This window comes from Pistacia vera, unplaced genomic scaffold (assembly GCF_008641045.1).
Source record: "Pistacia vera cultivar Batoury unplaced genomic scaffold, PisVer_v2 Contig804, whole genome shotgun sequence".
NCBI lineage: Eukaryota > Viridiplantae > Streptophyta > Magnoliopsida > Sapindales > Anacardiaceae > Pistacia > Pistacia vera.
Genome location: NW_022196673.1, coordinates 1 through 205,000, shown reverse-complemented (window position 1 = coordinate 205,000; position 205,000 = coordinate 1). Strand labels below are relative to the sequence as shown.

The 205,000-nt window shown below is 34.3% G+C and overlaps 13 protein-coding genes, 3 long non-coding RNA genes, 1 other non-coding gene and 1 pseudogene across 27 annotated transcripts; 9 read left to right on the top strand and 9 right to left on the bottom strand.

The window, feature by feature from the left end:
* Window positions 1–2,583: 2,583 nt before the first annotated feature.
* LOC116117323 lies at window positions 2,584–10,831 on the top strand. Of its 6 annotated transcripts, none has more exons than XR_004125934.1 (9): window positions 2,584–2,716; window positions 3,258–3,396; window positions 4,993–5,119; window positions 5,212–5,324; window positions 5,793–6,920; window positions 8,707–8,744; window positions 8,830–9,004; window positions 10,029–10,134; window positions 10,551–10,830. XR_004125934.1 is itself a non-coding variant. In XM_031403362.1 (9 exons), exons 2-8 carry the CDS (start codon window positions 3,262–3,264, stop codon window positions 10,089–10,091), a joined length of 1,731 nt encoding a protein of 576 aa, XP_031259222.1. In that variant the 5' UTR covers window positions 2,584–2,716; window positions 3,258–3,261; the 3' UTR covers window positions 10,092–10,134; window positions 10,551–10,831. The 6 variants fall into 6 exon arrangements, 5 of the variants coding, with proteins under 5 accessions (XP_031259222.1, XP_031259221.1, XP_031259220.1 ...); XM_031403362.1 differs by having other exon boundaries at window positions 4,996–5,119; window positions 10,074–10,134; window positions 10,551–10,831; XM_031403361.1 differs by having other exon boundaries at window positions 3,262–3,396; window positions 10,074–10,134.
* A 4,601-nt stretch (window positions 10,832–15,432) lies between these two features.
* Window positions 15,433–20,698, top strand: LOC116117325 (serine/threonine-protein kinase-like protein ACR4). Its single transcript, XM_031403365.1, has 2 exons — window positions 15,433–16,643; window positions 18,485–20,698. The coding sequence occupies exons 1-2, from the start codon at window positions 15,875–15,877 to the stop codon at window positions 20,482–20,484; spliced, it is 2,769 nt and encodes a 922-aa protein (XP_031259225.1). The 5' UTR covers window positions 15,433–15,874; the 3' UTR covers window positions 20,485–20,698.
* A 208-nt stretch (window positions 20,699–20,906) lies between these two features.
* LOC116117322 (eIF-2-alpha kinase GCN2) lies at window positions 20,907–37,528 on the bottom strand. The gene is made up of 29 exons (XM_031403359.1): window positions 37,142–37,528; window positions 36,194–36,259; window positions 36,046–36,105; window positions 35,854–35,959; window positions 35,589–35,693; window positions 33,983–34,405; window positions 32,670–32,786; window positions 32,499–32,585; window positions 32,300–32,386; window positions 32,092–32,203; window positions 31,504–31,621; window positions 30,225–30,279; window positions 29,526–29,695; window positions 28,140–28,324; window positions 27,584–27,732; window positions 27,187–27,436; window positions 26,616–26,898; window positions 26,437–26,530; window positions 25,876–25,956; window positions 25,660–25,716; window positions 25,075–25,206; window positions 24,905–24,988; window positions 24,018–24,126; window positions 23,813–23,949; window positions 22,752–22,874; window positions 22,156–22,241; window positions 21,947–22,049; window positions 21,726–21,848; window positions 20,907–21,436 (listed from the first exon to the last, which is right to left on the bottom strand). Exons 1-29 carry the CDS (start codon window positions 37,267–37,269, stop codon window positions 21,326–21,328), a joined length of 3,741 nt encoding a protein of 1,246 aa, XP_031259219.1. The 5' UTR covers window positions 37,270–37,528; the 3' UTR covers window positions 20,907–21,325.
* A 4,515-nt stretch (window positions 37,529–42,043) lies between these two features.
* Window positions 42,044–43,999, bottom strand: LOC116117317. 2 transcript variants are annotated; one of them, XR_004125932.1, is made up of 4 exons: window positions 43,807–43,999; window positions 43,108–43,251; window positions 42,585–42,724; window positions 42,044–42,190 (listed from the first exon to the last, which is right to left on the bottom strand). It is a non-coding gene; the product is annotated as an uncharacterized LOC116117317 (long non-coding RNA). The 2 variants fall into 2 exon arrangements; XR_004125933.1 differs by lacking the exon at window positions 42,044–42,190 and adding an exon at window positions 42,217–42,436.
* A 12,816-nt stretch (window positions 44,000–56,815) lies between these two features.
* LOC116117306 (TMV resistance protein N-like) lies at window positions 56,816–85,714 on the bottom strand. The gene is made up of 8 exons (XM_031403343.1): window positions 85,526–85,714; window positions 85,297–85,384; window positions 84,808–84,849; window positions 84,063–84,577; window positions 82,852–83,857; window positions 58,163–58,492; window positions 57,351–58,061; window positions 56,816–57,224 (listed from the first exon to the last, which is right to left on the bottom strand). The coding sequence occupies exons 4-8, from the start codon at window positions 84,551–84,553 to the stop codon at window positions 57,123–57,125; spliced, it is 2,640 nt and encodes an 879-aa protein (XP_031259203.1). The 5' UTR covers window positions 84,554–84,577; window positions 84,808–84,849; window positions 85,297–85,384; window positions 85,526–85,714; the 3' UTR covers window positions 56,816–57,122.
* Window positions 72,777–80,445, bottom strand: LOC116117326 (nuclear polyadenylated RNA-binding protein 3-like). Of its 3 annotated transcripts, none has more exons than XM_031403369.1 (5): window positions 80,359–80,445; window positions 74,485–75,200; window positions 73,828–74,041; window positions 73,306–73,445; window positions 72,777–72,928 (listed from the first exon to the last, which is right to left on the bottom strand). In XM_031403369.1, the coding sequence occupies exons 2-3, from the start codon at window positions 74,871–74,873 to the stop codon at window positions 73,840–73,842; spliced, it is 591 nt and encodes a 196-aa protein (XP_031259229.1). In that variant the 5' UTR covers window positions 74,874–75,200; window positions 80,359–80,445; the 3' UTR covers window positions 72,777–72,928; window positions 73,306–73,445; window positions 73,828–73,839. The 3 variants fall into 3 exon arrangements, with proteins under 3 accessions (XP_031259229.1, XP_031259227.1, XP_031259228.1); XM_031403367.1 differs by having other exon boundaries at window positions 72,782–73,156; XM_031403368.1 differs by having other exon boundaries at window positions 72,782–73,117.
* A 10,107-nt stretch (window positions 85,715–95,821) lies between the features above and the next one.
* On the bottom strand, window positions 95,822–97,240 carry LOC116117327. Its single transcript, XR_004125935.1, has 3 exons — window positions 97,178–97,240; window positions 96,656–96,795; window positions 95,822–96,509 (listed from the first exon to the last, which is right to left on the bottom strand). It is a non-coding gene; the product is annotated as an uncharacterized LOC116117327 (long non-coding RNA).
* Window positions 97,241–98,959: 1,719 nt separating this feature from the next.
* On the bottom strand, window positions 98,960–104,165 carry LOC116117349 (disease resistance-like protein DSC1). The gene is made up of 4 exons (XM_031403396.1): window positions 104,036–104,165; window positions 102,966–103,946; window positions 102,617–102,842; window positions 98,960–99,327 (listed from the first exon to the last, which is right to left on the bottom strand). The coding sequence occupies exons 1-4, from the start codon at window positions 104,072–104,074 to the stop codon at window positions 99,290–99,292; spliced, it is 1,284 nt and encodes a 427-aa protein (XP_031259256.1). The 5' UTR covers window positions 104,075–104,165; the 3' UTR covers window positions 98,960–99,289.
* Window positions 104,166–105,827: 1,662 nt separating this feature from the next.
* On the bottom strand, window positions 105,828–107,172 carry LOC116117348. Its single transcript, XR_004125936.1, has 3 exons — window positions 107,042–107,172; window positions 106,162–106,669; window positions 105,828–106,028 (listed from the first exon to the last, which is right to left on the bottom strand). It is a non-coding gene; the product is annotated as an uncharacterized LOC116117348 (long non-coding RNA).
* An 8,475-nt stretch (window positions 107,173–115,647) lies between these two features.
* On the top strand, window positions 115,648–121,005 carry LOC116117346 (conserved oligomeric Golgi complex subunit 8-like). 2 transcript variants are annotated; one of them, XM_031403392.1, is made up of 13 exons: window positions 115,648–115,730; window positions 116,615–116,792; window positions 116,870–117,022; window positions 117,248–117,396; window positions 117,988–118,065; window positions 118,163–118,256; window positions 118,358–118,432; window positions 118,587–118,883; window positions 119,260–119,327; window positions 119,427–119,481; window positions 119,631–119,769; window positions 120,232–120,416; window positions 120,493–121,005. In XM_031403392.1, the coding sequence occupies exons 2-13, from the start codon at window positions 116,676–116,678 to the stop codon at window positions 120,784–120,786; spliced, it is 1,704 nt and encodes a 567-aa protein (XP_031259252.1). In that variant the 5' UTR covers window positions 115,648–115,730; window positions 116,615–116,675; the 3' UTR covers window positions 120,787–121,005. The 2 variants fall into 2 exon arrangements, with proteins under 2 accessions (XP_031259252.1, XP_031259253.1); XM_031403393.1 differs by lacking the exon at window positions 115,648–115,730 and adding an exon at window positions 115,760–116,384.
* A 2,173-nt stretch (window positions 121,006–123,178) lies between these two features.
* Window positions 123,179–125,815, top strand: LOC116117305 (conserved oligomeric Golgi complex subunit 8-like). Its single transcript, XM_031403342.1, has 7 exons — window positions 123,179–123,214; window positions 123,369–123,665; window positions 124,042–124,109; window positions 124,209–124,263; window positions 124,413–124,551; window positions 125,014–125,198; window positions 125,275–125,815. The coding sequence occupies exons 1-7, from the start codon at window positions 123,179–123,181 to the stop codon at window positions 125,566–125,568; spliced, it is 1,074 nt and encodes a 357-aa protein (XP_031259202.1). The 3' UTR covers window positions 125,569–125,815.
* A 698-nt stretch (window positions 125,816–126,513) lies between these two features.
* Window positions 126,514–128,985, top strand: LOC116117335. 2 transcript variants are annotated; one of them, XM_031403380.1, is made up of 4 exons: window positions 126,514–126,711; window positions 126,982–127,062; window positions 127,837–128,300; window positions 128,417–128,984. In XM_031403380.1, the coding sequence occupies exons 3-4, from the start codon at window positions 127,857–127,859 to the stop codon at window positions 128,567–128,569; spliced, it is 597 nt and encodes a 198-aa protein (XP_031259240.1). In that variant the 5' UTR covers window positions 126,514–126,711; window positions 126,982–127,062; window positions 127,837–127,856; the 3' UTR covers window positions 128,570–128,984. The 2 variants fall into 2 exon arrangements, with proteins under 2 accessions (XP_031259240.1, XP_031259241.1); XM_031403381.1 differs by lacking the exon at window positions 126,982–127,062 and having other exon boundaries at window positions 128,417–128,985.
* A 2,475-nt stretch (window positions 128,986–131,460) lies between these two features.
* On the top strand, window positions 131,461–132,331 carry LOC116117304 (tetrapyrrole-binding protein, chloroplastic; the record flags this gene model as incomplete). Its single annotated transcript, XM_031403341.1, is given in 2 exon segments — window positions 131,461–131,523; window positions 131,526–132,331. Coding segments are annotated over 2 exon segments (747 nt in total), but the record flags the coding sequence as incomplete, so codon positions are not given.
* Window positions 132,332–135,602: 3,271 nt separating this feature from the next.
* On the bottom strand, window positions 135,603–146,977 carry LOC116117337. Its single transcript, XM_031403383.1, has 11 exons — window positions 146,718–146,977; window positions 139,547–139,623; window positions 139,118–139,193; window positions 138,959–139,031; window positions 138,806–138,857; window positions 138,359–138,420; window positions 137,454–137,517; window positions 136,991–137,048; window positions 136,805–136,891; window positions 135,980–136,074; window positions 135,603–135,700 (listed from the first exon to the last, which is right to left on the bottom strand). The coding sequence occupies exons 1-11, from the start codon at window positions 146,798–146,800 to the stop codon at window positions 135,609–135,611; spliced, it is 819 nt and encodes a 272-aa protein (XP_031259243.1). The 5' UTR covers window positions 146,801–146,977; the 3' UTR covers window positions 135,603–135,608.
* A 608-nt stretch (window positions 146,978–147,585) lies between these two features.
* LOC116117351 lies at window positions 147,586–148,316 on the top strand. The gene has a single exon (XM_031403399.1). It carries the CDS (start codon window positions 147,742–147,744, stop codon window positions 148,144–148,146), a length of 405 nt encoding a protein of 134 aa, XP_031259259.1. The 5' UTR covers window positions 147,586–147,741; the 3' UTR covers window positions 148,147–148,316.
* A 17,926-nt stretch (window positions 148,317–166,242) lies between these two features.
* Window positions 166,243–168,066, top strand: LOC116117341 (iridoid synthase CYC2-like). Its single transcript, XM_031403387.1, has 2 exons — window positions 166,243–167,038; window positions 167,562–168,066. Exons 1-2 carry the CDS (start codon window positions 166,366–166,368, stop codon window positions 168,026–168,028), a joined length of 1,140 nt encoding a protein of 379 aa, XP_031259247.1. The 5' UTR covers window positions 166,243–166,365; the 3' UTR covers window positions 168,029–168,066.
* An 11,318-nt stretch (window positions 168,067–179,384) lies between these two features.
* Window positions 179,385–179,490, bottom strand: LOC116117355. The gene has a single exon (XR_004125938.1). It is a non-coding gene; the product is annotated as a small nucleolar RNA R71 (small nucleolar RNA).
* An 18,038-nt stretch (window positions 179,491–197,528) lies between these two features.
* On the top strand, window positions 197,529–198,787 carry LOC116117344 (annotated as a pseudogene).
* Window positions 198,788–205,000: the final 6,213 nt, after the last annotated feature.

Here is a 205,000-nt window from a genome sequence, read left to right as displayed (position 1 = left end):
GCTAATTACTAAAATCAAGCTTTGTTTAATTCAAGCCATGGATCAAGCTTTGCTTGATTATTGCTAACTCCACCCCTCAAGCTCAAGGTGGTAACTTAGATTCTAGTTTGAGATTGGAAACTAACTCCGTGAATCATCTTACGTGATGAGCTGATGTAATCGGTTGAAATGAGACAAAATAGTTGATCCTGAAACAGAGTCAATGTTGACAAGAAAATCAAACGATGATATGGCAAGTCAATGATGACGTGGCACCAATGACATGACATAATTCAACAATGATATGGCAAGTCAACAATGATGTGGCATCAATAACGTGGCATCGATAATGTGACAAAAGCCAACAATGACTTGGCGAGTCAACGATGACATGACAAAAGCCAACAATGGTGTGATGAGTCAATGATGGCATGACATTGATGACATCACAAAGGCCAACAATGTCCTTGCGAGTCAAAGATAACGTGGCAAAAGCCAACAATGACCTGACGAGTCAACGATTGTATGACATTGATGACATGGCACAAGCCAATAATGACCTAGCAAGTCAACGATGACGTGGCAAAAACCAATAATGGTCTAGTGAGTCAACAATGACATGACATCGATGGCGTGGCAAAAGCCAACGATAAAATTCTAGAGAAAATTTTCCTAAACATGCATATAACTATAGAAATAGCAACTCATTGTCCTAACCTAGGCTCTGATACCATGCTAGAATTCTAGAGAGAAAGGCAAATAATTCAAGAGAGAAATGTAAAAAATAAAATTGTATTTCAAGTTTGTATATTTTCCAATGTACAAGAGCTCTATTTATATTTACAATACATGCTAGAATCATGCTAATGATTTATGCTGATGGCTAAAATCAAGTTTTGCTTGATTGAAGCCATGGATCAAATTTTGCTTGATTGTGGCTAACAGGGTTGATTAATAACCTCCATTGTATTTTGAAACTATTCGTTAGCTTAATCATCTTGATTGTTTTTGGTAAGAAAAATATCACGCTTATTTTTTTCGCTTTCTAATGAATTTCATCATATCAAGCTTGCAAAAGCACTTAGGGAATCACACTATATCTAGGTAAGATCATTCATCTGAACTGAAAATCCTTATATCCTTACATTTTTTTTTTTTTTTTAGTTAGTAAAAAATGTTTAATGTGGTCTTGTAATTATAATTGTGTTGATTGATAGTTTATGACAATATTGTTGTAAGATGTTTGTGTGAATTTATACCATAAAGTTTGTTATGTTGTTACAATAAAAGAGATAATGTGCTACACATCTCGTGATCAAGAAGGAAATTCACACAGTTAGTGTGAATTTCCCAATTAATGTGGTATATCACGTAAATTGGATCGTCATATGCACATGAACTAGTTCGTGTGATCCTCATGAGGGTTGTGAAAAACGTACATCTGCAACCGGTAGCCACAACCAAAACACATAAACTTTCACAAATATATATAAAACACATTAACTTGCATTTTGATAAAGCTCTAAAACCCATAAAACCTAATCCAAACCCCTAAGGCCCTAACTTTAATCCTAAACCGTAAGATATTATACTAAATCGGATAAACAAGTATTTGCCATATTAAAAACTAACATTCTTACTCAACTCTCTAACAGTTTCCGATTGATTCAAGCAAAAAATTCATTCATCAGTTAAGTGTCACTATTAAAAACCGTCTCGCCACCAATGATTCAATAAAGATTAACTCACAACCTAATCTTACAAACTTTCTTTTATAATCTCGATGTGGTAACTAGCAATTGGTCGGTTCGTAATTGGATAGACATAACCTATTGTTGGGTCGACGGGACCCATTACAAACTGTCATGTCGGAGTTTGTGAAAGAAAGCTTGTAAGATTAGGTTGTAAGTGTAGTATTACCCCCAATAATTTGGCCAAAAACCTCAATATTTCAATAATCTAGTTATTTAAATCAACAATCTATAATCGTGATCTAGGTTGAAAACAAGATTGGATTTTCAAAAATAAAAAGTGGCTCCAAAAGTTGTTTTTTTTTTTCTCCCCCAAAACTAGAGAAAAGTGAATAAAGATTGATTTTTATATGAGGGTTAAATTGGAAAATCGCCATTTGGTGGTTATATTTGTATAGGATTGAGAGAGTTGATCAATTATTATAGCCCTATGACTAATTTAATTAATTACCCTTTATTTTATTATATAAAATTTATATGATGATTTACATCAATTCGTAAACCCTAATAATTTCTCAAATTTGAACTAATAGTCAACTTTGAACTTCTGGTCACATCTCGTTAAGTGTGATTATGTGAAATCAAAGATAGTATTTTCAAAATATACTCATTATAATATTTAAAACTATAATTATAAAGAGATTACTTTGAAAGATTTTTTTTTTTTTTAAAAGTCAATACAAAAAATAATTTAAAAAAATTTCAATGATAAAAAAAATTGACTTTGAAAGACTGATAATTTCTTGTTATCTGCAAAAATACCCCCAACAGATACGTTTATTTACCAAATTGCCACTTCATTCGACGTTTCTAGCTCCAAATCTCCGCGACAATCGGATAAAACAACAAAACTAAAAAACAAAAACAGATTTGAAGCTTTGGAGCTCTTTCCCGTTTGCGTGCGCTAGCCGACTGCTTTTGACTACAAATTTTCCTGCATTTTCTTTCACTTTCTCGTCAACTTTCTGGGAAAACCTTCCGATCAGGTAACGAATACTCACACTTCGCTTCTACTTCGTACTTTTCTCTCTTACTCTCTGTCGATACAAAACTTAAAAAAAAAAAAAAAGAAAAAAAAAAAAACAAATCAAAGGTCTCTGCCTTAAGACGCGTTTTGTAAAGAAAATTTTCCTTCGGTTTCCGAGCAACCAAACGGACAAAATGTGTCTCGCTTGGTTTATTTATTTATTTATTTTAAATCTCAACTTTGTTTACTAATATTCTCTTTTTGATTCGTGAATAGAGCTAATGTTATTGTTTTTGTGTGCATAGTTTGATTCTTTGAGATCATATTTAGGTTACCGGATGCAACATCCCGGAAACGTTAGGGGAGGTCTTGGTAACTTTGGACATCAGAGCTTTAACTTGCAATGTGACAATTTTTAACCTAAAACAAAGTCTTAAGTTGTAGCATAATATTTGATTCCTCATTGATGTGTGAAACTTAACGATTGGTTGATGTAATTGGCTTATCTAAATTTGCTATTTTCGAGCTTAATGTAAGATTTGTTGATTGTTGTGGTTTAGATAGATGAAGAATAAAGGAGATGAGAAGTTGCGTGCTAGACTCTCAAGGAAGGAGCTTCAATCTTTGTGTAAGAACTTTGGTTTGCCTGCTAATAGGTCGAGTTCAGAAATGGCTAAATCTTTGGCTTCTTTCTTTGAGGTACTTGATCAATTCTTTTAGTTTGTGTAGGTGAAACCATCAATTCGGTGCATTGTCATTGACACTGGATGCTTTATTCATTCTGTAGTGTTTTTATTTGCAATGGACTTCATGTTCATTTACAGTAAAGAGTTTTTTTTTTTTTTTAAATATTTACCAGCACACGATGGACCTTTATGTTTTTTATGCTAGGAAGTATTATTAATATTGTTTATTTAGAAAATTTACATTATGCATCGACACTAGGTGGCTCTACAAATATAGTGGTTAATTGAGTTTTTGGATGGTTTGAGTAACCTGCTATATGTGTGGATCAAGGTCAATTTCCAAGATTATGGCAAGTGGACTGTTCTATGGTTAAACTTGCGTCTGAACCTTATTATACTTGAAGTTGACTGCTTATTTGGAGCAAATTTTTCCACTTACATGAGATCACATTATCATTGATGAATTGATGACAAGGACATGGTGTTTGTTTTGGTGTAATTGGGGCTTTGGAGTTTAGAGGGTTTTGTTGATTTCAGCCTAGGTGAAGTATATTGGGTCAAATAGTTAGACAAGTTTTATTAAGATGTTTTCCCTCCATGATGAAGCCTTCTCAGAAGGAAAGTCTTGTAACATGATGAAGATGCCATTTAAGGTTTCCACATTAATTCCCAACATCTGGATGCATATCTGTAATCTTTGTTGGTAACATGAAAGAGTATGCTTCCAGATACTCATTACATTGGAGGGATGTGTAGTCTCACAATACATGTCATCTATTAATTGTCCAATGAGAATCCTCAGGGCATGCTTTTGACAGCATAGATTCTTTCACAAGTTCTAAGAATTGTGGTTAGAATGCATCAAGAGAACTACATCCAGGAGCAACTTATTTGGCTGGAGTAATCCTGTTGCCTTACAAGTTCTGTGAGACTTTTCCCCCATTGAGAACAAGCCATGTTTCTTGTTTTCAATAATATATGTCAATCTCTCTTGTTTTCAATAATATATGTCAATCTCTCTTGTTTTATGCCTTTTGCAAGTATGAAATTATTTCTTAGCACTTAGTAAAAAAAAAAAAAAATTATTTCTTAGCATTTTTCGACTGGTAGTTTGTATTCTGAAGCAACTATAATATCATTTTGTTCATAGACAATAACTTTTTAAACCACCTATTTTAATTGAGATTCAATCAAATAACAGTTTAATAGTGAGTGGGTGAACTTCATGATTTATATAAGCTAGTGCTGGTTTTGGTATAATCAGCCTGGAGGTCTGGCTTGACTTTTTTCTTTTATCTTTCTTTACATGGCTTCTAAGTTCTTACTTACATGTGCTAATGTTGATGTAACATTGGTTCGCCATCTTGTAAATCTATATTTCTTTAAATATTAAACTCACTTCGTACTTATTCTTAGTACATAGGTGCTCATTGTTTGTCCACTGTTTTGTTGTTTACTTATCATGAACTTTTCTATAACTAATTTCCTTCTGTTGACATGCTTTTTATTTCAGTTTTTAAATTAATTTATTTTCCCTTAACATGTGAAATTTAAACTTCCTTTTTCCAAGCCAATATATACACCATCTTGATGTCTGACAAATTTGCAGAAGAATACGAGTTCAATACTCTCTGGAGAAAGATTAGGTGAGATTAGAGAGGTCTCATTTCCTGCATATTGCATACCAGGACTGCTGTCTGGAGCACCGTTTAATTCTTTGGAGTATCCCAGAGAAGGTGTGTACCACTTAGCAGTTGGTTAATGAAACTGGACTTCAATTTCTTAATTTTTTTTAAAGTGCTTGAATAATGATTTGGTGCTTCTGCAGATAGCCATGAACTGCACTCCTGCTTAATAGAGGGAGGGAATAAAAGGAATTTTTCTCCAACTTTTAGAAGTAATGAATTGGGTCATTGCTCGGGGGATAAAACTTATGATGGGGTATGATACTCTTCATGGATTTATATGTTCCTGTGCATCAATTTTGTTAGCAAAAAGTCTGTTGACTCAAGATAGAACCATATAGATATCTGTTTTCTTTTTCTTCTTTTAACTTACTAGAGAGATCGCCGGAGAGGTCCATCCGTCCGTGTTTTGGCTGACTTTAATTCATGTAATGTGCTGCATTTGTTCCCCCCTCCCCCTTTTAATTTTAAAAACAAGTAGTTCTTTTCCCGGATCATACATGGTGGAGGATTTCTTGACTGCTACTTTTCACATTAAGTGAAGGCAAGATAAGAATTACTTTAAAACACAATTTTTTTTTCCTTGTAAGAAATACGGAAAGTCATCTGTACTTCTAGTGCTTTGGTTCTCATAAATTTGAAGAATGAAAATGTTATCTATATGTATCTGTTATAGCACTGGAATCTATTGTTCACCAAAAATTTTATGTGTGCGTGAATACAGGAAGGCCGTGGTTGCTCCATGTTTTGTTTCCAGGAATCATCAAACTCTCAGTTTGTTTCTCGATGGGCTAGGAATGATTTCAACAGTCAGGTGTCTCCCACAACAAATTTGTGCCAGGATTCTTCAGGTATTGCAAGAGATAACTGGGTGGAGGATATGTGCCCAATTCAACATACAAATGTAACAGATGTAAACTCTGATTCATGCCCTAAGGCAGACATTTTCCCTTCTTCTACAAACACTTTTAAAGCAGCTTCTTCATCTTCTTTTGAGTTTTATGTCCGTAATGAAGAGGGGATTAACCTTTGTGTTGACCTGAGTTCTAACCCATCAGACTGGATTCAAAAGTTGAAAAGTGAAGTTAATATTTGTGAGAACATGTGCCAGAACAAGTCTTCTAGTTTTCATCAGGAGCTTGGGCGATTTGGAGAGAGTAACAAACAGCTAAAAAATTCCTTTCTACAAAATATAGATGCTCAACAAGTCAAGGATGGCAATGTGCCATCTGTATCTTCCCCAAGTAAATTTATGAAAGAAAGTAAAAATGCAATGCTCAATATTCCTGATGGAGGTGATGGATCTTTAACATCTATTGCAATAAAACCAAACAGCAATGCTGTGGTTGTGTCCGAGCATTTACAGGAAGATAAAGGACTTGTCTCTTCTGAACCCAATTCTGATGCACGTGATGGTACTCGTTCTTGTACTGATGAAAATGGATGCTCAACAACTGTCGATTCAGATGTTAATACTCCTGGGAAAAAAATATCTAGAAATTCTTTGGTAAGTATATTAGATTGTCCAAAAAGTCGTGCCACATTGGAGCATCAGAATTCAAAGCCCAGCAGTGAAATCTGCGAGTACTCAACGGTGGAGAACAGTTGCAGCCTTGCAAATTCTCAGGTGGTAATTGCTGGTAGCTCAACTGGTGTTTCTTTGGAGATGCCGCTGTTAAAGGCTGAGATTCAGCGGAAAGATGCATCATCCATGCCTTGTAAAAATGGTGAATTCATAGATTTGGTTGATTCAATGGACAATACAGAAACAGAACAAAGTGCATTAGCCAATTCAAGTGAGCCTGATATTGACATTGGCAGGAATCATATGCCTACATCTGTTGAAGATTGGGTATGACCCTATTCTCTTCTAATCTGCAACAGTGCTTCTACCATAAGTGCATTAATTATCAGCATATTATTGCACATTGATTCAGTGAATTAAAGGACAGTAATTTAGAATTGATCATATCGCTAGATACTGCTCACAATGTTTGCATGCCTGTACTGTGGTTTCTTGTCACACACATTTCTTGCACTGATTTTATGGACATTGTGGAGAAGTTATGGGCTTGAGAACAATATTGTGGAGAAATGTGTTTTGTTATGATGTCTCATAATCTATATATCTAAGATGAGTTGAAGATTTCATGGTATTCAAGCAATAGAAAAAAAAAAAAAAAAAAAAAAAAAAAAAAAACTTGAAAGATAAGTGAAAGCTAAATATGATTTTTTGATTTACATTTGCACTGTTTTGATTGCAGAAACCACATTTGGCGACTTTTTGGGTTATTTGAAGTGAAAGGAATTGAAGAATGTTTTAAGATGCTTATGATGAGGGGTTTGATTTTTGGTTGACATCTTTGTGGGCTTCAATTTCTATGCAATCTTAGGATGCTTCTTTGTTATTTTTTATTTTTACTCATTGGAATGCTGTTTGGGTTCAATTTTGTATTCTCCTTTGTTGAACTTTATTAGAGATGTAAAATTTTGCTTTGTTGGGTTGACTTGGGGAACCTTCATTGTAACATTATTCATATTTCTTAATAAAGTTCTTTCTCTTTCTTATAGAAAATAATTAAATGAAATAATGAATGAGGAAAAAGGAAAAAAATTGGAAATCACACATTTCTGGTTGTGGTGTACTTGTTTGGAAATTTAATTTTTCAGACATATATGAGTGGTTTATTGTGTGATTTTAGTTGGACATTCTTATGATTTCCTATTATGAAAAATATTGTATGAGCTGGTTTCATAATCACCATTATTCACTCATATTGTCATATTATCATTATAATCTTAATCATCTATTAATTTTTTTATTCTGGAGTTGATGATTCATTTGTTTTCACGGAATGAAAGTGACACATTTTATGATTATATACTACCTAAGATTTATCACTCTGGGTCATTATAGAAATTCTATTTATTTCTTGAAGGAACTACATAATCCATCTTCCCAAATTTGTAAGTTTGTATGCACAACTGTGTAAGGGTTATGGTAATGTATTTTTGCTATCCACATCTACTGCTTCGTCATTTAGTTCTTTTTTGGGCAATAATTGAGTTGTTTATATGTTGATGGCTCCCAATAACTGAGTGGTTGTAGTGATGTAATTGCTTTTGTGATTCATTTTTGTTGTTTTCAGTTTCTTCTTGATTTATGTTTATTTGTGAGGCAGAACTTCATAGTATGAAATTCCCATGTTTCACAATTCTCTTATTTTGTGTGGACTTACTGATTCACAAGAATAGTATGATATATACTGCATAAGACTTATACATGGCAAACACCAGGAGACTGCTTAGGCAATTTGACTACCTTCAATGGATGCTTACTTCTTCACTAGGTTAATTTTATGAGTGGGAAATCTTTTTACTTTGAAAGCATTTTATTTTGATTATTCTCATCTCTTCATATTACGGCCTTTGCTTCTACTGGCTTGCCCAAGAAACAGGAAGCAAAAATAATTAGTGAGTCAGCTATTTTTCTGGCACAGTTTTAGGTGAATAATTAAAGATTGAAATGAGTAGTTTGTGTTATCTGTTCCCAAAATTTTGCTGCTAGGATATGTATTATGTTTATGCTTGGTATAATGCATGCACTACAAATTATGGCTATACTCTATTGTTTGCAGGAAGGGAATAAACCTGTTGATGGAGGGGAGAGCTCAGAGTAATTTTCTCTTCTCAAGGGAATTACATGTTCTTAATTTTATTTTTGTCATTCATCTTAGCATATATGTATATGCCTATTTCAGATGCTCACAAATGGATGATTCACTTGGCAAGATTTGTTTAAGGGTTCATAACTCGGGATCTAATGAAGAACATCAAAAAAAGAGGCCTCATATGGACAGTACGAGGATTTTAAGAAGTGCAAAGCGTTTTGCTGGGAAGGTCCTCCCGAGAAGGTCCACACGGCTGGTTCCTAAGGTTCTTCCTTGATACTTCCTTCTAGTCATGCAATTGCATAACATGACATCATTATGTTGATCTGCATATCCTTTTTATGAGGATCTTAAAGGTGCAAGAAACATAATCATCAAATCATGCATTAATCTTATTTAATTTCTATCCTCTATGGTCATTTGATTTTATTCATTTTCCCTGGATTGCTTTTCATTATACCCAAATTGAACAGGATGATCGCTCATTTATTTTTTCAGTGAATAAAACTGGATGCGAAGATATAAATGAGAACTAGAAAATGGGTATCTAGAGTGATTGATGTCTCTTGTTTTATCTATACGTGGAAAATTCTTGACTACTCTAAGGTGCATTAATGTTGTCTTTCTGACTGTGAAATTGTTTGAGAGCTGATGGTTTTGTTTGCAAATACAAGGACCTGGATTTTAGTGTGGTATTCTGTGTGTGACCCTTACACAATGCGCTGGTTCAACTGTTTAATTAGGCAATTTGTGCCTTGTTCTTTTCTGTGTTATTCCATTAAATTCAGGTCCATTGAATTTATAGGAGTTTGACTGGCAATGTAAACACCAATCTCCTCTAATTCCACCTCTCCCTCCTCACACCTTCAGTCTAGGGTTCTAGTGATGTTTGTTTCTTTCCTAATACCCACTGATTTTGCTTGTATCTGATGTGAAATTATGATGATATCGAACTGACCAACAAACCAAGCCACAAGATTTCACAATGGGGGAAAAGCTCAAATTAACTAGATCTACATTTTGTAGGCCTTTTATGTTTGAAATAGACCGTGAGTGGAATTTCTTTCTCCCATCTTTTCTTCAATCATTAAGTTACAGTATATCTAGTATCCTGCATGCACGTGAAACATTTGAGCCATGACCGTTTACTTGTAATTGCAATCTCACACTTCTATATTTGAAGTTTTCAATTATGTTATAGAAGAAATTAGACTGTGGTCTCGGAAACTATTTTTCTGAATAACTATATTTTCTCCAAAAACATCTTGAATTTTAATTTTTTTTCTCAGTAACTATCTTTGGCACCCTCCAGTAAGCCGATGACTATCATGCAGCGGACCACTTGTGAGTGACAACAATACATTTCATTATTTCGAAGCCTGAGTACAGATCATAGTAAGTATGAGGCTTTTCTTGATCTCACTTTCTGTAAAACATTGGTATTGTTTGATGTGAACGAAACTAATGTTTTGCGTGGTTTTTTGCATAGCATTTTAAGTGAATTTTCTGTTGTATTTAGTATTCAAATCAGTTGGTATCTCTAAAATATGGAAAATCTTTATTAACTGAATGACTTAACAATCTCAGGTCGATATATTTCAGGAATTAGATTTACGAGTCCAAGTTTTATACAACTTGTTTCTGAATGATTCCAAAGTCTTATAAATGATTAAATATCTTGGAGCTTGTCTTGTCTTCATAGTTTTGTTGCAGATATAAACTTATTCTTTGGTATCAACAAAAACATTTTTATGCTCATAAATAGAAATCCTAGTTTGTGATTCTCTTTTTAATGGTGTCAATGGCTGCAGGTTGCTACATTTTTTGAAGAACAATTAGACGTAATAAAATCTTCAGGTACTTAACACCTTAGAATTGGAATCCTCTCTCGCTACAGTCGCAAACGGCTGTAATCTGATGCAAGTAAATACATTAAATGTAAGATTTCTGTCAATATGTATGGAATTTTATGAATTGAACTTTGTAATTCTGTATATTCACCTGGATTTCATTGTTTTTCTTTCATCCGCACCTTGTTTTTGATCCTGTGAGTGTTGAGCATCAGGCTATGACCCATCAAATTTATTCATAGAAATTATTACTTAAATTCAGGCTGGATGACATTTTGACCCCAATATATTGTAGAAGGATAATTTTCCTCCCTTGGTTTCAGAAACACCCAATCTTTTCCCATTTTTCGAATTAATATACATTAAACTTATCCGTGGAAGGGCAATCTTGTCAATTCACCTCACGTATATAACATTATGCAGACAGAGAATCTATCCTAACTCACGGCGAATTGACAAGATTGTCCATTTATGGTTAAGTTTAACATCGTAATTTGAAAAATGGGGGTAAGATTGGGTATTTCCGAAACCAAGTGGGAAAATTGATAGTTTGCGGTAGATGGGGGGACAAAATGCCATTCAGCCTTTAAATTCATGTTTTCTTGTCGCGAAAGAGAGGGCAAAACAGTAATTAGAGTAACAAAGAAAATCATCTATGTAAAGGCAAATTTTTAATTGATTGATTCATTTATTATTAAAATATATGACGTAAACTGATTTGATTTTGATTTGTTAGAGGTACGAAATTTCATTAGTAAGTCATTGTAGGTTGAAATATTTGTGGACTTTAATCAAGTGGGCCTAGGGATTATGACACTACCCAGAAAAGCCTAGATCACCTATGGTTATAATTTACAAAAGCAATAATTAAATTAGGGAGCCATAATTTACAAAATCCATAGTTAAATTAGGGTTAGGTTAAGAAGTTCCTGTTTTTATTTATAATTTATAAAAATAATAATTAACTAGGGTAAAAATCAAGATCCCCCTTTTTTTTTTTTTTTTTTTTTTTTTGACACAATCTTTTAGAAGTTAAATTAATTCATTTGAGTGATTGATTATGTATATAGTTTTGACACTTCTTTTTTTTTTAGTTGTGAATTAATTCATTTGACATGTTTAAGTTAACTATTAATACTAATTTATATATATTATTTGTCTTTCAAATTAAAGAGATGCAAAAAGTTTTATGAATGTTAAAACATATTTAATATACGTCGTAAATCTTAGGTTTAATACTAATTTAAATACAATTATTTGTTTTAAAAATGAGAGAAACAATAAAGTTTATGAAATGTGTCATAACATTTTAAGTCAAGGTTAATACTAATTTTAATATATATCGTTTTTGAAAATAAAAGATACAAAAAACTTATGAAAATATGTTTTGATTAAATGTTTAAAAATAATTTTGAAAGCTGATTTACTTTTTAGCTACGAAATCAGTTTTATGAATAAATATGAAGCACATTTTCATTATTAAAAACATATAACTTATTTTGAACAATATTTGTGTTTTTTTTTATTATAATATGTTTTGATCTTTCTTTTTGTTGTTGAATAAGTTTCTATTCAATAATGATTGACGTTTTAAAAAAAATATTCCTAACAATATTATATAATAATTTTATTTTCTATATTATTGTCTTATATTTTTTCAATGAGAAATAATTAAAAAAGACAAAGATATAAAATTGAGACAGTTGTACCTCCTTAATTTCATGCCAATACTAAACTTAACAAGCAATATCACAAACTATTTGAAGATTTTCAGGATTGTGTTTTACATAACCTACCAATCAATATAAACATATTTCCAACTTGTTGGCTTATTTTTTAATTAATTATACACAATAAATAAATAAATAAAGACAAATTTTAGAGTACACAAAAAGCTAAAACTCTTGCCAATTTAATATTCTTGTTAAATATTTGACCAATAAAACCTTTTTTGTGTGTGTGTGTGTGTGTGTCGTTTAGCAATCTAATAATAAATCAACAATTTTTTTATTGCTTATAAAATTCTTTAAATTTATTTGAAAAAAAAAAAATCATGAAACAAATGATCATCTTACTCATCTTACCAACAAAAATGTAAAGTTAATATAATAATAGTTTGACTAGAAGTATTGGATAATATATTTTATTACATAATTTCCAATTAAATTAAAGTTGTTTAATAATCTTATTCTTGTGGGGCTCAAAGCCTTTGTTGGTCGGCAATATATTTATATTCTCACCTTCTCCTTGGAGTACAAGTAGTTGAATGTATGATGTGACGCATTCCTCCCAAAATGTCCTTCACATAGTTTTCTTTTTGGGGGATTGGGGTTGTTGGTCTTTAAGTCATTTTAATTTTAAGTGCCAGATTTGAGGTAAATATGCATTTTAATTTTAAAGAGCCAGATTTGAGATAAATATGAAGTCTTAGATCATGCTCGAATCTCGGCCACTCATAATCTAATTTGGTTCAATCAATCATCATCACCATTTGATTTACTAGATTGCATTTTATAAAACTCTTATTATCCTAATTTTCAGTAACTCGTCAAATACTGACTGGAAATTGAAGTACTTTTAGGTATTAACAGAATATAAATTTTGAGTGAAAATAATATTTTGAAACTTTTTAGTTAAAAGTATCATTAGGCAAACCTTAGGTGGGAAGAAGTCCTTTTCTCTATATGAAGAGATGGTTAGGACGGATCCACTTAGTGCGAGTGGGCAGGTACCCTATACGTGAATTTCAAAATGAGAAAGATGGTCCACAAGGGTAAGTTATACGGATCCTACTCTTTCATTCCTTTTTAGTCTTGCAATTTAATAATATAGATTATGATTGGCACATAGTAATGTCTAAGTAATCTTTGTCTACCCTAATTACTAATAATAGAACTTTAGCTTACAAAATATAATTAAACTACCAAACTTTGATCACACTATCAAACCTAATTAATTAATACCAAATTGCCCATGTGAATTATCTTTTTAAAAATATTTTCTCTCTTCAATTTCTCCTAGGGTCAAACCCATTTAAAAACTAATTCTATATTAATTTTAAATGTTAAAAAAAAATAATAGACAATCCATTAAACTAGTTTATTGCATAGAGCTTAATTAATTAATAACAATATCATTGTTATGAAGTATAGACCTCACTCAAATCTATGTAAATTTAATTAAAAATAAATAATAAATAAAACAAGATATGAATAATAATAGTACTCTTTATTATAAAACAAATGGTGTGGTCCCTTCTTTAGATCATGAAACCTTACTATATTAATCTCAAAAGATCAAATTTATTTATGTCAAATTAATATTAATTAATTATTTTAGTATTTTCATCTAATTGTTGTTATTGATCCAATACTGTCAAATTATTTTCATTTAAGATAAATAATAGAATTAGTAAATTATTCTTATCTTTTAAAATAAAAATAAAATAAATGTACGTAGTAAAGGCCCCCCATCAAAGACAATTACTAATAATAGAACTAAATTTATGGGATTTGTCTAAAAATTAGGTTAGTCAAATTATTATATTGTACAGTTCATACCAAATTATAACCAAAAAGGACATTTTCAGCTGAATTAAATTAATGAATTCTTTCTTTTTTTAAAAAGAAAAAAAGTGGCAATGTTAGGAAAGGGTTTGTTGAAAAAATAAATGCCACTTTCAAAACTCTTACAAATTATCCAAAACTAAATTACAGACTAAAGTACCCTATCAACACTTAGAGATATTATTTTCAAACACATTTGATAAGTTTATAGATAGAGATTTTGACAATGAGTTTTTCCCTTTTTTTTTTTTTTTTTTTTTTGTTTTAATTTCATGTTTATTCAATTCATTATTTAGTAATTTTACTAATTCAAGCATTATTGAAAATAAAATAAAAATCTAAAATCAAATGAGGCTATTTTATATTTAAACAAAAAAACCTATAATATATATATTTATTCTAGATGAGGATTTCTATAATTTTTTCTAAATTCAAACTTTTGTTACTTGACATTACTAAATATTAAAGAAATTTTTTTACAATTTTCGATAAAAAGATTTTCCGAATATTTATCTTTTCATTTTAGATGATACAAAAGCCATTTATTATATCATCTAACAAGTTTTATAATTTAAACAATTATTTATTGTCATAAATATTAGAAGATAAAATTCCAGATTGAATTATTATTGAGATAATGAAATTATCACTGAGAAAGAGTCTTTATAATATGCATGCAAAGTCGAAATAGAAGAAACAAACAAACAAATTTAATGAAAAAAGAAAAAACTTTGAACTCATGCATGGAATGAGAGAGTATGGCTAAATTTTTTCGAAAAAGGTTTGCAGTAATTGAGGCATGAAAAAGATCATCTATGCATTAACTTCGCATTTAATGTCTTCACCTGCATCTCTCCATTTTGAGATGCTCTTGTTTTATGCCTTCTTTATTGCCCCTCTTTCTTCCCTCTTCATTCCCTCCCTGCACCCCTGCAACCACCATTTTCAACCACCCTTCTTTCCCTTTTCACCTTCTCTTCTCTTCTTTTTGTTTGTTCATCTTCTTCACCTTCACCTTCACCTTCACTTTCTTTTTCTTTTTGGTTTTTGTTTCTGAGTTAACATGCATGCATGGGAAGAGGGATGAGTGAGGTTCAAGTTTAGTCTTAAGTTGAAGTGGAGTGTCAGCTTGGAGAAGAAGTCAATGAATGAAGTTCATGTTTCTTGATCCAATGTTGGAGAAAAAATAAACAAGAATGTGTTTTTAGACGAGTTTTTGAGAAAAATAGAAACTTTTGTTGGTTTTTTTTTTCTCTCTCTCTAAAAGTGTTGTTTTTATTAGACTCTGGTGACTTGAGCTTCTTTTCTGACTAAAGAAGAGGTTTTTTCGTCTGGGATTTTGGTAAGTTGCTGTGTCATTAGCTTCTGTTATGTGGTTTTTTTAATCACATGCTCTCTTCCATTGATGTTTATTAACATATAAGTTTCTGTATATAGTGTCTTCTCTCATTGTTCTCCTTTGAACTTTGAAGCTTGGGGTGCAAAATAAAAGAAAATGGAGTTTCATTCTAGTAGGTGGTTTCTCTGTAAACAAGTTTTTCTTCCGAATCTAAGCACTCAAAGACAGTAGATTTTGTTATCTGAATCCAAAACAAAGTTATGCAACTCTGGAGCTGTGTTTTCTTAATCTATTTACATTCTTGGAGGCCAATTATTTAAGTACTATAGAGTGTGGCGGGGGGATTCTTTCATATTTGAACAATTGAATTGGTTTGTGTGATGGAAATTTTAAGCTTTTTGGCAACAGATTTCCCCATCTGGGTATTCAAAAGCAGCACTTGGAGAGCTGGATTTCTTGTGCTTGTTTTGGTTTTATCAAATTTATTGTGCTTAGTTTGTGGTCTAGGCTCAATGTCTTCAATTGCCATTTCTTATGGTGAAAATGGTCCAGTTTTCTGTGGCTTGAAGGCAGATGGGTCTCATATTGTGACTTGTTATGGATCCAATTCTGCAATTATCTATGGCACTCCTTCTCATTTCCCATTTATAGGTCTAACTGCTGGTGATGGCTTTGTTTGTGGACTATTAATGGTTTCAAACCAGCCATATTGTTGGGGAAGTAGTGGCTATATCCAAATGGGAGTTCCTCAGCCTATAATCAAAGGAGCTGAATATGTAGAAATAAGTGCTGGTGATTACCATTTATGTGGTTTGAGAAAGCCCTTAACAGGAAAGTGGAGAAACCACTCATTTGTGGATTGTTGGGGCTACAACATGACTAAAAACTATGTGTTTGATGGGCAGATCCAATCAATTTCAGCTGGTTCAGAGTTCAATTGTGGCTTGTTTTCACAGAACAGGACTGTTTTCTGTTGGGGTGATGAGACTAGTAGCAGAGTGATTAGCCTAATTCCCAAAGAAATGAAGTTTCAAAAGATTGCAGCTGGTGGTTATCATGTTTGTGGGATTTTAGAAGGGGTGAATTCAAGAGCCTTTTGTTGGGGAAGAAGTTTAGACCTTGAAGAAGAAATCTCCGTGGCGTATTCAGGTCAGGGGAACGTTGACTTACCTCCAAGTGATCCAATGTTTTCCATTGTAGGAGGAAAGTTTCATGCTTGTGGAATTAAGCGCAATGATTATGGAATTATTTGTTGGGGGTTTATTATCAAACCAAGCACGCCGCCTCCAAGTGGTGTTAAGGTCTATGAGATTGCAGGTGGAAACTACTTCACTTGTGGAGTTCTTGAGGACAAGTCTTTGCTTCCAGTTTGTTGGGGAGTTGGATTTCCAGCCTCTCTCCCTTTAGCAGTCTCTCCTGGACTTTGCAAAACAACGCCTTGTGTGCCCGGTTCATATGAAGTTAGTAATGAACATGCACCTTGCAAGTCTCCCAATTCCCATGTTTGTTTGCCCTGCAGCAACAATTGCCCCGCTGAAATGTATCAGAAGGCTGAATGCACTTTGAAATTGGATAGAGTTTGCGAATACAATTGTTCGAGTTGTTCCTCAGCTGAATGCTTCTCAAATTGTTCTTCATTGCTCTACAATGGTGTTGTGGGGAAGAAGAATGAGCGGTTTTGGTCAATGCAATTGCCAGTCATTGTTGCAGAGGTCGTCTTTGCTGTGTTTCTAGTAACTGTTGTTTCTTTAACTGCTGTTTTATATGTTAGGTACAAGTTAAGGAACTGTAATTGCTCAGCAAAAGTGTCATCAAAGTCACGCAAAGTCAATGGTGTTAATGCTTCCTACCAGAAGGATAATAGCAAAATCCGACCTGACTTGGATGAGCTCAAGATAAGGAGGGCTCAGATGTTCAGTTATGAGGAACTTGAGAGAGCCACTGGAGGATTTAAGGAAGAATCTCAAGTGGGGAGGGGCAGTTTTTCTTGTGTTTATAAAGGGATACTCAAAGATGGGACAGTTGTCGCGGTTAAAAAGGCAATAATGTCTTCTGATAAACAAAAGAATTCAAAAGAATTCCACACAGAGTTAGATCTATTGTCGAGATTAAACCACGCTCATTTGCTCAATCTGCTAGGCTATTGTGAAGAGGGTGGTGAAAGGCTTTTGGTGTATGAGTTTATGGCACATGGCTCTTTGCACCAACATCTTCATGGGAAGAACAAGGCCTTAAAGGAGCAATTGGATTGGATTAGAAGGGTGACAATTGCAGTCCAAGCAGCACGAGGAATTGAATACTTGCACGGATATGCCTGCCCGCCTGTTATTCATCGCGACATCAAGTCATCGAACATCCTTATCGATGAAGAACACAATGCTCGAGTTGCTGATTTTGGTCTCTCTTTGTTGGGACCTGCAGATAGTAGTTCCCCTTTAGCTGAGCTTCCAGCTGGGACTCTTGGATATCTTGATCCTGAGTACTACAGGCTCCATTATCTTACAACCAAGTCTGATGTTTAAAGTTTTGGAGTGTTGCTTTTGGAGATCCTTAGCGGGCGAAAAGCTATCGATATGCAATATGATGAAGGCAATATAGTTGAATGGGCAGTTCCTTTGATCAAAACAGGAGATTTATCAGCAATTCTTGATCCTGTCTTGAAGCCTCCAACTGATCTTGATGCCTTGAAAAGGATTGCAAATGTGGCTTGCAAATGTGTGAGGATGANTATGTGTTTGATGGGCAGATCCAATCAATTTCAGCTGGTTCAGAGTTCAATTGTGGCTTGTTTTCACAGAACAGGACTGTTTTCTGTTGGGGTGATGAGACTAGTAGCAGAGTGATTAGCCTAATTCCCAAAGAAATGAAGTTTCAAAAGATTGCAGCTGGTGGTTATCATGTTTGTGGGATTTTAGAAGGGGTGAATTCAAGAGCCTTTTGTTGGGGAAGAAGTTTAGACCTTGAAGAAGAAATCTCCGTGGCGTATTCAGGTCAGGGGAACGTTGACTTACCTCCAAGTGATCCAATGTTTTCCATTGTAGGAGGAAAGTTTCATGCTTGTGGAATTAAGCGCAATGATTATGGAATTATTTGTTGGGGGTTTATTATCAAACCAAGCACGCCGCCTCCAAGTGGTGTTAAGGTCTATGAGATTGCAGGTGGAAACTACTTCACTTGTGGAGTTCTTGAGGACAAGTCTTTGCTTCCAGTTTGTTGGGGAGTTGGATTTCCAGCCTCTCTCCCTTTAGCAGTCTCTCCTGGACTTTGCAAAACAACGCCTTGTGTGCCCGGTTCATATGAAGTTAGTAATGAACATGCACCTTGCAAGTCTCCCAATTCCCATGTTTGTTTGCCCTGCAGCGACAATTGCCCTGCTGAAATGTATCAGAAGGCTGAATGCACTTTGAAATCGGATAGAGTTTGCGAATACAATTGTTCGAGTTGTTCCTCAGCTGAATGCTTCTCAAATTGTTCTTCATTGCTCTACAATGGTGTTGTGGGGAAGAAGAATGAGCGGTTTTGGTCAATGCAATTGCCAGTCATTGTTGCAGAGGTCGTCTTTGCTGTGTTTCTAGTAACTGTTGTTTCTTTAACTGCTGTTTTATATGTTAGGTACAAGTTAAGGAACTGTAATTGCTCAGCAAAAGTGTCATCAAAGTCACGCAAAGTCAATGGTGTTAATGCTTCCTACCAGAAGGATAATAGCAAAATCCGACCTGACTTGGATGAGCTCAAGATAAGGAGGGCTCAGATGTTCAGTTATGAGGAACTTGAGAGAGCCACTGGAGGATTTAAGGAAGAATCTCAAGTGGGGAGGGGCAGTTTTTCTTGTGTTTATAAAGGGATACTCAAAGATGGGACAGTTGTCGCGGTTAAAAAGGCAATAATGTCTTCTGATAAACAAAAGAATTCAAAAGAATTCCACACAGAGTTAGATCTATTGTCGAGATTAAACCACGCTCATTTGCTCAATCTGCTAGGCTATTGTGAAGAGGGTGGTGAAAGGCTTTTGGTGTATGAGTTCATGGCACATGGCTCTTTGCACCAACATCTTCATGGGAAGAACAAGGCCTTAAAGGAGCAATTGGATTGGATTAGAAGGGTGACAATTGCAGTCCAAGCAGCACGAGGAATTGAATACTTGCACGGATATGCCTGCCCGCCTGTTATTCATCGTGACATCAAGTCATCAAACATCCTTATTGATGAAGAACACAATGCTCGAGTTGCTGATTTTGGTCTCTCTTTGTTGGGACCTGCAGATAGTAGTTCCCCTTTAGCTGAGCTTCCAGCTGGGACTCTTGGATATCTTGATCCTGAGTACTACAGGCTCCATTATCTTACTACCAAGTCTGATGTTTACAGTTTTGGAGTGTTGCTTTTGGAGATCCTTAGCGGGCGAAAAGCTATCGATATGCAATATGATGAAGGCAATATAGTTGAATGGGCAGTTCCTTTGATCAAAACCGGAGATTTATCAGCAATTCTTGATCCTGTCTTGAAGCCTCCAACTGATCTTGATGCCTTGAAAAGGATTGCAAATGTGGCTTGCAAATGTGTGAGGATGAGAGGGAAGGAGAGGCCATCAATGGATAAGGTAACGACAGCCCTGGAACGTGCGCTCGCCCAACTGATGGGTAGCCCCTGCATTGAGCAACCAATTTTGCCAACTGAGGTGATTTTGGGGAGTAATAGATTGCACAAAAAATCATCTCAGAGGTCTTCGAATCAATCAGCCTCCGAAACTGATGCAGCCGAAGCTGAAGATCAAAGATACGAGTTTAGAGCTCCTTCATGGATAACCTTTCCAAGTGTTACATCTTCCCAGAGGCGAAAGTCATCGGTTTCAGAAGCAGATGTGGATGGGAAGAACTTGGAAGCAAGAAATATGGGCAACATGGGAAGTGTTGGAGATGGGTTGAGGAGTTTGGAGGAAGAGATTGGACCTGCTTCTCCTCAAGAGAACTTATTCTTGCAGCACAATTTCTAAAGAACTTAATTGATTTCTTGATTCATGGTGGTGGCGGCTTTGCTTCAGTTTCTGGTGGTTGATTTGGTTGGAATGTGATAAGAGAAAAAGAGTGAAAGGATGTAATTTTATGGATAACCAGTGCTACAATTGCTATTACTTCAAAGTCTTCAATACTAGCACATCTTTTTTATGTGTTAGAGCTATTCACTGCAATATCGATTTGGTAATATAATCGGACTAGAATTAACCAATAGATTGAAGTTATATGTATTTGTTTTGAAGATACCTTCAATCCGATAATATTACCAGATTGATATTATAGTATATAACCCTAGAAGCCAAGTTCCTGATATTGAATTTATTCTGCAATTGCTATATGATTAATGCAAAGAATGAAAAAAGGATTCAACTGCCAGATGAGAGTTTCACAAAGAAACAAATAAAGCAAAAATAGTTTTTTGTTTCTTTATTATGTCACAATGAATCCAACTTACAACAGTAAAAATTTATCACAAAATGCTAGAGAAACCATTCATTTACACAATTTGAAAACCCAAAACCCCAAAAGATTACAGTGCCTCCAATTCACTCATTATGGTAATTCTCTATAGACATTTACAAAATTTACAATATGTACCAGATCAGTTGATAAAAAACACCAATAACTGTAGCTGCAAAATTTTTAGGATGGAGATCTCCTTCTAAAAAATGAAATAAGCGATACTTTTGATTTCTGTGAGCCAGAGGGGCGGCATATTAACAGATTATGTGAAGCAAAACTCTGTAATCCTAGTAAAAGCAACTTCATTCTTTCTTAAGTATAGCACGGGAATGAACTGAAACTTCAATAAAAAGGGGTCTAATTCCAAAGTGAGGGATCTCTAAATTGAGTCACGATTGCCCCCGATAGAAACTTGACAACTTCTTCCCTCTTAACCACCTTCTCCTTCTTAACTTCAAGATGACGAACCTGGAAATGAATTTCAGTTACATCTAAATATGATCAGAATGGTAGATATCTTATAGATATATGTCGTCAAGGTTGATAATCAAGTAAGGGGAAACATGGGGTACAGAATTGCAAATCAAGCCATGTTAATCCGGCAAACCACTTTCTTGACTGTAGTGTTGGAGAATTGTCTTAGCTATAATATGGTACTCATAAATTTACGATGACATCTTTTCCATGGAACTACCAGGAAACTTAAGAGAATACAACATTAATAAAATTAAGAAATGGGCTCTTAGTTCAGCAATACCTTAACAAAATCTGTCTGAGATACACCTGTGTCTGTTATGATGACAAGACATTTTATATCATGCTCACTTGCATATTCATACTGCTCTGTAAGACTTGGATCTGGTACAGGGACAAACTGAGCCTGATGGAGATAATTCATCAGTAAGCAACAGGCAATTTAGGCACTTCCAAGTGACATAAATATTGCAGCTTACATTATCAGATAACTCAATTACCAACCTTGATATTCTCCTCCCATAGTTCAGCAACTAGTTCCATGCGCTCAACCAATAAACCACCTCCGCCTCTTGAACAAACAAGAAAACTGGTGCTGGTTTCAAATCTGTAACAGAAGACAGAAAGAGGATATCCAAGGCCTTAAATAACAAACTCAAACTCTAAATGGGAGGTGGAAGTAAAAAGGGATGGGAAGTCCAAGCAAACTGCACCTGAAAGGCTTAAAATCAACTTGAGAAAGCTGAATTATTGTCTCCAGTGCAACGCTGGTGCCAACAGCACCTGGAGGATTTGTTCTCTGTGCAAAATAATACATTAGCAGTGAATTAAAGGACAAAGTTGATACACTTTCCTGGATAAGAATATAAATATCAGCTTGGTCCGGTGACTTATAATTTATTTTCATTCAAGTCTGGAACTGAAAGCATGTTCTACCTTCACTAATAAAGTTGATCCACATTGGTAAGAAAATAGTCATTAGAAGAATAAGTGGCTTTATGGAAAAAATTTGATCAAATCTGTCCTCTCAAGATATACAAACAATTCATTTTAGACCTCACTAGGAGACTGCTGAATAACCACTTCACGACTTACACTTAGCGTTCAGTTTTTACCTTTCCTTGTACCAATCAGCAACAATGTCCAACGTACTTTAATTTGCCCTAATATATTACAATTTACAGTGCACTGAGCACATCAAATGTTCAAAGGCATTTCCTTAGTGCATTGGCATTCTTGTTGTGCACAGACTGCTTATACATTTATTATTATTTGTCTAAATAAATGAAAAGTAGGCAAAAGAACTCACATGTGCATAACCTATATATTCACGATCCCACATCTGATGAAGCAAATAGTCATAGCGGCCACCAACGGCAAGCAATGTACCTTCAACAAGTGATCCATGATTGTTGTCCTTCATCAGGAAAACCTGGGCAGAGAAAAGGTGCCACTGGGTTATAGAAATATATCAGCAGTATGGAATTCTTTTCTATCAATGCTTATTAGATAGGTCTACCAATCTGATTTAAGCACAAATCAGATCACTAAGAAAAACATAACAGAAACAAACATATTGCTGCCCTAATCAATCTATAACATGTCGATTAAAACAAATATTCCATGATATGAAAGCATATCAGACAATGCACAAATTCATATTCGTATGATGACTAAGAACGTATTACTGAAATTACTCAGCAACCCACTTTTACTATGAAAAGGAAATGACTAGACATGAATACCAATTTTGATCTCTGTGATTGACCTATTCAAAAGAAACTTCTTATTAAGCCAAATAGAATATTCAAAAATAAGTAACAGTTTCCAGTTTCACCATGGTTTACAAAAAGTAGACTGTCTATGAGATAATCAGAATTTATGTAGGTGTTAAGATACAATATTAATCACTTGTTTAATGTTTTTACCAAACAATTTTTGTAAGCAAATTATGAAATAAATTATTATTCCACAATCTACAACAATATAAACGAGTCCTACGCAAAATGCCAAGCAGCCCCAAGGCAGCAGCCTTATCCCAGCAATTCAGCATTCTCCAATTTTTCCCCTTTGTTTTTCTGCAGAATATATGCATTCCAGTAAAACCATAATAGTGTCTATTCACTGTCACCTGAGCTTGTGGAGTGGGAAAAAGAACAAAGCGAAAACAAGAGAACTTGCACACATGTTAAGGAGAAGATGGACCTCAACAACATAAAAATTTATGAAGGATTGTAGATGCAAGATCAAAAAAGACATTTTGCAATTTCGTTTTATGATGCAATGGTTTATTATTTTAGGAATTTATATCAAGAATTAAGAACGAATCATTACTAATTTTATCAGGTTATTGACAGTAACTTATTTTACCTGAAAGAACAAATCTCTATGATAATTCTCGGTGGGTGGCATTAGAGCATCTATATAAGCATGCTTTTCAATTCTCCACACTCTCAAGTAGCTAAAGAGGTCAGACAGCTCATCAAGCGCCTTGCGCGTAGGTTTATCTGCAGTGATATCAAAATGAATGGTATGTACAAATTTCCTCAAATAATTTGAGTAACAGAAGGACTACCAGCTGGTAAAGCACCCCTCAATCGAGGAAGAGCCTGATCTGCAGCTCCACAGAACCGTAGAGCAACAGTCTGCAACCTATTTACAACAGCTTCTGCTAAATTAAGTTCCTGAAATGAGTAAAATTTAGGAGAGATTAATTACATTTGAATTAAAATATATTAAAAACAAATGAATCTCATTCCATCTCCTTCAAAATTGAATAAAAAATCTAAATTGTGCTAGTTAATTAACCATACATGAATGCACTGACAATGAAACAAAATTTGAGTCCATTAAGAGCATAATTCATTTGCGCATATTAACGTAACTACAGGAATATGGTATCAGATGCTCATGCTGACCAAATTTTACCTCGAACTCTGGTTAGATGCTCATTTAAAAATTAAATAAAATAGATGTTCAAGTTTTCCCTCAAGTGTCATTCAAGGCATAGACAAACAATAACTTTTATAATGCTGCAGATATTGCCAAGTTTATTCAGCTCTACAAAAATTACATGGAACCAGGAAAATCAGCTGTAATGAAAGTAGTGTTAAACTAACAAACTCAAATAAATAATAGCAGTTTATCACTTGCTCCTAAAATAATTTATCAAGGTTTCAAAAGGATTTCTCAAGGCTTGTAAAAGTATGAGTAATCTGCATCATTTAATAGTAAAAGCTTTTACAAGTTTTATGCTCACCTACTTGGATCTATTAGATGAATCGGTTTTTTCCAGTTATATCTATTTGGATTCAAAATTTAGTACTTCACTTATCCCTTTCATGTCTTAGTACTATATGATTTAGCATCACCTAAGAACTACAACTGGGTCCTCCGGTGTTAGTATATTAATGAGAAATGTTACAGTATACTAAATGCAAAAGATTACACTCTTCCTCGAACCTGCAAAAGCTGGCGTCTAATTACTTTCCACTTTAACTTCCGATCAGATGATTGGGGACTCACGGAAACCATCAAGGAAAGCAGCTTCATTTGGAAACAAAGAAGAATCGGTCAGCACATACTTAACATACTCAATGACGCAATTCTTATATGTACATTAACATATATACCTCAGCTACTTTCTGTCTATGCTCAGCCTTGATTCCAGCCCACGACCAAATTGCATCCAGTAGGTCACCGTGATTGAGATGAATATCACATGACTCTGAATGAAAGAACCGAGTTACAATGTCCATTGTCACCTGCAAAATAAGTCCAAAATTAAAAAGAAAATGATGAACTTTGTTTAAGACCTTCTGACAGATATGAAACTGAAAGTTAATCATTGAAAGGTTATAGACAAACTACATCACTGCTAGCTGGTTACTTATCAATGTTTAGACAGTGTAATATCTCACTCATCAATGGAAACCACTGATGCTGGTGTGGATGGAGTATGAAAAGAATTAATTGACTATAGGTTGTTTTCTATTATTAATACAAATAAGCAATTTACATAGAGTTGCGAACAGAACTTGTACAAATCCACGGAAGAGTTGTGTCAAATCAGTCATAGAGAGAGAAATACATAATCAATCAAATATAAAAGGTTCTTGGAAACTCCTGATGCTTATTTTGAGAGTTAAAGTAAATATTAGAAAGTGAATGCAATTGACACATAAAGAACAGTATAAATGAGACAAAGAGGGCAGCACCTTGAGAATCTCTGCCTCTGTCAAAGCTGCTGCACCTCCAATAATGTCAAAATCACCCTATGGACAATTAATAATGTTATAAAGAGGGATTCAGAAAACATCAATTTTGACAAGCAAATAAACCCAAAGGCATGAAATCAATTTTAACAATTATACTCCATTTGACCCAGACAAAATTGAAGAAGAATGCCTGAAATGGAATGATCAAAGTTATACCTGAAGATAGCGATTTGGTGGTGAATGACCAATTGCTCTCCTATAAACAGATGATATTTCATACCTTTTAAATGAAGACTTCTGCAACAAGAAATTTGAAGAAAATGACATAGTTATTGATGTAGGAGAAATAGGATGGATTTTAAGATCGGTATTTTCAGAGTTTTATTACATTCATGAGTTGCTTTAGTATTTTATTTCATTGTTTCTTCATTCTCCCTAGGTTTATCTCTCAATTTTCTGTAGCTTATCTTTGTTCATCTTCTAGTTCTCTATTTTCTATCTATTATCTATCTTATTTCTTCTCCTCCTCTATCAGTTATTCATGATAAAACTTTTAATGGGTGCCTGGTCTGCAATTAACAAAAAAATGAATGTGAATGGAACACAGTAAAGTCTTTTTTAATAGAAACAGAGAATTTCATTAACAAAAGAGATCAAAAGATATACATATAGGTGAACTAGCTGTGCAGATGAGGATCCAAAGAGAAAACCAGTAACTTAATGAGTATCCAGGTGCAAAATGTGCCATTAATATAAGTGAAGTTAGATATAAAATACCTGGTTTGCAATAGCCCAACAAACGAAAGGTAGACGTAGCTCATGACAAAGTTCAAGCATATCTCCTCCATGGGTCAAAAGTTTGACAGTGTTCCTTCTCATAAAATAAATAAATAGATAAATAAAAGTAATTAGCTAGCTCTACTACTCAAGAAAACTAGTTTCACTAAGAGGGAAACCTTTTATACTGTGGACTCTCATCCAACAAATACATAGGCATTATCTCCAAACGCTTTGCACAATATTGTCTGAACACTTCCCTAGTGACCTCAACAACATAATCACGAAGTTCAGTGTCTACATCTGTGTACTGGATAGAGGAAGCATTATCTCTTGTGATCTTTAAGGTATCAGCATGTTGATGATGGTTTTTAGTGCCCAGTGTCTCTTCATCGAATATTGAACTCACAACTTTGTCATATATACTTCTGTCCTCAGAAGATTGCATCATCCGCAGAATATCTGAAGATACAAGGAAAGAATCAAGGAGGATACAAGTATATATATACTTTAAACATCCATACATTATCCATTGCAGCTAAAAATATCGGAAATCAGTTTGTTCACATAAAATGAAAGTTGATCAATGACTCAAAACTCCTTTCTCACCTTTTCTTTTAATCATTAAATTTAATAAGCCACTATAACACCTTTTTTTTTTCCCAGTTAAATTCATCGCACAGAAAATTTCAAAAACGGAAAAGTACAAGCGTGAATATTTTTGTACTATATGAGGGTCCAATAACTTACTATCTAACAACTCATATTCCATGCGTGGAGGAAATGCATTTTGTAAGAGTTCTGTGGCAGATGGACGATCAGATGGACTTGGAGACATTAAGCGCCGCAACAAGGATGCCTGTTCTGGAAATTCAGCAATCCATGCAGGAGGAAGGTCTCCTTTTAGTTTCAAATCAGATAAAACAATGTGTCTCTCCATTGCTGTTACAAAAGGATGCCAAAGCTCAAAGAACACAACTCCTAAGCTGTACATGTCAGCCTGAGACAAAGGAAGACTCCACAACAGTTATCTTATGTAGTAATCTTTTGCAAAATGAATAATATGACTAAATTGCTAGAGCACAAAAATTAAAAGGTATACCAGCTGGAAATTAGCAGAAGCAAAAGAGATCTAAACAACATTTACCTTCTCGTCAATCTTTGGCCATCCTTGCTCAATTTCAGGAGCAGTGTAAAAGTAAGTACCAACTTGGCCAGTGCCATCCATTGAAACTCCGGTAGCATCTGTTGGAAAAAACGCATCCTGATCCACCTGCTCCAGCTTCAAGAATTTGGCTGAAACATGAAAAACAAACATGAATTTACTATCCCATAGATTTATGTAAAGTATTGATGTTTCCAGTTGCTTCATTTAATATTTCAACAATGAATATAAATTGTTAAACTAGTGCATGCTGCTTTTCTTATTTTTGGCAGTCTGACTTACTTACCAGACCATTTTAATGCATTTAAAAAGCAGGTACTCATAGATATTTATAATAGTGTCATTTAGAAGCATTACTTCCATGCATAACAACACAAACAGCATTATTAGTCCACCAAATGTGAATTATTATTTCCGTTATTGATATTTTTTGGGAACCTAACGTGTATCAGTGTGGATATTGAAGGTTATCAGTAGAAAGATCAGCACTTTGAAACTTAAAAAGCTAAAAGGAAACAGAAGAATGTCATTATCTTACCGAGACCAAAATCCCCAATTTTAATATCATTCCGAGCATCAAAAAAGATATTATTGGGAGTTAGATCTCTATGAATGATTCCTTGTCCATGTATGTGCGCCAAGCCTTCTACAATTTGGCGAAACAAATGCCATGCTAATTCTTTGTCAAGATGATTATATGATTCAAACACCTGGCGAAGAGTCCTTCAAACCAATAGGAAGGACACACAGAGAGAGCACAACATGATCAACAAAACATATTGCACGAAAAAAGAAAAAAGAACAACCTATAAACTCCCTATAGCTTCATGGAGTTAAGGTGAATGGCAATGGAATAAGTATATTTACTCACAATTTCAAAGTTAAAAAGAAAAAAGCATGTGCATTTGCATGTGTTTGCATTCAAGAACTTAAAAGGTTTACGTATACTATGAAGCAAAAGATATCTTCTATAGGGAAAAAGGAAATGGAAGATATGGACAAAAGATCATATTGCATGATATATGCCCTTCACTTTGCAATGCATTAAAGGCAATTCTATTATAAAAGATACTTCTACTAGGTTCTTGATAATCATCTTTTTCATGACAAAACAATTTTCAAGTATCAAGTATTATTTAATATGAATAAAGATTCCATGCATGAAGTTTTCCAATAATCATGGCTAACGATGTGCAGCATAGTAGCATCATCAGGTAGGAAAGACTGATACCAAATACTATCAAATGCAGAGACAAGAATTTCTTAACTACACTAATATTTAGCCCAAATAAACCTAAAAACTTAATCTTATAGGATAGAATCCAACAATGTAACTTAAACTCTAACAACTCCATTCCTGTGAGAAGTTGAATTTTAATAAAATAGATGTCACATGCATTCGAGCACTAACAAAAAAAACACATGGAACCAAACACACACAAAAAAGTAACTGGATCAAAACAGGGGCCTATTTAATATGCCTCACAATTTAATTAATACAAGGGGGAGGGAGAGCATAAATTTTTTTGTTCAATTTATCGATCTATACCTTGTTAAGAACATTAATCCTAAAGCTTAAACTAATAGGAAAGAGCCCAACATCGGTAGGGTTACTTTAGATTGGCCTACTTTCATTATAGAAAATCTTTGGTTGTCTTGTTTAATTTTCTTCTGTATTGCTTAACGACACCTTCTTGTAAATTTTAAATTTTCCATTTCCTTAAAAAAAAAAAAAAAAAAAAAAAAAAAAAAAAAAAAAAAATGTGAAAGGAGAGAGTCCAACGATACATTTAAACTTCAATAAACTTACATAGATTCATTCATATTTAATTCAAACCAAGGGGAAAAATAACTTACAACAAAGTTGAGAAAGAAGAATATATAGCTCAAGCCTGGAGAAAATCAAGGGGAGTTAATGTTTTACCTGGGGCAATACTCCATTTGAATATATAAATATGTTGATTCAAGTTTATTCTCTAAGCCAGGGACATCAGCAGAGCTTCCTGCTCTGTGGCTGAATGTAGAGCTCGCTGCAGTCCCTGAACCCCAATTGCTGTCCACATCAGAACCAGCAACTCCTGTTTCATACCATGCCTGGGAGTTTTTACAAACATTACAACCATGAAAGAGGTACAAATATTAATCAACCTATCTTATCGGTAGCGATAACTATACAGTTAGGATCAATGCCACTCTCCCCTATTCTCTACACAAATTATGACATAAGTCACACAACTAGTGAACGATTCAATTTTGACCTCAAATGTTTAAAGATTACATTTCATGTGTGTCATTCTCAGGTTATCATGCATGTTACACGTAATTTCAACCATTGAAGTTGCATCAATCTAATAATTCAAAAATTGTACCACAATCAGTGCTGAAAATGAGATGTCATAATGCATACACACAGACAAGCATTATGCAAGCAAACTAGAATATAGCCACTAAAAGACAAAGCATGCACACAGACAAGCATTATGCAAGCAAACTAGAATATAGCCACTAAAAGACAAAGCATGCACACAGACAAGCATTATGCAAGCAAAGTAGAATATAGCCACTAAAAGACAGAGACATGGTAATCAAAAACATGCAGATAGTGACAAAGAAAAGGTCTCACCTGATAGTAACGGACAACATGTTGATGCTGCAAACGGGAAAGTGTGGCCACTTCCCTAAGTACCTCGCCAAGTTGACACAAACAGATTTTAAAATGATGTCCAAGAAGAAAGAGTTGCAAATCAACAAAAGGAGGGGGGGAAGAAGTAAGAGTAATTCCCCTATATAACCATCTCACTAATTTTAATTCCCAAAATGTCAAGGTTTTGTTTAAAAGATAGAAGTAGCCATAAAATCATGTGGGTTAACCTAATTGCCCTCAATGAAATATAACGAGGACAAAAATAACCAAAATGCATTAGACTACTAAGTCTAGCATAGTTTAGCATTCTTTAATCAGATTGTTAAGGTTAAAGAACAAAGTCTTTGTTGTTTCATTAAGGGTATAAATGATAAGGGACATGGTTTTATGGTTATATATGCCCTTTAAATAAAAGCTTGACATTTTGGGAATTAGAATTAGTGAGATGATACTTGTCCAAACCCCAAGAAAGAAAGGAAAAGCCAAAATATTAAGCACCAATTAGGTATAACTTATCCACGGATTTTTTTTTTGTTAATGTTAGGAGCTCCATTGAATTTTTTTGTCATTCAATTGAAATTTAACGAGCTCAAAGACATGAAAAAAGTTGTCTGATGCCCATCAAAAGAAGCTCAAATTTTGGACTTTTCAAATTACCTCTCTCTTAAATTTCCCATGACACTTAGTCAGGTGGACCATGGGTTGAGCTTTCTGTCTACTACTTTCTTTGTCTTAGCAATAAATTTATACAATCTCTCCACAGAAGAGAAGAAAAAGATAAATATATATTAAACCCCAATGACTTTCCATTAGGTAAATATCATGGAAACAGGCTTAATCTATGTTACACCAAATATTGAACATGTTGCGATCCCTCAACCATCTTCAAGTAAAAATGCTAGGATTGGAGAAATCAGATCTAGACATGTAACAGCTCCAACATTCTATCTTGGAACAATCTTACATAAATCATAATGAGCTTACTCAGCACCAAAGCATGTATGAGGTAACAGTGAATATCATTAACCCATAAAATACTATGAATATCCCAAACCAAAATATTGAAGAAATGATTAGAAATCAGATAACAAATAATTATACGACCTCCTACAATGTAATAATGAGTAACAAATAAATAGAATTACCATTAAAACACTATGTCGTATGTAAATCAAGTTATGTTACAATTACTGAAACATAGTATTAGAGTTTCAGGTGAATGAAATCCAGATTTCTTTCTAAAAGAAAGTAAATTTACCTCAATATCCGGTCATTAACTTGCAAACTTTTATCCTTGAGGCGAATTTTTTTCACAGCATACTGCCTTCCATCTAGTTTATTTTTGCATAATACAACATGGCCAAAACCACCATGACCTGTTACCATTATAAAGGAAAACTCTTAAGAAGGCATAAACACAAGAAAACATCTAGCTTTCCCCCAAAAAGGTTCTAGGCTTAAGCAAGCTGGAAAAAATAAAATATATCCTCCAATCCAGGCAATGAATTTTATATAAACCCATTTAGACTCCATAACATGATTGAGAGAGAGAAGTAGTATTCAACACTTTAACGATTAAATTTATACATGAAACAGCCTTTAATTCAGAAAACTTGTTTAACTAAAAATTTCCATAAAATGTAATAGTACTATACTGCCATCTTTACTTGCAGTTTTACATCTGAACTTTTGAGAAATTTTATTATTCAAGAGAAAATACAAGTGCCAGCAGTCAGTTTATCAATAACTTCATCATCCCGGATAGTGAAATTGGATGAATTTAATCATATTAATCTATCTAATTCTTACTATTCAAAATAAATCAAAATTTGAGATGAGGCAGTACCAAGAGGTTCTAACTCCTCAAAGTCACTGAGATAGCGAGAGCTTGGGAGAGAAGTACTTTGTCCTCCAAAATCCAAAGTAGGTTTCCAAAATTGAGATACTCTGGACGAAACCTAGAAAATATTAATAAAATAAACAAAGTGAAACAATTTTTTAAATCAGTCAAGTGGCAAGAAAGAGGGTAAAAGTAAAGAAAATGAGTGACAAACCATTTGTTGATGGAAAACATGATCAAACGTTTTTTTAAAGAGTGAAGATGGTTTAGAAGCTAAATCCCGCACCCATTCTGAAAAGATCTGAACCAAACCATCAGAGAGCATAGCAGTTTAATAAAAACAAGAACAAGAATTTTTCAAATTAAACAAAAGGACCTTTATTCCCTAGAAAAGAATAGGTTAAAATACATACACCTAGATTGCACAGCTCAGTGGCTATTTGTGGCAATGCATCAGTCAATGGTCCTTTAGAAGCACAAGCAAGACGAAGAAGATGAACCTGATGAAAAATAAACCTGATAATCAGCCTATACTTTGGACTTTCTGCATGTAATAAGACAGTAACAGATCATACGAAAATTACCATTAATAGTTCTTTTTCAAGATTTTGAGACGGTTGATCTTGACCTAAGGATGCAGAAGAGAATGAGTCTGAAGTCTCACTTTCAAAACCACCACCAACTTCATCAGTTCTATTCTCCTGAATAAAAACATGCAATATTTATACAGTAGGTCAAATATTATCAACACATAAGCACTTCCAAGACATATCCATAAAACTTTGATCTATTCTCTTGGCCGGTTTACCTATTAAATTTTGTTTTTGCTAGGTTTTATGATGTACTAATCATTAAATGACAATACAGATTATTCTCTATTCACCTAATTCTTTCTCTTAACAAATTTCCTTCTCATCCAATAAAAAGATGGAGCTAATGAAACAAATCACGATCTAAAATCGGAAAATTCAAGAGTACTTAAATGGGGAAAGGATAAGTTCAAAATGCATGAGTTTATCCAAAATACGTAAAAGATATTAACTTCTTTGACAATTTTTCAAGTCTTCAGTGAATTTTGAACCTGTATGTGCCCTATACTTTTTTTCTATAGGAAACGTAGAAATGTATATTATGAAAAAACTTAGAAAGTGGATCAGAAATCCACTCCTTCAAAAGTAGCCCATCAAAAAAGGGGCTAAAGCTTTAGCTTTACAAGTAGTATCATGAGCCTTTGTGCAAAAAGAAATCCCCCACAAAAAAAAGAGACAGTATGGCATGGACAAGTCCTATAAACCAGAATTATCTTACTACACCCAAACAATTAAGATGGATAAAGAAAAAAGTGGTGTCGTCAAAGTCTTTTAATACAGAGGCCCAAAGAGATGCCAACACTTTTTTTTCCTTTTTCCCTATCTTTTTAGCAACAAAAAAGGGTATGACCTAAGACTATATATGCATTATTTATTTAAAGTGAAAAATATTGACCAAAGTGTCCTTTATAAGTGTATAAAAACAATGTATATAATTAAAATAGATCAACAATGATGCCTGCAAAATCAAACATATCCATCACAGCAATGGCAGCTAGAGCAACTATTGATTAACGAGAGAAGTTACAAAAACATGGAATATAACAATATTAAGAGTAATGCAGCAACACTTTCTTCTTCACTTTCTTTCTGGCTCTCAGTCTTCTCTTGACACATGACTAGAGACAAAGACAGTGGTCAGTTGGTAATATAATTAAAAAAGAAGTTGGGTAAGAAAATAGCATGAAACAATAGTTAAATCAGTTGTACACATGTTAGGAGCAGAGTCAGAGAATGAGAAAGTGGTTGTTCCTGGCATTTCCCTACTTATAAGTACATGTGCTCGAAGACATCCAAACATAGCTCACCTCACTCTCGCTTTCTTTATCATTGTCTATCAATTCCTCAATTCCTGATCCAGATGAATCAGTAGATGATCTGCTCTTATTGAATTCTTCATGCTCTTCTTTAACAGATTCTAGTTTGGGAGCTGGCAAAGGTAATGGACCTTGCTTTGTATCTTGCACTGTCAATGGCTTAACATTCTTATCAACTTTTTTCCCTGAAACCTCATGTCCAAGTTTCAAACCATCAGACATGTGGGCGTTTACAGAAGAAACTATCCCCTTGTTGTCATCCATTCCAAGACCCCAATGCCATGACTCTCCAGAGCCACTGAAGAGATCTATGAAGCCATAAACAAAAGGTCCCCTCATAGAGCAACTCTTGGTAGCTGAGACTACAATATCCTTAAACAACTGACCGCTGCTATCTGTTGTTGAGCTTAAGACCTGCCAAAAGAGAAGTGTAAATAAAAAACATGCAGCAGAAAGATAAAAAATGTAGTTAAAAAAGGAAAAAGACACTGACAAGCAAAAAGAACCCACAAGTAAAATTCTGAATGCTATGCCTATAATCCAATTTTAGAATAAGTACCAAGTTACATGTTTAATGCATCAACAAATTTACCAGAGTGGTATGTGGTATCATGATAGTACAGTTGTCAAGTTAGCTATAAGAATATTTGAAATTACTCATACAGGCAAATTTTCCAACTATTCTTATACTATAAGTACCCCACAACTGGGAAGTATAGAGCATACCAAGCATCCTTTTTCAAAAATTACTTCCATCTTCAGATCTCTGCAGAATCAAGGAAATCATTTGTAGAATCTCGATTCTAAGCTTAGGTCAAGAGTGAATGTATCATAGAAAATTTTCAAAGTTGGTTTCAGTGTGTTGACCACATGAAGCAGCGGTAGGACAGCGATTGAGTGGCTTAAGATTCTGGCCTATCACATGAAAATATCACATTCTTAATGCTAATTTTTTTCACCTCCCTTAGTAAGGACAAACCCTTTGATTTTAAAGATAGGCAGGGACTTCCCTATAAATTAGGAATTTTAGCAGAGGTTTATGACAATTTCTAAACCTCTGGAAAGATTTCTGTCTATTTCTCAAACCAAAAAAAATGCAGTTTCATTTCGATGAAATCTTAAGGGAAATCAATGAAATTTCCCCTATCCTTTACTATCAAATGTAAGACAACATATAACGAAGACCTTAGCAGAAAAAAGAACAGTATTCTAATTCCTATTTATGGAACAGATGAGTGGGTAAATTCTTAGGGCCAAACATCAGCTTCTGCATGAGATTTTCAGTGGACAAAGACAAGGGACAAGGGACCAATATCACCTAAGTACAAATTGTTTAATACCAGTTCATTTCCTTTTTAAACCCTGCAATCCATCCATATCTTTGTGCTCCCAAATTGTTTAAAAATTTGTTTTTCCTCATTTCAAGTATCTCCAATATCATTATTCACATACCAAGATTAATCTACTCAAAGAAACACCCCTTTCTCTCTTTGGTTCTAAAAAAAAAAAAGATTACATATAAAAAAATAAAGTAAAAGTTAAACAAAGTTATTCCATGATGAATTAAATGGAAATATGAATAAATGGCAAAGCTTACAGATTCATTAGACTGGCCAACTGGAACTATTTCAGACAGGAATTCTTGAGCAGCCTCCACCAGATTGAAAATCATAACCCGTCCTTCTCGCGCATTAGAATTTGCCTATAACAAAAGAGCAATTACAAAATAGGAAAGCTGTGTTAGCGTAAATATATTAGGTAAACTCAAGTACAAGTAAGTAAAAAAAGTCAAAATAAGAGAAATTCACGCTATTCAACAACAAAGTTTATGAAAAATAATTAAAAACCAAATCATAAAACACCTGATCATGAAGGAGACAAAGAAGATTATCAGCATCCTTTTCTGTCAAACCTTTCTCAGGAGTAATGTGCAACTTTGGACACTTGTAAGGATACCCTGGTAAGCACCTGAAAAAAATATAAACAGAAAAGAAGTAGAACAAAGTTATGCCTTGACATTAAAACAAAAAAACATTGAATGCCACCTCAGCTACCTTACTGCAAGAGAGGCAGAAACATCTAGATCTTCATAACCCATATCATTTGAGTAGGGCCTGCTCAAATTTGAAATAAAACAAAACTTAGTCAAGGAGAAATTCATAATTCATGAACTTGTTTGAGCTTACATGAAAACAAAATAACCTGAGTTTAATAATGATTTGAGGAGGCGATCCTGAAATGACACAATCTTCTTGAAATATTGCACACCTGAAACCACAAGATTAAAATTTTTATAACACGTTGAGATCATAGTAAAATACTTTTACAAGATCTCAAGAATATCTGCAAAGGTCACCTAAGCAGGACCTTTTGAGTCCATATATAAACATTAGGTAGAGTAATGTATGTATCATAGGTTATTAGCAAATCTAAATTCCTAAAGTAAAAACACTATCACAGATTTATATGGGAAACTAGCGAAAGAATAACAAATGTTCATATTGAACCAGGTAATTCAGAGTATGTTCCTAAACTTTTTTCTTGTTTGTGACTACATTGCTGTGTTCTGTGTAAAAAAGCAATGGAAAACATTTATCATCTTTAAATTCACTGTCCTACAATTACTTTCAGGGTGTGATTTTATGCATTCAGGAAAGCAAAAATTATCGTAGGCAGAACCTTCTCCTAGTACCTCTTTGACGTTGGAGAAAATTTTTAAGCTTTCATTGGCAGGTAAAAGTTGTAAGTCTTACGGACATGTCTAGTATTGGCTGGAAAGAGCTGACATGATTGTTGATAACTATGGGGAGACTGACAACAGTTTCATGGCATACAGTTCGCTTTTTCGCTTCGCTATGTGCATTAATCACAATTGAATTTAAAGATATTTTTTTTCTTCCTATATTCTTCTTAGAATCTGAGAAAGCTTAATATAGTTAGCTTAAGTTATCAAAAAAAAAATCAGTTCCTCATAACCCTTATTTCCAATATTCTACAAAAATCTCACCAAAGCAAAATAATATAACCAAACAGAATAGCATTATCTTCAAACACAACCAAAACTTCAATAAAAAATGACCCATTTACCAACAATTCATCAATCAAAACATTGAATTTAAATTCAAATGCAATGCGAAAAAATGAACTTACAAGGCAGTGATCTCCTCAGAAAGAAGCTCATTTTCACCACCATTATGAGAACACTGATCTTTCAATTGAGCTCTTCCTTTACTTCTCCTCCCACTCCCTCCTCCTCCTTTCTTCTTCTTCTTTGCCATTGATACCAGGATTTATGATAAACCCCAGAACCCTTTTTGCACAGTGAATTAATTTTGATAAATCCAAGAACCCTTTTGTTATTTACAAAACGTCACCAAATTAAAACACTGGCAACACTGAATACAAAAATCCGGCAACAAAATAAATAGCAATAAAAAAAATTCGAACCCGGTTCAGCTTTAGTATCAAATAAACGAACTGTTAAAATATGCAGAAACAGATGAATTAGATAAACCCAGTTACCCAAGAAGCCTTTCTTTTTTTGTGTGTGTGTTTTGAAAATAATTATTATTATAGTTATAATAAAGAATTAAGAAGGCAAATGCGATTGGAATAAGACAGGTTGCGTCAAAGAATTTGCCCGGAGACCGAGAAGCTGGTGGCGCACTGGCGCGTACTTATTTTTATTTATTTAAGGCGACTGCTACTATAGCTACATCATTGGGACACAAGATCTTTAGGTTCTTGTAATTAAATTGAATTTCTAATTAATTTGACTTATTTTGTGAGAAATAACCAAAAAACAATTATAATAATTTGGAGATTTTTTAGGAAAAAAATAACCATCTCAACTATTTAATTTTATAATTTTACAATTTTTAATACGTTGGAAAAATTTGTTTTTTGAGTCTAACGGTTTATTTTTATTTTTTTTTCCCTTATAAGATATTTTAGAATTAACCCATCCATATCGTGTATCGAAAAAATAAAAAAAATCCTAATAATTATAAAAAAAATTAAAATATTAAATAATCTCTTACAAAATTATGAAAGTATTTAATATTTTTTAAACGAAACTGATAAATTAATACTGAGGGAAGGAGAGGAGGTGAAATAAACCCTTCAAGTTAATAGATTACTTTGGAACAAATTTATCTTTTAAGTTAATGGTTTAATTTTATTATCTCTAAGATATTGGATAAACAATGAATAATAAAAGAAGATAGAAGCAAAGACATTTAGGTGGTGTCTGTTTTTGTATTTAAAAATTCAATAGAACTGAATTAATTTATAAAATGAATAGATCTTAATAGTTGAATCTCAGCTATATATATATTTTTTTTTTTTCGTTTTAAATTTTATTAATTTAAAAAATGCAAGAGTTAATAAGCTGACAAGGCTTGTTTTATAATTTATAGTCAAAGGTCTAACATGGTGTTTATAATTGCTGAATCTCGATATCTCTTCTATTCTCAATTACGTTTCTATTGTATTTTATTTTATTTTTATTTTTTTTTGTTTCTATATGGTGTCAGTTTTGTCTGCTTCTGCTGACTTAACAGGTATACTCTTTTCTACTTCTCAATTCATGAAGCAAATGCAAAGCCAAGTTATAACACTGGTAATATATTTCAGCTGTTCTGTTACTATAACCCAAGTTATAAAAATGGTGGTCATTTTCAAACTTCGATTACTCTGCACACTCCACCAAACTCACCATGATGAATGACAACCACAAAGCTCCAGAAACATTGTCCCATATATATGCACTTCTTCTACAAGTTTGAGAACCTTTTGTTCCAAGTGCAAATTTTTTAAAAACTTTGGTAGATTAGCCATACAATTTTCCTTCTATAATGGTCATGAAAAAAATAATAGATCAATTGCAGAAAAGAAACTAACTTTGGAACCCATTCATTGCAGCAAACACAAGTGGAGTCTAGACCATTCACAATCAACAAACAGAAAGAAACATGGTTAGAAGCGAGGGCACAGAGGTTTTCGGTGGTGGAGCTATGTCCCTCTCTTTATTTAAATGTATACTCTTCAATTGTTAATGATCAGATCACACACAAATGTATGCTTATATGATATTTGCTTTGAAACCGTCGCTAGGTGATCCAACGATCAACTAGGACTCTTGGGTGTATTACTCAAGAGGTCCTCAATTCGATCAACTTATGTTGCTAAGATGGGTGACTACTAAAGGGATTTATCCGACTGTCAACTTCAAGCCCCAAGGGATTAGTTGCGGTAAACGCAAACTAGTCCAAACACCCCCGATTATCCTTTGGGAACTGCAGGTTTGATTCTGCAAGTGGGTGGTAGACAAATTATGCACATTTGTAGGTACATACTAACCTAGGGACAAAAAAGCTATGGACACCAAAAAATTTGCACTGAAAATGTGTACCGGCCTACGTGTACGCGTGACTCGAATTTTTTATGAATATTTTTCTAGTGAACGACTGTCCATAAAATATGGACGACCATTCACTCACATGGACTCCCGTCCATTTTATATGGACGGGGGTCCATTTGCTACGAACGGGCGTCCTCATTTAAAGGACGTTCGTCCATAAATAAAATACAATAAAATTTTTTTATAAACATTAGGGATGGTCGTCCACCAATTGTGGACAGCCGTCCAAAATGATCGTGGACAGCTGTCCTTTCATTTTGGATGGGCGTCCGTAAATAAGGGACGTTCGTCCTTAACCAAAATATGAAAATAAAAAAAAATAAAAAACTTTGGGGACGGCCGTCCATAAATTTTGGACGGCCGTCCCTTACGTTTGGACGGGCGTCCATTAGTCCATACTTTAAAAAAAAAAAAAAAAAAAAAAATCTAAACTACCTCTTCTTCGCACTTCTTCTTCATCTTCATTCCCCATCTCCTCTCTTCTTCTTGTCCGGTGTTATTCTAAGAATAATGCAGATAGTAACTGTTACGAAGCTCGCTCCCTATAAGAGTGTCTGTCAACTTTGGAAAAATATTATTGAAAGTTCTGCATTCTTGGAAGTTTGCTCCAAGTACTAGGAATCCAGAATAACAATTTCCGGTATAAGGTATGTTTAGGAATACTGTTGCAGCATTACTGAACATGCAAGAGATGAGAAGTGGAAGCTCTACTTGCAGTCATTACTCTCTGCCTCCTCTAAGCTTGCCAGACACTGATATTATTCAGTCATTCCAACTGAACTCACCCATACCCATTCTCTAATAAAATTCAAAATTAAAATAAGTAACCTCAAATTTCTTTTCCCAGTTGCTCGGTATTTATTATGATGCATTTGCAAATTCCTGAATATGTTTTATATGCATTCTCTTGTATGTGTTGCTGGGATCCATCTTATGATCACTCCTTGTCTAGTACTGATATCAACAATCTTATTTCAGTTTTACCGTTTTTACAATCTTCTGATGAAGTTTTCTGTTTCCAAAATCCAATATATAGGACTCTTGGAAGACGACCCTTCTGTTGCGGGTGAAGGAAAAGCTGAAGGCCAAAGAATTGGAGGAGGATGACCTCACCTAAATTTTATACATACATTCATGTACTTTGGTCTTTGTTTACCCCTGGATTATTGTACTTATCGTATTATGTGTTTGTGTCGTCAAGTTACACACAGTCTACGATATCTGCTTTACGTAAATCTACTTGGTTTGGGTTGTAATGGGAGTGGGTACACTTGCAATTATGAACATGTGAGTTTGTTTGTGAATGGATTGCTGTTTACTGATCCTGGGATTTCATACTGAAATAAGGAACTACTTCACAGTATATATAAAGCTGAATGAATTTGATTTAATGAAAAGGATGAAGAATTCATGATGATGAGTTATGTTATATATATGTATCAGGTTTTCAACTTCTGAAGAAGCTGCTTCAGCATTCAATCTAGGATTATGGTTGGTGGGATGGATTTTTATTCTTTTGACTTTTAGTTTCAAATATAGAGCTTCCACTTCTCATCTCTTGCATGTTCAGTAATGCTGCAACAGTATTCCTAAATGAGTAATGCTATGTTTACTTACGAACTTACTAACTGTCTTACTATCCTTTGTTAAAATTATATATGGTACCCGTACTATGCTTATAGTACACATACTATGTTTTATATTTACAAAGGATAGTAAGATGGTTAGTAAGATCGTGAGTAAGCATAACATTATTGTTCCTAAATATACCTTATATCGGAAATTGTTATTCTGGATTCCCAGTACTTGGAGCGAGCTTCCAAGAATACAGAACTTTCAATAATATTTTTTCAAAGTTGACAGACACTCTTATAGGACGCGAGCTTCGTAACGGTTACTATTTGCATTACTCTTAGAATAACACTGGACAAGAAGAAGAGAGGAGATGGGGAATGAAGACGACGAAGAAGAAGAGCGGCGAAGAAGAGGTAGTTTAGAATTTTTTTTTTTTTTTTTTTTTTTAAAGTATGGACGGGTTTTAAAAGTATGGACGGGAGACCATTCCTAATGGCCGCCCGTCCAAATGTAAGGGATGGGCGTCAATTCCTAATGGACGCCCATCCAAACTTAAGGGACGACCGTCCAAAATTTATGGACGACCGTCCCCTAAGTTTTTTTTTTTTTTTTATTTTCATATTTTTGTTTTCCCTTATTTGCGGACGCCCGTCCAAAATGAAGGGACGACTGTTCACAAATTATGAACGACCGTCCCTAATGTTTATAAAATTTTTTTATTGTATTTTATTTATGGACGGACGTCCTTTAAATAGGGACGCCCGTCTATAACAAATGGACCCCCGTCTATATAAAATGGACAGGAATCCATATGAGTGAACGGCCGTCCATATAAAATGGACGGGAGTCCATGTGAGTGAACGGCCATCCATATTTGATGGACGACCGTTCACTAAAAAAATATTAATAAAAAATTCGAGTCACGCGTACACGTAGGCCGATACACATTTTTGGTGTAAATTTTTTGGTGTCCGTAACTTTTTTGACCTAGTAATATTAGCATTGCAATGAGTCTACACATTTCTCCGACTATATATACATATATTCTCATCCCCTTCCGTTACATCAAAGAAATGCCAACTTGTAATTGATAGGCAGTTTTAAAAAGGGGTCATGCCTTGTATCCTTGATTCTTTTCATTGATTTTAGCTTTTCTTCTCATTCTTATTTTGTACAAGACGGCATGGTAGAAGCTTCTCCCCCTGTTCAAATAAAAAATTTCCAATGGGAAAGGGCATCAATGTCACTAACACAATCTGAGACTTGAAAATTGCAGTTTTAATTATAAACTGAAAGTCTGAATTGCTTCTACATTGAATTCTTCAACAAAAACCAAGCTAAACAAGACTTAAGGGCTTGGTGAGCTTGTCATTCTCCTTTGAGCTAAACGAAACAAAAGGCTTGAACTGAACAATAACCAATGGTTTTATAATCAAATCTGCAATCTGCTGTGAATTTAGATGATATATAGTGAGAGAGTGTGTTAATCTCAAAATGTTTTACTGTCAATAATTTGTTATAATAGGAAAAATTCTTAAAAAAAAAAAATGAAAAATTAAATAGAATTATGGTAGGGATTGAATTGAGCAAACATACCATATAGTCAAAAGGGCGAAAGACTTGATTTGCAATTCAAGAGAGCTTGAGTTTCTTAAATCTTTCATGCAGTGGTTCCTCATCATCATGGGAGTAATGGCTTCGCTTAGCTGTTTCAACATGCTTCTTTGGTACAAGCACTGTGTTTTAGAGAAATCAATTAGTTTTGGTTAACGTCCCTGTTTGCTGCAATTGACTAGAGAATGGGGCTCTTTGACAAAACACCAATTAATGTGATAATTTTTATAATTAATTAAACTATATTAGACTAGAATTTTTTCATGAAACAATTACAGCTTCTTCCTATTATATAGCAATGTTTACCAACATTTGGGAACTTTTGCCCTTGCGAGTGAATCTTATTTTATTGATACGTATTATTCTTCTCTCTAAATATCATCGCTTCTACATAATATTTTATGGTACATCTTGATTGTAGTCAATCTAAGACTAAATATACAAGAAATTGAGAGCAAATTAATTAGATAGAAATAGATTAGAAATGAGATTTGAACTTCCTCACCCTTTAAAAGAATTAGAATTCTTTAAGTCTTTTAGGTTGCGGTTCATCATCATCATCTATAGGGAACTCATTCAATCAAAAAGAGCAAGCCAGTGGGTTGACTTGTACTTGGATTCAACTCTTCCACTTCTTTTATCCTCATACCTTTCGACATCACAATTATTGATACAACAAAACCATCAACAGTATGATCAAATATTAATATATGAAATAAATCAATGCAATTCAAGAAATAAATTTGATTCTATTTTAAAATAAGCAATTAACAAAAGTTACATGCTATAAGTTAGTGAAAATTATTTGAATTTAACTTTAAGTTAGTGCAAAACATAATGATCATAATCAGCTCTACTATTCCAGATGGGTGCATTTTATATATTTGAATTGAACTTCATAATATTTTAAGTCATAGTAACGGTTAGTAATAGTTCTAATTTTTGTCCAAAAAGCATTTAGTTTAATACTTTACTCTTCCAAGTTTTCTAGAAGTTTCCTAGGCACTTACTCTTAAATCATCTTGTGTGTATTCATGTGCCCAATGAATTTAACACCAATATATATTTCTTTATATCAAACTTTTGCACCCGAAAAAAGTGAAAACCCATATTTCTATTCCATTAGGTGAACAAGGTTTTCAGAAAAATGAATTAGGAAAATAAAACAATCATATAATTAAAATTAGTGTGTAAGAAAGCTTACTTATTTTTATAGTTGCATAGTTTCAATCTCTCGGAGTGTGATTCAGTTATATCGATCACTGTTGATCCAACCATTTCATTCAAATCAGAGAAGTAGCAGAACTCCTGATTGCCAATCACGTGCAGCGGAAAGGCCAAAGGATGGTGGTTCATCATTAAACGATCATTTCCATTGAGTTTTAGCCTCTCTTTTAAAGATGAAAGATCTATGGATTCTTCCATTTGTTTCTCAAATCTTGAGGTACAATAAACGAACTCCACACTTTTTCACCTTACAACCTTTATGGATATTTCATCATAAGTGGTAACATTGAAATTGATGATGGCCTTATCACAGAATGTTTTCGATCCGGACCTAAACAAAATCTCCACTAGTACTACACACAATCATATCCCAAGAACACATGATGTATTTTGATGTAGAGAGTTCTATCTCCTTCAAACTACCTTGTATAGACCCAATCAAAAGACTTTTAGACACCATCATTTTCTTCGAAATGCAACTCACATTTAACGAAGAAGGTTGGCCCAAATCTAACAAATTTGGGAATTCTACAACGCTGCAGATAGCCAAACCCAAATTCATATGAAGGAGCCCGGTGGTAGTTTAGCATTTTGAAAGCTAAACCACTCTAGAATTTCACTTCTTGGGAAACTTATACAACCTTTTGGATTCACACATTCATCTGCAATAAAAAATATAACTTGTTAATTTAACATCAAATTTTTTATTCAACAAAATAAAAAAAAAATTGACTTTCTTGATATAGGAAGACCTCTTCATTTTGTGAGCGTAAAATTGTATTTTGTGGAGAATTTAGTAGAGCATTTTTCACATTTATCTGAGTGCATTCCTTTTCAATTTCCAATACCGTGCTTCTAGACACTTTAGATCACATGGACAATTTGACATAAACGAGGCTTGTTAACAACATTTTACATGAAATTTGATATAAATTTGATTTGTTAAGTGACTTCAGAATGTCTATAAAATTATGTACCACATGAGATGAGAAGATTTAGTACTACTTAAGATACTATAATTACTTTTTATTAGACAAAATAAATTAAAAGAATCGAAAAACATTATGGAGCTGAAATAACTCTTTATTTTTACCTTAAGTTGCATATACCATCAAACGGATTTGAAATTTGGAATTTATTAGATTGCAGTTCATCTTTCTCTTTCTCATGCCCTTTCTTTTTAGCACTGTCAACACTTCTTCTGAATGTTTCCAATGGTTCTTCATAATCTTCAACATATAAAATGAATCCCACACTTTTTCACCTCTGCCCCTTTAGCATAAAATTTGATGAGCACTTTACAATTTGATGACATCATCTTATGACGAATTCTATCATGTTGCCAATAATATTGACACTCTCTAAACACCAATTCCGTTATAGAATGAAAACCAAATAATACATGATCTGACTAGATATGCGCAAACATAGGAAATCTAGTTCTAGTTCTAATTCTATAAATCTGCTCCATACCATTTTCACTTTTGACCAAGCAATAACAGGTAACAATGTAAGAAGGAACCAGATTGTCCTTATTTGGAGAAACACAATAGATGCAAGAAAACCTAGAAAGTTTTTATTATGCCAATCTAGTGACTATCGAGAGTTATATAAGGTCCCGTATTTTGAAAGGTAAACCACTTAAGAATTTCATCTCCAGGGAAACAGATACTAGCACAAAATCCTCGACAAGATTCCTGTACCAATGAAAAGAAAATCATCACATAACAAGTTTTAGTTCTATATATATATATATATATATATATATATAAATAATATTATTATATTATTCTATATATTATATATATTATAATAATTAATATTGTTATTGTACTTTTAAAAAACAACTAACATTATAAAAAGGGAGAAAGGATAAAGAGATACCTTATGAGATTTTTACTAAATCCAATTTAAACAATTGGCAAAAGTTGTTTCCCGTCGTCTCCAATGAGGTAACAATAGAAATGATGGATCTGATATTGATTGCAAGGATGAGCAGTCAAATGCTATCACATCGTACACCCATTGGAAACTCTGGCAAAAGTTGAAGTCTCCGACAATTACTTATGTCTAGCAATCTCATTTAGAAAGCCTTTTGATGTTTTCTGGTATGCTCTCAAAATTATTTTCACATAGAAATAAGTTTTCTAGAAAGAAATTGTCCAAGATTGTCAGGTAATTTGGTCATTTGACAGTTTGACAAATTAAGAGATACCAGAGTTTGAACCTGACAAAGAATTCAATACCCAATTCAAGGGTGCCGGTTCATCTCGACATAGTTGTAATCTACGAAGTTTTGGCAAGTGTAAAATGGATAGAGTACTTCTTTTATGATTGTTTCTCCAGTATTGAGCTCCTCCAAAGCTTCTAAATCTCCAAAGTCATCGTTAATCTCTCCAATTTGATGCAGCCGAAAAGATTAAGCTGTTTGAGATATTTCAACTTACAGATGTTGCTTGAGAGACTCTCAAGCGACGAACAAATATTAAAATCAAATACTGAAGATTTGAGGTCTTGAGAGATTTGGAATCTCTGTCATGTGCTCGAGAAACTGAGATCACCTATTTCAAATTTACAAGATTCTGTAGAAAACAACAAATGACCAACTCATATTAGTACCTTGTATTTTTATAATTTTCAACAAAAGACAACAGTATAAATACCAAAATATACTTACCTGAAAACCGTTCCAATGTTTAACTTTGTTGTTTTGCATAACAAGTTTAACAAGACTCTCTGAAGGAAAACTTAATGGCAACGATTTAAATGGTAATTATTCCAACCAAGAATGTAATGTCATCGGAAAGGATTCAAGTTCTTCAAAACCATCCAACTTAGCTTCAGAATTATCTTGGTCTTGCCAGTCTTCATAGCCATCTTCGTATTTTGAGTTGTATACTCTGAAGAATCTTAAGTTATCCATCTTTGACAAAACATGACAATTTAAGCCTGCATTGCTTATTTTAGATATGTCCAAGTTTATGCTTCGTACTGCTTCATTTTCCCTAACAGTCAACAAAGATGATCGTTAGCATACAAGAAGATACTCCCATTAAATCCAACTAATTAATTAACGTTTGCTAACCATCAATGTTAACCTAATCAAATTAATTTAAGCTTCATACGTAAGTTAAGATAAAAATTTATTTTTTATAAAAATAAATTATGAATCAATTACAACAAATACTCTAGTGAATAGAAACATTGAGTTGACTAAACAAATAAAGATAACGAATTTCAGTAGTAGAGATTAAAATAAATAGGATAACAATAACAATAACTATTCGATAATAGTCTTCAAAGTAAGGCATATTATTTTAATTTTTTTTTTTTATGTATTTAAGCTTTCTTTGAATTGAAGAAAGGAAATAATTTTAAATTAATTGTATGACAATAAACAATTTACAAAAGGAAAAAAAATGTAATATGAAGTTTGACTTATAAGTAAAATAAAAAACATTAATCGATAATAAAAAAACATTTTTCTTTTTTGGCAAGCGTCTGGTACGTGGAAGACTTATTAGATAATAATAATAATAAAAAATACCCATGATCTCTTATTAGATATCCTTAAACCAGACGTTAATTTAAAATTTGTGTAAAAATGTAAGCTCGCTCTCAAAGTATCTGTCTATCTATATATATTGTACAACTAGCCTTTACCTTTCTTTTTTAAATGCTTGAAGATATCCATATGATGACATAGTCGAATGTGTTTGCAACTATCATCCCGAGCAATTTCCCTACCCATTTCTTGAACGCAAATCATGCATTGTTATTTTATGTAGTATGTCACAACACGAGACACTTGTCAATAAGAACTTGTATTCCATTCTTTGCAGAAATGTCACAAGCATTTAGGATTTCTATCACTGAATCTATATGATCCCCTTTGAAGAAACATGCAATATCTAAAAATAAATCCTTCTCTTTCTCAAGTCCATCATAACTAACTCTTAATACCTTATGATATCCAAAGGAAGACCTTTTTCTAGTTCTTTTATTGCACTTTCCCAAAATTCTTTTCCCTTGGAAAACAAATAGAGCCCAACACTTTCAGAGCCAAAGGAGACATTTGGTATATGAAATTGCTTTGTTCGATAGCTCCATATAATCTTCAATAGGAGAGTCTTGTTTAAAGGCATACCGATTAAAAAGTTGATGAGCTTCCTCCTCCCTTAGTCCCTGAACCTCATATATATAAGCATCATCTACTCACAATTTCTCAACACTTGTTTATCCTTGTTGTTATGATATTTGACTTTTTGAACTCAACCAATTAAGATTTCCAATCAAATTTTCTATTTGCTGTAAAGATGTCACATCTCAAACACAATGAGAACCTTTTTATCTTTAAGTCTTTTTTCTTGTGAAGGTAAGTCCTATTTGGGATCTCTATCCTCTAATATTGTGGAAAGAAGTTCTTTTTTCAAGTGAGTTAATCCACTACTTTCCTCCGACTCTTCCCTAACATTTTCAACAAAATAGGATCCTTCAAAATGACTAAAATTTTGTTGAATACAACACGGGCAATAGTTGTCTTGCCAACACCACCTATGCCCAAAATTCCTATTTTGGAAACACCACTTGATCCATTGTGCAACAAAGACTCTATTCTTTTTATGGCAAATTCTATTCCAATCAGGTCCGTATAATCACTTGGAGAATTTATTTAGTCTCATCAAAATATCGTCCAAAGTTTCATCTATAAGTTTAGATTCAGACCTAAATATAAACAACAAAAAAACTTTAATTATTTAGAAATTATGTTTTTAGGTTTCATTCAATTCAAGCGTTAGGAAATTGTTAAGACATAAAAGAATTACAAAAAGCGAAATATTATGGAATTAAAACTTACTTTTGATCATTAATAGTCCAGCCAGCTAGACTACCTCTTCATTCAAAGCAGTCTTCCATCTCTGCAGCATCTCAATTTCTGCTTAGTATGTTTTTCAAGCTCAGCAAATCCATCTCCAAAACTCAGTTTGATTCCTTACATCTGATGGATCTACGTGATAGAAAACTGGTATAACAATCTGCTCATCTATTTTCTTGCAATGAAGGATTTGTTCGAGTTCTTGGAGGCACCATCTAGAAGTTGCATAATTTTTTGAGAAAATGATAACTGAAATCTTTGACGCTTTAATGGTATTACAAGAAATGATGAAATTTTTTCTCTCCTCTACACAATTTGGTCATCAATGAAGTACTAATCTTTTACACCACAAAGCCAAATAGAGATGGCTAGTGAAACCATTGCGGGTGTCCTCGCCTCTGAAACTAAGAAAACTGTCATGCTCCTCTTGAGATTGTTGGTGGAAGACAAAACCAGCCATCGACATCAACTGATGAATGCTTTTCAGTTCTGTTTAAGTAGACAAAATATTAATGACATTCTTCGTCAATCAAAAAAGGCTTGATAGAAAATAATTAAGTAATTGAGAATAAAAAATTATGATTCAATATATAATTATTAATAATTCATTAATATTCCTAGTAATTCTAAAAATATATTTAAAATGATATATAAACAATTAATAACAATTACAATTACAATTACCATATAGAGGCACTACTTACCTTTTAGTTAGCCTTGGAAGTTCAAATCTGACACTCCAGCCACTGGAACAACTTTGAAAGAGTATAACAGTAAATCTTCAACTAGATTGGCTACATTCAGCTTATTTAAAAGATAGATGCTACTTGTTCATAAAATTTAAAATTAAAATAATATCAAAGAAAAATAGAATATATAAAATCCAAGCATATATGTTACCGAACTAACAAATGGATCCAGATCTTAATGTTTTGCAGTGAGACTGTAATTGCTCCAGAGAAAGTATCCGAAGCCAGATATGAATTGTAAAATTATTCGTCAAAGTAAAATTAATTTTATATTTTTGAAAATACTGATAAATTATATACAATAATATTTGAAAAGAGTATGATCTACAGTAAGTTGCATTTAGGACACATGACAAATACTTTATAGGAGAGAGAAAACAAAAAATTAAAATTAAAATTAGCACAGATCCAGGAACAATGGAGGCACGAACCTTTTAATTAGCCTTGGAAGTTTAGATCTAACACTTGAGCTATAGAAACTGAGATGGACAGCTTGGAGACTATAAATATTGAGAATCTTCACAAAATTTGATGCTAATTTTTACTATATATTCAACTTATTTGAAACATAGATGCATCAATTCTTTCATAAAATTATATAAAATAAAAATAAATCTGAGAAAATAATAGATATAAAAAGTCATAGTATCTTACCCAAATAACAATGGAGACAGATCTGAATTGCTCTGGAGAAGTATGCAAAGATCATGAAGGTGTTGAAGCGATGGAAAACCATAAAACTTTCTTGCTATGAATATTTCTCCTATTTTTATCTCTTCTTCACTCACTCTTTAAGAAAATTGCGAGAAAGTACCAGAAATTTGGTGGAAATTTCATTACATTATAAACTGATTTCTTGTTTTAGTCTCTCCATTTTTTTCTACTTATATCAAAGTTGTCTGCCCTTTTTCTTTATTGACTTTGACAACCTGTGTTACACAGTGAGAATCTTAGGGACGTTTTTTTTTCTTACTTTTAAATATTGCTATTAAGTTCTAAATAAAATAACTAAAGACCACTAATTTTTTATTTATAATAGTTTATATATTGATACACTAATAATAAAATTGTGAAACATGGATTGAACTCTTTCAGATCTTGCTCTTATATTCGAGGGCTCCACACCTCTTCACCTCCAATCCACTGTCCTCACAAATGAAAACTTAATATAATAATATAAATAAATAAATACCTCAACTTATTATTAAAAATTAGTTGTTCCAAGTGTATAGCAGATTTTTAAAATATCCCAGTCTAAGCTTGACAAATGGAAGCATAAGTTCTCTGCATATGATTTTTTTTATTCAAATTATTTTATTCAATTATATATTTTCTATTGGTCCACTAAATATAGCCATGCATGCTTACAAACACTTGTTGTCAAAGGGAAAGGATTAAAAGCTTCAGTTTTGAGCTTTAAGGTGGACAGTCCAGATTCAGTCTAGAATCAATGGTTATCCCTAGTAGTTTGGGCGACATTACTTGAAGAGTGGAAGAGAAAATTATTGGAATTTGTGAGGCATGTTGAACCAGAACTTGAGGTCTGGTCTTATGGAAAGTGAAAATGCGGGAAAAATTGCCATTTTGAAGCTTGTCAGTGGTTACAGCATAATCTTTTTGCCATGTAGGATCTAATGGGTCTGGTGGATTTTCTTGATGGAAGAGGTTGCATATGATTGAGAAATAATATCAGTTGAAGGAATAGAATTATGAGAGGAAAAGAAATATTACCTAAAGAAGAAGAAAAATATGGTGAACTGTGTACGGTTCAAATGAAGGATAGGATTTTGATTGTGCACAAATTGAGGCATGAATCCAATGATATGAGTCAAAAGTCTCTACACTAGGAAATTGTTATTATTCTTTAATTAAATCTACTTTAAATCTAATCAGTCAAACACAAAGATCAAACCAAGCACCACAAAGAAATCAGACACACAATATACCGTGGTTCGCCTATTCAAGAATGAATAGGCTACGTCCATGTTGAGCTCCACACTGATGGGGCCCTCTGCACTAATTGATTCCACAGATCCAATTACAAACACAATCAAGATTCACTCACTCCTCACTTCCTTCAAACTCCCTTAGTAAATCTAAAGAACTGCAATCTTCACCCTAGGGAAACTCTATCTTGGTATCCCTAGCCCGAGAGTAAACAGACCCCTACTGAGTGATTTACAAGAAATCCTACACTGATCACAACAGATTTTACAAAGAAATATAACAAAGAACCTTAGCTCTAACAATGGCAAAAGTCGTATACAGGAGAGAGAAAAGTGTTTTATGATTTGTCCTCTAAACCCAATTTTTAGACTGTTTTATATGGCTGGATGTGAGGCTTAATAATATGCGTTGGATCAGCTTTAGAATTAATGGCTTAGATCTTGGATGGTTGAACAATGCGGCACCGTTTGGATAAGTGCATTAGTTGAAGCATAAGACGTCACCGTTTCTAGCTTCACCATCAACAATCTCCACCTTGAAGTCAGAACTCGCTAAGGAATATTGTCCAGGTGTGCAGAGAACCTTTCATCAGTATGCTTCTCAGCTCTACAAGGCTCCTTATGCTATATTCAACAAATCCAAGCAATGCTTGAATTTTGTGGCTGTCACTACTTTGGTGCCCATATCAACAAGGTTGTTGGAATCTTCTTGAGTTCAATCACTCCTTTTGTGATCAAGTCCCTCACAAAATGGAATCTGACATCCACATGTTTTGTTCTCTCATGGTAGACAGGGTTCTTGCTCAAATGGATGGCACTTTGGCTATCTGAATACACAATTGCCATGATGTCTACTAACTTGGCTTCCTTCAAGATTCCTTGGAGCCATAGCACCTCTTTGAAGACATCAATCACTGCCACATATTCAGCTTCGGTTGTGGACAGTGCTACAAGTGGCTGCAATTGAGACTTCCAACTAACACAATTTCCTCCAAGGGTAAAATAGTATGATGTTGTAGACTTCCTTGTGTCCCTGTCACCTACAAAATCAGAGTCTACAAATCCCACCAGATTAAGTGAATTATTTCCTTTTGAATAGTTTAAGCTAACATGTAGTGAACCATTTATATATCTCAACAACCATTTCAAAGTAGCCCAATGTTCACTACCAGGATTAGACATAAATTGACTAAGTAAAGAGATTGCAAATGATAAATCAGGTCTAGTGCTAATTATGACATACATTACAGACCCTATAATATTAAAATATGGTACATTTTCCATCCTAATTATCTCAATATCAATCTTAGGGCATTGTAATTTGCTTGAGATGAAATGGTTTGCTAAAGGCATGCTCACAGGTTTAGCATCAGCCATTTCATACTTCATGACCAGGTTTTTCAGGTATGACAATTGGTGAATACTTAATTCATGGCTACTTCTATTTCTATCTATTGTAATTCCTAGAATTTTCTTAGCACTCCCTAGATCTTTCATATCAAATTCAGAATTCAGCTTTAATTTCAATTCTCTAATCTTGGATTTAGACTTACTAATTAGGAGCATGTCATCAACATATAAAAGCAAGTAAATAGGCATATCATCAGTGGAAGCAAGGTAAAAAACAGCTATCATATTTACTCCTAGAGAAACCAATGCTCAATATAAAAGGTGTCAAACCTTTTATACCATTGCCTAGGTAATTGTTTAAGGCCATATAGTGATTTATGCAACATACAAACATGATTGGGCAAGTTATTATCAATGAATCCCATAGGTTGAGTCATATAAATTTTCTCCTCTAACTCACTATGTAAGAATGTCGTTTCGACATCTAATTGCCCCACTTCTAAGTCATGGTGAGCTGCTATAAGAAGCATTAGCCTAATCATTTTAAATTTAACAACCGGTGAAAAAATCTCATTAAAGTCTATACCTGCCCTCTGTGTATAACCTTTAGCCACTAAATGGGTCTTATACCTAGGGGGATCAGTAGGAGACATACCTTCTTTGAGTTTAAATAGCCATTTGCGTTCCACAAGTTTATGGTCTTTGGGTTTAGGGACCAAGGACCATGTGCCATTTACCTTTAGGGACTACATCTCCTCCTCCATTGCTGATTTCCATTTCTCTTTCTCTTTGGATCTTATGGCCTCATCATATGTTCCTGGTTCAAATCTCTGGACTTCTGTACCGCAAGCAAAGCTGTGTAGATTAAGTCTACATATGAAAACCTAGTAGGGGGTTCTAATTTCCCTTCTAGATATGTCCCTTGCCAGTTGGTAGTGGGATAGATCTTCTTATTGGGGCTCTTTTACATCTTCAGCTTGTATAGGGTCATGTGGAGTGATTTCTGCTTCTGGTTCGGGTTCTAAACCATGGTGAGATGATTCAGTTTGCTATGGTGTTGGCTCCACCTCAATTGGAATAACATCTGGTTGGTTTTGACTATGGGCATTGTCATTTGGATCAGTTCCAGCCCTATTAGTAGACTTACATGGAAAAACATTCTCATTAAACACTACATCTCTACTAATAATGACATTAACCCCTAGTGTATCTCTATCCCACAGTCTATAACCCTTGGTCCCTTCTTGGTATCCTAGGAATACACACCTTATAGACCTAGGTTCTAACTTCCCATCACTAGTGTGTGCATAAGCTGCACACCCGAATACCCTTAGATGACTTAGGCTTAGTTCTTTCCCTGACCACTTTGATTCTGGGCATTTAAACTCTATAGTAGTTGAAGGGCTTATGTTTATTAGGTATGTTGCAGTTGTTAGGGCTTTTCCCCAGAAGGATTTAGGCAGTCCAGATGTAAACATGAGACATCTCACCTTTTCCAAGAGGGTTCCATTCATTCTATCAGCAACTCCATTTTGCTGAGGGGTTCTCCTTATAGTCCTATGTCTTAGGATTCCCTGGTCATTACAGAACTTATCAAATTCTACATTACAGAATTCCAACCCATTGTCTGTTCTAAGAGCCTTCACCTTCCTATCAATTTGGTTTTCTACTAACAATTTCCAGCTTTTGAATTTAGTGAGGGCCTCATCTTTTGATTTTAGAAGGTATACCCAGACTTTTTTACTAAAATCATCCACTATGGAGAGAAAGTAGCTATTCCTTCCATGGGACCTAACCTGTTCAGGTCCCCATAAGTCAGCATGAAGGTAATATAGGCAGTTTGTAGCTAGGTGAACTCCTTTTGTGAAACTGCCCCTATGTTGCTTACCTAGCACACATGTTTCACAAAAGTCCAAAGGTGTTATATTGTCTCTACCAAACAGTCCCTTTTGACCTAAGATGTTTAGGCCTTTTCTACTCATGTGTCCTAACCTCATATGCCATTTTTGTGTCACACTTAATTTTGATGAAATCGGTGCACTATTGTTCTTATCACAGTAATAATTTACATACAAAATGTACAAGCCATTTCTTTTTAAACCTCTCAGCACTATGTTGTTATTCCTGTATACATTGATGCAACCATTTTCTGCCTTATAACAATAGCCAACTTCATCTAAAGTTCCTACGGATATTAGGTTTCTTTTTAGTTCAAGAATGAACCTAACCTTAGACAGCATTATCAGTTTACCATCTTCCAGTTTTAAGGTTATGTTACCTATTCCTCTAACCTTACAAGCATTATTGTTCCCCATAAAGACAGTCTCATGTTCATCATCTCTAAACTCTTGAAACCACTCCTTATTTGGGCTCATATGGAAGGAACAACCTGAATCTAGGACCCACTCTTGGATCTGGTCCGACTTAGACATTGTGAGGACATCTGAGACAACAATGCTATCACTAGTGGAGGCTACATTACTCTAAATGTTTCCTTGTTTTTGCTTCTTAATCTACTCGAAACAATTTTTCTTTAAATGTTCAATCTTATTGCAGTGAAAACGATTTCTGGTCTCCCCTCTTGTTTTACCATAACCCTTCCCCTTTTTCTTATTCTTTGGGCCATTACTACGATGCATTCCATTTACAGATTGACCTAAGTCTGATCTACCCTTCACAAACAAATTATTTCCATTTCTCTTTTCGACCTTTAATTCTAACTCCCTAGCCTTTAATCCATCAATTATCAGGTCAAGACTAGGCACAATACCAGTATATTGAAGTGCATTTTTGAAAACTTGGTACTCATCAGTTAAGGAATTAAGCAGGATCATAGCTAAGCTAGTGTCCCCTAATTCTTGGTCTGTTCCTTTTAAAATTAAAGTCATCTTCAAAAATTTGTCCAGATTATCTTCTAAAGACTTAGAGTTATCTATTTTGTAAGAAAACAATGCACCCTTTAAGAAAACTAGGTTTGGAGCAAACTGGAATGGATAAAGTGTTTTGCGTTTACCCCATAAGGTGAGAGGTGTATTTATGTCGTCTACCTTTCTCAGCACGTTGTCAGACAGGTTCATCACGATAAGGTTGTGCACTTCCTCATCAACTTTAGCCTTTTTCTTCAATTTTTCCTTTGGCCACTTGGTAACATCCTTTTCTAGAGCAATCGCAACTTTGTTATGGGACAACAGTGCTTTCATCTTCTTTTTCCAACTACTGAAATCGATTTTCCCATCATATTGGGAAATCTCCATTTGTATGATACTCATGGTGTAGTGTTTGGGAATTGATGCGGTATTTGAATGAAATATAGACCCTAGATTATCTAGGAATAGACAGATTAAAGAATCCCCAAAAACAGATTTCGACGAAACCCTAGATTTTCAATAGAACCACTAAATTGAAGAAATCTTGACTTAAATTTAAGATCTAATAATCCTTAAGTACTAAGGAACACAAAGATCAAGAAACCCCCAATTTTCTACGAACCCTAAATTCCAAGAAAATCAATTTGATCGACACAAAACCTTAGAAATTAAGGCTCTAATACCATCGTTATTATTCTTTAATAAGAAATCTGCTTTAAATCTAATCAGTTAGACACAAAGATCAAACCAAGCAACCACAAAGAAATCAGACACACAATATACCATGGTTCACCTATTCAAGAATGAATAGGCTACGTCCACGTTGAGCTCTATAACTGATAGGGCTCTCTGCACTAATTGATTCCACAGATCCAATTACAAACACAATCAAGATTCACTCACTCCTCACTCCTCAATTCGCTCAAACTCCCTCAGTAAATCTAAACAGAACTGCAATCTTTACCCTAGAAACTCTATCTTGGTATCCCTAGCTCGAGAGTAAACAGACCCTCTATGAGTGATTTACAAAGAAATCCTCACTTGATCACAACAGATTTTACAAAGAAATATAACAAAGAACCTTAGCTCTAACAATGGCAAAAGTCATATACAGGAGAGAGAAAAGTGTTTTGTGATCTATCCTCTAAACCCAATTTTTAGACTGTTTTATATGGTTGGATGTGAGGCTTANATTTGATGAGCACTTTACAATTTGATGACATCATCTTATGACGAATTCTATCATGTTGCCAATAATATTGACACTCTTTAAACACCAATTTCGTTATAGAATGAAAACCGAATAATACATGATCTGACTAGATATGCGCAAACATAGGAAATCTAGTTCTAGTTCTAATTCTATAAATCTGCTCCTTACCATTTTCACTTTTCACCAAGCAATAACAGGTAACAATGTAAGAAGGAACCAGATTGTCCTTATTTGGAGAAACAACAATAGATGCAAGAAAACCTAGAAAGTTTTTATTATGCCAATCTAGTGACTAATCGAGAGTTATATAAGGTCCCGTATTTTGAAAGGTAAACCACTTAAGAATTTCATCTCCAGGGAAACAGATACTAGCACAAAATTCTCGACAAGATTCCTGTACCAATGAAAATGAAAATCATCACATCATAACATAGTTTTAGCTTTATATATATATACATATATTGTTACTTTTAAAAAACAACTAACATTATAAAAAGGGAGAAAGGATAAAAAGAGATACCTTATGAAGAGTTTTACATAAATCCAATTTAAAACAATTGGCAAAAGTTGTTTCCCGTCGTCTCAAATGAGGTAACAATAGAAATGATGGATCTGATATTGATTGCAAGGATGAGCAGTCAAATGCTATCACATCTACACCCATTGGAAACTCTGGCAAAAGTTGAAGTCTCCGACAATTACTTATGTCTAGCAATCTCAATTTAGAAAGCCTTTTGATGTTTTCTGGTATGCTCTCAAAATTATTTTCACGTAGAAATAAGTTTTCTAGAAAGAATAATTGTCCAAGATTGTCAGGTAATTTGGTCATTTGACAGTTTGACAAATTAAGAGATACCAAAGAGTTTGAACCTGACAAAGAATTCAATACCCAATTCAAGGGTGCCGGTTCATCTCGACATAGTTGTAATCTACGAAGTTTTGGCAAGTGTAAAATGGATGAAGGTACTTCTTTTATGATTGTTTCTCCAGTATTGAGATCCTCCAAAGCTTCTAAGTCTCCAAAGTCATCGGGTAATCTCTCCAATTTGATGCAGCCGAAAAGATTAAGCTGTTTGAGATATTTCAACTTACAGATGTTGCTTGAGAGACTCTCAAGCGACGAACAAAATATTAAAATCAAATACTGAAGATTTGAGGCTCTTGAGAGATTTGGAATCTCTGTCATGTGCTCGGAGAAACTGAGATCAACATATTTCAAATTTACAAGATTCTGTAAGAAAACAAACAAAATGACCAACTCATATTAGTACCTTGTATTTTTATAATTTTCAACAGAAAGACAACAGTATAAATACCAAAATATATACTTACCTGAAAACCGTTCCAATGTTTAACTTTGTTGTTTTGCATAACAAGTTTAACAAGACTCTCTGAAGGAAAACTTAATGGCAACGATTTAAATGGGTAATTATTCCAACCAAAGAATGTAATGTCATCGGGAAAGGATTCAAGTTCTTCAAAACCATCCAACTTAGCTTCAGAATTATCTTGGTCTTGCCAGTCTTCATAGCCATCTTCGTATTTTGAGTTGTATACTCTGAAGAATCTTAAGTTATCCATCTTTGACAAAACATGACAATTTAAGCCTGCATTGCTTATTTTAGATATGTCCAAGTTTATGCTTCGTACTGCTTCAGTTCCCTAACAGCCAGTTCCATCAAGATATCGGTAGAGCAATAAAGCAAGAGAATACTCCCATTAATCAAACTAATTAATAAGTAATCGTTGTAACCTACATGTTTAACCTAATCAAATTAATTTGAAGCTTCATCCGTAAGTTAAGATATAATTTATTTTTTTGTTAAAAATAAATTGTAATCAATTACAACAAATCTCTAGTGAATAGAAACATGAGTTGACTAAAAACAAATAAAGATCCGAATTTCGTATAGTAGAGATTGAATAATAGGATCACATACCCAATAATTACGAATAGTCTAATCAAAGTAAGGCTATTATTTAATATATTTTTTTTATAGGTTTTAAGCTTTCCCTTTGAATTGAAGAAAGGAAATAATTAATAATTATTGTATGCAATAACAATTTACCACAAGAAAAAATGTAATATATGAATTTTGACTTATAAGTAAAATACAACATAACTGATAATAAAAAACATGTTTCTTTTTTGGCAAGTCTGGTAGCGTGGAAACTTGATTAAGAAAATAAAATAAAAAAAGATACCATGATCTCATTATTATATCCGTTAAACCAGACGTTATTTAAATGTGGTTTAAAGTAAGCTCAGCTTCAAAGTTCTCTGTCCTACTATGATATAGTACAACTACCCTTACCTTCTTTTTTTAAATGCTTTGAAGATACCGATGATGACATAGTCGAACTGTGTTTGCAACTATCATCCCGACAATTTCCCCACCCTATTCTTGAAGCAAATCATAGCTTGTTTTTTATTGTAGTATTCACAAACACTAGACAACTGTCATACGAACGTGAGTATTCCAATCTTTGCACGAAATGTCACAAGCATTTAGGATTTCTATCACTGAATCTATATGATCCCCCTTTGAAAGAACAGGCAAAGTTCAAAATAAATCCTCTCTTCTCAGTACCATCATACTAACCTTATCCCTTATGACTACCAAGGAAGACCTTTTCCTAGTTTCTTATTATGCCTATTCTCCAAAATTCTTTCCCTGGAAAACAAATAGCGCCCAACACTTTACAAGCGCAACAGGAGACATTTGGTATATAGTGAAATTGCTTTGTTCGTAGGCTCCATATATCTCTATGAGCAAGTAAAAATGTTTAAAGGCATCCGTTACAAAAGTTGATGAGCTCCCTACCAGCCTCCTGGGTAGTCCTGACCTCATGATATATAGCATCATCTACTACCCAAACAATTTCTCAACAACTTGTTTCCTTTTGGTGTTAGTAGAATTTGACTTTTTGAACTCCGCCAATGTACGATTTCCAATCAAATTTTTCTATTTGCTGTAAAGTTGTCCATCATCAAACACAATGAAAACCTTTTAAATCTTTAGAGTCTATTTTCATTGTAAGTTAAGTCCTATATGGTTGGGGATCTCCTACCTCGTAATATTGTGGAAAGAGAGTATGCCTTTTTTCAAGTGAGTAACCGCTTACTATTCCTCCGACTCTCCCTAACTTGTTCACAAATAGATCACCTTCAAAATGACTAAAAGTTTGTTTGAATGACACTACGGGCAATAGTCTGTCTTGCCACACACCGCGTATGCCACAAATTCTATTTGGACAAACGCCACTTATCCTTGTGCAACAAGCCACTCATTCTTTTCTTCTGGCAAATTCTATCCAACAGTCCGTATAACTCTTGGAGTTATAATTAGTTTAGTCCTCATCAAACTATATCGTCCACAAGTATTCATCTAAGGTATTAGATTCAGACCCTAAATAAAACAACACAAAACAAACTTTTGTAGTTAAAATTATGTTGATTTTAGGTTTCAGATTCATTCAAGCGTTAGGAAATGATTTAAGACATAAAAGAATTTACAAAAAGCTAATATTATGAATTAAAACTTACTTTGGAATCATATAATATCCAGCCCAGCACTAGACGACATCCTGGTCATTCCAACAGTCCTTCCATCTCTTCAGCATACTCTACCCTGACCGGCTAGTAATGTTTTGCACTCAGCAAATCGCTCCCACAACATCCCAGTTGTATTCCTCCTAGCTTGGAGACTGTCCGTATGACAACGGTATAACAAAAATACTGCTCAATGCTATTTTCTTGCAATGGAGGGGATTTGTTCGAGTTTCTTGGGGGCACCATCTAGAAGTTGCATAAGTTTTGAAGAAAAAAATATAACGAAATCTTTGACGCTTTAATGGTATCAAAAGAAGATATGAATTAATCTCTTCTCTGCACAATTTGTCGGAGTCATGAAGGTACTAAATCTTTTACGACACAAGCCCAAATAGAGATGGCGTATGACCATTGCGGTGTGCCTCGCCTCTGAAACTAAGAAAACTGTCAGCTCCATACTTGAGAATGATTGTTGTAGGAAGACAAAGACACCATAGCCAGCACAGTACTGAAAAGATGCTTTTCAGTTCTGTTAGTAGACAGATATAAGTGACATATCTTACGTGCAATCAAAAAGGCTTGTATTTAGAAATAATTACTAGTAATTGAGAACTAAAGATAAGTCGATGTATTAATGAATAATTAACTACAATAGTTCATTAATTTCAAACAAGTAATATCTAAACATATATTTGGAAAATGATATATAAACTAATTACAATACAAATTACAATTACAATTACAATTAGCAATAGCACGGACTTCTACCTTTTACGTTAGCCGTTGGAGTTCAAATCTGGACCTCGCAGCCAGCTGAGGAAACACGTTTGAAAGAGTACAAATATCATAATTCTTCAACTAGATTGTGGCTACATGCCCAGCTATAGAGATCTACTTGTAAAGATAGTCAATTTACTAATATCAAAGAATATAAATTAAGAATATAAAATCCAAGAAAGAGTAAAAAAAACACCTATATGTAGACGCGAACTAACAATGATCCAGATCTTATTTTTTGCAGTGAGACGTAATTGCTCCAGAAGAAGTATCCGAATCCCCATTGATTGAATTGTAAAATATATCCGTCAAAGTAAATAAATATTGAATTTTTTCGAAAATACTGATAAATATATATACCAAAATATTTGAAACACAAGAGTATGATCTACAGTAATTCATTTTAGACACATGAACAAATACTTTATAGAGAGCAAACAAAAAATTAAAATACATTACACAGATCCCAAGTAACAATGTAGTGCACGCACCCTGGGAGTTTAATTAGCCTTGGAGAGTTTAGACTCAACACTTGGCATAGTAAGGGGGAAACGAAATGGACAGCTTTAGGAGACTAAATATTGAAATCTCAACACCAATTTGATGCTAACTTTTTCGTAATATTCCCTTATTTGAAACTGATGCATCAATTCTTTCTAAATTATATAAAAATATAAAATAAAATCTGAAAAAAGTACTAGTATAAAAAGTCTAGTATCTTACGCCCAAACAATGAGTACAAGCTCTGAAGGTTGTCTGGAGAAGAGTATGCAAAGATCAATAAGGTGTTGAAGCGATGGGCAAACACATAAAGCGCTTCAATTGCTATAAACCATGATTCTCCTATTTGGATCTCTTCCTTCACTCACTCTTGGGTGAAAAAATTTGCGAAAAAGTACAACAGAACAATGTTGTGGCATTGTCTATTACAATTATTAACTGATTTCTTTGTATTTAGTCGTTCCATGTTTTTCTACTTATCAAAGTTGTCTAGCCCTTTATTCTATGTATGACTTTGACAACCATGTGTTCACACAGGAATCTTAAGAGAAACGTGTTTTTTTCTTACTTTTAATATTTGCTATTAGGTTCGTGAATGACAAATAACTAAGACCAACTAAATAGATTTTTATTATATATTATAATTTTGGAATTGATATCCATAAATAATAAAAATTGTGACACTGTGAAACTCTTTTAGATCTTCTCTTATATTCGGGGCCTCCACAACACCTCGTTCACCTCATCCACTGTCCTCACAACACATGAAAGACTTAATACTAATAATAATAAAACTATCCCATCCCTTCATTCATTATACCAACACATTATTGATTCCATGTATAGCATATTTTTTTAAAATATCCACCAGCTAGAGCTTAGACAAATGGGGGGGAGCATGATAGTTCTCCTGCATATATTTGTTTATTCAAATTACTTTATAAATTCAATTAAATGATTTATCATAATTGGTCGCTACTAAGTATAACGCGACAGCATGCTACAAACCTTGTTGTCAAGGGAAAGGATTAAAAGCCGCCTTCAAGGTTTGAGCTTTAAAGGTTGGCAGTCCAGATGTCAGTCTAGATCATAGTTATCCACTAGTATTTTGGAGGCGACATTTAGCTTGAAAGTGGAATAAATTAAGTTGAAATTTGTGCGGCATGTTGAAACCAAGGACGTCTAGGCTGTCTTATGGAAAGGTTAGAACATGCGGACAACGGGAAAATTTGACCATTTTGGAAGCTTGTCAGATGGGATTACAGCATACTCTTTCTTGGGCCTGTAGAGGTCTAAAAAATGGGTCGTGGAGTTCTTGTGGAAGAGGTTGCATATGAGTTGAGAAAGTATATCAGTTGAAGGATATATTAGGAGAGGAAAACGAGAATCTTACCTAAAGAGAAATCATTTAATGTGTCCTCGGTTCAAGGGGGGCGGATGGCGTACGAGAATAGTTTTGATATTCTATTGTGCCCAAATGTGAGGCATCATGAACATATGACGTATGTATATGATCGTGCCTACACGAGGAAATTGTTTATGATCTTTAATAGATTACTCTTAACTCTAATCTCAAACGCACAGATCAACCAAGCACCCGCAAAGCTATCAACACACATATACCGTGGTTCGCCTATCCTTAACTAAGTGTAGGCTACGTCCTGTTTTGAGGGCTTCGCGGCACAGCTGATGGGGCTCTCTGCACGATTGATGGGAGGGTTCCCACAGATCGTCAAACACTCGAAGATCACTCACGGATCCTCACTTCGCTAATACTCCTAGTAAATCTAAACAGAAACCCGCAATCGTCACCTAGGAAGACAACCTATCTTTATCCCACTCGAGAGTAACAGACCCTCTATGAGTGTTTACAAAGAAAGCCTCACTTGATCACAACAATTTTACAAAGAAATTAACAAGAACCTTTAGCGCAACGGCAAAAGTCGTATACAGGAGGATGAGAAAGTGTTTTGTAAATGGATGTCCTCTAAACCACATGTTTATGACTGTTTTAATATGCTCAGTGTAGCTTAATAATATGCGTTGATCACTTTAGAATTAATGAGCTCTACAGTCTGGATGTTTTCACAATGCGCAACCGTTTGGATCAGTCATTAGTTGAAGCATAAAAGACGTACCGGGAGGTTCTAGCTTCACTCATCACAATCTCCACCTTGAGTCAGAACTCGCTAAGGATAATTGTCCGGAGTGTGCGCAGAAGACTTCATCATATGCGTCTCACTCTACAAAGGCTCCACAATTAATGCATATTCAACAAATCGACAGAGCAATGCTTGATTGTGGCTGATCACCTACTTACTGGTGCCCATTCAACAAGTGGGGGTTTTGTTGGAATCGTCTTGAGTAATTCAATCACTCCCTTTTTTGTGACACAGTACCCTCCCAAATGGAATCTGACGATCCACATGTTTTGTTCTCCTTGGACGGAGGATCTTGCTCAAATGATGGACCCTTGTGGCTATCTATACACATTGACCATGAGGTCCTAGGGTACTGGCTTTCCTGTCAAGATTCTTGGAGCATGGATCTCTTTGAAGACATCATAGTCTCCAATTCAGACTAATCTTGTGGAACAACTAAAGACTACCATGTTGGAACAATAGGGGCAATTGAGACGTTCACGACTACACAATTTCCAGTCCAAGGTAAAATTTATGATGTGGTAGACTTCCTTGGTCCCTTGTCACCTACAAATCAGATTCTACAATCCCACCAGATTAAGTGATATTTTCCTTTTGAAACGTAATATTAAGGGCTAACAGGTGTAGAACCATTTAATATATCTCAACAACCATATTCAAAGTACCCTTTCACTCGACGATTACTAACATTTAGCTACAAGTAAAGAGATGCAGTGAATAAAGCGGTCGAGTGCTAATAATATGACATACCTTACAGACCCTTAATAATTAAATAATTGACATTTTGCAGGACATTCTCTAATTAGCTCGAATATCATCTTAGGCGATTGTAATTTGCTGAAATGAAATGTTTGCTAAAGGATGCTCACGGGGTTAGCATCACCTAGTTCATTACTTCAGACCAGGTTTTGTTCATGACATACCTTGCTGGAATTCTTTTCATAGGCTACTTCTAACTTCTATCTGATTGTCATTCCAGAATTTTTCTTAGCACATGCTCCTATATCTGTCATGTACAATTCAGGGATGTCAGCTTAATTTCAGTTCTCTAATCTTGGATTAGACTTACTAGACTATATAGGGCATTCTCATACAAAAGCGTAACACGGCATATCATCATGGAACACAAGGTAAAACACTATCTATTATACTCGCTAGAACCAATGCTCATAATCAAAGTGTCAACCTTTTATACCAGTGGTGGTCCTAGTAAAGTTGTTTAAGGCCATATCAGTGTATTTATGCAACCAACACAACTATTGGGCAAGTTATTATCAATGGAATCCCATAGGTTGATCCATAAATTTCTCCTACTACTGCGCGGATGATCGTGTAAGACTATGGGCGTTTTCGACATCTAATTGCCCCACTTCTAAGTCAGTGGGGAGAAGCTGCTATAAAACGAAAGCATTAGCCCTATCACTTTTAAATTTAACAACGGGGCGTATGACAAAATCTCATTAAATCTAATACAACATACCCGGTCGTGTGTATACTTTGGCCACTCAATGGGTCTTACTACCTAGGGTTTCAGTAGTGGAACTACCTTCTTGAGTTTTAAATATGCCATTGCGTTCCCCACAAAAGGTTTTTATGGTCTTTTGGGTTTAGGGACAAGGACGCATGTGCCATTTACCTTAGGGCTACACTCCTCCTCCATTGCTGATTTTCCATTCTCCTTTCTCTTGGATCTGTATTGCCATCATCAATTGTTCCTGTTCAAATCTCTGGCCTATTCTGTAACCCGCAAAGCAAAGCTGTGTAATTCAATCCTACTCTGAAACCTAGTAGGGGGTTCTATTTCCCTTCTAGATATGTCCCTTGCCATTGGTAGTGGGATAGCTCTTCTTATTGGGGCTCTTTTACTCTTCGCTTGTATGGAGGGTACATATGGAGTGACTTTCTTCTGCTTCTGGTTCGGGTTTCTAAAAACCTCATGGTGAATGATATCATTCTGCTACTGGTGTTGGCTCCAACCTCAATTGAATAACTCTGTGGAAAATTTATGCTATGGGCATTGCATCTTGGCATCAAGTTCCAGCCTATGATAGACTTACTTAACAACTGTCTCATTACACACATACAATCTACTAATAATGCATTAACCCCTAGTGTCATCGCTACCACAGTCGTCATACCCTTGGATCCCATTCTTTGGTATCCTAGGAATACACCCCTTTAGGAGGGGGGGGGCGCGGGAAAAAAAACTAGTAAATCTAACTTCCCATCCTAGTGTGTTCTAAGCGCACACCCCAAAAAAAAAAAAAAAAAAAGAATACCTTAGATGACTTATAGCTAGTTCTTCTCCCTGACCACTTATTGATTCTGGGTGGCATTTAAACTCTATAGTAAGTTGCACAGGCTTATGTTTATAAGTTTGTTTGCAGTTGTTTTAGGGCTTTTCCCCAGAAGATTTAGCAGTCCAGATGTAAACTGAGACAAAGGGGGGGGTCTACACCCTTTTCAAGAGGGTATTCCATGTCACTTTTTTTTTTTTTTTCTATCGAACTCCAATGTGCTGAGGGGTTCTGCTTATAGTCCTATGTCTTAGGATCCCTGGTCATTACAGAACTTATCCAAATTCCTATCATTACAGAATTCCAACCCATTGTCTGTCTAAGAGCCTTCACCTTCCTATCAATCGTGGTTTTCATCTAACAAATTTCGGCAGCTTTTGAATTTAGTGAGGGCCTCATCTTTTGATTTTAGAAGGGTTAAAAACCCAGACTTTGTACTAAATCATCCCATGGAAGAAGTAGCTATTCCTTCCATGGTGGACCTAACCGTGTTCAGGTCCCCATAATCGCATCAAGGGTATTAGGCCTTTTTTGTAGCTAGTGAACTCCTTTTGTGACACTGGGCGGTCCACTATGTTGTCTTAAACCAGCACCACACTTTTCACAAACAAGGATCCAAAGTGTTAGATTTGTCTCTACCAAACATCCCTATTGGAACCTAAGATGTTTTAGGCCTGTTTCTACTCATAAGGTGTCCTAACCTCAATATCACTTTTTGTGCACCCTTTTTGATGAATCGTGCACTTTGTTCTTATCACGTAATAATTTACATACAAATGTACAAGCCATTTCTTTTTAAACCTCTTCATGCACTATGTTTTTCCTGTATACATTCGATGTCAACCATTTTCTGTCTTATAACAATAGCCACCTTCATCTAAAGTTTCCCCCTACGGATATGTTTCTTTTTAGTTCCACAGATGAACTAACCTTACCAGCATTATCAGTTTCCACTTCAGTTTTAAGGTTCAGGTTACCTATTCCTCTAACCTTACACTTAATTTTTCCCCATAAAGACAGTCTCATTGTTCATGCACTGCTACTCAGACTCTTGAAACCCTCCTTATTTGTGGCTCTACATAGGAAGGACAACCTGAACTAGACCCACCGTCTGTGATCTATGTCCGACTCTAGACATGTGAAGACTGCGCGAATCATTGAGACAACAATAGCTATCACTAGTGGAGGCTACATTACTCTATAATGGTTTCCTTGTTTGTTTGCTTCTTACTACTACGAACAATTTTTTCGTTTAAATGTCATCGTTCTATGGCATTGACAAACGTTTCTGGTCTCCCCGCTTGTTTTACCATAGACCCTTCCCCTGTTTCTATTAAGCTTTGGGCCAATATCACTAACGTGCTTCCGCTATAGTTGACCTAAGTCTGATCTACCCTTCACAACAATAGATGTTACCCATTTCCTCCTTTTTCGACCTTTAAAGACGTCTAACTCCTAGCCTTTAATTCAGATGCCTGGTATCAGGTCAGACTAGCACAACTACCAGTAATTGAAGTGCATTTTTTGAAACTTGGTACTCATCTTAAGGAATTAAGTCAGGATCTGCTAAGCTAGTGTCCCCTATTCTTGGCTAGGTCCTTTTAAAAATTAACAGTCATCCTTCAAAAATTTGTCCAGATTAATCTTCTAAAGTACTGTGGTATCTATTTGTAAGAAAACCTGCACCCTTTACGAAAACTAGGTTTGGAGTCCAACGGAATGGAAGTGTTTTTGCCGTTTTACCCCATAAGGTGGAGAGGTGTATTTTATGTTCGTCTACCTTTCTCATGCACGTTGTCAGACAGGTTCATCACGATAGGTTGTGCACTTCGCATCACGTTAGCCTTTTTTCTACATTTTTCCTTTGGCCACTTGTACACCTTTTCTAGGCAAATCGCAAAACTTTGTTATGGACAACAGGTGCTTTCATCTCTCTTTTTCCAACTACTAGAAATCGTTTATCACCAATCATTTGGGAAATCTCCATTGTGTATTAATACTCATGGTTGTTAGTTTGGGAATTGATGGCGGTATTTGGGGAAATGAAATATAGACCCTAGATTATCTAGGAATAGAACAGATTAAGAATCCCCAAAACAGATTTCGCAAACCCTAGAAAAAAAAATTTTCAAGAGAACCACTAATTGAAGAATCTTGACTTCAATTAAATCTATATCCTTAAGTACGTAAGGAACACAAAGATCAAGAACCCCAATGTTTCTACTCGACACCCTAAATTGCCAACAAAATCACTTTGATCGCCACAAAACACCTTAGAATAAGGCCTCTAATACCTCGTTATTATTCTTTATAAAAATCTACTGCTTTAAAATCTAATCAGTAGACACAAAGATCACACCAAGCACCACAAGAAATCAGACACACACATATACCCATGGTTCACTATTCAAATGCATAGGCTAAAACTTCCACGTTGAGCTCTATAACACTATAGGCTCTCTGCACTAATGATCCACATATCCATTCAGAACACAATCAGATTCACTCACATCCTCACAATCCTCAATTCGCTCAAACTCCCGTCAGTAAATCGTAAACAGACTGCAATCTTACCCTAAACTCTATCTGGGTATCCCTAGCTCGAGAGTAAAACAGAACCCCTCTAGGAGTGATTACAAGAAATCCTCACTTGATCACAACATATTTTACACAAATAAATATACCAAAGAACCTTAGCCTAAATGTCCAAGTCATATACAGGAGAGAGAAAAGTGTTTTGTGATCTATCCTCTAAACCCAATTTTTAGACTGTTTTATATGGTTGGATGTGAGGCTTAATAATAGGCGTTGGATCAGCTTTAGAATATATGGCTTAGATCTTGGATGGTTGAACAATGCGGCACCGTTTGGATAAGTGCATTAGTTGAAGCACAAGACGTCACCGTTTCTGGCTTCACCATCAGCATAAATAAAGTTGTATACTCTGTATATAGTTTGGCATCAGAATATGGAAAAATGTGTTCAAAAAATTCAACATCTCTGCTAACAAAAAAATTATTTTTAGTAATATCAAACAATTTAGAGTGATGCTATGGGTACTAACGGATGGGTACTAATCTGTGTACTAACTAAAGCATAGTACCCATACTATGCGTATAGTACCCGTACTATACTTTAGTTAGTACACAGATTAGTACCCATTCATTAGTACTCAAAGTATTATTCAACAATTTATATCCCTTTTGAAAAGTAGGATACCCCAAAAAAATGCAATGTAAAACTCTTGGACTAAACTTATCTGATTTAGGCAAAATGGTAGCATAACAAAGGCATCCAAACACTCTCATTTTTGTCAAATTTGGTGTTTTATGAAAAAGCATTTCATATTTATTTTGAAGAAGAGATGTTGGAACCCTATTAAGGATATATGTGGCAGTTAAAATTAAAGTCGGCGGTGAGCCGTGTCGTGCCTAAAAATTCAAGGCTTATGTCTTGCTAAGGTCTGTAAAAATTCGTGCCTTGTCGTGTCGGCCGACAGTCTGAAGGCCCACGGCATGGCCCGCTATACAACATGTCATGTCGCGGGCTATGCCATGGACCTACCACGTGGGTCGGCCTACAATTTTTTTTAATATTTATAAATTATGGTAATTTTGATTTATTATTAATAATAATTATAAAGAGAGTAATACTAGCCTTACAAAGAGCCATACAAAGAGGTATACAAAGAGACAAATTCATCCCTTGAAAGAAGGAAAAAAAGAGAGAGAGAGAGAGAGAGAGAGAGAGAGAGAGGCAATCATGAATTTCAAGGATTTGATTTGTCTTTTTGTATGCCTCTTTGTAAGGCTAGTATTACTCTTATAAAAATATATTATATGTTATATTTGGTGACATTTTGTATCGTATTAATAAAAAAAATATAATTACTGTGAAATATAATAAAATAATGAGAGAAGTGAAATATTAATTAAATTTCAACATTTTTTATTAATTATAAATTATAAATACAAACTTAGAAATTAGGATTAAGAATTAACGTTAACAATTACATCTCCGTTATAAATACAAGAATACAAATAATACAACTATCTCAACTTTGATTCTGGTTTACAAATATTTAAAGTAAATGGTTGATAAAAAAAATATCATACATCTTTATTTTCATTAATTTCTTTGTTGTTTACAAATATTCTAGTTTACTCATTTCATTTGTTGTTTTTGTTTTATTTACGGTTTCTTCCAAGGTTTCATCTATTTATCCAATAAAAACAGGTTGGGATATAAGAGCGGGGAATTGGAGATTCATGATCCCATTCAACCTCATCATCCGATTTTTTTTTACAATTACCATGTAACCCCTGATATTTAGGGATGGCTTTTGTGATATTTATAAAACCACATGGCACATCTAAAATTATTTCAAATGTTGAGGGTTTAGATTAGTTATCCTTATTTTTTTGTGAAAAGAAAGTTAGAATTTTTATTAAGGATTGGGTTTTCTGAAATAGCTTATTATTCACGCCAATTAAGATTAAAATTTAATATTTATAATTCTCTTCTTTTGTCTCTATACTCTTAAGTCTTATACTGTTTTTCAGTGTTCAAATTTGAAACTTGTGAATTGTACTTGCCTTTTATGTCAAGTTCTTCTGGAGTTTGCACTTCTTGATAAATTTTGGAATCATTGGACACTTTGGTATTTTTAGTTGTGTAGTTTTTCATTTAACATACATTAATTTTCTAGGTTTGGTATAGATTTTTTGACAAGCTAATTTAATTGATATGTTAGATATTGTTGTGTGTGATCCATCAAGCTCAGGCCTTTGCGAGGATATAACCTGACCCAGAACTAGCTCGACAACGATGATTGATCGACCCAGCATAAGCTTGTCAAGCTATAGCTCAACCCAGTATAAGCTAATCGCGAGCAATCAGAACAATCATTCAATCAATCTCCAGATTACTTTAGATCCCAGATATTGTAGGAATGACTAGATCAACAGCGATCACTGCGTAATCACAACGCCTAATCGTGAGAATATCAAAATTGCGATTCAGATCAATTGTAATCTGCTTAATTTCGCTCTTTCCTTTGTACAAATCTTGTATATAAACCCCCTCAAATGATGAGGAAGTGATTACGAATTTCACATAGGAACTACATTGTAAGGTCTCACAGTAAATACTAAAACAGTGGATGTAGGCTTCAGAGTTAACCTCGCCGAACCACTTTAAAACTCTCATTGTCTTTACTTTATTGCATTTTTACATACATTGTTGATTATATTTAATCACGCACATATCAGTTTCGATCCCGACAAGATCGATCAGATCTCTCTGGTTGGTGCAAATTTCTATATCAACCGATATTGAAATTAATATTGTCTTGATTTCTTAACAATTTTTTAATTTGATCTGTGTCCAAAGAGTTGTCAATTGGTCTATTTACCTTTATTATTATTATTATTGTTGTTATTAATGTTATTTTGTAATTGGAAAATCGTGTAACTTTCTTTACTACTGCAGGTTGTAGGTAGAGTACTGTTGGTAAGGAATGAATTTGATGCTTCAAATTTCACATGTCGTGATTTATCTACCCTTGGCTTGGTTGGAAATGTTTGGGTTTTTTTCTTTCTTAGAATAATATTATTCTACTACCCAAACCATGTTCTTTCGTTTCTGAAGTATAAGATTCTGTTATCATTTTCTCAATGCAGTAAAGGTTTTTTTTTAATGATTAACATGCGAGAGGACAACCAGATTTTTAGATGCAAATATGTTTTCATTGCATGAGATCATATGGATTTTTTTATTTTTTTTGAACGCTGAATAAAATCTTTTGCTATTTCATGTTGTGAGGTCACAGCTAGACCTGATGGAGGATGGATGGTTTCTTATTTAATTTTCTTTTTTGCATGATTGACATGAAAGAGGCGAACCAGAGTTTATAAATGTAAGTACGTTTTCAATGCATGAGGTCATGTGGAATTCATCTTTGCTTTAACCTCGCATTTATCCTCTTGGGACATGTTTGCATGGGCTCTTTTAGGCTTAAAAGGCGTTAGCTTCGTCTTACCTCCTTTTGCTTGCTCGAGTCTGCATTGAACACCAATTCATACCAGTCTAAAGGATTGCCCGATGTTTCTGCCAACGTTACTGTTGTAATTGGGTAATGATGATCATTTTTATACATTCAGACTACTTTTCCTCTTGTTTTGGGCGATACTACTAATTTTTCTTGGCTCATACAGGAGACGAGGATATGAAAATATAATTGGACTCCAAACGATGGATCTTGTAATGAAAAAGTTAAAAACCCACCTGCTAGGGACAATTTATTATTTTTCCTGTGAATTAACTTGATGCAATACAGGTTTGCTGCTACTGAAGAAGTGATCGAAATTGATGGTAAACAAGTTAAGTTTGAAATGCCCTACATCGGAAGAATAAAAACTAAGGGGAGATAAGGATCAAACAGGCAGATCAGGAATCAGTGTATGGTTTAGAATGGAGACAATAGGATAGTAAGTTATATACTGAACTTTCTTTCTTTACACATTTATTTTGAGACAAGGTCTATCTGAAAGCGAACCATGGAAGTTAATGGAAAGAATTCCTGTCAAACTTTACATTTCACCCTAAGAGATAGCAAAAATGGATAAACGCTATATGTTAAAACAACCGATGCAAGGTGATACGTATCAAGATAGGTAGAGCTTGAGAGAAAGGGAGGACTCAAAGAATAGAAAGGGGTCATGCCTTGTATCCTTCATTCATTTCATTGATTTTAGCTTTTCTTCTCATTCTTATTTTGTACAAAACGGCATGGGAGAAGCTTCTCCCCCTGTTCAAATAAAAAATTTCCAATGGAAAAGGACATCAATGTCACTAACACAATCTGGAAAAGAGCATAAACTGAAAGTCTGAATTGATTCTACATTGAATTCTTCAACAAAAACCAAGCTAAACAAGACTTAAGGGCTTGATGAGCTTGTCATTCTCCTTTGAGCTAAACGAAGACAAAAGGCTTGAACTGAACAATAACCAATGGTTTTATAATCAAATCTGCAACCTACTGTGAATTTAGATGATATATAGTGAGAGAGTGTCTGTTAATCTCAATATGTTTTACTGTCAATAATTTGATATAATAGGAAAAATTCTAAAAAGGAAAAATTAAATAGAATATATTATGGCAGGGATTGAATTGAGCAAACATACCATATAGTCAAAGGGCGAAAGACTTGATTTGCAAGTCAAGAGAGCTTGAGTTTCTTAAATCTTTCATGTAGTGGTTCCTCATCATCATGGGAGTCATGGCTTCGCTTAGCTGTTTCAACATGCATCTTTGGATACAAGCACTGTGTTTTAGAGAAATCAATTAGTTTTGATTAACTCCCTGTTTACTGCAATTGATCTAGAGAATGGGGCTCTTTGATAAACCACCAATTAATGTGATAATTTTTATAATTAATTAAACTATATTAGACTATAATTTTTTCATGAAATAATTACAGCTTCCTATTAATATAGCAATGTTTACGAACATTTGGGAATTTCTGCCCTTGCGAGTGAATCTTATTATTATATTGATATGTATTATTCTTCTCTCTAAAATATCATTCAGCTTCTACATAATTATTTTATGGTGCATCTTGATTGTAGTCAATCTAAAAGACTAAAATAGACAAGAAATTGAGAGCAAAATTAATTAGATAGAAATAGAGATTTGAACTTCCTTACCCTTTAAAAGAATTAGAATTCTTTAAGTCTTTTAGGTTGCGGTTCATCATCATCATCATCATCATCATCATCATCATCGTCGTCGTTGTCATCACCGTCGTCATCATCATCCTCATCATCATCGATAGCGAACTCATTCAAGTCTAAAAGAGCAAAGCCAGTGGGTTGACTTGTACTTGGATTCAACTCTTCCACTTCTTTTTCATCCTCATACCTTTTGACATCACAATTATTGATACAACAAAACCAGATCAAACATCGTGATCAAATAATTAATATATGAAATAAATCAATGCAATTCAAAGAAATCAATTTGATTCTATATTTTAAAATAAGCAATTAAAAAACAGTTACATGCATATTAAAGTTAGTGAAAATTATTTGAATTGAACTTTAAGTTACTGCAAAAGATATATTTTTAGAAGTTTTCTAGAAGTTTCCGTGCCCACTTTACTCTTAAATCATCTTGTGATGTGTTCATGTGCCCAATGAATTTAACAACAATATATATTTCTTTATATTAAACTTTTGCATCTGAAAAGAAAGTGAAAACTTTTATATTTCTAGTCCATTAGCTAACAAGAGTTTCCAGAAAAATGAATTAGGAAAATAAAAACTAATCATATAATTAAAATTAGGTGTAGAAGGAAAACTTACTTGTTTTTGTAGTCGTATATTTTCAATCTCTTAGGGTGTGATTCAGTTGTATCAATCACGGTTAATCCAACCATTTCATTCAAGTCCAGAGAAGTAGCAGAACTCCTAGATTGCCAATCATGTGCAACAGAAAGGCCAAAGGATGGTGGTTCATCATTAAAACGATCATTTCCATTGAGTTTTAGCCTTCTCTTTAAAGATGAAAGATCTATTGGATTCTTCCATTTGTTCTCAAAATCTTGAGGGTACAATAAACGAACTCTACACTTTTTCACCTTACAACCTTCTATGGATATTTCATCATAAGTGGTAACATTGAAATTGATGATGGCCTTATCACTAGAATGTTTTCGATCCGGACCTAAAACAAAATCTCCACCAGTATACATAACACAATCATATCCCAAGAACACATGATCTGATTTGATGTAGAGAGTTCTATCTCCTTCAAACTAACCTTGTATAGACCCAATTACAAAAGACTTGTAGACACCATCATTTTCTTCGAAATGCAACTCACAGTTAACGAAGAAAGGTTGGCCCAAATCTAACAAATTTGGGAATTCTACAACGCTGCAGATAGCCAAACCGGCAAATTCATAATAGAATGAGCCCGGTGGTAGTTTTATATAATAATTAGCATTTTGAAAGCTAAACCACTCTAGAATTTCACTTCCTGGGAAACTCATACAACCTTTTGGATTCACACAGTTCATCTGCAATAAGAAAATATAACATTGTTAATTTAACATCAAATTTTTTATTCAACAAAAAATAAAAAATAAAAATTGACTTTCTATGATAAGAGAGAGAGACCTCTTCAATTTGTGAGCGTAAAATTGTATTTTGTGGAGAATTTAGTAGAGCATTTTTCACAATTTATCTGAGTGCATTCCTTTTCAATTTCCAATACCGTGCTTCTAGACACTTTAGATCACATGGACAATTTGACATGAAACGAGGCTTGTTAACAACATTTTACATGAAATTTGATATAAAATTTGATTTGTTAAGTGACTTCAGAATGTCATATAAAATTATGTACCACATGAGATGAGAAGATTTAGTACTACTTAAGATACATATAATTACTTTTTATTAGACAAAATAAATTAAAAGAATCGAAAAACATTATGGANAAAATAATAGATCAATTGCAGAAAAGAAACTAACTTTGGAACCCATTCATTGCAGCAAACACAAGTGGAGTCTAGACCATTCACAATCAACAAACGGAAAGAAACATAGAACTTAGAAGCGAGGGTACAGAGGTTTTTGGTGGTGGAGCTATCTCCCTCTCTTCATTTATATGTATACTCTTCAATAGTTAATGATCAGATCACACACAAGTGTATGTTTATATGATATTTGCTTTGGAATTGCCACTAGGTGATCCAACGATCAACTAGAACTCTTGGGTGTATTACTCAAGAGGTCCTTAATTCGATCAACTTGTGTTGCTAATATGGGTAACTACTAAAGGGATTTACCCAACTGTCAACTTCAAGCCCCAAGAGATTAGTTGAGGTAAATGCAAACTAGTCCAAACACCCCCGATTATCCTTTGGGAACTACAGGTTTGATTCTGCAAGTGGGTGGTAGACAAATTATGCACATTTGTAGGTACATACTAACCTAGTAACAAAAAAGCTACGAACACCGAAAAATTTGCACCGAAAATGTGTACCGGCCTACGTGTACGCGTGACTCAAATTTTTTATGAATATTTTTCTAGTGAACGACTGTCCATCAAATATGGACGACCGTTCACTCACATGGACTCCCGTCCATTTTATATGGACGGGGGTCCATTTGCTACGGACGGGCGTCCCCAATTAATGGACGCCTGTCCATAAATAAAATACAATAAAAAAATTATATAAACATTAGGGACGGCTGTCCACCAATTGTGGACGACCGTCCCTTCATTTTAGACAGGCGTCCGCAAATAAGGGACGTCCGTCCTTAACCAAAATATAAAAATAAAAAAAAAATAAAACTTTGGGGATAGCCGTCCATAAATTTTGGACTGTCATCCCTTACGTTTGGACGGGCGTCCATTAGTCCGTACTTTAAAAAAAAAAAAAAAAAAAAAAATCTAAACTACCTCTTCTTCTTTGCTTTTCTTCTTCATCTTCATTCCTCATCTCCTCTCTTTTTCTTCGTCTTCATTCCCCATCTCCTCTCTTTTTTCTTGTCCAATGTTATTTTAAGAGTAATGCAGATAGTAACCGTTACGAAGCTCGCTTCCTATAAGAGTGTCTGTCAACTTTGGAAAAATATTATTGAAAGTTCTGCATTCTTGGAAGCTCGCTCCAAGTACTAGGAATCCAGAATAACAATTTCCGGTATAAGGTATGTTTAGGAATACTGTTGCAGCATTACTGAACATGCAAGAGATGAGAAGTGGAAGCTCTACTTACAGTCATTACTCTCTGCCTCCTCTAAGCTTGCCAGACACTNTTTTTTTTTTTTTTTTTTTTTAAAGTATGGACGGACGTCCATTCCTAATGGACTAATGGACGCCCGTCCAAACGTAAGGGACGGGCGTCCCCAAAGTTTTTTTTTTATTTTTTTTATTTTCATATTTTGGTTAAGGACATGCGTCCCTTATTTGCGGACACTCGTCCAAAATGAAGGGACGGCCGTCCACAAATTGTTGTTTATAAAATTTTTTTATTGTATTTTATTTATGGACGAACGTCTTTTAAATGAGGACGCCCGTCCGTAGCAAATGGACCCCCGTCCATATAAAATGGACGGGAGTCCATGTAAGTGAACGACTGTCCATATTTGATGGACCGCCGTTCATTAGAAAAATATTCATAAAAAATTCGAGTCACGCGTACACATAGGCCGGTACACATTTTCGGTGCTAATTTTTTGGAGCTTTGTTGACCTAGTAAATATTAGCATTGCAATGAGTCTACACATTTCTCCGAGAATATATATATATATATATATCCCCTTCCGTTACATCAAAGAAATGCCAACTTGTAATTGATAGGCAGTTTTAAAAAGGGGTCATGCCTTGTATCCTTGATTTTTTTCATTGATTTTAGCTTTTCTGCTCATTCTTATTTTGTACAAGACGGCATGGTAGAAGCTTCTCCCCCTGTTCAAATAAAAAATTTCCAATGGAAAAGGGCATCAATGTCACTAACACAATCTGAGACTTGAAAATTGCAGTTTTAATTATAAACTGAAAGTCTGAACTGCTTCTACATTGAATTCTTCAACAAAAACCAAGCTAAACAAGACTTAAGGGCTTGGTGAGCTTGTCATTGTCCTTTGAGCTAAACGAAGACAAAAGGCTTGAACTAAACAATAACCAATGGTTTTATAATCAAATCTGCAATCTGCTGTGAGTTTAGATGATATATAGTAAGAGAGTGTGTTAATCTCAAAATGTTTTACTGTCAATAATTTGATATAATAGGAAAAATTCTTAAAAAAAAATAAAATGAAAAATTAAATAGAATTATGGTAGGGATTGAATTGAGGAAACATACCATATAGTCAAAAGGGCGAAAGACTTGATTTGCAATTCAAGAGAGCTTGAGTTTCTTAAATCTTTCATGCAGTGGTTCCTCATCATCATGGGAGTAATGGCTTCGCTTAGCTGTTTCAACATGCATCTTTGGATACAAGCACTGTGTTTAGAGAAATCAATTAGTTTTGGTTAACTCCCTGTTTGCTGCAATTGACCTAGAGAATGGGGCTCTTTGACAAAACACCAATTAATGTGATATTTTATAATTAATTAAACTATATTAGACTAGAATTTTTTCATACAATTACAGGTTCTTCCTATTATATAGCAATGTTTACCAACATTTGGGAACTTTGCCCTTGCGAGTGAATCTTATTATTATATGATACGTATATTCTTCTCTCTAAAATATCATTCAGCTTCTACTAATATTTTATGGTACATCTTGATTGTAGTCAATCTAAAAGACTAAAATAGACAAGAAATTGAGAGCAAAAATGATTAGATAGAAATAGATTAGAAATAGAGATTTGAACTTCCTTACCCTTAAAAGAATTAGAATTCTTAAGTCTTTTAGGTTGCGGTTCATCATCATCATCTATAGGGAACTCATTCAAATCAAAAAGAGCAAAGCCAGTGGGTTGACTTGTACTTGGATTCAACTCTTCCACTTCTTTTCATCCTCATACCTTCGACATCCAATTATTGATACACAAAACCAGATCAAACAGCATGATCAAATAATTAATATATGAAATAAATCAATGCAATTCAAAGAAATAAATTGATTATATTTAAAATAAGCATTACAAAAAGTTACATGCATATTAAAGTTAGTGAAAATTATTTGAATTTAACTTTAAGTTAGTGCAAAACATAATGATCATAATCAGCTCTACTATTCCTAGATGAGTGCATTTTATATATTGAATTGAACTTCATAATATTTTAAGCATAGTAACGGTTAGTAATAGTTCTAATTTTTGTCCAAAAAGCATTTAGTTAATACTTTACTTTCCCAGTTTTCTAGAAGTTTCCTGGCCACTTAACTCTAAATCATCTGGTGATGTATTCATGTGCCCATGAATTAACAACAATTATATTTCTTTATATCAAACTTTTGCACCCGAAAAGAAAGTGAAAACCCTATATTTCTATTCCATTAGGTGAACAAGAGTTTCAGAAAAATGATTAGGAAAATAAAAACAAATCATATAATTAAAAATAGGTGTAGAAAAGAAAGCTACTTATTTTTTAGTTGCATAGTTTCAATCTCTCGAGTGTGATTCAGTATATCGATCACGTTGATCCAACCATTTCATTCAAATCAGAGAAAGTAGCAGAAATCCTAGATTGCCAATCACGTGCAGCGGAAAGGCCAAAGGATGGTGGGTCATCATAAAACGATCATTCCATTGAGTTTTGCCTTCTCTTTAAAGATGAAAGATCTATTGGATTCTCCATTTGTTCTCAAAATCTTGAGGGTACAATAAACGAACTCTACACTTTTCACCTTACAACCTTCTATGGATATTTCATCATAAGTGGTACATTGAAATTGATGATGGCCTTATCACGAGAATGTTTTCGATCGGACCTAAAACAAAATCTCCACCAGTATACAAACACAATCATATCCCAAGAAAACATGATCTGATTTGATGTAGAGAGTTCTATCTCCTTCAAACTAACCTTGTATAGACCCAATTACAAAAGACTTGTAGACACCATCATTTTCTTCGAAATGCAACTCACAGTTAACGAAGGAAGGTTGGCCCAAATCTAACAAATTGGGAATTCTACAACGTGCAGTAGCCAAACCGGCAAATTATAATAGAATAGGCCGGTGGTAGTTTTATTAATAATTAGCATTTTGAAAGCTAAACCACTCTAGAATTTCACATTCCTGGGAAACTATACAACCTTTGGATTCACACAGTTCATCTGCAATAAGAAAATATAACATTGTTAATTTAACATCAAATTTTTATTCAACAAAAAATAAAAAATAAAAATTGACTTTCTGTGATAATAGAGAGAGGCTCTTCATTTGTGAGCGTAAAATTGTATTTTGTGGAGAATTTAGTAGAGCATTTTTCCACATTTATCGAGTGCATTCCTTTTCAATTTCCAATACCGTGCTTCTAGACACTTTAGATCACATGGACAATTTGACATGAAACGGGGCTTGTTAACAACATTTACATGAAATTTGATATAAAATTTGATTTGTTAAGGATCAGAATGTCATTAAAAATTATGTACCACATGAGATGAGAGATTTAGTACTACTTAAGATACATATAATTACTTTTATTAGACAAAATAAATTAAAAGAATCGAAAAACATTATGAGCTGAAAATAACTCTTTATTATTTACCTTAAGTTGCATATACCATCAAACGGATTTGAAATTTGGAATTTATAGATTGCAGTTCATCTTTCTCTTTCTCATGCCTTTCTTTTTAGCACTGTCACACTTCTTCTGAATGTTTCCAATGGTTTCCATAATCTTCAACATATAAGAAATGAATCCCCCACTTTTTCACCTCTGCCCTTTAGCATAAATTTGATGAGCACTTTACAATTTGATGACATCATTTATGACGAATTCTATCATGTTGCCAATAATATTGACACTCTTTAAACACCAATTTCGTATAGATGAAACCGAATAATCATGATCTGACTAGATATGCGCAAACATAGGAAATCTAGTTCTAGTTCTAATTCTTAAATTGCTCCTTACCATTTTCACTTTTCACCAAGCAATAACAGGTAACAATGTAAGAAGGAACCAGATTGTCCTTATTTGGAGAAACAACAAAGATGCAAGAAAACCTAGAAAGTTTTTATTATGCCAATCTAGTGACTAATCGAGAGTTTATAAGGTCCCGTATTTTGAAAGGTAAACCACTTAAGAATTTCATCTCCAGGGAAACAGATACTAGCACCAAATTCTCGACAAGATTCCTGTACCAATGAAATGAAAATATACACTACATCTAATATTATAACATAGTTTAGCTTTATATATATATACATAATATTGACTTTTAAAAACAAATAACATATAAAAAGGGAGAAAGGATAAAAAGAGATACCTTATGAAGAGTTTTACATAAATCCAATTTAAAACAATTGGCAAAAGTTTCCCGTCGTCTCAATGAGGTAACAATAGAAATGATGGATCTGATATTGATTCAAGGATGAGCGTCAAATGCTATCACATTACACCCATTGGAAACTCTGGCAAAAGTGAAGTCTCCGACATACTTATGTCTAGCAATCTCAATTTAGAAAGCCTTTTGATGTTCTGGTATGCTCTCAAAATTATTTTCACGTAGAAATAAGTTTTCTAGAAAGAATAATGTCCAAGATTGTCAGGTAATTTGGTCATTTGACAGTTTGACAAATTAAGAGATACCAAGAGTTTGAACTGACAAAGAATTCAACACCAATTCAAGGGTGCCGGTTCATCTCGACATAGTTGTAATCTACGAAGTTTTGGCAAGTGTAAATGGATGAGGTACTTCTTTATGATTGTTTCTCCAGTATTGAGATCTCCAAAGCTTCTAATCTCCAAAGTCACGGTAATTCTCCAATTTGATGCAGCCGAAAAGATAAGTGTTTGAGATATTTTACATTACAGATGTTGCTTGAGGGACTCTCAAGCGACGAACAAAATATTAAAATCAAATACTGAAGATTGAGGCTCTTGAGAGTTTGGAATCTCTGTCATGTGCTCGGAGAAACTGAGATCACATATTTCAAATTTACAAGATTCGTAAGAAAACAAACAAAATGACCAAATCATTTAGTACCTTGTATTTTTATAATTTTCAACAGAAAGACAACAGTATAAATACCAAAATATATACACCTGAAAACCGTTCCAATGTTTAACTTTGTTGTTTTGCATAACAAGTTTAACAAGACTCTCTGAAGGAAAACTTAATGGCAACGATTTAAATGGGTAATTATTCCAACCAAAGAATGTAATGTCATCGGGAAAGGATTCAAGTTCTTCAAAACCACCAACTTAGCTTCAGATTATCTTGGTCTTGCCAGTCTTCATAGCCATCTTCGTATTTTGAGTTGTATACTCTGAAGAATCTTAAGTTATCCATCTTTGACAAAACATGACAATTTAAGCCTGCATTGCTTATTTAGAATGTCCAAGTTTATGCTTCGTAGCTTCAGTTCCCTAACAGTCAACAAAGATGAGCGTTAGATACAAGAGAAGATACTCCATTAAATCAAAAATAATTAATTAAGTTAACGTTTGTAACCATCAATGTTAACCTAATCAAATTAATTTAAGCTTCATACGTAAGTTAAGATATAAAATTTATTTTTTTATTAAAATAAATTATGATCAATTACAACAAATACTCTAGTGAATAGAAACATTGAGTTGACTAAACAAATAAAGAAACGAATTTCAGTAGTAGAGATTAAAATAAATAGGATAACAATAACAATAACAATTACGATAATGTACTTCAAAAGTAAGGCATATTATTTTAATATTTTTTTATGTATTTAAGCTTTCTTTGAATTGAAGAAAGGAAATAATTTAAATTAATTGTATGACAATAACAATTTACAAAAGGAAAAAAAATGTAAATATAGAAGTTTGACTTATAGTAAAATAAAAACATTAATCTGATAATAAAAAAACATTTTTCTTTTTTGGCAAGCGTCTGGTACGTGGAAGACTTATTAGAATGAAAATAATAATAATAAAAAAGATACCATGATCTCTTATTAGATATCCTTAAACCAGACGTTAATTTAAAATTTGTTTAAAAATGTAAGCTCGCTCTCAAAGTTATCTGTCTATCTATATATATGTACAACTAGCCTTTACCTTTCTTTTTTTAAATGCTTTGAAGATATCCATATGATGACATAGTCGAATGTGTTTGCAACTATCATCCCGAGCAATTTCCCTACCCATTTCTTGAAGCAAATCATGCATTGTTATTTTATTGTAGTATGTCACAAACACGAGACACTTGTCAATAAGAACTTGTATTCCATTCTTTGCAGAAATGTCACAAGCATTTAGGATTTCTATCACTGAATCTATATGATCCCCTTTGAAGAAACATGCAATATCTAAAAATAAATCCTTCTCTTTCTCAAGTCCATCATAACTAACTCTTAATACCTTATGAATATCCAAAGGAAGACCTTTTTCTAGTTCTTTTATTGCACTTTCCCAAAATTCTTTTCCCTTGGAAAACAAATAGGAGCCCAACACTTTCAGAGCCAAAGGGAGACATTTGGTATATGAAATTGCTTTGTTCGATAGCTCCATATAATCTTCAATAGGAGAGTCTTGTTTAAAGGCATACCGATTAAAAAGTTGATGAGCTTCCTCCTCCCTTAGTCCCTGAACCTCATATATATAAGCATCATCTACTCCACAATTTCTCAACACTTGTTTATCCTTTGTTGTTATGATAATTTGACTTTTTGAACTCAACCAATTAAGATTTCCAATCAAATTTTCTATTTGCTGTAAAGATGTCACATCATCAAACACAATGAGAACCTTTTTATCTTTAAGTCTTTTTCTTGTGAAGGTAAGTCCTATATTGGGATCTCTATCCTCTAATATTGTGGAAAGAAGTTCTTTTTTCAAGTGAGTTAACCCATTACTTTCCTCCGACTCTTCCCTAACATTTTCAACAAAATAGGATCCTTCAAAATGACTAAAAATTTTGTTGAATACAACACGGGCAATAGTTGTCTTGCCAACACCACCTATGCCCCAAATTCCTATTTTGGAAACACCACTTGATCCATTGTGCAACAAAGACTCTATTCTTTTTATGGCAAATTCTATTCCAATCAGGTCCGTATAATCACTTGGAGATTATTTATTTAGTCTCATCAAAATATCGTCCAAAGTTTCATCTATAAGTTTAGATTCAGACCTAAATATAAACAACAAAACAAACTTTAATTAGTTAGAAATTATGTTGATTTAGGTTTCATTCAATTCAAGCGTTAGGAAATGTTTAAGACATAAAAGAATTACAAAAAGCGAAATATTATGGAATTAAAACTTACTTTTGATCATTAATAGTCCAGCCAGCTAGACTACCTACTTCATTCAAAGCAGTCTTCCATCTCTGCAGCATCTCTAACTTTTGCTTAGTATGTTTTTCAAGCTCAGCAAATCCATCTCCAAAACTCCCAGTTTGATTCCTTACATCTGATGGATCTACGTGATAGAAAACTGGTATAACAATCTGCTCATCTATTTTCTTGCAATGAAGGATTTGTTCGAGTTCTTGGAGGCACCATCTAGAAGTTGCATAATTTTTTGAGAAAATGATAACTGAAATCTTTGACGCTTTAATGGTATTCAAAAGAAATGATGAAATTTTATCTCCTCTAACAATTTGGTCATCAATGAAAGTACTAATCTTTTTACGACACAAAGCCAAATAGAGATGGCTAGTGAAACCATTGCGGGTGTCCTCGCCTCTGAAACTAAGAAAAACGTCATGCTCCTCTTGAGGATTGTTGGTGGAAGACAAAGAACCAGCCATCGACATCAACTGATGAAATGCTTTTCAGTTCTGTTTAAGTAGACAAAATATTAATGACATTCTTCGTCAATCAAAAAAGGCTTGATTAGAAAATAAATTAAAGTAATTGAGAAATAAAAAATTATGATTCAATATATAATTATTAAATAATTCATTAATATTCCTAGTAATTCTAAAAATATATTTAAAATGATATATAAACAATTAATAACAATTACAATTACAATTACAATTACAATTACAATAGAGGCACTACTTACCTTTTAGTTAGCCTTGGAAGTTCAAATCTGACACTCCAGCCACTGGAAACAACTTTAAAAGAGTATAAATATCAGTAAATCTTCAACTAGATTTGGCTACATGCTCAGCTTATTTAAAAGATAGATGCTACTTGTTCATAAAATTATAAAATTAAAATAATATCAAAGAAAAATAGAATATATAAAATCCAAGCATATATGTTACCGAACTAACAAATGGATCCAGATCTTAATGTTTTGCAGTGAGACGTAATTGCTCCAGAGAAAGTATCCGAAGCCAGATATGAATTGTAAAATTATTCGTCAAAGTAAAATTAAATTTATATTTTTCGAAAAATACTGATAAATATATATACCAATAATATTTGAAAAGAGTATGATCTACAGTAAGTTGCATTTAGGACACATGAACAAATACTTTATAGGAGAGAGAAAACAAAAAATTAAAATTAAAATTAGCACAGATCCAAGAACAATGGAGGCACGAACCTTTTAATTAGCCTTGGAAGTTTAGATCTAACACTTGAGCTATAGAAACTGAAGATGGACAGCTTTGGAGACTATAAATATTGAGAATCTTCAACAAAATTTGATGCTAATTTTTACTATATATTCAACTTATTTGAAACATAGATGCATCAATTCTTTCATAAAATTATATAAAAATAAAAATAAAATCTGAGAAAAATAATAGATATAAAAAGTCATAGTATCTTACCCAAATAACAAATGGAGACAAATCTGAATTGCTCTGGAGAAGGTATGCAAAGATCAATGAAGGTGTTGAAGCGATGGAAAACCATAAAACTTTCTTGCTATGAATGATTTCTCCTATTTTTATCTCTTCTTCACTCACTCTTTAAAGAAAATTGCGAAGAAAGTACCAGAAATTTGGTGGAAATTTCATTACAATTATAAACTGATTTCTTTGTCTTAGTCTCTCCATTTTTTTCTACTTTATCAAAAGTTGTCTGCCCTTTTTCTTTATTGACTTTGACAACCGTGTGTTACACAGTGAGAATCTTAGGGACGTGTTTTTTCTTACTTTTAATATATTGCTATTAAGTTCATAAATAAAAATAACTAAAGACCAACTAAAAAGATTTTTATTTATAATAGTTTATATATTGATACACTAATAATAAAAATTGTGAAACATGGATTGAACTCTTTCAGATCTTGCTCTTATATTCGAGGGCTCCACACCTCTTCACCTCCAATCCACTGTCCTCACAAAATGAAAACTTAATAATAATAATAATAAATAAATAAATATCCCATCAACTTATTATTAAAAAATTAGTTGTTCCAAGTGTATAGCAATGATTTTTTTAAAATATCCCAGTCTAAGCTTGGACAAATGGAAGCATAAGTTCTACTGCATATGATTTTTTTTATTCAAATTAATTTTATTCAATTATATATTTTCTATTGGTCCACTAAATATAGCCATGCATGCTTACAAACACTTGTTGTCAAAGGGAAAGGATTAAAAGCTTCAGATTTTGAGCTTTAAGGTGGACAGTCCAGATTCAGTCTAGAATCAATAGTTATCCCTAGTAAGTTTGGGCGACATTACTTGAAGAGTGGAAGAGAAAATTAATTGAGAATTTGTGAGGCATGTTGAACCAGAACTTGAGGTCTGGTCTTATGGAAAGGTAGAAAATGCGGGAAAAATTGCCATTTTGAAGCTTGTCAGTGATTACAGCATAATCTTTTTGCCATGTAGGACGTCTAATGGGTCTGGTGGATTTTCTTGATGGAAGAGGTTGCATAGATTGAGAAATAATATCAGTTGAAGGAATAGAATTATGAGAGGAAAAAGAAATATTACCTAAAGAAGAAGAAAAATATGGTGAACTATGTACTGGTTCAAATGAAGGATAGGATTTTGTATTGTGCACAAATTGAGGCATGAATCCAATAGGATATGAGTCAAATATGATCTCTACACTAGGAAATTGTTATTATTCTTTAATTAGAAATCTACTTTAAATCTAATCAGTCAAACACAAAGATCAAACCAAGCAACCACAAAGAAATCAGACACACAATATACCGTGGTTCGCCTATTCAAGAATGAATAGGCTACGTCCATGTTGAGCTCCACAACTGATGGGGCCCTCTGCACTAATTGATTCCACAGATCCAATTACAAACAGAATCAAGATTCACTCACTCCTCACTTCGCTCAAACTCCCTTAGTAAATCTAAACAGAACTGCAATCTTCACCCTAGGAGAAACTCTATCTTGGTATCCCTAGCCCGAGAGTAAACAGACCCTCTACGATGATTTACAAAGAAATCCTCACTTGATCACAACAGATTTTACAGAGAAATATAACAAAGGACCTTAGCTCTAACAATGGCAAAAGTCGTATACAGGAGAGAGAAAAGTGTTTTATGATCTATCGTCTAAATCCAATTTTTAGACTGTTTTATATGGCTGGATGTGAGGCTTAATAATAGGCGTTGGATCAGCTTTAGAATTATGGCTTAGATCTTGGATGGTTGAACAATGCGGCACCATTTGGATAAGTGCATTAGTTAAAGCACAAGACGTCACCGTTTCTAGCTTCACCATCAACAATCTCCACCCTGAAGTCAGAACTTGCTAAGGAATATCGTCCACGTGTGCAGAGAACCTTTCATCAGTATGCTTCTCAGCTCTACAAGGCTCCTTATGCTATATTCAACAAAGCCAAGCAATGCTTGAATTTTGTGGCTGTCACTACTTTGGTGCCCATATCAGCAAGGTTGTTGGAATCTTCTTAAGTTCAATCACTCCTTTTGTGATCAGGTCCCTCACAAAATGGAATCTGACATCCACAAGTTTTGTTCTCTCATGGTAGACAGGGTTCTTGCTCAAATGGATGGCACTCTGGCTATCTGAATACACAATTGCCATGCTGTCTACTAACTTGGCTTCCTTCAAGATTCCTTGGAACCATAGCACCTCTTTGAAGACATCAATCACTGCCACATATTCAGCTTTTGTTGTGGACAGTGCTACAAGTGGCTACAATTGAGACTCCCAACTAACACAATTTCCTCCAAGGGTAAAATAGTATGATGTTGTAGACTTCCTTGTGTCCCTATCACCTGCAAAATCAGAGTCTACAAATCCCACCAGATCAAGTGAATTATTTCCTTTTGAATAGTTTAAACTAACATGTAGTGAACCATTTATATGTCTCAACAACCATTTCAAAGTAGCCCAATATTCACTACCAGGATTAGACATAAATTGACTAAGTAAAGAGATTGCAAATGATAAATCAGGTCTAGTTTTAATCATGGCATACATTACAGACTCTATAATATTAAAATAGGGTACATTTTCCATCCTAATTATCTCAATATAAATCTTAGGGCATTGTAATTTGCTTAAGATGAAATGGTTTGCTAAAGGCATGCTCACGAGTTTAGCATCAGCCATTTCATACTTCATGACCAGGTTTTTCAGGTATGACAATTGGTGAATTCTTAATTCATGGCTACTTCTATTTCTATCTATTGTCATTCCTAGAATTTTCTTAGCACTCCCTAGATCTTTCATGTCAAATTCAGAATTCAGCTTTAATTTCAGTTCTCTAATCTTGGATTTAGACTTACTAATTAGGAGCATGTCATCAACATATAAAAGCAAGTAAATAGGCATATCATCAGCGGAAGCAAGGTAAAAAACAGCTATCATATTTACTCCTAGAGAAACCAATGCTCAATATAAAAGGTGTCAAACCTTTTATACCATTGCCTAGGTGATTGTTTAAGGCCATATAGTGATTTATGCAACATACAAACATGATTGGGCAGGTTATTATCAATGAATCCCATAGGTTGAGTCATATAAATTTTCTCCTCTAACTCACTATGTAAGAATGCCGTTTTGACATCTAATTGCCCTACTTCTAAGTCATGGTGAGCTACTATAGAAAGCATTAGCCTAATCATTTAAAATTTAACAACCGGTGAAAAAATCTCATTAAAGTCTATACCTGCCCTCTGTGTATAGCCTTTAGCCACCAAATGGGCTTTATACCTAGGGGGATCAGTATGAGACATACCTTCTTTGAGTTTAAATAGCCATTTGCATTCCACAAGTTTATGGTCTTTGGGTTTAGGGACCATGTGCCATTTACCTTTAGGGACTACATCTCCTCCTCTATTGCTGATTTCCATTTCTCTTTCTCTTTGGATCTTATGGCCTCATCATATGTTCCTGGTTCAGATCTCTGGACTTCTGTACCACAAGCAAAGCTGTGTAGATTAAGTCTGCATATGAAAACCTAGCAGGGGGTTCTAATTTCCCTTCTAGATATGTCCCTTGCCAGTTGGTAATGGGATAGATCTTCTTGTTAGGGCTCTTTTATATCTTCAGCTTGTATAGGGTCATGTGGAGTGAATCTGCTTCTGGTTCAGGTTCTAAACCCTGGTGAGATGGTTCAGTTTGCTATGGTGTTGGCTCCACCTCAATTGGAGTAACATCTGGTTGATTTTGACCATGGGCATTGTCATTTGGATCAATTCCAGCCCTATTAGTAGACTTACATGGAAAAACATTCTCGTTAAACACTACATCTCTACTAATAATGACCTTAACCCCTAGTGTATCTCTATCCCACAGCCTATAATCCTTGGTCCCTTCTTGGTATCCTAGGAATACATACCTTATAGACCTAGGTTCTAACTTCCCATCACTAGTGTGTGCATAAGCTGCACATCCGAATACCCTTAGATGACTTAGGCTTAGTTCTTTCCCTGACCACTTTGATTCTGGGCATTTAAACTCTATAGTAGTTAAAGGGCTTATGTTTATTAGGTATGTTGCAGTTGTTAGGGCTTCTCCCCAGAAGGATTTAGGTAGTCCAGATGTAAACAGGAGACATCTCACCTTTTCCAAGAGGGTTCCATTCATTCTATCAACGACTCCATTTTGCTGAGGGGTTCTCCTTATAGTCCTATGTCTTAGGATTCCCTGGTCATTACAGAACTTATCAAATTCTACATTACAGAATTCCAACCCATTGCCTGTTCTAAGAGCCTTCACCTTCCTATCAATTTGGTTTTCCACTAACAATTTCCAACTTTTGAATTTAGTAAGGGCCTCATCTTTTGATTTTGGAAGGTATACCCAGACTTTTTTACTAAAATCATCCACTATGCAGAGAAAGTAGCTATTCCTTCCATGGGACCTAACCTGTTCAGGTCCCCATAAGTCAGCATGAAGGTAATATAGGCAGTTTATAGCTAGGTGAACTCCTTTTGTGAAACTGCCCCTATGTTGCTTACCTAGCACACATGTTTCACAAAATTCCAAAGGTGTTATATTGTCTCTATCAAACAGTCCCTGTTGACCTAAGATGTTTAGGGCTTTTTGACTCATGTGTCCTAACCTCATATGCCATTTTTGTGTCACACTTAATTCTGATGAAATCAGTGCACTATTGTTCCTATCACATTAATAGTTTCCACACAAAATATACAAGCCATTTCGTTTTAGACCTCTCAGCACTATGTTGTTATTCCTGTATATATTGATGCAACCATTTTCTGCCTTATAACAATAGCCAACTTCATCTAAAGTTCCTAGGGATATTAGGTTTCTTTTTAGTTCAGGAATGAACCTAACCTTAGACAGCATTATCAGTTTACCATCTTCCAGTTTTAAGGTTATGTTACCTATTCCTCTAACCTTACAAGCATTATTATTCCCCATAAAGACAGTCTCATGTTCGTCATCTCTAAACTCTTGAAACCACTCCTTATTTGGGCTCATATAGAAGGAACAACCTGAATCTAGGACCCACTCTTGGATCTGGTCTAACTTAGACATTGTGAGGACAAACATTATTGTTCCCCATAAAGACAGTTTCATGTTCGTCATCTCTAAACTCTTGAAACTACTCCTTATTTGGGCTCATATGGAAGGAACAACCTGAATCTAGGACCCACTCTTGGATATGGTCTGACTTAGACATTGTGAGGACATCTGAGACAACAATGCTATCACTAGTGGAGGCTACATTACTCTCAATGTTTCCTTGTTTTTGCTTCTTAATCCACTCGAAACAATTTTTCTTTAAATATCTAATCTTATTGCAGTGAAAACAATTTCTGGTCTCCCCTCTTGTTTTACCATAACCCTTCCCCTTTTTCTTATTCTTTGGGCCATTACTACGATGCATTCCATTTACAGATTGACCTAAGTCTGATCTACCCTTCACAAACAAATTATTTCCATTTCTCTTTTGGACCTTTAATTCTAACTCCCTAGCCTTTAATCCATCAATTATCAGGTCAAGACTAGGCACAGTACCAGTATATTGAAGTGCATTTTTGACAACTTGGTACTCATCAGTTAAGGAATTAAGCAGGATCATAGCTAAGCTAGTATCCCCTAATTCTTGGTCTGTTCCTTTTAAAATCAAAGTCATCTTCAAAAATTTGTCCAAATTATCTTCTAAAGACTTAGAGTTATCTATTTTGTAAGAAAACAATGCACCCTTTAAGAAAACTAGGTTTGGAGCAAACTATAATGAATAAAGTGTTTTAGGTTTACCCCATAAGGTGAGAGGTGTATCCATGCCATCTACCTTCCTCAGCACGTTGTCAGACAGGTTCATCACGATAAGGTTGTGCGCTTCCTCATCAACTTCAGCCTTTTTCTTCAATTTTTCCTTTGGCCACTTGGTAACATCCTTTTCTAGAGGAATCGCAACTTTGTTATGAGACAACAGTGCTTTCATCTTCTTTTTCCAACTACTGAAATCGATTTTCCCATCATATTGGGAAATCTCCATTTGTGTGGTACTCATGGTGTAGTGTTTAGGAATTGATGCGGTATTTGAATGAAATACGAACTTAGATTATCTAGGAATAGACAGATTAAAGAATCCCCAAAAACAGATTTTGACGAAACCCTAGATTTTCAATAGAACCACTAAATCGGAGAAATCTTGACTTAAATTTAAGATCTAATAATCCTTAAGTACTAAGCAACACAAAGATCAAGAAACCCCCAATTTTCTACGAACCCTAAATTCCAAGAAAATCAATTTGATCGACACAAAACCTTAGAAATTAAGGCTCTAATACCATTGTTATTATTCTTTAATCAGAAATCTGCTTTAAATCTAATCAGTCAAACACAAAGATCAAACAAGCAACCACAAAGAAATCAGACACACAATATACCATGGTTCACCTATTCAAGAATGAATAGGCTACGTTCACGTTGAGCTCCACAACTGATAGGGCTCTCTGCACTAATTGATTCCATAGATCCAATTACAAACACAATCAAGATTCACTTACTCCTCACTCCTCACTTCGCTCAAACTCTTTTAGTAAATCTAAACAGAACTGCAATCTTCACCCTAGGAGAAACTCTATCTTGGTATCCCTAGCCCAAGAGTAAACAGACCCTCTATGAGTGATTTACAAAGAAATCCTCACTTGATCACAACAGATTTTACAAAGAAATATAACAAAGAACCTTAGCTCTGACAATGGCAAAAGTCGTATACAAAAGAGAGAAAAGTGTTTTGTGATCTGTCCTCTAAACCCAATTTTTAGACTGTTTTATATGGCTGGATGTGAGGGTTAATAATAGGCGTTGGATCAGCTTTAGAATTAATGGCTTAGATCTTGGATGGTTGAACAATGTGGCACCGTTTGGATAAGTGCATTAGCTGAAGCACAAGATGTCACCGTTTCTGGCTTCACCATCAACATAAATAAAGTTGTATACTCTGTATATAGTTTGGCATCAGAATATGGAAAAATGTGTTCAAAAAATTCAACATCTCTGCTAACAAAAAATTTATTGTTAGTAATATCAAACAATTTATATCCCTTTTGAAAAGTAGGATACCCCAAAAAAATGCAATGTAAAACTCTTGGACTAAACTTATCTAATTTAGGCAAAATGGTAGCATAACAAAGGCATCCAAACACTCTCATTTTTGTCAAATTTGGTGTTTTATGAAAAAGCATTTCATATTTATTTTGAAGAAGAGATGTTGGAACCCTATTAAGGATATATGTGGTAGTTAAAATCAGAGTCGGCGGTGGGCCGTGTCGTGCCTAAAAATTCAAGGCTTATGTCTTGCTAAGGTCTGTAGAAATTAGTGTCTTGTCGTGTCGTGTCGGCCGACCAATCTGAAGGCCCACGGCATGGGCCGCTATACAACATGTCATGTCGCGGGCTATGCCATGGACCTACCACGTGGGCCGACCTACAATTTTTTTAATATTTATAAATTATGTTAATTTTGATTTATTATTAATAATAATTATAAAAAGAGTAATACTAGCCTTACAAAGAGCCATACAAAGAGACAAATTCATCCCTTGAAAGAAGGAAAAAAGACAGAGAGAGAGAGAGAGAGAGAGAGGCAATCATGAATTTTAAGGGCTGGATTTGTCTCTTTGTATGGCTGTTTGTAAGGTTAGTATTACTCTTATAAAAATATATTATATGTTATATTTGGTGACATTTTGTATCTTATTAATAAAAAAATATAATTACTGTGAAATAAAATAAAACAATGAGAGAAGTGAAATATTAATTAAATTTCAACATTTTTTATTATTTATAAATTATAAATACAAACTTAGAAATTAAGATTAAGAATTAACGTTAACAAGTACATCTCCGTTATAAATACAAGTATACAAATAATACAACTATCTCAACTTTGATTCTGGTTTACAAATATTTAAAATAAATGATTGATCAAAAAAATATCATGCATCTTCATTTTTATTAATTTCTTTGTTGTTTACAAATATTCTAGTTTACTCATTTCATTTGTTGTTTTTGTTTTATTTACGGTTTCTTCCAAGGTTTCATCTATTTATCCAATAAAAAGAGGTTGGGATATAAGAGCGGGGAATTGGAGATTCATGATCCCATTCAACCTCATCATCCGATTTTTTTTTACAATTACCATGTAACCCCTGATATTTAGGGATGGGTTTTGTGATATTTATAAAACCACATGGCACATTTAAAAGTATTTCAAATGTTGAGGGTTTAGATTAGTTATCCACTTATCCTTATTTTTTTGTGAAAAGAAAGTTAGAATTTTTATTAAGGATTGGGTTTTTTGAAATAGCTTATTATTCACGCCAATTAAGATTAAAATTTAATATTTATAATTCTCTTCTTTTGTCTCTATACTCTTAAGTCTTATACTGTTTTTCAGTGTTCAAATTTGAAACTTGTGAATTGTACTTGCCTTTTATGTCAAGTTCTTCTGGAATTTGCACTTCTTGATAAATTTTGGAATCATTGGACACTTTGGTATTTTTAGTTGTGTAGTTTTTCATTTAACATACATTAATTTTCTAGGTTTGGTATAGATTTTTTGACAAGCTAATTTAATTGATATGTTAGATATTGTTGTGTGTGATCCATCAAGCTCAGGCCTTTGCGAGGATATAGCCTGATCCAAAACTAGCTCGACAACGATGATTGATCGACCCAGCATAAGTCATCGAGCTATAGCTCAACCCAGTATAAGCTAATCGCGAACAATCAGAACAATCATTCAATCAATCTCCAGATTACTTTAGATCCCAGATATTGCAGGAATGACTAGATCAACAACGATCACTGCGTAATCACAGCGCTTAATCGTGAGAATATCAAAATTGCGATTCAGATCAATTGTAATCCGCTTAATTTCGCTCTTTCCTTTGTACAAATCTTGTATATAAACCCCCTCAAATGATGAGGAAATGATTATGAATTTCACATAGGAACTACATTGTAAGCTCTCACAGTAAATACTAAAACAGTGGATGTAGACTTCAGAGTTAACCTCGCCGAACCACTTTAAAACTCTCATTGTCTTTACTTTATTGCATTTTTACATACATTGCTGATTATTTTTAATCACGTACACGTCAGTTTCGATCCCGACAAGATCGATCAGATCTCTCTGGTTGGTGCAAATTTCTATATCAACAGATATTGAAATTAATATTGTCTTGATTTCTTAACAATTTTTTAATTTGATCCGTGTCCAAAGAGTTGTCAATTGGTCTATTTACCTTTATTATTATTATTATTATTATTGTTATTAATGTTATTTTGTAATTGGAAAATCGTGTAACGTTCTTTACTACTGCAGGTTGTAGGGAGAGTACTGTTGGTAAGGAATGAATTTGATGCTTCAAATTTCACATGTCGTGATTTATCTACCCTTGGCTTGGTTGGAAATGTTCGGGTTTTTTTCTTTCGTAGAATAATATTATGCTACCACCCAAACAATGTTCTTTCGTTTCTGAAGTATAAGATTCTGTTATCATTTTCTCAATGCACTAAAGGTTTTTTTTTAATGATTAACATGCGAGAGGACAACCGGATTTTTAGATGCAAGTATGTTTTCATTGCATGAGATCATTTGGAATTTTTTTTTTTTTTTTTTTTTTTGTTGAACGCTGAATAAAATCTTTCGCTATTTCATGTTGTGATGTCACAGCTAGACCTGATGGAGGATGGATGGTTTCTTATTTAATTTTCTTTTTTGCATGATTGATATGAAAGACGCGAACCAGAGTTTATAAATGTAAGTATGTTTTCAATGCATGAGGTCATGTGGATTCATCTTTGCTTTAACCTCGCATTTATCCTCTGGGGACATGTTTGCATGGGCTCTTTTAGGCTTAAAAGGCGTTAGCTTCGTCTTACCTCCTTTTGCTTGCTCGAGTCTGCATTGAACACCAATTCATACCAGTCTAAAGGATTGCCCGATGTTTCTGCCAACGTTACTGTTGTAATTGGGTAATGATGATCATTTTTATACATTCAGACTACTTTTCCTCTTGTTTTGGGCGATACTACTAATTTTTCTTGGCTCATACAGGAGACGAGGATATGAAAATATAATTGGACTCCAAACGATGGATCTTGTAATGAAAAAGTTAAAAACCCACCTGCTAGGGATAATTTATTATTTTTCCTGTGAATTAACTTGATGCAATACAGGGTTGCTGCTACTGAAGAAGTGATCGAAATTGATGGTAAACAAAATTAAGTTTGAAATGCCCTACATCGGAAGAATAAAAACTAAGGGGAGATAAGGGTCACACAGGCAGATCAGGAATCGGTGTATGGTTTAGAATGGAGACAATAGGATAGTAAGTTATGTACTGAACTTTCTTTCTTTACACATTTATTTTGAGACAAGGTCTATCTGAAAGCGAACCATGGAAGTTAATGGAAAGAATTCCTGTCAAACTTTACATTTCACCCTAATAGATAGCAAAAATGGATAAACGCTAAATGTTAAAACAACCGATACTAGGTGATACGTATCAAGATAGGTAGAGCTTGAGAGAAAGGGAGGACTCAAAGAATAGAAAGGGGTCATGCCTTGTATCCTTCATTCATTTCATTGATTTTAGCTTTTCTTCTCATTCTTATTTTGTACAAAACGGCATGGGAGAAGCTTCTCCCCCTGTTCAAATAAAAAATTTCCAATGGAAAAGGACATCGATGTCACTAACACAATCTGGAAAAGAGCACAAACTGAAAGTCTGAATTGATTCTACATTGAATTCTTCAACAAAAACCAAGCTAAACAAGACTTAAGGGCTTGATGAGCTTGTCATTCTCCTTTGAGCTAAAAAAAGACAAAAGGCTTGAACTGAACAATAACCAATGGTTTTATAATCAAATCTGCAACCTGCTGTGAATTTAGATGATATATAGTGAGAGAGTGTCTGTTAATCTCAATATGTTTTACTGTCAATAATTTGATATAATAGGAAAAATTCTAAAAAGGAAAAATTAAATAAAATATATTATGGCAGGGATTGAATTCAGCAAACATACCATATAGTCAAAGGGCGAAAGACTTGATTTGCAAGTCAAGAGAGCTTGAGTTTCTTAAATCTTTCATGTAGTGGTTCCTCATCATCATGGGAGTCATGGCTTCGCTTAGCTGTTTCAACATGCATCTTTGGATACAAGCACTGTGTTTTAGAGAAATCAATTAGTTTTGATTAACTCCCTGTTTACTGCAATTGATCTAGAGAATGGGCCTCTTTGATAAACCACCAATTAATGTGATAATTTTTATAATTAATTAAACTATATTAGACTATAATTTTTTCATGAAATAATTACAGCTTCCTATTAATATAGCAATGTTTACGAACATTTGGGAATTTCTGCCCTTGCGAGTGAATCTTATTATTATATTGATATGTATTATTCTTCTCTCTAAAATATCATTCAGCTTCTACATAGTTATTTTATGGTGCATCTTGATTGTAGTCAATCTAAAAGACTAAAATAGACAAGAAATTGAGAGCAAAATTAATTAGATAGAAATAGAGATTTGAACTTCCTTACCCTTTAAAAGAATTATAATTCTTTAAGTCTTTTAGGTTGCGGTTCATCATCATCGTCATCATCTCAATCATCATCATCGTCGTCGTTGTCATCACCCGTCGTCGTCATCATCCTCATCATCATCGATAGGGACTCATTCAAGTCTAAAAAGCAAAGCCAGTGGGTTACTTGTACTTGGATTCAACTCTTCCACTTCTTTTCATCCTCATACCTTTTGACATCACAATTATTGTACAACAAAACCAGATCAAACATCGTGATCAAATAATTAATATAAAAAAATCAATGCATTAAAGAAATCAATTTGATTCTATATTTAAAATAAGCAATTAAAAAACAGTTACATGCTATTAAGTTAGTGAAAATTATTTGAATTGAACTTTAAGTTACTGCAAAAGATATATTTTAGAAGTTTTCTAGAAGTTTCCGTGCCCACTTTACTCTTAATTCATCTTGTGATGTGTTCATGTGCCCATGAATTTAACAACAATATATATTCTTTATATTAACTTTTGCATCTGAAAAGAGTGAAAACTTTATATTTCTAGTCCATTAGCTAACAAGAGTTTCCAGAAAAATGAATTAGGAAAATAAAAAACTATCATATATTAAAATTAGGTGTAGAAGGAAACTTACTTGTTTTTGTAGTCGTATATTTTCAATCTCTTAGGTTGTGTCAGTTGTATCAATCACGGTAATCCAACCATTTCTTCAAGTCCAGAGAAGTAGCAGACTCCTAGATTGCCAATCATGTGCAACAGAAAGGCCAAAGGATGGTGGTTCATCGTTACAACGGTCATTTCATTGAGTTTTAGCCTTCTCTTTAAAGATGAAAGATCTATTGGATTCTTCCATTTGTTCTCAAAATCTTGAGGGTACAATAAACGAACTCCCCATTTTTCACCTTACAACCTTCTATGGATACTTCATCTAGGTGGTAACTTTGAAATTGATGATGGCAGCACCAAAAACATATGTGCACGTAAATCAAATCTCTACGAGTAACATAACACAATCATATCCCAAGAATACATGATCTGATTTGATGTATGTATTTCTATCTCCTTCAAACTGACCTTGTAGACCCAATTGCAAAAGAACTACATGAACCATCATTTTTTTCGATGCAACTCAAGGTTAACAAAGAAAGGTGGCCAAAATCTAACAAATCTGGATCTACAACGTTGCAGAAGGCCAAAGCCGCAAAGTCATAACGGAATGTGCCCGTGGTAGTTCTATATCATTACTAACATTTTGAAAGTCAAACCACTCTGGTTCACTTCCAGGAAAACTCATACAACCTTTTGGATTCAAACAATTCATCTGTAATAGAAAATCGAACATTGTTAATTAACTTCAAAATTTTTTTCACAAAATAAATATAAAAATAAGAATTGACTTGTATGATAAGAGAGAGACCTCTTCAACTTGTGAGCATAAAATTGTATCTTGTTGAGAATTTAGTAAGAGCATTTTCACAATTTCTCTAGTGGCATTCCTTTTGAATTTCCAATACTGCGCTTCTAGAAATTTTAGATTATGTGGACATCTGACATGAATGAGGCCTGTTAAGGACAGATAAGTTAAGCAATAACATTTTACATGAATGATATAAAATTTGATCTGTTAAGTGACTTCAGAATGTCATATAAAATTAGTACCACGTGAAATAAAAAATTTAGTACTACTTGAGATATTATAATTGCTTTTTGTTAGACAAATAAATTAAAGAATTCAAAGACATTATTTAGCTGAAAATAATCTTTATTATTTACCTAATTTGCATTACCATCAAAGGGATTTGAAATTTGCAATTTTTGGTTTGTAGATCATCTTTGGCCTTCTCTTTCCTTTCTTTTAGCATTGTCAACACTTCTTCTGGATATTTCCAATGGTTCTCCTAATCTTCAACGTACAAGAATTTAATCCCACACTTTTTCACCTCTCTTCGTAAGCATTAAATTTGATGAGCACTTTACAATTTGATGGCATCTCATCTCATAACAAATTCTATCATGATATATTTGTGCTCTTTAAACACAAATTCCGTTATAGAATGAACTAAATAATACATGATCCGACAGGTTCGCCCAGTAGACGATTTGTTGACACCTATAGTTCATGTTCAGTTATATAAATTTGCTCCTCACCATCTTCACTTTTGACCGAGCAAAACAGTAACACGTAAAAATGAATACCACAGTAAAACCTGGAGAACAACAATAGATGCAAGAAACCTAGAAGTTTTATTATGCCATCTAGTGACTGATCAAGATTTATATAAGATCCCGTATTTTGAAAGGTAAACCACTTTGGAATTTCATCTCCAGGGAAACAGATATTACGCACAATTCTCGACAAGATTCCTGACCAATGAAGGAAAATCATCACATCATAACATAATTTAGCTTAGAATTTTTTTTTTTCTATTACTTTTAAAAACACCTACCATCATAAAAGGACAAAGGATAAAAGAGATACCTCATGAAGAATTTTAGATAAATCCAATTTAAAACAAATAAAACTTGTTTTTCGTCGTCTCCAATGAGGTAACATAGAAATAATGGATCCGATATTGATTGCAAGGATAGTGCAGCATCTTGCCATCACACCTACACCCATTGGAAGCTCTGGCAAAAGTTGAAGTCTCCGACAGTTACTTATGTCTAAGAATTTCAATTTAGAAACCCTTTGATGTTTTCTGGCATGCTCTCAAATTATTTCCAGATGATATAAGTCTTCTAGAAAGGATAATTGTCCAAGATGGTCAGGTAATTTGGTCATTTGAAAGTTTGAAAATCAATCCATTCGATAGAGTTTGAACCTGACGAAGAATTCAATACCCAATTCAAGGGTGTCGGTTCATCATCAACTCGACATAGTTCTAATTTACAAAGTTTTGGCAAGTGTAAGATGGATGTGGTACTTCTTCTATGATTGTTCTTTAGAATCGAGAAACTCGAGAGCTTCTAAATCTCCAAAGTCATGGGGTAATCTTTTGAATTTGGAGCGTCTGAAAAGCTTAAGCACTTCGAGATATTTCAACTTACAGATGCTGCTTGAGAGACTCTCAAGCGATGAACAGTGTGAAAGATCCAACTGAACTAGTCTAGTGGATTTTCGACGAAGAGTGATTCTTTATTGCAGTACCACTTAAATATAGATTTTCCACCTTACATGAGATCTTTGGCTATCTCCAGAGTATACGCAACGGTAGAGATTAATAGATTTGATTGAATGCCATCCGTTAGACTAATAACCTTATGCAATTCCTTAGATCCAGCTCAACAAGCTTATTGAGATTTTGAATAGAAGAGGAGGGATCTCCAACAAACTTGAACACCCCTTTAAAATCAAATACTGAAGATTTGAGGCCCTTGAGAGATTTGGAATCTCTGTCATGTGTTTGGAAAACTGAGATCAACATAATTCAATTTACAAGATTCTGTAAGAAAACAAACTCATATTAGTGCCTTGTATTTTTATAATTTTTCACACAGAAAGAAAACCGTATAAATACCAAAATAATACCTACCTGAACACATTCCAATGTTTACCTTTGTTGTCTTGCATAACAAGTTTAACAAGATTCTCTGAAGGAAATTTAATGGCAATGATTCAAATGGGCATTTATTCCAACTGAAGTATGTAATGTCATTGGGAAAGGATTCAGGTTTCTTCAAACCATCCAACTTAGTTTCAGAATTATCTTGGTCTTGCCAGTATTTTGAGTGTATACTCTACGAATCTTAAGTTATCCATCTTGAGAAAAGATGACAATTTAAGCCTGCATCGCTTATTTTAGATATGTCCAAGCTAATGCTTCGTACTGCTTCAATTCCCTAACATCAACAGAGATCAGTTGCATACAAGAGAGAAGATACTCCCATTAATCAAACTAATTAATTAAGTTAACGTTTGCTAACCATCAATGTTAACCTAATCAAATTAATTTAAGCTTCATACGTAAGTTAAGATACAAAATTTATTTTTTTATTAAAAATAAATTATGAATCAATTACAAACAAATACTCTAGTGAATAGAAACATTGAGCTAACTGAAACAAATAAAGATCACGAATTTCAGAAGTAGAGATTAAAATAAGTAGGATAACAATAACGATAACGATAATAGTGCTTCAAAAGTAAGACATATTGTTTTAATATTTCTTTTTTATGTACTTTAGCTTTCTTTGAATTGAAGAAAGGAAATAATTTTAATTAATTGTAAGACACTAAACAATTTACAAAAAGCAAAAATGTAAATATAGAAGCTTGACTTATAAGTAAAATAAAAACATTAATCTGATAATAAAAAACATTTTTTTTTTTTGGGCTAGCCTCTAGTACGAGGAAGACTTTATTAGAATGAAAATAATAATAATAATAATAATAAAGCTACCATGATCTCTCATTAGATATCCTCAAACCAGACGTTAATTTAAAATTTGTGTAAAAATATAAGCTCACTCTAAAAGCTATTTGTCTATCTATATATATGTACAACTAGCCTTTACCTTTCTTCTTTTAAATGCTTTGAAGATATCCATATGATGCCATAGACGAATCTCTTTGCAACTATCTTCTCGAGCAATTTCCCTACCCATTTCTTGAAGCAAATCATGCATTGTTATGATATTGTTGAATGTCCGAAACACGAGACATTTGTCAATAAGAACTTCTATTCCATTCTTGGCAGAAATGTCACAAGCATTTAAGATTTCTATGACTGAAGCTATATGTTCCCCTTTGAAGAAACATGCAATATCTAAAAATAAATCTTTTTCTTTCTCAAGTCCATCATAACTAACTCTTAGTACCTTTTGAATTTCCGAAGGAGGACCTTTGGCTAGTTCTTTTATTGCACTTTCCCAAAATTCTTTTCCCTTGGAACACAAATAAGAACCCAACACTTTAAGAGCCAAAGGGAGACATTTGGTATATGAAATTGCTTTGTTCGATAGCTCCATATAATCTTCAATAGGCAAGTCTCGTTTAAAGGCATACCGATTAAAAAGTTGATGAGCTTCCTCCTCCCTTAGTCCCTGAACCTCGTATATATAAGCATCATCTACTCCACAATTTCTCAACACGTGCTTATTCCTTGTTGTTATGATAATTTGACTTTTTGAGCTCAACCAATTAAGATTTCCAATCAAATTTTCTATTTGCTGTAAAGATGTCACATCGTCAAAAACAATGAGAACCTTCTTATCTTTAAGTCTTTTTCTTGCAAATGTGAGTCCTATATTAGGATCTCTATCCTCTAATATTTTGGAGAGAAGTTCTTTTTGCAAGTGAGTTAATCTACTACTTTTCTCTGACTCTTCTCTAACATTTTCAGCAAAATAGGATCCTTCAAAATGACTAAAAATTTTGTCGAATACTACATGGGCAATAGTTGTCTTGCCAACACCACCTATNAAATTTGCTCCTCACCATCTTCACTTTTGACCGAGCAATAACAGGTAACAACGTAAAAATGAATACCACAGTAAAAACCTGGAGAAACAACAATAGATGCAAGAAAACCTAGAAAGTTTTTATTATGCCAATCTAGTGACTGATCAAGAGTTATATAAGATCCCGTATTTTGAAAGGTAAACCACTTTGGAATTTCATCTCCAGGGAAACAGATATTAGCACAAAATTCTCGACAAGATTCCTGTACCAATGAAAGTGAAAATCATCACATCATAACATAATTTTAGCTTTAGAATTTTTTTTTTTCTATTACTTTTAAAAAACAACTAACATCATAAAAAGGACAAAGGATAAAAAGAGATACCTCATGAAGAATTTTAGATAAATCCAATTTAAAACAATGAATAAAACTTGTTTTTCGTCGTCTCCAATGAGGTAACAATAGAAATAATGGATCCGATATTGATTGCAAGGATGAGCTGTCATTTGCCATCACACCTACACCCATTGGAAGCTCTGGCAAAAGTTGAAGTCTCCGAGAGTTACTTATGTCTAGAAATTTCAATTTAGAAAGCCCTTTGATGTTTTCTGGCATGCTCTTAAAATTATTTCCAGATAGATATAAGTCTTCTAGAAAGGATAATTGTCCAAGATTGTCAGGTAATTTGGTCATTTGAAAGTTTGAAAAATCAATCCATTCGATAGAGTTTGAACCTGACGAAGAATTCAATACCCAATTCAAGGGTGTCGGTTCATCATCAACTCGACATAGTTCTAATTTACAAAGTTTTGGCAAGTGTAAGATGGATGATGGTACTTCTTCTATGATTGTTGCTTTAGAATCGAGAAACTCCGAAGCTTCTAAATCTCCAAAGTCATGGGGTAATCTTTTCAATTTGGAGCGTCTGAAAAGCTTAAGCACTTCGAGATATTTCAACTTACAAATGCTGCTTGAGAGACTCTCAAGCGATGAACAGTGTGAAAGATCCAATTGAACTAGTCTAGATGGATGTTCGACGAAGAGTGATTCTTTTATTGCAGTACCACTTAAATATAGATTTTCCACCTTACATGAGATCTTTGGAGCTATCTCCAGAGTATAGCAACGGTAGAGATTAATAGATTTTGATTGAATGCCATCCGGTAGACTAATAAGCCTTATGCAATTCCTTAGATCCAGCTCAACAAGCTTATTGAGATTTTGAATAGAAGAGGGAGTGATCTCCAACAAACTTGAACAACCATTTAAAATCAAATACTGAAGATTTGAGGCCCTTGAGAGATTTGGAATCTCTGTCATGTGTTTGGAGAAACTGAGATCAACATAATTCAAATTTACAAGATTCTGTAAGAAAACAAACTCATATTAGTGCCTTGTATTTTTATAATTTTCAACAGAAAGAAAACCGTATAAATACCAAAATATATACCTACCTGAACACCATTCCAATGTTTAACTTTGTTGTCTTGCATAACAAGTTTAACAAGATTCTCTGAAGGAAAATTTAATGGCAATGATTCAAACGGGGCAATTATTCCAACTTAAGATGTAATGTCATGGGAAAGGATTACATTCCAAAACATCTAACTTAGTTTCAGAATTATCTTGGTCTTGCCAGTATTTTGAGTTGTATACTCTCAAGAATCTAAGTTATCCATCTTCGAGAAAGATGACAATTTAAGCCTGCATCGCTTATTTAGATATGTCCAAGCTAATGCTTCGTACTGCTTCAATTCCCTAACAGTCAACAGAGATGAACAGTTAGCATACAAGAGGAAGTACTCCCATTAAATCAAACTAATTAATTAAGTTAACGTTTGCTACCATCAATGTTAAATAATCAAATTAATTTAAGCTTCATACGTAAGTTAAGATACAAAATTATTTTTTTATTAAAATAAATTATGAATCAATTACAACAAATACTCTAGTGAATAGAAACATTGAGCTAAGCAACAAATAAAGATACGAATTTCAGAAGTAGAGATTAAATAAGTAGGATAACAATAACGATAACGATAATAGTGCTCTAAAAGTAGACATATTGTTTTAATATTTCTTTTTTATGTACTTAGCTTTCTTTGAATTGAAGAAAGGAAATAATTTTAATTAATGTAAGACACTAAACAATTTACAAAAGCAAAATGTAAATATAGAAGTTGATATAAGTAAAATAAAACACTTAATCTGATAATAAAAAACATTTTTTTTTTGGCTAGCCTCTAGTACGAGAAGACTTATTAGAATGAAAATAATAATAATAAAGCTACCATGATCTCTCATTAGATATCCTCAAACCAGACGTTAATTAAAATTTGTGTAAAAATTAAGCTCACTCTAAAAGCTATTTTGTATCTATATATATGTACAACTAGCCTTTACCTTTCTTCTTTTAAATGCTTTGAAGATATCCTATGATGCCTAGACGAATCTCTTTGCAACTATCTTCTCGAGCAATTTCCCTACCCATTTCTTGAAGCAAATCATGCATTGTTAGATATTGTTGATGTCCGAAACACGAGACATTTGTCAATAAGAACTTCTATTCCATTCTTGGCAGAAATGTCACAAGCATTTAAGATTTCTATGACTGAAGCTATATGTTCCCCTTTGAAGAAACATGCAATATCTAAAAATAATTTTTCTTTCTCAAGTCCATCAACTAACTCTAGTACCTTTTGAATTCCGAAGGAGGACCTTTGGCTAGTTCTTTTATTGCACTTTCCAAAATTCTTTTCCCTTGGAACACAAATAAGAACCCAACACTTTAAGAGCCAAAGGGAGACATTTGGTATATGAAATTGCTTTGTTCGATAGCTCCATATAATCTTCAATAGGCGAGTCCGTTTAAAGGCATACCGATTAAAAAGTTGATGAGCTTCCTCCTCCCTTAGTCCCTGAACCTCGTATATATAAGCATCATCTACTCCACAATTTCTCAACACGTGCTTATTCCTTGTTGTATGATAATTTGACTTTTTGAGCTCAACCAATTAAGATTTCCAATCAAATTTTCTATTTGCTGTAAAGAGTCACATCGTCAAAAACAATGAGAACCTTCTTATCTTTAAGTCTTTTCTTGCAAGTGAGTCCTATATTAGGATCTCTATCCTAATATTTTGGAGAGAAGTTCTTTTTGCAAGTGAGTTATCTACTACTTTTCTCTGACTCTTCTCTAACATTTTCAGCAAAATAGGATCTTCAAAATGACTAAAAATTTTGTCGAATACTACATGGGCAATAGTTGTCTTGCAACACCACCTATCCCAAATTCCTATTTTGAAACACCATTGAATCCCTTGTGCAACAAAGACTCTATTCTTTTTGGAAATTCTATTCCAACCGGCCCGAATAATCACTTGGAGACAATTATTCAGTCTCATGGAAATATCGTCCAAAATTTCATCTATAAGTTTAGATTCAGGCCTAAAAAATACAAACAAAACAACTTTAATTAGTTAGAAAATGTTGATTTAGGTTTCATTCAATTAAAGCGGTAGGAAATATTTATGACACTAAAAGAATTACAAAAAGAGAATATTATGGAATTAAAACTTACTTCTGATTATTATAGTCCAGCCAACTAGACTAGCTGCTTCATTCAAAGCAGTCTTCCATCTTTGCAGCATCTCTAACTTCTCCTTAGTACATTTTTCAAGCTCAGCAATCCGTTTCCAAAACTCCCAGTTTGATTCCTTACATCTGATGGGTCTACGTGGTAGAAAACTGGTATAACAATCTGCTCTCTATTTCTTGTAGTGAAGGATTTGTTCGAGTTCTTGGAGGCACCATCCAGAAGATGCATAACTTTTTGAGAAAATGATGACTGAAATTTTTGATGCTTTAATGGTATTCAAAGAAATGATGAAATTTCATCTCCTCTAACATTTGGTCATCAATGAAAGTATTAATCTTTTTACGACACAAAGCCGCATAGAGATGGCTCGTGAAACTGTTGCGGGTGTCCTCGCCTCTGAAACTAAGAAAAACATCATGCTTCTTGAAGGATTGTTGGTGGGAGACGAAGAACCAGCCATCAACATCAATTGATGAAATGCTTTTCAATTCTGTTATGTAACAAAATATTAATGATATTCTTCGTCAATCAAAAACATTCATTAGAAAATAAATTGAAGTAAATGAGAAATCAAAAATTATGATTCAATATAATTATTAAATAATTCATTATATTCCTAGTAATTCTAAAAAAATAATTAAATGATACGTAAACAATTAATAACAATAACAATAAAATAGAGATTACCTTTAATTAGCCTTAGAAGTTCAGATCTAAATCAAGAATCTTTAAACAAAATTTGATGCTAATTTTACTATGTATTCAGCTTGTTTGAAACATAAACGCATCACTACTTTCATAAATGATACAAAATTAAAAAAATCTGAGTAAAATAATAGATATAAAAAGTCATAGTATATACCTAAATAACAAATGGAGGCAGATCTGAATTGCTCGAGAGAAAGTATGTAAGATCAATGAAGATCGATGAGGATATTGAAGCGATGGAAAACCGTAAAACTTTCGGTATGAATGATTTCTCCTATTTTTATCTCTTCTTACTCAACTCTTGAAAGAAAATTGCAAGGTAAATAGCAGAGAAAGTACCAGAAATTTCCTGAAATTTCATTACAATTATAACTGGTTTCTTTTTCTTAGTCTCTCTCCGTTATTATTTCTACTTTATCAAAAGTTGTTTGCCATTTCTCTTTATTGACTTTGACAATCACGTGTTACGCAATGAGAATCTTCGGGACGCGTTTTTTCTTTACTTTTAATTTATTGCTTTTAAGTTCATAAATAAAAATAAGTAAAAACCAATTAACAGGATTTTTATTCAAATTAATTTTATTAAATTATATATTTTCTATTGGACCAATAAAAATAATTGATCTATACAAAACATCAAGTAGTTTTGGAATTAGTTTTTTTTTCTTCTAGAGAATGGGCGCTTTGGCAAACCACTAATTGGTCCAGATCTGGTCATTAGTAACGACGAAAGAAATAGTCGTTGTTGACCGACAACGACGATCATATCTTTAACTGTCACTTCTTTAGTCTTTTCCAATCGTGACGGTCACATATGGCTGTAGATCTGGCATTTTTCGGCTAAATCCATAATAGATTTGGCCGAAAAAGGCCATAGCGAGGCCATATGGGTCAGATTCGACTGGCATGTGTCGTTACACAATTTTTCGGCCAAATTCCGACGGTAGTAGCCAGAATCTGGCACTGCGGATGTTACGGGTCTTTTTGTCATTTTACAATATTTTTATATATTGGGGTATTCATTAAATTAGCAAACTTATGGGGTTTTTTTATAAATTTTTAAATTTTATCTCATAATTACTCCTATATTCAATTATCCAATAATATCCTCAAAATCATATCCAAAATAATAAACCAAACGCACCCTTCAATATTCAAAGTTAAAGTTTTATAATTAATTAAACTATATTACTGGAAGGTAAAATAGCCTCCAAAATTTCCTCTAATACTTTTATTTTGTGTTAAAATAAATCAGCAATTAATTATTATTTTCAGCAACCATGACATAAAAAATTCAGTACAAGTCGGAATAGTGTTTTGATTTCAGATGGGTAGCTCAATAAGGTTTCATTTGATTTCTGATGGGTATGCTTAATTGCTTAATATTTTGTTGTGTGGTAAAAATCTCCAACCCGGACTAAGTAGAGGAGCCCGAGGCACGTCCTTGCAGGGAACAGCAAGCTCGGGACTTGAATAGAGATGGCAATGGGCCCGACATTTTCGGGTACCCGGCCCGGCCCGGCCCGAAAGGGGCGGGCTTTACCCGAGGTTGACGGGCTTGGGCTTGGGCCTGGGCTTGATTTTAAGGCCCGACCTCGGGTACGGGCCGGGCATGGGTACATCTTTAGGCCCGGCCCGGCCCGGCCCGGCCCGGCCCGAAAATTTTAGTATTAATTTTACTAATTTACCCTTATACTATATATTTAATTACAATATTATCCTATATATATATATATATATATATATCTATTTTTCCCAAACTCTAACCTCAATTTTTATTCCATATTGAAGGTTTAACATGTTAAAATTGTCTTTAAATGAGTTAGATGGGTTTGGTTCAACTTATAAAAGTGGATTTCACCATAACATATTATGCACAGCTGAAAAGTTAGTATAATCAAATATTATGGAGTTTTAATTGCTCAATTATTGCTTAAATTATTTGCAGAAATAGCTTCAATTAATATTTAAAAACTATTTCTAAAATTAAAAATAAAAAAAATTGAAATTTATTAATATTTAAAAATAAACATTATTAAAAAAGGCGGGCTTGGGCCGGGCCTATGGTTATAAAAAACCCGTCGGGCCGGGCTTGGGCTTTGCCTATCATACCCGTAGCGGGCTCGGGCCGGGCTTAGGCCTGTGTCATGAGGTCGGGCTTGGGCCTGGGCCAAGGGGTACCCGGTCCCGGCCCGGCCCATTGCCATCACTATGACTTGAAGAGCTTGGCAACAGGCGCGCAAGCAATCGGCCCGCATGCATGAACGTAAGGTGTGATGAGATCAAAAAAGGGGACCCACCATAAGAAACTATCTACTCACTTGGACATATCAACTCACCACTTATAGGTCACATACCCTGATAGAACAACACATGGCCATGCAAGCTCCATGTGCTCTCCATGCGGCCTAGCATACCTGTAGAGGCACCTGCTGTCAAAGGGAACATCCATCATTAGCTACAACATAGGGGTACGTCAGCTTTTGGCCACCGGTGACATCAGACAACCTGGCTGATGCACTCACCATCATGATCATCTGAAACTCTCTCTCTCCATATAAGAATGGCAGCAGCCCAAGGAGAGAGGGAGAGGGAAGAAAAGAAACAAAGGGGGACGAAAAACAAAAAGTTCACAAAAGCAACTTTCTCTAACCCCAGACCTTCGACTAAAAAAGCAAGCTGGAAACCTTTTTCCGACCACCAGAAAAACCCATCTGTTGTATCCCAATCTTATGCAAATAAATAAGATATCAATGGACATAGGCCTTATCCTCTTTCCAGACGAACCAATTTAAAAATGTCTAATTGTCTCATCATTTCTCGAGATCAGGCACATTACCACCTTGATCACCGCCACATGCGACATGGGTCCCTCATGCTGATTCCCCGGAATCACACACCCATCTTAGTAGGTTCTCTCCAGAGTCAACTGAGTACCTCTAGTTGACTTGTGTCTTCGTTTCAACGCTTTAGCTACTGTGAAAATTTGCATCAACATCCTGGCGCTAGGGGTGAGCACAGGTAGCAAATAGAACCGAAACTGGAATCGAAACCTACCTGGAATCGGTACTGTGTGGGTAGGTTTCAGTTCCAATTTTTTGGAATCGATATTGTGCGGTTCCGGTTCCGATTCTTGTGTGTGGAGGAACCGGAACCTGTAAAAAGGGTATCCTGTTTGGAACTGTAGGGGGTACCCGGTTTGGAACCTGAACTACAATGAAATGTTTGTGAAATGTGAATAATGGAGGGTTTCTATTATTTTACATATAAAAAAATTCTAAATAGAAAAAGTTAAATTTTTAAAATAACCTAACTAAATAAATATACGAATACAATTATATTTATTATATATAAATTACACCATATTAAAAGCTTTAATATATTTATAATACATTAATATTAAAATCTTGATTAATTAAGTGAATAATTGAAATTATGATCCAATTAAAAGTGTTTTACATTTTTAATGTTATTAAAATAATTATTTTTTAATAAAATAGTATATTTGAGTGAGTAATAATATATTTAGTTATTTACTTCAATTATTAAGTTATAAGTATATCTATAATAAATTAGTAATTAATTAATTATATATGATAAATTGATAAACATTAGTAAATTTAATTACTAGTTAAATATCATACTTAATAAGTTATAAAATTACATTATAATTAAATGATTACTTAATTAATTATAATTTTATAACATTACTTAATTGATTTATAGTATAATTAATTATAACATTACATTAATTGATTACTACTTAATTAATTGACTTATAAGTTATAACATTTAGTATATTACTTAATTAAATAATTAGAAATTTAATTAATTATAGCATTACATTATAGATTTATAATATAATTATTTAGTCAATTATAACATTTTATTATAAACATTAGTATAAACTTAATTAAATGATTAAAAATTTAATTAATTATAATATTACATTAAAAATTTATAGTATGATTACTTAATAGTTAATTCACTATAACATTACATTATAGTATGATTATATAATTAATTATAACATTACATAATTAAATGATTACTTAATTGATTATGACATTATATTATAAATATTAGTAATTACTAATTTACTACATAAACATTAGCATAATACTTAATTAAATGATTAGAAATTTAATTAATTACAACATTACATTATAAATTTATAGTACGATTATGTAATTAATTGTAACATTACATTATAATTAAATGATTACTTAATTAATTATAATATTTTATTGTAAACAAATTAATTATAATATTATATTAAAGACTTATAGTATGATTACTTAATTCATTGTAACATTTCACTATTTTATTATAGTATGATTAGTTGATTATATAATTAATTATAACGTTACATAATTAGATGATTATTTAATTGATTATGACATTATATTATAAACATTAATTATAACATTACATAATTAGATGATTATTTAATTGATTATGACATCATATTATAAATATTAATTATAACATTACATTATAAACAAATGATTACTTAATTAAATGATTAAAAATTTAATTAATTAAATATTATATTATAGTTAAATAATTACTTAATTAAATTATAACATTATTACATTACATTATATTATGATTGCTTAATTAATTATAGTATTACATAGTTAAATTATTACTTAATTAGTTATAAATTTATAACATCACATTATAAATATTAGTTACACAAATGAATGAATTGTGATGAATTGATTGAATTCAAGTGTTGCTTACAGATTACAAGTTATGAGTTACATTGGACACAAATGAATGAATAATCAAAATTTGTTAGGGGTGTATTTGTAAACTTTTAAGGTATTTTTGTTATTTTTTAAACTAATAGGGGGTAATTGATTTTTTATAGGGTACCCCGGAAAGGAACCGGAACCTGCATTTTAGGTTACGGTTCCTTGAATTGAAGAACATGTATTGTACGGTTCTGATTCCGGTTCTCCTGGAAAATGAAGGGCACCCAGAACTACTCACCCCTACCTGGCGCTAGAAGAAAGGCCTTCGCCCTTGAATGTCTTAATATAAGCCTGATTTAGTGCTGATCACCACCGCTATCGACGCTTTGTCCTTTTAGCAACAGTAATCGCCTCGATATCGCAGTGCATAGCAACCCAATCCAATCAGAGTCACTCTCGACCCACACAAGCACAATAATGAGCCTCCTACTGACCCAGTTGAGAAACTATGCGAGATCCCCATGGATCCCCGTTGAAGCGATGGAAAACCATAAAACTTTCTTGCTATAAATGATTTCTCCTATTTTTATCTCTTCTTTACTCACTCTTGAAAGAAAATTGCGAAGTAAATTGCAGAGAAAATACCAGAAATTTGGTGGAAATTTCATTGCAATTATCAACTGATTTCTTTTTCTTAGTCTCTCCATTGTTTCTACTTTATCAAAAGTCGTCTGCCCTTTTTCTTTCTTGACTTTGGCAATCATGTGTTTACACAGTGAGAATCTTAGGGGCGGCTTTTTTCACAGACCAATTACAAAGGGGTATTTATCTTGCAAAGTTATGATGAATTTGGTCAGTTATGGGCCTTGTAGAACTTATTGAAGAGAAATGATTTTTAGCTGTAGCTATTTTCTTGTTTAACCATCTTCAATTTTAAGTGAGGATATAATTGTAATAAAAAAAATTCTTCTTTCTCCATTTTTTTGCTTCAAAGCTGGATATTTACACCGCTCTCAAAAAAAAAAATTTAAATTAAATTAATCAAAATCAAAATCAATAATAAAGCATGAGACAAATCAATCAATATCGTTATCACATAAATATAGATTAATTTGTTTACAAAATCATAATTTCAATGCTCACAAGAGAAAAACCGAGTTTCATACCCATTAAAACAAAACCCTAGGTATCATAAATTCATTTATTGTACAAATATGAAATATGGATTAATTTGTTTTGAAATCACAACCTCAATAAGAATTCTAATTAAAACTCATCAATAAGAATCAAGCCCACAATGCCACAATTCTAAAGTTGTTTTTGGCGTTAGAGGCACAAACTAGTTTTGCCCTCACCAGAAAGTTCTAATTAAAGTACTACCAGTTAGGGGTGTGCAAAAATTTAGGGTAGAACGGGAACCGATAGGTACTTGGGGTTTTGGTTTTTGGTAAGAACTGAAACCGGCCCTCACAGGTAGGTTTCGGTTCTAAAAAATAACAACCGAGACTCCCTAGGTCTGATTCCTGCAGTACAGGAACCAAGAACCGGACTGAGTCTGGGTACCCTTTTAGGAATCAGTGTGGAACCGGGATTGGAAAATATCATTAAAACATAGGGGGTGTTATGTAATTTTACATATAAAAAAAAATCAAAAATCAAATGACAAATATGATTTATATTTTAGGGTTTGTAGTACGATTTGGGGAAGAATGAAAAAATCCATATCTTCTGTTCATCTACTATAATCTGCCGCTCGTCGCTTGTATTGTAGGTATTTATATGTAATTTTTAGTATAAAAATTCAAATAAAAAATATGAAAAAACACTTGGGCACTGCCTTCGAGAATGCCATTGTTGGAGAGAATAGAGAGGAAAACAAAGGCTTCGTTTGGTTCACATATTGGGAAAAATATTATAGTTTTCCCAAAAAAATTAACTTGATTTCACCAATTTTGAAAATAGTTTTCTAAATTATTCAATTTCCTTTAATCCCCTTAAATTTGTTAATTTAACTAAGCAACCCCCCAAAAAAATTTTAAAAACTGACAAAAACACCCCAATAACCCAAATTTACCAGATTCTGACCACCACTGCCGGAAGCTGGCCGGAATCTGATGTAATGACCCACTATCGACTGAATTTGGCTGGTAGTGTACTGATCTAGCCTTATCCGGCCAGATCTACATTGGATTTGGCAGAAAAAGATACGACTGTCTACGGCCAAAGATCTGGTCGTCAATGGCCAGATCTAGCCTGGCTAGATATGACATTTTCCGATCAGATCCATCGAAAAAGGCCATATCGACGTACGGCCGGCAAGATCGAGCTCGTCATACGCCTATAAGGCAACTCCAGCCACCCTCCGGCGGTGGTGGTCGACTGTCCGTATTTATGAGTGGATTGGGAGTATTTTTGTTAACTTTGAATATTTTATTATGGGGGTGTTTAGTAAATAAATAAATATAGGGGTATTTATGTTAATTTTTAAAATTCTATATCGTAATACCCACCAAATTTAATCTTTTTTAAAAGATTATTCTAAAAACTATTCAATAACAAACTAAACGCAGCCAAAAAGTTCGTTTTTGTGACGAAAAAGAAAATAAGAGATGGCTAAAGAGTGGAGAGAAAGCACGAGGAAAGAGAGGAGAGGTTGGGAAGATTTATACAAAGAGAAAGGAAAGCGGAGTTTCGGTCAAAATGAGTTGTACAAGAAAGCGAGAATATTTAATAAATATTTTATTTATTTTTTTTTTTTAGGGAGGAAAAATGCATAAAACAAAATAAAAGAAAGGAAAAGTAACAGAGTAAGAAACATGATTGTGTTTGTCATGAGTTGGTTTTCTTAGTGTTTGAACCATTGGATCTAACTTTTGTGGTTATGAAGGAGCATCGAAGGGTGATAAATTGAAGTAGAGGCAAGAATTAAAAAACAAAAATCAAGAGTCATAGACTCGTACACTCGTAGAAATGACAAGTGTAATAAGAGCTAGAGGTTCATCTTTTTACGGGTTTATTTTAATTTCTCCTATAAGATGATTTAGAATTAATTCATTCGCTTCATATTTTAAAACTATCAAAAATCCCTTAATAATAATTAAAAAATAAAAATATCATATAATCCCTTATAAAATTATTAAAAACCTGTTAATAGAAAATATTTAATACTTTTTAGACGATACAGATAAATTAATACTAAGGGATCTTAAAAGGGAGAAATTGAAATAAAACTTTCAAGTTAATAGATTAATTTAAAACAAATTTGTCTTCTAAGTTAATAGTTTAATTTTATTATCTCTAAGATATTGGACTATCAGTAGGTAATAAAAGAAGATAGAAGCAAGAATATTTAGGGGACGTTTGTTTTTGTATTTAAAAACTCAATAAAATTGAATTGGTTTATAAACTTAATACATCTTAATAGTTGATTAATAAAGCTCAACAATAATAAAATTATAGACTTTGAAGATTAGAAAATTATAAACTTTGAAGTTAAAAAATATATTGATGTGCAAGAAAAAAAAAAGTTATGTAAATAGATAGAGATGTAATTACAAATAATATATTCATACAATTCTTTGATAGTTTTGTAAAAATCTCTTCACATTTTTATAAAAACACCCTCATCAAATCTTAAACAATGATATTTAGCGGTTTCGATAATCCTCAAAAATCTGGATATTCTAATAATTTTGATGTTTCTCCAAGTATTTGACATCATTCATGTTACTCCACGTGTTTGAAATCACAGTAAGGGTAACTTTGTCCGTTTACTTTGAAAGTGTCATTTTTTAAAAATAAAACTCTACAAGTGGCTATTTTTCTAAAAATTTACGTTACTCAACCACATGAGTAAGGATAAATTTGTCCGCTCACTTGGAAACTGGTCATTTTTCAAAAATAAAACTCTACCGGTGTGACTATTTTTCTATACATATACCATTTACGTTACTCTTCAGTCTTCTCCACCATCAGTCAGCACAATCACGATGAGTAAGGGTAACTTTGTTCCTTCATTAAAAAAATGGTCATTTTTAGAAAATAAAACTCTTCAGATGTGGTTATTATTCTAAAAATTTACATTACTCGTCTTCTCCAACTTCGATTCAGCTCACAAAAATTCTCCATCAACAGAAGCTCGATGTAATTCCGTTAACTATTCACATTTCCTCTGCAACCAAATCGAACTGTGTTGAATTTGATTCTAGTAATTCTTATCGATCTTTTGTTAATATCTGCAACTTTCATTTCTGCTTAATTTCGTATTATTCAACTCACTCATTCTTGTTTCTAGATTCTTCAATTGTTTGGTCTTGAATGTACTAGATGTACTGACTATTGATAGTGTTACAGATTTTATATTTTGATTTGGTTCAATTTTGATTTTTTTTTTTTTATGCTGGATTTGATTATATATCAGTCAGGGAATTGATTAAAAGTCTATACATGCCACCAAATTTTGGTTGTTATTTTTTATTTTTTTATTTATAATATTGTTTGGTTTTAACTGAATCCAATAGAATAATGTTTCAATTTGTGATCTAAATGATTTTTTGCAGTGACTTTTTCACTATTGTTATAGTATTTTATCTGATTTATGGACTTTTTGTTTGGATTCAGTTTTTATTGTTTTATTTTTTATTTGATTAACGACAATAGATCAGTTGATAATTTTGAAGATATGTCGAGGGAATTTGTGCTTGTTGTAGGAAAAAAAAAAAAATTGTTTCTTCCATTTCTGCTTGATTTTGCAACAATAAACTCAGTATGCTTTCAAATTCTTGTCCATAGATTCAAGTAAGTGAAGCTGTTCTGTTTCGTCTTGTTCTTCACCATCTTTATGTGTTTGTTGTACATGAATTCCATATCAATTATCATGAGTTTGTCGGCAATTCAGTGGGAATAAATGTTTCAATTTTTTTTTGTTTTTTTCGCAGTGATTCTTTCTAGTGATAAAATGATGTTTTTTGGATTTTTGTTTATTATTTTGTCTAAATTCTTTTTATGTTGATTTGCTGATGTATCAGAAAGAGAGTTGATTAAAATCTATACAGCTCAGGACTTGAGATCCAAAACCCTTAATTCAAAATGGAAAAAGAAAATGGGGAGGAGGCTTCATTGTCGACTTTCCTGCCTCTTGCCTCCGCCTCTCAACAGCCTTATGTCTCTGAGCTCCTCTCATTCACTCTTGATCGCCTCCACAAGGTATGGAGCTGCTCAATTGGGTCTTAGTGGTTTGATTTCTTCTTGTTCATGTAATAAATTTAAGTTTTAATTGAAAGGAACCCGAGCTTCTTCGGGTTGATGCGGAGCGGATTCAGAGGCAAATGCAAGAGGTGGCTGTGGGAAACTACCGAGCATTTATAGCTGCAGCAGATGCGTTGCTTGCAATTCAAGAGGAAGTGTCTTCTATTGATAGGCATCTCGAGTCTCTGGTAATTTAAATTGTTGTTCACTTATGTAATGTAGGTGCATTTATGACTTTGATTCAGTGAATCTGATGAGTATATGAAGAACAGAAATATCCCATACTTATTTATCTTTATAAGTTGTAGTTTCATTCTATGAAAGATATCACCACAGATGGTCTGATTAGTCTTGCAGTTGTTTCCATGACTGAAGAATATAAATCTTTTATTTTTTATTTTTTGCATTTGCAGATAACTGAGATCCCGAAACTGACATCTGGTTGTACAGAATTCATTGAATCTGCTGAACAGATTTTGGAGAAAAGAAAGATGAACCAAACACTGCTAGCAAATCACAGTACTTTGCTTGACTTGCTTGAAATTCCTCAGCTTATGGACACGTATGTGTTTGAAAAAATTATGATGATTAGTGATTACTTCTTAAAATTGAACCAATAGCCAACATGCTCAAGGTTTCATATGGTGCATGCCATAAACACATCATAGATTTAATTTTCAAAACCATTCTTTCATTTTATACTATAACTTTTGGGTTTCATAAAGTTAATTTCCTTGTTTTTAATTGCTTAAAAGGAAGTTATCCAACTGGTACTGGTACATATGCTATAAGTTTATGATTTTCATGAGGATGGAACTTGCTTCGGTTGTTTATGGTTTGCTTGATTAACTTAAATGAAGCTTTCCTTGCTTTCTGACCAGTTCTTCATCTTCTTGATTTTTTTATATGGATCTTTTGTTAACAGCAAAAAGGGAATTTAAAATATCATGTAGGATCCTTATCGAGCTTATTTAGTTTATTGGAGTCTCTTGGCCCTACAGCTGACTTTTATTTAGAAAAGTAAATTCTGGTTTGTAATATCTGAAGGCATTGCTGTTGGGATCCCATTATAAGCAATACTAGGACTGTCTAAATTGTAGATACTTATGTGCTAAATCAAGGTTTAGCTTCATTTCTTTCCTTCCTTTTGCAGATGTGTAAGGAATGGAAATTATGACGAAGCTCTTGACTTAGAAGCATATGTTTGCAAACTTTCAACCATGCACCCCAAGTGAGTTTCTCTGTTACCCCCATATCAACTTATACCATTTTGGCTGTAAACTTAAAGCGATGTGCTTACTAAAATTTGGGTGTTCCCGTCCTGAAAGATTACCTATCATTCTAGCACTAGCTTCTGAAGTTAGGCAGACAACCCAATCTCTTCTTTCCCAGCTTCTCCAGAAACTCCGCTCTAATATTCAGGTATTATGTTGTTAAACAACGTGGAAATTATGAAACTTGACATAACTAGGTACATGGGTTGGAAATTTATATGTTTTTGTTGATGTATCTATGGATTGCAGTTACCAGAGTGTCTTCGAATTATTGGATATTTACGTCGAATTGGGGTGTTCAGTGAGTATGAAATGCGTTTGCAGGTAGATTTTCGAATAATGTTTCTTGCCAGTTGCTTCTCTCTGTTGCTAGGTGGTGTTAACTGCTCAGTGTGTGTGTTGTTGAATTTGGTCAAATGTTTCTCATAGGTAGACACATTTTATATATCTTTATCTGACCAGGAAGCTTTATTTTCAGTTTCTAAGATGTCGAGAGGCTTGGCTTACTGGAATTCTTGAGGATCTGGACCAGAAAAATGCTTATGAGTACTTGAAAGGGATGATAAACTGTCACAGAATGCATCTTTTTGATGTTGTTAACCAATATAGAGCAATATTCGCTGACGATACATCAGGAAGTGAAGAAAATTATGATGGAGGCCTTCTTTTTAGTTGGGCTATGCATCAAATTACTTCACACCTTAAAACTCTTAAAATTATGCTCCCAAAGATAACTGAGGGTGGATCTCTGTCAAATATTCTGGATCAGTGCATGGTGAGAACGTTACGCCGAATTTCTTAGCTCTGCATGTTTTCGATGTGTATGTACACACAATAAAAAATAATAATTTGCTAAAATTTTCTTTTTACTTAAAAAAGTATCTTTTTTTGTCTAAATGTACCAAAGCTGTTGATCCAAACCTTTCCAGCCTACTTGAGCATGTTTCCCAGATTATAAGCTAATTTTAGAGAACTTGACTATTGTAAGTCTTCCTACTTTGTGTTTTTTGCTTTAAAATTGAAAAATAAAAAATCCTTTTTGCGGCATGGTAATCTTTCTTGGTATGAAGTAAGACTTCATTTAGCTGTATTAGATCAGAAGTTTGACACCCTGAATTTATAGTGATTTTGTTCTTATGTGTTGTTGGCAGTATTGTGCTATGGGGCTTGGTTGGGTTGGGCTGGATTTTCGAGGCTTGCTTCCGCCACTATTTGAAGAGTAAAGCACAGCATCTTATTTAATTTTCGATGTCATGACATCTCTATTGACTTTTATCTTGTTTGTTCTATTGTAAAATTGGACTTGGGTGCTCTCCAGGGCAGTTCTCAACTTATTCTCGAAGAATATGAGTACAGCAGTAGAAAATTTTCAGGTATATGTGCAATTGGTAGATTTTAAATTTTTATAGTGCCCTAAAATTCTGTAGTTTACCCTTAATTAAAATGCAGTTATGAGAACAATAGGCTCTTGGCTTTCGTTGATTCAAGAAGTGTAGTAACATTTTGTCTTACTTGACTCCAGTTAGTTTTGGATTCACATCGATGGGTTCCACTACCAGCAGTTGGCTTTCCAGCCTCTAGTGTAGGTGAAGAAACTCAGGAAGATATGACTCCACCATCTTATCTAATGGAGCATCCACCTCTGGCAGTGTTTGTTAACGGTAAATTTGTCCTATTTTTTTCTGACTTTTTCCTTGCTACTAACAGTGCTAAATCTCCTTTTCTCAACTAAAATGCTCCCTTGTGAATTGGGATGCTAGTAATCTGCATATTTTTTAAAACATAGCATGGTAATTGAATTGTTTGGGTTAAAAATTTGAAGTTCGGAAATGGTATCAGTCTAAGTTTGGTATCTAGGCAAAATTACAGTGATCCAATGCTTTTTACACTGTTTGCTGCTTAAGATTTTTGTATAGACATAAACATTTTTTACTTCCATTGAAAATGGTCCAGCATCAAACACATAGCGAAAGGGAAATAAGTCAGATTTCTGAATCAGGAAAGTAGCATTACTTGGATTCGTTGTTGCTTTTGATTATAACGCGTAAAACCTTATTTAACTTGTTCTGTTTCGGAGGACTGCTAATCTCTTGCTGTTGCTTTCTCTCTCTGGGGTGATTTAGGTGTTGCCGCTGCAATGAATGAGTTACGCCCATGTGCCCCATTGAATTTAAAGAATGTGCTTGCTCAAGAATTGATTAAGGGGTTGCAGGCTGTATCCGACTCTCTATTGAGGTACAGTACAACTCGGATGCTTAGACAAAATGAATCTGGGCTTTTCCTCTCGCTCTGCCGCGCATTTATAGAGGTGCTATTTTTTACAAGATTATTAATCTTGGGTTTGTTTCTATAAGCCTTCTCGTTCTTATGAACTTGTTTCGCAGGTTGCTTACCCACATTGTGCCACATGCTTTGGGCGTTGTTACCCCGGTGGGGCTGTGCTTATCATGGATGCAAAGAATTTATATGATGGAGTTGGCCGCCTATTGACGCTCTCTCCAGCAAAAGAACTCCCCAAACCAGTGAGTGGTGGAGAGGGAAAGAGCATACCGGAAAACGGTAAACTTTCTGCAGAGGAAAATGGAGTTATGTCTGGTGTCGAAGAAGCACAAGGTAGCTGTGAGGACCAGGAGGAGCACAAGAGTCCTGTGAAGACCGAGGAAACCAAGGAAGAGTGAAAAGCATTTGTCTCTGAGCAATTAATTCTGTGAGAGTTATAATGTTTAGCTTTAGTAGGAATTGTGGCAGCACAAAATTTTGATAATTTGGTATTGTAAAATATCTAATTGATAATCTACTATACCTTAATTGAACTTATATAGTTACTATGAGGCAATTTGTAATAGAAATGTATGGGGTATGACATACCCCAAAATATCGATATTCATTGTAATAAAATACGCTTACAATTCTACTCAACTAAGTATGAAACCCGACCAGGACAGTATAAGGCTAACATAAAAGAAAGTATCTCCAAATTAAGGGGTCAAGAAAAATATTTCAAAGTTTTATGACCTCACCTAGTTTTTATTATGAAATTTGTAGTAATTGTAACTTCACTATAGCCACCGTTGAGTGATCGGGTGAGGTGATAGGGATTTTTTGGTGTATTGTTCAAGGGATCTTAAGTTTGATTTCTCTCGATTGTTAACAGGGATGGTCATTAAAGGTTTATCTGGTCTTTAACTTTAGGGTCTTTTATGTTTGCGCAAACTGGTTCGAACACCCCTACTCATAAAAAAAAATTTGTAACTTTACTATCATATTTAACTTCTTTTATCATGATATTCACTAAATTTTTTTATTAAGATATTGGGAAATAAAACAATTGACTATAGTTTTAAATTTAATTTAACTAACAAGTTTTAAATATAATCATTAAATATTAGTTATTTTAGAAAGCAGGTGAATGGAAATATAAACTTTTTTTATTATTTTTAATACCGTTGATTTAATTCATTGTAATTTGTGGAATAATATAATGCTAATTTATGTGTTTTTAAAAATAAATTTTCTTATGTTAAATGAAATTAGGAATTAATTAATTTACATGTTTAATTAATTACTAAAAATTATATTAAAAAAAAAAAAATGCTGTTTTGGGTCCACCGAAGCGGCCCAGTTCGACTCCTTGAGTGAAATTGAACAAAAACAAATGCTCTCGAATCTCAATCTACAAAACCCTTCGTCTTTCGACGATTCTTGAATTCTAATGAACAATCAGAATCCTTTCGGTTCTCAATCTTTGAAATCCTTAGTCTCTGCTTGATACCGGCAACCTGTTGTGACGTTTGTCGCCTCCACGAGTTGGTTTAACCAGGTATTCTTTTGTTTTTGTTTTTGTTTTTAATAATAAAATTTGTAATAATGTATGTTGTCAACTGGTAGAATTGCGATGATGTCGAGTATGATTTCATAATTTTGATGAATAATGATATTCATTTTTTCTTTCTAGAATCTTTTAGAGTTATAGCAAACAGAAAAGTAATCGAGTCCAAGTTTAGAGAAAATCGAGTTTAGGATCAATACAATCTGACATTATTTTGATGGTTTGCCTCTTCATGTGAAAGTTTTGTAATTCAATTTCATTAAACAGTGAAGCAGGGTAAAGGAACGAGGCCAAGTGAGCAATTGAATCCCTTGTTGCCTAAATTTATCATCGAACGCTGCTGAATTGGTAAGTCATTGGAGTTTCTCTGTTTCTGTGGTTTTTTGTGTGTATTTGTTTTGCTGATTTTGATAGTAAATCACTATGAAGGTGGAGACTAACTTTTGTAATCAAGCCGCCGTGGAGTACTTTAGGAAAATGCTAATAGTTGTTGGGATTCATGTGCCGATAAGAATGTATATTGTGTGTAGGTGGAGGAGAATGGACTGCTGGTTAGATTAGTGTTGTGAGTGAAGCTGTTAGAATTGCAGAGTGGAAGAGAGACTTGAATGCGTAGATATTTTATGTTGGATATTGGATTTTTCTTATGGCTATGTAGATGGTTTTGCTATTATTCTTCCCAACACAAAATTAATAAATAAATAAGTTGCTATTAGAAAATATGTCCAAGCAAATATGTGCATCAGAATGATAGATGTTGAGTGTTAGAACAGTGTTCAAGTTTGTAATGCAGTTTCAGTCTGATTTCTAAAGTAGATTGAAGCCTTTAGACATCTGTTAGGGAATCTTTATGGTTTTACTGATTGTGTTTTTAGAAATACTCCAGGAGATCTGACATAAGATACTTTTAAAGCTGTTCTAACAAGTACATAGTTAGATTTTTGTAAAGGTGTATATTTATGATAAGCTTGGTTTGGAGTTTATAGTAATTGGTTTTGTGTTAAGCTAGCATTCTGGCCCTTTGTATGTGTATAATTTAATAAGGATTTGAATTTTTGTTATACCCTAAAAGTAATTTTAGGGTACTAGTTGACTTATCTAGCTGGTGGCTTATATAGCAACTGTGCTTTGTTTTGTATTTGGAAATGTACCCAAACCTCTTTTTTGGATTGAAATTGTAAAATGTTTAATTTTAAAATTCTATATCTTGGATATTGTCAGATTTGTATTCTTTGTCGTACATGGAGGTGTTCAGTGAGTATGAAATGCGTTTGCAGGTAGATTTTCGAATAATGTTTCTTGCCAGTTGCTTCTCTCTGTTGCTAGGTGGTGTTAACTGCTCAGTGTGTGTGTTGTTGAATTTGGTCAAATGTTTCTCATAGGTAGACACATTTTATATATCTTTATCTGACCAGGAAGCTTTATTTTCAGTTTCTAAGATGTCGAGAGGCTTGGCTTACTGGAATTCTTGAGGATCTGGACCAGAAAAATGCTTATGAGTACTTGAAAGGGATGATAAACTGTCACAGAATGCATCTTTTTGATGTTGTTAACCAATATAGAGCAATATTCGCTGACGATACATCAGGAAGTGAAGAAAATTATGATGGAGGCCTTCTTTTTAGTTGGGCTATGCATCAAATTACTTCACACCTTAAAACTCTTAAAATTATGCTCCCAAAGATAACTGAGGGTGGATCTCTGTCAAATATTCTGGATCAGTGCATGGTGAGAACGTTACGCCGAATTTCTTAGCTCTGCATGTTTTCGATGTGTATGTACACACAATAAAAAATAATAATTTGCTAAAATTTTCTTTTTACTTAAAAAAGTATCTTTTTTTGTCTAAATGTACCAAAGCTGTTGATCCAAACCTTTCCAGCCTACTTGAGCATGTTTCCCAGATTATAAGCTAATTTTAGAGAACTTGACTATTGTAAGTCTTCCTACTTTGTGTTTTTTGCTTTAAAATTGAAAAATAAAAAATCCTTTTTGCGGCATGGTAATCTTTCTTGGTATGAAGTAAGACTTCATTTAGCTGTATTAGATCAGAAGTTTGACACCCTGAATTTATAGTGATTTTGTTCTTATGTGTTGTTGGCAGTATTGTGCTATGGGGCTTGGTTGGGTTGGGCTGGATTTTCGAGGCTTGCTTCCGCCACTATTTGAAGAGTAAAGCACAGCATCTTATTTAATTTTCGATGTCATGACATCTCTATTGACTTTTATCTTGTTTGTTCTATTGTAAAATTGGACTTGGGTGCTCTCCAGGGCAGTTCTCAACTTATTCTCGAAGAATATGAGTACAGCAGTAGAAAATTTTCAGGTATATGTGCAATTGGTAGATTTTAAATTTTTATAGTGCCCTAAAATTCTGTAGTTTACCCTTAATTAAAATGCAGTTATGAGAACAATAGGCTCTTGGCTTTCGTTGATTCAAGAAGTGTAGTAACATTTTGTCTTACTTGACTCCAGTTAGTTTTGGATTCACATCGATGGGTTCCACTACCAGCAGTTGGCTTTCCAGCCTCTAGTGTAGGTGAAGAAACTCAGGAAGATATGACTCCACCATCTTATCTAATGGAGCATCCACCTCTGGCAGTGTTTGTTAACGGTAAATTTGTCCTATTTTTTTCTGACTTTTTCCTTGCTACTAACAGTGCTAAATCTCCTTTTCTCAACTAAAATGCTCCCTTGTGAATTGGGATGCTAGTAATCTGCATATTTTTTAAAACATAGCATGGTAATTGAATTGTTTGGGTTAAAAATTTGAAGTTCGGAAATGGTATCAGTCTAAGTTTGGTATCTAGGCAAAATTACAGTGATCCAATGCTTTTTACACTGTTTGCTGCTTAAGATTTTTGTATAGACATAAACATTTTTTACTTCCATTGAAAATGGTCCAGCATCAAACACATAGCGAAAGGGAAATAAGTCAGATTTCTGAATCAGGAAAGTAGCATTACTTGGATTCGTTGTTGCTTTTGATTATAACGCGTAAAACCTTATTTAACTTGTTCTGTTTCGGAGGACTGCTAATCTCTTGCTGTTGCTTTCTCTCTCTGGGGTGATTTAGGTGTTGCCGCTGCAATGAATGAGTTACGCCCATGTGCCCCATTGAATTTAAAGAATGTGCTTGCTCAAGAATTGATTAAGGGGTTGCAGGCTGTATCCGACTCTCTATTGAGGTACAGTACAACTCGGATGCTTAGACAAAATGAATCTGGGCTTTTCCTCTCGCTCTGCCGCGCATTTATAGAGGTGCTATTTTTTACAAGATTATTAATCTTGGGTTTGTTTCTATAAGCCTTCTCGTTCTTATGAACTTGTTTCGCAGGTTGCTTACCCACATTGTGCCACATGCTTTGGGCGTTGTTACCCCGGTGGGGCTGTGCTTATCATGGATGCAAAGAATTTATATGATGGAGTTGGCCGCCTATTGACGCTCTCTCCAGCAAAAGAACTCCCCAAACCAGTGAGTGGTGGAGAGGGAAAGAGCATACCGGAAAACGGTAAACTTTCTGCAGAGGAAAATGGAGTTATGTCTGGTGTCGAAGAAGCACAAGGTAGCTGTGAGGACCAGGAGGAGCACAAGAGTCCTGTGAAGACCGAGGAAACCAAGGAAGAGTGAAAAGCATTTGTCTCTGAGCAATTAATTCTGTGAGAGTTATAATGTTTAGCTTTAGTAGGAATTGTGGCAGCACAAAATTTTGATAATTTGGTATTGTAAAATATCTAATTGATAATCTACTATACCTTAATTGAACTTATATAGCTACTATGAGGCAATTTGTAATAGAAATGTATGGGGTATGACATACCTCAAAATATCGATATTCATTGTAATAAAATACGCTTACAATTCTACTCAACTAAGTATGAAACACGACCAGGACAGTATAAGGCTAACATAAAAGAAAGTATCTCCAAATTAAGGGGTCATGAAAAATATTTCAGAGTTTCATGACCTCACCTAGTTTTTATTATGAAATTTGTAGTAATTGTAAATTCACTATAGCCACCATTGAGTGGTCGGGTGAGGCGGTAGGGATTCTTGGGTGTATCGATCAATGGATCTTAAGTTTGATTCTTCTCGATTGCTGATAGGGATGATCATTAGAGGTTTATCTAGTCTTTAACTTTAGGGTCTCTCATGTTTGCGCAAGCTGGTTCGAACACTCCTACTTATAAAAAAAAAAATTGTAACTTTACTATCATATTTAACTTCTTTTATCATGATATTCACTAAATTTTTTTATTAAGATATTGGGAAATAAAACAATTGACTATAGTTTTAAATTTAATTTAACTAAAAAGTTTTAAATATAATCATTAAATATTAGTTATTTTAGAAAGCAGGTGAATGGAAATGTAAACTTTTTTTATTATTTTTAATACCGTTGATTTAATTCATTGTAATTTGTGGAATAATATAATGCTAATTTATGTGTTTTTAAAAATAATTTTTCTTATGTTAAATGAAATTAGGAATTAATTAATTTACATGTTTAATTAATTACTAAAAATTATATTAAAAAAAAAAAAAAGCTGTTTTGTGTCCACCGAAGCGGCCCAGTTCGACTCCTTGAGTGAAATTGAACAAAAACAAATGCTCTCGAATCTCAATCTACAAAACCCTTCGTCTTTCGACGATTCTTGAATTCTAATGAACAATCAGAATCCTTTCGGTTCTGAATCTTTGAAATCCTTAGTCTCTGCTTGATACCGGCAACCTGTTGTGACGTTTGTCGCCTCCACGAGTTGGTTTAACCAGGTATTCTTTTGTTTTTGTTTTTAATAATAAAATTTGTAATAATGTATGTTGTCAACTGGTAGAATTGCGATGATGTCGAGTATGATTTCATAATTTTGATGAATGATGATATTCATTTTTTCTTTCTAGAATCTTTTAGAGTTATAGCAAACAGAAAAGTAATCGAGTCCAAGTTTAAAGAAAAACGAGTTTAGGATCAATACAATCTGACATTATTTTGATGGTTTGCCTCTTCATGTGAAAGTTTTGTTATTCAATTTCATTAAACAGTGAAGCAGGGTAAAGGAAGGAGGCCAAGTGAGCAATTGAACCCCTTGTTGCCCAAATTTATCATCGAACGCTGTTGAATTGGTAAGTCATTGGAGTTGCTATTTTGTAATCAAGCCGCCATGGAGTACTTTAGGAAAATGCTAATAGTTGTTGGGATTCATGTGCCGACAAGAATGCATATTGTGTGTAGGTGGAGGAGAATGGACTGCTGGTTAGATTAGTGTTGTGAGTGAAGCTGTTAGAATTGCAGAGTGGAAGAGAGACTTGAATTCAGAGATATTTTCTGTTGGATATTGGTTTTTCTTATGGCTATGTAGATGGTTTTGCTATTTTTCTTCCCAACACAAAATTAATTAATAAATAAATTGCTATTAGAAAACATGTCCAAGTAAATATGTGCATCAGAATGATAGATGTTGAATGTTAGAACAGTGTTCAAGTTTGTAATGCAGTTTCAGTCTGATTCCTGAAGTAGATTGAAGCCTTTAGACATCTGTTAGGGAATCTTTATGGTTTTACTGATTGTGTTTTTAGAAATACTCGAGGAGATCTGAGATAATATACTTTTAAAGCTGTTCTAACAAGTACATAGTTAGATTTTTGTAAAGGTGTATATTTATGATAAGCTTGGTTTGGAGTTTATAGTAATTGGTTTTGTGTTAAGCTAGTATTTTGGCCCCTTGTATGTGTATAATTTAATGAGGATTTGAATTTTTGTTATACCCTAAAATTACTTTTAGGGTACTATATAGCAACTGTGCTTTGTTTTGTATTCGGAAATGTATCCAAGCCTCTTTTTTGGATTGAAATAGTAAAATGTTTAATTTTAAAATTCTATATCTTGGATATTGTCAGATTTGTATTCTTTGTCCTACATGGAGTCTACAACCCAAACTGACTATGCTGCATTTGAAGAGAAGGTGAGACGGACAGTTTACCTTGACAACCTGTCACCACAAGTTACTGAATCAGTCTTGAAAACTGCCCTCAATCAGTTTGGGTCCGTACAGAATGTTCAATTTATTCCAAATTACTTAGAATCAAGGACTGCACAATGTGCTTTGGTGGAGATGAAGAACTTGAAGGAAGCCAAAGCTGTTATCTCAACTATGGGCGAATTCCCTTTCATGATATCTGGAATGCCTAGGCCTGTGAGGGCACGTGCTGCTAAAATGGAGATGTTTGATGATCGTCCAATTAGGCCAGGTAGAAGGATAAGTTGCCGATGGTTAGACCCTATTGATCCTGATTATGATGTAGCACAAAAGTTGAAGAGACTTGTCAGACAACATGATGCTCAATCGTCATTCCTGCTCAAGGTAAGTCTTGTTTCAGTACAATATTGACTGCATTTTCTTTTAGTTGTTTATTATGAACCTAACTTCAAATTTGTGGACCCGTTTCATTGCTCTAAATGGTTGCTGTCTCTTTGTAGCTACAACTGGCCCAGGAAGAGAAGCTCTCGAAGAACCAAGAAGCAGCTCTTAAGGCAAACAACAAGAAGTATGAGATGGTAGAAGCTGTCTTAGCTGATGGAACTGCTCAGCGTTTGGCACGTATATATGACGTACGAATTTCAGATGACTGATAGATTCTTCTCTTTTCTCAAGCCGGTTTCACTTACAAGCCATGGTTTGTACAGAATCTAAGATATGGCTTTCGAATCCTGCCTTCTGATTTTCATCACCATTTGGGCTATTTGTGTATCATGGTACACTTCACATTTTTGCCTAGGCCTTCCCAACAACTAATACAAATGCTTTCAGTAAAAGATATCTGATATGACAAAACTTGAAAGTAGAATCGAATTGTTGTTATATCTCATGCATCTTTCATTAGTTTCACACTATAGCGTTATAATTTCAACTGTGTTATCTCGTGAATGTGAATGTTTTACATATGATATGAATTCTAACTATTGATCCAGTAGACTAGGAGAAGTATGCTTCTCTTTTGAATACTTACATGATAAATTCATTTTCTTTTAGGCAGAGTTGTGGGTGTTCTTGAATATAATTGTTATAACTCATATTGTTACAAATTTACGAGATGTGATTATGGCAATTTATAAGGATATCTTGGCAGATGCTGATGTGTTGTTGGCATTCAAGAAGCCTGGTAATTGAACAAAGGGTACATTCATGAAGAAACATGTCTCTCTTTGTTGGCCCAAAGAGGGGCCTAAAATAGAGTATTTAAAATATGACTAGATCTATAGGCAACCCATTTTTCCATTTTTAAATAAATTTTATAATAACAAATTTATCTTATATAAAATTATTAAAAATAATTTTAATTTTTTATTGTGTACAAATACATTTGACATTCCCTTATAATCTCATAAACCCTCATTTTTTCTATGTTATTTAAATTATTCTTAGCGCAAAAAGGATGGTTTAACGAAGAAAAATGATTTGTAATGTGATATATCTAGTTATAAGAAATATAAAATTGTAAGTTTTTAACTGCTTTACTATAAATTTATTTTATTTTCAAAGTATTGGTAGCTATTATTATCTATGTATTTTGTGTTGTTTAATTGTATTATATTCTTGGGATTATATGTAAGCATTTTTTTTTTTTTTTAGTTTTAATTTTTTTCCCAACTTTCAATTTAGTTATCTAAAATTTTATTTTAAGAGTAACCGTAGTGGGGGTATAGCATAAGTGAATAAGTGGAGGGAATGAAATATTGACTTTAAAAAAAAAAAAAATTATATATATATATATAAAGGAATGAAGTGTATTAATGGAATTTATGGGGCGGTCATAAGAAATAATCTTAATTTTAAAACTTTAAAATGGGGTGTTTTGAGAAATGAGATTTCTTTAGTCCATTAGTAGGACACCAATAACTCCACTATTAAAATATAAATGTGTTATCATCGAAATTTTCACAATGAGGAGCAAATTGGAGATCGTTTTACATTGAATTTTTTTTTTTTTACTTGAAAATTATATTTAGTGACAGAAGATTGAAAGATTTAATAATTATGATTAAAATTAGCCATATATATATTTAACTATTAATTATTGGTGGAGTAGAAAAAATGGCAACATTAGTCTTGTGTAACAAATATATGTATTTTTAATGTAAATTCCAATTTTTTTTTTTTTTTAATGTACAATCACATACAACTTCGAGTTGGATGAGATTATCTTTACACAATTTTTTTGCACAAATGTGTGTCCAATGATTCAACGCGAATCAATGGACTTGACACATAAATTAAGGTAATTATTTTTAATGCTAACTCATAAATTATATCTCCTAACAACCCCTTAGTAGTCAAGTGGTTGAATAAGGATTTTTGGGTATATTACTTAAGAAATCCTAAGTTTGATTTCCTTCAGTTACTGATAGAGATAATTATTAGAAAATTACTTAATCGTTAATTTGTTGAAGTGTGCATAAACTGATCCAAACATCCTCAGTTAAAAAAAAAAAAAAAAAATTATCTCCACACTTGTAAAATAAAGGTTAACGGTAGGTATGATAGATTTATGTAAAAATTCAATAATTATCTATTTTACTCTATTTGTATTATATATATAATTAATTGCCATATTTTCTATTTATTTATAATTGAATCTTAAATAAATATCACATTACTTGGTATATACCCCGGGCATATACTTTAAATTTTACACTTATGTCACAATTTTTTTTTTTTTTTCAAATATTACCTCAAAATTGACTTCTCATATAAACCCAAAATTAAAAAATATTACAAAGAGACTTATTGGCTTTTCATTTTCATTCATATATTTGTCTTTAGGACATTTACACATTCATCATTGAGGTTTGACGTATATCCATCTCCCCCGTTATTATGGGATACGAACACTTTAGTCCTATTAGATGACTAACGTCAAAGTTGTTAGTCCACTTTTATAACATCGTAACCGTAAATCTAACATATTGACAAAATATACACTACAAATAGTCCTTACGCTGTTAAGAAAGTAGACCAACAACACTAATGTCAATCGTATGAGGAATTGTAATGTTTTTGTATCTCATAGTACTGGGCCAAAGTGCAACAAACCTCAAACCTTGGGATGAAAGGAAATATCCCTTTGTTTTTGTCTCGTTTAGTAAAAGGGTTCGTAAAAGAAAGAAAGAGAGAGAGAGAGAGAGGATCCAGCCTCACCCATTTCCAACCAATCAAAACTCTTCCCTGTATTTCTCTTGATGACTTACTTGATCTCTCCTTTCATATCCACTCTTTACATATACTCTCCCCCATATATTCTCACCTTCCAATCTCTTCATTTTTCTCCCTCTACTAATGCACTAAATCTACCCTTTAGGCCCTCATCTTCCCCATTCTTCTTACTTTCCCCCCTTCAAACTCCTCCATTCTTGTCGCTCTACCGCTTCAACCTCTCCATTCTTTCACTTCCACCCCCAAATGGCCACTAATTCCCTCCACTCTCTCCTCCTGAACCGCCACCATAACCACCTTACCCACCAAATTCCTGACTCCACCACCACCTCCACCGCCACCATCTTCCTCAAACCCACCTCCACCACCTCCCTTTCCTCCTCCTCCACCACCCCACCAAGAACCACAACTTTCTCTCTTTCCGCTACAACTTCTTCTTCCTCTTACACTTCTCCCACCTCCACCTTTCAACCCATCTCCTTCGACCTCCTCGAGCAACACCTCTCTGCCCAAAATTTCCGCCAAGCCGACGAGGAAACCCGCCGCCTCCTTATCGTCCTCGCCGGAGAATCCGCCCAGAAGCGAGGCTACGTCTTCTTCTCCGAAGTCCAGTTTATTGCAGCGGCCGACCTCAAAGCCATTGACGACCTCTGGAGACGCTACAGCGACAACAAGTTTGGCTACTCCGTTCAGAAAAAGATATGGCAAAAGGTCAAGAAAGACTTCTCGAGATTCTTCCTCAAAGCGGGATGGATGAAGAAGCTCGACACTGAAGTTGAGCAGTACAACTACAGGGCGTTTCCGAATGAGTTCACGTGGGAGCTGACGAAGGAGACCCCTGAAGGGCATTTGCCATTGACAAATGCATTGAGAGGGACGCAGTTGCTGAACAGTATTCTGAGCCATCCGGCGTTTGAAGGAGTTGAAGAAGAAGAAGCAGAACAAGCAGAAGGAGAAGGAGATAATGGTAAATTTGGTGAAAAGAATAAAAATGGGGTGGTCAAAGATGGGTCAAAGGTTAGTGTTAAGACTGTTTTTAAACCAAATTATGGCTTTTGAGACTGAGAGTTAAAGATAACTTGATTGTGAATTTTAGAATTAATATTTCTTTAAACAAAGAGATAATGGAGTTGTGAAAGTGGTCTACATAATGGAGATGTCATTTACACTTTCCTGTTGTTTTTTTTTTTAATTTTTAAGTTTTCTTTTTATGAGCGGGATAATGACTGGGTGATCAGACCCATTTATGCGCACCTCAATTAATTCATAAGATTCATTGGATAATCTATAAATTTAATGTTTCAAAGTAAGCCATAAATATAATAGGTGATTATAATCCTCAAGACTCATTAAACACTCTACAAACTTAATATTTTAGGATAAGTCACAAATGTAATAGATGAATATAAGTTAAATCAAACCCAAAAATCAATTAAAAGAGCAAAACCTTCTTGGCCGAACCTTTGGAGCTACTTTCCTCTTATTGTTGGCCCTAGCGGAGGGTACCAAAAAACACACACAAAAGTGTGCCCCACAACCAAATATGGTGCTTAAATTATGGTGAGAAGCAAGACAAGTCTTGTTTGTTTTTATTGCTTACTTTCTTGTGGCTAGTAATACATTCCCTTTTGGAACATGTTATATTTACCAATAAATCTCAACCAAATCATCCTAATTATACTTGTACCCTTTCAAAATAAGACATACATTAGCACTAGGGTAACGTTACACCGACCGAACGACCAGATTTTAATAACGTTACCCTAATTTGTCATTTTTTGTTTGGGTTAAGTGGAGGAATCAAAGTAATTTGGAAGTGACAGAACACATATGCTTTTCTTTTGTCGTTTGCTTTGGGAATACATACAAATGAAATTGCCTCTCCAAGCTTACATTTTATATAGAAGGGCCAAAAACACCAAATGGAGACATCAAATTTAATCAAAAGAAGAAAACAAAGTGTACAATAGAACTATAACATCAAAATTTACCACTCAGTAATATTATCTAGTCAATAATTATTATGAGATTAAATTTTTAATAATACATAATATTTGAATTCGATATTGTTACTATATATATATTGATGACTTGGGATATTCGGACCAGCTTATGTACACTTCAACTAATTTTTCGAGACTCGAAAATTTCTGCTCGGATAAGAGCTTTAATAGCTACCTCTATGAATACCCAATGAGAGACTCGAACTCAATACTTTTTGAATAATATACCTAAGAGCCCCATCGAACCACTCGACCACCTAGATATAGTTTTCATGTATAGTATTGCTAAACACCTTACATTTTTTTTCTTCAAAATAACAAATTATATTGGATATTACCACTTTAAAAAACCAATAAGTAGTTACCATTTTTAACAATTTTAAATCATTACAGTCTCCCGGGACTCTAATACAATAAAAAAAGGGAATAATTGAAAGTAATTTTCTTGTATTTAATAGCATTCTTTTGTTGTTCAATGCGTAAAAATGGGTGCATTTAGAAAAACAAAGTTCTAATTTAACAAACTCATTATGATTCATAGGAATTATTAGATACAACTCACTAGTTTCTTTAAGTAAATCCACATTGTTAATGATAATACGTTTAATCATCCACTAATTCTAAAGTTAAATAATAATACTGTAATACCTTTAACCATCCACTTATTCTAAAGTTAAAGTAACATAATAAAGAATTGTTAAACTAATCAATATTAAATTACTTTCAATCAATGCACTCCTCACGGGTTAATTAGTTTGAGTCTACTGACAATTCAGGACACCTTTATTTTCAACTGACAAGATAAATCCTAACATGCCCTTTACCTGTTAGTGTTACCCTCACGTCTGTCAAGTTCGAGGACGATTTTGTTAGTAAAAAAATAATTGTGTTCTTGACTTGATAGACCAAAACCAAAAGGACTAAAAATAGTAATTTGATATTTTAACATATTATTCCATTCAATCCAACAAAAAACACTCCACACAATAAGGATTCCATTTCTTTTCACTATTAGATTGATATGAATGAACGATATATTACTAAATGGACTAATTCTATAATTATTTTCAAAAAATAATAAATGCAATTTAATTTTAAACCCCACGTAATATTGCCGGCGTCAACTTAGCTAATTCTAATATCAAAGGCCTGTCAAATGCAAAAACTGGGTAAAATCACAAAAACCTCAGTGGTTTAAAATAATAAATGGAAGAACAGACTTGACATTTGACAAACCATTAATTAATTAAATCAAGAAAGAGATACCAAGCCAGCATGTACACCAATCGCTTCAAAATTGGTGAAACGTACATGCATTCGCTGCACTTTTGTATGTATATACGACCAATCAAGAGACTTTAGATCAACATATATGTAATCTACACGCTCTGTGATTGGCCCAAATACACATGCATTTGTTGCAACCAAAGTTTAGTTTCTCTCATCTACGGGAGGCAAAAAACTTTTGCTCAACAGATGCATATACAACCAATCAATAATGAAGCTTGTGTACAACACATGCGCTAACATAACATACAGTCATTAATTATGAGTACATCCGTTGCACAAAAGTCTTTTTTTGAGGAGAGATTTGAGTTATACTTTGCGAAACTTTTCACCCTATTACTACCCCTAATCTTAGGGAGGTTCAAGTATCTGCCCATTATGTTTAACAATAAAGTTTTAAACATATGGTAAATACATTTCTCTTCTCTAGCCCTTCTTGGAGTCCCAAATAACGTACGAGTAAATTTCATCTACATTGCACAAAATATTTTACAGCAATATTACAAAAATGATAGCCTAAATAATGATTACAAATATTACAGCAATATCTTGGATTAATTTTTCATCTAGAAACAAAGCATTGTAATAGTAACTGTTTGCAATAATTGACCATATATTATACAAACTTCACCAACATGCCTCATATCTAGAACCCTGAAAGATTTTTCAATGCACATATATCAGGGATAATGAATGATACTAAACATACTAAATAAATTCTTGAAAATTGATCTTTCTAAAACAGTTTAAGGAACTTTTTTAAGAGTAATTTAAGCTTGACCGATCAGAAAATATAAAGAAATCTTGTTTTGTTATGTGTTTGAAAAATAAGATATATGAAACACACTTTATTTTCTGAAGGCTAATGTTAAACTCAAAAATATTTTACCCTATATGTGAAAAATGTGATTTAGAAAATACGACGCTCTTTTTACTTGAGAATATAAAATTCAACAGCTTGTTATCGTATTACAAGACAGTTTTAGTTCCTAGAATGAGGAAGAGATGCATGAACTTTATAATCTTTAGTCAAGACCCACTGCTATAGGTACACAAATCTACATGAAACTTTAATGCTGATACAGTAGGAGACTATTTTGATAAGCACAAAAAGAATCTAAAATCCAATACATGTATTCAGGGAGCCAATAGCTTACCAAGTAATGCACTATGCGCAGGGGCAAAGTCTCCTTGTATGTCGATGTGAACCATCACAAGAAAGCATTGCTTGTGTTCGAGTGTACAAGCATGCTGTGGGATTCTGAAAGAGAAGGGAAAAAATGCAACACTCAAATTTAAACCTATTTTTGCTACTTAAACTTTTATAGGATGTTTCCATGCATAAGCAAAATAATAAAAACTAGAAACTAGTGTAATAACTCTGTAGTAATCATAATCCTTCTCCACCATGATGATTGTTCAGTGCACATCTTTCACGATCAAACGAATAATTCTCATTAATTCTCCTTTAAAATACAATTCCAGACCAAAAAAAAAAAAAAAAAAAAAAAAAGCCCAATGCAAATGAGGAATTATACCAAAGGGCTGGGGGATCATCAAAATCTACTTCAGCAGGTTGATCTGCTCCCATGCTTGCCAAACATCCTCCTTTGCAACTGAAATACTTTTGGATACTGTTTGGTCAAAAGAAAAAAAGTAAAAGAATAAAGAGATGAGGAACCTGATCCAAATATAAATTATAAAATAATCTGAAAAGTAGAAGCAAGAAATTTCTGAAAAATTTCAACAAGCCACAATTTCATTGTATTCCAACCTCTGGTATCTTTCTTAATAATGCTTAATTAACAATTTATCAACTAAGGAAGATCAGTCATGCATCATTCAATATGGTACAGCATTTGAAGGAAAGAAAAAACAGAGACGTCAACACAATTTTTAATAGGTTAAACCATGTTATGCTTCAAATCTAATATCAAGCTCACGTGATGATTTAAATCCCTTCAAAATGCAACATTACAGTTAGCATATGTTATGTACTGCAAATAAAATGTTATCAAATCCATAGGAACAACCAACTAACCCCTTTAAAACAATTAACCTTCACACAAAAGAGAATGCTATTAAGAAAAGAAAAAAAAAGCTTTTGCCTATTTACCTAGAAAAAGGGAAAAGGAAAGAAAATAGGTATATTTTATAATTAAGAAAAAAAAATGTAAGAGAATCAATCACGATGAAATTGTAGAGATTAATCAATTCAAATAACATAGACCATAAAGTCCAATAATTCCTATATTTCAATTACTGAAAGTAAACAGTACCAGAGATGTTTCTGCTACAAAATTAGAAGTTAATACAATAAATGTATTTTAGAGAAAAGGAAATAAGTAACAGAGCAGAACTTACATATCACATTGATTAAGTAACAGAAGCTTATTTACCACACAAGACTGTCCTTTTGATTTGCATACTGAATCACAAGAATCACCTTGCCTAACAACCAGATAAAGAGAGTTGAAGCGAATCAGTTATATATACATATTAAGTGTAAATGAAGGAAAAAAAATAAAATAATATGAAAACTCCACTCACCTTCCGATAAAAACATTAATTCCATTCAGCCTGGTTTCTAGCTGGGTTACACCAGGCCCTGCACAATGAAAATTTACTTACACCATTTAGTTCTTCTAAAAGGTTATCATTTTTATTTAAATAGAATAAATATATAGCACCAAGAAAATATTAAGAAAATTGTTGCACAAGCAGTAGAATAATTGTATTTATTTATATATTTACATAGAATTATATCAACTTAGAAACTTTATTATCATTTATATTTCATTTGTATGGATCAAACTTAGTCCTTATAAATAGTTAAAGGCCCTCTCCCCCAAATATCATTAACAAACACCCAATAACAAAATAAAACCATCGATTACATAGTGGTTGTATATTATATGCATCAATAGTCAATGAAAACTTGGCTTTAAATTGATTTGAGTTTTTAGCAGGATACTGAACATATTTTGCAACAAAAATTCATATCTAGACTGACCTGAAGAATTTGACTGCAGTGAAAAGCAATGATGAAAATCACTAAGATAAGCATTTTCATGAACCTGAAATATTCAAACTCATTTAGATATTAGAATCATAGATCATAAAACAGACCATAAACTACAAATTGTTGTGTTCACATTTTTGTAGAAGGTGAAACATGAGTTAACCAACAGCTAGTGAGACAATTTGAACTCATATCTCTACCACAAAGCCAGGATGCTAGTGCCACAATATATATATATATATTAAATCACAAAAATAAAGTAAAGACAATAAAAAGGTCACATTATACCATGATCCTCAGATGCTAAAATCAAAGATCTAAAACATATCAAACCCATATTTATAACATCAACAGATTGCTTAAAATTGCTAATTAGGTAATTATAGGATGCTTTTAATAGTTACTCTCACTTCACTCCAACCTCCAAGAAATGTTCAGAGAGACAGTAAAAGAATACAACTAGCTAATTGCTGTTATGAATCAAGAGCTGCACTGTCAAATTATGTACAATAATCAGCTTGTGAAAATTTTTCTGAGTTCTTACTAAGCAGATATCCTCAATTTACATATTTTAAAGATGGACCAACAAACTTTAATCATTTTATATATGATATTCACCTCATTTCTGAACACAAAAATAATCATTTCAAGTTTAGCATTCATGAAAAAAAAGAATGGTTCCATGCATGTTCATAGTAGTTGCAATCCAATAGATGGTCACCAAGTACTCTAGCAGGAAGTAACTACATAATTCAGTTCACCAAGGACCAGATTCATGTTTTTTGTTCTATCTTTCTCAGGAGCACTATCCCTGCTCCACTTCTGGCTAAACATAACATCGTATATTGTCTGATTAATTATTGAAGCATTCACTAGATTGAAGTAATAACACTTACCACACTCTCAGAGTTATGACGACACCTCCCAGCACAAAAATCAAAAACACTTTGAAAATTTCCTGCCAGAAGAGAAAAAAGAACAAAAAATGAGATAACTCTTATCCTTGCAGATATTCCAATTAAAAAGGTGGTTTGTAAAGAAATCTAAGCTCCACTTATTCCTTATCATGTCAGCGCATGCAGAAAAACAACTACTTCAGAATTAAGATTCCAGAAATTGCCAAAAACCAATCTGAAATATATATATATATGTTACGGTTCAATTTTTCTGTTTAATGCCACATCACTTACATGCAACCATCAGCTTCAACAGAAAATTAAGACTGAAATTTCTCTAAGATGATATCTAACAAGTAGCCACTATAGTGCCTGAAGGGAAACCCCAGAAGCTAATGCTTTCTGAAGAAAATAAAAATTGTTGTCTACCACAATCTAAGAATTTACCAGCAGTTGCAGGCTTAGCTATCTTCATCTTCAGCACTTGCTCTTTTTGTGTCTGCAAGTTACAATCCAGCAATAAATTCCATTTAAATATTATATGATTTAACATCAAGAAGAACAAAAACAATAAAACCAATTGAGTAGTCAGAACAATACTCGTGCAGGATTAACACAGCATGAAACACAAAATTCATAAGAGTTGCAACACTGTGAAAGAAGATTGCATCCCCTGCAAACAACGGTAAATCATTTCAATATCATCAGGTACTCATGGTCAAGTTCAGCATCTCAGAGGCCAGCTTAGGAAAAACTCACTGACAAGAGAATTTCTCTCCTTTCACAGGACAGCAGCGAGACTGCGGATCCACTGATAGAGCATCACATACATATCCTACAATGTAAATAATGATTAAGTAACAAAGAGAATCAAAGAAAACATACAATGCTGCAGGCTAGTAAGAAGCAATCTCAAAATGAATCTATAGCTAAAATTAGAACTGTTACAGACCATTGGACACGGTACTGTTACAGCATTTTGAGCATGTCTCAAAAAGCTGAATTTATATACAAATTAAACTGTAAATTGATTGACAACTTAAAAACCACAATACTTAGACGTCAATTCAAGTAGCATGATAAAGATTACTTCAAAAACAAAGTGTTTAGCCATAATAATGGAGGAATCGCAAGCATTTTTCCAATATTCGCAACGAAAATACAAAGCAAGAAATTGAAATCACTCACCGTTATCATCAGACAATAAATATCTTCCTTGAACAGTGGTTCTACACAAGGTTTTCTCTCGAAAGCCAATATTATCCCTGTAATTCACAAAAGAGAAGTGAAAAAGAAATGCAAACTTAAAATTTTCTTTTCCATTTTCTCGAGAAACAAACAAAAAGAGAAACACGAAATTTGAAATTGAGAGAAGATTCTTTGCGTATGGAGAGAGNGATAGGCAATTGTAAGTTAAATCAAACCAAAAAATCAATGAAAGGAACAAAACCTTGGCCGAACCTTTGGAGCTACTTTCCTCTTATTGTTGGCCCTAGAGGAGGGTACCAAAAACATACACAAAATTGTGGCCCACAACCAAATGCGGTAATTAAATTATGGTGACGAAGCAAGACAAGTCTTGTTTGTTTTTATTGCTTACTTTCTTGTGGCTAGTAATACATTCCCTTTTGGAACATGTTATATTTACCAATAAATCTCAACCAAATCATCCTAATTATACTTGTACCCTTTCAAAATAAGACATACATTAGCACTAGGGTAACGTTACACCGACCGAACGACCAGATTTTAATAACGTTACCCTATTTTGTCATTTTTTGTTTGGGTTAAGTGGAGGAATCAAAGTAATTTGGAAGTGACAGAACACATATGCTTTTCTTTTGTCGTTTGCTTTGGGAATACATACAAATGAAATTGCCTCTCCAAGCTTACATTTTATATAGAAGGGCCAAAAACACCAAATGGAGACATCAAATTTAATCAAAAGAAGAAAACAAAGTGTACAATAGAACTATAACATCAAAATTTACCACTCAGTAATATTATCTAGTCAATAATTATTATAAGATTAAATTTTTAATAATACATAATATTTGAATTCGATATTGTTACTATATATATATTGATGACTTGGGATATTCGGACCAGCTTATGTACACTTCAACTAATTTTTCGAGACTCGAAAATTTCTGCTCGGATAAGAGCTTTAATAGCTACCTCTATGAATACCCAATGAGAGACTCGAACTCAATACTTTTTGAATAATATACCTAAGAGCCCCATCGAACCACTCGACCACCTAGATATAGTTTTCATGTATAGTATTGCTAAACACCTTACATTTTTTTTCTTCAAAATAACAAATTATATTGGATATTACCACTTTAAAAAACCAATAAGTAGTTACCATTTTTAACAATTTTAAATCATTACAGTCTCCCGGGACTCTAATACAATAAAAAAAGGGAATAATTGAAAGTAATTTTCTTGTATTTAATAGCATTCTTTTGTTGTTCAATGCGTAAAAATGGGTGCATTTAGAAAAACAAAGTTCTAATTTAACAAACTCATTATGATTCATAGGAATTATTAGATACAACTCACTAGTTTCTTTAAGTAAATCCACATTGTTAATGATAATACGTTTAATCATCCACTAATTCTAAAGTTAAATAATAATACTGTAGTACCTTTAATCATCCACTTATTATAAAGTTAAAGTAACACAATAAACAATTGTTAAACTAATCAATATTAAATTACTTTCAATCAATGCACTCTCACTGAGTTAATTAGTTTTGAGCCCCCTGACAATTCAGGACACCTTTATTTTCAACTGAAAGATAAACCTAACAGCACCTTTACTGGTAGTGTTACCCTCACGTCTGTCAAGTTCGAGGACGATTTGTTAGAAAAATAATTGTTCTTGACTTATAGACCAAAACCAAAAGGACTAAAAAAGTCTTTGGATTTTTAACTATTATTCCATTCAATCCAACAAAAAACACTACAGAAAAGGATTCCGTTCTTTTCACTATTAGATGATAGAATGAACATCTAAAATGGACTAATTTATATTATTTAAAAATAATAATCAATTTAATTTAAACCCCACGTAATATTGCCGGCGTCAACTTAGCTAATTCTAATATCAAAGGCCTGTAAAGCAAAAAACTGGGTAAATCACAAAAACCCAGTGGTTTAAAAATAAATGGAAGAACAGACTTGACATTTGACAAACCATTAATAATTAAATCAGAAAGAGATACCAAGCCGCATGTACACCAATCGCTTCAAAATTGGTGAAACGTACATGCATTCGCTGCACTTTTGTATGTATATACGACCAATAAGAGACTTTAGATCAACTATGTAATCTACACGCTCTGTGATGGCCCATACACATGCATTTGTGCAACCAAAGTTTAGTTTCTCTCATCTACGGAGGCAAAACTTTTGCTCAACAGAGCATATACAACCAATCAATAATGAAGCTTGTGTACAACACTGCGCTAACATAACATACAGTCATTAATTATGAGTACATCCGTTGCACAAAAGCTTTTTTGAGGAGAGATTGTGTTATACTTTGCGAAAACTTTTCACCCTATTACTACCCCTAATCTTAGGGAGGTTCAAGTATCTGCCCATTTGTTTAACATAAAGTTTAAACATATGGTAAATACATTTCTCTTCTCTAGCCCTTCTTGGAGTCCCAAAAACGTACGAGTAAATATCTACATTGCAAAAATATTTTACAGCAATATTACAAAAATGATAGCCAATAATGATTACAAATATTACAGCATATCTTGGATAATTTTTCATCTAGAAACAAAGCATTTAATAGTAACTGTTTGCAATAATTGACCATATATTATACAAACTTCACAACAAGCCTCATATCTAAACCCTGAAAGATTTTTCAATGCACATATATCAGGGATAATGAATGATACTAAACATACTAAATAAATTCTTGAAAATTGATCTTTCTAAAACTTAAGTTTTTTAAGAGTAATTTAAGCTTGACCGACAGAAAATATAAGAAATCTTGTTGTTGTGTTTGAAAATAAGATATATGAACACACTATTTTCTAAGGCTAATGTTAAACTCAAAAATATTTTACCCTATATGTGAAAAATGTGATTTAGAAATACGACGGCTCTTTTACTTGAGAATATAAAATTCAACAGCTTGTTATCGTATTACAAGACAGTTTTAGTTCCTAGAATGAGGAAGAATGCATGAACTTTTAATCTTTAGTCAAGACCCACGTATAGTACAAAAATCTACATGAAACTTTAATGCTGATACAGTAGGAGACTATTTTGATAAGCACAAAAAGAATCTAAAATCCAATACATGTATTCAGGGAGCCAAAGCTTACCAAGTAATGCACTGCGCAGGGGCACAAGTCTCCTTGTATGTCGATGTGAACCATCACAAGAAAGCATTGCTGTGTTCGAGTGTACAAGCATGCGTGGGATTCTGAAAGAGAAGGGAAAAAATGCAACAACTCAATTTAAACCTATTTTGCTACTTAACTTTTATAGGATGTTTCCATGCATAAGCACAATAATAAAAACTAGAAACTAGTGTAAAACTCTGTAGTAATCATAATCCTTCTCCCCATGAGATTTGTCATGCACATCTTTCACTCAATCAAACGAATAATTCTATAATTGTCCTTAAAATACAATTCCAGCCCAACAAAAAAAAAAACAAAAAAAAGCCCTATGCAAATGAGGAATATACCAATGGCTGGGGGCTCATCAACACTTCAGCAGGTTGATCTGCTCCCATGCTTGCCAAACATCCTCCTTTGCAACTGAATACTTTGGATACTGTTTGGTCAAAAGAAAAAAGTAAAAGAATAAGAGATAGGAACCTGATCCAAATAAATTATAAAATAATCTGAAAAGTAGAAGCAAGAAATTTCTGAAAAATTTCAACAAGCCACAATTCATTGTATTCCAACTCTTGGATCTTTCTTAATAATGTAATTAACAATTATTCAACTAAGGAAGATCAGTCATGCATCATTCAATATGGTACAGCATTTGAAGGAAAAAAAAAAACAGAGACGTCAACACACATTTTTAATAGGTTAAACATGTTATGCTTCAAATCTAATATCAAGCTCACGGATGATTTTAATCCCTTCAAAATGCAACATTACAGTAGCATATGTTATGTACTGCAAAAAAATGTTATCAAATCCATAGGAACAACCAACTAACCCCTTTAAAACAATTAACCTTCACACAAAAAGAATGCTATTAAGAAGAAAAAAAAAGCTTTTGCCTATTACCTAGAAAAAGGGAAAAGGAAAGAAATAGGTATTTTATAATTAAGAAAAAAAAATGAAGAGAATCAATCACGATGAAATTGTAGAGATAATCAATTCAAATAACATAGACCAAGTCCAATATTCCTAATTTTCAATACTGAAAGTAAACGTACCAGAGATGTTTCTGCACAAAATTAGAAGTTAATACAATAAATGTATTTTAGAGAAAAGGAAATAAGTAACAGAGCAGAACTACATATCACATTGATAAGAACAGAAGCTTATTTACCCACAAGACTGTCCTTTTGATTTGATACTGAATCACAAGAATCACCTTGCCTAACAACCAGATAAAGAGAGTTGAAGCGACGCAGTATATAACATATTAAGTGTAAATGAAGGAAAAAATAAAATAATATGAAAACTCCACTCACCTTCCGATAAAAACATTAATCCATTCAGTGGTTTCTAGCTGGGTTACACCAGGCCCTGCACAATGAAATTACTTACACATTTAGTTCTTCTAAAAGGTTATCATTTTATTTAAATAGAATAATATATAGCACCAAGAAATATATTAAGAAAATTGTTGCACAAGCAGTAGATAATTGTATTTATTTATATATTACATAGTTATATCAACTTAGAAACTTTATATCATTTATATTTCATTGTATGGATCAAACTTAGTCCTTATAAATAGTAAAGGCCTCTCCCCCAAATATCATTAACAAACACCAATAACAAAATGAAACCATGTACATAGTGGTTGTATATTATATGCATCAAAGTCAATGAAAACTTGGTTTAAAATGATTTGAGTTTTTAGCAGGATACTGAACATATTTTGCAACAAAATTCATATCTAGACTGACCTGAAGAATGACTGCAGTGAAAAGCAATGATGAAAATCACTAGATAGCATTTTCATGAACCTGAAATATTCAAACTCATTTAGTATTAGAATCATAGATATAAAAAAGACCATAAACTACAAATTGTTGTGTTCACATTGTGAAGGTGAAACATGAGTTAACAACAGCTAGTGAGACAATTTGAACTCATATCTCTACCACAAAGCAGGATGCTAGTGCCACAACAATATATATATATATATTAAATCACAAAAATAAAGTAAAGACAATAAAAAGGTCACAATACCATGATCTCAGATGCTAAAATCAAAAATCTAAAACATTTCAAACCATATTTATAACATCAACAGATTGCTTAAAATTGCTAATAGTATTATAGGATGCTTTAATAGTTACTCTCACTTCACTCCAACCTCCAAGAAATGTTCAGAGAGACAGTAAAAGAATACACACTAGCTAATTGCTGTTTGAATCAGCGATGCACTAATTATGTACAATAATCAGTTGTGAAATTTTTCTGAGTCTTACAAGCAGATATCCTCAATTTACATATTTTAAAGAGGACCAACAAACTTAATCATTTTAATATGATTTCTCATTTCTGAACACAAAATAATCATTTCAAGTTAGCATTCATAAAAAAAGAATGGTTCCATGCATTTCATGTAGTTGCAATCCAATAGATGGTCACAAGTACTCTAGCAGGAAGTAACTACATAATTCAGTTCACCAAGGACCAGATTCATGTTTTGTTCTATCTTTCTCAGGAGCACTATCCCTGCTCCATCTGGCTAAACATAACATCGTATATTGTCTGATTAATTATTGAAGCATTCACTAGATTGAAGTAATCACACTACCACACTCTCAGAGTTATGACGCACCTCCAGCACAAAAATCAAAAACACTTTGAAAATTTCCTGCCAGAAGAGAAAAAAGAACAAAAAATGAGATAACTCTTATCCTTGCAGATATTCCAATAAAAAGGTGGTTTGTAAAGAAATCTAAGCTCCACTATTCCTTATCATGTCAGCGCATGCAGAAAAACAACTACTTCAGAATTAAGATTCCAGAAATTGCCAAAAACCAATCTGAAATATTATAATTATGTTACGGTTCAATTTTTCTGTTTATGCCACATACTTACATGCAACCATGCTTCAAAGAAAAATAAGACTGAAATTTCTCTAAGATGTATCTAACAAGTAGCCACTATAGTGCCTGAAGGGAAACCCCAGAAGCTAATGCTTTCTGAAGAAAATAAAAATTTTGTCTACCACAATCTAAGAATTTACCGCATTGCAGGCGTACTATCTCATCTTCAGCACTTGCTCTTTTTGTGTCTGCAAGTTACAATCCAGCAATAAATTCCATTTAAAAATATATGATTTAACATCAAGAAGAACAAAAAAAAAAAACCAATTGAGTAGCAGAACAATACCGTGCAGGATTAACACAGCATGAAACACAAAATTCAGAGAGTTGCAACACTGTGAAAGAAGATTGCATCCTGCAAACAACGGTAAATCATTTCAATACATCAGGTACTCATGGTCAAGTTCAGCATCTCAGAGGCCAGCTTAGGAAAAACTCACTGACAGAGATTTCTCTCCTTCACAGGACAGCAGCGAGACTGCGGATCCACTGATGAGCATCACATACCTATCCTACCATGTAAATAATGATTAAGGAAACAAGAGAATCAAAAAAACATACAATGCGCAGGCAGTAAGAAGCAATCTCAAAATGAATCTATAGCTAAAATTAGAAATGTTACAGACCATTGGACACGGTACTGTTAAGCATTTTGAGCATGTCTCAAAAAGCTGAATTTATATACAATTAAACTGTAAATTGATTGACAACTTAAAAACCACAATACTTGACGTCAATCAAGTAGCATGATAAAGATTACTTCAAAACAAGTGTTTAGCCATAATAATGGAGGAATCGCAAGTATTTTCCAATATTCGCAACGAAAATACAAAGCAAGAAATTGAAATCACTCACCGTTATCATCAGACAATAAATATCTTCCTTGAACAGTGGTTTACACAAGGTTTTCTCTCGAAAGCAATATTATCCCTGTAATTCACAAAGAGAAGGCAAAAAGAAATGCAAACTTAAATTTTCTTTTCCATTTTCTCGAGAAACAAACAAAAAGAGAACACGAAATTTGAAATTGAGAGAAGATTCTTTGCGTTGGAGAGAGAGAGAGAGAGAGAGTACCTGATCGCTGAAACTGTTGATGAAAATTGGAGGACAAGAAATTGAAGAAATAGAAACGATAAATTTAACTGAGATTTAAACATTCTGTTTAGATTTTGATTTGAAAATTTTGGGTTCTTTTAGCTCGCTTTTCTGCTCTATCGATCCATTGATATTTTGTTCACTACGTCTGAAATTTTCTGATCGCGAATCCTGTGGGGAATGAAATTTGTGCCGGTCCGAGCCTCATCAGCCCAGAGGCTCGTAATTATTTCTAAGGCTAATTACAATAATTATCCAAGACCTCCCTCTATAGTCTATAGCTCTTTATTAACAGAAAGGGCTATTATTCCACACCTCGCCTGAGGTTTCAGCTTTAGTTGTTGACACCCCAAAGGCATGAAAAATTAGCGCTAACCTCTGTCTCCACATTTGGAGAAATATCCAATACCTCCCCCTTATTGGCCTTAATTGATAAATTTCTTACATCTGGTTTATTTTATTGAATCCTATGACATTGATTAATATTAAACCTATCCATTTTATTCCAAAATTATTAAAAACACCCCTACCTTAAAAGATGTCTTAGGGTTTCATTCAATTTTAAAATTAAAAGTCTATTTTATCCATTCTCATCACTTACCAACTTATAAAATATTTTTAATTTCTCCTACGTTATTGTTTCTATTAAAAATTAAACTGGTAGAATAGCTTCCATACAATTTATTATATATTTATGATTTTTAATTTAATTATTTTTTACGGAAAAAGCTTAATTTTATCAAAATTCTTTTTTTAATTCAACTGCTTTTTTGTTTCAATTAAATTTTTATTTAAATGTGTTTATATTTGTGTTACCATCCCTAGGAAGATATAATTAAAAGTTAAAGGATGATTTTGTGGATGAGGGAGGAGAGGGATAATAACCCTTTTTAATTATGCATCTAATGAAATGAAAATTCTATTTGTAATTTTTGCTCCAAATTCAACACTTCACGTCTCAAAACTCCCGCAAAACGAAGCACAAAATTCCTTCGATTCTTAAATGTCGACCGTCCCCGCCGTCCATAACCACCGCCACATCCTCCGTCTGATCCTCTCATGCCGCAAAATCACGGCGCAAGTGTCCAACACATCCACCTCCTCGATCGTCGCCATGGCCTCGTCGTCCCAACACGACTTCCTCAAGCGTTACCACTCCAAACTCAACCGCTTTCCAGGCTCCCACCGCTTCTGGGACACCAGCACCGCCTCGCGCGTGGGCCACAAAGTCGCCTTTCAGCTTAAAGAAATCGGAATCGAATCTGTTGCTATTGATCTCCGTGAAGAGCTCTCGAGGCCGCCGCATCAGAAGATCATGGTCTTGCCGCTGTTTGATTCGGTGCGTCGCGCTGGTGTCGTCGTTGATGGAGTTGAGAAGTTAAGCGAAATCGGGCCGGTCTTTGATTAGGATGGGCTAGGATATTAAGAACAATTTTTTAAGCCGGGGGGTAATTGTAGGATTTGAGAATGGTAGTCGTATTCGGATATTTGATTATCTGTTTTGGACTTGTAACTTTTTCGAAGTTTTATATTTTTATATACATTTTTCTTAATATTAATAATTTAATGGCAATTTGGTTGATGATGATTGGATATCTAATATATTGAATTATTGATATAGTATTTGGCATGGCATTTAGTTAAAGAAAATTAAAATTTTAATTGAATTGAATTGAATCAAATTAAATTTTTTATAGATCAATTCAGATTAAGATTGATGACATTCGATAGACTTATTGCCTTCAATCCATCCAATAATACATTTCTACTGTAGGGTTGGCAATTTTCGGGCCTCGCCTCGTTCGGAATCCTAACGACACCGTCCGATCGAATCTTGAATCATTGCCTTCCCTTTTTTTTTTTTAAAAAAAAATTATAATTATTTAAGTTTTTCTGCGGTCTATAATTTCTAGAAGAGGATATGAATTTTATTAAATGGATTAGTTTATTCATGAGAAGTTAACAATAATATTATGTATATAAAGTCAGAATCCTAGTTTTGGATCGAAATTTATGATGTTGCTCATGTATTAATATTACATTAATTATAAAAAAATAAAATATATATTACACCATTTTACAGTTAATGTGATATTGTTACAAGCTAACCACATTAACTGAAATTTGAAACACCATTTTCAATTATATTCGTATAGTATTATTCCAAAATTGATTGAACGAGAGAAAGATTGAACATAAAGTATAGTCTATTTATGCTACATTTGATTTATAATTTCAATTTCAGTATCAGCTATTAAATTGATAATTTAATGAAAATTATTGAGTTACCATCCACTTAACCTTACAAAATCAAATGTCAACCAATCGTTGTGATAAAAAAAAAAAAAATTATTTATATATATATATATATTAATATTTCTGGATATTAATATAATAATTAACAGAATTCGATTATATTATTGAATTAATACTATAGTAAATTTTAATTTTATTTTTTATTATAAACTCTTTGAATACTAATTTACACATTAAATGTTATTAAAAAATAATTATACATTAACAAAATATATAGTTATTTATTAAGACCCTAAACAAATTAGGCGAAGTAAAACTTTGAAATTTGATCCATTTGACTTCATTTTATATACATTAAACTTAGAATTTAATATTTTCAAGAACAAATAATAATTAAATTGATCTTGAAAACAAATTCTCACACCATGTCCTATAAAAACCCTAACATTGTGCCATCCTTTAAAGTTTAAACACATAAAAACCATACAAAATTCTTACCATTATTTCTCAAATTAATTGTAATGGCTCCTATTACTTATTTCTTCTTATCAATTTTGCTCATTGATTGTAATTTGGAAACAATTTTGGCAACCAAAAAGCTGCCACAATTGTCTAAGGGCTCATTGTCTATATTATCCGCGGTGTTGCCCTTTACGGTGGAGGCAAAGCTGCCATCTCTGAGTTCATTGCCTCCGCTCTCTAGCATTTTAGGTGCCATGGCACCTTCACCAATGGGTGCAACCTTACCATCTTCAATATTCAAGGGCTCATTTTCCCCACTTTCAGCAAAGGACTCACTGTGCAACTTTTCGGAACATTGCGTCGGCCTTGCCACTGGCAGCTTCATTCGACTGGCCGACAATCTGTCCCCGCAGTTCCAAAGAAACTTCCCTCTCTCCTTGTGCTTTCACCACCATTTGTGCGTAATAGAACTTGACAAGTCTACATAATTTATATATATTCTAGCTCCATGTAACAATAATATTATCAAAGGACACTTTGGTAACATAGAATTAATCGCATGCTTTATATCTTGTTGATGCTAGATTTTGACACCAATGATTCGCACGTGCAAAGTGCTAAGTTGGCTTAGAAGTTATATGTGAATGGAAAATGCAATGAAATAAATAGAAGATGATTTTTAAAGTAGTTCGGATGCTTAAAGTGAATCCTACGTCCACTGTTCTTTTATATATATGAGGTTATAGGAGGTCGTGTATGATGAACAATGAGCAGAGGTACAAATGATTGATTATTTTGAGAGAATATCAAGTCAGTCTCTTTCTTGTAGGTTATCTGTGGTTTGAGAATTAAAGGTTACACTCAGAATGAGAGTTTTTTATCAGAATCCCAAAATGAGAGGGGGGCCCCTCTATTTATAGTAGAAGGTTTCAGGGTAATGATTATAAGTCTACAAGTGGGTAGGTGTAGTACAATTCCTATCGCACTTCCCATTGGCTGATTACATAGGAGATATCCTCAAATTGCGCAGGGCTTGGATAGGTGGGCGACTCCTATCCACTCGTAGATAAATTATGAGTCTACCAAGTTAATGACAACTATACTCTTTCTATCTTTGGACGACGTGGCAGCTCTTGGATGACACAAAGCCTACTTGAACTCTGATTGGTGTTGGCTAATGTAACCTTGTGCCAGCCCTTATTTCTTAAGCATAACAGAAGCTCCCCAGTTCTTAGGGTTCAAAAATTGAATTTTGAAAACTTCATAATTATGCCATGACCTGACATGTCTCAAAAGGCATCTGCTCGAACTATCAATTGAGAATAGCCTGAATGATACAATGTTGATGAATTCACTCGACCAGAAAACTGTATAGAGGTCGCAACACAGATCTTCTGGAGTTACACAAGCGACCTGTGTCGGATTGTACCCAATATTATACCGATGTGTTTCAAACTCTATTTGTTATCCGCGACCTGAAAGTACTTAGAGTATTTTGCTATCAAAAGCTGGAAATCACTTTGCTCCGAGTTTGATATATGAGGAAGAGTGTTTTATTCGAACGACCTCTTCAAATGTTTATCTATTGCGCTTAACAATTGTCCTGGTCAATAAAATAAGCTTTATCTAACAGACGTGTCTTTGCACAATAAGTGTTAGCCATGAGTATTAAATACAAGCCAAGCTGAAACGACATTCTCTTTTAAGCATAAAATGCGGATGAGGGTGCATTTAATGTGGAGGAGATAACCACGCCGATGTTTGGCAACTCTAATGGAAGGAAACGTAGATTGATTTCCACGAGGCGTGAAGATTACTCTTCACAAGGATTGGCGACACATGGTCGCATCTAATAGCTAGAAACGCATCCCGCCCAAATGTCACTTACAAGGGAAGCCAAACGTCGCCTTCTTCTCTATAAAACCCTAAGCCTATTCCATATTTTTCATAGAACCTGCATTTCCAGAGAGAAAATAGAGTTTCCATACTCAAGAAATTAGTTCATCCTCTTCCTGGTTGATGCGCACTCGTTGCTACGACAGAATGTTCGCTCCTAGTAATCCGGAGGTAAAGAAAAATTCTTCTCTTTCTCTTTTTCATTTATGTTAAAAAACTCAATTTTCACAGTAATGGTGAGATTAGATGCCTGCTAGGATTACATGATGCACATTCTCAGGTGGTGTTTGAAATGGAACACTTTTAAGAGTTAAAATCTAGGGCACAAATCTTTGGGAAATCATCCTCAAGAATTTTTCAGGGTTTATAGGGTTATGGGAGAGAAACTAGGGTTTCTTTTATTCTTTTAAGTCATTGTACAAGACAATGTGTACGGAGACTGAGTCATCTCTGCATGTCACATATTTTCAGACCTTAAGAGGAATGGATGGTCTTGATACAAGAGCAACCAAAGGGACAAGCTCGCAGCCACTAGGCACTTTGGTGGGTCCCAGACAGGCGGTACTATTAGCAGCCACCGCAGACAAAATACAAAAGGCGATAGATTAGTTTGCAATCAATGTAAATGTCTACCAACATAGGTCGCACACTGCTTAGAACCCTCTAGAGGGAATGGCTGTGATCTCAGAAGTAATTTTCAAATGCTGGGTAACGATACCCTTTCACCCCTTTATCAAGACGATCCTCGACCACTTTAGGGTTGCACTGTTCCAGTTAACACTCAATGCGTATATGATAGCGATCGCTATGTATCACATGTGGCGGACATAAACTCGGTGAGCTGACAGTTGTGGAGCTCGACTGCGCCTACTATTTGAAGAGGAGTAAAGATAAGGATTCATACTACCTCTCAAAATGATCAACGATTGAGGGAGGGATATTTGGTTACCCCAGCAACATCAGGGCTTATGAAACCAAATATTTCTTCTTCCAGTATGATGGTGTTTGTAAATTTAGAGAGCCGAGTAGGTTTTCCCTTTAATTTCCAAACTGTTTATCCCTTCCTTAATAAGTAAGGCTAACACACACTTTGCTTTCTTGTAGAAAACAAGATGACCAGGTTATCGGTTCTAGTAGATTTTAGCCATATCGAGGCATTCGGTCTACTGCCTGACCAAAGTCGTGACGCGAAGCTGCTCTTGACCACTGCCAATTTACAAAAGTATGGTTTCTTTAGCCCCGAGGCGTCCTTGGAAGCTCTAACTCATAAGTATCTTCCCATGCAGGAGAACTGTCTTTATGAACAAAAGACTTTCCTTGTTGACACACTTTCATGTCACGAAGCAACCATGCCACCAAGGGTCTCAAGACATCGAGGAGAGCTGGGGGATTCACATTCCCCAGAATCAACCTGACTGAACCAACTGGAGTGACCTTTAACGATGTTCCCATGGGAGGGATACAAATTGATGCTGAAAGGCAACAAACCATGGAGCGACGCGAAGAAGCTCCCTAGCCTGTGGCTGCTCACGGTTCGAAGAAGAAGACTGTGGGCTAGAAGACCAGGAAGAGAAAGCAACTACCCACTGACGAGGAGTCAGAGTCTGAACTAGAGGGCCTCGGGGTGTTTCCAAAAAGATCTTAGCCCTACCACGTCTTTTGCTCAAGGATTCCCTTGATGGACGCCCTCGACACTCCAACTGCCCCCGAGAATTCATGTAGGGGAGAGGGAACAACCATAGCTACCCAGAGGAGAGTAGGCAAACAACGAGCCGAGGAGGTGCCTACCTCTTTGAGGCTAAACCTGTTTGTGTTGGATTCATTAAGGCAACTGTTAGAACACTTGTAGTCGGTGGTATACACCCTGTTAGAATGCCAACTCACTGCGGTCTTTGATGGGTTCATTGCTTCTTGACCCATTGATCTGGTGGCCCCTATGATCCAGTTACAAAGTCAGGTAAAGCAGCATGTTCTTTTCGAGAACTTCTCAATACCAACTGATCTCTTAGATTTTTAAGATCTTAAAAAAAAAAAAAAAAACTAACTTTTGTCTCTTTTCCTGTGCAGTCCTTCCTCGCACTAACTGTGGCCCAATAGAAGAGTGACATAGACTCTGCCGGTAGACTCCATGAACTGAAGGAGGAGAATGCCAAGCTGAAGCAAGATTTCTCAATCGTAGATGCAAAGGAAAAAACAGCTTGCATCCAGGCGGATCAGTACTTAACTGAAAGAGATCTTGCTTTTCGAGTAGCAAACTTTCATAAAGGGGAGCTTGAGAAGAAAGATGATGACAATAAAGGGCTTCAATGAACTGTGTCAAGGCTCACCAAAGAGTTGAGCGAGAGAGAAAAAGAGTTGCAGGCAAGCATTGATCACGTAAAAGTGGCGGAGGAGAATTGAGCTTGACTGTGGGAAAACACAAAAAAGCAGAAGAGGGCACTGTAGACGAACCTAGAGCTACTTCAGGGGCGAGTCGCTTCATTGACTGAGCAAATGAAGTAGCAAAATCTCGAGCTTGAGAGGTAGGCTGCCCACTGGGCAATCCAAGCTATTTATAGCTTGCGGGCAAGGAATCCTAAAATGGATATCTCTGAGCTCCCTGATGATTACCAAGCCACTATTGTTTCTATGCTCGAAGCCAAAGAGGCCAAACAACAAGAGGAACAAGAACCTCCCTTGGAAGATGATCAGTTGGACACAGGCATTCTTGTAGATCAAACAAATGATTCGGAGGTTGGCGACCAGCCAGAGGATCAAGGGGTGCAGCTAGGGGTCCCGAGAGCGAAGACCAGTGATTCCTCCTTTTTTTGCTTTAAGTCTTTCTTGCTTACCATTTTTGTAATTCTTGGTCGCTCTTCTGTACACATTCATCGAATATATATAAATGCACTTTTTGACCACTTGTGATAGTACTTTAATACTTAAGCATTTCACAATACAAATATAACATGTCTGATAATCAAACTTGCAGAAAGTTACAAATAACAAGATTATTAAAAACATGAGATTACAGCACAAGTGTTTCTTTGAAGGAAACTGGAATGATCTTATTCATGAAATTTACAACAGCAAGAACTTTACCAGTAAAATGATCAAAACTATGAGCAAGTTCAGAATTATTGATAATAAGGGCGAAGATGTTCAGCATTCCAAGCTCATGGCACTTCGGAACCATTATGCCTTTTGAGGTGATACGCTCTAGGTTGTACTATGTTAGCGATGCGATATGGACCTTCCCACTTAGGTCCTAATAGCCCCACACTTAGTTCCCTTGTGCTGAGAATGACTTTTTTCAAAACCAAGTCACCAACCCGGAAATCTCTTCTCTTGACTTTAGAGTTGAAGAATCTTTTTGTCCGCTATTGGTAAGAAGTTATCCTTAACCGAGCCTTGTCCCGGTGTTCTTCAACTAAGTCCAAACTTGCACGTAAAGGTGCCTCGTTGTCTATTTCATTGAAAAATTTCCTTTGAAGTGAATCAGTTCCTACTTCCATTGGAACCATCGCCTAGTAGCCATATGCTAGCAAGATAAGTGTTTCTGAAGTAGAGGTTCTCAGAGTTGTTCTATATGCCCATAGAACTTCTGGGAGATCATCGGCCCAATTGCCTTTGGCTATGCCAAGCTTGGCCTTCAATATGTGCTTAATAGTCTTGTTGATAGCTTCAACCTTACTATTGGCTTGTGGTCTTGTTATTGAGTCGAATTTCTTATGAATCCCTAACTCGTTGCAAAACTGCTTGAATTCCTCGTTGTCGAACTGCTTCCCATTATCAGAGATGAATGTATGAGGAATCGCATAGCGGCACACTATATTCTTGAAGAATAAGTTTTTAAGCTTTTTTGTAGTGATCACGGCAAAAGGCTCTGCTTCGACCCATTTAGTGAAACAATCCACTACGTACTTGACGCCCCCCTTTACCATTTGGCATAGGCCCGATGAGATCAATTCCCCACATAAAGAATGGCCAAGGACTGGTCATTATCGTTAGATGGTGGGAAGGAGCTTGCGGGATGTTCACAAACCTCTGACACTTATCACACTTCTTCATAAAGTTGAAGGTATTCTCGTGAAGTAGGGGCCAATAATATCCCTGACGGATAATCTTATTGGCAAGAGATCATGCAACAATGTGATTACCACAAATCCCTTCATGTACCTCTCTCATGATGCAGCCTGCTTCATCACCGGTTACACATCGGAGGAGGGGAGTGCTAAACCCTCACTTATACAGTTGATCCCTAATAAGTGTGTAAAGAGCAGCTCTAGTTTGTAGGAGTCTTGCCTTAGTTTTATTGGTGGGCAGAGTCCCGTCTCGGGATACTGAATGATCGAAGTCATCTAGGAAGAAGACTTTGTTGTAGCTACGATTTGCTCAGGTGAGTTGATGCTGGGAACCTTGATGTACCAAACTGGAATACTGTCCGAAGCATCGGAATCCAGAAATGAGGCTATTTTTTCCAAAGCATCCATGACAGAGTTAATGTTTCTCGGGATTTGCTTGAACGTATAATGCTTGAAAGGCTCGAGTGCGGCCTTGGCTTTCTTCAGATAGCTGATCATGTTTTCTTCTCTGGCTTGATATTCTCCTAAAATATGATTGACAACTAGCTGGGAGTCGCTATTGATGTCGATTGCATTTGACCCCATTTCTTTTGCTAGTCGCAGACTAGCAAGTAGTGCTTTATATTTAGCCTTATTATTCGTAGCTTTGAACCCAAACCTAAGGATTCCATGAATGCGGGTCTCTTCGAGACTAAAGAGCAGAAGACCAACTCCAAATTTTCTTCTGTTCGAAGACCTATCAACATAGAGGCTTTAGGTTGATAAGTTCCGAACAGTTTCTTGGACAACTCAACTGGCTGACTGTTTGGGTTCTCGATCTGGCTGGTAAGAGAACTCCAAAATAAAATCAGTAATAACCTGCCTTTGATTGCTATCTTTGGTCTGTAATGCAAATCGAACTAACTTAGTTCTATAGCCCACTTGAGCAACTTACTCGAAGCCTCCGACTTTTGAAGAACTTGTCTGAGTGGATAGTTGGTCAAAACTGTTAGTGTATGCCCTAGGAACCAATCATGTCATCGGTTCTAAGGCATTATGTTTTGTATATATATGTTAGTATATGCATTTTTATCTTATCAATAGAAGAAAGTGTTCTTATTTCACATGTGGTTTCTTGCTTCATTTATATGTATGTATTACATGTGAAATGTCTGGATGATACAAATATTTAGAAGATCAAAATCATCAAAGTATTCCCTATATAGGTAATATTAATTGGGCAATAATATTACATAGTAGGCATCCTGAATGCCTTCGTAGAATATCATGTAATGTTATTAGTGTGGGTGATTATAAAAGTTATATCACTTAGACATTAGCATGGATAAGCGGTTAGTGAACTGTTTATCGAATATGACCATTTATGATGAATCATATGGACATTTAAAATGTATTTACTGATTCATCATAAGATCGTACTAGTGTATTATTAGTCCTTAGACCTAAGATAACACGGTTGGATTCTATATAAACGTATATGGTTCATATGGTGTATAAACACGAGGCTAATTATGTCATGTGTTAATAAGCCGATTTGACCATGTGTTGTTTATGTGTGAGGACAAGTGATAGTCAAGATGAGATCCGTTGACTTAGTATAGATTGATATCAAGTTCCCAGACAAATGTCAAGATACATTAAAAAACGGAAATCTCTGGCCAAGGTATATAAAATGTTATCTGAAAGGTTGTTTTATGGTGACACGTTCCATATGTATTGATTGTCAATTTGATATAAAATTAAGATAAGGATTTTGACATACCATGAATCTATTCTTAATTGGGATTAGACAACAAAAGGATTTGATTATACAGCGCATATGATTATAAAAGGGTTCGTTAAAGTATATCTTCATTGTGACTTAGGGGTTATGGAGCACTGCTAGATGCCTACCATAATCAGTGGAAGTTTTGTTCATAAAGAGTTATGACAAAACATATCGGAATAGACTATGATATTGGGCCCACGGCTAGGCCATAGTGAACCTAAGAGGTAACACATAAAAACTAAGGAGAATGGAGAGATAGCTTAAAAGAGTTGATTATCCAAGGTTGGCTAGTACCTACCAAGGGTAATAAAGTTATTTATATTATTATCATTGAATTAGATTCAGTGGAGGGTTATATTAGTTATTATGAATAATTTAAGAGTTAAATTGCTAATTGAAATTAAATGGAATTCCAATTCATAATTAATCATTTACTTTATATTAAGTTGAATTTAACAATTGGTTGTAATTGTAAACATATGAACAATTTAAGGGTTAAATTGTTAATTGTGATTAAATGTTAATCCAATGTTATTATTTAAAGAAGTTTAACAACTTCATAATAATTATGGAATTATTTATAACTTCAAAACAATTATGGAATTGTTTAAGGAAGTCCAAAACAATTGTTGAATTGTTTACAAGGCTACATAAATAAAGAAAATGATATATCAATTTTGAGATAGAGATCAAAAATTTCTAAGAACCCTAAATGTCTGTCTTGGCCTAATTCTTCTTTTATCTTAGTGTGGATACTCTTTTGTTTAATTTCTTTTGAAATTAAAAGTCTCCAAGATTGCTAAGGACTTAAGGTAACAAGTTATACCTTACTTGTTTTTCAATTTGATTGAATTTTTTTGCAAAATATGAATATACATGTTATAGTATCACATGCATCATTCTCCATGCATTCCATCTTTCAAAAACATGGATGGTGTGAGCATGGAAGCGATTAGCAAGGCATAGGTCAATCGTTCCATCTCTGGATACCGCGTCTCGGCGTCCAATAGTTGCTTTCTCGTATAATATACTGGCCACTAAACTTTGTCTTCTTCCTGAATGAGAGTTGCGCTGACCATATATTGAGAGACGGACAAGTAAAGAAATAAGATTTCTTTGGGAAGAGGCTTGGACAGAAGAGGTGCCTTTCTGAGATGCTCCTTTATGCTCTGGACGGCTCGCTCACATTCCAAAGTCCATTCAAACTTTTTATTGGCCCTAAGTATATCGAAGAACAGCAAGCAACAATCTGTTGCTCTTGATATGAAGTGACTAAGAGCTGATATTCTCCCATTCAAGCTTTGAACTTGCATTCGATTGGCAGGACTTTTCATATCTAGGAGAGCTTAGATCTTTTCAGGGTTGATTTCAATTCCCCGGTGGTTAACCATATACCCAGGAATTTCCGTGAGGATCCTCCAAATGAACACTTAAGAGGATTAAACTTTATTCTATATCTTCGAAGTACGTTAGACATCTCTGCGAGATTGGCTATGTGATCTAAACCGACACGCGACTTGACAAGCATGTCATCAACATAGACTTCCATTGTTTTACGAATCTGCTTGGAAAACATACGGTTAACCAGATGTTGGTAGGTTACCCCAGCATTTTTCAGATCGAAGGGCATGACCTTATAATAGTACGGTCTCTGATCTATAATGAACGAGTATGCTCTTTGTTGGGCATGTACATCGAGATTTGATTATACCCCGAGTAGGCATCCATGAAGCTCAACAGCTCGTGCCCAGAGGTGGCGTCGATGAGCTAATCGATTCTAGGTAGAAGGAAATTGTTCTTTGGATAGGCTTTGTTAGGATCAAAGAAATCAACGCAAGTTCGCCACTTGTTATTGGGTTTCTTCACCAAAACAGGATTGGCTAGCTAACTCAGGTAATAAGTCTCCTAAATGAACTCGTTTGAGAGGAGTTTATCCACCTCAACTTTTAGAGTAGCATAACGCTTTGGGTCCATGGCTCTTCTCTTCTGGTAAACAAGCTTGATCGCGCTATCGATGTTGAGTACATGACACATTACAATCAGGCTAATCTTGACTATGTCAGCATGAGTCTATGAAAAAACATCAATATTCCGTTTGAGGAAGCTCGTTAGGTTGGCAACGATTAATCCGCAACACCTTAGTCGGTTCATTTTGGTCAACCGATACCTTAGATAGAGTCTCAACAGGTCCACTGTGGGAATACTCCTCCTAAACACGAGGATCTATGTTGTTTTCCATTAGACCTGGTTGTGGTTCGATCCTGTTTATCGCCATAGCCTACTTGAGAATGCCCACTGGCCTCCCTTTCCCTTTGCGTGTCATCTGCACTACTCTTACATAGCAATCGCAGGATTCACTATAAGATCCTTTAACTTCCACACACCCTGTCGGAGTGGGAAATTTAATCTTCAGATGATAGATGGAGGTGACGACTTTGAAGTTCCATAATAGAGATCATCCTAAAATGCTGTTGAAAGCAGACTAACAGTCTACTTCTAAAAACTCCGTAATTTTGGTCACCTCGTGGGTATCACCCAAAGTGACAGGAAGTGTAATCACTCTCTTGGGAATCAGATGATCCCTAGTAAAACCATAGAGAGGGATAGAGGCAGGCTTCATATCTGCCTTGTCCAATTGTATTTCCTCAAAAGCTCGCTGAAATAGATATTCACAATGTTACCATTGTCTACCAGCATCTTGTGGACTTCGCACTGACCTATTTTAGGCGCAATAACGAGTGCATCCTTATGGAAGTGAAGCAGTCGCTCCGCGTCTTTCTCTAAGAAGGTAATCTCTTCTTCTCTGCACACCTTAACAGGTCGCGGCGCTGTGCTCATCACACTTACACGGTCATGACGAGCTTCCCGAGCGTGCCTTTCCCAAGGATCTCGAGGATTCCCCATGAGATGCGGTCTGCCAAATATGATCCCAACAAGATGGAGACCTTTGCGACCACGATGTTTTTTTCCTTATCCCTTTGATAATTTTTTTCCTCATCCCCTTGATCCTTCTCCCGAATGGGAGTTAGACCATCAACATACTCCTTGAAGTACCATTTTTTAATGAGGTCTTCAATTGCCTGCTTGAGAGCCTGACACTCATTAGTATGATGCCCATTATCCCGATGATAACAACAATATTTCTTACTGTTTCATGTCGCAGGGGGATTATTCATGGGCTTTGACTCTTCGAGCAGACTAGCTTCTTCTGATTTGTTCAAAATAGCTAATACTGATGCATTCAATGGAGTATACTGATTCTTGTTATGATCGCGACAAGGAACCTGGACATAAGATATCTTGGGCTCAAACTGCTATTTCCTTCCTTTTCGCTAATCGTCATTGGCCCATCTGCTATTAGCTCTCTTACTATTCTCCCCTCGGACTTCCTCCCCTTGGTTAGGGACACTAGTTGAATGTGGTGATTTAGAGCAGCCACATAATTCTCGATTCGGAGGTATTTCTCAATAAGATTGTAGAAGTAGGTGAGGGAAATGTCATCCTCAGATTGTAGCTTTTTCCACAAGTCAGTTTGCGGACAAACCCCTGCAATAATGAGAGCTTAAACTGACTCATTGGATGTATTAGCCACCTTGTGCAGCTCCTTGTGGAACCTGTCAATATAGGACTAGAGGGACTCATTTCTCTCCTATCGTATGTTGCTTAGATAGCTTAACGGCATTAAGAACTTCCTATAGCTTAGAAGTGTCTCAAGAATAATGAATTCATCTGTTGCCAAGAGTTGATAGATCCTGGCGGGAGTGATCTAAACCAGCACTCGGCATGGGCAGTCAGAGTCACTGCCAGACAACGACATTTAGCCAAGATGGAAACTTGGTGAATTTCCATGAGGTCGTTAAACTCATAGAGGTGATCCTGAAGATTAGAATTCTCATCGAATGCTCGTACATTGAGCCTTCTAAATCTTGATGGGAGAGGAGTAACTAACACTGCTAGAAAAAGGGGATGCTTCAACAGCTCGCCCGCGCTCATTCTGCTAAGCTCTAAGCTGATCTAAAGTTCGCTGTAACTCCTCAATATGAGGAAGCAGAGCTATCTGGGGATCACTTTCTGCAACTTGGGTTTGACCCTCACGATTGCGATTGAGGAAAGACCGCAGGTCGGACTCTTCTTCACCTCAGTTAGAGCCTTTGGCATGCCTTGACACACGTTGGCTGGAGCCATGTGTATGCATTGAATGGCCAGGGGAGCTATCCTGACCTCCATGGTGGTCAGAACCAACCCGTGTATGGTGGGCATTTCCCTCGTGGTGATGGTCAAGACCATCGCACCGGCGATGAAGGGAATCTCCCTACCATGCACTCTTTTAGGGGTGCCCATGCGATGTGGCGTGGGACGACTCATGATGTGATATATCGCCAAGTCGTAAAGCTATAGGTATTTTACCTGCTTCACGATCGGCATTTGCTGGTCCCTTGGAGCTCTTTAGTCCATTATCAGCCGCCTATTTTCCCTTGTCTTTACATGCTGTAGTGCGTGCGAAATGAGTTTTTGCCTGTTCTGTGCTTTAGCGCGGCCTACAGGCGTCTTTGGCAATAATACCGCCTTATCGGAATCGGGCGGTATGACCTGATCCAAATAGTCTGGCCTTCTGCTAATCATTTCAAGAGTATTGCTGAACCTCTCCAAGTAACTCCTCACAACTAGATCGAGTTGTGAGATCGAGGGAAAATCTGCTGCGGTATTCTGCGGAATGTGAGGTACTTCGGAAGAAGTATTGTCCTATATTTGGGGGATCTCCTCGGGGTTGGGGCTAGTTCACTCGGTTTCAAAACTATGAGCCATTTGTCAGCAAGCAGAGCTAATTGATCAAAGATTCTTGATGAAGAGTGGATACCAAATCACGCATTTCTTCTAGTATCAAATTGTTGATGCTGGATTTTGACACCAACAATTCACACGTGTAAAGTGCTAAGCTGGCTTAGAAATTACACGTGAATGAAAAATGCAATGAAGTACATGGAAGATGATTTTTAAAGTAGTTCGGATGCTTAAAGCGAATCCCACGTCCAGTGTTCTTTTATATATATGAGGTTACAAGAGGTCATGTATAGCGAACAGCGAGCAGAGTTACAAATGACTGATTATTTAGAGGGAATATCAAGTTAGTCTCTTTCTTACATGTTATTTGTGGTCTGAGAATAAAAGGTTACACTTAGATTGCTTGTTTTTTATCAGAATCCCAAAATGAGAGAGGGAGCCATCTATTTATAGTAAAAGGTTTCAGGGTAATGATTACAAGTCTGCAAGTGGGCAGGTGTAGTATAATTCCTACCGCACTTCCCATTGGCTGATTACATAGGAGATATCCTCAAATCACACAGGGCTTGGACAGGTGGATAACTCCCATCCACTCGTAGATAAAGCCTAAGTCTGCTAAGTTGATAACAACTATACTATTTCTGTCTTTGGACGAGGTGGCAGCTCTTGGATGATATAAAGTCTTCCTAAACTCTGATTGGCGTTGGCTGACATAAGCTCGCGTCAGCCCTAATTTTTTAGGCATAACATATCTATACTATAAATAAATAATAATTCTCTATGATTTAAATGTTTGGATTTTAACTTATTTTAATGAGACAATAAATATAAGATTTTGAATAACATTAAGCTGTAATTCCTAATTTTTCATTATAATTAAGCGATGTCTTATTTTGTATGGTATTATTTATTAAATGTATTCTAGATTCATGAATATATTTTACACACTTAACCTCTGTATATAATTGTAATTATATATTTGGATATAATATGCTTACGATTATTATAATATTTATAAAAATTGTAAAAAAAAAAAAAGTTATTCTTCTTGAAAACTATTCAAAATTTAGAACTTAGTAGAACGTGCTAACACGGTACCATCATATTATATAGGATTTAAAGATGGTACAAAATTATCAGGTCGTAATGTGAATGACTCTATAAAGATGGTATAAAATTAGCTGGTTGTAATGTGATTATGTGCATGAAACGTGCTAACACGGTACCATCATAGAATATATAGACTTTAGAGATCATACAAGTTATCATATCGTAGTGTGAATGACAAGATAAGTATCATTGTAGTATTCTATGTTTTCTCTTAATTTTTTATGAATGTTTATAACAACAGTCTACATAGACTTTCAAAGATAAAAGTTGAACGCTCGTTCTACTCAGAAGACTTTCTTTTTAATAACACTTTAATATCATAATATAATAGTACTTCTCTATAGTGATATTATATATAGAGGAATAATCTCTATATAGTCATAAAAAATTTTAATCCTAACTTGAACCAATTATAAATANCCAGGGGTGACCAATCAACCGGGAGATCAAAGAGTGACGAAGTTGGAGGATATGTTAGGTAAATTCATGCAAGAGACTACAGGGTTCATGAATGAGACGAGGAAAAACTTTAGAAACCAAGGGGCGTCCATTCGGAATCTTGAGGTACAGATGGGCCAATTGGCCGAGAAGCTGAATGATAGACCACAGGGTTCTCTACCGAGCAATACAGTAACCAACCCCCGTGAGCAAGTAAATGCAATCTCGTTGAGAAGTGGGAGAGTTTTACAAGAGGTGAGGGACTCAAGGACAGAAGAAACTTCATCAAAGAAAAATGAAGATTCTGATGATGAAATTGATGAAGGAATTGAAGCTGAAAAGAAACCACCCAGCCTGAAGAAAGATGAGCAGAAGCAGGAACAAAAGAAAGAGAAATTGCCATTCCCCGAAATTCCACCAGAGTTGGCACATCACACTCCACCTATACCATTTCCTCAAAGACTCAAAAAAGAGAATCAGGATAAGCAGTTTATTAAATTTCTTGATGTGTTTAAAAAACTGCATATTAACATTCCTTTTGCAGATGCATTACAATAGATGCCGAGCTACGCGAAGTTCCTGAAAGAAATTTTATCGAATAAGAGGAAGCTGGAAGAAGAGGAAACGGTGATGCTTACAGAAGAGTGCAGTGCTATTCTCCAGAAGAAGCTGCCCCCGAAACTTAAAGATCCAGAGAGTTTTACTATTCCTTGCACTATAGGAGATTTAACTTTTGATCGAGTTCTATGTGACCTAGGTGCTAGCATTAACCTTATGCCTTTTTCTGTGTTCAGGAAATTAGGAATTGGTAAAGTTAAGCCGACATCCACATGCTTGCAACTTGCAGATCAGTCAATAAAGCTTCCAAGAGGTATAGTGGAGGATGTGTTGATTAAGGTGGACAAGTTTATTTTTCCTGCGGATTTCTTTGTGTTGGATATGGAAGAAGACAAAGAAATTCCTCTTATCTTGGGACGACCATTCCTAGCCANAGTATATTATAAAAAATATATGTTATGTTATATTAAGAGGGCGTTTGGATCATATAATATTTTATTATAGAGGTATATTATATTAACAGAAAGAAAGATTACCTTGAAGATTACTGTGAATGTTTGGAAAATGTGTTTAGCTGGTTCGAATAAATTGGTGGGTATATTACATAAATTACTAAATTGCCCTCCTTTTTAAATATTAATATAATAGTATTTTTTATTATCATTTCTTTTAATCCTCGACATTTGAAATTTTGTTAAAAAACTCCAGCCATATAAAACTTTAATTTATAACAAAATCACCCCCACCCACCCCAAGCCACTGCTGACAGCCAGTCACCACCACTGACAGTCGACGAAATGGTGCACGACTAGCCGTATATGGCCGGTTATGCTCGGACAAAGCCGAAAATGGCCATGGATCACAAAGATGTGGTCGAAAAACTGCTAGATCTATGGCCATTTCACGGCCAGATCTGTGGCTGTTTGATGACCACATCTTTGGCCGTGAAACGACCATAGAAACGCCAGATCTGGCCGTTTCTGGAGATCCATGGCCGAAAAAGGCCTTATTGGCTCATGACCGGCCAGATCCTACTGGTTGTGCACCATTACGACGACTGACACCTGCGGCTGGCGGTGGTGAGTCACGACTGGTGGTGGTCTTGGGTGGTTAGGGGTATTTTCTTACCTTTTAAACTTTTTTGTGGCTAGGGTGTTTTAGCTAATTTCTCAAATGTAGAGGGGTTGGGTAATTGTTATTTGGCATACATTTGAGGGCATGATTGAAATGGTTTTTAATTAAGGGTAAAATGGATAGAAAAATCATATTACCCTAGTAATGTTTTAATAACACCGCCTGACAAGGTAATAAGATTACCTCCCATATTACCAACAGTAAACATTATTTGCAATAAAAAGATTACTGTAATATGTTATTACTTACAAACCAAACACTAGAATCTTGTAAAATAAACAAAGATTACCTCCGTTATCTTATATACCCTCGATCCAAACGGTCCCTAAAGGTTAGGATGAAATAACATATTTATCTAAAATTGTTTGAGACAATGATTTATGCTTTAGAGTTGTCACTACATCTTTTATCTTGCGGATACATAATAAGTCGTTAGTATGGATACCTTCTTGTTGAAGCCAAAATATTTCTCACTTCTCAAGTATTTTTAGAGTTTCTTGACACAAAACTTTTGGTATTTCTGTACTATTATCCTTAGGATTATCTTATTCATATTCTTCTCTAATTTCAGCAATGATTTTTTCTTCAGTTAAAGCATATACGACTTGTTGCTAATTTGGATGATTAAGAAAGATGTTAAAATTTATTTAATTAGTATAATAAAGTTGTTAAATCTGATTACTCAATTCATTTGTATTACTAAAACATGAATTATAAAATAATAAATCAATATAAGAATTTTTGTAACTACACCTCTTTAAGTTATAACCTAATTATAGTAATAAATTTATTTAACCTAGTATTATGATTATAGAGAGGTTCTAATTAATAGCTAAAAGAATATTAAACATGAAAGTCTAACCTTGGAATGTATCACTAAAGGGAGCGGGGCTCATTGCACCCACTAAGCTTGAAAACTTTCGCCTATACCTTCCTAGTTTTTACAATATGATTTGACACTCAAATTTAACATAGGGGAGAAATTCTGTTATTTATGAAAGATAAGAGAGCGGGATATTTGTCTTTTTCACCTGGAATCTTTCTTCCTTATTCACATAGAATATTTCTTCCTTATCCTTTAGATGCTTTTCCTGCCGGCCTAATAAACATTTTACTTCTAGACTTCTCCTTCCATCTTGAGAAATCCTCTCTGTGACTCATGGAACAAAATCAGAATCCCACAACTTCAGATCCATCAGTCGTCCTAATCGTCGGCGTCACTGGAATGGCCGGCTTACCCTTAGCGGAATCCCTACACAACCACCACCACAATTGGAAAATCCACGGTGCCGCCCGCCGTCCTTCGCCAAGTTGGTTCCCCTATTCTCTCCTCCACAGTTTCATCACCTTCGATGCCTTAAGCTCTACGGACACTCTCACGAAACTCTCTCCAATCTCCGGCGAAATCACCCACGTTTTTTGGGTCGCCTTCCAGCTTCAAGAGACCGAAGAAACAAACATCTCAAGAAACTCGACAATGCTCAGAAACGTACTCGACGCTCTCACAACAGCCTCTCCTTCTCGCCTGCGTCACGTGACTTTGCAAACAGGGACGAAACACTACATGGGTCCGATATTTGACCCGTCGTTGGCCGGGAAACTCGTGCGCCATGAGCCGCCGTTTGTGGAGGACTCGCCGCGGCTTCCATATCCGAACTTTTACTATGCTTTGGAAGACCTTGTGGCTTCGTATTCACCGGCGTTTACGTTCTCGGTGCATCGTTCTTCTATCATTGTTGGAGCTTCTTCAAGAAGTTTGCATAATTCTCTTCTCACTTTGGCGGTTTATGCCGCCATTTGTAAGCACCAGAGCTTGCCGTTCAGATATCTAGGTAAGAAATGTTAAAATTACTTAATTGGAGGTTAATTTTTAAACATAAGAAAAATTATATATATATGTAAGTGAAAATTGGTTATTATAAATCTAAAAAACTACCATATGTTTGACGCATTATCCACACTTGGTGTATTATATGTACATACGTGTTCGGTAACACTACACTTATAACATATTCTCACAAACTTTCCCTCACAGCTCGTGATGGATCAATTTGTAATGAGACGAGACTACACTTACAACATATTTTCACAAACTTTCTCTCACAGCTCGTGATTGATCAGTTTGTAATGAGTCTCGTCTGTTTATTATAAGTCTTGTTTATCTATTTACGAGTTGATAAATTGTAAATTGTCATATTAAGATTATGAGAGAAAGTTTATAAGATTAGACTATAAGATTAGACTGGAAACCATACTTACTGAAAAATGTAAAGTCAATTATCATTTCTAGAGTTTCTTTTTGTCAAACATGTATTATTATTGCTAGGATAAATTAATCTAATTTCTGATACAAAGGTACTCGATACACGTGGGAACATTTCTGCGATATGTCTGACGCACGTGTACTAGCCCAACAACACATATGGGCAGCTATAGAGTGTGATAAGGCAAAGAATCAAGTGTTTAATTGCACACATGGAAATGTTTTTACATGGAAGAGCTTATGGAAAGTGTTATGTCAAGTGTTTGAAGTTGAATTTGTGGAGTTTGATGATGAGATTGCAAAAGGATTTGATGCGGTGGAGATGATGAAGGAGAAAGGACAAGTTTGGGATGAAATTGTGAGGAAACATGGGCTTTTGAAGACCAAATTGGAGGAGATAACTTGCTTTGATGCTTTAAAAATTGTGTTGAGTTTTGATTTTCAACATGTTTGTAGCATGAATAAGAGTAGAGAATTTGGGTTTCATGGCTTTGTTGATACATTCAAGAGCATTAGAATGTGGGTGGGGAGATTGAGAGACATGAAAATTATACCGTGAAAGAAGATAAAATTATTTTGGTGCTATTAATACGAAAGTTGTTGTATGTAATATTTTTATATAACAAATTATTAATTTTTTTTTATGATTGGGTGACCGAGAGTATTTAAGTTAGCTTATGCACACCTCAACTAATTCTCTGAGACCTCGAAACTACCGACTAGATAAGAGCTCTAGTGGTCACCCCTATTAGGGGTCGTGAGGACTCGAACTTAGAAAATCATGTTAAATCATCATTTTATTCTTTTACCATTAAGAAGACTCGAACTTGAGAGGTCATATTAGATCTTCTTTTGCCCTTTTATCATAAGGCCAACCAGTAGTGGTTCAAATTATTAATGTTACCATTTAAAACTTTGAAACGAAATAACTTCCTCACTTCTAAGAATTTAAATCGAAAATATTTCAAAAGAAGAAAAATGTAAGAAAATTATGTTTAGCCTCCACCTAATTTACTAGTATCCCTCGCTACTAGATGTACATATTTTATATTTAAAAAAGTCTATTTACATTACACCCCCATTAAATCTCGAAAATAGCTCTCTAAGCTTAATTAGGTTTTTTATTTACACTCTAATTTCTCCAATTTTAAATTTTAAACCTTTTTTTTTTCTTTTCATATTCTCTTACTGTTTGATCTTTTCCTCTATTTTTTGTAATATACTGTCATCAAACAAACAAATACTTGAAATAAAACAAAAGGCTTCAATAATTACGAGAATTTAGAGTTAAGGTTTATGTGAGAATTAAATGCTAAATATATATATAAGGTCAAACTTGTCAAAACATGAAAAGAACATGTAAAAGTAAGAAATATTGATATATTCAATTAAGCGTTAGTCAATTGATCTTATGTTGAATGTGATATTAACCCATTTTAATTTTGGAATAAAGATAGGTTGACAAACACTTTTCACAAACTTCTCTCATAAACGTTGACATGACAACTCGTAATTGGTCAGTTTGTATTTGGACAGATAGGACCTATTACAAGCTGACCAATCACAAACTGACATATCACATTTGTGAGAGAAAGTTAATGAGAAGGGTTTGCGTGTGTAGTATTACTATTTAGTCTTGCTTAAATTAACTTACAATTCAATTTCTAGATCCACCTATATGGGCTTGGGCTTGAAACCGGCCCGTACTAAAAAGCTTCTTCTTCTAGTTATGTTATTGTCATAGCAATTGGCAAGCTTTCTTTTTGTGCTTATCTTACACCTCAAAAAATTAAATTAATGAAATAGCAAACTGGCCCTTAATCATATTTTTCACCTAAATGCCCAAAAACCCCTCTCCTAACATCATTTTCAACAAGCATAGAAAATTAAAATGTTCTCCGGCAATATGGACGATGTCATAACAAGACAATTATATATAAGAGGTTAAANAAGAAATAACATTTAATGTCCTTGGATCAATGAAAGCTCCACCTGAACAAGAATCGTGTTTAAAAATCGATGTGGTAAATCAGTCAAGAGTTGAGCCCTGCCAACTGAATAATCTTAAGGTGGAAATTAAGAACTGCATTGTTGAACCGAATAAGTTTGGCAGTGAGGACCATGACGGAAGAGGTTGCACAAAAGTCCAAGACAAGCCACAGTCGAGTTTGAGTACACATAAGGAACAGATCTCTGGGATAGAAAAGGGTGAAGTTAAGCAAAGAAAATGGAAGGCGGCGGAGAGAAGAGTCGAACTACCAAAGTTATGACCAAGGGCTGGAAATGGGTAGTGAAACTTGCAACAAAGCCAATGTTTAAAAAAGATCATCAACAAATTAAGTTCCGGTACAATGGAAATTTCCGGGATGTGATGTATTTGGACAGTCCGGGTTGAGTGAGAATTGAGAGAGTCGAGCTTTCGACTATAAACAAGCGCTTCTTGGGAGGCAACCCAAGTGTTTTTAACTTTTTGGATTTTAATTTTTGTTGTTCGAATTTATCTTATTTCATTATGAGTTTGTCTAAAATTTGATGTTTTTATTGTTTTTGGGTGTTTCAGGTGAAGTCTTGAGCCAAAGGAAGGTATAAAAAATTTCCAGACTTCGCTAGGGCGAAGAAAGTTTCTTCGCCGCGGCGAAGGGACATGAAGAAAACCAGGTAAGCTCCTGGACATTTTCGCCTTGGCGAAGAAAGTGTCTTCGCCACGGCGAAGAAAGTGAAATTTTTTTGGAAAATTTGACTAAGGCATTTCGGCGCGGCCAAGAAATTTTCTTCGCCGAGGCGAAGTTAGCCTTGTACTCTAGGGAAGTTTTAGCCCCGGCGAAGAATTTTTCTTCGCCGCGGCGAAACCTGGGAATTTTTAGGGTTCATGAACGATGAACTTCGTCGGGGCGAAGATCCTTCTTCGCCGCGGCGAGACCTGGAAAAATTGATTAGGGTTTATGCATGATGAACTTCGCCGCAGCGACGAGCTTTTTTTATAAATATCAACTTTTCTTCTTCATTCTTCACGCCGCCTTGCATTTTGAGTTGAGAGAAAATTTTTCAACTTTCAATCTTTCACTTCTATTTTGCTTTTCCAACAAAAACTATCACTCTACAACATTCCTAAACACCAAAACAACCCGTATCAATAACAAATTTCACAAAAAATTTTGGATCGAAAATTTGGGCCTTTCTTATTTGGGTCGTTTCTGGTTCAATTGGTGGTGCAAACTCTTTAATATCAGTAAGATCTCGAAAACCCAAAGCTTTATTTCGGAAAATTTTAAGTCTATAATCATAGATCTAAGAATTGTGTTGAACTTTTGACTTGAGAATTTTGGGTTTGTTTGAATTGTGATTTTGATTAATGTTGAGAAGTTTGTGAACCAATTGATTGTTAGAAGTGTGGGTGTTGACTTTTTGGAGTGTTTGTGTTGAATTGAAAACTTGTAGTTTGGGGGTTGCATTGCAAATTTTTGGAAGTGTGGGTTGTTTTTGCAGGTTTGACGTGGCTGTGTCTTTGTAGGTCTAATTTCTTGGGGTTAATATTTTGGATTGAATTTCAGTGGATCAATGGCTCTGAAAATTAAGCATAAGAGCAAGGGGAAGAATGTTGACAATCAGTTTGTGAACGAGGCAGCCGTAAACGTTATGAAGAGGTGATCAAATGAAAGGATAAGGGTTTTATCCCTGAGCGTGGATTGACCGCACCACAATCTGTGGACTGGAGTAGAGGGAGACGCTGGGACATGTTCATGCGTGCTCCTGAAGTTATGGCTATAGAACCATTGGTGAGAGAGTTCTATGCCAACCTCCCGGAATCTCATGAAGATACTGTGTTTGTACGAGGGGAGGATGTGTAATTTACGGCAAGGGATATCAACAACTTCTATAACTTGCCCGAAATTTTCAATGATCAGTATGTGGAGTTCAAAAGATCAACCTTTGATGATGATATTATCCTGCCGGTCATTGCGAAACCTGGGGCAGCGTGGGAAGTGTCTAGGAAACAAAAGAAGACACTCAAAGGAACGCAGTTGACACCAATGGCTCGGCTTCAGTACTTTGTCTGTGCTAAATTAATGCCGGAGTCACACTACAGCACAGTGACTCATGAGAAGGCAATGCTGCTCTACTCTATTGCCACAGGAAAGAGTATGGATGTGGGAGACATCATTCTCAATAGTATCAAGCTAGCATCCAAAAAGGGGCGAGCGAGTTACTGTTTCCCGCATCTCATCACAGCTATGTGCTTAAACGCGGGAGTCAAGGTTCAAGATGATGAGCAGCGTATTCATCCGGCTCCAATTCTGGATGGAGACTATTTAATGTCAGGGTGTTGCGGTAATCACACATATAGTATGGATGCCTAGAGATAGATTCAAGAATAATGAAATCAATTTAGGATTCTGTGCTTAATGAATTCAAAATTATTAACCTTCAATTTGTTGGGTGCGGATGTTAAAGGATGAAAGGAAAAATAGCCCGAGAGGGTAGTTTACATTTGAGTGAATTCGATTTACAACCATTGTGCATGAATGTGACTATGAGTGAAATTAGGTTAACCCATAAAATCAACACTACAATCAAAACCTAAACCATGAAAGATAGTTCATAGCTAAATTAATACTACAAAAACGAAAAAAATAGAAACAAACAAGTTAAACATAATGAAACTGAGATGAAAGATAAGAATCGCCCCAAAAGATGAACTTCTAGTCAAAAGATAATCTTCACTTAAACATACGAAAAACTCCCAGATTGTACTCTAAGAAAAAATGTAAAAAAAAAAAAAACGGCTGACCTAAAAGCTCCAGCATCCCTCGGCAAAAGCACTAAGTTTCCTTTAACTAGTCCAAAAACCAGCCAAAACACGCACCACACGAAACTGTGCGTTTACAAAATGACTAAGTTGACTATCTCGCGGCGAAGAAGAATAACAGATAAGTTCGTCCCTGGCCACTTCGCCGCGGCGAAGACATTTTCTTCGCCGGGGCGAAGCTCTTCAAAAGTCTGAATTTACAGAACTGCAACTGGCTGCTTCTCGTTCGATTCTTCGATTCTCGGCTCTTTCCTTGGGAACAGCCTCATCGTGCTTGTCCATGCTCCGGAACTTCCTTCTTCTGAGATCTGCTAATTTCTGAGTCAAAACTATCCAATTTTTCTTTATTTGCCAAAAAGTCCATTGTAACCTGAAACACGAGAAGCAAAGAATTAAGCACCAATTCAGGTAAAAATGCACCTAAAAAGTACTGAAATCCGACAAAAAGATCAAATAAAAACTGTTAATTACGGATATCCACATACCCCCAAACTAAAGAGATGCTCGTCCCCGAGCATACGTACACAACTGACAGAAAACAAGACAACAAACACAAAATAAAAACAAGGAAAACACCAATAACACACAACTGGAAAACACAAAACCAAAGAAAAGACAAGGCCCATCGTGAACTTTGCTAGAAATTGCACATGACTCACAATTGTTGAAAAATAGTATCAGGAAATGTTACGACACTCCCAAGAAGTTATAAGCTACTCGGACTGCCTTCCAACTATACCTCAATCAGTTCACCAAAGTAGGTGTATCCCATCAATCCACATTGCCAACTTCAGTGGAAAAAATTACTTCCCAACCTTCATCAAACCGAACCCGCTTGTTTGAATGATTCGTGTTCATCTTGTTTTCGCTTAATAGATTTAATTCTTTGTACTTAAGTTCTGTTTGTGGCATTACAATTGCTCCACCAATCCAAGATTTCGATTGCTCAATGATAACTTAGAAAATCTAGTTGCTGTGCTAACAGTCTCGTGGGAACGATTTAGCTGACCCATCACTTATTACTGAGCGACTCAGTGCACCTTGTACTAGTTTTGACATGTTGTAAGAAGAAACACGCAGCAAGTTTTGGCGCTTTTCGGGGACGTTTTTAAGTTCATTGAGTTGCTTTAAGTAGCTAGATTGAAGTTTTTAATTTTGTTTAATTTTCATCGGCGTTGCCAATCTCACTTTCTCTTACTGTTGCGTTCAGTAGAAGGACGTCAACCAGTGGGTTCCTTTGACTCTGAGCTTGAGGAGGACTGTAAGAAGACTATAACAGAGAGAAGAAGAGAAAGAGATAATCATACTGCAGCACAGAGAGAAGAAGAGTTGTTGTTGAAATGGACTTGAACAAGAAAAAGGACAATGAGGGGAATTTTAGTTCACACATGAATGGAAGTGGGTCAAGTATTACAGACCTACAGTCCAAGCAAAACAACTTCGAGAGTCAACACCGGCATCATCAGATGACAGCCAGCAAGTGGTTTAGATTCAAAGGACTGTGATGTGAAGGAGGATCAGACTCAGCACATTGCAAATTTCCTGGAAATTGCAACACCTTCAAGTCAAATGGAAATGCGGATCGATGCTAATAGACTGTTATTCCCTTCTCATGGGAGATAAAGAAAGGGGTGGTAATGGCTACACACGGGAACATAAAAACTGGCGGAAATGATTAGACGAAAGAAATCTGACAGAGTTTCTTTCCGCAGCGAAGTCAGCGCAACTGAAAATGATTCACATATTCTTACAAGCTGATGCAGAGTTGTTGTAAGAGGCTTGGGAGCAATAAAGGTAATAAGAGGTAAGTGCCCACATCATGGTTTTGCCAGTTGGCTTCAAGTCCAACATCTATACTGGGTTGATGGGTAAGTCGAAACCATGGTGGATGCAGCTTCAGGAGGGGGGCCTTGCAGACTAACAGACACCAGAGGAAGCGTATGAGTTGTTTTGAGTTTGGGCAGCAACCATTATCAAAGACCAAAGAGAGAGTAAACAACGAGGAAATCTTGGGTTTCAGAAGTATTGATGCCTTCACTTCTCACAGCATCTCAGCCACTCACCGCACTCAAAAACAGTTGGGAACTATGCAGGGTAAATTCTCTACAAGCACCTCAACTAACCATGTGATTTGTGCAGGAAACCATGTGAGCAGCGAGTGTCACAGGGGGGTTGTGAAAAAACAATAATTTTGCACCGTCATCTTCATCAACGGAGCAAGTAAACTACTTGGCGAGGAAATCAAGACAAACGAACAAACCGTTCTCCAAACTACAACCCAGGGTGGAGAAATCATCCAAAATCTGGCTTGGGGTAATCAGAACAACAAGGAAAACAATGAACCAGAGACAAGTTCAAATAACCGCAGGGGGTGACCAATCAACCGGGAGATCAAAAGAGTGACGAAGTGGAGGATATGTTAGGTAAATTCATGCAAGAGACTACAGGGTTCATGAAGGAGAGAGGACAAACTTTAGAAACCAAGGGGCGTCCAGTTCGGAATCTTGAGGTTGCAGATGGGGCCAATTGGCGAGAGAAGCTGAATGATAGACCAGGGTTCTATACCGAGCAATACAGTAACCAAACCCGTGAGCAAGTAAATGCAATCTCGTGAGAAGTGGGAGAGTTTTACAAGAGGTGCGGGACTCAAGGACAGAAGAACTTCATCAAAAGAAAAATGAAGATTCTGATGATGAAATGAGGAAGGAATTGAAGTGAAAAGAAACACCCAGCCTGAAGAAAGAGTGCGCAGAAGCAGGAACAAAAGAAAGAGAAATTGCATTCCCCGAAATTCCACCAGGGGAGTTGGCACATCACACTCCACCTAACCATTCCTCAAAGACTCAAAAAAGAGAATCAGGACTAAGCACGTTTATTAATTCTTGATGGTGTTTAAAAACATGCATATTAACATTACTTTTGCAGAAGCATTACAAATAGAGGCCGAGGCTACGCGCAAGTTCTGAAAGAAATTTTATCGAATAAGAGTTTGGAAAGTGGAAGAAGATGGAAAAGGTGATGCTTACAGAAGTCAGTGCACAGTGCTATCTCCAGAAGAAGGCCCCCGCAACTAAAGATCCAGAGGAGTTTTACATTCTTGCACTATAGGAGATTTAACTTTGATCGAGTCGTATGTGAGACCAGGTGCTAAGCATTAACCTTAAGCTTTGTTCTGTGTTCAGGAAAATGAGGAATTGGTAAAGTTTAAGCGACATCCAATGCTTGCAACTTGCAGATCAGTCAAAAAGCTTCCAAGGGGTATGTGGAGGATGTGTTGATTAAGGTGGACAAGTTATTTTCACTGCGGATTCTTTGTGTGGATATGGAAGAAGACAAAAGAAATCCTCTTATCTTGGGACGACCATTCTAGCCACGGAAGAGTATTAATCGATGTTCAAGAAGGGAAGCTGATCCTGCGGAAGGAGCAAGAAGACAAAAGAAAATATATATATATATATGTGTGTGTCAAAACATGAAAAGAACATTTAAAAGTAAGAAATATTGATATATTCAATTAAGCATTAGTCGATATTTACCTATTTTAGTCTTAGAATAAAGATAGGCTGACAAACAATTTTCACAAATTTCTCTCACAAACGTTGACGTGGTAGCTCGTAATTGGTCAACTCGTATTTGAACAGGTGAGACCTATTACGAGTTGATTAATTACGAGTTAACATATCACGTTTATGAGAAAAAGTTAATGAGAATGGTTTGTGAGGTTAGTATTTGTACAGAATAAATTATTTTATTGTATAGTTGGTTGCATTAGTTAGATGCTGAGCTATAAAGCAGTTAGTTTGTTAGATTAGTCACGTTTTTAGTTAGCTACAGTTCCTTGTATATATACAGCAACTGTTACTTTACTCAATAATAGAATATAGAACTTTACCAAATACCTTTACTCTGTAAAGCTTGCGTTACTCATGGTATCAGAGCGATAGATCCTTCACGAAATCATTGATTTTCTGGTTTTGCTTCTAGTTGACATGGAACCTGGTATAAGGAGCTCGGATCTTCAAAGTGAAAAAACAATGGAACCTGATTCAATATGAACAAGAGAAAATATACGAAGCGGAGATCTTTTTTTTTTTGCAAAACTCTGATCATCTAGGTATGTGATAATCCGTAAATTATACAGTTTTTATTTGATCTTTTTGTCGGATTTCAGGTACTTTCTAGTGCATTTTTACCTGAATTGGTGCTTAATTCTTTACTTCTCGTGTTTCAGCTTAAAATGGACTTTTTGAGCAAATAAAGACAAAATTGGATAGTTTTGACTCAGAAATTAGCGGATCTCAGAAGATAGGAGAGTTCCGGAGCAGGACAAAGCACGATGAAGCTTGTTCCCAAGGAAGAGAGCCGAGAATCGAAGAATCGAACGAAGAAGCAAGCAGAGTGGCAGTTCTGTAAATTTCAGAACTTTTGAAGGAGCTTCGCCGCGGCGAAGTAGGCCAGGGACGAACTTATCTGTTTCATTCTTCGCCGCGGCGAAGTCAACTTATTCAGTTTTGTAAACGCACAGTTTCGTGTGTGCGTGTTTTTGGCTGGGTTTTTGGACTAAGTATAAAAGGAAACTTAGTGCTTTTGCCGAGGGGATCTTGAGTTTTTTAGGTTAGCCGTTTTTACACTTTTCTTAGAGTAAAGCTGGGAGTTTTTCGGATTGTTTAAGGGTGAAGATTCAGATTTTGACTAGAAGATTCATCTTTTGGGGAGATTTCTTATCTTTCATCTCAGTTTCATTATGTTTAACTTGTTTGTTTCTATTTTTCGTTTTTGTAGTATTAATTTAGCTATGAACTAATCTTTTATGGGTTAGGGCTTTGATTGTAGTTTGGATTTTAAATGGGTTAAGTATTTGATTGTGTTATTTCCATGTGAATAAGCTTTGGTTGTGTGTTACTCTGAATTTGAATGCTGTATGTGATGAACATGATGAGATTGAGAAATAATTCATGTTAGGCTTCTTGGGTAATCCCCATTATAGTATTGGTTGCTAGAGATAGATTCAAATTAATGAATTCAATTTAGGATTCTTGTGCTTAATGAATTCAAAATTATTCCTTCAATTTGTTGGGTGCGGAATGTTAATAAGGATGAATAGGAAAACATGCCCGAGAGGGTATGTTTTACATTTTAGTGAATTCGATTTACAACCATTGTGCATGATGTGAATATAGGAAATTTTAGGTTTAACCCTAAAAATCCAAACTACAATCAAACCCTAACCCTGAAAGATTAGTTCATAGCTAAATTATCTACAAAAACGAAATAGAAACAAACAAGTTAAACATAATGAAACTGAGATGAAGATAAGAAATCTCCCCAAAAGATGAATCTTCTTCAAAATCTGAATCTTCACCCTTAACATCCGAAAAACTCCCAGATTTACCAAAAATGTAAAAACGGCTGACCTAAAAGCTCCAGATCCCTCGGCAAAAGCACTAATTTCCTTTTATCTTAGTCCAAAAACCCAGCCAAACACGCACACACGAAACTGTGCGTTTACAAAACTGAATAGTTGACTATCTCGCGCGAAGAATGAAACAGATAAGTTCGTCCCTGGCCTACTTCCCGCGGCGAAGACATTTCTCGCCGGGGCGAAGCTCTTCAAAAGTTCTGAAATTTAGAACTGCCACTCTGCTTGCTTCTTCGTTCGATTCTCGATTCTCGCTCTTTTCCTGGGAACAAGCCTCATCGTGCTTTGCCTGCTCCGGAACTCTCCTATCTTCTGAGATCTGCTAATTTCTGAGTCAAAACTATCCATTTTTTCTTTATTTGCTCAAAAGTCCATTTTAACCTGAAACACAGAAGCAAAGAATTAAGCACCAATTCAGGTAAAATGCCTAAAAAGTACCTGAAATCCGACAAAAAGATCAATAAAAACTGTATAATTACGGATTATCAACTACCCCCAAACTAAAGAATGCTCGTCCCCGAGCTACAGTACACAACTAACAACAAGACAACAAACAAAAATAAAACATGAAAACACCACTAACAAAACTGAAAAACAAACCAACAAAACTCAACTCCATAGTGAATTGCTAGAAATTGCACATGACTCACAAATTGTTGAAAATTATTATCAGGAAATGTTCGACACTCCAAGAAGTTAAGCTACATCGACTGTCTTCCTCAATCAGTTCACCAAGTAGGTGATCCCCACTTCAATCACATTCCAACTTCCCGCTGGAAAAATTATCTTCCCCACCTTCATCAAAACCCGACCCGCTTTGTTTGAATGATATCTGTGTTTCATCTTGTTTTCTTAATTAAGATTTAATTCTTTGTTTAAGTTCATGTTGTTTTTCATTCATTTGCTCCCACCAATCCAAAGATTTCGATTGCTTCAACTTGATAACGTTAGGAAACTTAGTGCTTTGCTAACAGTCCTCGTGGGAACGATATGCTACCCATCACTTTATTACTTGAGCACTAGTGCACTTGCTAGTTTTGCATGTTGTAAGAAACACGCATCAAGTTTTTGGCGCCGTTGTCGGGGACTGTTTTTAATTAACATTGAGTTTTCTTTAAGTTCTAGATTGAAGTTTTAATTTTTGTTTTTTTTTCATTAGAGTTGCAATCTCACTTTTCTTTCACTTGTGTTCGTTCGAGCAGACGTCAACCAGTGGTTCCTGTTGACCTTGAGCTTGAGAGGACTGTAAGAAGACTTAACGAGAAGAAGAGAAAGAGATAATCCTACTGCATAACGGAAGAAGTTGTTGTTGAAATGGATGACAAGAAAACAGACACTGAGGGAATTTTCAGTTCACACAGTGAATGGAAGTGGGTCAAGTATACTAGACCTACAGTACAAGCAAACACTTCGAGATCAAACCGGCAATCATCCAGATGATCCAGCAGTCGGTTAGATTCAACGTGATTTGAAGGAGGATCCGAATCAGCACATTGCAAATTTCCTGGAAATTTGCAACACCTTCAAGTCAAATGGAATGTCGGATGATGCTATTAGACTGTGTTTATTCCCATTCTCAGTGGAGATAAAGCAAAGGGGTGGTTAATGGCATTACCACCGGGAACAATAACAACAGGATGATCTAGCACAGAAATTCCTGACCAGTTCTTTCCTCCAGCGAAGTCAGCGAAATTGAGAAATGATATCAATCATTTCTACAAGATGATGCCGAGTCGTTGTAGCAGGCTTGGGAGAGATACAAGGAATTAATGAGGAAGTGCCCACATCATGGTTTCCAGTTTGGCTTCAAGTCCAACATTCTATAATGGGTTGATGGGTAACGTGCAAACCATGGTGGATGCAGCTTCAGGAGGGGCCTTGCAGAATAAGACACCAGAGGAAGCGTATGAGTGTTTGAGTTTTTGGCAAGCAACATTATCAAAGACCAAATGAGAGAGCCAACAGGAAATCTTCGGGTCTTCATGAAGTTGATGCTTCACAGCCATCTAAGCCCACTCACCGCACTTCAAAAACAGTTGGGAACTATGCAGTAAATTCTATACAAGCACCTCAACTAACATGTGAATTTTGTGCAGGAAACCATTGAGCAGCGAGTGTCAAGTTGGAACATATTTGCACCGTCATCTTCATCAACGGAGCAAGTAAACTCTTGGCAGGAAAAAGACACCCGAACAACCCGTTCTCCAACACATACAACCCAGGTGGAGATCATCCAAATCTGGCTTGGGGATCAGAACCACAAGGTAACCAATGGAACCAGAGACAAGTTCCAAATACCCGCCAGGTGACCAATCAACCGGGAGATCAAAGAGTCGAAGTTGGGGATATGTTAGGTAAATTCATGCAAGAGACTACAGGGTTCATGAATGAGACGAGACAAACTTAGAAACCAAGGGCGTCCATTCGGAATTGAGGTGCATGGGCCAATTGGCCGACTGAATGATAGACCACAGGGTTCTCTACTCAGCAGCAATACAGTAACCACCCCCGTGGCAAGTAAATGCAACTCGTTGAGAAGTGGGAGAGTTTTTACAAGAGGTGAGGGACTCAAGGACAGAAAACTTCATCAAAGAAAAATGAAGATTCTGATGATGAAATTGATGAAGGAATTGAAGCTGAAAAGAAACCACCCAGCCTGAAGAAAGATGAGCAGAAGCAGGAACAAAAGAAAGAGAAATTGCCATTCCCCGAAATTCCACCAGAGTTGGCACATCACACTCCACCTATACCATTTCCTCAAAGACTCAAAAAAGAGATCAGGATAAGCAGTTTATTAAATTTCTTGATGTGTTAAAAAACTGCATATTAACATTCTTTTCAGATGCATTACAATATGCCGAGCTACGCGAAGTTCCTGAAAGAAATTTTATCGAATAAGAGGAAGCTGGAAGAAGAGGAACGGTGATGCTTCCGAAGAGTGCAGTGCTATTCTCCAGAAGAAGCTGCCCCGAAACTTAAAGATCCAGAGAGTTTTACTATTCCTTGCACTATAGGATTTAACTTTTGATCGAGTTCTATGTGACCTAGGTGCTAGCATTAACCTTATGCCTTTTTCTGTGTTCAGGAAATTAGGATTGGTAAAGTTAGCCGACACCACATGCTTGCAACTTGCAGATCTCAATAAAGCTCCAAGGGGTATAGTGGAGGATGTGTTGATTAAGGGGGACAATTTTATTTTTCTGCGGATTTCTTTGTGTTGGATTGGAAGAAGACAAAGAAATTCCTCTTATCTTGGGACGACCATTCCTAGCCATCGGAAGAGTATTAATCGATGTTCAAGAAGGGAAGCTGATCATGAGGATGCAAGACAAAGAATAACTTTAATGTCCTTGGTCAATGAAAGCTCCACTTGAACAAGAATCTGTTTAAAATCGATGTGGTAAATCAGTCAAGAGTTGAGCCCTGCCAACTGAATAATCTTAAGGTGGAAATTAAGAACTCATTGTTGAACCGAATGTTTGGCAGTTGAGGACCATGCGGAAAGGTTGCACAAAAGTCCAAGACAAGCCACAGTCGAGTTTGAGTACACATAAGGAACAGATCTCTGGGATAGAAAAGGGTGAAGTTAGCAAAGAAAATGGAAGGCGGCGGAGAGAGAGTCGAACTACCAAAGTTATGACCAAGGGCTGGAAATGGGTAGTGAAACTTGCAACAAAGCCAATGTTTAAAAGATCATCAACAAATTAAGTTCCGGTACAATGGAAATTTCCGGGATGTATGTTTTGGACAGTCCGGGTTGAGTGAGAATTGAGAGTCGAGCTTTCGACTATAAACAAGCGCTTCTTGAGGCAACCCAAGTGTTTTTAACTTTTTGGATTTAATTTTTGTTGTTCAATTTATCTTATTCATTATGAGTTTGTCTAAAATTTGATGTTTTTATTGTTTTTGGGTGTTTCAGTGAAGTCTTGAGCCAAAGGAAGGTTAAAAATTTCCAGACTTCGCTAGGGCGAGAAAGTTTCTTCGCCGCGGCGAAGGGACATGAAGACCAGGTAAGCTCCTGGACATTTTCGCCTTGCGAAGAAAGTGTCCGCCACGGCGAAGAAGTGAAATTTTTTTGGAAAATTTGACTAAGGCATTTCGGCGCGGCCAAGAAATTTTCTTCGCCGAGGCGAAGTTAGCCTTGTACTCTAGGGAAGTTTAGCCCCGGCGAAGAATTTTTCTTCGCCGCGGCGAAACCTGGAATTTTTAGGGTTCATGAACGATGAACTCGTCGGGGCGAAGATCCTTCTTCGCCGCGCGAGACCGGAAAATTGATTAGGTTTATGCATGATGAACTTCGCCGCAGCGACGAGCTTTTTTTAAATATCAACTTTTCTTCTTCATTCTTCACGCCGCCTTGCATTTGAGTTGAGAAAAATTTTTCAACTTTCAATCTTCACTTCTATTTTGCTTTTCCAACAAAAACTATCACTCTCAACATTCCTAAACCACCAAACAACCCGTATCAAATACAATTTCACAAAAAATTTTGGATCGAAAATTTGGGCCTTTCTTATTTGGGTCGTTTCTTTTCAATTGGTGGTGCAAACTCTTTAATATCAGTAAGATCCGAAAACCCAAGCTTATTTCGGAAAATTTAAGTCTATAATCATAGATCTAAGAATTGTGTTAACTTTGACTTGAGAATTTTGGTTTGTTTGAATTGTATTTTGATTAATGTGAGAAGTTTGTGAACCAATTGATTGTTAGAAGTGTGGGTGTTGACTTTTGGAGTGTTGTGTTGAATTAAAAACTTGTAGTTTGGGGTTGCATTGCAAATTTTTGGAAGTGTGGGTTGTTTTTGCAGGTTTGACGTGGCTGTGTCTTTGTAGGTCTAATTTCTTGGGGTTAATATTTTGATTGAATTTCAGTGGATCAATGGCTCTGAAAATTAGCTAAAGCAAGGGGAAGAATGTTGACAATCATTTGTGAACGAGGCAGCCGTAAACGTTTGAAGAGGTGATCAATGAAAGGATAAGGGTTTTATCCCGTCGTGTTGACCGCACCACAATCTGTGACTGGAGTAGAGGGAGACGCTGGGACATGTTCTGCTGCTCCTGAAGTTATGGCTATAGAACCATTGTGGAGAGAGTTCTATGCCACCTCCCGGAATCTCATGAAGATACTGTGTTTGTCAGGGGAGGATGTGTAATTTACGGCAAGGGATATCAACAACTTCATAACTTGCCCAATTTTCAATGATCAGTATGTGGATTCAAAAGATCAACCTTTGATGATGATTATCCTGCCGGTCATTGCGAAACCTGGGGCAGCGTGGGAAGTGTCTAGGAAACAAAAGAACACTCAAAGGAACGCAGTTGACACATGGCTCGGCTTCAGTACTTTGTCTGTGCTAAATTAATGCCGGAGTCACACTACAGCACAGTGACTCATGAGAAGGCAATGCTGCTCTACTCTATTGCCACAGGAAAGAGTATGGATGGTGGAGACATCTCAATAGTATCAAGCTAGCATCCAAAAGGGGCGAGCGAGTTACTGTTTCCCGATCTCATCACAGCTATGTGCTTAAACCGAATCAGGTTCAAGATGATGAGCAGCGTATTCACCCTCCAATTCTGGATGGAGACTATTTCAAGAAACACCTTGATCGAACGGAAGCTGCCCAACCAAGAGCAGGGCGAAGGTAGAGAACAAGCTTTGCCCATCATCCAGCTCGAAGTTTCACAAAAACAGATGATCGAGAAATGATGGGCATGATGAAATATATGAAGAGACGTCAGACTGGATGATGGAGCGGACTGCAAAGATGCATTAGCTACTGACAATATCTTCCAGAGCTAAGGTTGACACTTCAGCGTACCAATGGGTTGATTGGGACTCGGATGAGTGGATGGGCTCAGAGGAGAAGAGGAAGATGAGAGGAAGAAGAGGAACAAGACTGAACCGGAGCACCTGTTTATGTTTTGTTTTGTTTAATTGTTTCATTTAATTTTTGCCCAGTTTAAACTTAAACTCATTTTATTTGGTTTGGTTTTTGGTTATTTTGTAGTTGTTAGTTGTGTTTAATTAGTATTGTTAAGGGCGGATTGGTTGTTACTTTATTTAGTGTGTTGTTCTAATGAGACCCCTTTGTGTTTTTTATTTTGTTTTGTTTGTCAGATTTTGGATGATAAAGTCCGAAAACGGGGTGATCATTGTGGAGCAACAATTCATGAATTAACCAGGAGCATTCTCGTACCTTTATAGTTTCTTTTCTTTTGTTTTCTTTGTTTTCTCTATCCTGATTTGTGCATAATGGAACATTGGGGACAATGTCATATTTAGTTTGGGGTAGGAATAGATTTGGTTTAAGGGTATTGCTGGAAACCAGTAACTGCCTTAAAACTGCCTAGCAGTACTTGGCAACCTCGGGTTAACACGCCGCGTACACCTTAAACTGTAAAATCTATTTAAGGGTAATTGCTGGAAACCAGTAACTGCCTTAAAAACTCCTAGCAGTACTGGCGACCTCGGTTAACAACGCCGCATACACCTTAATGAAAAAAAAAAAATTTAGTTTGTTGTATTTTTCTTTTGGTGTTTTGTTTTGCCGATGATGAGTTGTATAAATCAATGATGGAATAAGATTGTTGAATTTTTATTGTTGAGAAATGTTAAGCATTGCTTCAAGTTTATGTTTATTGACTGGATTTTGATTGAGGTTTGTTGAGTGGTTCAACACGATTTTCATTTTTTTCGACATGCTTAGATTCATTTTATGCGATTAGGTAAAGTCTTATAATGTTGGTGGACTCTAGACCTAGTTGAGAAATGCTTGAGGCGAAATTTAGGATTAGACATGGTTGAGGAAATGATTTAGGCATTTTTTCGAACTTTGAGCCTTTCTGCCAACCCATGTTGAAATTATCCCTAGTCACCCATTTGAGCCATATGACTTTGCTTTATTTTCTTGGAAAACAACAGATTTGTAAATTCCTTTTACCCTAAACACTCTATCATACCTTTAGGAGAATTCGGTCCTAGTGCAAAACAAAGAACGAACGAGTGTACAAATGAGTAAAAAGAGTATTTGGGGTTAGAGAAAAAAATGAAGAAGAGACCAAAAAGAATGATGTGGGGTTGAGAGAAAAGAATAAACACAAGGAGGTAGTCACCCCAATTCATTCTATTGATTGTGTTAAAAAAAAAAAAAAAAAAATTGAACCAATGCTGCCTAGTTTAAGGGTATACCGTGGAAACCAAACCCGCCTTAAAAACTGCCTAGCAGTATTTGGCAACCTCGGGTTTAACAACGCCACGTACACCTTACCGAGTCTCCCCTGCATTTATGGTATCCAAAGTTTTTAGGATACGCGTTTGAAGGCTGTGAACTAGTGGACATGTCGATTGGTGTTGAGAAAGTGTGGTTTCGATGTGATTTTAGTTTTGCTTTAGGACAACCGTTCTCTTACTTGTTTTCCTATCCTTTTATTGGAGCCCATGACACGAGCCTAACGTTACAAGCTTTTAAAGACCTTTTGATTCTCATCTGTGTTAGTCCTCATTAGTGGAGAGTAGTTCGATATTTAGGTTATGGAGTCTGCCACCATTTGATAAACTTTACAATTTTTGCATAAAATATCCGGAAGTTGAATGTGGATTGAAGTGGGGATCACCTACTTGGTGAACCGTTGAGGAAGACAGTCGATGTAGCTTAACTTCTTGGAGTGTCGAACTTTCCTGCTAAATTTTCAAAAATTTGTGAGTCAGGTGCAATTTCTAGGCAATTCACTGTGGGAGTTGAGTTTTGTTGGTTTTGTTTTGCAGTTTTGTTATGTGTTGTTTTCATGTTTTTGTTTTTGTTTGTTGTCTTGTTTTCATTAGTTGTGTACTGTATGCTCGGGGACGAGCATCTCTTTAGTTTGGGGGTATTGATAATCCGTAAATTATACAATTTTATTTGATCTTTTTGTCGGATTTCAGGTACTTTCTAGTGCATTTTTACCTGAATTGGTGCTTAATTCTTTACTTCTCGTGTTTCAGCTTAAAATGGACTTTTTGAGCAAATAAAGACAAAATTGGATAGTTTTGACTCAGAAATTAGCGGATCTGCAAGATAGGAGAGTTCCGGAGCAGGACAAAGCACGATGAAGCTTATTCCCAAGGAAGAGAGCCGAGAATCGAAGAATCGAACGAAGAAGCAAGCAGAGTGGCAGTTCTGTAAATTTCAGAACTTTTGAAGGAGCTTCGCCGCGCGAAGTAGGCCAGGACGAACTTATCTGTTTCATTCTTCCGCCGCGGCGAAGTCAACTTATTCAGTTTTGTAAACCACAGTTTCGTGTGTGCGTGTTTTTGGCTGGGTTTTTGGACTAAGTATAAAAGGATACTAGTGCTTTTGCCGAGGGATCTTGAGTTTTTTGAGTTAGCCGTTTTTAACACTTTTCTTAGAGTAAGCTGGGAGTTTTCGGATTGTTTAAGGGTGAAGATTCAGATTTTGACTAGAAGATTTATCTTTTGGGGAGATTTCTTATCTTTCATCTCTATTCATTATGTTAACTTGTTTGTTTCATTTTCGTTTTTGTAGTATTAATTTAGCTATGAACTAATCTTTTATGGTTAGGGTTTGATTGTAGTTTGGATTTTAATGGTTAAGTATTTGATTGTGTTATTTCCATGTGAATAAGCTTTGGTTGTGTGTTACTCTGAATTTGAATGCTGTATGTTGGAACATGATGATTGAGAAATAATTATGTTAGGCTTCTTGGGTAATCACCATATAGTATTGATGCTAGAGATAGATTCAAGAATTAATGAAATCAATTTAGGATTCTTGTGCTTAGAATTCAAAATTATTAACCTCAATTTGTTGGGTGCGGAATGTTAATAAGGATGAAAGGAAACATAGCCCAGAGGGTATGTTTAACATTTTAGTGAATTCGATTTACAACCATGCGCATGAATGTGAATATAGTGAAATTTTTAGGTTTAACCCATAAAATCCAAACTACAATCAAACCCTAACCCATGAAGATTAGTTCATAGCTATTAATACTACAAAACGAAAATAGAAACACAACAAGTTAACATAATGAAACTGAGATGAAAGATAAGAAATCTCCCAAAAGATGAATCTTTCTAGTCAAATCTGAATCTTCACCCTTAAACAATCCGAAAAACTCCCAGATTTACTCTAAGAAAAATAGTAAAAACAGCTGACCAAAAGCTCCAGATCCCCTCGCAAAAGCACTAGTTTCTTTTATACTTAGTCCAAAAACCCACCAAAAACACGCACACACGAAACTGTGCGTTTACAAAACTGAATAAGTGACTATCGTCGCGCGAAGATGAACAGATAAGTTCGTCCTGGCCTACTTCGCCGCGGCGAAGACATTTTCTTCGCCGGGGCGAAGCTCCTTCAAAAGTTCTGAAATTTACAAACTCCACTCTGCTTGCTTCTTCGTCGATTCTTCGATTCTCGGCTCTTTTCCTTGGAGACAAGCTTCATCGTGCTTTGTCCTGCTCCGGAACTCTCCTATCTTCTGAGATCCACTAATTTCTGAGTCAAAACTATCCAATTTTGTCTTATTGCTCAAAAATCCATTTTAACCTGAAACACGAGAAGTAAAGAATTAGCACCAATTCAGGTAAAATGCACTAAAAAGTACCTGAAATCCGACAAAAAGATCAAATAAAAACTGTATAATTACGGATTATCAACTACCCCCAAACTAAAGAGATGCTCGTCCCCGAGCAACAGTACACAACTAACGAAAACAACAACAAACAAAAACAAAACATGAAAACACACATACAAAACTGAAAAACAAAACCAACAAAACTCAACTCCCATAGAATTGCCTAGAAATTGTACATACTCACAAATTTTTGAAAAATTATTATCAGGAAATGTTCGACACTCCAGAAGTTATAAGCTACATCGACTTCTTCCTCAATCGTTCACCAGTAGGTGATCCCCACTTCAATCCACATTCCAACTTCCCGCTGGAAAAATTATCTTCCCCACCTTCATCAAACCCTACCCGCTTTTGTTGAATTGATATTCTGTTTTCATCTTGTTTTCTTAATTAAGATTTAATTCTTTGTTTAAGTTCATTGTTGTTTTTCATTACATTTTCTCCCACCAATCTAAAGATTTCGATTGCTTCAACTTGATACGTTAGGAAACTTAGTGCTTTGCTAACGTCTCGTGGGAACGATATCCTACCCTCACTTTATTACTTGAGCGACTAGTGCACTGCTGTTTTGCATGTTGTAAGAAACACGCATCAGTATGACCTTGTCTCAACTCCATTAATAGATAAGAACTACTTGTCTTGGAGTCGTTCGATGAAACTGCATTAGGAGCCAAGTGAAGTTAGGGTTTATTAATGGACAATGTAAGATGCCTGATGAAAGTTCTCCAATGTTTATCAATGGGGAGGGTAGATTGCATGGTTACTTCTTGGATTTTGAATTCAATTTCGCGGAGTAGTTGAAGCTTCCTTGTATACAACCTCTGCAAAAGATTGTGGAAGAATTGGAAGAAAGGTTTGGTGAATGTAATGGACCTTTGTTATATCAAATCCAAAGGGATATTAGTTCAATTAATCAGGGAAATATGCCAGTAGTACATACTACAAAAACTGAAGAAGTTATGGGATGAATTGACATGTTTGATGCCTATAGCACATGTGTTGTGGAGCAGCTAAATCGTGTGCAGAAAATACTTCTTTTATCGTTTGATGCAGTTCTTATGGGATTAATGATAGCTTTGATCATGTTCGAAATCAGATTCTGGTCATGGATCCCTTACCCACTATTAACAAGGCATACTCAATGATCTTGCAAGTTGAAAACCAGAGAGAGGTATGTACATGTCATTTGCAGATAATCTTGAAAATAATGCTATGTTTGCAAATCACATGGTGTTAGACAGGATACAAGAGGAAGGACTACGTTAAGAAGTCAGAGAGACATTGTGATTTTTGCAATAACAATGGCATACGAGGAGACATGTTTTAAGCTTCATGGTTATCCTGACTGGTACAAAGTTTGAAGGAACAAAGGGAAAGACTCACACACAAGAGTTATGCAAATATGACTGATACACCTCTGGAAGCTGGAAAGGAACTTGGCAATACTAGAACTGAGTGGAACAACAATATCAAATTAATCCAACAAAGTTGGCCAAGCTTATGAAAGGAAAGGCAACAGCTGATGGCTCTACAATTGATTTTGCTCATTTCGCTGACTTTGCAGATATTGGTCTAACACAAGCATTAAGTTCAATTGAATTTTAAGTTTAGGATCTTGGATTATAGATACGGAGCCTCGAGTCATATGTGTAATGACTTGCCTTGTTTAACACCTTAATTCATTCATAAACCCACACCTGTAACTTACCTGATGGTCAATAATTTTGCAACACATGGAAAAGTCCTTTTGCACAAGCCTTAACACTTATTGAGGTTTTACATATTCCAAATTTTAAGTTTACTTACTTTCAGTAAATAAACTTTCTGAGTCCGCACTCTCAAGTTTGTTTTTTACCCTACTCACTGTATCTTACAAGACCTCAGACTGAGGCAGTATTGGCAGTTGGCAAGTTAGTGGGAAGATTATACATTCTAGATAAATTCTCTTTTAGACCAGAAACTATTAAAACTTTTTCTCCACTTGTATCTAGGTCTGAATTACCTGTCAGTACACATGCTTGTACACCTTCTGTTTTGTCACTAATAATGTACCATCATCAACTTTATGGCATCAAAGATTAGGCCATCCATCACATGATATTCTTATAAAGTTTTGTTGTCAAACATTCTGATCTAGCAACTTTTATTTGTGATGTATGTCCACTGTCAAAACAGCATTGATTACCTTTCCATCTTAGCACAACTTACTCTCTCAGCTTTTGAATTGATTCATATTGATATTTGGGGACTTATAGAGTAGCCCCACTTACAGGGGCACATTATGTTTTAACTATAGTTGATGATTTCAGTAGAGCTACTTGAACTTTTCTTTTAAGTCGTAGAGTCAAGTAGTACATACATTGACTCATTATTTAAATGATTAAAAATCAGTTCTCCCTGTCCATTAAAAGAATTCAAACTGATAATGGAACTGAATTTCTTAGTAAAGATTGTCAGAATCGTTTCCTGAACATGGCATCTTACATCAAAGATCATGCACTTATACACCCCAGCAAAATGGATTAGTTGAAAGGAAACATAAACATTTGCTTCAGTAGCTAAATCCCTTATGTTTCAATCAGCTCTCCCTAAACACTTTTGGGGAAGCCATATTCACAGCCACTTATATCATTAACAGATTGCCCCATCCTGTTCTCAAATGGAAAACCCCTTATGAAATACTTTTCCATAAACCTCCAATTACTTTTCCTCAGAACATTTGGATGCTTAGTTTGCTACTAACACTCATCCTCATAAGATAAGTTTACTCCTAGACTTATTGTGTTTTCCTAGGGTATAACAGTGGTCATAAAGCCTATAAAATGTTTGATATTCAGTCTAAAACAGTGTTATGTCTAGGGATGTCATTTTTCATGAGCATCCTTTCCTTTTAAACAAAATAGCCCTACATCAACAACTGTGTCTTTACCTCAGATTCCTATTACTGAAAATCATCACTATACCTCCTAATCACAGAATTACCTTCTCCCCTTTTGTCATCTTCATCACTTAACCCTCTCTATAGACTCTTCACCCTCACCATTATCCCTCTATCAACATGTAGTACCAGGACATCAAAACCACCTGCTCGGTTGGAAGATTTATCTCAATGTTCTTACTTGTCCTCAACTTCTACTGCCACTGTTGCTCATCTGGTGTCTCTTCACCACATACACCTCCCACATTTCCATATGTGCACATTACCATTTTTACTTCATCATATATGTCTTTCTTGGCAAATGTATCTAATGTCCAAGAGCCTGCTTCTTATAGTCAAGCTAGACTTAATGCTCAGTGGGTACAGGCCATGCAACATGAACTTCAGGCTTTAGAAGCAAATCATACATGGGAGTTAACCTCTTTACCTGCAGGAAAGAAAGCCATTGGTTCACGATGGGTTTATAAGATCAAACTTAATCAAGATGGTTCAGTTGATAGGTATAAAGCCCAATTAGTTGCCAAGGGTTACAACCAAGTAGAAGATGTTGACTACTTTGATTCTTTTTCTCCTGTAGCAAAATTAGTTACTGTACGATTTTTTCTTGTTATGGCTACTGCAAAATTCTGGCCTATTCATCAGCTTGACATTAATAATGCATTTTTGCATGGATATCTTAATGAAGAAGTGTATATGTTACCACCTGTTGGTTATGATACAGCTAGACCAAATCAGGTTTGTCATCTGAAACGATCTCTGTACAGTTTGAAACAGGCTTCCAGACAATGGAATAATGAGTTTACCTCTCAGCTGATTACTTATGGTTTTACTCAGTCTACTTATGATACTTGTTTGTTTGTTAAATCTACTGATTCTTCCTTTATTGCTCTTTTAGTATATGTTGACGATGTCATCATTACTGGTTCTTCTGAAACTGACATTCTTGCTGTGAAGAAGTTCCTTCATGATCAATTTACCATTAAAGATCTTGGATATGCCAAACATTTCCTTGGTCTTGAGATTGCTCCGTCCTCACAGGGTACTTACATATATCAAAGAAAATATGCTATGGATATTATTACAGATGCAAGCCTTTCTGGTGCCAAACCTGCTACAACTCCTTTACCTAAAGGCTTCAAGTTTTGTTCTACTGAGGATACTTTATTTGCTAATCCTGATCAATATCGCAGATTGGTTGGCAAACTTCTTTATCTTGGCTTCACCCGACCTGATCTTGCTTATGTAGTTTAGCAGCTCAGTCAACATGTTCAACGTCCCTGCACTCATCATTGGGAAGCTGCTGTTCATGTTCTTTGTTACTTGAAGGGTTGTCCTTCCAAAGGCTTGTTTTTCCCTGCAAACAGCTCTTTTTGTTTAGAAGCATTTTGTGATGCAGATTGGGCTTCTTGTCCAACTACCAGAAAGTCTTTAACTGGTTATTGTGTTTATCTTGGTTCTTCTCTCATCTCTTGGAAAACCAAGAAACAAACCACTGTCTCCAGATCTTCTGCTGAAACTGAATATCGCAGCCTTGCCTCTACTGTTTGTGAATTATAATGGATTTCCTATATTCTTCAGGACTTACATGTTCATCTTCACCTTCCTATTCCTCTCTGGTGCGATAATCAGGCTGCCCTCCATATCACTGCCAACCCTTTTTTCCATGAGCGCACCAAGCATCTCGAAATTGATTGTCATTTGGTTCGCAATCAATTTAAGGCTGGTTTTGTTCATCCTCAACATATTCCTTCCAAGCTACAGGTTGCCGACATTTTCACCAAATCCTTAACTGGTCCTTTGTTTCATCAATTTACTTCCAAGTTGGGGTTGTTGGATTTCCATCAAGTTCCAACTTGAGGGGGGGATGTACAAAATAAATTATTTTATTGTATAGTTGGTTACATTAGTTAGATGCTGAGCTGTAAAGCAGTTAATTTGTTAGATTAGTCAAGTTTTTAGTTAGCTATAGTTCCTTGTATATATACAGCGACTGTTACTTTACTCAATAACAGAATATACAACTTTACCAAATACCTTTACTCTGTAAAGCTTGCGTTACTCTGTTCAGTAATGTTTAGTCTTGTGTAGACTAACTTACAATTCAATTTCTAGATCCAACTATATGGGCTTGGGCTTGTCCCGTACCAAAAAGCTTCTTCTTCTAGTTATGTTATTGTCATAGCAATTGGCAAGCTTTCTTTTTGTGCTTATCTTACCCCTCAAAAAATTAAATTAATGAAATACCAAACTGGCCCTTAATCATATTTTTCACCTAAATGCCCAAAAACCCCTCTCCTAACATCATTTTCAACAAGCATAGAAAATTAAAATGTTCTCCGGCAATATGGACGATGTCATAACAAGACAATTATATATAAGAGGTTAAAGTTTAAAGTTTAGAAAATAAGGACAAAGAGAATAAATACATTTTAAGTGATGAAATTGATATATTATAAGTAAATTTACAATTACATTACACCTCGGATGGCCATGGTCCCTATTGATATGGATGTTGAATGCATCGATACTAGACATTATATATACCTAAATGTTTGACAATCATGTGGAGTCAATTGTCATTTTAAACGTACTTTTGTCGACACGTGTTAGTAACTTAGTATTACTTAGTTGAGGAAAAAAAAAAAAAAAAATCATATCAAGATTTTTTTTTCTTGAAAAAAAAACCTCTGAAATCCGTTTATTCTTTATTATTTTTCTTACTATAATTTTATAGGTGAATTAATCTAATTTTTGATACTCAAGTACTTGATACACATCGAAGCATTTATGGGACATGTCATAGTCTTTTTTATAATTTAAATTGTTTAATTAAATAGTGTTATGCATTTTCATATATATCATAATCTTTTATCGAATTATTTAGAGTTAATGTTTAATCCCCTTGAGATATGATATAATAACCAAAATTCCCTTGAGGTTTCTGAAATAACAAAAATCTTTCAATCATTAATGAATTGTTAGTGAACTGTTAAAAACCTTATTGTAAATATTATCAAATTGCCCTCTTATCATTTATTTTAACATCTAAAACTTAACAATAGAGAAATTTTTATTATTTCTGAAACCTCAAAGAGATTTTTGTTATGATACCAAAAGGGTTACTAAACCTTAGAGATGGTGTCAGAAGATTATTATGGAGTTTATGCATGTAGGAAATTATGATAACTGACCTACATGAAAGTCGATCAATACAACGATCGGTCGAATCTATGGTCAAAACCCTCCTTTTATCCCACACACACTTACACCCACACACTTTTTAACATCATCTAAAAGGGCAAGTGAAAATAAAACACATTAGGAATACAAATGAAAATGATATATGAGATCTGTTGCTATTCTTACCATTATCAGAATATTACTACCATTAACTCTATTATTTATTATAATGATGGTAGTTATGGACGAATTTGGTAGCACATGGCACATAAGAAATCCTATATAATTAAGTATGAAGCCATGCATGTGACAAATTAATTATCATCATTAGTTTAGTTGGACCACCTATGTAATTATAGAAATTTTGTATTCCATTTTTGTTTCCTTAATTTGGTTGTAGACTTCTCAAAGATGAATTGATCATGGTTATCTATATAGGTGCGCTCGATGGAAAAAAATTATTGTACTTATTGATAGAATTTGAGGTGGGTCTGACTCATCACCCAATAAAATCTCGTTGAATGAAATGATTACCCTCTCTTATAAACCAGTAGGCTTGAGTGTGCCTAATCGATGTGGGACTCTAACACCCCCTTTCACGGCCAAATCCATAGATTGGGTCATGCTTGCTATTTGAGATAGTTGCTAACTCTAACTCCTTACCCATTGGTCAAGCCCATATGTCGGGAGTTGCCAATATGACCATAGAAATCTGGCCATTTTCGACTAGATCTATGGCCATTTGACTGTTTTCGGCCATCAATATGGCTGTTTTATGGCCGAAAACAGCCATATTGGCAACTCCTGGTGACTCCCAACAATTTCTAGCAACTTCCGGCGACTCTAGGCAATGACCGGCAGTGGTGGTAGGTGACTTGTAGTAGCTTGGCGTAGGTGGGGGTGATTTTATTATAAATTAAAGTTTTATATAAGCTGAGGTGTTTTAGCTAAATCTGAAATGTTAGGGGTTAAAAAAAGTATTCAAAAATTAATTATAAAAATAATATTATATTAATATTTTAAAAAGAGGGCAATTTAGTAATTTAAATAACATATCCACCAATTTATTTCTTCCAACCAAACATGTTAATATAACATACTCACAAATTTATTCCAACTAAACAAACACATTTTTTCTAAAGATTCTCAGTAATCTTTAAGGTAATCTAACTTTTCATTAATATAACATTCCAAGTAATCCAACATTCGCTGAACCAAACGCACCTTGGGTTATGTGATTCTTGATTCAGAAGGTGGTATTTTAATATTATCGTGGTAATCCTACTTTTGTTCCAATTTTACCCTTACTTAATAAAAATTTCGGACACAAATGCCTACCTATTGATGTCAAATAACAATTAACTCAACTTGTTGAATGACTTTTTTAACCTCATTAATTAATTATTTGGACAAAAATGCCCCTCATTTAACAGAGAACTACACATATATAAAGTCCCTTTTAGAAACCTTAACCCATAATTAATTAATTATTAATTTATACCCATTAATCTTGTAAAGAGCATTTCAGTAAAATAATATGTAAATAATTTATAATTACTGTCAACCAAATAAATTAATTATTTATATAGCCCACACTAACCAAACACAATAATAATTTATACTTATTAATCTTTAGGGGGCGTTTGGTTGGGGGTTATGTGAGATTACTAGGGTTAAGTCATCTTATATTACTTGATTACCATGTTTGGTTGTTAAGTAATATAAGATACTGGTAATCTTCAAATACCAATAGTGGTTATTATTGGTAATATTGGAGGTAATCTGATTACCTCCATTTTCTTAGGTATTCTAAGATTACTAAAGTTATCTTTTTTTATTATAATTCTATCCCTTATTGATAACGTTTTAGGACAATAATGCCCTTATTTTTAAATTTATTTACATAAATATGGCTTTTACTATTTCACCCCAATTAATTGACTTTTTGGATAAAATTACCCTTGAATTTAAAACAAATTATAGCCCACCCAAGCTACCACCCCCACCTACCTACTGCCAGAAATGGCCATACGACGCACGGAGGCCATTTCCTGCCTTCCGTGTACCGTTAGGTTGCCAGTTGCCAACGACCGGCAGTGGCTGGGTTGGTGGGAGTGCTTTGTTGATTTTTCAAACTTTTATTATGAGGTTTTTTTGGCCAAGTTTTTAAATGTAGGGGGGTTATAATAATCAATATTAAAAAATAATATAATAATAATATTTAATTAGAGGACAATTTAGTAATTTAAATAATATACCCGTCAATTTGTTCCTCCCAATCAAACATATTAATATAACATACCCACTAATTAACCAAATATATTTTTCTAAATATTTCTAGTAATCTTCAAGGTAATCTAACTTTCTAGTAATCAAATATTTTTAATAATCTAATATTTCCTAAATTAAACACCCCCTTGAGATTATCTATCTTACTAGTAATCCTAATTTTTTAGCCATAAAACATTGTCGCAATCAAACGCAATCTTAGATTATTAAACCATCTTGTATAAGTTTTGAAAATCCTCGTGAGGGTCAGAGTTAACAAACAGGGGAGGACCCACGTTGGGCCTAATGGGGGCTGCTGACCCCACTGAGCCCAACGTGGCATTCAAATTTACATATATATTTTACATTTTAAAAAGCGTTGTAACTTAATTTTAGTTACTTTGACCCTCCAAATCATTGGAAAGATTTTTCCATAAAATAATTGTAAAATTTATTAATATATGTTCTTTAAAGAAAGTAAATGTTATATCTCATTTTTGTTTTCTTATTTTTATACATTTGGGCTTTAGACTGAAAAAAATTATATATATATATTTAATCTTAGATACACATGATAACTTATAAATAGTATTGATTTAAATTATTATTAAATCATATTAAAGAATCTAAAAATATATCATGAAATTGTTAAATATATTTAAAAAAATTAGGATGTTTTTTAATCTATTGAAAAAATATATAATGAATAATTAAATATTATACAATGATAATGAATATTTATGTTTAAATATTTTATTATTTTAGTGTTGCCCCACTCAGGTAATTGTCTGGGTCCGTCACGTTAATACAAATATTGAAATAAATTCAAAGTGAAAAAATTACACGATGAAGAAGGAATATAATATTATATATATATTATATATAATATATATATGTATATATATTATTCATCATTTCGATGATTATGGATAAATTTGGGACATTAGAAATCCTATATAATAAAGTCTAAGTGGGAGCCATGCATGTGACCAAGTAATTATCATCATTAATATTTGGACTAGTATATATTTCTAGACATTTCGTGTTTCATCTATCCTTCCTTATTTTGGTTTAAGGCTTCTCAAAGTTGAATTATTCATCATAGATAGATGCGTCTTCGCCTCTCCTACATAGTTTTGTCAACATCATATAGCAATTGAGAAATGTTAAAGTTTTATTTTTAGACGGCACGGACCAATTTGTAAAGTAAATTATATCAAATTAAAAAAATAATAATGATAAGACAAGTATATGAAAATTTTAATTAAAAAAAATGAGTGGGGTCATCAACCCTCACTTGCATCTACATGGTTGATGGTTCTATCCATCACCCATGCATGGAAATACATTATATTATAGTGTTAACGTGATGCTTCAAGTTAGTTTGTTGTACGTACAGCCAATCAACCATATAGTAAATAATTTTTTTTTTTTTTTTTTTTTTTTCTTGAGTATCATGAACTCTCTTTCTTCTAAACATAAACAAAGATCAAGAGAAAATGCAAAATACCATTGTAATAAGTATCTCATTATTCACCATAAAATCTGGTAAATTTATGTCAAGATAATTTAATGAAAATTTTTGAGTGGGGTCACCAGCCCCCTCTGATACCTTAATAGTTCCGTCCATTAAGTAGGTAGGCATGCATCATGCATGTGAATCATGATCCAATTGTCAACACTAGTTGTTTGACTAGACTGGTTTTTCAAGTGGTTGTCATTGTCTAATAATTAACTATTATTATATATTGATTTTCATCAACTAATACCAATTATAAATCATGATCCACTTTTTAAATAAAATATATTCCTTAATTTGGTTTAAGACTTCTCAAATATCAATTAATCTTTCATTCTTCTTCTTCCATCTTACCAAATTAATCCCTTTCTTTCTCTGTATCTCATGGAACAAATTCAAAACCTTAACAGTTCAAATCCATCAGTCGCCCTAATCGTCGGCGTCACCGGAATGGCCGGCTTCAGCTTAGCTCAAGCCTTAAATAACCACCACAATCACACATGGAAAATTCACGGTGTTGCCCGCCGTCCTCTGCCGAGCTGGTTCCCTCCTTCTCTCCTCCACAGCTTCATCAACTTCGACGCATTAAACTCCACAGACACTTTCGCAAAACTCTCCCCAATCTCCAGCGAAGTGACCCACGTCTTCTGGGTGGCCTTCCAGCTCTACGAAACGGAAGAACTCAACGTTGCCAAGAACTCCGCAATGCTCAGAAACGTACTCGACGTGCTCACAAAAGCCTCTCCTTCTCGCCTGCGTCACGTGACTTTGCAAACGGGGACGAAACACTACATGGGTCCGATATTGACCCGTCGTTGGCAGGGAAACTCGTGCGCCATGAGCCGCCGTTTGTGGAGGACTCGCCGCGCCTTCCATATCCGAACTTTTACTACGCTTTGGAAGACCTTGTGGCTTCGTATTCACCAGCTTTAACGTTCTCTGTGCATCGTTCTTCTATTATTATTGGAGCTTCTTCAAGAAGTGTGTACATTAAAAATTTGAAGACGTTTAAGAATTTTCTTATTGATAACATAGTTTGCTAATTTTTTTATATCCAGGCACTCGATACACATGGGAGCACTTCTGTGATATGACTGACGCAAGTGTCTTGGCACAACAACAAATATGGGCAGCTTTGTCTGATAAGGCTAAGAATCAAGCATTCAATTGCACTAATGGAGATGTTTTTACATGGAAAAGCTTATGGAAAGTGTTGTGTGAAGTGTTTGAGGTTGAGTTTGTAGAGTTCGATGATGAAATTGCAAAAGGGTTTGATTTGGTGGAGATGATGAAGGAGAAGGGAGGAGTTTGGGATGAGATTGTGGAGAAACATGGGCTTTACAAGACTAAATTGGAGGAGATAACTTGCTTTGATGCTCTAAAAATTGCGATGAATTTTGATTTTCAACATGTTTGTAGCATGAATAAGAGTAGAGAATTTGGGTTTCATGGCTTTGCTGATACATTCAAGAATATTAGAATGTGGGTGGAGAGACTGAGAGACATGAAAATGAGAACCGTGAAGAAGATAATATTATTTTGGTGCTATTAATACGAGAGTTGTTGTATGTACTTTTTTAATAGAACATCAAAAGTATATACTTTTTTAAGTGAAATGATTATTATAAATCAAAAAATAAGATTTTTTAAAACATCAATCAAATTACAATTCAGAAATGATTTTTTTATTATTATTTAACTAATGGTAGGTTATTATAATTTTTTGGGGTCAAAAGTATATTATTATTTGTTTTTTCTAAACTGTAATATTGTTTGTAGATTTCTTTTTTTCCTTTCGATTTTTTTTTGTATTTTTTTCATTGAGTGAAGTGTAATCTATTGAGTTTATAACGTGTCAATGGAATTATATTAGGAATTATTATTATTATTATTTTTAATTTAAACTTTGAATAAGGTGTTGTGGAGTGTATATTGTGTAAGGGTGAGCACGGTAGCGATAGAATCGGAACCGGGGGGTAAACCAGAACCTATTCGGAACCGGTACTATGCGGGTAGGTTCCGGTTCTGATTCTTGTGGGTTAGGAACCGGAACAAAACCGAAACCTATAAAGGGTATCCTGTTTGGAACCTGTAAGGGTACCCGTTTGGAACCGTGTTTGAACCTGTTTAGAACCTATTTTGGAACCTGTTTGAAACCTATTTTAGAACTTGTTTTCGAACCTGTTTGGAACCTATTTGGAACCTGGACTACAATAAATATTTGTGAAATGTGAATAATAGAGGGTTTCTATTATTTTACATATAAAAAAATTTAAAATATAAAAAGTTAATTTTTAGAATAACCTAATTAAATAATTATACGAATACATTATACTTATTACATATAAATTACACCATATTAAAGCTTTAATATTTATAATACTTAATATAAAGTTTTGATTAATTAAGTGAATAATTAGAATTATGATCAATTAAAAGTGTTTTACATTTTTAATGTTATTAAGAATATTTTTGAATAAAATAGTATATTTGATTGAGTATAATATATTTAGTTATTTACTTCAATTATCAAGTTCTAAGTATATCTATAATAAATTAGTAATTAATTAATTATATATGATAAATGGATAAACATTATAAATTTTTTACTAATTAAATATCATACTTAATCAATTATACATTACATTATAGTTAAATGTTCTTAATTATTTAATTTTATAATATTACTTATTGATTTATAGTATATTAATTATAGCATTACATTAATTGATTACTACTTTTAATTGACTTATAAGTTATAACATTATTATATTATTTAATTAAATAATTAGAAATAATTAAATTAGCATTACATTATAGATTTATAGTATAATTATTTAGTCAATTATAACATTTTATTATAAAATTATACAAACTTAATTAAATGATTAAAATTTAATTAATTTATATTCCTTAAAAATTTATATATATGACTTAATAGTTAATTCACTATAACATTACATTATAGTATGATTATATAATTAATTATAACATTACATAATTAAATGATTACTTAATTGATTATGACATTATATTATAAATTACTAATTACTAATTTACTACATAAACATTAGCATAATACTTAATTAAATGATTAAAATTTAATTAATTACACATTACATTATAAATTTATAGTACGATTGTAATTAATTGTAACATTACATTATAATTAAATGATTACTTAATTAGTTATAATATTCTATTATAAATAAATAAATTATAATATTATATTAAGACTTATAGTATGATTACTTAATTCATTGTAACATTTCCATATTTCATTATAGTATGATTAGTTGATTACATATTAATATTATACCATTACATAATTAGATGAGTATTTAATTGATTATGACATTATATTATAAACATTAATTATAACATTATTACATTATATTATATTATGATCACTTAATTAATTATAGTATTACATAGTTAAATGATTCTTATTAGTATAATTTATAACATCACTTATAAACATTAGTAATTTATATATTATTACATTATTTAATTAACGATTAAAATTTAATTAATTATAACATTACCTTATATATTTATAATATGATTACTTAATTAAATGATTAAATTTAATTATTATAAATAACATTAAGATCTATAATCTGATTACTTAATTCACTATAACTTACATTATAGTATGATCAACATAATTATAACATTACATAATTAAATGTTACTTAATTGATTATGAGTTATGATATTATGTTTTAAACATTAGTAATTACTAATTTACTACATAAACTTAGCACATACTTAATAAATGTTAAAATTAATTATTTATTACCTATAAACATTTCATTATAACATAATTAAGCATTACATCATAGTTAAATAATTACTTAATTAAATTATAATATTATTATATTAAATTAATTATGATCCTTACTTAATTATGGCATTCATAGTTAAATGATCATAATTAGTTATGAATTTTAACATTACATCATAAACATTAGTAATTTACTATATTATTACATTATTTAATTAAACGATTAAAAATTTAATTAATTATAACATACCTTATATATTTATAATATGATTATTTAATCAATTCTAACATTCCATTATAATCATTAGATATTAATTAAATGATTTGAAATTAATTAATTATAATATTAAATTTAGATTATAATATGATTACTTAATTTATTATAACATTGCATTATACTATATAGTATGATCATATAATAATATAACATTACATAATTAAATGATTACTTAATTGATTATGACATTATATTAAACATTAGTAATAATTTACTATTTACACATCTTAATTAATGTTGAATTTTATTAATTATAACATTACATTATAAATTTATGGTATGATTACTTAATTAATTAAACATTCTATTATAATAATTTAAAATACTTAATTAAATTATTAAAAATTTAATTATTATAATATTTCATTTAATTAAACCCTAAACCCAATATAGTATATTTGTTGGGGGTGTATTTGTAAACTTTTAAAGGTATTTTTGTCATTTTTTAAACTATAGGGGGTAATTGATTTTTTAGGGTACCCCGAAAAGGAACCAAAACCTGCATTTTAGGTTCCGGCTCCTTGAATTGAAGACCTGCACTGTGCGGTTTCCGGTTCCGGTTCCGATTCCTTCTTTTGGGAACCTGCACTGTGCGTTTTCGTTCCGGTTTCCCCGGAAATGGAGGGTACCCGGAACCGTCCCCCCTATTACTGTGGGGCAAACTATAGCCTCACAAAACATTATTTGTGACCTATATATATGGCGGTCCAAAATATCGCATATCGTGAGGGTTTTAAAACACAAACACCCTTTCAAGTTTAGTAGACTCTCAGTTTAAACATGTGGCATTACATGCTTAACGTTATAATATTTTCATCCAAAAGATAATTGTCGCTAGCTTAATCTATTATCTCACACAGAACATCTACAAAAGACACAAATACCCTTTTGTTTTATATGATTATAAATAAAATAAAATAATAATAATGAGATATAATGATAAAAAATCAGAGAAATATATTTTCATAAAAATGTTATCTTTTATCCAAAAAAAATCATTTAATTAGAGAAAAATATTTATAGCTATAATATTTTTAAACGACATATTCATTACAAATAATAATTTAGAAGATGCATATTATAAATTAAGAAAATAAGATAAAAAAACTGTTAAACAAATATATATTTATCTTTATTTGATTAATTATTCTTTACTATTTGGTTCCTCTTATTAATTGTATATCATGTGACCAAAAAAAAAAAAAAAACCACATTTTTTTTTTATATCAAATTAATTTTCAGTGTATTTCTAACTTTACCTCTCCATTTAATGGATTAGGTTAACAGCAGTATGTTTTGGATGAAAAAATCATTATATATAACGTTTTGAGTTAGTATGTCACGTGTTAAGTCTTTGAGTCATATACTACTTACACTAAACCTGAAGGGTGTTTATATTATAAGTAAATTTTTAAATATTTTGTTCCTTTAACGGATTAGGTTAACAGCAGTTATGTTTTGGATGGAAAAATCATTCTATTATAACGTTTGAGTTAGTATGTCACTTGTTTAAGTCTCTGAGTTCTATATCACTTACACTAAACCTGAAGGGTGTTTATACTATAAGTAAATTTTTAAATAGTTTGTTCAACGTAGGATTACCAGGTAGGTAGCCACGTAGTGGCTTGTGAGTTCAATTGAATCCACTAATTTTTCAAAAATTTTAGAAAAATATTAATAGTTTATAGATTTTATAAGTTTTACCTCACTTAACTTTATGTTGATCTCATAAAATAAATTATTAATTAATATTTTTTAAACTTTTCTCTTTTTTTTTTTTTTTTTTTGCTTTTATATTATATTTTTCCTTTGGTTTGATATTAAAAAAAGACTACTCCTTTATATTACAAGTTAAGATGATACTAATTTTATTTTTATTTTTTTATTTAAATTAATTGTTTTCTTTTAGCTTTCTTAATTAATGAAAGATTAAGAATTATGAGTTTTTGTTGAGTTTACTAAATGAATTTGAAATAATTCCTAGATTTTGATGTGAATTTTGATTTAATCTTGTTTATGTTGAGGTATGAGTTAATTAATTGTTATTTTTAGTTGGATTTGATAAATTGTTGTCAGTTATTGAGTTAATTTTGAATATGGTTTAAAGAATTGATGAAACCCTAAGTTGTAGAGATTTGGAGATTTGGTTTAATTTTGATATACTGGTTAATTTGCTTTATATTTAGAGTTAGATTTGATGAGTTTTCATTCGTTTATGAGTTGAATTTTATTGGGTTAATAGGAATTGTTTGAAAAACCTAAGGTATGAGTTGAATTTTGATAAATTTGTGTTGTTTTTTAATTGTAATTGCAAGTAAATTATATTTTTGATAATAATTTTTTTTTTTTTTTTTAAGTTATGAACAAGTTTTTAATCAAAAGAAAGTTTTCTAACGAGAACCATCAATTGAAGAAAACATAAGGCGTCACGATAGTGTTCACAATGAGCCTATAGAATCTAGTTCAAGATAAATATATGTTCAGCTTAACTTAAGTAGTCTTCCTACAGATCTTGAATTGAGGATTAAAATTTTAGAATATCATCCTAATGATAGAGACAAAATGAGAAAAACATACTTGCAAAAAGGACCTTGCCAACCACAAAATTATAATTTTAAAAATCGAGCAATTGGGAATTTAATGCATCGTTTTAATCTCATTTGGTTTAAAGAATATACAAATTGGTTGGAGTATAATGTAGAATGGGGGTGTTTTTGTTTGTGTTGTTATCTTTTTAGACATCAAATTAGCATTGATATTACCTGTTGCAAATACAAGTATTGAAAAAACATTTTTTATGATAAAGATCGTGAAAAATTGTCTACGAAATTGAATGGGAGATCAATTATTAAATGATTGTCTTATTACATATATTGAGAGAGAGAGAGATATTTGATGGAATTGTCAATGAAGCAATTATACAACGTTTTTAGAATATGAAAAATTGTCGAAAATAATTGTAGAATTGATAATTTAGTATATATAATTTTTAAAAGTACATATTTTATACTTATTACTTTAGTATATATTTTATTGTAAATTTATCAACTTTGATGTTTTAAATAACTGACTCAGAATCCTCAACAATATTGTTGCCGACACTTGGTACATACATGTTCAATAATGTAAATTCAATTATAATTTAGTATTTTTGTCAACATGTATTATTTTTGTCAATTAATCTACAATCTGATAGAAAGGTACCCGATACACATGGGAACATTTCTGCGACATGTCTGACGCACGTGTGTACTAGCCCAACAACACATATAGGAAGCTATAGAGTGTGATAAGGCGAAGAATCAAGCGTTTAATTGCACAAATGGAGATGTTTTTACATCGAAGAGATTATGGAAAGTGTTGTGTCAAGTGTTTGAAGTTGAATTTGTGGCGTTTGATGGTGAGATTGCAAAAGGGTTTGATGCGGGTGGAGATGATGAAGGAGAAGGGAGAACTTTGGGATGAAATTGTGGAGAAACATGGGCTTCTCAAGACCAAGTTGGAGGAGATAAGATGATCTGATGCTTTAAAAATTGTGTTGAGTTTTGATTTTCAACATGCTTGTGGCATGAATAAGAGTAGAGAATTTGGGTTTCACGGCTTTGTTGATACATTCAAAAATATTAGAATGTGGGTGGAGAGATTGAGAGACATGAAAATTACACAGTGAAGAAGATAAAATTATTTTGGTGCTATTAATA

Coding starts and splice junctions, on each gene's coding strand:
- LOC116117306 (XM_031403343.1), bottom strand. CDS start 84,553: ATGTCGATGGCTGGTTCTTTGTCTTCCACCAACAATCCTCAAGAGGAG. Junction 83,858..84,062: donor TGGACTATTAATGATCAAAA/GTAAGTTTTAAT, acceptor ATAATCTCCAAG/TGATTATACGGACCTGATTG. Junction 57,225..57,350: donor TATGTAAAACTCTTCATAAG/GTATCTCTTTTT, acceptor TCATTGGTACAG/GAATCTTGTCGAGAATTTTG.
- LOC116117322 (XM_031403359.1), bottom strand. CDS start 37,269: ATGGCAAAGAAGAAGAAGAAAGGAGGAGGAGGGAGTGGGAGGAGAAGT. Junction 35,960..36,045: donor TCTGCCTCTCTTGCAGTAAG/GTAGCTGAGGTG, acceptor TATTTTTTTCAG/GTGCTTACCAGGGTATCCTT. Junction 26,899..27,186: donor GGAATATGAGTTGTTAGATA/GTAAGTTATTGG, acceptor TTGTATCTTCAG/ATATTCTGCGGATGATGCAA.
- LOC116117335 (XM_031403381.1), top strand. CDS start 127,857: ATGGAGTCTACAACCCAAACTGACTATGCTGCATTTGAAGAGAAGGTG. Junction 128,301..128,416: donor AATCGTCATTCCTGCTCAAG/GTAAGTCTTGTT, acceptor GTCTCTTTGTAG/CTACAACTGGCCCAGGAAGA.
- LOC116117337 (XM_031403383.1), bottom strand. CDS start 146,800: ATGTTTAAATCTCAGTTAAATTTATCGTTTCTATTTCTTCAATTTCTT. Junction 139,624..146,717: donor TCAACAGTTTCAGCGATCAG/GTACTCTCTCTC, acceptor TGTGAATTACAG/GGATAATATTGGCTTTCGAG. Junction 139,032..139,117: donor GGAGAGAAATTCTCTTGTCA/GTGAGTTTTTCC, acceptor CGTTGTTTGCAG/GGGATGCAATCTTCTTTCAC.
- LOC116117323 (XM_031403361.1), top strand. CDS start 3,262: ATGAAGAATAAAGGAGATGAGAAGTTGCGTGCTAGACTCTCAAGGAAG. Junction 3,397..4,992: donor CTTTGGCTTCTTTCTTTGAG/GTACTTGATCAA, acceptor ACAAATTTGCAG/AAGAATACGAGTTCAATACT. Junction 5,120..5,211: donor TTTGGAGTATCCCAGAGAAG/GTGTGTACCACT, acceptor GTGCTTCTGCAG/ATAGCCATGAACTGCACTCC.
- LOC116117325 (XM_031403365.1), top strand. CDS start 15,875: ATGGAAATTTTAAGCTTTTTGGCAACAGATTTCCCCATCTGGGTATTC. Junction 16,644..18,484: donor AATCTCCGTGGCGTATTCAG/GTCAGGGGAACG, acceptor TGGCGTATTCAG/GTCAGGGGAACGTTGACTTA.
- LOC116117326 (XM_031403369.1), bottom strand. CDS start 74,873: ATGTATACTGGTGGAGATTTTGTTTTAGGTCCGGATCGAAAACATTCT. Junction 74,042..74,484: donor ATATACGACTACAAAAACAA/GTAAGTTTTCCT, acceptor TGATGTCAAAAG/GTATGAGGATGAAAAAGAAG.
- LOC116117346 (XM_031403392.1), top strand. CDS start 116,676: ATGGAAAAAGAAAATGGGGAGGAGGCTTCATTGTCGACTTTCCTGCCT. Junction 116,793..116,869: donor CTCTTGATCGCCTCCACAAG/GTATGGAGCTGC, acceptor TTTAATTGAAAG/GAACCCGAGCTTCTTCGGGT. Junction 119,482..119,630: donor CAGCAGTAGAAAATTTTCAG/GTATATGTGCAA, acceptor ACTTGACTCCAG/TTAGTTTTGGATTCACATCG.
- LOC116117351 (XM_031403399.1), top strand. CDS start 147,742: ATGTCGACCGTCCCCGCCGTCCATAACCACCGCCACATCCTCCGTCTG.
- LOC116117349 (XM_031403396.1), bottom strand. CDS start 104,074: ATGCAAGACAACAAAGTTAAACATTGGAATGGTGTTCAG. Junction 103,947..104,035: donor AACATTGGAATGGTGTTCAG/GTAGGTATATAT, acceptor GTTTTCTTACAG/AATCTTGTAAATTTGAATTA. Junction 99,328..102,616: donor CTCGGTCAAAAGTGAAGATG/GTGAGGAGCAAA, acceptor AAAGTGAAGATG/GTGAGGAGCAAATTTATATA.
- LOC116117305 (XM_031403342.1), top strand. CDS start 123,179: ATGGAGGTGTTCAGTGAGTATGAAATGCGTTTGCAG. Junction 123,666..124,041: donor ATATTCTGGATCAGTGCATG/GTGAGAACGTTA, acceptor TGTTGTTGGCAG/TATTGTGCTATGGGGCTTGG. Junction 124,110..124,208: donor CTTCCGCCACTATTTGAAGA/GTAAAGCACAGC, acceptor GGTGCTCTCCAG/GGCAGTTCTCAACTTATTCT.
- LOC116117341 (XM_031403387.1), top strand. CDS start 166,366: ATGGAACAAAATCAGAATCCCACAACTTCAGATCCATCAGTCGTCCTA. Junction 167,039..167,561: donor CTTGCCGTTCAGATATCTAG/GTAAGAAATGTT, acceptor TCTGATACAAAG/GTACTCGATACACGTGGGAA.